Below are 288358 nucleotides of genomic sequence, written 5' to 3' on the forward strand. Positions count from 1 at the left end.
GAAGCCGAAGTCAGAACACCAGAAGGGAACCCACTGCGAGTCACAGAGTGGGCCATTAGAGGCCTAGAAAATGTGGGTTGCAAAAAATCGAGATGCTGGTCAGAGCCCATGAGGCTATTCATTCAATGTCGTGTCTGGTGTTTGGCAGTTTCCTGGATTTGAGATTAGGCATTACAGTTTTGTCTTGGACGCTTGCTGGATGAGATTTATATTCCAGTTCTCTCAAGAAACAAAGGGTGCATTCATTCACGGTTCTTCTGAGCCACCATTGTCTGGATTTGCACAACGCACTAAGCTATAAACTACAGTTAACAAGTCTGCAGCGACTACACTTTCTCAGTGTGCTAGATGAAACAAATGTTATGATGGCTTAGAGCAGAGATGTCGAACTCAAGGCCCAGGGCCTGGATCTGGCCCACGGGATGCTTAGATTTGGCCTGTGGGGCTGCCCTAGAAATAGCAAAGGATTGGCCTCCAGTGCCTCTGCCAGCAAAAACGGAGCTTGGGAGGGCCAAGCTCTGTAACCCAGGCTCCATATTTGCTGGCAGAGGGTGGCAAGAGGACGTTGTGTCTAAAAATGGAGCTCGGGAGCCCGTTTTCACTGGCAGAGCACTCGGGCCACCACAGACGCCTCCGACATGAGTGGCCACACCCTAACCCTAACCCTGGCCACACCTCCCCCCACCCCGAGGGCAAACACAACCCTGATGCAGCCCCAGGGGTGAAATGCTACCAGTTTGGGACAGTTCGCCTGAAGTGCTACTGGCTCCCAGAACTGGTAGTAAAAAATACTAAAAAAAAGTTTTTAAAAAAGTTCTGATGATCGCATGTTGCACAGCTGATCTTCAGAACTTTTTTTTTTTACATTTTAAGCATTTTTTAAAAACCACAGGTTCTCTGGAAACGCTGGGGTGAGGGGTCCGTTTTTGCTCCCAGGAGGTTTCCCTGCGGCTTGCTAGGCCAAAAACAAGGGGGGAGGGTGCATGCTGAGAAAGAAAGAAAGAAAGAAAGAAAGAAAGAAAGAAAGAAAGGAAGGAAGGAAGGAAGGAAGGAAGGAAGGAAGGAAGGAAGGAAGAAAAAACAAGGGGGGAGGGTGTGTGCTGAGAAAGAAAGAAAGAAAAAAGAAAGAAAGAAGAAAGAAAGAAAAAAAGAAAGAAAGAAAGAAAGAAAGAAAGAAAAAGAAAGAAAGAAAGAAAAAAGAAAGAAGAGATAGAGAGAGGGAGAGAAAGAGGGAGGAAAAGAGGGAGGGAGAGAAAAAGGAGACGAAGGAAGGACTACAAACCTGGCACTAGACACAGCTTCAGAGCATAATGCAGGGCCGGAACGGACCTAGAGGTCATCTAGTCCAACCCTGCTCCAGCCAGACATTGTTAAAGTGAGTTTCTGTCTTTTGATCCCCCAGTTACATGACTACATAGCAACATCCACCCAGTCACATAACCCACACCAATCCCCACACCCCACCAAGCCAAGCCCACAGAACCGGTAGCAAAAAAATTAGATTTCACCACTGTGTGGCCCTCAATGAAATTGAATTTGACCACGCTGGCATCGAGGAACACACTGGCTGCTGTGTGCGTATTGTGAATTCACTTGCATTCTCGGGACTGAAATTCTTACTCTAAAAGAAACCACAGTAGACTTTTGCCAATTGTCAAAAACCATGAAGATTGCTGTAGACATGTAGCATTTTTGAAAAGGAAAAGACCTGCAGGGATTTAAAAAAAAAAAAAAAACCACCAGCTTTTGACCCTTTAAAAAGGACTGCAAAAAATTCTTCCAAACAAAATCTATCAGAGAAACTCTGCAGAGCCCGGATTTTTGCAAACGACTCCTGACATTTCTCAGGAACAATGTCAAAAAGCCTCTCTCAAGTCATTGTGACAGACCTTTTGCAGATAGCTGACAGGACCAGCAATGCCCAAATCTCAGCTTGACCACAGGAGCCAGTTGTCCACTCTCGGATTTTAAGGACAGCCTGCCATCTAGTGGCGGATTGAAGAATAGGAATACTTGCCAGCGGCTAAGATTCGCTTGTTGGTTTTGCACTCTCCAGATTCTTGTCACAAATGTCTACAAGGAAACAAACCAATGTTGAGAAGGATTACTGTATTTTGGGCACTTTTCCTATTTTGAAGCTTTTTTTGTTTTTGTTTTTTTGCAAAGTAAAGGGGTTGATTCTCCTCTCTTCGTTGATAGCGGCAATTTTAGACACAAGCAGCCTCTCTTGCAAGATCAGACCAGTAGTGGGCTTCAAAATTTTTTAGAACCTATTCTGTAGGTGTAGCCTGTTTTGTGGGAGTGGCTCGGTGGTCATGTGACTGGGTGGGTGTGGCCAACTTGGAAAATGTGGTGAAACTCACTTAACGATGCCTTGCTTAGCAACCAAAATTTTGGGCTCAGTTGTGGTCATAAGTTTTCTTTCTTTCTTTCTTTCTTTCTTTCTTTCTTTCTTTCTTTCTTTCTTTCTTTCTTTCTTTCTTTCTTTCTTCTTTCTTTCTTTCTTCTTTTTTTCTTTTTTCCTTTCTTTCTTTTTCTTTCTGTCTCTCTCTGTGTGTCTGTGTGTCTGTCTGTCTCTCCCTCCCTCCCTCCCCCTCTCTGCCTCTCTCTGTCTCTGTGTGTCTGTCCGTCTCCCTCTGATTCCCTCGCTCCCTCTCTCTCTGTGTGTGTGCCTCTCTCTGTCTGTCTCTCTCACTCTCACTCTCACACACACAGACACACACAGACACAGACACACATATACTGTGGTCACCTTGTTGAGTGTTCCAATCACATTTGAAACACTCAACAACAATTTATGTTTTTTTGCAGCATTCTGCAGTCATAGGACCAAAATATATGGTTAAAAGTACCTGGCAGCGGTGTTTTTCCCTGGGGGGCTCTGCAGAACATCCCAAGACTGATGCCACCACATCTGCCCTTTTCGGGGACAAGACCTCTTCAGAAGGACGAGGCCTCCATGGTCCCCCTTGAGTTCCTTGTCTTCCAGCCATGGCCTCACACTGTGGAAAACAACACCTGCACAATTACAGCCTGAAGCAGGACCAAAGCCCTCTCCCAACTGGCCCTTCTTCCCTCAGAGGGCTTCGGAGGGAAGCTTCTGCAGAAGCCCAGGCGAGTGAGAACAAGTTCCTGCCGTTATGAAGTCTCCAAGACTGTAATTGTATGGGCTGTGCACGTGCGCCTGTTTTCCACGGCGTGGAGCCAAGCCGAGGCTCTGCGTGGCTGGAGATGACTCCGGAGCCCATCCACGGGGGTGGGGTCCCCCTCACATTCCCCGTCTTCCCGGATGGGCTCCGGAGTCCTCACTGGCCAGGCAGAGCCTCTCTGCGGCTCCATGCCATGGAAAACATAGGCGTGGGCACCTGGGGAGATTACATCATCCAGCAAGAGTCAACCAATCCTGAGACTCAAGACAGCCTACAAAGTTACCCCTGCATGTTCCCATCTGACAACCAAATACATGTCTTTCACAGGAACAGGAAGTAGGTTTAAAGCCCAAGAGAGGGTGTAAATCTATCTCACTCTCCACTCCATGTGCTTCTTTCTGCCCAGGACCTCAAACCATGTGGTCCTGTCCACCATTAAACTATCTTTCCAAATCAGCCTCCATGTTTCCAGTGTCTTTTCCCCCACTTGGAACTCAATCAGTGGTGGGTTTCAAAATTTTTAGAACCTCTTCTGTAGGTGTGGCCTGCTTTGTGGGAGTGGCTTGCTGGCCATGTGACTGGGTGGGAGTGGCTTACTGGCCATGTGACTGGGTGGGCATGGCCAACTTGTAAAATGTGGTGAAACTCACTTAACAACGCTCTTGCTTAGCAACCAAAATGTTGGCTCAGAAACTCTGGCATTTGAAGCATACAAGTCTTAAAGCTGTCAACTTACAAGACCCTTCCACGCCTAACCCTTTAAAAAGAACCAGGGGTGTTCAAACTTGACAGCTTTAAGGCTTGTGGACTTCAACTCCCAGAATTCCTCCTCTCGCTCTTCATCTTGATGATGTGCGGACGGGCGGGGGGGGGGGAACCGGTTCTAAACAGCACAGTAAATTTGTGGGACCTCTTCTATAGAAGAGGTTAGAACTGGCAGGAACCCACCCCTGAACTGAACCCAAATGGACATTTCTTGTAACAACACACAGAGAGATTTTGGAGGCACATTTTCTTCCTCAAAACACAATGAGAGTTTTGTCAAAACTTATTCTCAGAGACTAAGACCACATCTTCATTTACAAGTGGGCTTCCAGACAGCCACATTTTCTGAATGGTATTTGCATTGCATCACAACTGGAACAACTATCGCTCAGATCATTCACTGTCATATGAAGAATGAGCTCCTTTGATCTCTGGGGACCAAGTTGTACATTTGGCCTTCAGTTATAAGGAAAAAGTCTTATGATCACTTCTCAGCCCAAATCTTAGGGACTGTGAGGAGCTTTCAACTTTTGATGATACTACATTGAGGAAATATAGTATGGGAAAATTAAGACACTATCGAAAGTTATTGGGTTCTGCTCGTATTTAAACACAATGTTGTCCAGGAAAATCAGAGCGTGAAGGTCTTCCTCCACCATTTCAGTTCAGTACGGTAATTTACTTGCATTTTTGTTGTTCCACCAAATCAGGAAGGCTATCACCAAGTTTGAACTGACTGCTGAATTCTGATCATTGTTTTTATTTACACATGCTTATGGCGTTTCAATGTTATGGTAACCTATAGTAAAGTTCTTCTTAAAAGTTGATGGCTAGAAATATTTGGCATTTGTATTTATAGCCAATGAGACTCCAAAGCCACGGAATATTCTCTAGCACAGTGCAAAAGGACCCTGAAGGAGATTTTTCCACAAAAGAAGACTGGCAAAATATTATATACTTTTCTTTCTTTCCATGTTAAGGAACTCAGCTCACAGAGCAGCAACGACCCTATAGTTGTTCTCTTCCTCCTCCTCCTCCTCCTCCTCCTCCTCCTCCTCCTCCTCCTCCTCCTCCTCCTCCTCCTCCTCCTCCTCCTCCCCCTCCTCCTCCTCCTCTCCACAAACCTCACTCCCTTCTAGCATTGATGATGTAACATAGTTGGGTCATAAAATGTCTGTAAAAAAGGAACTCATCTTACAGAGCAGCAACAAACCCATAGTTTTCCTCCTCCTCCTCCACCACCACCACCATGACCACCACCTCCTCCTCCTCTCCACAAACCCCACTCCCTTCTAGCATTTGATGTAACATAGTTGGATCATAAAATGTCTGTAAGAAAGCAACCTAGCTCAGAGAGCACCAAGGACTCCACAGTTCAACCCTGAGTTGCAAATATTCTCTTCTATTGATTGCTTTCTTTTTGCTACACACTTCTCAGCAGTGTTGTCTCTCAAGCATCCTCCACCTGGCTTGTTCTATCATTTTTCTCCGTTGAATGAAAGAGCTGAGAAAAAGTTCCACATTTTGGCAAGTGTCACTGCTGTATATTTTGAAAAAGCGGGAACCGCTGACATCAGAAAAGGAGCCTTTCTGAGTCAGTCATCATAACCCAGAAGAACATTCAAAATATTATGCAAAAACGATGTTTAATTAAATCCAACTTTCCCACTGAAAGCACTTTTCCTTTTAAGCTCATCTTGAGTCATATTTCCTCAATGGCATCTGCCAAATAATTCAAACTCGAGTTTATCTCTTTTTAGCAAACAGTCCTAGCTACAATTTTGGTTGAATGAAAACGAAGGCTGAAGAAGGGGGTCCATCATGTTAAATATAACTTGAATGGTTCACAGCTGACTCTTTAATCTCCTGTTGTTTTTGTTTTCTTTTTGTTTTGGTCTGCTGAAAACTGCAAAACAAAACAGTGAAAGAAGTGGGGGAATGTGGAATAGTTAGCAGGCTACGCGAGAGGCCATGGGCTTTGGCTGGGGGCTCGGATTCCTTGCTAATCATTTGATCACGGAATGTTTGCAGATTGTGATAAGTTTTAGAATGAATGAAACCAGAAAGGGGGTAAAAGAGACTCTTGTTTGTGCCACCGCAAACTCAACCTAAAAGCTGAGCTACTCCGTTTTATCTTGCCACTGCTTTCATTTTCTAATTAACTCCTTCTGTGCCCTTCCATAATGTAGTGATTACAATCTCAGCTCAAGCCATTCATTCTGTACTTCCCAAAATTCAGATTCCTTCATTGTAGATATTGCCAATTCTTTCCATCTTTGTGCATGCAACAATTTTGCTGCAGTTATCATATATTTAAAAAAGATTCATGAGTTATTTTCACTTGCAGAGCTCTCAGGCCACCACAGGAAACCCCCCCCCCCAACATGAGTGATAAGCTAGCCACGCCCACCCTGGCCATGTCCCTCTACCCCCCCCCCAAGGTCAAACACAACCGTGATGCGGCCCTCAATGAAATTGAGTCCAACTCTTGCTCTAGAGGCTGTCAATAAAGAGGTATGGGGTAAGAAGAGAGAGAATGAATTTATTTATTTCAATTTGCATAGTTTTCAACATTTAACACTTTTTCTATTTATCTTTTGAGGATCTGTAAGCCACCCAGAGTTGTCTTATTGAGGGGATAGGTGGCATATAAATTTAATAGCTGGCATTGGGACCTTCGGTCTCAAAAGACGATGGTATCGTGCTCTGGAAAGAAGTCCTAACGCAGCATCTGGTGTGGCTAAAAAGGCCAATTTGGGAGTGGCAATCCCTTCCACACTGAGGGCAGGTACATTCTGTCCCCTGCCCAGCCCCCAGATTGTGCTGGTTCCGGGACTGCCTCTAAGCCTTAGCCTGCCTCTTCAAATTGGAGAAGGCCATGCTGTGTCTTTAGCCTCCAAGCTGAACGGTCAGAGATCAAGGTTTCCCAGCTGTTAATGTCCATTCCCAAGGCCTTTAGATCTCTCTTGCAGATATCCTTATATCACAGCTGCGGTCTCCCTTGGGGGGCGCTTTCCCTGCACTAGTTCTCCATACAGGAGATCTTTCGAAATCCGACCATTGGCCATTCTCACAAGATGCCCAAGCCAGCGTAGACGTCACTGTTTCAATAGTGTATACATGCTAGAGATTCCAGCATGTTCCAAGATTGCACTCTTTGGAACTTTGTCAAGCCAGGTGATGCCAAGAATACATCAGAGACAGTGCATATTTAATAGCTAAATAATAAATAAACAGACCCTTCTTCTCAGAATAGGTGGTCGTTGTTTCTTCCTCTGCCCTTATATGCTCCAGTCCTTCCTCCTGTCCGAAAGCCTTCTGCTGATAGCTAGCAGACCTTCCAGACGCACAGACCTGTCATGCCTCCAGAAGCAAAATCTGGATGTGGAAGTCCTTCCCACTACACTGTGGCAGCAAGTATGGATTCATTCATTTGCTAAACATTTAAATGGCGTTTTGAGAAAGAAAAGAAAGAATCTGTTTCAGAAAACGGAAGCTGCTGTGTTAGCAGAACCTGGAATTCAAAGGAGAGATGCAACGGGCTCTTGGCTTTGAGAGAAACCAGCCTCACTCCACAGCTGACATCCATGTTGTTGCAGGAGGCCTCTTGGACGTCCTCAGGCTTTCTTGTTATTTCTGGATGACACTGAAGGTGGGGGCTCAGGGAGCGCAAGAATGTGGTGGTGAACTTCAAACAGGAAGCAAATGATGTACTGAAAAGTCACACTTTAATTGTATAAGTATGAAATAACACGAGCGCAGCAAAGGAATGGCTCCTGCGTCCAAAAGAAATACAACAGCAGGATCGAGCTTTGGAAAGTCCCAAAATTTCAGAGCTTTGTGGAAGTGCTTGGAAATGTAGTCTTGGAGTTAGGTTTGTGTCAGCCGTCCTAACCTGGTCAGTTAGAAAAGACTGGTTCCTGGCCCACAATTAGCCAAAAGTATACTTTACTAAAGCCAATGTCATTACAGAAGAGGCAAAGCTGGATCTAAGATTTTTGTGTGCAAAAAATTCGATGAACTTTCTCTTATACCTGGCCAGCTCCCTGCTCTCTTGTTATCAGTCAATCTCCAATCAGGTATTAACAAATTGTTTGGGAAACAATGTCTTAACAGGCTCCCGGGTCTGCATATCATTCTTTTGGTGTGATCTTGAGAGGGTTGTGCTGCTTCTCACAAGGTGCTGCTGTGGCTTGGTTTTGATTCTTAGTTCCCTCCCTACACCCCCTTCCTCCCCCTCCTGTTGCTCCCTCCCGCATTACTGATGTCAGGCTGTCAACTTGCGATGCGTAACTTAGCAGGATGGCAGCCATGATAGTTTGCATGATGATGACTGTTCTGATGAGAGTGTTCTGACCCAGGCTTCCTTAGAAAGCAAGAAGCACAGTCTCGGTCCTGACAAACCTCTTTTATTTACATGACTGTGAATTCCTTTTATTCACAGTCAGCAAGGGATAGCAAGCAGACTTTTAAAGGAATGTTTATCCACACTCACCTTATCTCATTTAGAGAGCTGCCAGATAACTAGTTTCCAAACACAGGACAAAGCAAAACTTGGCACAGAGTCTCTTATAATCACAAATAGAACTTTCTGGACCGAATGAATGAATTGTTTCCTGCAAAGCCTCCTCACTCATTCCTCTTTTGTTTGCTATGTGTGTGGGGGGGGGGAATCACCTCCAAGGTGTGGCTTTACTCCCAAGTTGACCCTGCTTTCTTAGTTGTTCTTGTCTTCTGGCAGCTCTGTGCATGTGCACACTGGGAACAGGCTCCAGCTGTTCCTCTGCCTCACTGCTGTCTAGCTCCCTCTCTGCCTCCGATGCAGAGCCCTTGTCTGAGCTCTCCTCAGCTCCCAGGACTGGCCCATGTTCCTCCCCAACCTTCTCACTCTCTGACTGTACTGCCAGCTCCTCTGGCCGCCGGTGGGCCACAACAATGACATAGTCCTGTTTGGGAGGCAGAGTCTTCATTTTTTGGGGTGGGGGATTGAGTAAAGGCTGCTGAGTACAGGAGCTCTTGGGTACATACCAAGTTGGGTGATTCCATGGGGTCATCCCACACCAAAGCATTTTTCTACGCAAATGCAACATGGGCTACCAATCACTTTCCAGGTCATGTCTATCTTCATAAGGGCCTTTTAATTTCCTTGCCTTGAAAAGCAAATATGGTCAAGGCCAGGAATTGGGGAAAGGAGGGGGGAGATGGGGTGAAGACAAGCAGTGATCCTGGTGGATCCCCTTTGGCTTACTGGCTCAAACAAATCCTCTGAACAGAGACGCAAAGAATCTTGTTGTTCCAGAGGTGCTTTTTCAAAAGGCCACTGGACTTTGTTTTGCCTTAAAGATCTTTCACTATTCATCCAAAAAGCTTCTTCAGTTCGGATGAGAAGTGAAACATCTTCAAAGAAAAACAAACGCCAAAGAACGTTGTTGTGCTTTTAGTGTAAGACAGTAAGTGACTTCCCCTCCCCTTCAAATATTCTAATTTGGTAAATAAACAACTGTTGACCTTTATTTTATTTTATTGCTGGTCTTCCAAGATGTTGAAATATGAAAACCGAGGATAGAAAAGGCAGAAAACAGAGCAAAATATAAATTATACTGGAAAGCATTCAGTGGGAAAGATACCCTGAGAGGAAGGAATTCTTCTGCATTATATTGCAACGTATCATTACTGTGTTTTTATCATTTTCCATTTGGCAAAGCCTGGCTCTTTTTCCTGTCCATTCCTACTAAAGAAAAAAAAATAGACCAGATGTGGCTACGTTTCAATTGCTTTAAATCCTGCCAGTGGCAACAATAAATAACTGAAACATTTCACAATTGGTTGGCGTACTTAAAAGTTTTTTAAAAATTAAAAATGTACACAGTCGCAAACTTTCAAGGATGGTGCCAGGAAAATTGCAATTTTTTTGGTCTGTCCTTGTAGTAAAATGCATAGAATTATGGAAGAGAGAGCAGACAAGAATGAAATTGTTAAGGATTTCAGATGCATTTTCTTTAAAGGCAGTGGAGATACATAGGTATCCAGATAAAATTATTATTGTGGTTGTTTTTGTCCAGAGTAGATGATGCTGTAAAATATTTCTCCCAAATCTTCACTCTCCAAAACAAAAATCTATCTCCTTTGCTTAATTTTGTTGCGCTGCCAATTTGAAAATGTTCACAATCTGATGTATATCTCTTCTTAACAAAGTCCAGCTGTGTGCAATCGGGCATGTTATTAGCTAGCCTAGAAGATGGCAGCTTCAGTTATCCATAAATATTCCTACACAGTGGTTTCAGGGTCCAGATGGGAGAATAATTGTTAAACTGGTTTGGCATCATCAAAAGATCAGGCCGATGAGTTGGTAACAGCTGAAGTTTTCTACAAACAAGAGCTCTTCTTAGCATTGACTTCCACTCTTATTGTCCTCTGCTACCAGATACTTTCGCCTCAAGGTTTCATTCCCAAGACTGAGATTTAATTTCATTTTTTGGAGGTTTTGCATCCTGCTCAATTACTAAGCTTCAAGGCAGTTCACAATAACAGAAAACTAAAGCGCAAACAAGTCTTCCCAGAATGGACTGTTGGAAGGAATGTCCATCTGGGTTTAGTTCCAAGTGAGGAGAAAGATGCGATGAAAGCAATGTCCTTCTGGGTTCAGCTCCAAGTGGGGAAGAAGACACTGGAGACATGGAGGCTGCTTGGAAAGATGGTTTATTGGTGGACAGGACCACATGGCTTGAGCCCTGAACAGAAAAGGTGATCACATGCTTCAATGTTGATGGAGAAGAAGAGAAGGGCTGAGGGAGGGGCTTGCTAGGCTTTTCATAACCTGTTCAGTCCCACCTCTCTGTTTCCTGTTCCTGTGTAAGAAATTTATTCTGATTGGTTGTCAGACTCCCATAGGGCCATGCAGGGTCAACTCTCTGGGCTGTGTTTTGAATCCAGGTTTAGTTGAGTTCTCAGATGCCATGTGGACAGTTGAGTAAAGGGCCAATATTATCATGCCTTTACTCCCATCCCCCCTGGGGCTGCAGTGGAGTCTTTATTATGTAAAAGGGACTAGCTTGGCCTTCTTAATTGCCCATTAACAGTGGGGATGGGCAAGAAGCTACAGGCAACTATTCTGTCTTTTTAAAACATGTTTCTTTCTTTTAATATCCAGAGAAATATTCTTCCTTTTCAATATTTCCTAGGATATTTCATTTTTCTGTGAGAGGGCTGGATGATAACTTCCCACAGATGCTGGAAACATGGTGGCTGTTTGGAAAGATAGTTTTAATGGTGGACAGGACCGCAAGGCTTGAGGTCCTGGGCAGAAAGAAGCACATGGAGTGGAGAGAGGGATATATTTATACAAACTCTTGGGCCCCGCCTTAGAGTTTCCTGTTCCTGTACAATAAATTTATCCCATTGGCTGTCAGACTCCCAGAGGGTGGGGGTCTTAGCTAACTTTGTAGACTGTCCATGTCCCAGGCCTGGTTGAGCCTTGCTGGGTGATGTAATCTCCCCAGGTGCCATGTGATGAGATGAGTAGAGGGCTAATGCTATCATGTCCTGAGGCCCATGTCTTCATCCCATCACCCTGGAGCTGAAGGGGGAGGGAGGGAGCTGCAGGGAGCTGCTCTTTGTCTTTAAAAACATGTTTTTCCTTTTATCATCCAGGGAAATGTAATATTCTGCCTTTTAAATATTTCCCAGAATATTTCATTCTTCTAGGAGAGGGCTGGGTGCTAACTTCCTACAGGACTAAGTAATGCAAGTCCTTTCAGCATCCGAAGGTTTGCAGAATGAAATTCAAAAAAGGCAGGGACTTTCCAAATTTATAAATTAGAATGCGTTCTTGGCTCTTCATCCTAAATTGTATTCATCCTATCTCTGTGTAGGAATCTCAAAAGCTGGCATGAACATATGCTGTGATGCTTACCATATGTATTTTTGGTCTTCTCCCACAAAGTACTCCCAATACTTGAAAATATTTGATGGGTATTAAATAATACTGCACAATTAAAACTCTGATGCTTCTCATTTCTGTTTAGCAGATTTGTGTTTTCGTTGACTTTTGAAAAATCAAAACAGGCTTGCACTCAGTTAAGTACTGTTTTTACAGTGTCTTTTCATGGGAATATAAGCAGCTCTTTTACAACTGTGGTGGCAAAAAAGGATAGAAATGCCAACTTTCTGTAATTTGGAATCTTATTTCCAAAGTATTCTTTGGATATTGCTCAATATTTTTATTGTGGCAATTTAAAATTGTTTTTGTTTCTTTACACCAACATCACAGTATCTTTCTGCAGGACCAGCCCTGCTTAAAGAGTTTGGAAGATTTTTCTTTCTGCAGTCCTGGAAATACTGAAGAATGACAGAAAGCAGACTAACAATTTAGAAAGTGGTTATAAGATTACATTTTACTTCCAATTGACATGAGAAGACATTCATCTGGATAGGAGGAAAATCTGGCTCTTGCACAGTGATATATTCAAGGAATTAAGACTCAACGGAATTGTGTTTGTGTCTCTGTCTGCTTCCAAACTCAATTGCTGGCAATCTGTGGCTGGAACGCCATCCAAGATTGGGAACCCACACAGAGATTGGAGCAGAGCGGAGCGTTAAGGGAGGCCACAAAATAAATGTCAGATATGCACAGCAATGAAAAATCCCACCAGAGCATGTGACCAAACACCAACAGAGCAAATGCGGGGATGTTTCCGTCCAAAATTGGGGCAGGTGATCTCCTACCTCCTATGAAGAAGGTGCATAACAATTTCCTCTCTCCACAATCATTAATGTCAACTATCTCTGGTTTTCATGCCAGACTTAATAAATAGAGTTTTGGAACGTGTGTGGGGAAATTGAGAGCAGTAATTGGTCCTCCCGGTTGGGCAAACATTCATCAGTTGAGTGGGGCTTTGGCCAAATGGCTGAAAATAGGGAATAAGGGAGCCAAGGCATTCAGATCAGCCTTGAGTTTGGGATGGTGGACTTCAGCCAGGCCTGGAGGGGAAAAATGAACTTATATCAAGAAAGGAAATGGATCCAAGATAACCATGCTGACCAAGTCAAAGGCCAGCTCCAATCTCCTCTATGCCCACAAATATTGCTGGTTTTACCATCAAAGAATAGAATGGGCACTCATCATTATGAGTGCTGCTCCTAAACAGTTTGTTACCAGATATACCATCTGAACAAAAAATGCAGGAGGAGCCATTTGTCAGATTGGCTGAAATATCAAGGATCTCTAATACAGATGGCTAAAGTTGCATGTTTTATCTTAAGTGTAGGAAAATCTTGTAACCCTACCCAGAAGCCTCCTGAGAAAGGAGATTTTCTTCTCCCGGATGGTTTTTAGCTAAGCTCATCATAAATCAGAAAGAAGCTCAACACATTCTGAGTACCAAACGACAAGGCTTAAAAATCTTCGAGCAATTAAAATTAAGCCCCTGGCTGTTTTCTTGAGAAGCCAAAGATAAGGCAGCCATTCCTGCTGACAGAAAGAGAAAGGAAGAGAGCCACACTCAAGGAATGTCTAAGTCTTTCTCTTTTCATTATTACAGCCCTGGGTTTTTCCAGATACAGCAGCTGCTTTGGTGAATGGCTTCCAAAATAACTAGGATTATAATTGCCATAATTCCTGACACCCTGAGATCTTGTGTTGATCCCATCACATGTAGACATAGACATTAAGGTGAGGAAACTTTGTAAGAGAAGTGAAAAGTGCAACAGAATAAAAGAGATGGAAAGGACGTTGGAGGTTTCCTGTTCCAGCCCCCTGCTCAACCAGGAGACACTGCACCTTTCTGGACAAATGCCAGTCAAGGGTGAGTTGCTCCCAGCATTACTGCCTGTTTGTTGCATGCAAACATTTTGCTATGCGCGGACATTTCCACAAAAATAGGTCTGCAAAATGTTTAAAAAACATTTCCACAAAAATAGGTCTGCAAAATGTTTAAAAAAGGAAAAATAATAATTTGTGCAATTACAATTGTTCTGCGCATGCGCAGAACAGAAAATCAAAATGGTAGCCCAGTGGAAGAACCTGTTTGGGGGGTGTGGCAGGCCTGGGTCACTGCCGGTTCCAGCAACCCAGGCTACCAAACCACTACCGGTTTGGCTGATCCGGTCAAAACCGGTAGGAACTCGCCTCTGATACCAGGCCCATTTCTTCTTGAAAACCTCCAATGGGTATAAATATTAAGAAAGAAGTTTATAAATTGAGGGCATTTGCTGATGATCTGGTTAATTTTTACAGGATCCAAAAAACAATAGAGAATATTTGATGAGGACATTGAATGAATTGAAGGCTTTGGCAGGTTTCAAAATAAATAAAAAGAGAACAACAATGCTGATCAAGAATATGACTTCTCAATATACCTAATATTACATAGCTTGACTGCAGTAAGAATTGTGTATGCACAGCAGTAGAAGAGCAAAAAAAAACCCTTCAGAAAAGGAGACAATAAGGAAGATACTAGTCTGTGTGGAAATGGACAGACTAATGATAAAAATAAAAGATGAAGGAAATACAGAATACTATGCTACATGGATCAGATTCCACCAATGGTTAGAAACACAAGATAGAAGTTGGAATGTGAAAGAATCAGGTTAGGTGGACATGGAAAGAAATACTATGTAAGTATTAGGATATAGGTATTAGAATGATAGATAAGTTGACTAGAATAAGATGGTCAGAAACTACTGTACAACACTAGCACTGTTTAAAACGGTATATATCAGAGGTAGGTTGCTCCTGGTTTGGCCTGGTTCAGTAGTGGAATACAGGCCTGGGTCGCAGAACCAGCAGCGACCCAGGCCTCCCACACCCCCCAAACAGTTTCCCTCACCACCGCTGGGCTGCCACCATTTTGATTTTTAGTGATGGTGTGTGCAGAGTTCACTGTAAGTTGTTCGGCGTATGTGGGAAGAACAATTTACATTGAACAGTGCACACCTGTAAGACAATATATTGTTGGTATTTAACATCAGATAAGTTATCTAAGATATATAAAGGTATGTCAAATGAATGTTGGAAGTGTAAAAATAAAAAGGGACTTTTTATCATCTATGGTGGACATGTGATAAAGCAAAAAAATGGAATATGATTCATATTTTAATACAGAAAAAAATTGAAAATGGAGATAAAGGTGAAACCAGAACTTTTCCTCTTGGGCCTAATGGAAAAAGATCTGGAGAAAAGAATTGGAACTTTGTTAATATATATGTCCACAACAGCAAGACTCTTGCATGCACAAAAATGGAAGGACACTTTCATTCCTGCCATGGATGAATGGTTGCAGCAGTTGATGGAGTTGGCTAAAATGGCAAAATTGATTATTTTGATTAAAGAAAAGAATATGCCATATTTTTTGGAGTATAAGATGCTCTGGAGTATAAGACTCAACGTAGTTTTTCAGAAGGAAAACAAGAAAAAATAATTCTGCCTCTTCCTACCAACATCTGTCGGTATTCATCTGGCTAGCGTCCTTGCAGCAAACAGCAAACAACCTGGTCAGCTTCAGGACGTTATCGCAGCCTGTTTCAGCACGAGAAGCTGATGGGTGGTTGAATCAGCCTCCTAGAATACCATCAATCAGCTGCTCCAGGCTGTGGGGATCACCACAGCAAATCACCGCCTCCGCGCGTTGTGTTTTTGGCTGCTGCATGGTCTGTTTTTGGCCTCTGCAGGTCACATTTTCAGCTTGTTCCAGATAGCGGGGAATCCTGCTGCCGCCGATCTCTGCCACCTCAAGCTGGCCAAAAACACGACACGTGGAAGCCGAAAACGCGGCATGTGGAGGTCAAAAACGGCTGAAGGGTGGAGGCTGGTGGGTTGGCGGGACTTCAGCAACATTCACTGTATAAGATGCACAGACATTTCCACCCACTTTTAGGGGGCAGAGTGCATCTTATACTCGAAAAATACAGTAAGTACAGTAAGTTTCTACATGGAAACCGCTTCTGAACTTTGTGCTTGATGTGGAAAAGAATGAAACTCTCGCTTTGGGTTTTACAGATTAGACATAAATCTTTATAGAAATGGCTTGCTTATACTATTATGGAAAAGCAACAAGTTGTGATTTGAGGTTCATGCCTTATTTTACTGTAACAGAGAGAGTCAGGTCGATGCTTCTTTTTCTTTTCCTCCCTCCCGCCTCACTGCTCTTCCATTTACTTTTGTATTTTGAATTTTATAATACTCTATAACTCAATAAAACATGTTTTAATAAAATAAAATAACAATGTTAAACCAAGAAAACCTTCAATGTTGGAGCACCCACAATTTCTGGAGGCAAAGACGTTCTACGAATTGTTCTCACTGGCAGGAAATTTCTCCTTATTTCTAGTTTGGGTTTCTCTTCAATACGTTGTCACCCATTATTTCTTGTCTTGCTTCCAGGTACATAGGTTGTCCCCCCTCTTCTTCGTGACAGTCCCTCAAATATTGGAAGGCTCTGTCAGATTTTCTGGCAACAGGGGAAGCTCATGTTCTCCAACCCTAACCCTAACTCTCAGGGGTGGGTAGCTGCTGGCATTGCTGCCGGTTCACTTCACGCACGCGTGCCAGACGCACACTACACGTGTGTGCAGTTGACTTTTAATTGCTCTGCGCAGAACATGAAAACATTAGTAAAAAACACATGCCGGTAATGGCAACGCTGACCAGGGAACCAGTTCGGGGGCGTGGCCAGCCTGGGTCTCTGCTGATTCAGTCAACCAAGGCTAAAATACCACTACTGGTTCACTTGAACCAGTGCGAACTGTTAGCAACCCATCTCTGCTAAACCTTAAGCAGCGTAAAGGCAGGCAGCTCTGCCCTTGACAAACCCTGCCCATTATTCCTCTTGCACACCTGCCCTCCCTTTTTGCACTTTCACATTTAAAATAGCATTCAATGAGTTGCAATTTTTAAAGCCGATTGTGCTCAAGCAGATATGAATTGTTGAATTCTTTTATCGTAATGGATCTATTTATTCCAGCACAACTTGCTTCTTATCAATGCTGAGGCAATCAAAAGATTTTTATGCCACAGTGGGTTGCAGGCAGCGTGAAACGATATTAAGACAAGAGGTTGGGAAAAATTACACCAAAAGGTTTTTCCAAACATCAAGGAAGCAAAAACAGTGATCAACGGTGATACTTTTTACTTCCGGCAGGGGTGGGTTCCAGCCAGTTCTAACCTCTTCTATAGAAGAGGTTCCACAAATCTACAGTGCCGTTTAGAACCGGTTCCAGCTCCCTCCCCCTCCGCCCGTCTGCACATCATCAAGATGAAGAGCAAGAGGAGGAATTCTGGGAGTTGAAGTCCACAAGTCTTAAAGCTGTAAAGTTTGAATACCCCTGGGTTTTTTTTTCTAAAGGGTTAGGGGTGCAAGGGTCTTGTAACTTGACACCTTTAAGATGTGCACACTTCAATGCCAAAGTTCCTGAGCCAACATTTTGGTTGCTAAGCAAGAGTGTTGTTAAGTGAGTTTCACCACATTTTACAAGTTGGCCACACCCACCCAGTCACATGGTTGGCAAGCCACTCCCACAAAGCAGGCCACACCTCCAGAAGAGGTTCCAAAATTTTTTGAAACCCACCATTGACTTCCAGGCTGCAAAAAATTTCAGGTGAATGTGGTAGAAGGCAAGAAAGCAAAACTTGTGCTAACTCTTGAGCATTAGCAACATTAATATTTTAGAAAACAGATAATACATAGATAAGGGCTCAGGGCTGCATGGAAACCTGTGGAAGAGGCTTTCATCCTGTAGTGGATAGAAAATGGCTAAAATGATGATGACGGTGAGATATATTGATATAAAGTTTTTTTAAAAAACAGTTTATCTTAATTATTGCAGGATTGTTGCAATCCTCTTCCATCAACTGTTCATAAATACCATTGTGTCTAAATAAGACAATATACTACTTGTGTTTTAAAATAATAAAACATTGCTTTTTTTAAGAAACAAAAGACTCTTTCTTTATTAAACTCTTAAAACTCTTACCTCTTTGTTGCCTTTTGGCAGCTGACTGGAGTTTCCCGCAAAAAGATAGTTCAGTTATTGGTCAATGTGGCTTATTTTCTCTACAAATGTTCAGAGGATCTCTGAATTGTTTCAAATCTAGAGATGAGAAGGGGTTTTATCACCAATAAACCCATTAACCCAGCAAAGTATAGATAAATAAGGTTATCTATTTTAAAGCTTTACAAGGTTGCCCACTTTTGGTGGCTTGGAATATTGAAACAAAGTATAAATTATATATCTATATATCTATATATCTATATATCTATATATCTATATATCTATATATCTATATATCTATATATCTATATATCTATATATCTATATATCTATATATCTATATATCTATATATCTATATATCTATATATCTATATATCTATATATCTATATATCTATATATCTATATATCTATATATCTATATATCTATATATCTATATCTATCTATCCATCCATCCATCCATCCATCCATCCATCTAGATAGATAGATATATAGATATATAGATATAATGACACTATATATGTCAGAGTTTGTTGCGTAAATTCAAATCCAAAAGCACACACAGATAACTGATGCAGCAGGATTCATTAACTTTTTTACATACATAAGAATAGTTAAATGTACAATACCAACAGGTGATTCTTTCAAGTAAGCTTAAGGCAGGAGAGTTATAGGCAAACACAAGCTTCATTTCAGCGGACAAGCCCAGACAGACTGCTAGTTTACTTCTCAGAGCAGCAGACTGCTTCCTTCGTAAGTTTCTGTTTCAATTCTCTGCACAGACTCAGATCAGTTTAAGCTTCCATTGGCGGACTTAGTTGCTATGCCTATTCATTGGCTGACCTTGTTCCCATGTCTCTCCCAGTCATGAATATTTTAACAATATACAAAGTACATTCAAAGTATAAAGTGAAAAACGGCAGCCAAATGGTAAGATTCCTTCTACCAACATCTCAACACTGTGCACCTGGTTTTCTGAAGTGATGCTGTTTAAATACTCATAAAATGTCATTGTAGTCCATTCACTGGTTCATAAACCAAACATGAGTGTGACAAGTCCTCATTCCCCTTCTAGATACTTCCAGGGACAGCCTGGTCCTTGTTTTATTCAACCTCGATCATGGTGTGAACTGGGCTGAAGAGCACGGAATTATTACCCAGAGTATTGAGGAGCTGAGTTGGTGGCAGAAGAGCAGAGAAAAGAATAATTCACCATCTTCCTTTTCTACCTTCCTGGTGTTCAAGTTATAATAACAACACAAGTAGTCCTCAACGTACAACAGTTCATTTTGTGACCAAGTTACAACAGCACTAAAAAAGCGACTGATGACCGTTTTTAACGCTTATGACTATTGCAGTCATCAAAATTCAGACACTTGGCAACCGACTCATATTTGTGATGGTTGCAGCGTCCTAGGGTCATGGGATCACCTCTTGCGACCTTCTGACAAGCAAAATCAAAGGGGAAGCCCGATTCACTTAACAACTGGTTTATTAAGTTGACAACTACAGTGATTCACTTAACAACTGTGACAAGAAAGATCGTAAAATGGGGCAAAATTCACTACACCACTGTTTCACTTAGCAACATTAATTTTGGGGTCATTGTGGTCTACCTGTGATCCAGTGGTAGGATTTAAATAATGTAACAACCGGTTCTCTGCCCTAATAATTTCTTCTAACAACTAGTTCACCAAACTGCTCAGAAAGTTAACAACTGGTTCTCCCAAAGTGTTGCGAACAGGCTGAATCCACCACTGCTATGATCTTTTTAGATTAACCTCCACACTGGGGATAGTTTTGAAAATTCCTGGGTTTGGTCCTTTTTTGGAACAGCTACTCTGCCATTGAATCAATTTATTTTATCTCCTCGAATTTAATTTTTTTTTGCTAGCATGAAAAAAAAGTTCCAAAGTAGGGCAGTTTTAATCAGAAAAGGAATCTTTCCTGCAGCCCTGGGATTGTTCTGGTTGCTCTGGAAACTTCAAAATCTGGAGCCAATTTCTTCCCCGTCACTTTCTTGGCTTGCTTCTCCATTCTGCCTTTTCCTTACCAACTTCTTCTTTTCTTCCTTGGCTGCCCCACAAGCAGGAATTTAATAATGTCCTCCAGAGAGTCCTAAGGTGACTACGCCATTTCTAAAAATTAATCAAAATCCTTTTAAGAGTGGCCTCAGATGTCAATCCTTGATAGCTTCTAACACACCAGAAATTTCCTAGCACAGTACAAAAAAGCACACAACGATTTTACATGTAATAAATATTGGAAAAGGACATTTCCAATAAAACGGACATTGGGTAAGTTATAATAGACAGTATATATTATTATTTAGGTATAAATGAGGCAAACAAAATATGTCCGTTACCATCACCAGTCATGAAAGGCCCATGAAAATATATCTTCAGCGATGGTGGAACAATTTGCCTCCAGATGTTGTGGATGCTGCTTCAGCTCTGGAAGTTTTTAAGAATAGATTGGAAATCCATTTGTCAGAAATGGTATAAACTTTTCTGCCTGAGCAGAGGGTTGCACTAGAAGAGCTCCATGGTCCCTCCCAACTCTATTATTCTGTTATTGGAGAAGTCCTCATCTCACAGTCTGATTCTACTAACCGTAACTATTATCTCTGTAATTTTCTTTTTTAATTAAATGTTTTTATTGTACATTTTCCTTTATTCTACATCACAATTTCAATTTTGCAACAGCGGTATACTGGTTGTATAAAGTCATTTTTAAATATATACATGGTATTATATACCCTAATCATAACTGTTATTCTCTTAAATCATATAGTAAATTCTCTTTTTAAATACATGATGTTGTACAACATAGTTATATCCATTATTTCCATGGTTGTGCCATAACACTCTATACCTGTGATGGCGAACCTATGGCACATGTGCCACAAGTGGCACGGGGAGCCATTGTTAAGGCACGCGAGGCATTGCCCTCAGCTCCAGCGTGCATGCACGCACTGGCCAGCTGACTTTGGCATTCTTTTGAGACCGTTTTTTGCCCTCTGGAGCCTCTGAAGTGAAAACACTTGGCCCTACAGGCAAACCGGAAGTTCAGGAACAGACGTCCGGATTTTCACCCTCTGGAGCCTTCAGGAGATTTCCCTGAAGGCTCTGGAGGGCAAAAAACGGCTCTACAAGCAAACCAGAAGTGACTTCTGGTTTGCCTGTAGGGCTGTTTTTTGCCCTCCAGAGCCTTCAGGAGGCTTTCTTGTAGGCTCTGGAGGTCAAAAAACAGCCCTATGGACAAACAGGAAGTCACAGTTCCCAAACTTCCAGGTTCCCCGTAGGGCCGTTTTTTCCCCTCTGGAGGCTTCAGGGAAGCTCCTGAAGCCTCCAGAGGGCCTTCAGGGGTAGAGACACAGGAAACCTGTTTTCACCCTCCCCAGGCTCCTAGAAAGCCTCTGGAGTCTGGGGAGGGCAAAAAAAGCGCCCCCAAAGTGGGGGGGAGTGCTGGTCACACTCACGAGTATGGACGGAATGCGTGCACGGACATGGGGGTATGTGTGCATGTGCACTGGGGTCATGCACATAGCATTATGGGTTGGCACGTCTGCATATGACGCCCCTGCACCCCCCCCCCCCGCTTTTGGCATTGGAGACAAAAAAGGTTAGCCATCACTGCTCTATACATTTATCACTCTATACATTTTAATCTATCATCACATATTGTCCCATAATACTATTGCTTACAATATATATTCTTATGTATATCTTTATACCTGTATTTATTTCTAATTTGTTAATCTTCTTTCATTGTTAATTTTGTAATCTCTGCACCTATTGTCTAACCATTTATACAATAAGTCCCATATTGAGTCATATTCAGTTTCTCCTTTATCTTTAAATTCCATCTTTAACCTGTCCATTTCGGCACATTTTAATATTTTCTTTATTACCATTTCATCTGTAGGTGGACTTCCATTTTTCCAGTTTTGTGCATTTGTAATTCTAGCTGTTATTACATGTAACATTAAATATATAATTCTTGTATTGTATTTCCCTGGTAGTATACCTAATAAGAATAATTCTGGTTTTAGGTCTATTTGTTGTGCTATCATCTCTTCTAGCCACCCTTTTATCTTTGACCAGTATTTTTTCGCCTATGGACAGCTCCACCACATATGATAATAGGTTCCCTGTGCCTTTTTACATTTCCAGCACTCTGATGACATTTATGTCATTCTTGCTGGTGGCAAATGCAATCTATAGAACATTTTGTACAAATTTTCTTTATATGCTTTGTTAGTTTATAATTTCTTTCCCACAATTTTTGCCAGTTCTCTATTTCTATTGTGTACTCAAAATTTTTTTGCCCATACTATCCTTATCTCTGCATTTTCATTGGCTGAGAAGTAGCAGAGAAATTGTCATCCAGCTTTTGGGGCCTGTTGTCTACCTTTCCAAACCAGGAACGGAGGTAGCTCTTTCAGCCTCTCTTTGTCACTAGCCCACAGCCAAGCAAAACAGCAATTTAGAAATACTTTTTGCTGGAAATGTAAAAATTAGAGGAGGGATTTATGTTATCATGGTTGACTTGGCTAAGAAGTATTGGCTCAATCGTAGAGGAACAATTTGTAGAATTAATGGAAATATCTTTAAATGCAGACGGTTGTGTATTTCTTGTATAAGACCTCTATATATTGTACAGTTATCCTCCTTGGCTTAAAGCATTTTCTAACAAAAACGTTATAAGATGTGTTTTATATCTACAGGGTACACCCCAAAACCAGGCCCCATAGACCCTTTATGACGTGAATTGGAGTAAATGTTCAAATCGGGTGCCATTTTCTTCTAAATATTTCCTTATGCCTTTGATGCATGATCTTTGAACGTTCCTAAGTACATAAAAAAAATTTCTGAAAAAAAAGCCATATTTAATAAAATGTTATTGAACCATGAATCCTGATTTTTGATGCATCTTCCCTCTCCTTCCCTTCCACCCTCTCTCTCCTTCTCTTTCTCTCTGTGGTGTGTGTGTGTGTGTGTTGTACACTTTCTCAGCCATTCTTACCTAAGAACCATCAAGCAGGTCTGCTATTCAAGACAGCTGATATTTTCCATCTGTTGTGGCCAACCACCAGCCAGCGAAGCTGGCAGCAGATTCGGACAGTGAGGAGGTTGGGGAGGAACTTGAGCCAGTCTTGGAGTCTGGGGAAGGCTCTGGTGTGGGCTCTGTGTTGGAGGCAGAGAGGGGGCCAGAGCCGTATGCCAGTTATCAGCTGCCTTTGGAGTCAGACATCAGTGAGGCAGACAAATAGCTGGAGCCTGTTTCCGGTGTGCCAGACAAAGGGAACAGCGAAAGAACAGGGGTCAACTTGGGAGTAAGGTGGATGATGAATGACCCCTCCCAGAGGAAATAAAAGAGGAGGGAAAGGGGAATGGAGTTTGCAGGAGACAATTAGTTCGCTTAATTGGTTTGTGACTTTCCGAGATTCCTTGCCAAGTTTTGCAGATATTGGCCTGTCAGTTCTCCAAGCCAGATAAGGTCTGTGACTGTAAATCCTCCCTTGAAAGACTTTGCTGGATGTGAATGAGCAGAATTCACAGTAAATTAATAAAAGGGATTTTTGTCGGGACAAGGAGTCTACTTCATGCTCTTGGGAAGCCTCGGTCAGAACACCATCTTGCCATTCTTTTCTGTGGGATCCATGAAATATAATTATTTATTTATCACTTATACAGGTAAAAAGCACTTTTAACTTATTGCTTTTATGGGGTTCCGAAAGTCTAGAGAAAGGGCAGCTCCTTTAAACTAAGGAGAGCTTTTAGGAAAGGGATCTGCAATGTTACTAAATGGATCTTTTCATTGCTGGAGGCATCCTAACCTCCAAAAGATTCAGGTGAAGATTTCCCGGTACTAGTGGTGGAGGAGAAAGAGGAGATCATTGTTTCCACAACTTCATTCCCTGGGCAACCACACAAGGAATGAACACAACAACACAACCTTTCCTCTGTCATCTCCCTTGACACTTTCCAGGTCCAGAGGACCATTATGCACAGTTTAAAGCTTCCTCTAGCATTTAAGCCTCTCTCTTTTCCTTGCAGAGCATTCACTTCCCAGGAATCAGGAAGCCAAGCTATCTGTGGGATGGAGCCTGAGTGGGAAGCAAATTGGCAAAGTTTCCTACTAAGACATGCCAATGTAAAATTGTGAAATTCTTTTGAACAATGATTGAGGGCAATCACATTCCAAACAAATGTGTTGAGTGTGGGTTTTGTATCTCTTCCAATGAAGTCCTGCAATGAAAAAATGAGGTGTGTGTTTATGTGTGTGTGTGTGTGTGTTTGGTATATCCATTTATTAACTTAATGAGAGAATTGGTCCAAGGTGACACAAGATCTTCTCTGCCACATTCCAATGCTCTATTTCTACCCAACCTGCTGTCCAGAAAATCTTCTCCCTTCAGACGTGACATTGCACATGCGACAATTTAGATGTCCAGATCACTCTGGCAGATTATTAGCAAATCTGTTCTGTTATCCCCAGGAATTTCCAGCAATCAACCTGAAAAATGTGTGTCCCCCCCAAATTTCAGAGACCACAAGGTAGGAAGGTGCTGCCAGATTAAACTCCTATTTGATTGTTGCCTATATAAGGGGGTGAGAGTACCTTGGTCCATATACCAAACAAAGGACCCATATCAAAAATACCCTTACTTAATGTGCGGCCAGAACTGGAAAATAACATTTAACACAGCACAGTACTTAAACAAAGTGGTTTGGTTGAGATCTGCATATGGGAGACTGATTGGGGTAGATTGTAAAGGTGACACCAAAATATAATTTTATGCCATTTTATTTTATTTTTTATATTTATGTATTAAATTATATTGTATGTTATCCTATAACTATTGTGTTTTACCTTACTCCTATTTTAAATTGTTTGTAGAAGATTATATGGGTGGTGTGTTTTTGAACCTTGTGCTTTGATATGACCTATAGGCCTATCAGTAAAATTATTATATCATATTGATATCATATCAGACAACAAGGCAGGAAAGTGCTGCCAGATTAAACACTACAATTCAAAACAAAGGCAAGGTAGGAAAATATTTTAAGCAAACTAATAAGTGAGCAAAAGGACCTTTGATGTCCCAAAGGTGCTTTCTAAAAGGCAACTGGACTTTCTTGGTAAGGAAGTCTGGTTGCCTCTTGAAAAAGCACCTTTGGGACAACCATGACTTGGATGCCTGAGAATCTCCAGAGAGATTTAGCCATGAACTTTGGGATGAACACCCTTCAAATGGTGCGGGAGTATGAAAGGATTTCCAGAAAACTTGGAGACTACAGGAGCCATTTGAGCTTCAACTTGTGATGCAGACAACACAGGCTCCATCCCAATAGTCTGCATCCATGTTCAGAAGGACAGGACACAGGGCAGAAAACATCCTGCAGAAAGCAGAGTTCCAGCTTCTCAAGGAAAGAATAAAACAGATTAATTTTACAACCAAGGTGTTGTTGTTGTTTTTTGAACAAGAACATGGAACACCAACTCCAAGAGCTGAAATCACTTCTACCTCACCAAGAAAGTTCAGTTCCCTTTTCCTGGATGATTGAGAATCTCCATAGTCAAGGAAGTGGATGGCAAATAGTTCAAGGTATGGAGCAGTGGTGAGTTCCTGCCGGTACGGCCTAGTATGGCTGTACTGGTAGCAGCCAGGAGCAGCTGACAGCATACCTGTACGGTGGCCGGTTTGGCCCACCCACCCGCCTGTGTTCTATACCTGTTTTTAAAGCAAGCATCCAATTGCACATGCATACACGGCGTGCAGAGGCTGCACGACCTCCAACAAGCAGCTGGGTGTCGCAGGGGCACTGGAGTGCGCATGCATGTGCAGCGTGCATTCCCGAACAAGATGCCTGAAGCCGTGAGCAGTGTACCAGTAGCGATGGGGAAAGGAACCCACAAGTGGTATGGAGGTCACAAGTACTCACCTTCTTAACTGATTACATTGTACAATCGTCGTCCCTAAATGGACAGAAATGATGCTGCAAAGATAGGACAGGGCAGGCAGATGCTTTAAATGTCCTTTCTGTGTGGTTCCATAAACAAAAAGCAGTTGGCTAGAATGTCAGTACGATGAAGTTGGACTCACACCTGTCTGGCCAGGATGAACAACAACTGATTCATGTCAACCAAGGGCTGAATATGTAAAATATTAAGCATACAGCGTAGCCTTAGGTTTCACATCATGTCCTATTAATATGGATTGAAATTCAAGAAGACAAGTATGAGAAAGAGACCAGTGGAAGTGTGACTCACCCACAGGCCAAATAAAACCACTTAGCTTGCACATATGTCAGTTTGATTTTATACAAGAGAAGTGCCTGCACTCTAATGTTTTACAAACCCCATCAGAAACCACCCCACACATGCCAGATAAAGCCCTGACTTATCTACATTTTTAGGATATGGACCCCTAAAATTCCGTATTGGTACATGGTCATGTGCAAAGTTTAGGCATCCTAGTCAAGGTATATGCTATAATAAATCCCTAAGTGAACACAGTAACAGAATAACAAAGTTGTAAGGGACTTTGGAGATCTTCTAGTCCAACCCTCTGCTCAAGAGGGAGAACCTACCATTTCAGACAAATGGTTGTTCAATCTTTTCTTAAAAACCTCCAGTAATGGAGCAGCCATAACTTCTGGAGGCAAGCAGTTCCACTGGTTAATTGTTCTCACTGTCAGGAAATTTCTCCTTATTTCTAGGTTGTTTCTCTCCTTGATTAATTTCCATCCGTTGCTCCTTATCCTGCCTTCTGGTGCTTTGGAGAATAGGTTAATAACCTTTATAAAAGAAGCTGTCAGAAATTATATCTGGTACAAAATAAAACATGATGTCTTTCTGCCCATTTGAAAGCATTCCTCATATTTTTGAGCAATTGTTTGCAGATCCAAAGTAGGAAGGCAGTTACTATATGAAGGTGCCAAAAATTGATCAGCTTTTAAACAATCCTGTACTTTACATCCCCCGCCCTTAGGCAGAAATAACAGCATCCAAATGTTTTCTGAAGGCAGCTAATAGTTTAGAATCTTTGCATTTGGATTTCACTCTGTTTATTCTAGCTCAGAAACGTTTTGTGATTTTTTTTTTCCAGGCCAGGCAGCTCTAAAGGCCATTCCAAAACCTGTATCTTTCTTGCAAATAATTCCTGAGTGGTTTGGAAATATATTTTCTCATCTATTGAAATGTCATCTGACCACCAAATAACCAGCACTGGATAAATAACATTAGATAAAGCTCTTTTCTCTGTATTTCTTTTCTATTTTCATTTAATTCCTCTCCCCTCTTTCCTGCACTCCGCTTTAAAAAATACTTTTTCCTGCTTACTTTACAATAATTTTAGCTTCTATATTCTTATTTAAAGTTTGAGTAAAAATTATAGTTAAAAAGAGAAATAACTTGCAATGTCTATAGCTATTATATAATGATGCAAGTAGCAGAAATGAGAGAAAGAAAACATTTAACGTACATTAAAGTTCCTAAGGAACTTTTTAGCGCTGCCTGCCTTTTCCATACATGGATTCTCCACGTGAAAACATTTAACATTATGACCCTTTCTCATGGGATGTGGTGGCTCAGTGGCTAAGACACTGAGCTTGTCGATCAGAAAGTTCGGCAGTTTGACGGTTCAAATTCCTAGCACCATGTAATGGAGTGAACTCCCGTGACTTGTCCCAGCTTCTGCCAACCTAGCAGTTCGAAAGCATGTAAAATCCAAGTAGAAAAATAGGGACCACTTCAGTGGGAAGGTAACAGCACTCCGTACACCTTCAGCATTTAATCATGCTGGTCACATAACCACGGAGATGTCTTCGGACAGTGCTGGCTCTTCAGCTTTGAAACAGAGATGAACACTGCCCCCTAGAGTCAGGAACAACTAGCACATATGTGTGAGGGGAACCTTTACATTTACCCTTTCTCACAATGGTGAAGAGGTAAGTTAAAATTTGGGAGAGGAGTGCAGATCAATTTTCTTCACCAAGCCTTGAATAGTTCTAGATGTGTGTTTGCTTTGTGTGCTTTGAACACACACACACACACACACACACACACACACACACAGCCTGAAGTGTTCCTTTTGACTTGCTTTCAGATCTGGAAATTCTCCACGTTCATCACTTGTATTTATGTAAGTCTGAGATCCATGGAGTTGTGTGTGGTTCCAAACACTGTTTGGGCTTTTAATATTCAAAGGTCGGAGACAGGATATGATGAAGAAGTGATTAAACAAAAACTGGGAAATCTGCAGCCAATTTTCACGGAGGACAGCTGTGATTCAATCCTCAGTTCCTGAATTCTTGGGATTATGTCTACCAGATGCCCCAAAGTGACTTCTCCATTTCAGCTATTAAAATGCTGCAATCCTCCCACACAGCTCCAGAGATCAGCTCTCCTGTCATTTGGGTGGCTTTGAAATGCACACTGTGCATTGCGCATCTTTTTCAGAGACATGTGAAGGAACTCAAGACCGTGAAAAAGATTTCAAGAGTGACAAAGCTCAAACCCTTCTTACAGGCAGATGACATATCATGTCAACATTTCTCCTCCTCGGGTTTGTCCCTTCTCCACCTCAGGATGGAGCAATTGGAATACTATTTGTGTAACCAAGAGCTTGGGGAATTGATGAGTCAAAAAGAAACTGTTCCTGGATTCCGGATAGGATGGTAGATATTTTCCCTGGTAATGAGGCTAGTGCCCCTTGTGTAAAGTATCACCAGATGCAGATTGGCCCACCTTCTCAGAAGAATCAGGTTCAACCCTTATTTCTCTGAAAGAGTAGGAGAAGAAAGAAAAGGAAGGGGGAAAATGAAAGAAGGAAGGAAGGAGAGAAAGGAAGGAGAGAAAAATAGGGGAACGAAAGGAGGAAGGGAGGGAAGAACAAAGGAGAGAAAGAAAGAAGAGGGGAATGAAGGGAGGGAGGGAGGAAGGAAAAAGGAGACTTCCTGTCTTTTTTTATTAAAAGTTTTAATTTTTTTTACAGATATATACCTCCCCCACCCGAACCCATCCCCCCACCAACCTCCCAAAGCAAATATAGGGTATAAACATTAACAACCATATTCTAAAATAAACTAACAGACTTTAGCATCATCCCTCACTTGTACTTTAACTTGCCTTTTATAAAGCTAACTTTAAACAAGTTGTATCATTCCTTGCTCATTCACTCATAAGCTATCTGGAGTTTCTTAGTCCCATATTTATTCTGAATATAATCAATCCATCTTCTCCATTCCAGCTTGTATTTCTCATCTGAATGGTCCTTAAGACAGGAACTTCTTGTCTTGACTCCTGCAACATGCTCTACATGGGGCTGCCCTGGAAGAGCATCCAGAAGCCCCAGTTGGTGCAAAATGCAGTGGCCTGCATGGTTTTGTGCAGACCTTGGTGTGCACGTATCCCCTCTCCTGCGGGATTCCTTGGTTGCTGATTTGCTTCTGGGTGCAAAAGTTGTCACCTTTAAAGCCCTTCGTGGCTTGGGACCAGGTTATCTGAGGGACCGTCTCTTGCTGGTCACATCTACCTGACCCATCAGAGCGGGGAGGCTGGGAATGCTGCGGGTCCCATCCCTGAGGGAGATACACTTGGTGGGACCCAGAAGAAGGGCCTTCTCAGTGGTGGCTCCCTCTCTCTGGAACATCATTCCCCCAAGAGATTAGAATGGCCCCCACTCTAATTGTCTTCCGGAAGGAGCTGAAGACCTGGTTCAGTGAAAGGGCCTGGAGAACACAGAGCAGGATGGAACCCATTAAATGGATCATGTGATTGGCTGTTGCTGGGGCGGGAGGTGATTTTATTACATTAATTTATTTGATTTTTGATTAGTTTTACTGTTTTTAGATGTGGTTTATATTCTGTAAGCCGCCTTGAGTTGCCATGGGTGAATAGGCGGCAATATAAATTTAAGAAAAAGAAAGAGAAAAGTGGGAGAGGAGAAGGAAGGAAGGAAAGCTCAATTGTATTTTGAATTCTGCATGTATAAGGTTTGCACTGAAAAGCAAAAGGACACTTGAGATACTTCAAGCCTTAGGCTGTGTCCCACCACAGAGTACCATCAAACAGTAATTTTACAAGTTTTAGAAAACGGATTTTTTAAAAATTAATTGCACCTATGTAGTTGTATTTAAGTGATTTCCAGCTAAAACTAAATTGATCTGATCCCACTGAATTTTTTTTGTTTCTGCCCCAAAGTCAAACACCCTGATTTTCTTTTCGCATTCAATGACCCAAGTTTTGCCCTGATGTCTTTTGGCATTTTGGGGGAGATCCTTCTTTCTTCAGATGCAACTCCAAACTTTGAGCAACTGTTTGAAAGTAATCATTCCAGTTGGACAATCTTTTCTTTAAGTGTCTGCTTATTGCACAGCATCGCTTCTTCTGTGCAGAAATTCATTTTTTGCATGTTGATTTGATTTTTGCACTTTCATGCTGCTTGTTTCTATGTTTTACATCTTAGCAGGAATGACAATTCCATCACTTTTTGACAGGGCTGAAAAGTCATTGGCGATGTTGATGAAAATAAATCAACTGGCAAGCTTTGAAAAGACTTCAAAACTCAGTTTAAATTTTAGCTTTTTGCAAACCTTCAATCTCTGAATTATCTTTCTCGAATTCAGATATTCTATTCATTATTTTTATTAGTATCCCAATTTTCTGCCGAAGAGGCTACCAGTACGTGGGTCTTAACTCACAATTCCTGGGAAGGGAAAACAGAGATCTAATTTCCCCCTCTTCTCAAGAACTTTGCACCAGAGACAGCAACACAGTGCTGGAGACATCTGCATAGCTCAATGGAATCAAAGCTTCAATACCTATCATCCATTTCGTCCATGTGTCAGTTCCAGCACAACTAATTAGAGGCATGCATCATTGTCAACACAGGCTCCCCAACTAATGTGAGCAAAGAGGTGATCTTAATTTATAGTACCCAAATCACATTAAAGAGAAGTGTCAATTTCAAGGCCACTTTCCAAAGAAAGGTGTTTTGGGGAAAGGAAAGAAGCAGCATTAACAGATTAACAGAGTTGGAAGGGACTTTATAGGCCATCAAGTCCAACCCCCCACTCAAGCAAGAGACTCTACACCATTCCTGACAAATGGCAGTCCAGTCTCTTCTTGAAAGCTTCCAGTGATGAACCTGCCACAACTTCCGACTTCTGTTCCATTGGTTGGTTGTTCTCACTGTCAGAAAGTTCCTCCTTATTTCTAGGTTGAAACTCTCCTTGGTCAGTTTCCATCTATTGTTCCTTGTCTGGCCTTCAGGGGCTTTGGAAAACAGCTTGACCCTCAAATATTGGAAGACTGCTATCCTGTCTTCCCCTGGTCCTTCTGTTCACTAAACTAGCCATGCTAACTGTTCCTGCAACTGTTGTTCATAGCATTGAGCTATGCAATCCCTACGTCTGCATTTGGAAATTTGGGGGAGTGGGGTGTCATTGTATTTCCAGTTGTTTTGGTAGCACTAGACGCCATGCATAAAAGAGAAGGAACTGCACCCAAGCGCTCCACACCACCATGGCAACAGAAAAATATTGACATAATGCTTCACAGAATACATACCTTAATCCAGGAAAAAAATAATTGAGATCCCACTGCTCTTCCTGACTTCCCTTTACAATCACTATCTTAGCTTAAGGAAAAAGTGAGCCACCTCACTCTTGTAGTCTTTAGTTTAGAGCAATCATTCCGGTTAAGTAACATGTTTAGAAATAAAACCAGACTTCCTTTAACCAGCAATGTAACAAGGGTTATATAAATTTATTCTTTCATGTAACATTTGATTAGTTTGAAATTCTCCATTTGTAAATGTTTCATTCCATAGTTTATTTATTTATTTACCTTTAAAAAAAATCACTAAAAAGGATCCATCCCTCCCCAAATACAATCTGTATCTGCTCTATATTTACAGATAACTGGTCGCTATAAAGGCACAATATTTTAAAACGAATGCTTCGGTACTCTTTGTGCATTAATACAATACTGACAATACTGAATGTTGCGTTGCCATTTTTTCTCCTCTCGTGGAATCCAAATGAGTAACAAAGTTTTGCTTTCCCAGTGGGGTATGTGGGTGGGTGTCTCAGTGGAAGGGGAATTTCTTATTCCCGTTATATCTCAGACATTCTTTGCTTCAGTATAGACCACTGCAGCTTAAATGCGTCTTCCAAGGGTATCACTATCAAAGCATTCGGCCATTTGAGTTCAAACTGGGGGGGAAAATATCACAAAATCCAAGAGAGAGAGAGAGTGAGAAATCTCCAGTGGAATACATTGTGTGTTAGGTCTCAACGTAAACCAAAAGACTCAACTGAATCACTCTGGCACAGATTAAACAACGTTAGTTTTCCACATGGGGTGAAATGCTTCACCACCTCCCGAGGTCCTGAACTTTTAACAACAGTTGTGCTTCACAACACAATGCCGAGTTTCCCACCGAAGGGAGCAGCCACGATAAAACACGTAGCGTTCTTTGAAAATATCTGGACCTCCATTTTGTACAAATTGACAGACAGACTATGTTTCAAAAGAAAAAAAAAACCAATATTTGTTTCCTGAATAATGCACAACTCCAGACTGAGAAAAAGCACTCGCTGTGCTCATCCGGCTGTTTTTTTCCAAAAATCAGAGAAATATCAGCAGCTATTTCAGCAGGAGTGAGAAGCTGTTGAGATGTCATAGGTTGTGATTAAAATGAATTCTGACGTACAGCTGATTATTATTTTCTAATTTTAACTAAGCTTTCACCTTTCTAATCTTCCCTTTGTGTTGGTGTCTCCTTCATGACGGAAATGAAATATATCCACAAAAAGTGTCAAAACTCTTCCTCACCTCTATGTTGCATATATATCTATACATATATATATATATTTAAAAACCACCATGGTAATTGTTAATGCCTTTCTGGAGAGTGGTTTGCCTCCACCCTAAAGGGTTTGTACATTGTACATAAATAAAAAAAGGAAAAATTACAGTACAAGTAATTCACAATATATGCAATGGGAATGTTGTTTTTCTTCTATTGATAAATTCGTGTTCAGAAACATCATTTTGCATCACTGAGAGGCAACTTCATTTCATCCTTCATAAATTTATACCAAATCATTTGACAGAGACAATATAATTGGATTTCTAGATCTTTTACAAGGTGAGAACATCACTGTTTGCCCTACCAAGACATCCCACAAACTCTTTGCTCCAATACAGAGTTCTGGAAGTAGCCCAACTCAAAACCTTGGTGGCAGACAATCGTGGACTTAAGTCAAGGAGGCAGATGTCACAACCTGACCAGCTCTTAAATGGGAGAATCATGTCAGCAATGTCCCGTAGGGGAATAGAGACAAGTCTTGTCAAATGAAATGTATGCTCTGTTCAAATGAATGAAGGGCCTAGAGATATGCTTCATGTTCCTCTACCATAAACTCTTTAGTAGAATCAGTTTAATTTCTTATGCGCTCTAAGTGTACAGGTTCTAAAAATAAGACGTTTGCTATAAATAAAGTGTCCTTTAGTGGCAGTTTATACTAAAAACAGTCCTTGGTTTGAGATCATCATTAAAATCCGGTTTAGCATTGAAGGCAGCAGCTAACTAGGATTAGCGATGGCAACACACTCTGTTTTGGTCTTTCACTCACTGCTTGGTTTGCAGTGGGCAAACTCAGTCGCAAATATTTCTCAAGACTTCCTTCCAAAGGAGGCTGCAGACTCCTCTTCATAGAACTGATTACGGGAAAATTCCCTACAGTTGTCTAAATAAAACCATCACCATCCTCTCTACATTTCAACTCGTTAGTACCTTTTAGGGGGGGGGGAGCCTTTTCACCTGGAGTGGAATGCACCTGGCAAACATTGGTTAGCGCCACTACCGTAATCTTTTTTTTTCCCATGGAAATTAGAGGAAAGTAATAAAAATTTCCACAGGAAAAGCAATCCGAACACATAAAGTGCAGAAAGACCTCTATTAATTATTAAGCAGTACCAGAAATTTCCTTGATAAAAAAACCCATAAGCAATGACCCCCTCTGGCATCCCTGCCCATCACTCTCTATTCAAAAAAGTTTTTAAAAAATCCATTCAGTGCATACAATATAGTTATTATAAGTCATAAAATACCAAACACCCCAACCCCCCCCCCAATATTATTGCAAATTCTGTCCAATCTAGAAGAGTAAGGCGTAATCCACATTGGGTGCGTGGAAAGACAGACGAGTGTTCTTTCTCTCTTTCTTTTGCCACAGGAAGTTGTGCAAAAAAAAAGACTTTGGTCCTTGGTACCTAAACTCCCAAGTGCAGAGGGTGGTGTGCAGTGGTGATGGTCCACAGGATTGCCGTATCCATGGAGTTGTGCAGTCAACTGTAAAAGCCTCCTGTTCCTGCTACCAACGACCGCTCACGCTGGCAATGTCCGAATGGTATTGGTGAGACAGCCGTCCACTAGCGCCGCCTTCCAGAAACGAGGCTCGGACATTGGAGGGTTCAAAGAGTTTTCTTCGGTTTTTGTTCAGTTCTGTGTGGGGAGTGGAGAGGAGAGAGAAGAGAAGCTTCCCTTCAAAATTTGGACACCAAATGTAATCTAGCAGGAGGCATTTTTACTATTTCATAGACCAGGGAAACTAAGTCCAATCAAATGCAATATGCACCTGTCGGGTGCAAGCAATAGCAATGATATTTAGACTTATATATCACTTTGTAATGCCTTAAAGCACTCTCTGAGCAGGTTACAATATGCTTTATTGCCCTCAACAATCTGGGGTCCTCATTTTACTGATCTTGGAAGGACAGAAGGCTGAGTAAACCTTGAACTGATCAGGATAGAACTCCTGGCAATGAGCAGAGGCAGCCTACAATATTGCATTTTAACCACTTGGTCACTATGGCTCATCCAGTCGGATTCTCTGTGGTCCTCAATGAGAACCACTTGTGAATAGCCTCAAGCAGAAGCTTTATTGCTAGGCACCTGTGTTACAAGAATGTCACCCGAGTGACTGCATTCCCTTGGGAATGGTCACATAAAGCTTCAGGGAATCTGGAGGAGCTCAGATCGGTGCTACTTTCTGCAATGCCAAGACTCCAAGCTTGGTCCCTTCTTAACACCTACCTCCCCTCTAGCTGGAGATTCTACCACAGTACCCACACAAGATGTAAAATAATTTAGGATAGATTTGGGTCATGAAAGGCAATAGATCTGTCACAGGTCTATTGAGACAATTGTTTTGGTTTAAAGTGAAAGAGGCATCAAGCTGCCAGCACATGAGATATACCTGTCTCTCTTCAAGGGGACCCTATAAAGACATGGGCTTCCTTATGGGGTTTTGCATGTCCCTGACTATAAATCATCATTGATATTAAGGTAAAGGCTCCCCTGCACATGTATGCTAGTCGTTTCTGGCTCCAGGGGGCAGCGCTCATTTCTGTTTCTAAGCTGAAGAGCCAGCGCTGTCCGAAGATGTCTCCGTGGTCATGTGGCCAGCATGACTAAAGGCCCACGGAACACAGTTACTTTCCGACCAAAGGTGGTCCCTATTTTTCTACTTGCATTTTACATGTTTTTGAACTGCTAGGTTGGCAGAAGCTGGGACAAGTAACAGGAGCTCATCCCTTTATGAGGTGCTAGGGATTCAAACCGCTGAACTGCTGACCTTCTGATAGACAAGCTCAGCGTCTTAACCACTGAGCCACTGCATCACTGAGCCACTGTGTGTTACAATCTTATGGTAGGCGAAACCTGATAGAATTTCTAACTTCACCTACCAGAAGTAACTCCCAGGGAAATCAATGGATCTCAGATTGAAAGATACATGAGTAGATTTACGAGGACACAGAGAGAAATTAAGGCTGGCAGAATAAGGGTGGACAAGAATATGGCTACACACAGGGGTACTTTTAGTTTCTGAAAACAGACATTCCCCCGTCAAGAAAAAAGAAGAGAATTCTTAGAAACTGCACAAGCTAGTGATTTTCCTTTACCTGAGATTGCCAGAAGCATTTTCCTTCGTGCACCAAAAGTGGTAATTCCAAGCTCTTTCAGATCCTGATCTGTTAGCGTGAGGAACGTCTGAAGATCAATCTAGGAGAAAACACAACAACACCATACTCTAAGATGCTCTTCCACCGAGAGGGCTTTTGTGGGAGAACATTCTGCTAAATATATTTTTGTACACAAATTGGTAACAAAGGAAAGAAGTCAAACCATTATTTCAGTTCATGGTAATTACGTCTATTAACAACATACAAAGCACGTTAAAATCAAAGGAGCAACATCTTTATAACAAATGCAACAGATTATTTTGACAGCCTAAATAAATAGTAGAAGAGGATTTAGGAGCTCAACCAAATGAATCACCTTGGAATTCCTTCATGGCATAGAATTCCTTCAAATCTCGTTTGGTGAGTCATAAAAAAATGGCTGGCAGAACAATTTGAAAGATGTTACTGTGTTCTAAAATTAGTTTATATAAATTGAAAATATCTGGATCTTTTCCGAGCTGTTGCCAGTGAATTAATGTACATTATTTTCTGAAAGACAATCCCTTTTAGTTATTTATGACAGTTTCTGAACAAATTTTTAAATTACTGAGCCATTATTGGTATTCCTTTATGCCCACAGGTTAATTGTCTGTATGTCCCAAGGCTGATGAACTACTGTAACACAGAAAATTAATTTGATTGTTGTGTTGGTATTGCAAAATATTAGATAATTGCATTTCTCTTTGGAACAGTGATTTTAAAAGTCAAAGAAATCACATCAGATGAAAAACGTATAACAAAGTCATATTAATTTTTATTCTGGCGTGTCAGTATATACAAACACATACTTGTGCCTCACATGTCTGCACATATGTTTGCATATGCATAAAATGTTTCAACTATCTCTCTATCAGTGAATATAACTGAGTGAATTAACACACAGTGTGAAGATTCACCAGAAATTCCATACTTTTTCTGCAGTCCCATCGAGGTATCCTATTCTGATCATTTCTTGGCCACCAATCTTATATATTTGCTTTTATTTATTTATTTATTAAACTTATTGACTGCTTGCCTTATCACAAAGTAACTCTGAGTGGTTGGACTTCGCACCATCAAGATCATTTGATGCTCTGATTAGTATTTCCCAAGCAGTGAGTAATGGGTTTTCCTATAATATCCAAATCAGACTCCCATTCCTTCAGAGAGCTAGTTTTTTTAGATATGATTACAAACCACAGAAATTGGATTGAGACTGCAGAACTGACTCTCTCAACATAGCACTTCAAAAACATCGAGGGCTGAAGCTAACTATTCCTACAGCCAAAGAATGAATCTGTGGTCTTGATTGTCAGAGTATGAATATTCATGGACTGGAATAGATCAGCCAATGGGGACTGAATGGAGACATGGAAACAAAGTCAACCAGTGAATAGGCACAGCAATAAGTCAGCCAATGGGAGCTAAATAGATCTGAGTCTGTGCAAAGAATTGAAACAGAAACTAGCAGTCTGTCTGGGCTTGTCTGCTGAAATGAAACTAGCTGCTTTTGTTTGCCTGTGCCTCTCCTGCCTTGTCTTTACTTGGAAGAACCACCTGTTGGTATTGTACATTTATTCATCTATTCTTATGTATAGAAAGAAGTTAATGAATCCTGCTGCATCAGTTATCTGTGTGTGCTTCTGGATTTGAATGTATGCAACAAACTCTGACAGGTTATAGGCCCAAAGCACACAGAATACTGAATTGTATTTAAGCTGAGGACTACCTGTGTTTAAAAAGAGAAATCAGGCAGAGAAAGATTGCAGGATGGCTGCTGTTGAATTTAAGGAAAGCTCTGTGCCTTGTTTAGGACAGAAGAACTATATTATTTGGGCTTCAAAGATGGAATGTTTCCTGAAGGCTAAGAAGCTGTGGAATATTGTTGTAAATCCACTACAGGTTTTTTACAGCTGCTGTTCAGAGGCAGCATGACAAAGCAGTGGCTGATATCATCTTGAGTTTAAAAGATGGAACAGTTCATCAATGTAGCTTATTTAAAGACTGCAAAAAAGCTCTGCCTGAAATTGTACAGTTATTCATCTATTCTTAGGTAAATAAAGAAGTTAATGAATCCTGCTGGATCAGTTATCTGTGGGTGCTTCTGGATTTGAATTTATGCAGCAAACTCTGACATTGCTTATCAATAAAAGTGCCACAGATGGGAGCAAAGCAATCAAAGTAGTCTACAAGGAACCATCACCATCACCAAACCTTTCACAAACACTGACCTCTTGTTGCTGAAATATGTCTGTGTATTTACCCAGGCCCAGTTTGCTGAATAACTCAGGTAGGTCAGATCCCTTAAACAGACTGTTCAGGTTACAGCCGTTGCTTCCAATCAGGGAGGAGATGCAATCCATGTAGTTGCTACTGCTGAGATAATGCTCGCCTAGATGTTCAAGAGACAACAAGCTTCTAGTTAGGTTGAGTTTGCTTTAGGCCGAGGAGCCCCTTCATCTGCTTAAGTTCTGGTGCTTGCAAACTGCCAAGAAGTACTGAACTGAATCTCTAAAGGACAATATTTATAGCTCAGGGTTCAAATGAGGGGTCCTTGGTGCTCTCTAGCTTGCTTGTTTTCTTGAAGACATTTCACTATCCTAACTAGGTAATATCATCAGTGATCACTGATGATGTTAGCTAGTTAGAGTAATGAAATGTCTGCAAAAAAACAAGCAAACTGAGAGCACCAAGGACATCTCAACTAAATCTCTGCCTGATGTTGGATTACCAAGCATTTTCATCTTTATTTTCTTGGAAATAGAACACAATAAATATTGGTCAAAGTAAGGCAAATATTGCATGCCATCTCAAACGTGGAGGGCACTGCTTTGGGGCACCCTAGCCAATTCTATCTCTTGTTATGTGGCCTGGGAGAATAAAATTATATTATGACATTTGGACATATAGAAGAAGAAACAAAGTCATCACAGAGGGAAGAAATGTGACACCAAGCTATTATTGTCACCAACTCTCTAATGTTTCTGATAGGATGTAGCAGAATTGGGGGAAACATGATAGCAGTATTTCAGTATTTGAGAGGCTGCCACAAAGAAGAGTGGGTCAAATTATTCTCCAAAGTTTTGAAATATACACTAACAATAATAGAAAAAGAAAGGGAGAGAGGAGGAGAGAAAGAAAGGAAAACGGGGGAAAGAAGAAAGAGGTAAGGAGAGGAGGATGGAAGGGAGAGAAAGAGGAGGTGAGAGGGTAGGAGAGGGAAGAGGAAGCAGTAGGAGAAAGGTAAGAGAAGAAGAAAGGTGAAGGAGAGGTGGAAGGAAGAAAGTAGAGAAGGGAGGGAGAAAAGAAAGGGAAAACGAGGTATTACAAAAGGAGGAAGGGACGGCAAATAAAGCAACACAAACTGTACATTATAACCTACTAAATGGAATAATAAATGTATAAGAATGATAAATGTAAAGAACAACAACAATTATGTGAATGTATACTTAAAATGCTATGTAAGAGAATAAAAAAAAATTCTTTGGAAAAAAATTATTCTCTAAAACACCAGAGGGCTGGACAAGAAACAATGGATGGAAACTAATCAAGGAGAGAAGCAACCTGGAATTAAGGAGAAATTTCCTAACAGTGAGGACAATTAACCAGTGGAACAGCTTGCCTTCAGAAATCATGGAAGCTCCATCACTGGAGTTTTTTAAGAAGAGACGGGACAGCCACTTATCTGAAATAGTATAAGTTCTCCTGCTTGAGCAGGGGACTGGACTAGAAGACTTCCAAGTTCCCTTCCAGCTCTATTCTATTCTGATAGCCTATCATTGATAATTATAGCTTGATGCAACTAACTGACCTTGGTTTGTCTAAACCAGGAGTGTCCAAATTTGGGAACTTTAAGACTTATGTACTTCAACTCCCAGAATTCCCCAGCCAGCATGCTGGCTGGGGAATTCTGGGAGTTGAAGTACATAAGTCTTAAAGTTCCCAAGTTTGGACACCCCTGGTCTAAACCAAACTGGAGCTAACTTTTATTCAAATCAGTAGCTCTGCATGAGAACTCTGACCTAACCAACGGGATAAATCCTTACTTGATTTCTGTTTCCGTTTAGGGCTGCCGATGGAAGAAACAAAGTCGCCCGGAGCAGTTGAACTGATGCCATTGTGATCTCTCCAGTTATCGGAATCGCTCCCGCTCCCCAGGTGTTCCCGGCTGTTGGATCGGGAGAGAGACATGGAGGAACCCTGCAAGGAAGTCAGCAGGAAGAGGTGTGACATGTGGAGATACTGTCAACTTGGCTGTACTCAAGGACATGGTGCCAATGTTGCAGCCCATAAAATCAATGAGCAATGTCAACTGCAATAACACAAGGGCTATCAATAGATACAAACTAAATGTAATCTGTTCTAATCTTGACTGCAGGAAAAATGATTTCAGCTATAGAGTAGTGAATGTGTGGAACACCCTACTTGATCCTGTTGTTAGTTCCTCTAACCCCCATACCTTTGACCTTCAGCTGTCTACAGTGGACCTTATGTGTTTCTTAAGAGGTCCTTAAGGGGGAGTGCATATGCGCAACAGCGTGCCTACCGTCCCTGTCCTACTGTCCCCATTTATACATACTCTTTGTATGTGTTTATGGCTATGTTTTCTTATTTTTATCCATTTATTTGTGCCATTTTTCATGTGTTTTCATACTTTTCCTTGTACTTGTTGACAAATAAAAAATAAATAAAAATAAATATTTTGTTAAAGAATTACTCTTGTCATAGAAGTCCTTGAGTCCTTTAGGGAAAGGCATACACAAATAAAGAATTATATTGGCAACACTTAATTTGTGTCATCAAAGCAAATTAATGTTAACTCGTCATCTGTGGCACACTGTGTCCTGCTAGGTTTGTCCCAATTCAGATGGATCATTTTTTTTAAGACCGTGGACGGCTCTGAAAACAACCTGATGCAAGCAGGGAAAACAAAAGAATAGATTGTTTTTGTTGTTTAAAAATTATTTTTCCCACATGTTTCAAGTGCAGGAAAAACATCAATCTCTGAAACAAAACAGCTTAGAGAGCAGAGGACTCAGGCTGCGGTTTGATCCTGGGGCTATAGCCAAGTGACTCAGATACAGTCTACACACACACACACACACACACACACACACACACACACTGTGTGTGTGTGTCCCCCCACTAATACACTCCTAAGGAGAAAGAGAAAATTTTCTGGAAGATAACACGAAACTGAGATATTTATGGCATAAACAAAATCCAATGAATTAAGATTGCCTCCCGCATGCATACAAAAATGTTAACACAACCCGCAGTTTCATGAAGGCCTGGAGGAGTCACGCAAAGACACCTTTGTCAGAGGGGACCTTGGAAGTCCCAGCAGCAAACCTCAGACCTAATCAGCTCAAAGTTCAGACCGAAAGCCTCAAATTTCTTCTTTTTTCATGCTTAGCACACACTGCAGTTGTGCATACCTCATAGGTTGTCGACATAGATGGTTTGTAGGCTACGTGGTTGGCCCTCCTCAGCTCCTTAATTGTTTCGGCTGGCATCGATTTGGAAAAGCCCAACCCACTCCAGGTGTTGGTGGGAGTTCTCACCTCCGTAACAACAGGCTTTTTCAGCATAGCTTTAAGGGGGCAGGAAGCATATTTATAAGCATCAGTATCTTTTTTCCCCATAAAAAGCAGCCAAAATTCTTTAGGCAGGAGATGATCAGACCCAGAAAATCTTCCACTCTGCTTTACCACTTTTCAAATGTTTTAAACTTGCTAGGGCCACTTCATATTTCAGTTTATATTTCTGAACATGCAGCAAGAGAAGATTATGCTAATATGTGATGTGACCTGGAGAGCGTATACTGTACCTATTTCTACACATTGCATACATATTCGCTCGCACAAAGTACATTAATTCCTATAAATTACATGAAGGTAAGTTTGGAAGCTAATTTAGATCAATATTTTTATAAAGCCAGAAGAGTCATTCTGAAGTTTCAGGAGACGGAAAAGAGAAACCTGAAATCTTCAGAAGTAGGAAGAAACTTAAATCTTTTCAAATGTAGAATGCGGCAAGATGGAGCAGCTGCATTTAAAAAAAGAAAAGGAAGTCAAGGATCTTTTGTTATTGTTTTATTTCTTATCTCAATTTCAAGCAAGAAGCAGAGAACAACCCCAGAAGCATAGGGGCAAACTGTCGAGCAAATATTTGATGGAAGGATTTTGCTAGCCAAGAAGAGGATAAGTATAGGATGAACTCTGTGTTATAAAAATGGAAGAATGCATCTGTTTAGACCAAAAACAACCTCACTCCCTTTTCAAAAACAGAGTACTTGAAACCTGCATCTTGCTGCATACCTTCATGTTTGATGGCTGCAGGAAACCTAAGGAGGGAGTTTAAGGCATCTGTTACAAGCCACAAGGACATCAGAATGGCATCAAATGGTTCACGATATCATTGCAATGATGCCATTGGGACCAGCTGAATTATATAACCATTAAATCTGTACACCGAGATGCACATTACAAGGCTTCTATGAGGCCTCTGCAGGTTGAAGGTATTGAAGGAGGGCATAATTGGCACACTCCACAGGGCACAGTGTTTTCTATCATACTCACCTCATCTTTCTGTGACTTTCTTGATTCTTTCCTTTTAATGAGTCAAAAATACATACAACATGCTGATGTGCACCTATCCGGAATGTGCCAACTAAATGAAGAAATTGGTCGGCCTGAGACCTTGTTTGTCTTTGTGGATGGTGAATAACAGAGTTCTGACCAGTTCTGGAGAACAGGTAGCAGAAATTTTGAGTGGTTCAGAGAACCAGTAAATGCCACCTCTGACTGGCCCCGCCCATATCTATTCTCTGCCTCCCGAGTCCCAGCTGATCAGGAGGGAATGTGGATTTTGCAGTAACCTTCACTTGCCATGCCCACCAAGCCACGCCCACCAAGCCAGCCCACGCCCACCAAGCCACGCCCGCAGAACCGGTAGCAAAAATATTTGAACCCCACCATTGGTGGTTGCATAAATCTTTCAACCCTCCCGAGTGGCAACACTTGTGATATACACAAGTGATATGCACTGCTTAACACAAGAGAAAAACAACTCCCAAAACCTGGGCCTTTTGAAGAGTGAAAAAGGCAAATAGAAATAGGATTATTATTTTTTTTAGAGTTGAATGCAATGAAATTTCATTTTAATGTATGGTGATTAATGTAATTCAATTGTATTCTGTTCTGCTCTGCTTCATTTCTCTTCTCTTCTTATTCCATATTCTACTCTACTCTACCCTACTCTATTCCATTTCATTCCAAATAGTCCTGTAACAGGCAGGGTAAATGTTCTGATCATCGCCCCATAAAAAGGAAGATAAAAAGGGATCCTGTTTGCTCAGAAAATTTAACCCCAGGAGCCTTTCAAGGGGAAGAAAAGGAACAAAGACCAGTTGGATTGCAAAACATGTTGTCTAAGCTACAGTTTCTCCACTGGAACAATGACAGAGCCCAAGCCGAGGGCAGAAGGGAATGGGTGGCAGGGGGAGGGCGAGTGCAGCCTCCTTTATCACTCTGCTTACAAACAGAAACATGCTACAAGTTGTCCCACATACCTTTGGTTGCCAGTAGCTTCTTCTGTTCGTAGTCAAATGCCTAGAAAGGAAACCCAGAGAAGGCAACTTAATCACTATCCTTGCTAAATGTCATGCCTTCACTCTTCTCCACATGCCACAAAGGCTTTGACCAGGATCCATCACTTTCTCTCGGAGGAACCCTTGGCACCACCCAACTATGTGCCCCCAGTCCAATGAACCTTTGATATACTTAAAACTCCCGTTTAAAACCAGCTAATTAGGGCTGCAATGTCCACTAAAGAAAAAACTGGGAGCATTAGCAATGCATTTCAATGTATCGAGAATCTTCAGGTGACAGCCTCACTAGAAGAGCAACACAAAAATCTCTGGTGCTGGTTGTATTAGTGCAACACAGAGACTGCTATACCAACAGAAGGGAATATTTGTAGCTCGGGGGTCCTCAGGGCTCTCTGAGCTTGATTGTTTTCTTGCAGACATTTTATTACCCAACTGGGTAACATCATCAGTGCTAGAAGAGAGTGGGGCTTACTCTCAGCAATCAACTTCTACATAAGCAGGGATTGACTGACACCAGGATTAATATTAGACCAACAATCAAACAGTAAAAAGCATCCCAATCAAGGAACTGCCCAAGAACATCACATCAACACTGGCAAAACAAACCAACTGTCTCTAAACAGAGATCAAACCCCACACCCTTCTAGTACAATACTAATGATAGCAAAAGCACTTAGATTTATATACCGCTTCACAGTACTTTACAGCCCCCTCTAAGCAGTTTACAGTCCATTTGCCCCTGACAATCTGGATCCTCATTTTACCGACCTCGAAAGGATGGAAGGCTGAGTCAACATTGAGTCTGGTGAGATTCGAACTGCCAAATTGCAGGCAGCCGGCTACTTCAGTAGAAGTAGCCTGCAGTACTGCACTCTAACCACTGTGCCATCACAGCTCATGATGTTACCTAGTTGGGTTGTGAAATAGCTACAAGAAAAAAAGCTCAGGCACAAAAGTGCTTCACGGAGTGGAAATCCATCCTTGGAGGAGTCAATACCTGCATGTCCACATATGTCGACTGGGGGCCCAGGTGTGCTCTTTCAGAGTTCTGCTGTGCCGCGGCCGCCCTCTCTGCTGCCCTTTCGCTTCCAGGTGCCTTTTTATCAGCCACTGTGGTCTCTGAAGCACTCATCTCAGAATCCGACAGCAATCTCTCGCCCGCGCTACAAAAAGACAGGCACTCATTTTAAGAAGAGATGGAATGCATGGCTTATGCTTTGGATAGTTAGACAGGATAGACTACAGAAAGAAAAGGGTTCATGGTGGAACTTTAGAGAGAGAGGTAAATTTATAATGGTGCTTGTTAAAATATGCATGACTGGGAGAGACATGGGAACAAGGTCAGCCAATGAAGAGACATAGAAATTACCATATTTTTCAGAGTATGACAGACCAAGATTTTGAAGAGGCAAATTAAAAAAAAGTGTTTGCACTCTGCAGACCTCCCCAAAATGACCCTCTTTTTTGCAAAAAATGGCCCTGGTTTTTTGTTTTGTTTTTTGTCAAAAAAGGGCATGCATAGCCTTGAGGCTTATAGAGTGCTCCTGGGGCCTGGGGCGCAAAAATGAGCAAAAATGGGCTGTTTTTCACTCATTTCTGCCCTCCCCAAATACTGCTATGGACTCTCCAAGTTCTCTCCAGAATCTCCTCATAATTCAAGGGCAAATTCAGGGTTTTCCAACCTGCTTCTCTCCTTCAGTTGACTGCTAATACTGCTGTTACAGCTAAAGGGGAAAGACACTCTCTGGAACTCATTTTGATTTTATTGTTCAAAGTGGGCCAGAGGTGGACTTCATATAATTTAACAACCAGTTCACCTAGTGCAAAACCAAAAATGTGAGCTTGCACGCGGCTTCAAACACATGGCGATTTGATATGCGTGGCTTCTAGTACACCTTCTTGGGCAGGCGCTGTGAATGGAGTGGGCTAGGCATGGAAATCAGCTGGGATGGAAGGGCGGGATGAGCGAGCCAGAAAGTGAGATAAATAGGACTGGATAACAATGGGGCAGGGAGGCAGGCCCAATCGGTGGTTGGAACTACTGGCTTGCTTGAACTGGTCCGAACCGAGCCGGTTCCTGGAAGGCACAGCTACAATCTTTTCTACTCTTCTGATCTGCTTGTTTTGCTGTCTTAGGATATGAAGAGGATTGGGAATGCTAGTGAGTAAATCATTTTACTGGATCCCAACTGTCCCCACCATTAAACAAGCAAGGAGGAAAAGAGGATGCAGTTACTCTCTGTGTAATCCTCCCTCAGAGTTAGTGAGGTGAAATCTTTTACATCTAACTTTCCCCCAAACAGAGTCCCCACTATGAATCATAATCTACCTCAGAAGGAATTTGGAAAGAAAAATAAAGATGCTTACAAATAACTTAATCCTGGACTGAAATATGCCACTAATTTTCTCAGAAGAGCAATAGCTAAGAGATTAATGATAAATAAAAAATGATGATGTCTCAACACATAGGTCTTTGCCAGTATTACTCTCACAGCCTAGCAAAAACCATATTTACAATGTTGGGACTGTTAAGATTGATGAAAGGGTAATATTATATTAATACTGCACGAGTAATATAATTTTGAAAAGGGACATGGTGGGTCAGTGGCTAAGACGCTGAGTTGTCGATCAGAAGATCGGTAGTTGTGGTTCGAATCCCTAGCACCGCATAATGGAGTGAGTTCCCGTTACTTGTCCCAGCTTCTGCTAACTTAGCCGTCGAATGCATGTAAAAATGCAAGTAGAAAATTGGAACCACCTTTGGTGGGAAAGTAACAGCGTTCCGTGCGTCTTCGGTGTTTAGTCATGTCGGCCACATGACCACGGAAACGTCTTTGGACAGTGCTGGCTCTTTGGCTTTGAAACGGAGATGAGCACCACCCCCTAGAATTGGGAACGACTGGCACATATGTGCAAGGGGAACCTTTATCTTTACTAATATAATTTTGAGGGGGAAAGCACATGAACCAAATAAAAACCATCAAGCGGTCATAAAAGATCATGGCTTTTTCACTGTGCGTGTCGCATAAGAAACTCCCTCCAGGGATGTGTCATGAATAGTGTGTTTTATTAACACAACAACCCCACAGAAAACATGTTAAACATCTCTACCCTTTGCACAACCTTATCTTTATAAACATTACGTACTGTAAATGAGAATTTTTGGTGCCTTGCAGTAATTCCACCGCCTGCCTCTTTGTGCAGGATTGCTTCGAGGCGCTCATCATCTGCTTGAGATCGTTGGCATTAGCGGAGTGCGAAGGACTCCGGGGCATGCCCACTTCTACAAAAGCATCATTGCAACCTGCAAAGAAACAAGAACAGAATTACATGGATTGGGTGAAGGAATATGAACAGATCTGCCCTATATGATTAAACAACATTGTGATTGATACTAGAATTGTTTATTGAAACACTGAACAATGAAAGAATGAAGGATGAAACTTTAATATATACAGATGTGAAGAGTTAACTAAGGGAAATATGAGTAACAAAGCAGGTGAAAGATGGAGGATAGAAAAGAAACATTTTTAAATACAATGGTGACATGAATAAACGTTAGAATTGAAATAGAAATAAGAAATTATAATATATATAAAAAACTATATAACTATGTGTGTGTGTGTGTGTGTGTGTGTGTGTGTGTGTGTATATATATATATATATATATATATATATATATATATATATATATATATATATATATATAGTTAGTTAGTTAGTTAGTTAGTTAGTTAGTTAGTTAGTTAGTTAGTTAGTTATATAGTTATATATAGTTAGTTATATAGTTAGTTATAGTTAGTTATATATATATATAAACCTGCCCAGAGCACCAGGTACTGTTCCAGTACAGTGCTCCGGAGGGCCCATCTGAGCTCCTTACCTGACCTTTAAAGCCTTCAGCGCTTCCGCACAAGTGCATGGCGCATACAGCGCCTGCGCGATGCTCCGCTGAGCAGCTGGAGCATTGCGGAGGCTTGTGGAGGCGTCACTGGAAGGTAAGACGCATGCATACGCTGCACGTGTGTGTGCACACGTGCACTTGTGTGGAGGACGCCGGGCCGCATTGCACCCGTACCAGTTGCAATGGGATCCGGAAACCACCACTGGAACAAAGCCCCCTTAAAGAATGAAGCACTTTTAAACCCAAATATCATATTTATATTAGCCTGTTATGGCTTGTTATTCTGAACCAAACCACCAAGAAATTCTTTTGGACCATACCCAGAAATAGGTATTTTAGGAATGTTTTGATCATTCGATCTTGAGCAAACTTTTAATCAAAATGCATAGGCTTCCGAGGTGGCGCAGTGGTTAGAGTGCAGTACTGCAGGCTACTTCAGCTGACTGCTGCTGCAGTTTGGCAGATCAAATCTCACCAGGCTGGTGGGTTCAGCCTTCCATCCTTCCGAGGTGGGTAAAATGAGAACCCAGATTGTTGGGGGCGATATGCTGACTCTCTAAACTGCTTAGAGAGGGCTGCAAAAGCACTGTGAGCGGTATATAAGTCTAAGTGCTATTGCTATTATGGTTTGGGACACATTTTTTATTTTTAGAACAGAAATAATCAGCTGGTCTTCCCACCACCCTTAAGACGAGTCCTTTAGCCCAAGAAGTTGCACTCAGTGGTAGGTTTCACTTATTTTTACCACCGGTTTGTTCCACATGTGCACACTTGCTTCGTCCACGCATGGACCTTCTGCACACGAGGCCAGCCTCAAAAACATGGCTAAATAGGACATCATACTGCTGAGATGGGTGGGCAGGTCTACCCGTGATCTCCGCTACCGGTTCGCTCAAAGTGGTCCGAAATGGCTGAATACCACCTCTGGCTGCCCTGTCTTCCTATAGTGGGGAGAGGACACAACTTCAGAGCACACCATGGTAGTTTTGGTTATACCTTCGCCAGGGTTTGTCTTGGCCGTCACTTGTTCAGAGGCATTATGGCTACCAATCGTCCGAGAAGGTTCGCTGTGGTTTGCACTTAATACATTTTCACCGAGAGCTGTGGCAGAGAATGCAGGATACTTCATAGCTGAGGTCTGGAACAGTATGTTTAACAACATGTTTAATCATCTTAAACTTTGACAAAAGAAAGCCCATGAATGACTCTCCTTAATTACTTAATATCTCTTTTCCATGCAAAAAATATATATGAGGTGATCTAATAATTTTACTCCCACTTCACCTGTCTGTGGATACTCAGGATCAATATTTTTCTTTAAAAAAAATAAGGCATTTCCCATTTTCTCATAGAACCAAATCATCAGATTTAAACATATACATTGGAAACTCATCCGGGGGGGGGGGGCATTTGATCTCTATGACCCCCACCCATCAACTGTGCCGCTGGGGTTTTTATAGTAACCATTGAGACTCTCACCCACTGACTTGGCAACCGAGTCATACCCACTTTGTTATCTAGACAGGGACAGATGAACTGAATCTTGAAAAATGATTTTTTTTAAGTACAAAGTTAAGTTTTCAGTTTTCAGTTTTCAACTTTGTTCTATTGCGCCAAAAGGAATCAGAAGTCAATGCTTTTCTTTTTCCCTTCTACCCTACACTTTTTTCTGTACCCCTTTCTCTCCCTTATTTTTCCATTATTATGTGAACAATAATCTTTAATAGAAGGAGAGCATTTAGAGAAGCTTTGGGCACAACATCACTTGGCCTCCTGGCTGCCTCTGAGTAGGATCGCTCCCCTAGGTTTACATCACGTCAAACCATCTACTTGAAACCATGTTTAGGGTTTTAGATATGGATCTTATAAGCTTCATTGAATCATTCCTTATTCAACCTGTTGGCGTTAGGTTTGGTACTGTTGAAAGATGAAATTTCAGGATGCCAATTTTAATTATGGCTGGAAACCATTTTCTACAACTTTCTATGATGATGCAAGAAAGCTACAATAATGAAATAACATAATTGTTTTCACACCATCCCACCATCAGAAGCCAGAATTTCTAATTTTATACTAATTTATATTTTATGATATGACAAACCTCTAACAAAAACATATCCTGAAAAAACTTTCCACTGAAAAAGTAACATCCTACTAAAAGTAGCAGTAACTTTTGTTGTGTGGTTGCTGAGTAAAGTGCAATAGAATTTAAACTCAGTTAAAAATAAGCTCTATTTTTTTCCAGATTGATATAATCTGAGCTGTGGTGGCACAGTGGTTAGAGTGCAGTATTGCAGCATTGCAGGTTAACTTTGCCCACTGCCAGGAGTTTGATCCTGACTGGCTCAAGGTTGACTCAGCCTTCCATACCTCCAAGGTCGATAAAATGGGAACCCAGATTGTTGGGGGCAAGATCCTGACTCTCTAAAGTGCGTAGAGATTGCTGTAAAAGAACTATGAAGCAGTATATAAGTGCTATTTCTATTGCTATTACACAGAACGTGCAGGAAAGAAATTCTGCTTAGTTAGTTGAAATGTACTCTCTCATAAATATGCTAGACTTATACCCTCAGGTTATTTTTTTACCTTTACATGACCATTTAATGATGAGGTTGCATTTTTCTTGTTCTCTACTTGCATGCCATTCACATGAATATCAACAGGTGTTAAGCCAGGAGGGGGAGACGGTGTGCTTTGACTGTAGTTGGGCACTCCCGACAACAGGATACTGGTTAATGTGGCTTGTGCAGTAGGCGGCATCATCAGGTGAGGAATAGCAGAGAAACCTGGAAGAAAATGTCATAGGTTCTGCCTTATTTCTGCCGAGATTGAAGATGTCTAAAGTCCTAAACAGATACAGGGAGTCCTCAGCCTACGACCACTATTGGGAACTTCTGTCACTAAGCGAAGTAGTCATTACATGAGTCACACTTGATTTTACAACCATTTTGAGTGCAGTTAACTGAATCCCTCAGTCATTAAGCAAATCTAGCTTTTCTCACTGACTTTGTTAAGCAGGCTGGGAAGGCCACAAATGCTGATCTTATGACCCTGCAACCGTCATAAATACAACCCAGTTGCCAAGCACCTGAATTTTGATCACTTGATTATGGGAGACGTTGCAAGGGTCGCCAGGGGTGAGGAAAGTCAATTGGCTTGCAAAGAGATGCAGAAGCTTATACCGTGTTTCCTCAAAAATAAGATAGGATCGTATTTTCTTTTCACTCCCATATTATTGGCCTTACTATCAGGGACGGGGGGCTTATTATTTTCTGGCACTTCTGGCAGTTGCCAGGTGGGGCGGGAGAGAAGCGAGATGCACATCTTACCTTTTCAGCTCCGTCGCATTCCTCGCCGTTGTGTCCAGGGAAACACCAAGTTCAAACTTCTCAAACCCGCAACAAGATTTTTTTGCAACGCGACAGAGCTGCCAGTAAGATGCATGTCTTATGGGTGCAATTTGTGGGGTGGCAGGTGGGGCAGGGGATGGGGCAGGGGATGGGGCAGGGCGGGCCACTAATGATTAAGTCGTCAATAACTAGTTGTAAGAGGAGGATTATCTCTAGTTGATTTCACAAGGGTGAGCAATTAACAACTTCTCAAATTCGCGAGAAGTTTTTCTTTACAGTGTAAAGTGTTTCCCTGCACAGACTGGCTGAGAGATGCAACGGAGCTGTCAGTGCCCGATAAGATGTGTGTTTTACACTGGGGTCCAATTTGGGGGGTGGCAGGTGGGGCAAGGGATGGGGCGGGGTTGGCTGTTAGGGATTAAGTCATCAATGAGGAGGATTATGTGTAGTTGATTTGCAATTCAGCAGAGCAAGATTTCATAGAATAGGATCTGAGTACCTTTATCTCCCTAGGACAGATTTTGTTTCACAAGGTCCTTGAAATGCCAAGGACTAAGCTAGGGTCTTCTGGATGCAAAGCACAAACCACAATGAAATGAGCAGGCACACTCTATGCCCATCTGGAAGTCCCAAGGACTCCGATGATCCCATCTTACAATGATGGCTTCTTGAAATAGGAGCATCATTTCCTGTTGTGCATGCTTAGGGGGGATGCTAGATTGCTCTATCTGAAATGTCTCCAATTTAAACCCAAAATACCAACCTGTAGTGCTTGTATTAGCGATTGAGGAAGCCCAGAAAGTTGAACTTGGCGTGTTTGAACTTGGACTCTGCAAAGGACTAACCGAACTATTGAGAGCATTTAGGAGGGAGTTTGGAGATGTGGATGTGTTGACAGATAAAGTGGTTGGACCCAAAAGACCTATTAAAAAAAAACAAGTAAAAGAGATTTTACACCCCTGTGGATGCACAACCAATGATTTTAAAGACCAACGCAAAACTGAATGAGTTATTTTACTCTTCTATTGGATGATGAAAACTCTCAAGACCCTCAAGACCCTCCCTAGGTGGGCAAGATGCCTACTTCTCTCCTTGGATGTTGCTCCTAACAAAAAATGGAACGTCTATAGAGATTCTCAGCCATCTGGACCATGCTTGTCCGAAAGGTGTTTTTTTAAGAGGCAACTGGACTTTCTTTGTTTTTCCTTGAAGACGTTTCACTTCTCATCCAAGAAGCTTCTTCAGTTCTGAACTAAAAAAGCTTCTTAGATGAGAAGCAAAATGTCTTCGAGGAAAATTTAAAGAAATTTTGCCACAAGAAATGACCTTCTGTTTTGTTCTTCAAAGAAGTGCAGCCAATAGTTTACCTAGATAGCCCATGGACACTTAACTCAACTACACCTTCACATCTATGACTGCAATTCTTCCTTCACTGCTGACTACCTCCACAAATCCCTATGTCACATTTCCAAACATTTCTCCAATTCTTCCATTTCCCCATATCAGTTAAACAGATGTTTTCCTTCCATTATTGTTTTTTCTTAAGTACAAGAAAGAAAACACACACACACATATCAACATAAACGTACATGTTGAAGCTATTGTTCAGCCTACTTTTTAAAATAAATCCGTAAACCAGGGATGTCCAATCTTGGCCATTTTAAGATCTGTGGACGTCAAATCCCAGAATTCCCCAACCAGCCATGAATTCAACTCAGTGTCAGGGTGCCAAATAGCATCCAAAAGTAAATCAGAGTCCATGGCAAAGGATTGCTCAAAGTTCCAATTTATTAAGAGAACCATGTTGGCACATCTGGGAAAATCCGAATTTGAAAGCTTCCAGATTTTCCCCACCCAGTTGAAAGTTCAAGATCTTGCCCCCACACCCACAGGTCCATCACAAGGTTCAATCTCCCACTGCTATGCTGGCAGTTCCACCCATCCAATTCCAGTCAGGTGCAGAGGTGCAGAGACAAAGGATGACCTTGGCTTTCTGGAAAGAATTTTGTTATGGCTACATAGCATCTAACTCCGTACAATCCTCCCTCCCATTTTCCCACAATAGAAAATGCATAGTAGAGTAATAGAAAGTGGGGTGGGCCAAAGATCCAAAAGAAAAGATCGCTGCAGGCCTGACATTCAGGGCGTTGAAGTCCACAGGTCTGGACATCCAGTGGCCAAGGTTGGAAACCCCTGCCTTAAACCTTGAAAACCCATACTGAAGAGGTTTGAAAATATTAGGTTGTAGATTATACCAAGTCCAGTTAGTCCAAGGCCAGCTGAGGTCAAGATGTCCAAGCCAGGGCAAGGAAGGCCAACTGGGCAAGAGATGGGGGAGGGGTGTGTTGCTACGGCAATGCCGTTGCTTTCCAGACCCAGGAGACATTTCCGTGCTTCGTACATATTTAAGGCATTTCGCTCAACGCTCTTCACAATCACAGACTGCAAAAAGAAAACACAGAGTATGAGTTTCTGACAACAATTCAAACAATTCCAGACAACTGGCAAGAGTCACAAGTCTTGTTTACAAATCCTCTCCTGAAGAAAGCTCCTCCTAGTAGCAAGACAGAGAGAAAGTAGTTGTGGCTCCTAAACTACATACTTTGATTTATACAAAAAAAAATCTGGAATGGTAGGGTGCATTTTGGTTGGGATTCTTGGCTACAATATACAGCCACTGAAACAATATCCCTGTTCTATAATATTTCAGATGATGAAATAAATGAGGTTTTGTGTAAAAGGTCCATTCAACATTTCAACATTGTGTAGAATCACATCACCCAACAATACCCAGTCCTTGATTTAAATGTAGTTTATCTCTGCTCTGGGCAGCCAAAATCTAAGCTCAGATTCCTGACCTTGTTTAGAACATTGTGGGAAATTATGGAGAGTTTGCTAATTTATTACATCACAGTGCTTTCCATGTCAAATAAAAAATATCAGATCATAACATTTTTTCCCCTCAACATACAGGTCTAGAGAAACTGGATTTCTCATTTTCTAGAGCTCTGAGATGCCCTACATTTAATTTTACGCCAACTTTCCTTCACAAACAAGTCACCACAATAATTGTGACAATGAAAAAGCATGTTTTGACCCAGAACAAGAACTGGTTTGATTCATCTTGGTGGCAAAACAATGGCTGTTTTATTTATTTATCTGCCTCTTGGGTTGTTATTTGCATCTTGTCAAGTTGTCAAAGGAGAATCTTCCCTTGTTGTGTGCATCTGCCTAAGAAGATCAGGGCTGTGAAGAGCTTTGAAAAAAAACATCTGGTCAGATTTTTTTCCTTGCTTGTGTTTCTCTGAGCTTTAAAATTACATAATAGTGAAAGACTGCCGACATCCTTGTTTTTCTTGGAAGCTTCAGACCAACATTGAAGACAAACTTTCTTGTACTTTTGTAGGAATTAACTTGATATTAAAAATATAATCGGATGAAGTCATTTCAAAGATGACATTTACTAATTAATAAAGATCTTTTTTTATTTACGTTAGCTATTACCCTGTGGTAACTCGATGTGCTTGTTTCTGTTAAATAACACAGACACCAAGACCAAAGAAAGAAAACTTAACAGTGTGCAAGTTATTACACAATATACTTAATTTCACATGACAGTGAAATAATTATTAGGATCATCCAACACAAATTAGAGCCCAGATGTTAAAGATGGTTTTAGGAAAGGCCAAGGAACAAGAGATATTATTGCTGATGTGTGCTGACCTATTTAGAAAATCAAACAATATCCAAAATAAGTCAATACGTGCTTCACTGACAATAGAAAGGTCTTTGATAAGTGTCAATCATGTTAAACTCTCAAGGATCCTTAGGAAAATGGGAATCATAGAATATCTCATTATTTTCATATAAAGGTAAAGGTTCCCCTTGAATATATGTGCTAGTTGTTCCCAACTCTAGGGGGCAGTGCTCATCTCCATTTCAAAGCCAAAGAGCCAGAGCTGTCCAAAGACGTCTCCATGATCATGTGCTCGGCATGATTAAACGCCAAAGGTGCACGGAACGCTGTTACGTTCCCACCAAAGGTGGTCCTTATTTTTCTACTTGCATTTTTACATGCTTTCGAACTGCTAGGTTGGCAGAAGCTGGGAGAAATAATGGGAGCTCACTCCGTTACGCGGCTCTAGGGATTCGAACTGCTGCACCCACCTTTCAATCGACAAGCTCAGCGTCTTAGCCACTGAGCCACTGTGTCCCTCCTTTATCTACATATAAAACTACACAAAGAAGAACAAGCCACAAGTCTGCATGGCACACAGTGAAACAAGCTGACTCCAGAGTGGAAACAAAGTGGGACAGGACTGTACACTCTCCACTTTCTTATTCAACCTAAATATTAAACAATTCTGGATTCATAACAGATCAGTCTAAAAACAAATTCTCATGATAATAACTCTATTATTACAATAACCAGAAGGTAGGAAAAGGTAAAGTTTTCCTCTGTTCAGTTGTGTCCAACACAAGGGGGCAGTGTTCATCTCCGTTTCTTAGTCAAGGTAGCCAGCCATTCTCTGAAGACATTTCTGTGGTCCTGTGGCCAGCAGGACTATATGCCAAGGTGTGCAGAAAGCTCCTACTTTCCCACTGAAGTGGTACCTATTTATCTACCTTCATGTTGTGGCCCAACAGCGGCCAGCAGAGCTGGTAGCAGAGTTGGACATTGAGGAGGTTGGGGAGGAATATGGGCCAGGCCTGGGGGCTGAGGAAAGCTCAGACGAGAGCTCTACATCGGAGGCAGAGAGGGAGCTAGACAGCAGTGAAGCAGAAGAACAGCTGGAGCCTGTTCCCAGTGTGCACATGCGCAGAGCTGCCAGAAGACAAGAACAACTAAGAAAGAAGCAGGGTCGACTTAAGAGTAAAGCCACACCTTGGAGGAGATTCCCCTCACAGGAAACAAAAGAGTAGTGAAAGGGGAGTGAGCTTTTGCAGGGAACAATTGATTCCTTCAGTCGTTTCAAGAGTGGAAAGTTCGGTTTGTGACTATAAGAGACTCTGTGCCAAGTGTTGCCTTGCCCTGCGTTTTGCCGGGACCAAGACTCTGCTTCATGCTTTTTAAGGTCAGAACACTACATTTGCATGCTATCGAACTGCTAGGTGGCCAGGAGCTGGGGCAGAAATGGGAGCTCACTCCGTTGCATATTGCTCTGGTCTTGGACTCTTTCCAGCTGACAAGCTCAGCGTCTTTAAACGCTGAACTATCCTCCCCCCCCCCCCCGTGATGATCAGTAGGGGGCTGGCTTAATTTTCAAGCAGGATAGTTAAAAGCTAAATATAGCCTTCTCCAGGAAAGACTAGAGTCCGTTCTACTCACCTTACTCGTCTGCTTTGGCTTTGGTTTAATACTGATGAAGACATCTAGCTGCTCCATCAGCTGGGTAATAAAATGTGGTTCTACGTCAATTTCTTCCTTCATATCGAACATCAGCACAAGAGGAAGGCAGCCCTGGAAGATTAAATGCAGAATCCAATATAAAGTTTAGGAAGCCCTTCATGTTTTGTGCAGCACACAGCTGAGCAGCAATCTCCTGTTCACCATTCCCACCATTCTCCTACATTTTACTCACATGGTCTTTCTAAAAAAGAGGTTTCCAGAAATGACAGTTGTTTGACATTTCCATACTGACAATAATAGTTTTCTCAGGATGTTTCACTGATTGAATTCTCAGCAATTCGAGAATATGGGAGACGCACAATGACTGGTGACATCAGGATGGAATCTACTACGCAACCAAAAACTTACAAGTTCAGTTTCTGCCTAGATGAAACACACACACACACCAGTTTGGGAATGGAGGGTTAACTATAACTTTTAAAGAGCCCCTTTGAAACCAAGAATCATGCAGATATATTGAGAATAAATTGTGTGATCCTTTCAGCAATAGCTACATACACAAATCCTTATGAGCTAATTGTTCACATGCAAGCTTATTATGAGCATGCAGTAGACTGTCCGGTCAACTTGCAAGACATGGAAAAATCCAGTAATGAATATGTGAGAGCCAGAAAGATAAGACAATTTGGCACTGGAAACAGAAATATGCACACAAAACACACAAAAACAAAAATGTGTAGTGAATCTAGCCCTTTGTACCTGATGAGAGGGAAAATGTTATATTTTTCAACAATCAAAACGACACTGTCCATAAATTTGCAATTTGTATCTTTTCAATTCAGTTCTGGACCAATCAAGAACCGTTCTAATTCAACTTGAGAATTGTTCAAAAATTTTAAAGTGGATGTTCTCTACCTTGCCCTTTAGTCTCAACCTTTTAACAGAATAGGAGAGTTGGAAGGGACCTTGGAGATCTTCTAGTCTACATCCAACTCTTTCTGTTGATGCTCATGTTCTTCTTGGCATCTTTCACTCTATAAGGAATTCCTCTGGATATGCTCCAGTTTGGTACAGCTTAAATGTGGAACGGCATGTGCTAGGTTTGAATATTAAAATGCTACAGAATAAATAAAGAGAACCAGATCTTACCATCTCATGTGCTCCCTTGCTGCATTGAAAGAAACAATGGCTGTGTTAGTGACTATCCAAGGCATGCTCAGACCACAGGTTTATGTGACCCTATCTAGCACACCTGTGGCTACTCTCTTTGGATTATGGGATTTCAACATTCAACATCATCTTTCCAAGTCTCAAATTCCAAAAACCCACAAGACAACTTCAGACTTCAAGGAAATTCTGGACTGGATTCAGTCAGATCTCACTGTTGTGCCCAAGAGTTTTCAAATAACAGAATAATAGAGCTGGAATGGACCTTGGAGGTCTCCTTGTCCAAGCCCCTGCCCAAGCAGGAGATCCTATACCAGTGATGACAAACCTTTTCTGTACTGAGTGCCCAAACCGGAACACGTGTGCATTCCTGGGCATGTGCCCGAGTGCCGGAAACCCAAAGACCAGCTGGCTGGCATATACATGCCTGTATTTTGGCCAGTTTTAGCTGGGTTTTGGGCAGTTTTCAGGTCATTTGGGGGGCAAAAAGGCCTGAAAAACAGTCCACAAAATGGGCTGAAAACAGCCCGAAAAATGGCATGAACACAGCCCCCCAAAAACCCTGGAAAACAGCTTGAAAACGGCCTGAAAAAGGCCCAGGAAACAGCCTGAAAAACTGCCTGGTTTTTTGGCTACTTTTGGCAATTTTTCAGACTGTTCTCATGATGTTTTCCAGTGCTCCAGTGCTCGTGAAGACCAGCTGGCCAGTGTGTATGTGCACACTGTGTAGGAAGTTATTACCCAGCCCTCTCCCAGAAAAATGAAATATCCTAGGAAATATTGAAAAGGCAGAATATTTCTCTGGATGTGAAAAGAAAGAAACATGTTTTAAAAGACAGAATAGCTCCCTGTAGCTTCCTGCTCACTTTGTCAATGAGCCATTAAACCCTGAGCTAGTCCACTTTACATAAAGAGTTCTCCCCTTCAGCTCCAGAGTGATGGAATTAAGGCATGATAATACTGGCCCTTTACCCAACACACCACATGGCATCTGAGAACTCAACCAAACCTGGATTCAAAACGCAGCCTAGAGAGTTGCCCCTGCATGGCCCCATGGGAGTCTGACAACCAATCAGAATGCAAGCTCAAGATCAAAGGCCAGAGAGGGCATAAAACCAGGGACTCATTTCTCTTCCTCCCCTTTTCCCTTCCCTTCTCCACCAACACTGAAGCATATGATCACCTTTTCTGTTCAGGACTCAAGCCATGTGGTTCTGTCCACCATTAAAACCATCTTTCCAAGCAGCCTCCATGTCTCCAGTGTCTTTTTCCCCACTTGGAGCCAAACCCAGAAGGACCTTTCTTCCAACAATTGGAAACCAGAAGACCAGCTGGCGATGGCATGCATGCCCACAGAGAGGGCTCTGCGTGCCACCTCTGGCATGCGTACCATAGATTCGCCATCACGGTCCTGTACTATTTTAGAAAAATGGCTGACCAGACTCTTCCTCTTCCGTTGCTTATCTTGCCTTCTGCTGGCTTTAGAAAATCATACCAGTTAACTGAATAACCATTCTTGAGATGGATAATTTAAATATCTGCCTCACCAGAGAAGCAGGTTCAATGCCTTTGAATTCAGAGGGGGACACAGAATCCTATAATGGGACTCCTACGTGATCACATTTTCCTAAACCATGGAAAACTAGGTTAAGTTTTAACACTAACAGGCTATTTGTTGTGGCTTGCCAGGGGAGCTGGTGGAATATTCAGACAGTGGGGAGGAACCTAGGCCAGTCCTGGAATCTGGAGAAGGCTCTGATGAGGGCTCTGAATCAGAAGCAGAGTTGGGGCCAGGGCCATTTGACAGTTATCAGCTGCCTTCGGAGTCGGAGATCAGTGTGGCAGAAGAACAGCTGGAGCCTGTTCCCGATGTGCACAGAACTGCCAGGAGAAGGGAACAGTTAAGGAACAAGGGCCAATTCGGGATTAAAGGCACAGGTGGACGGTGAGTGGCTCCTCCCATAGGGAAGAAAGAGGAGCAAAAGGGGAGTGGAGTTTGCAGGAGACAATTCGTTCGATTAATTAGTGTGAAGACTAATTCGTGACTCTCAGAGACTCCTTGCAAGTATTTTCTTGTACAGCATTGCATTTGGAAGATATCGGCCTGGCAGCTCTCCAAGCCTGATAAGGTCTGTGGTTGTAAATTCACCTTTGAAAGACTGTTTGCTGGGATTTTGCTGGATGTGAATGAGAGGAATTCACATTATCTGAATAATAGGACATGGAGTCTGCTTCGTGATTTTATGAAGCTTAGGTCAGAACAGGTAGCTAAGAACTAGTACACACTGAGGTGACAAATCTGGGTTTGAACTCTTGAGCCTGATTCCTACTCAATTTGCCAAGGGGGAGAGGGAGGGGAATATACAGTAATTTGTGATGTGAGTAAAAGAGTTTCAGCCAAACAAGACTTCCTCTGTAATTTTTTTTCCATAAAAGAGGTTGCCCAATGACTGGTACAGGTAGTCCTCGACTTACAACAGTTCATTTAGTGACCATTCAAAATTACAACAGCCCTGAAAAAAATTGACTTATGACTGCTTTTCAGATATGACAGCTGCATCATTCCCATGGTAATGTGATCAAAATTCAGACACTTGGCAACTGACTCGCATTTATGATAGTTGCAGTGTCCCAGGGTCATGTGATCCTATTTTGCGACCTTCTGACCAGCGAAGTCCATGAGGAAGGCAGATTCACTTAACAACCGTGTTACTAATTTAAGAACTGCAGGGATTCGCTTAACAACGGTGGCAAGAAAGGCTGCAAGATGGGGCAAAATTCACTTAAATGAATGTCTCACGTAGCAACAGAAATTCCGGGCTCAACTGTGGTCGTAAGTCAAGGACTACCAGGAGTCAGTGTCAAGGGACCTGTGATTGCAAGCTTCAGTGGGAACGAGGGGCTCGTGGGGACCCAGGCATGGCCGATGTTCCTTCCACGCACAGCCCCACCCTTCAGGGCACTCACCATGAGATATTGTCTGGCAAGGCAGACTGATTCGATTGTGCCTTGGAGGTAGACTGTGGATTTCTTCTGGGGATTACTAGGATCGGGGAAGTGGATCTGAGCACCAGTTCTCTGCATGATATGCTTGATGTTGCTGCCGTTTCGGCCCATCATAAAGAGATGGTGCTGAGCTGCTATGTCCAGCTGGGTGCTCACCGGGATCGCAGACGCCAAACTGCCAGCCAGATGCTCCAAGAGCAGAACTGTTCCTTCCTGCCCAGGAAGAGGAAACGAAACAAACTTATATCCACTATAGCAAGAGCCCTTAGACTTATATACTGCTTCCCAATGCTTTACAGCTCTCTCTAAGAAGTTTACAGAGTCAGCCTCTTGCCCCTAACAGTCTGGGTCCTCATTTTGTGATGGGAGGCTGAGTCAACCTTGAGCCTGATGAGATTCGAACTGCCAAACTGCTGGCAGCCAGCAGTCAGCAGAAGTAGCCTGGAGTACCGCATTCTAACCAATGAGCTACCAGGGCTCATATGCTGGTGCCCTTTCTCCCTGACATGAAACTTTGACGTTTTCCATTTGGCAAAGTTTTGTGCTTCAAATTATTTGAAACCAAAGGCAAAACTGGATTTTCTTGCAGTTGCTTTTTGCCGTTTGAAATTGTTTTGGCTCTCATCCAAGAAGGATTGTCTTCTGAAGAAGCTTTCCAGATGAGAAGCGAAATAATTTCAAAGGGGAAAAAAACCCCAAGAAAATCCAGTTGCATTTTGGAAAAGGCACCTTTGGATGATGGGGAATCTCGATAGACATTTGGAACAAAATGTGTTGCTCATTCCAGCAGGCTTAATATCCTGTTTGTAGGGAATTATCCTGTAATAACAAACTCTGGTAGTCACCAGGTAAACACCCATGTAGCTTGTAAGGAAAGAGTATTTGTTTATGCATGGAAGCAAATAGAACCTTAAAGGTTGAGGAGGTTGGGGATGAAGATGGGCCAGTCCTGGGTAGTCTGGGGAAGGCTCTGATGATGGCTTTGCATTGGAGGCAGAGGTGGGACCAGGGCCGTCTCACAGTTATCAGCTGCCTTCGGAGTTGGAGATCAGTGTGGCAGAAGAACAGCTGGAGCCTGTTCCCAGTGTGCGCATGCACAGAACTGCCAGGAGAAGGGAACAGCTAAGGAACAAGGGCTGACTCAGGAGTAAAGCCACAGGAGGACGGTGAATGGCCCCTCCCACAGGGAATAAAGAGGAGCAAAAGGGGAGTAGAGTTTGCAGAGGACAATTAGTTCAATTCATTAGGGTGAAGATCTGTTCCTAACTTCTTGCCAAGTATTGTCTGCTACAGTGTGGCATTTGGAAGATATCAGCCTGATCCAGGTCTGTAGATGTGAAATCTCATGAAAGACTGTTGGCCGGGACTTTGCTGGAGAGGAATTCACTTTAAACTAAATAAAAGGGGTTTTATCAGGACGAGGAGTCTGCTCCATGATCTTGGGAAGCCTAGGTCAGAATACTCCTTGGACAAGCATTGTGTTTTTGCCCATTTAGTTGTAGGCAGGGCCACCTTGAAATCTGAACACAGGGATGTGGTCTAGGCAAACTCTCATTTCTATTTGAAGTCTCCAATTACAATTTATATTATGCTTGAACTATGCTCTGGGGATCTACGTTCTCCTCCCCTCTTGCCCAGAAGAAGCTTGAAGGATTTGCAAGCCTCATTTACTAGCCACTTGCTCAAGAAAAAAAAAAAACACCATCAAACAGTTCCCTAAAACCATTAAGGTCGGAACCATCACAGTTCACCTTCACGGCATTCGCGTTATTTTGGGAGCCTCTGATCATGACAGTAGCACCGTATGTCCGGGAACGCTGCTTGAAGGACACCGAAATATTGTATGTTTGCGACAGATGCTGAATCGTGGGAGAACTTGGATCGGGGATAGGTTGAAGGATTCCAGCTATAGGTAGTTCAAACATCAACACCAAGGGCAGCAGTTCCTGGAACAGAAACCAAAACAAATTCACAGCAAATAATCAGTATATACACCATTGTATCTACTCTCGCTAATGAGCTGCCTATTTGAGCATAGAGCTGGAAGCAGGGGTGGGCTTTTGCCAGTTTGGACCAGTTCGGGCAAACTGGTAGTTCTGGTGAGCAGTTGACCCCACCTGCCCCTGCCCTATATTTCTCTGATTTTCAGCTCAGCTGATAGAATTCTTTAGAGTGGAATGGAATGGGAATGGAATTTGAATGGGAATTGGAATGGAACTTGAATGGGAATGGGAATGGAGTTGGAATGGAATGGAATAGAATTGGAATTCAATTGATTGGACACACAAGGAATTTGTCTTTGGTGCATATGCTCTCAGTGTACATAAAGAAAAATAAAAGTGCCCTATAGTGTCATTTTGAGGGTAGTAGTTGAAACAATTTATGTCCAAATTTATGCAGTGTACAGGTCCTCGATGGAAGGCAGGTTGGTAGCCATTGTTTTTTCTGCAGTTCTAATTATCCTCTGAAGTCTGTGTCTGTCTTGTTGGGTTACAGAGCCAAACCAGACAGTTATGGAGGTGCAGATAACATATTCAATCATTCCTCTGTAGAACTGAATTAGAATGAGTGGTTTTTGAATGCTGTGCATGCACACAAAGTGCAGAATCACTGAACCGGTTGTTAAACCAATTGCAGCCCACCCCTGCTGGGAGGGCTTCAGGACAGCCCCCTGCTTTGCATAGCCATTTCAACGAAAGCCCCTTGCTACTAAAAACAGGGGAGTCTTTGTTGCCAATTCAGAGGCAAGGATTCTGCTCCTCGTTGGCACCGATTGGTCTTCAGGAGTGGAGCAGAAAGGAAAGACTGGGAATTATTTCAGTTTTGCATTTCACGCAATGCATCCCCAGTGGTCCCCCCACACTCCCCAATGAAAAATATATATTAGATGCAATATTAAAGAGGAGGAGGAGGAAAAAGCCAGCAAGAACCACAGAGCGTTAGAATAGCAGAAGAAATATAGAGGAATCGCCCTAATGAGTTTGGCAGTCTCGGGCTTTGCGTCCAGGCAGCAACGAGGCATGGAAGGGAGCGCCAGAGAAATCCAAGAATTGCAGAAAGTAAGATTGACTGATGAAAGCAGGAAGCCAAAACCAACGGTTTCCAGCAAGCGATTCGGCTCAGAGGAAGCAAGAACGAAAATATTTGCAAGCTTGTAGAATTCCCCATTTTTAATAGCGTAGAAGAAGTGAAGCCTGCCCCTTCCAATCCAAGCATCTCAGCTGAACTTCCTTCATCAGCTACCTGGTTCCCACTCGACTTGCCTCCATCTGTCTGTCCTTCGCTTCGGTGGTGACTAGCATGCTGTTTTCCCTTGACTGATGAAGAACTAGCTCTCCCTGGCCTTTCTGTTCTGTCCCAGGCTTCCCAAGAGCATGAAACAAACTCCTGGTCCCAACAAAAAACCCTTTTATTTATTAATTCTGCTCATTCACATCCAGCAAAGTCTTTCAAAGGAGGATTTACAGTCACAGACCTTATTTGGCTTGGAGAGCTACCAGGCCGATATTTGCAAAACCTGGCCAGGAGTCTTGGAGAGTCACAAGCCAATTAAGCGAAGTAATTGTCTCCTGCAAACTCCACTCCCCTTTCACTCCTCTTTTATTTCTTCTGGAAGGTGCCATTCATCGCCCATCTGTGGTCTTACTCCCAAGTCTACCCCTGTTCTTTAGCTGTCCCCTTCGTCTGGCAACTTTGTGCATGCACACACTGGGAACAGGCTCCAGCTGTTCATCTGTCACACTGATGTCTGACTCTGAAGGCAGCTGATAACTGGCATAGGACTCTGGCGTCCTCTGTGCCTCTGACACAAAGCCTTCCTCAGACTTCAGGACTGGCCCATGTTCCTTCCCAACCTCCTCACTGTCGGAATCTGCTGCCAGCTCCGCTGCTGGGCCACAACAGTTTCCAGGGCCAAATTCAGGAGAGCAGGCAGAGGGCTAAGCCTGAGACTCAAACTATAGGCTCTGCTTAGATGGGGAGAGCATTTCAGTAAAGGGGGCTGCCACTTGTCAGAAGAATAATTTGGGGTTCCTGCTGTGATCCAGACAGCTGTGAGGAAAGAAAAAAATATTTATTCCTAAAAGCAAAGAGTTTGCCTTTAGGGACAGCTGCAGAGAAATGGGGTACAACAACAGAATTTTATAGGGGAGCTTGTCCTGCTGTGTGTGTGTGTTTTTTTTTTTTGTTTGTTCTTGTGAACATGAAGTTCTGCTGGGAGAACTCATTTAATTAATTCTATTTGTGTTTACAGATCGTATCCTTTGATATGTGGATTAGGTCTGGGAAAAGTATTTGAGGTTTTGAGGAAGTTTGAATAATCCCCCCCCCATTTGCTATTTTTACTTGATTAACTTAGTTTAACTTTCAGCTTGACTGTCAATTATCTAATGGTGATGCTGACTCTCATAGTACGATCAATTCAGTTAATGTTTTAAGGGAAGATGGAAAAAGGAGAAAGACTAAAATACACTTAGATATAAAACTTCTCACACACCAAAGAGCCTGCTTTCCTAGATCTACAGATACTGCAAAATCAGGAGAGAGTGAATGGGAGGGGAAAAAAGCACACCTGAGTTTAAGGTTTTATAAGTTAACATGTTAATTCTTGTACCTGGACTCTTAGCAACATGGAAACTTTTACAGGGATAAGACCTATTGAGTTGGCATTAAGGGGCAGTAATTCTGAAGAGGATATCCAGTGACAGGAACTGTGTCTATAGAGACACGGGAAGTGACAAGAAGTGCCTATAGAAATACTTTGTTCTTCTATGCTGCGGCTTATGGTATCCCTTCTCCTGAGCACAGAAAGTGCCAACAGGCCTCGGCAGTCTACTTCCCTTGACATGCAACTGGAATGGAAGTCAGGAAAACAACAAGAAAAGTTGCAGCTCCAGGTAGGCTAAATTCCCCGACCTGCAAATTTTGCAGAACACATAACGGATCTGGAGGAATTCCAACTTTTTAAAGTAACGTTCACTCATGCTGGCATTTCATAATTACCCGTATTCTAACTCTGGCAGATTCCACTCCGGCTGGCTGCCCTGCGATAGACACCTGTGGAAAGGCGAGGACCAAAAATTAAATTCTAATAATAGCAGGAGCAGGCAGAATAGTGAATCCTTGACAGAATATCAATGCATGGCAAAGCTCTCTTGGAATTCTATTTTCTTACTCTCAAAGTCACCCCGGGGTCATCCATAGTAGCAGAGAGTAAAGAGGAAGAGAGGATGGCAGACACATTCACAGAAGACTTAAGCCTATTGCATCTCAGTTGGGCATAGAAGGAAAAATTACCTGAATACTGTATCTGGGCCTCGTTTGTGCGCCCTGCCTACACACACCTGAAAAGTTGTGGCCTCTTGAGCACTTCAACTTTGCCCTATCATTTAGAATGGCTATGGAAATTAAAAAAAAGTTTTGAGATTATTTGCTCTGCACAAATCTACAGGAAACAAAGTTTTTTAGGACTTAATATATTCATCAGACAAAGGGTTTGTTTGAGAGAAAAAACTGTGCAACCAAAACCAATCACATATGCTACACGTTTTGATGGACCTGGCGTTACTGATGTTCCCAGAGTTATTGTGCACAGAATGACAAGGGGAGTTGAAGCAAGGACAAAATAAAGTCAGTGATTGGACAAAACCGCACAACAAAACACAATTTGGTTTCAAGAACCTTTTACAATACAATACAATAGCAGAGTTGGAAGGGAGCGTGGAGGTCTTCTAGTCCAACCCCCTGCCTAGGCAGGAAACCCTATACCGTTTCAGACAAATGGCTATCCAACATCTTCTTAAAGACTTCCAGTGTTGGGGCATTCACAACTTCTGGAGGCAAGCTCTTCCACTGATTAATTGTTCTAACTGTCAGGAAATTTCTCCTCTGTTCTAATTTGCTTCTCTCCTTGATTAGTTTCCACCCATTGCTTCTTGTTCTACCCTCAGGTGCTTTGGAGAATAGTTTGACTCCCTCTTCTTTGTGGCAACCTCTGAGATATTGGAACACTGCTATCATGTCTCCCCTAGTCCTTCTTTTCATTAAACTAGACATACCCAGTTCCTGCAACCATTCTTCATATGTTTTAGTCTCCAGTCCCCTAATCATCTTTGTTGCTCTTCTCTGCACTCTTTCTAGAGTCTCCACATTTTTTTACATCATGAAGACCAAAACTGAATGCAGGATTCCAAGTGTGGCCTTACCAAGGCATTATAAAGTGGTATTAACACTTCACTTTTAAAACGATACTGCTGTGTCCTTCTAAAGGACAGGCATGATGCAAAATTGACAACTTATTTGAGTGCACAAAGAGGAGGACAAATACACCCAGGATAAGCATCTCTAGTGCTCCACAAGGCTTAATTTCAGTAAGAAAAACTCCAAAGATGCTTTTTCTGGGTAACGGCTTTTCTTAGGAAAAGCATGCAATTGTGCACATATACAATATATTGCCTCTTGCTCCGCTTCCTCCTCCACCACCACCACCAAATGCAAAACGAACACAAAGTGTGAAAGCGTTACCCTCCCAAGGGACGTGGGCTAAATGCTTTTCCACAAAAAGTCCTAGGAGACAATTCCGTCTTCATCAGAGTTGGTGCACGGTCTCGGGGCTCAAAAGAAACTGAGAGGATACTTACTTGATTGCTTTTTTCCGCTTGGTTGTTTCGATTAGAGTCTGGAAAATGGATGTGGCAGCCTGTTACTTCCATCACTTTTTTAATATTATTCCCTCCTTTGCCAATGACGTGAGAATGCTCAGTGTGAGATACGTCCATCTTCAGAGTGACTCGGTTGCTCTGAAAATCAAAATCAGGATATTCTTTATTTCACTCTTCTGGGAGAGAATACATTTCATCTTTACAAAGCTATTGACATTCAGGCCTTGGTTTCCAATCTAAACCCATTTTTCTGGTGAGATTTCATTTGGTCCATTTCAAATCACCTTTCCTGAGTTAGAAAAAGTTAGGGTTTATTTTAAAATGAAAAAGTGGAAATATTTTGTACAAACTAAAAGGAACATTTTTATTGTGGCCATGCTCTCTATCTCAGCGGTCTACAACCTTTCCATCTTGGCACGAGAAGAGCGTGTGAGCGACAGGCATATGCATGCACGCCCATCACTTTTGTGAACGGACCTTTGTGTAAGCGCACAAGTGCCCTCTGCTCATGCAAATACAGTTTCACACTCACACTTGCTCATCATCATCACAATTGGAAGTTCTTATGCGCATGCTTGCCCATTGCTCATGCAGCCTGTTTCTAAAACCTAGAATTCTAGCTTAAAGATGAGTACCGTGTTTCTTGAACTATAAGACGCACCGGAGTATAAGACGTACCAAGATTTTGAAGAGGTATTTTTTTTAAAAAAAGGTTTTGCCCTCCCCGCCCCTCAGAGCACTTTGCAGGCCTCCCAAACACTCTGCATGCTTCGTTTTTGTGAAAAAAGGGATGTGCAGGGTGGGATTTTGGGAGGCCAAAAATGCTGTATTCAATGTATAAGACACACCCAGATTTTCACACTCTTTTTTTGCGGGGGAAAGGTGCGTCTTATACTCCGGAAAATACAGTAGTTAAATTTTTAACTTACTTTTGTATCCAAGACAGACATGATCTTTTCCTTAGCTTCTTTAACATTCTCCCTTTTTCCAGAGACTTTGATGTGAGGATCTTAAATGAAAAAGATTAATTACTTTGTAGCAAGGCGAAATATCTGAACAAGTCACCCAATCTTTCTAACACAAGCAAGCATCCCTACTTCTGCTTTTCATACATATTCTATTAGGTAGGTTATACAAGAGGCACGTTGTATATTTCCTGGAGAAACCCTCAAAGCTGTTGCAGCTTCATCGTGAATTAATTTATGGCAGACACATTAACTTCCAAAAGTTTGAGATGGACTAGAGAACCTGTCGGTCTGTTAAAAAAAAATCCATTACACTGAAAAGAGGTTCTGGGCTATATATTAACTCTGCTGGAATGTAATACAACGTACTGCTGAATATACTGCTTTAAACTTAATGTAAATCGTTCTAAAGGGACACAGTGGCTTCTGACCTTGTCGATCAGAAAGTCACCTGTTCAAATCCCTAGCGCCACGTAACGGAGTGAGCTCCTGTTACTTGTCCCAGCTTCTGCCAACCTAGCAGTTTAAAAGCATGCAAAAAATGCAAGTAGGAACCACCTTTGGTGGGAAGGTATCAGCACTTTGTGCACCTTCGGCATTTAGTCATGCCGGCCACATGACCATGGAGATGTCTTTGGACAGCGCTGGCTCTTCAGCTTTGAAACGGAGATGAGCATCACCCCCTAGAGTCAGGAACGACTTGCACGTATGTGCAAGGGGAACCTTTATCTTTACTTTTAAATCTTTCTAAACTTGACTGTAAAAATATGATTTCTGTAACAGAGTTGTCGAAGTATGGAATGCTCTACCTGATTCAGTTGTTTTAGCTACACATTTTCACAGTTCCAGTCGCAAATTCACTTCCGTGGACCTTACTTCATACTTAAGTGGTCAGTAGAGGGGATGTGGATAAGTGCACTAACGTGCCTATCATCCCTGTCACTGTATTTTTACTCTTTTATTCTTGTTCTAGTTTTTGTATGACAAATTCTAATAAATAAAATAAATAAATACCAAGTTCTACATGCAATCACAGAAATGTGAAGTTTATTTTCTTTCATCAGCGTAAATGCCCAGTCAGTTTTCAAGTAGCTATCATCATCATCATCATCATCATCATCATCATCATCATCATCATCACCACCACCACCACCACCACCATCAATGCCTACATCAGGGGTGTCAAACTCAATTTCATTATGGGCCGCATCAGGGTTGTCTTGGACCTCAGGGGATGGGTGGACATGGGTGTGGTCAGCTCGATGTCACTTGTGTTAGGGGCACCTGTGGTGGCCAAGTGATAAGGCAGAATTTCCCTCAGACCCTTCCACATTTTCATTATAATCTCCTTCATTCTCTTCTTTTTCCTTCTCTCTTCCTTCTCCTTTCTTCTTTTTCCCCTCTTTCCTTCTTTTTTCCTTTCTTGCTCTCTTTCTTTCTTTTTCTTTCTCCTTTCCTGTCCCTTCTTGCATGCTCAAATGCAAAAGGGAAACATGTCTCCATTTATTTTGTTTTTAGTTTGTTTTGATAGCCCGCTGTTAGAGAAAAAATGGGGCCTCAGAAAGGCACCACGGGCCGGTCCTTTGCTGTTTCCAGGGCAGCCTGTGGGCCGGATCCAAGCACTGCATGGGCCAAATCTGGCCCATGGGCCTTGAGTTTGACAACCCTGGCCTACATGGGCAAATCCATGCACTTCTCTTGACAACACTTTCTGACATTGCTTGCCTTTGCTTTCTTCTTCCTGGGGCGGAGTGTGTGTGTGACCAGCCCAAGGTTTCCCCAGCTGGCTTGATGCCTAAGAGGTACTGCAACTCCACAACTCCACATTTCTAGCCAGGTGCCTTTAGCAACTGCGACTCTCAATTCTCAGCTAGATTTTTTTTTTAAAGATTTTTTTTATTTTTCCCATTCAGATACATTTGCAAATATACATTCTTTTAAGTGCTGTTAACATTTATCTATTAACCATTTATGTTTATCACTATCTTCTTACAAATATATAAAATACAATTTGGGTCACTTTCTTGCCACCCCATGTCTCCATCTTATTCTGCGACAACCTTGCTCCTTCCATCTTCTCAGCCTCCTTTCTCTGCCTTCTTCTTTCCTCCTCTCCCTCCTCTTTTCTTCTTCCCCTCTTTCCCCCCACTCCTCCTCTCTTCTCCTCCTTTTTACCCTCTCCTCCTCCTAATTCCCCACCCTTATTTTCTCTGTTTTACCCTTTCTTCCTTTCCCTCGTCCTCCCTCCTTTCCATTGTTTACCTTTGCTTATTTACTTTATCTGATGGGTTCTCGGGTGGTGGTTCAGCAATCCCAATTTTATCTTTTCATACTAATAATTTTCTCTGTTTACATTTGACTTCTAATATTAAATCCACTTGTACCATTTTTTTTAATTTGCATACTTTTATTTTAATACTTTCTTATCTCCCCCCTCCCCCCATTTAATAGTGTGTCATCTGGCTTCTTTATTTTATGCTTTGTTCCTTTCTCTTTCTATTTGTATCTCTTTTCTAACCAATCGTAAAATTGCCCTGATGTCCTGCAGTACATTGATTCCTCTTTGTCCTTTATTCTCAATGTTAACCTGCTAATTTCTGCACAATCTAATATCTTCTTTGTTATCTCTCCTTCTGATGGGATTCTAGCTGCTTTCCATTTTTGTGCAAATACAATTCTAGCTGCTGTTATTGTATGTGCAATCAAATATGTTTTCCTCTTTGCTATATTTCTTCAGCCAGATTTATTCATCCCCATATTTATGAATAGCCTGCCTGTCCCCATGTAATATTTCTGACAGAAAAATAAGTCTGACGGGGCATTTTATGAAGAACTCTGAAAAATATTTTTCTTTGCTGAATGCCAAAGATGGAAAAAAATCTATATAGGTAGTCCTCGATTTACGACAGTTCACTTACTGACCAAAGTTACAGCAGAAAAAAAGTGACATGACTATTTTTCACCTTTGCAACCATTGACCCCATTGTCAAATGATCAAAATTTGGATGCTTGTCAACTGACTCATATTTATGACAGTTGTAGCATCCCGGAGTCACATGATCACTTTTTGCAACCTTCGGACAAACAAAGTCAAGGGGGAAGCCGGATTCACTTAACATCCATGTTACTAACTTAGCAGCTGCAATGATTCACTTAACAACTGTGACAAGAAATTTCATAAAACGGGACAAAATTTACTTAACAAATATCTCACTTAGCAACAAAAATTTTGGGCTCAATTGTGGTCGTAAGTCCAGGACTACCTGTACTCCTGATACTACAGAACTGATGCCAGGTAAGTGCTCTTCATAGACAGTTGAAATTGGGGTGCATTTTCTGTTAAGATACAGCCTATTGTGCCTTAAAATGGCTTCTACTGCAAAGCGCAGTGGAGTTTCCATGATAACGGCTTCACAGCCTCCCGCTGGTAAGGGGGAAAATCCAACATTAGAAATAATCCTGTATTAGACAGGATTATGATAAATAAATACCCAGGCAATGCTGGGTTATCAGCTAGTATTTTCTAAAAATGAAAAGGTGGGGCAATATGTTTCTATAGACTTAATTTTAAGGACTGGATTAAGAAGTTATATTAATATTACGCGGGACATGCTGAATGAGGGATGCCCTTTGGTTGACCTAGTGAGTCAAAAGTCTGCCTTTGTTTAGAAATAAAATCCAATTTTCCCTGCATTCAAGGTAAAGGCAAAAGGCAAAAATCAGCCTATGGGAAATTGTGTTAAAACCTTTTTCCTGATCAGGTCCATACAGATGCAGGAACTTTCCTCAGCTGAGTTCATCTCTAGATGCCAACTCAATCAAGGACTTGTGTTCCTTTCCAGCCACCAACCCTGCCCTCTCTGTTTCTAACAGGGGTGTCAAACTCAAGGCCTGCAGCCCATATCCAGTCCTTAGGGTGCTTAGATTTGGCCCACAGAACCTGCCTGGAAATAGTGAAGGACCGGCCCACAGTGCCTTTGCTAGCAAAAATGAGGTGTGGGGGCTGCATGCGCACCACCCCCCTTGTCTGTTTTGGCCAGCAGAGTGTTGCAGGAGGCCATACAGGCCAAAATGGAGAGAGGTGTGCATGCAGGCTCTCCGCACCCTGTTTTGGCAAGCAGAGTGCTGCGGGAAGCGTCCATCCCATCTGCTGTCTGTCCCAACTCCCCCTTCCCTTAGCCGCCTGTGGAGGACAGCTCTCAAACAAATCCAGTTTGGCACTCCTGGTTTGTAATCTTAATGAGTGCATCCTGTTTGGCATAGTTTTAAGACTTTCTTTGTATTGACTGCTTAGTGACACAAACAACGTAGCCTACTCTGGAACCCTGCTCGATCGAGTGATGGGATGAAGGGGCTCCAGTAATTTATCTTCTGATGGCCCCGGTTTTGTCTCGCTCTGCGGATGTGGCACTAAAATCTTTTGTAACCAGAAGGACCAGGAAGGACAGAGCACCATCTGCTGTTGTTACACATCACCAGCAAGTAGCTGGATGATTTCTGTACAGCCAGCTCCTCTTCTGAAAGGAGAACAGCTTTGCACCCATGGGGACACTGATGCCGTGGATTTTGACAAAGGGCATTGTTGCAACAGACTGGGGTCTCTTTTGCTAGCGTTCCAGGCAAGATCTCAAGAGCTTCACAACAGGGAATCTTTGGAAACCGGCTCCTGGTGTGCAACAGTGCCCTCATCTCAGTGCAACGTGACGTCCTCGAAATTATGAAATCATACAACACACACACACACATACAATTTTCTTTCTCTATGTCATCTGAATCCCTCCTACGAGGGTTGTAAGGAGTGGTAGAAAAACAGAAGTCGTGTCCTGGCTGATGGGGGAAAAGAGACGCTCAAACCACCTTGTGTTTTCTTTGGCTGTGATGACTCAGCAAGTGATGGGATTCCAGGCAATGGTGGCTTATTAAATAAACCAGGCAAAGCTTCACACGGTGGCCAAAATGACCACCTATCACAGATCTTTTCACAGTAGATTTTCCACACTGAACAGAGGCTGCTTTGAACCCTGTAATTCTACAGAATTCATGTTACGAATAGAATTTGACCCACCATAATTAGAAGCCGGACCAAGAGGAAAAAGTCCAGATAGTTCACAAAGAGCCGAGGTGGCACAGTGGTTAGAGTGCAATACTGCAGGCTAATCCAGCTGATGGCTAGCTGCAGTTTAGCAGTTCAAATCTCACCGGCTCAAGGTTGACTCAGCCTTCCATCCTTCCAAGGTGGTTAAAATGAGGACCCAGATTATTGGGGGCAAGAGGCTGACTCTTTAAACTACTTAGAGAGGGCTGTAAAAGCACTATGAAGCGGTATATAAGTCTAAGTGCTATTGCTATGATACAATCCGAAAGCTGGAAGGGACCTTGAAGGTCTTCTAGTCCACCCCCCCTGCCCAAGGCAGGAATCCTTATTGCATCCCAAACAAGGATTTGTATATACTGTTCCTTCCTCAACCAGATAATTGAGTTATCTGTCAGGTATTCCATTTTTCCTCTAGGAAGCTGGAATAATGTTAAATGAAACCATTTTGGGACAGACTGGTCAGAATTAAACTGAAACCTCCTTTCAGACTTCAAGAAAAACTTATTCTCTGAATGAAATGATCTTGTTGCGGTACTTATACCATCCTGTGAGAAAGGTCATTTTTACCATGATTTTGGTAAAAAATATATATCGATAGATGGAAATAAAAATGATTACTATGTGAATATTCAATACTGCCAAATGTAGAAAGATTTCTTTTTGTAGCACGATGAATGAAGATTATACTGAGCTGTATTTTATTTTAAACTGTTTGTATGTTGCATTTTAAATTGTTTACTCCATTACACTAAGAGCAAATTTTGCTGGAGTAAATCGAGCTAAACAAATCCAGCTAAGTGCACTCACAACTTGCTTATTTTACCCGTGCAAAGCAAAGGTGGAAAGCAGATGGTCTAAACACTGAAGGCTACAAACACTGGATCATTGTGGTTAAGAAGGTCAGAGAAAACTAGAATGCTCAAAATGCAGTAGAGTGGTGCAGCTGACAGACATTAAGAGGTTTAAAAATTAAGTGCACAGTGGGGGTGAGGCATGACACAGCTCTTGGCTCCAAATCCCATCACTCGCAACTACTCAGACACCAACTCATCAGACACCAACTCATCGGGGAACTATTAAATGCCAATCACTGTCTCGGTAAAGTGAATTTGGATCCCATAAAGCAAGCCAAACATCTCGGAGCAGCTAATAACACTGGAGACAAGTGCATGTGGAAAAACAACACATTTTAAAATTGTGATGCATCAGAAACTTCCCTACATCAATGCATGTAAAGAAGATCAAGGTGGAGATTTTAACTGCAATCCTGATTTAAATTGCTACATCCCATTTTCCCCAGAGCTGGACAGAAGGATCTAGGACTCCCCAAATGTTGATTTGCAGCACTGAGCACATCTTCCATGAAGCCGTTTGAGCTGAGGACTCTAAGAAGCCCAAATGAGGTTCACTTGGACAATCACCTCACTCCACAATATCAGCTCTGGATATTATTTGCCTTCTGATTTTGTTAATCTCTAAGGTAATCTTTAAAAGGACTTCAGTACTCTGTCTCCCTGAAAATAAGATAGGGTCTTATTTTCTTTTGATCCTCGAAATTGGCCTTATTTTGGGGGAGGACTTATTTTTGAGGTGCAGGAGGCCCCTTAACTCGGCCTGCGGCCTAGCTGATCCAGAGAGAGGCTGTTTCTGGCACACACTTGCCAGCCATAGTGTCACTGCGCCTGTTGCTCTTTTTGCGGCCGCTACTAAGAGAGGAGACACAGTAGTTAAGGTTTGTAGGAGGGGGCTTCCAGGAGGCTGTTCTGCGTGGATGGCAGGTGCATGTGGGGCACATAGGGCATGTTCCCCCCCCAGGAAATGGTGGGGACCGGCTGTGCATGCATTTAAATATCTTCGGGAGAAGCCTTAATTTAGTGCATGAGCTCAAAAGCCCAGTTGGGCTTATTATCCAGGGAGGTCTTATTTTGGGGAAAATGGGGGGGTATGTACATCAAAAAAATTTTTAAATGGCCATGTTTCCCCAAAAATAAGACTGGGTCTTATTTTCTTTTGGGCCCCAAAATAAGTACTAGGGCTTATTTTGAGGGGTGTCTTATTTTTCCCCATGTACGGGAGGCCCACTTCTTCTGCTTGCTCGCAGAAGGGCAGGAGGCCACATGGCATGCCAGTGCCACCACCAGAAGGGACGGGATGGAGCTGCCCCATGTGCCCCACACTGGCTTACCTCAGGGCCCTGCAGTCAAGGCACCCATGCTCCGACACCTGCCTCACCTCACAGTGGCGGCTCTGGCAGCCCCATCCAGCAGGGCCCTGAGTGGCCACCAGCCCACTTCTGCTTGCTCACAGCTGCAATAGAGCAGGAGGCCAAGTGATATTCCAGGACTGTAGCCATGAGGTGAGGTGTGGGTGGACCTGCCCCAAAGACCCCGCATTGGTTTACCTCAGGGCCCTGCAGCCAAGCCATCCAATCTCCAACACCTACCTCGTGTCATGGCCACAACACCAGTACAACACTCGTCCTCCTGCTCCATTGTGGCCGCAAGCAAGCAGAAGTGGGCACCGATCAAGTTTACACATGGGTACTGGTGTTGCTGCCATGAGGTAGCTGTTGAGGTGTGGATGGCATAGCTGCAGAGGACCTGAGGTAAGCCAGTGTGGGGCACATGGGCAGCTCCATCACCAGCCCACCTCGCCTTGTGGCTGTGGCACTGCGAGCAACCAGATAGAATGGGCGGGCAGCCAGCTGCACAGGCTCTTAAGTAGGACTTATTTGCAGGTAGGCGGGTAGGGCTTATATTAGATGCACACTTTAAAAACATGCTAGGGCTTATTTTCAGGATAGATCTTATTTTCAGGGAAACAGGGTATATGCCAAACTCTCATTTTTCTTTTCTTTTCACCAATCTTGCTGAAGAAAACTAGATGAGAGTCGTGTTTGGAAATGACTTCTTTTAACAGGCTATATTATAGTTTCAAATTAGGCTATGATTGAGAACAGTTCTGTTCTGTGCCCTCCACTCTATTTTTAGCCTTGTGTCATTGCTCTGGTGTTAACCTCATCAAAACATGTCAATAAGTAGGGCAGAAATTACTGAATCCAACGCCTATCCTGAATAATTTGCAGTGACCAGACAGAAGAACTTTAAACTCTGCATTCTGCAAGTAATTCACAACCCAAGCATGAACAAAATGACAAAAAAAAATGAAAGCATCATTATACTTATCATAAGTATATGTTTATGTAAGTTTTCTTTAAACTGCAAAACCTCAGAAGGGCAAAAATGCATTTATTATACTAGAGAAACAGAAGAAAAACATAAAACTGGACAGATACCTTGGAATAAACAAGCATTATGCTGTCTCTCTTTTTTTAAAAAAAAAATATCGGTGACGAAATCCAGGATTTTTTCTTGCAACTTTTCTCAACCGGAAGTTCAGTAATTACAAAACCCCTGCAAATAAATCTTAATCAGATGTACTGAGTAGTACAACCATGTTCTTAGGTGGCATGCTACCAAAAAGCATTTCCGTCTGATCCATTGAAATCCATAAAAATGAGGAAGCATGAAATGACTTTCTTAAAAGATTCCAAGAAAATTCAAAAGTTAACCTGACATAATTTTAAAAAATGGCATAAGGATTTAATGATTGGTAAAACCTGTTGAATGGTTTTTATCTTCACATTGAATGAACATTTAAAAAAAGTGGGGGAACAGTTTGGACTGTTTGAATCCAAATTTCTCTGGACATTCATCCATAATTAATAGCACTCTCTCTGCAGCTGGAGATGTTGTTCTATGGCAATGAAGTGTTTATAAGTAGTGTGAGTGGCTGTAATAAAACCTGAGTTTGAAAACATCAGCGAACAGGGTACAAGTTATTGGGAAAATAGAAAACGTTGGCTTAATACTGTTACTTTGACAAGAACAAAAACTGCCCTAGTACTATAAAGGACTTTGAAAATCACTTAAATATGAGTCAGCCATATGCGACAGCAGCCAAAAAAGCTAATACAATCCTTGGTTGTATAAAGAAAAGCATAGAATCAAAATAACGTGAAGTATTAGTACCACTTTATAAAACCTTAGTAAGACCACAACTGGAATACTGCATGGTACCACATTACAAAACAAAAGATGTTCAGATTTTGGAAAAGTGCAGAGAAGAGCAACTGATTAAAGGCCTAGAGACTAAAACACATGAAGAACAATTGCAGGATTTGTCTAGTCTAGAGAAAAGAAGGACTAGGGGTGACATGATAGCAGTATTCCAGTATTTGAGGGGCTGCCACAAAGAAAAGGGAGTCAACTTATTTTCCAAAGTACCAGAAGATAAGATGACAAACAATGGATGGGAACAAATCAGGGAGAGAAGGAACTTGGAATTAAGGAGAAACTTCAGTGAGGACAATTAACCAGTGGAACAACTTGCCTTCAGAAGTTGTGGGTGCTCCATCACTGGAGGTTTTTAAGAAGAGACTGGACAGCCCCTTGTCTAAAATTGTCACGTAAAATGTCTCCTGCTGGAGCAGGGGGTTGGACTAGAAGACTCCAAGGTCCATCCCATCCCATCCCATTCTTTGTAGAGAACATGTCTACCTGCTCCCGAATAGTTTCAGTCTAACTTATGCCAAACTGGGAATCCTCCAGATCAGGGGTGAAATTCAGCAGGTCCTGACCGGTTCTGGAGAACCGGTAGTGGAAAATTTGAGTAGTTTGGAGAACGGGCAAATACTGCCTCTGGCTGGCCCCCGAGTGGGGTGGGAATGGAGATTTTGCAGTATCCTTCCCATGCCTGCCTACCAAGCCGTGCCCACAGAACCGGTAGTAAAACATTTTGAATTTAACCACTCCTCCGGATGTGTGAACAATTCTCAGAATCTTCACTCTGCAGGATCATTGCTAAGAATTCTGGGAGTTGAAGTCCATACGCCCGAACAGCACCAAGTTTTGGAAAAGCTTTTGTAGTGACCAGTATAGTCTAATCATTCTTTTTTAAAAAAAAGCTGTAAATGTAGCATTACAAGAAGGAGCAAATTTTCTTCACAAAATAGACCCAATTGCTACATTACCCTTTGAAAAGGAAATCAAAACAGAGTTTTGCTACAGTATGTGAGCACAACTCAACACATAGTACCCCTCAACTTCTTATCAACGTTTATTGTACTTTTTTTTTAATGAAGCATTCCATTGGAAACATTCAGTTCTGTTTCTAAAGGCTTTGGCAAATGTTGCAACCAGCTAGCAGCCAAATACCTTAATATACTGTATTTGTTCCAAGAGATTTATTACTTTTTGGCTCAACAAATTTAAGATCCTCCAGTAAATGTGGATGACAACAACGGCTGCAGCCATTACGTTAAATTGCCTCGAGGCATAGTGCAGGACTTTTTCCATAAACCAATTTATTAGAATTAAACTATTTAGTGCTTGGAGAAACAGAGCAAGTTCTTAAACTTTCCTTCCTGTATCCAGAAGAAAAATCATAGCATTTGAGGTTTGCATATATTAAAAAAAACAATGCTTTTGTAAAAGCAACATTAATGGAGGGTTTAAAGCATGTTCCACAATGGTTTCTTTAATTGTGCAAAAAGAAATGGGCCAGTTTATTGAAAAATAGAATCATAGTTCTTTTTTGGTATTCATAGCTTGGTGATCTCCAATCAGTTTATGCTCAAAAATGAGAACTGCTCTTAATAAGATCCCTTTGGTTTCAACTTGACTCCCAGATAGAACCTGGAAGAAATATAGGATTTTATCAGCAGTGTCACAGAATTGATTTTTACTGCCCCTTTCCAAATATTTTTTGACATTGTGGGCTTGCCTACAGCCCTGATGGACAAGCATATTCCCGCCAATGCTGGGCTGTGTGAGCCCAATTGAACAAAGTTAGTTGGGCTTAAGCTTCTCTTTTGGATACTGAAGTTACGAGCTAAACATTTTTGAGGGTTGGTTGTTTTTTTGCTACAGCTGCAATATCTTATTACAGGAGAAATCAAGTTCAAAACCATCAATTTTTATTGAATTAGTGACTCCCTCAAATTACAGGCCTAGTACATTAATGAACTTCTGTTATTGAAAACTGCATAGATTTTTTTTAAAAAAATGATTTGTGCAGGAAACTCTAACCACAGAAATTGGCTTAGTGTTTTTAAGAAAACAAACATTTTAAAGCATTTAATAAAAACAGGCACTTTGCCTAACTCAAGCTTGGAGCATGTTTACTTCAACTTATAGATTGTAAGGACAGTTTATTTACATACCTGCACACAATTTTTTTTATCTTGCATTTCTCAACTAGAAGAGGCTTCACTGAATAATGCCCTCTTACTCTGACTGATCATCTTGAAAGTGAAATTCATATTAATAACAAAAGATAGATTTGCAATTGCCACCGTTTAAATTAATTGGTTTAAAAAAATTCTTGGTTTGAATCACAACAGATGCAAAATTACTTTGCTGTATATTGTCAACTGCTTTCTTAATATGAGCCAGCTTATCACCGGGATGGGAAAAAGAGAGTCAAAACAGACTCACAAGTACTGATTTTAAAAACTTGAAGACTTAGTTTATGTGCTTTGTTGTTTTAGAAGTCTTAAGACACACTTCCCTTTTCTTTTCATTTTAAAACTTCTCAACCATGATGCTAGGTAACTGGAATTTTCAGAGCTCTTTTGTGTATCAGCCGAATGACCGGTTTAACATAAGCAGCCAAGGCATTCTGAAAGGTGACCAACACTTAATTGGAAAGGTCAAAGCTAAATTATTCCATGGTTACATGTCCACATAAACGTACACTGGAAAGCAAAGATCTAGATGAGCACTGAGCTAAGTGAATAGGATGGAATTTAATAGGGAGAAATGCTAGCATCAGGATAAGAAAATGGTAACACACAAGTCTAAGATGATATATAAAAAAGATGTTGAGACTCTAGAAAAAGTGCAGATAAGAGCAACCAGGATGACTAGGGGACAGGAGGCTAAAACATATGAAGAACGGTTGCGGGAACTGGGCATGGCTAGTCTAGTGAAGAGAAGGACCAGGGGAGACATGAGCAGTCTCCTAATATTTGAGGGGCTGCCACAGAGAGGAAGGGGTCAAGCTATTCTCCAAAGCCTCTAAAGGCCAGACAAGGAATAATGGATGGAAACTGAACAAGGAGAGAGATTCAACCTGGAAATAAGGAGGAATTTTCTGACAGTGAGAATAATCAACCCATGGAAGAGAAGTTGCCTTCAGAGGTTGTGGGAGTTTCCTCAATGGACGCTTTCAAGAATAGCAATAGCAATAGCAGTAGACTTATATACCGCTTCATAGGCCTTTCAGGCCTCTCTAAGCGGTTTACAGAGAGTCAGCATATTGCCCCCAACAATCTGGGTCCTCATTTTACCCACCTCGGAAGGATGGAAGGCTGAGTCAACCCTGAGCCGGTGAGATTTGAACCGCTGACCTGCTGATCTAGCAGTAGCCTGCAGTGCTGCTTTTAACCACTGCGCCACCTTGGCAGAAGAGACTGGCCTGCCCTCTGTCAGAAAGGGTGTAGGGCCTCCTGCTTGGGGGGGGGGGTTGGACTACATGACCTACAAAGTCCCTTCTAATTCTGTTAATCTCTAATCTATATGAGGTAGACCTGGCTTGCCAGTAGGACACCTGAAAGGGATCTGGAAGTTCCTTGTCAGTGACATGAGCCAGGTATACTAAAAAAAAAACCTGATATCCAAGTGATGTGAGATAGTTTTTCTATTACGGCCTATTATTATCACACTTCAGAGCAAGTTCAGAGGATATCACCCCATTCAGATGGGAAAGGATCTGAAATCCAAATCCTTTAAGGAACAGTTGAAGAATCTGGTTGTGTTAGCCTTCAGAAATGAGGGCTTTGGAGAGATTCATAGTAGTCTTCAGATATCTTAAAGAATGCCACAGAGAAGTCATGGGTTTATTCTACTGCACTAGTGGAAAGAACTAAAATCAGTGGGTGAATCCTGTAAGGAAGGAGATTCAGAGTAGACATGGGGAAAAAACTTTGAATAGGCTGACACCTGATGAGTCTTCCCTCCCTAATGGTTTTCAATTGAAGTTGGATAGCTACCTGTGTGGAATGTTATAGCAGATCTTGCACTAACTGGGTTTTTAGCTTAGGATCCCCTCAACTCTATGATTCCCTGAGAGCCATCAAACAGAATAAAAGAATTGGAAGGGACCTTGGAGGTCTTCTAGTCCAACCCCCTTATACTATTCTAGACAAATGGCTGCCAAACTCTTCTTGAAAAGCTTCAGTGATGGAGCACCCACGAAAGCTGTTCCACTGGTTGATAGTTCAGGAAGTTTCTCCTTCATTCTGGGTTAATTCTTGCCTTGATTAGTTTTTTGCTCCTTATCCTGCCCTCGTGTGCTTTGGAGAATAGCTTGACTCCCTCTTCTTTGTGGCAGCCTCTTAAATATTGGAAGATTGCTATCATGTCCCTCCTAGTCCTTCTCTTCATTAAACTAGACATACAAACGATAAACCTATCTGTCAAATAATACACATATGTATCTATATACAATTTCTCATTAGCACTGAAACATGCATAACTGAAATGGGATGAGCATTCCTTGCCTAGCCTGCAACTGGCAAAGGAGACTCATGCAGGACCTCGGGGTTGCAACTGAGGCCCAGATGCTTCAGATCAAGATGACAGATGCACAGTCTGCGGCCAGACTAGGTCTGCAGTTTAATTTGATCATGGAGTCCCTCTGCCTGTCCTCTTCCTCTCCCACGTTCTTGGCAGACCCTAAGCATGAGGTAAGAGCTCTAGAAGAATTTCTTTCCCTTCTCTTGGGGGAAGAGAAGAAGCTGCCCCTCTGGACAACTTAAAGCTACAGCTCCTGTCAACACAACGTGCAGTGTTCCTCTTTTCTAGTTTTGACACCTCGAATGTTTCCTGTGGGGTGTTATTTTGCTTAATAGTTTTTACTTCACCCCATACCTGCCAAACATCATCTGTGCCATTCAGGAGTTCGGCATGCCTGAAATAGTTCTCTTTATATTGCAACAGTGATAAAATGGGGAAGGAAAGAGGGATTTTTGATAGCATTGCACCACGGATTCCAGTCCATCAGAATGCACATGATAAATTGCATTTATCTTCTGTTTCATAGCGTTCCTAGACTTTTTGACACCACAACTCGTATCCATTCAGAACCAGAATCCTGCATCCTACATAAACACATTTAACAAAACGTCATACAATATTATTGCTAATTGTAGACAGAAAGTTCCATTCTTTGCCATGAGGGACTACTTTGTATTATAAATCAAACATCTAAGACTGTGATTTAAGCAACAGCACATTAAATCTCCAAAGGCAACCACAGTAAACAGATGTCATTCCTGGTCCTTACTGGCCGAGACAGAAATTCGTCCCTTAGACAAGCACAGAAACATAAAAACCAGATTAAATTGAATTATTTATCTATCAGAGATCTGAGTACATATGATGTGAAACGAAATACGTTCTTTGAACTTTTCATCAAAACTTTCCAAAAAGATGCTTCAGAAGGCTTCCCCGGAACACTGTAACGCTTCAAAGCCTCCGTTGAGCCCTGCTTCCAAATCTGTCTCTTCCATCTTTCAGCCTCAAACCTCAGGAATATTATAGTTAATAACATCCTCTCTTGTTTTGCGTGCTTATTTTATTATAGTTATTTTTTTAAAACTGTGAACAGTTTTGTATGTGTTTATTGGTTCTCAAATTAAATGTTGTATGCCACCCAGAATCACTTCCTAAGGTAAAGGTAAAGGTTGTCCCTCGCACATATGAGCTAATTGTTCCCGACTCTAGAGGGCGGTGCTCATCTCCGTTTCAAAGCTGAAGAGGCAGCGCTGTCTGAAGACATCTCCGTGGTCATGTGAGCGGCATGACTAAATGCTGAAAGTTCACGGAGCACCATTACCTTCACACCAAAGGTGGTCTCTATTTTTCTACTTGCATTTTTAACGTGCTTTCAAACTGCTAAGTTGGCAGAAGGTAGGACAAGTAATGGGAGCTCACTCCATTACGCGGCGCTAGGGATTCGAACCGCCAAATTGCGGGCCTTTCTGATCGACAAGCTCAGCGTCTTAGCCACTGCGTCCCAAGCTTGTTTTAGGACAGCCTAAAGTGACTGCCACCCAAAAAGATTTCTGTTTCAAGCTGTATTACTCTACTGAGAGAAGAGGGTTATTATGGACTGACCACTTCTTGCTTATGAGTGACGTTTCACTTCCACCTCAGAAAGAGTGGGAAGGCCAAAAACTGTTGGCATGGCCAACAGACACAGGGGGGAAAATGTTCTCTTGCTGTAGATGGGCACGTTGCATTGGAGGCATAGATACAAGAAGGCTGGATTCTTTTCATGGTTTAAAACGAAGCCCAAGCCAGAGATCGTGAGAGGACAGCCCTCTCCTCAGAATCATCCAATATGGGACTATTTCAAAGATGGAGACGTTCACATAAGCAGAGAACAAGAAACAGATGTGCATCAATATAAACCAAAAATGATTTAACTTCTAGAATCACAGCCAGAAAAACCCTGGCAACTGGCTTCGCAGTTGCATTGCCTACAATATAGATTTCTGGACCTAAAGCTTGGCTTGTACTCCTGATTATGATGTTTGGAGAGAACTAGGGTTCTAGAGGCTGTGACAGTTTCAGATCAGCTAGCAACTATTAAGCCTATTTCTTCCTAATTAACCACAATCCAATCCATCATTGATTACATCCAGACACTTTTCTTCCATTGTTTCAGTGCTGAGATTATTCCTGCCGCATCCGTTCATCCTCCTTTGGCGGCTCCTTCGATCTAGTCACAGCTTGGCAAACGCCACGCCTCAGGAGCTACTGTCTACAATTTCTCCAAGACGTTAACAGAGCTACCTAATTTTATTTATTGCTGCAGTTATTCCATATCCATCACCCTGACTTGTTTCAGAAAAGCGGAGATAACTGCAGTGTACTTCACTGTAGGATTTGGCCAGCCCCCCTTTCAGCTCAGCTTCCTCAAAAGGACACCCCTAGAGGGATACAATTAGAGGACATTTCAAAGAAAAGAAGGGCAATAAATAAATAAGGACATTTGAACACAAAAAGCGATTTGAGTAGCTTAAAGAAAGTAAAGCCATTGGAAAATACATAGAAAAACACAAGAAAGTGTGTAAGATGTTGAGACTCAAGAGGGCAGAGAAAAGTAACAAGAATGATTAAGAGACTGGAGGCTAAAACGTACAAGAAACGGCTACAGGAATTGGGTATGTCTAATCTAAACGGACTAGGGGGAGACAAGATAACAGTGTGCCAATATTTGAGAAAGACCCTTTTTGCACCCAAAGGCAAGATGAGAAACAATGGGTGGAAACTAAGCAAGGAGAGAAGCAATCTAAAAACAAGGAGACATTTCTAGACAGTGAGATCAATCAACTAATAGAACATCTTAACTCCAGACGTTATGGGTGCTCCATCACTGGAGGTTTTCAAGAAAAGACTAGACAGCCATTTGTCTGAAATAGTCTAGGGCACCACTCTAGGAGGAGACTCTATAGTGGGGAACTGGATTTTCGGTCAGTAGAGAAAAAGGTCAGCCACACTAGGAGGAGACTCTATGGTAGGGGAACCAGACTTCTGGTTGGTTCCAAACTTGAACAGGGGACTTCCAGCTAGGACCTTTGTGGCTCTTTGAGTGTTTAAGGTTGCTAACCCCTGGACTAGATGACCTCCGAGGTCCCTTCCAGGTCTATTGTTCTAAGTCTCAACCACTGAGTGGAATGCCTATGTTAACCCCTAAGCCCAATCTTAGAGATCTTAAGTTAAACTGGGCAGTTTTGCCTACGTAGTGAGGAAATCAATGTGAATGCACATGAAATCAGCATGAGTGAGGATTATGCCTTGACTACAAACAAAATCTGGACGGAAACATTTTTGTTTTGAAAGAGGTAAATCGGGGATATCTTGGGGATATCCCATGTATCGTTCTCAAGCGCAGAACAAATACAAAAGCATTTTCTGAAAATGAAAAAAAAAAAACACTGTTTATTTCTCACGTGGACATGCACACCACCCTATGTTTCTTGGTCAGAGTGAATGTCTTAACCTAAAACAGATGTAGTTGCTGCTAAAAAAACATATTGTAATTCCGATGGTATTCTAACAAACAAGCTGTCGAAAAACATCCACTACACATCTTGATTGGGACCCAGATAGGTTCTAATGTACTTAATGACACCAAGTAAATATTTTGAATTTACAATGAGCCCTGAAAGTGTTTTAGTGATTTGGTCATTTCAAAAAAGATTGTTGCTGTAAATTTTGCAGATTGCTTTTTTTTAAAAAAAAAATCCCAAACAAGTAAACAAGCAAAATATGTGGTAAGCTGTCTTTTGGAGCCACAGTGACTCCAGTACAGATTCCTTCAGTTTACCCACAAAGCCAATAATCAAATAAAGCCAATTTGAAAAGAATTCCAATGTTCTGCTAAGTTCTTGACATGAAGGACCACCCATTCAAGAGAGGTCTCCTTGTTTCCAGCAGATCAGAATAAACATGGAACAGAGTCATCCCCTTTTGGCAAGGGAAGAATAAAACAATGAAATATGGCAGATTTGAGGGTTTTGGAGGGAGGACAGGAAACACAAGTCAGCATTATCTACTTGAATGAAAAAGAGAAATCTAAACAACTTTGACTCAATATGAATGTGTTTCCTTGGATGGAACAAACATCACTGGTTGATTATTTAAGATGGAAAAGAATTTATGGGGTGGACTGAGACACGGATGCACTTGGATAAGAAGCAAGACATGCAATCAAACACTTCAGCCCTTCTCATACTTTTAGTTACTTTCAATGTAACTCCGGAGGAGTGTTCACACATCACCTCTGCCTGTTCCCCTTTCATTGTTCCTCTACTGGGGAAAGACTGAAGAAGGGATAATTGCATTTACCTATTTTCCTCCCTGGAACCAGGAACAAAGCACAAGGTCCCAGCCTTGTAGAGTTTAGTCAAACACATGTGCTGCTATGCTTCACTCCTTCCATGTAAGGTAGAGGAAGCAAGGACCACGGTTTGGAAGAACAAGTAGAACCGAGGCTGGGTACTCTATGTTATGGATGCTTTATGCACACATATGATATACATAAACCAATAGCAATAGCCCTTAGACTTATATACCACTTTACAGTGCTTTATAGCTCTATCTAAGCTGTGCTGGCTGGGGGATTCTGGGAGCTGAAGTTCACAGGACTTAAAGTCGCCAAGGTTGAGAAATGCTGCTCTAAGCGGTTTACAGAGTCAGCATATTGCCCCCAACAATTTGGAATACAATTTGGGTCCTTGTGAAAAACACAAGATCTTCATATGATGTATCAGGACTCCCCCGTCCCACCTTCACTAAACCGGGTGGGGGTGGGGCCAGCACGTAATGCATCCGGCCCATGGGCCGCAAGTTTGACACCCCTGATCTAGACAAAACCCACTCTGTTCATGGTCATTCAGAAGGCTTGGGTTGGTAGTAAGACCGTTTTTCAGGCATCCATGCTCTGAATGCATTTTCAAAACGTGTAAAATTCCAAGAATTGGAACAACCTTCCTTTATCTTGAATCCTTTAGATATTCTAGACCAATTCCAAGGTTCCCACTTTTGAAAGAAATTAGATTGGGTTCAACCTGCCTTAAATAGAAGAGGGATATTCTGATTTATTCAAGTTTACATCATGCGTACGACACAGAAAACAACAGTTGTTCAATAGCAATAGCACTTAGATTTATATACTGCTTTACAGCCCTCTCTAAGTGGTTTACAGAGTCAGCCTCTTTCTCCCAACAATCTGGGGCCTCATTTTACCCACCTCGGAAGAACAGAAAGCTGAGTCAACTTTGAGCCTGGTGGGATTTGAACTGCCAAATTGCAAGCAGATGGCAGGCAGCAGAAATAACTTGCAGTACTGTACTCTAACCATTGCGCCACTCAAAGTGGCCATGATTGCACCCCCAAATTGAGTATTCCTTTAGTCCTGAAAATTAATTGCAATAATTGCCACAAACAAACAGGTACAATGGTATCTTTTTCTGACCTTGAAATCTCTGCTTCAGATTATCTCCCTAACACAACTTCACAAGATCTCATACACTACACCAGAAGCAGTTGTTTTGCATACAATGGATTGATAGGTCCTGGCCTCTTTAGATACTTACTTCCTGGTCAAGATGACCAAGAATGAATTAGTAAAGAATTCAGTTTCTTAGTTTATAACACTAGGAATTGATTATTGAGACTGATGATGTTACCTATTTGGGTAACAAAATGTCTGCAAAAAAACCCCACCAACCTCAGAGGGACCATAGACTCCACTGTTCAATGCTCAGCTAGGCAGATTCTCTTCTATTGATAGCAATTGTTTATCATGCAATCTTCATGGTTTGCTCAAGCACTTCTGGTTATGATCCATCTTAAATGTGAATGTTTTTTTCTATCACCGTAATTAAGGATCAGACTTTCAAAAATTAAACTCAGTAACATGTATGATAGAAGTTATGCAAGATTTTGAATGAGTTCATTTTTTTCTTGGCCAAATGATAAGTTCAAGATCTAAAAATAAAAGGGTATTTAAAAAACCCTCCAAGAATTCGGTAGAAAAACAATAACACACCAGCAAAAAGCAAAAAGCTGAATGTAAGACACTACTGGGAAAGCTCAGATAGACTTCTGGAGAAGTTACAGGCAGTTAGCAAGCAGGAAAAGTGCACAGTTCTTCCCTGAGTTTATTTATCCATTCAGAAATATTACCGGGAAAAATTTAAAGGTAAATTTTTCCCCATTACTGGAATCTGGAGGATGCATTTGTTCCTTTCAAATGACTGCAAAGTTCTCTTTTCAGGCATGCATGAGATTTAGGCACAAAATGTCGTGGTCCTACTTCGTAGCCCAGGCTAGCACAAGGACATTTAGATAGCTTCCTCCAAATTCCTAAATTTAAGCTCCACCCAAAAATATCTGGCAATATTGTGTGAGGCTAAGAACCCAGGCAGATGGTTCTTTGGATACACAGAAGGTTCAAACAGGAAGGAAAGAAGAAAGGGACAGAGGGCGGGAGGGAGGAGAAAGGGAGGAAACGAGATAGGGAGAGGGGAGGAAAGGAGGGAGGGAGGGAGGAAGAAAGAGGGAGGGAGGGAGGAATGAAGAAGGGAGGAAGGAAAGGAGGGAGAGAGGAAGGAAAGAAGGAAGGAATGAAGGAAAGGTGGGAGGAAGGGAAGGAGGGAGGGAGGAAGAAGAAGGGGGAAAGGAGGGAGGGGGAAAGAAGGAAGGAAAGGAGGACAGAAGGAAGAAAAAAAGAAAGAGAGGGAGGGAGGGAGGGAGGAAGGAAGGGAAGGAGGGAGAAAGGAAGGGAAAAGGGAGGGAGGAAAGGGAAATACATAAGTATAGTAGTTTCTTCTCCCCTTGATGCTTTTTTCCACACAAGCACGGGGGATTCAGGGAGAAGGAATATTTGCATTCCTTAAGCACTCATGTAACGTTCTGGCATCTAGTTCCATGAATGGAAAAGCACATTTTTTGGGCTCCCCCGTTCACAGATGTTGCTGCAGCAAATTCCCCCTTTACAGATTATGCTGTTCATCTGGGAAGACACCCTTCCTGCTCCGCCTTACCTGCACTTTAAGGATCCAAATGAAAAGGAATGCTTTCAGCAATGCATCAGCTAAAACACCTTGGATATCCTGAGGGGCAAATATTCACAAATCTTCTCCACATCTTCCCTGGGGCTGAAAAACTAGATTTTCTATTCTCAGAACTTGTGCATAACAAAAACCATTTAGCAATCGTGGGTTGCTCTCAACAGCACGCCTTCCTTTCAACACTTCTTCTCACAAAACATCAACACGGGAGGCAGCCCCTTGGACAGTTGTGGTCTTCACACTGTGATTGGACAGGAGGAAGAATCCTCTGACTTTGAAGAGTGTCGCAATGAGAATGCTTTTAAAAAGATACACAGAAGAGACCTCTTGAAGAAGCACACTTAAGCGGTCCCAAATATATTTTTTGCAACACTGGAAGAATTAATGAAAAACCAACCCCAAAAATAAATCACCCGATTCTCACCCTGTTTTGTTATTCCCTCTTCGGATATCTCACTTGTCCAGTTTTGTGTACTTCAGGGGTGTAAAATTCAAGGCCCAGGGGCCAAATCTGACCCATTGGGTCTGTAGATCTGGCCCACAGGGCCATCCTGGAAACAGCGAAGGACCACACTGTGGTGTCTCTCCCAGCGAAAATGGAGCTCGGGAGGGCTGCATGCAGTCCTCCCTAGTTCCATTTTCACTGGTAGAGGTTCTGCAGGAGGCCGTCACAGCCAAAAACGGAGCTCGGGAAGCTGTTTTCACTGGCAGAGTGCTCGGGCCACCACAGGGCTGCCCTTGACACGAGTGATGTCGAGCTGGCCATGCCCACCCAGGGGGGACATGCCCCCTGTCATCCTCTCCCCCCCCCCCCGCCCCGAGCTCAAACACAACCCTGATGCAGCCCTCAATGAAATCAAGTTTGACACCCCTGGTCTACCTCTTCTGCTTCAAAGAACTGGTTATCTCTGCAAGTCTACCTTTTGGTTATGTGTAGGGACAACTCCAGGAAAATAGTGCAGGCCAAGCTACAACAGTTTCTGCGAATATGTGGAACTAGAATGTAGGTTATAGCAGCTCTCAAGGAGCCGTGGGTAGAAAAAGAGTAGGCCATGCCTCCTCCTCTTACAATGAGAAAGCTGTTGGTGATCACCATGCTTGGGGTGGGTTTGGGGTCATTTCTCTGCTCCCTTCACCAGGTAGCCCATCCTCCATGGCATTCGGACAAGAGCCATAGAACTGAGCCAAAGGTTTTGAATCTTCCAACACAGGGTATTAGCAGTCCAATACAGAACATCTAGCTCCGTGATGACAAAACTGTGGCATGCAGAGCTATATCTGCCAGCACACAAGCCTTCAGCTCCAGCATGTTTGCACGCCAGCCAGCTGATTTTTGGCCTTCCGGAGGGCTGGGGGAGGCGGTTTTTGTCTTCCCCAGGCTTCAGGAAAGTCCCCGGAGCCTGTGGAGGATGAAAAACGATCCCACAGGCCCTCTCCAGGCTCCGGAGGCTTTCCTGAAACCTGGGGAGGGCAAAAATGGCCTCCCCAACCCCCCTGGAGGAAATACCAAACTCAGCTTGGAGGTGAGCAGTGTGGTATGTATGTGGAGGAGTGTGGGGGATGGTTTGTGTGCACATGCACATGTGGGGGCATGCTTTGCATTATGGGTGCTGGCACACACTTGTGCTATCGCGTGCGCTCCCTCACATTTTTGGCACCCGACAATAAAAAGGCTAGTTATCACTGGTCTAGCTAGTAGCAATTCCAAAACAATTCTGAGCAATGGGATGTAATGCCACATCGTATTCAGCAATGGGATGCAATTTCATTGTTAAAATAGTCTTTGTATTCATCTAGACCAGGGGTGTCAAACTCATGTCATCATGGTGGACTTCCCCCTTCACTGAACCGGGTGGGGGCGGGGCCAGCACATAATGCATCTGGCCCACAGTTTGACACCCCTGATCTAGACAAAACCCACTCTGTTCATGGTCATTCAGAAGGCTTGGGTTGGTAGTAAGACCGTTTTTCAGGCATCCATGCTCTGAATGCATTTTCAAAACATCTGTAAAATTTCAAGAATTGGAACAACCTTCCTTTATCTTGGGTCCCTTAGATATTCTAGACCAATTCCAAAGTTCCCGTCTTTGAAAGGCACTAGATTGGGTTCAACCTGCCTTAAATAGAAGAGGGATATTCTGATTTATTCAAGTTTACATCATGCGTACGACACAGAAAACGACAGTTGTTCAATAGCAATAGCACTTAGATTTATATACTGCTTTACAGCCCTCTCTAAGTGGTTTACAGAGTCAGCCTCTTTCTCCCAACAATCTGGGGCCTCATTTTACCCACCTCGGAAGAACAGAAAGCTGAGTCAACTTTGAGCCTGGTGGGATTTGAACTGCCAAATTGCAATCAGCTGGCAGTCAGCAGAAGTAGCCTGCAGTACTGCACTTTAACCACTGCGTCACTGAGGCTCTTTGGAAAGAAGAAAGGTTCCAGCTGTCAGGGTTCCAAATAGCATCCAAAATTAAATCAGAGTCCAAGGCAAAGGATTCCTCAAAGTTCCAATTTATTAAGAGAGCCATATTGGCACGTCTGGGAAAACCCGAATCTGAAAGCTTCCCGGTTTTCCCCACCTAGTTGAAAGTTCAAGATCTTGCCCCCACACCCACAAGTCCATCACATGGTCCAATCTCCCACTGCCATGCTGGCAATTCCACCCATTCAGTTCCAGTCAGGTGCAAAGATGCAAAGAGAAAGGATGACCTTGGCTTTCTAGAAGAAATTGTGTTACGGCTACATAGTATGTAACTCCTTACAATCCCCCTCCCATTTTCCCACAATAGAGAATGCATAGTAGAATAATCTATCTATAATCTAATCTACAATAGTGTGGCATTGGTGGAAGAAGTCTTTTTGATGTTTCAGTTTAGTGCACCTCTCTCACACAGCTGTGTTACTCAGATGCTCCTTCAGTTTCTGCAAGATGACCCCTCAACAGAACTGAATGACCTCTTCCAAGTTTCCTCTCCTTCCCCTCCCATTTAAGGAGGAGAAGATCACATCTCTGAACCCTGGAGGAATTCGGTTTGATGCAAAAACACACAGCCCAGCTGATGACATATCTAGGCATATGTTGGTTGTCATGGAGACCTAGCAAGGAAACCTGCCAAGAGTCATGCATGCATGTCCTGGTGAATGGCTAAACCCCCCCAAACCTATACTTTATACCTTGGGAACCAAAATCTCAAGAAAACGCTTTAAAAAAAAAGATTCTGCTGGCAGCAGCTCATGGGTCTCTCCATATAAATCAAGTGATCTTGAATTCTCTCTCCGTTCATGAGTCCTGATTGACTCCAGGCATACCAAGCAAGAGGACCGGGCTGCTTAGCAGGTAGCCATGGAAACCAAGGGACCCACTGCTAGCCTGCAGCAAAAGCCGGGGAGATAAGGCTACAACCACACAGTTTAGATTGTTTTCACAGCTGTGGTTTTCCTTCATTTCTGATCAAAGTAGTGAACAACGTCTTTCCCTTTTAAGGGGCTTGGAAAATATTTGGCTTGATCCCAGGAGAGGGTAAACATTTGTAAGCACAAATAATGAGATCATGGCAGAGTCCAGGGAAGGCAGGAGTTGCTTATGGGAGCTCCAATGACCCTACGTCATTTCTGAGGGTCTGGGACAGGTTCTGGTAGGAGGGGCAGAAAAAGCACTATCCATTCTCAGAGCTGGACAGGGCCTTGAACAAAGCATCTTATAGTATCCTTTCAGCTCAGGTTGAGTCCTGGTGCTTTCATAGACAATCCAGGCCAGTCTTCCTGGAAGAGATCTCAAAACGATCTAATCCCCAGAGCCCACTGTAGTAACAGCATTGCCAAAAAGGCATTAAGAGTTGTTAACCTAATTTTGCGAAGCTTCTTCTCCGGTAACATTGTACTGCTAACTAGGGCATACAAAACCTTTGCCAGTCCAGTTATCGAATACAGCTCGTCTGCCTGGAATCCACACTGTATATTAGACATTAATACAATTGTGTGGGTCAAGAGGTATTTCGCGAGAAGAGTCCTCCACTCTTCTACTCACAATAGAATTCTTTATGCCACCAGGCTCGAAATTTTGGGCTTGGACAACGTGGAACTGCGTCACTTGCAGTATGATCTAAGCACAGTACACAAAATTGTCTGCTACAATGTCCTAGCTGTCAACAACTACTTTAGCTTCAACCTCAATAATACATGGGCAAACAACTGATACAAACTCAAAGTAAACCGCTCCAAACTCGATTGCAGAAAATCCAACTTCAGCAACAGAATGGTCAACACCTGGAATGCTCTACCTGACTCCGTTGTTACATCCTCAAACCCCCAAAGCTTCAACCTCAAACTGTCTACCGTGGACCTCACCCCATTCGTAAGAGGTCTGTAAAGGGGACGTGCATAAGTGCACCAGCATGCCTACCATCCCTGTCTTACTGTCCCTATTTATTTGTATTCATTTCTTTCATGTCCATGTTTATATTTATACCTGTTATCTTGTACATCTTTGACAAACTAATAAATACAAATACAAATAGAAGGTTGCCACTGCCTTCTTCTGTCTTCAGCTTCCTGATCTGGCCCATAATCCTTGACCTCTTTGGTAATTTCCTACCTAAGAACCAACCATACATGATTCTGCCTAGCTTTGGAGCCGAGAAAAGATCACTCCACTCGACCTTTGTTGGGATGTGCTCCAACTAAAACACTGTCATCAAAAATCCTGAGTGAATGATAGCATTATTCTTTCATACCAGTGCAATTCATAAGTCGTTCCTAAAAATATATGGGATGGCTGAGGTTTACAAAGCAGAACATCATTTGTCATTGCTGCTTGCACTACTTGGTTTGATACCTAAACATGAATATGAAAAAGTACCAAAAGTTATTTGGCATGTCAATAATTTTAAAAAGTATTGAAGGATGGAGTCCTTGGTGTCCTCTCAACTTGGCTCTTTGCTTACAGATGTTTCATTGCCTAACTAACTTCAACATTGTTGGTGAATGTGGGGTTTGCTCTTTACAAACAAGAAGATGCAATGCCAGTATTGTTGGGCATGTGATTTTCTCCTTGGTAGCTCCTAAATATATTTATATACTATTCAAGAGAGACAATAAAATAGCTAAGAAGGAAACAAAAAGACCAGAACACAACTCTCCAGAAGCCACAGCAGATAAGCAGGGATTAATACCAGACAAACGAACAGCAAAAGGACTCCTAAATTCAACCCTGAGCAACATATATTCTTGTCTATTGGTACTGAATAACTTTGCTCATATTAGCTTCTCTCCAGATTTATTGAGTAAAACTCCTAGAACACTGTGGTCATTCTCTTTTACGTCTTCCTCAACAATGTGATCCTTTTTTGAAGGATACATCAAACTCCTTGGATTTCAAAGTGAATTGTTTGCATCACATGAATGGCACAAGGTAATCATACTGACAGTGCTTAAGATCAATTCTCTGTTGAGTTCAAAATGTTTTGAAGAGCCTTAAAGACATTTTCTCCAGACTTTGGTGGGGATGACTGAAGCTCCCTTTGAGCTGTGTGTGTTCTTTTTTCATTACTCTGGGTTTTATCATCTCCGCTATACCTTTTACTTCTTTATTGTTGTCTTATATGATACCTTTATTCTTCTTTTTAATGTTTTTTTAATCTGTGAGCTACCCAGAGAGCCCAGAAGTCAGATGGTATATAAATAAATATTTGCCATTATGCAGTTCCAAATTAGCTTATTAACCTGAACAGTGCTACGATTGTGTTTTTACAAATCAGCTAATAAATCAAGATATGAAGATTCTTTATTTCTACATCCTAAAGCTTGGAATTATCCATTTAATAACATTTTGGACTTTCATGTGCATTTAACACAACCCAGGAAACAATGCCGAGAATCAATGCCAATAGAAACAAACAGTGGAAATCCAGAGACGCAAATGAATAACTGCAACTAAAGGCTGTTGGCCATGAAGAAAACAAAAAACCTTAGTTAACCCAGAATGGTTTAAGATGTGGGAGAACATACTTAACATTTAGACTTTACTGAGTCCAAATCTTTTCTCTCTAAAACTTAAACTTTTAAGGAAATTAGAACAGAAGAATTCTTTTAAAAATTCTCTGGAAATGTATCATCTTTTGGGGGGATTATTTAAAGGAAAGGAGGAGAACAAAGAGATGGAGCAGTCCATAAGAAATGGATCTAGGGGTGACATAATAGCAGTGCTCCAATATTTGAGTGGTTGCCATAAATAGAGGGGGTCCAGGGATGGTAGCACAGTAGTTAGAATGCAGTACTGCAGGCTAACTCACTGCTTACTCCAGAAGTTCAATTCTGAGTCGCTCAAGGTTGACTCAGCCTTCCATTATTCCGAGGTCGGTAAAATGAGGACACAGATTTGTTGGGGGCAACAGACTGACTCTGTAAAATGCTTAGAGATAGCTGTAAAGCACTATGAGGTTGTATATAAGTCTAGGTGTTATTGCTATTCTCCAAAGCACCTGAAGGCAGGACAAGAAGCAATGGATGGAGATTAATCAAAGAGAAAATCAATCTAGAACTAAGGAGAAATTTCCTGATAGTTAGAACAGTTAATAAGTGGAATGACTTGCCTCCAGAGGTTGTGGGTGCTCCAACACTGGAGATTTTAAAGAAGAGATTGGACAATCATTTGTCTGAAATGGTTTCCTGCCTGAACAGGGGGTTGGACTAGAAGACCTCCAAGGTCCCTTCCAACTCTGTTATTCTGTTTAAACTGCCTTTAAAGTTTCCTACATGATAGTCTTTTAATGCTGAAACACTCTGAACCAAGAGCACAAGCATCAAGGAATGGAACTCAATTTTCTTGGATATCTGAGTATCCAAGGACACGAAAAACAAATGCAGAGATAGGAGAGAAAAGGGAGAATTTTCTGAAGCTGGCCACTTGGTCTGGTATGAAAGAAATTGTTATCTGACAGTATCTGACTAAGAGTGAAAATTGGACCAAGGAACAACAGCTGGAGATGACTTCTTACCAACATGTAGTTTAGACTACTGAACTTCTGAGTTCCATCCAAATGTGCTAACTCTTTCAAGTGTCTTTTATAAGAATGTGACGCATTCTACATCTTCTAGTTTTACATATATTCCCAAAATTACCGCTGTACTGGGAACAATATCCTGATTTTCCACACTTTTACATGCAGTTCTATGATCTCATTCCACTGCAATGAGAGAAGCCAGTAACTTTGAAAGCAAAGTCTTAACTCTATATAGCTATTTCCTTTAAAATTATCTCAAACTGGGTACAACTTTCACTGTTTTTAGAAAGTATCATTTCACATACCTGAACTGCAGAATAACATAACAGAGTTGGAAGGGACCTTGGAGGTCTTCTAGTCCAACTCCCTGATCAGCAGGAAATCTAATACTATTTCAGACAAATGACTGCCCAATCTCTTCTCGAAAACCTACAGTGTTGGAGAACCTACAACTTCTGGAGGCAAATTGGTCAGCTGATTAATTGTTCTCCCTGTCAGGAAAATTCTCCTTAGTTCAATTTCTCCTTGGTTCTTTCCTTAGCTAGTTTCCATCCATTGCTTATTGTCCCATCTTCTGGTGCTTTGGAATATAGTCTGACCCCCTCAAATGTTGGAAAACTGCTATCAGAGATGGTCTTCAGCCTGTTCGGACCAGTTTGGCCGAACCTGTAGCTGAAATTGCGGGTGGGCCCACCTGCCTACCCCAGCTCTCTGCCATTCTATTTAGGCACATTTTTGAGGCCGGGCGCATGTGCGGAAGGCATGTGCATGAACAAAGCGCATGTGCTAAGGCTGGGCACATGCGTGGAAGGGGAAGTGAGTGGGTGCGCACGGGTCGAACCAGTGTTAACAAAATGTGAAACCCACCGCTGACTGCCATGATACCATCCTTATTCCTTCTTTTCACTAGACTAGATGTATCCAATTCCTGCAACCATTCCTCCTATGTTTTAGCTTCCAGCCCCCTAATCATCTATAAGATGTTAAAATGCTGGCATTTTAGTCACAACAACACAACACTGCAATTTCAAAATCATCATTTTTTCAGACATTATCCAAAGGTTGTTTATAGTGTTGGTTGTTGATGTCAAAAGCAGAGAAGGGATTAAAAACTTAAAATCAACACAAGGGATAAAAAGAGAAGGGCTGCATGTTGGAGTAGCCACTACCCCCATGTTAAACCTTAGCAACCAGAAAATAAAGCAACCAGTTGAGTTCAAGAAGCCTGTGCAATCTCACAAAGATCTCCTTTTAATTTTTTCCCATCCAATATGCATAAATCCAAACACTGTTCAATGATGGTCATACGAGAACATCTCGTAAGTCAGTGTCTTTGTGATGGTTGCTCTCTATACTTTCTACGCTTCAGTTAATCATGCGCTGATGGTATGGAAAATCAGCTCCAATAATTTCAAAACCCAACTGAGCCATCACATTCCAAGCAAAAATGTTTGCAAGCAGCTCTTTCCCACCAAAATGAACCAAAGTAACAGCAGAACGAGCTTTAACACACCCCTACGTGGGGCTGTTCCAAATCCTAAGGCCAACACAGCAGACAATTCCAGCCTTAGAGATGCCAATATCCAGATCACTTCACGTGCAGCTGGCTTTTCATCCTGTATCTCCTTCAAAGGACCTCATCACGGACATTCTATGTTTGAAGAAAATGGACTTCATAAAGCCTCCTGACCTTGGGGTGGGGAGGGAGGGAAAGGGTGAGAGAGGGGGGGAAAGAGAGAGAGGGGGAGGAAGGGGGAGAGGGGGAGGGAAGAAGGGAGGGAGGGACACACACACACACACACACACACAGAGAGAGAGAGAGACAGAGCTGTGCTGACAAGGTACATTTTTTAAAAAAATATTTCCATCTGTTCTGCATTGATTTTATCATCATGTCTTTCACAATTGTTTTAGTGCTCCAATTTTATGTTCAGCTAATCCGAATTTCTGGTACATTGAACATTTGATAGAAATAATAAGTCCTGAAATATATTCATTTATGGATTTTTTCCCCTCCTTCTGTTCAATCGTGTCTTATTCTCAGAGGCTGCCTGGACAAAGATCCCTGCAGTTTTCTTGGCAAGCTTTTTCACAAGGAGTTGCCTGCTCCCTTCATCTAAGTACCGATACAGATCCAACTATTTGATTTTTAATCTTTGAGTATTTCAAAAGCAAGCAACTCTTGCAGGGAGCAATTCTCATTGTTTAGATTCCTGCCCAAGTTCACTTGCTCAGAATTTTTTAAAAAGAACTCCACACTTGTTTATTTCCAATATTAATACTTCCGTCAGCTTTAAGGCCGGAGAAAGCAGCTGTTTTTATTCAAGCCCAAACACCAAAGAAAATCAACGGCTTGACACAACGCGACAGGGAGAAGCCTTTCCCTTTTAGACACACAAACATTTAACCTTTCAATTTAGCTGTAAAGAAGGGAGAAAAATCTTGAAGGGATTGTAATGCAGCTGACGAGATTACAAACCAAAGAGATATCTTCATTTTTTTTCAATATTCAGAAGAAACTCTGACACCTGGTATACCAACTTGCTGCTAAATATCTGAGGGACCATCACTTGCCGGTCACATCTACCCGACCCATAAGGAGAGGCAGGGAATGCTGCAGGTCCCATCCCTGAGGCAGATACACCTGGTGGGACCTAGAAGAAGGGCCTTCTTTGTGGTGGGTCCCTCTCTCTGGAACATCATTCCGCCCAGAGATTAGAATGGCCCCCACTCTAACACTCTTTGGAAGGTGCTGAAAGCCTGGTTCAGCTAGAGAACTGGGAAACGCAGAGAGGGATGGAGCCCATTAAATGGCTCGTGTGATTGGCTGTTGCTAGGGCGAGGGGTGGGGGTGATTTTGTTATATTGTACTATATTAATTTACTTGAATCTTTTTGTTTGGTTTTATTGTTTTAAATGTGGTTTTATATTCTGTAAGCCGCCTTGAGCCGCCATGGGCGAGTAGGCGGCAATATAAATTCAATAAATAAATAAGTCAATAGACTCCCAGTTGTGGAGTTCCTCCCCTGATTCTGCCCTTGGAAACATTGTCTGAACACAGCTGGAAGTGCATTCCTAATGTTACTCTGGTTCAGGAAGCAGCTGTTTCAAAGCCAACTTGTGCCTTCTCTAGGGTGCTTGGTGTCCTCCGTCGACTGAACGCCAAAGGTGATATGAGGAAATACGGGTTTTTTAAACATCTAACTAACTAAGAATCAGTACATATTGATAATATTAACAACCGGGACAAGAAAAGCTTTTCAGTATGCATGTAGTCCTTAACTTACGACTACAACTGAGCCCCAAACTTCTGTTGCCAAGTGAGACAGGGGTGAAATGAATTTTGTGCCATTTTTCTTGTCCCAGGTGTTAAGTGAACCACTGTAGTTGTTAAAATAGTAACATCATTGTTCAGTGGATCTGGCTTCCTGATTGACTTTGCTGGTCGGAAGGTCGCAAAAGGGGATCATGTGACCCCAGGACACTGCAACTGTCAGACACTGCACTGTCTGAATTTGGATCACGTGGCCATGGGGATGCTGCAACGGTTGTAAGTGTGACAAATGATCATAAGTCATTTTTTTCAGTGCCGTTGTAACTTTGAATGGTCACTAACAAATGTTTTGTAAATTGAGGATTACCTGAATTTAGGGATCAATTTACTCCCACAGGGATGGAGATTTCACTAAGTCATTTTTATGAATTGACTAACCGATAACTCTGCGTTGCCTGGGTATTTATTTATAGGGGGATAATGTCCAGACCAAACATAATTTCTAATGTTGGATTTTCCCCCTTACCAGAGAGAGCCCCCTTGTAGAGTACTGTGAAGCCGTTACCATGGCAACTCCATTGCACTGCACAGTAAAAGTCATTTTATGGCAGTACAGTAGAAGCCATTTTAAGGCACAACAGGCTGTGTCGTAACAGAACACACACCCCAAGAGGTGTTAGGGATGTCTTATCCCCACAGTATTTGTTTCCAGAGAGTAAATCATCTGTGTACCAAGTTTGGTTGAAATTGCTTGAGGCGTTCCAGAGTTATGCTGGAACATACACACACAGGGCTGGTTTTTTTTATATATAGATAGAAAATAGAGAGAAGATAGATGCACAAATGCAGTGCACATTTTCCCATATACACAAAACCCATGGAAAAACTGTATCTGAGTTTGCACAAAGTGTCTGAGATTGTAATTTATATCTTGAAATAGGTGAAGGTACATGAAGATAGCATAAGTTTTCAAGAGTTACTATCAGATCAATTTGGAGCCCGAGATTCGTCTCTGTTCATGAGGGTTTGTTCACATCACAACAAAAAAGCAACACTTACCTTTCTTGGATTTCGCACCAATCTTCAGTTTAGAGGGCCAAGCAATCTGGGTGTTCGTTTCTTCCATAATCTGCCAAAGGACAAGAAATATTAGTTTAAATTGAAACACCCTTGCCATTTTCTATCAGACAGAAACAAGCAGAATTTGTAATAATTCCGAACTGATGCAAAGTTGCTTTAAAATTCCAAGAAATGGCTTTCAGAAGAAAAGTCTGATTTAACTCCAGTGGGAAGGAACCTGATGGATCTTAGCATTTTAACTGAAACAAAATATCAATACATTTAAAAACTTAGCTTTTAGCTGACTGTTCCCTATTAGCATCAGACTTCCCTGAATTTGCTATGGTATGCCCTATTTTTTGCCAACATTTTCTTAAAAGTTACTCATAATTAATCAGTAACTGGGCAGGCTTATTTTGGCCCTGCAGAATTCTGCTCTGATGCCCAGTTCACAATTTGGCTTTGAAAGAGTGGTCTGATCATCAGCTGGTGGGAACAGTAACCAGGACTTCACTCCCCAGTGTAATAACAGAATAACAGAGCTGGAAGGGACCTTGGAGGTCTTCTAGTCCAACCCCCTGCTCACATAGGAGGCCTTATACCATTCCAGACAAATGGCTGTCCAATCTCTTCTTAAAAGTCTCCAGTGATGAAGTATCAACAACTTCTGGAGGCAAGCCGTTGCACTGGTTAATTGCTCTATCAGTCCCAAAATTTCTCCTTGGTTCTAGGTTGCTTCTCTCCTTGATTAGTTTCCATCCAGTGTTTCTTGCCCTGCCTTCGGGCACTTTGGAGAATAGATATTCCTTCTTCCTTGTAGCAGCCCCTCAAATATTGGAAAAAGCCCTGATCCTGAATATGTGGGCACTGACAAATACAATCCAGCAAGGTTTTTGTCTTCATGCAATTGGTCACTAAATGAACAATTGTTAACTCAATGACTACCTATATCTTCCCTGATCCCACTGTCACCCTAAGATTAAAACATAGAAAGAAAAGCATAGGGAATCCCAAACCTCAAGAATATTCAAATTACTAATCCAAACAATTCAATGTAAGAAATGCAATGTGGAATGATTATTTAAGCACGTCTCTTTGAATCTCTGCATGAGTCCCTGTTCTGGGTCTACCTCCTTTCTAGTTAATGGCTGCATTACACTTTCACGTTCTGCATTGATAACACCCCACATTTTACTTTCTTGTAAAACATCAGTGAAACAGTAAAAAACGTGAGTGTATCCACTCCTATTTAAGGTAAGAAAATAATTCTCCATTCTCTGAACTGGAGAAGAAGTCAGCATACACAATCAGGTTTCAAATATGGCTGTTTCAAGAAATCATGGCTATAATTATGATGAAAGAAACGGCATCCTTTGCCGATGCCTTACAGGAAAAATTTGAAAGACAAATACACACACTGAAAAGTTTATACTTCTTTCTATTGCCTGTATCAATAGAATTCCTTAAAGCCACTATTTCCAGAGGATGGTGCCATGTGGAAAAAGTGAGAAATGTCAGCCAGGACTCAATGCTCTTTGCTTTGAATGGGTTTCAGCAGCCACAGGGTAATAAATTGCAGCTGGGAGGTGACTTCCAAAAAGGCAGTTCTACCATGACATACATCTATTCCTAAAAAGCCCCAAATACAGATGTGAAATAGGAACTGTGGCAGCATCAAGTCTGAATGCTAAATCACTCAGGTCGACCTATTTTTTGGGAGGAAAGCTATGGCAAACCTAGGCAACATATTAAAAAGCAGAGACAAAGGCCCATACAGTCAAAGCTATGGTTTTCCAAATAGTAATGTATGTGTCAGGGTTCCAAATAGCATCCAAAAGTAAATCAGAGTCCAAGGCAAAGTATTGCTCAAGATTCCAATTTATTAAGAGAGCCATGTTGGCACATCTGGGAAAACCCAAATCTGAAGCTACTCGGTTTTCCCCACCCAGTTGAAAGTTCAAGATCTTGCCCCCACACCCAAGTCCATCCCATGGTCCACTCTCCCATGCCACGCTGGCAGCTTCCACCCATCCAGTTCCGGTCAGGTGCAGAGGCAAAGGATGACCTTGGCTTTCTAGAAAATCTTTTTTTAATTTTTTAATGTTTTATTTAAAACAAACACAATCCTTCTTTACATGCTGTAGAAAGTGTATCAGTTGGTTACAAAAAGACTTTCGTGCATCTCTTCCACAGTCAACAAACATACTTCATATTAACTCAAGAATTTTAACTCAAATATTTAAACATGTCACCATCATCATATCTCCATTTTCATTTGACTATAATAAAATTCATCATAAAATATACCAAAGTTTAATACATAACCACATTCTGGCCTTTCAATTACTATTTCTATAATCCTCCACTAACACTAAATCCTTATGTCTTATTCTAGCTAAACATCCATAATATTTAATAACAAAATTTTCTAATCCTCCTTTCCAAATCACTGTTTACAATTTACATACAGTTTCCTTATGTTATACCCATATCTATATATACGTTGTTATTCTTATCCCTCCTTTATTTGACTATATCCTGTATCATAACATTTTGCCCCTAATAATCAAAACTTTAACTGTATCTAACTTAGTTCTTTTTTATTAACTTTTATGTATAATCCAAAGGGATTTCTAATCTTCCTTTCATGGGTACCATTCCATATTCATATCTAATCATACTCATCATAACACTACACATTGTATACATCAGTGTTTCTCAACCTTGGCTACTTGAAGATGTCTGGACTTCAACTCCCAGAATTCCCCAGCCAGCAAATGAATTCTGGGAGTTGAAGTCCAGACATCTTCAAGTGGCCAAGGTTGAGAAACACTGCATTAATAACATTATCAATTATTTATTTAAACTATATCTATTGTCAATAAATTTCACTAAGTTTAACTAGTTTTAAATTATATTCTTCCATCTATCAACCTGTATCTTTCCAATAGCAAAACAGACTCATATCTTTTGCCATTTGTGGTGCCAGTCCTCTAATCATCTCCTTGATCAACTTTGTATGGACTCCTCTTAGCAATTCCTTGTTTATAAGATCTCTCATGTAATATTGATGCCCTTCTTCTGTTTCCTTAATCAGCATATCTTTGATTGTCAGTAGTGTTATCCATGCTATTGCTAATGAGATTTCTCTCTTTAAATCCATAGATTCTTTGTTTTTTTCTTCTTCTGTGTCTTGTCCTATGGGATAAATTTCCCCTCCCTTTAATTCCTCTTTCAGTATTCCACTCTTTCCATTTTCAGAGACCGGCCAATCACCATAAATATCAGCAAATTTAATCTCTTTATATTCATTTTCCACTTCAATTTTTTGAGTTTTAACCACCACATTTTGCATTTGATAAACATCTTCAACTTCTTCATCATATTTTACTGTTATGTGCTCTAAGTCTTCCAACTTCTTGTCTATCCTTTCATATATATTTGATAATTTCTGTATTTCTGAAAATGTCTTTTGCAAGCTCAAGGTTTCTGTTTGCTTTTGAAATTCTGCCATTCTTTCCAGCTAACAAACACAGCTGCTCTAGCTTGGAAGGTTAAAAAAATTAAACATAGAATCACAAAAATGTTTGTTTTCACTTTTCTCTGGTTAGAGATATACTTCAAAGGGACATCTGTGTGCTTCCCTTCTTATCATTTTCTATAACCAAGCAGTAAGACCTTACAGTGCCAAGCCAAAACAATCAGCAAAGAAAAAAAATGTTCCATTTCCAATACACAAACTCCAATAAACAAACCCTCCAGCCTCTGAGGAGCAGTGTTACCGTTGCAAATATTATTTCTTTTGTATCTTTTTTGTGTTTCAAGTTAAAAAAAGAGTCCAATCTATAAATGAGTTTTAAAAAACCCACAGCAAAGAAAGAGGAAAACTTTAGTCCATAGATTGCAGAGAATAATAAAAGAAAAAATAGAAGAAGAAAGCTTAATCCATCTGTTTCAAAAGACTTGCATAAATTCCATCCATGAAGATAGCATTTAAAAAGTAAGATAACCACTGTCGAAAACCATTCCAAATTTAATTCCGCCGCTTAATTCTTCTGTTCTCCAATTTGAATTAATTTTAAGTTTTTTATAGGCAGTCTCTTTTTAAAACAGTAAAAGTTCCTCACCAGCTGGAAACATTTTCTCTTTCTGTATCCTTCTATTTGGAGCCGCCCTGACTTCGTCAACCTTGGCTGGATTTTTTGTCGCCGGCTTGAAGAACTTCTCTTGCTTCTATCAGGGATTTTGTGATGTCCCTGAGGTCAGCAAGATGTATTCTTCCTGTTCACCTTCTCTGCGGGATGGTTTAGGTCCAATTGGACCACCCAACAGCAAAAGTATTGGCTGCAGTCTCGGAGCATCGAGACCGCACATCCATATCATCGCAATATTGGCTCCTCCTCGGCTTTCTAGAAATTTTTTTGTTATGGCTACATAGTATATAACTCCTTACAATCCCCCTCTCAACTGTCCCACAATAGGAAATGCATAGCAGAATAAGAAAAAGTGTTGCAGGCCAAAGATCCAAAAGGAAAGATGGCTGCAGGCCTGACAGTATAGCTGTGAGAGTTGGGTCATAAGGAAGGCTGAGCGCCAAAGAATTGATGTTTTCACATTGTGATGTTGAAAGTCCCTTGGACTTCAAGGAGACCCAATCAGTCAATCCTAAAGCAAATGAAACCTGGCTATTCTTTGGAAAGACAGATAGTAAACTGATGCTCAAATCCTTTGGCACTCAAATGAGAAGAGAGGACTCCTTGGAGAAGACCCTGATGTCTTCAGTCTTTCTGAAGAGAAGGACAGCAGAGGATGAGATGGTTAGATAGTTTCATCGATGCGATGAACATGAATTTGGGTAAATTCTGGGAGACAGCAGAGAACAGGCATGCTGTGGTCCATGGACTCGTGAAGAGTCAGACACAACTTAGCAACTCAACAACAACTGCCTATATATCTTCAGACGTTGGAACTATATGTATCTCCCAAATTCCAAATTTGGAACTGCCTCGAAAGGAACAACCTTCTGCTTAGCAGAACTGTGAACAAGCAGTTTGGAAACTTGAACCCTCTTGCAAAATAAAATAAAAAAATCCTGAATATTAGAAAAGTGGTCCAGGTAGAAGCTTGAGGCTACTTATGGTTAAAAGTCAAAAGTGGACTTCAGTCTTAATTCATTCCTTCTGGAGACGGTTGAAATGGGCAATCTGGTGATCCCCAAAACAGTATCACATTCTCAAGTTTATGCAGAGTAAATCTGGCACAAGAACAGGTTTAGTACATGAACATAAGATTAACCTTTAAGTTAATTCTGAAAAGGCTAATGAGCAGATCTTAGGAACCACTTGCTCGCTTCCCAGAGGGCAATCTAGAAAAATCATTATTTTAAGCAGCTTAGTGAGTGTGTATGGCATTACTCAGCATGTTCTGTAAGACTTACACTGGCACCCCTGCAGTGTTGAAAATCTAGTGATTCAGGCTAGTGCGAGCGGGTTCCAAGTAGCACACTTCTGTTCTTCTAACTCGCTCAGCTTCCAAATGAGAAAAGGAAACCATCCAAATTTTTGTCCTATGTATTGTTTGGGGACTCCTCCCCAAATTTTAACAAAGGCACATATAGCAATTCCCCAGGATTACACAGTCTATCCTTCATTTTCTGAAGCTCTTGTGGGAACTACAGATTACCTCCAGAAGCTGAGAGATTTTTGGGACTCAACCGGGAATTACGATGGGTTCTACAGATGGCAAAATCTCATTTTAAAGAGGGAAAGAAGGGGAGAAAAGAACACAAAAGCCGAGGCTTTTTGCTGCTTTCATGCTTGATAGATGACAGATAGAAATGATAATAGCAGGTTGGTCAATTGATGAATACACAGGCAAGGCAACCAGGTTGTCTCAGGTTGGCTGAGCAACACTCAGCACTTAGATTTGCTGGTGCTATCAAGAGCTGTCTCGGCAGGTGGTAACTCTCTGTGTCTGGATGTAGAAGCTGAGTGGGGTCTGGCATCACCAGTTCTTAGATGAGGATCCAGGGCAATAGACTACACTACATATCTCAAAAATATTACTGGGAGAAGGCAACGGCATGCTAGTTATCTGCCACTGCCAAGAAAAGTACAAGGGTTCAAAAATTCACTAGGAGTCAAGAGCAAATTAATGGGGATTTAATAGAGCAGAGCAGAATAGAATAACAGAGTTGGAAGGGACCTTGGAGGTCTTCTAGTCTGACCTGGTGCTTAGGCAGGAAACCCTACACCACTTCAGACAAATGGGTATCCAACATCTTCTTTAAAACTTCCAGTGTTGGAACATTCAGAACTTCTGGAGGCAAGCTGTTCCACTGATTCATTGTTCTAACTGTCAGGAAATTTCTCCTCGGTTCTAAGTTGCTTCTTCTCTCCTTGATTAGTTCCCATCCATTGCTTCTTGCTCTACCCTCAGGTGCTTTGAAGAATAGTTTGACTCCCTCTTCTTTGTGGCAACCCCTGAGATATTGGAAGACTGCTATCATGTCTCCCCTAGTCCTTCTTTTCATTAAACTAGACATACCCAGTTCCTGCAACCGTTCTTAATATGTTTTAACCTCCAGTCCCCTAATTATCTTTGTTGCTCTTCTCTGCATTCTTTCTAGAGTCTCCACATCTTTTTTACACCGTGGCAACCAAAACTGGATGCAGAATTGGCAAGTGTGGCCTTGTCAAGGCATTATAAAGTGGTATTAACACTTCACGTGATCTTGATTCTATCCTTCTGTTGATGCAGCCTAGAACTGTGTTGGCTTTTTGGCAGCTGCTGCACACTGCTGGCTCATATTTAAATGTTCCTAATAGGTTTCCATAAGACAAATGCCACAACAAAGAGCGCACAACACCTGCGCCCCACCAGATGACACTGGAGGGAATCTCTTCCTCATTCAATCTTTGGGATCGGTTGAAATGACCAGAGGCAGACAGTTTTGGAAAACATCCAACCCTAACCAATGTCAGGAAAGGTTTTTTAAGTGGTAATCAGTACCTTGAATTGGTCCTGGAAACCTATTAGGAGCTAGTAAGACTCATGCTACTTGGGTGTGCCATGAGACAGTCATACCTTTTAACGAAAAGAAAGACTAAAGGTGATTATCATAGCAGTGCTCCAATATTTGAGGGGCTGCCACAAAGAAGAGGGAGTCATGCTATTCTCCAAAGCACCTGAGGGCAGGACAAGAAGCAATGGGTGGAAACTAATCGAGGAGAGAAGCAAGCTAGAATGAAGGAGAAATTTCCTGAAAGAACAATGAATCAGTGGAACAACTTGCCTCCAGAGGTTGTGAATGCTCTAACACTGGAATTTTTAAAGAAGAGATTGGACAACCATTTGTCTGAAATGGTATACTATAACGTTTCCTGCCTAAGCAGGGGGTTGGACTAGAAGATCTCCAAGGTCCCTTCCAATTTTGTTATTCTGTAACTATTTGCACCACTTCATTCTGAAACATTTCCATCTTCTGAAAGGTCTTCAAGCACAGCCCCAGGTAGAGCACATTGTGACAGTCCAAAGAGAAGGCGATCAAGGCAAAATCTAGGAATTGGGCGTGGTTATTGCACAAAATGGATTTGTGTAAAGGCCTTCCTCGTCACATCTTCCACCTGCTCTTCAAGCAAGAGTTTATCTAATTCTGCATCCAGATTGAGTTGAAGAATTAAATAGCTGACTCAGGGGGTTTGTTTTCCTAATTCCTAATTAGCTGGCAATTCAAATTTAATCACACTTTCGAATAAGATTTTGGCTGATTCACCCAGCCCTCCTTAGCCACATCTGTAAATATAAGAAATTTCTAAGCTTCTTGTCATCCTGTCTTCCAAACAAGATGTAGCCATTTTAGTTTCTTATTGCACAATATTCCAAAACTCCCTCCCCCTCAGTATTTCGACACCCGACTTCCAGCCAAGCATGTGACCCTTGTGAGAAAATTTACCACTTAGAACAATGGTTAAGTTAAGCTGAGGTGACAGTTACTCAAAGCCACAGTATCATCATTCCAGCTATTGCATTCCAGTCCAGAATAGAGTGGGTTTTGGAAGATTTTTTTCCCTTTATCCCTAAAATCATGACTTTTTATTTTACACAAGGAAAAGTTTTAAGAGATTGAAGAAAACAACACAGAGAAAAAAATGAGTAAACCATGAGCTTTTACTCCAAAGAGCTTTTCTGAAAGTTTCTCTTTCAGCCACAATACTTTACAGGCTACCAAAAATGCAAACTTCTGCAAATTTAAGAATTCACACAAAGATGACAAATGCCTCAGCCTAACTGTGTCAACCAACCACAAGTCCTGTATATCTACAATTACTTTTCCTTCCATCCTGAAATAGCAGAGCAGAAGGAACGGAAAAAGCAAGAACCGTTGTCGCCAACACTGAATGTCTTCAAGCAGACGCCAATCATTTTAGGGAATTTCTCCTAAAACCCTTTCACCCCACCCCATCCCCCAACTCTTAATTCAGAAGCATCCACAAAAGAAAGTAAGACCAACCTAAACCACAAGGACCACATGCCTATATATTAGGAACCAAGCTAACCATAATGGAAACGTAATATTATTTTTCTAAACAGAAGAACATTCCAAAGTCATTACTGGCCATGATGGGGTGACCTAGAATATTGGGGGCTCGGTCTAGAATTTGGATCCATATTGTGGAGCTAAACATACATTTCCCAGTCCTAACCTTAGTTAGTTAGCCCAGAGAAGATGAAGAGAAATTACTGTCCTCTATGCAAAAGTAGGAGGCAGCTAGTCTCATGGATCTTAGATCAGATATAGCTCATCCAATGTCTTTGTCTATTGCGCAATGGGAAGGGCTGGTCATACTTATGTCCCATCTACTGTAGGTTCTCTGAGGATTTAACAAAAACAAGAACTTGTCCATTGTGTTCAAGACTCAATCCAAAAAGCATTTTCTGTTAGTTGCTGCAGGTATATCCATGAATGCAAACGCTCTTACCTTCTGGAAAAAGTCTTCTCCACTTTTCCCCTTTCCTTCAGCAGCAGCTGAAAATAAAAATGGCACACAATTAATCAGATCTACTGCAACATCCTTGTTCTTGTTTACTAACCCCTCTAAGGCAATCGTGGAACATCTCGGTGGGGAGTTTCCCAAAGCAGACTGTTCTGCCAATGAAAATAAATGTTGATGCCGAAATGCACGATTGAACTGAATTATTAAAAGTTTGTGAAATAGCCTAGCATAAAAACTTTTTCATGTAAATGACTAGAAGACCTTGGTCAATTTGACATTAATTCAAATTTAGAGAACCCCTTTCCTCTTTCATTTTGATGAGGACCCTTGTCATTTTCTGAGGAGATGAAATAGGCTAAAGAGCAACCAGCTCTCCATTTCACAGGATCTCAATTTCACTGGATCAGCACCAAATTTTTCTCACTGTCCCTTTTTCAGGTTTTGGAGGTGATTCATACATGTTTATACTGCTTCCAGTGGAAAGGGTCCCAAAGCGGTTTACAAGTATAAAGTACATTATAAGCCATATCGTAAAAACATTACATAAATCCTAGATCTGTGACGGTGAACCTATGGCACACGTGCCCAAAGTGGCACATGGAGCCATCACCTATTCCTCTTCTGGGTTTCTGGTGCGCATGTGTGCACAACGATCAGCTAGCCTTTGTGTGTGCAGCAGTGCCGGTAACTAGAAGAGCTGGTCTTCCATTTTCCAATGTGGCCAGCTGATCGTTGAGAGTGCATGCGTGCCAGTAAATGGCACGCTGGCCAATGCACATGCATGCGCTGAAAACCGGAAGTTCATGTCCCGGTGTGCGCATGTCCCCTGGACAGCTCATCTTCCAGGTTGCGGGTCAGACAAGCGCACTCCCTTTTTGGTACTCAGTGCTGAAAAGGTTCACCATCGCTGTCTAGATGGTAATAAGAGAAAAGCGTAAACAGAAGCCATTTTTCTTCCTCCAAATGCACAAAAAATATTCAGTTAGAAGCTACTACCATGGATGTCTCAGGGTCAAGGAAGAGCCATCCAGAAGTTGACTGCTCCCACAGAGAAAGGCTGGCCCGCAGAGGCCACAAGATGGCACCCAGTGGTTTTGAGCACAACCAAACCATCCATCCATTCCTAACAGATGATCCTTGCCTTCTCTATTACATTAAATCAGCCGTTTTAAAAGTACGGCTCGCATTTCTTCCACTGTTTTTAACCTTTCCAGCTTCACAATGAATCCAAAGAACTACTTTAATTGCTTAGTTGCATGCTGTGACATCCAATTTTTTCTCCCCCCCCCCCAACAGCATAAAAACAACCACCTAAGACATCAAAGTCTCTTTTCTCAGCCATGGACATTTTGTTCAGTATCCTTGAGCTGGGAACCATCTTCAACCCAGAGGAAGTTCTGATTCGTTCTCCGGAATCTCATTTAGAGACCTGATACGATCTAATGTTTTTCTTTGACTTTCACCACTGAGCTTCCTTCTGAGAATAAACCAACTCTGTCTGCAATGCATATTCAGGAGTATCCAGTTACGGATCACTTGCATAACGTTATTCTTCCACAAAAAGAACATTTCCAAAAGGCAGCCCTCCATCACCTCGTCCTGAAAGTGAAATTAAAACTAAGCACAACGGCACTGGGTTTCTGTGAAATGACATTGTTGTGATTTTCAGTCCCTGGTACTTAAGCTAATAAGAGGTTAGGAGGCTCTAATTTCTTTCCATGTGGGAAACTCAGTTTTTGCCAGACTGAAAGAAAAAAATTATAATAAACAAAATGCTGTTTTGAGTAGCATGGTGCCCTTGCACATTCCCACAGGACCAAGAGGTCTCCTTGACCCACTGTCTTTGGACATCTAAAAATCAACTGATTTTTAGAAAACAAAGTGGTAGTGCTGGAGGGGGAACTGATCTGTTGCATAGCGCATTGTCTACCTCCCTACTCATCCTCCTTCCTAAGAATAGCTCAGAGTCCCATAATGTCTCTTGGAGAAATGGATGCCTGCAGCGCAGGTACACTGGGGACAGGTGAAATTATTTTTCTGCTTGCTCAGAAAAGGGGGGAAACTGGCCAGCAGAAGAGTTACTAAGAGGTAGAAAGGATAGAAAGATCAGGGAACATGGGGTGGGGGGGGGATCTTTGTCTCTTGTTATGGCTCTCAAAGCAACCAGAAATGGACAACCAGAAAATGGATGAAAAGTGGATTATTAAAGGGAATAAGATGAACTAAGAAAAAACAGTTAGAAAAGGAGGAAGGGAAAGAAGAGATATATTAGTAGAACAAAATGAAATATGTTAACACTGTTAATGATATCTAGCTAAATAAGATGTGATGGAATTATATTTATATTAATATTGTTAATTGTGGATAATAAAGTAAAAGGATTATATGAAAATTGAATTTGAGGATATATACCATCTATAGAAAATAGAGTAACGGAAAATGAAATGATAATTTTGATTTACTTCTGAAGGGACAAAAAATGATGTTGCTTATGTGTTAAGAAAAAATTAAGTTTAAGATGGAAATATGGGAAGAAAATAATACGGCTGAAATTAGGAATGGTATGATGAAAAATGAATTATGTATATGAGATAATGTAAAAGGGGGAAAACCTGAACAATACTTTGTTTAGAAAAAGAATTTACAATTTGTAACAAAAAATAAAAAACTTTATTTGCAAAAAAAAGCAACCATTCTGTGAATGTGTGTGCATACTCACAAACACACAACTGAGACACCCACACAAAGAGAGAGCAACTGTTTTACAAAAGAGCCACAAATTTGGAGAGGGACTGTATTGCACATCTTAAAACTGAAAAACCAAACTTAAAAAAAAAAACTTCTCATAAGTAAACAGCAACTTCAGTTTTTTTTAAATCCCAACAGGGGAGAAGTTAGCAAACCAGAAGAGTGCTGGATAAATAGTGGGGTTTTCTGGGCAGTGATACTGACTCTTAGAGGGCTGGAGAAACTGGGTGTTTTCTAACCTCAAAAGGTATTCTTGTCTTCCAAAATACACTCCTGGATTCCACAAAGAGGTAATTGGAAACCTAATTTCTTTAGAAGGAAACCAGCATGGAGTTAATAACCACAATAACATAGATATGGGGGACTGACACCAAAGTACCCAATGTTCAGTACCTATTAACCTGTAACTCATTGTTCATTTATCTAAGGATAGTTGAGTTGACCACATTTAGAGAGCCAAGTGATCAACTAAAGTCTCAGCTAGCAAGTTGGGATCAAAGTTCAAATCATTAGGGGTGACATGAAATAAGTCTTCACAAAGAAGAGGGGGTCAACTTATTTTCCAAGGCACCCGAGGGTAGGACAAGAAGCAATGGATGGAAACTCATCAAAGATAGAAGCAACTTAGAAGGAAGGAAGAAATTTCCTGACAGTTAGAAAAATTAATCAGTGGAATGACCTGTCTCCAGAAGTTGCAGGTGCTCAATCACTGGAAGTTTTTAAGACAAGACTGGCAACCATTTGTCTGAAATGGTAGAAGGTCTCCTGCTTGAGCAGATGGTTGGAATAGAGGACCTCCAAGGTTCTTTCCAACTCTGGTACTCTGTGTGAAGAACCTTCAAAATACTATAGAGGTGTTAGGTTTCCCAATTTAAAAAGAAATTTTTTAAAAAGAAAGAGGAATAAAGGTTGTTGATTCTATATAAACATAAGATCATATGATCATCTATATGGTGGCCTGCAGCCATTTTTAACTAAAACATCCCTCAACTCTGGCCATCTTGGCTCATGACAGCAGTCAGAATTGGATTGGCAGAGGATAGCAGAAAAATGTTTTCCTAATTATTATTATTTATTTTATTTATTAAATTTATTTGCCTCCCATCTTATTTTGAAGTATCTCTGGGTGGCTTAACAGCATAAAAATATTAAAATAATCAAAAATAAAGATTCCTAACACAATGAAATGGAAGGACAATCAAAATAAAATAATAGTTACAAGATTTTTTTTGGGGGGGGGGGAAGGTGGAGATTGGCTCTTATTAATCAACCAGTATGACACTCTCCCATTGGGCTCCAAGCCATCTGGTACTTGTTCTGTTCATCACAGAGAAGGTCTTTAAATCTGGGTAAGAAGGAAGGAAGTTGACAACATGGATGTATTTCAGTCTAATATATCTGGCTCTGACTGATGGATCCTCACCAAGGACCAAACCAGTGGTGGGATTCAAGTAATTTAACAACCGGTTCTCTGCCCTAATGACCATCTGGATAGGTGAGGCTTGCTGGTCATGTGACTGGGTGGGTGTGGCCAACTCAAGGTCACTCAGGTCGAAGGACGCTTCGCCTTAGCTGTTCCAATGTAATGAGGGTTAACCGGAGAGGCAGTTTCTGTAAGCAGGTCAATAAAGATGAGGCTAGAAATAACACTAGAATGTTTCCTTCCTGCCTTCCTTACAGGATTAGCCCCATAAAGTGGTGGGGGGAAAACAAAAGGAGATTTCTTCTAACAATCGGTTCTCTGAACTACTTAGAAAGTTACCAACCGGTTCTCATGAATAGGTGCGAACTGGCTGAATCCCACCACTGGACCAAACTGGAAACCAACAAATTCTTTTGTTGGTTCTCCTTGTTGGCTAGAGCAGGGGTGTCAAATTCAAGGCCCAGGGACTGGATCCGGCCCACAGGGTGCTTAGATCTGGCCTGTGGGGCCACCCTGGAAACAACAAAGAAGCAGCCCATGGTGCCTCTGCCAGCAAAAACAGAGTTCACTTTTTCCTGGCAGAGGGTTGCAGGCGGCCAGTGCAACTGAAACAGAGTTTGGGAGCCCATTTTCACTGGTAGAGCTCTCGGGCCACATGCAGGCACCACGACACAAGTGATGTTGAGCTGGCCACGCCCACCCTGGCCCCCAAGGTCAAACACAACCTTGATGTGGCCCTCAATGAAATTGTGTTGGACACCCCTGGTGTAGAGCATCTTCCAAAAGGAGGACATCAAACCTGGTGTTTTTAGTTAGATTTTGGGTGCAGCCCTCATCCAAGATGCCATAAATGAATTCTCTTGAAGGTTCCCCTCATTAGAAAACAGTTTTTGGGAAATCTGGGGTGCTTTCTTGCTTCATTAAACTAGCTGATACAAAGCTTTGGCCTCCTTAAAGTGGTTTGCTTGCATGAGAAGAGAAGATTTCTGTGTAATGAACAGAACCTCCCCAAAGAATTCACAAGTTAGCAACATCTGACCTAACTAATGGGCAGAGGGGCTTTTTTCTCACGTAATGAAAATATACAGGCTCCGGTTAACTTCTGAAATTTAATAGACTGAACCTTTTCCCACTACAATATTTATAAAGATTATCAGACCATTTATATAAAAAAGAAAAGTACTCCATTCTATATAAATTACAGGTGCGTTCAAAACTGTATCTATTTCCACTCAAATATATATTTCAAGCAATTTTCATTTCAGCTTCGCTCTGGTGGGTTATCATGCCGGCTTGCATTTCATATTTTTCCCACTTGTAGCCAATGCAGGGCTGCAAATGTTCCGTCCAAAACTAACAGCACAAAGTTGAAACAGGTGTTAACGATTATAGTATCCATGAACTTCGAAAATTTGTCCACTATAAACATGAGCAAAGCACTACTGAACATCCCTGAGACTGAATTTAAGCAAATTATTCTTAAAATTCTAAATAGATGCTATTGCAATTCAAGTTTAAGGCAGGCACTTCTGGAATATCTCCAAGAAAAGAAAGGGCTTATAAAACTATGTAAACTTTTGTGTCAAGGCAGAAATTCATTTAGTGACCATTTGAAGCTACAACAGCACTGAAAAATATGAGTTATGAATGTTTCTCACACTTATGACCCTTAACCCCATGATCACATGATCAAAGTCAAGATGCTTGCTGACTCATATTTTCAACAGTTGAAGTTTCCAGGGGTCATGTGATCCCTTTTTGTGGCCATCCAACAAGCAAAGTCAATGGGGAAGCTAGATTCAATTAACAACCATAGTAGTAACTTAATAACTGCAGTGATTTACTTAACAACTGTGGCAAGCAAGATTGTAAAATGGGCAAAACTCAACAAATGTCTCATTTGGGCTGAGTTGTGGTCTTAAATCAAGGACTACCTATAATCAAGTCTATCCCCAAACATTTCAACAATGCTGATGCTAGCTAAACAAGTCGGTAGCTTTGCATCCTGCCAGGACTCATCAGTCTCTGTCTCTGTCTCTCTCTGTCTGTCTCTCTCTCCCTCCCTCTCTCTCTGTACATAACTATGGAACGCCTTGAGCAATTTCAAACAAACTTCGTGCACAGATGACTTACTCTCTGGAAAATAATATTGTGGGGGCAAGGCACCCCTAAAATGTCTCGGGGTGTGTGTTCTGTTAAGATACAGCCTGTTGTGCCTTAAAATGGCTTCTACTGCACTGCCGTAAAATGGCTTCTACTGCACTGCCGTAAAATGGCTTCTACTGCACTGCCGTAAAATGGCTTCTACAGTACAGCGCAGTGGAGTTGCCGTGGTAACAGCTTCACAGTACTTCACAAGGGGGCGCCCTCTGGTAAGGTGGAAAATCCAACATTAGAAATTACGTTTGATCTGGACATTTTCACCTATAAATAAATGCCTGAGCAATCCTCAGCTCAGCTAGTAGACAATAAAACCATTCAACGATGAAATCTCTTTCAAGGTGAGCTCAATTCCTAGGACTTCTCAGGAGGAGCCATCCTATTTTCCTGGCAAAAGTGAAGAAATATTTGCTACTGCCTTCTTTCATGACTTGTTTTTAAACTTTCCAGAGTAGCTTGCAACCCCTGGGATTCCCTGGTGTTCTCCCATCCAAACACTAACCAGGTCCAGCTCTGCTTAGCTTCTCAAGATCAGCCAAAGTCAACCAGGAGCTGCCACCCAGATGGGCAGGTTAATGTTTAAGAGGGCTACATTCCTCTTCATTCCGCAGGCTTCCATTTGTGGTTTTGTATTTTAATTCTGTCCTTTCATCTCCCATAATTTTTCAGATTCTCTTTAGCTTGTCTAAAACTTGACTTTGGTATCATGCCAGTGTCCATGTTGGACAAAAGCTAAAGATTCAGAGATTGGAGCCAAATATATTTGAAATCTAAATTATCGTGCAGAACATATTAACATAGCCTATCGAAACCAAAGAATCACTCTTCAAAGGAGCATTTATGGTATCAAAATCTGTCTTTGGTAGCAGGGAACTGAAGTCATTGCTGATGCAACATCAAAGCAAGAGAAATTGTTACCGTTTATTTTTGCAGCTGTCTGGACAGAGACATTTTAAAAAGCAAGTTGTGAATTCTTGCAAAAGAGGCAATACACCCCCGCCCCCCTGTAATAGACATGGTTGGAGAAATCTTGATTCTAGGAACCTGAAATAAAAATTGGCAGAAGAGAAAAGCATGCAGATTTCAAGATTAATTTTTTTAATATAAAAAACCTATGTCTTTTTAGGTTGGTGGAGTCTTCAGTTCCTCAAATTAAAAGATGCAAAGCACCATCTCACTTGTTAAGTACCAACCTCTTTGCAAGCACACCCAAAAACAGCAGAGGTTTCCTGAGTTGACAGTCCCACAGGGAAGAAAACTAGCAGAGATTTGGCATGGCTTGTAGACTTCCCGTATCTTACAAGGGTTGTAGACAGGACATGGTATCCACTGAGCCAATTTTTAAAAATTTGCAAACGATGCACAAGTACAAGGTCCCTTCCAACTCTGTTACTGTTTACCGTTTGTTCAAACTGGCACAATTTAAAAAAGCCCCTCCTCATAACCTCTAAAATAAACATTTATGTTTCAATGCTTTTTTCGTTATAGAGGACTATCAGAATTAATTTAGGGCAGTGATGGCTAAACTTTTTGTTGTTGGATGCCAAAAATGCGAGGGCACGTGCATGATAGCACGCATGCATGCCAGCACCAATAATGCAAAGCATGCTCCCACAAGTGCATGCACACACAACCCCCACCCCACCCATGTGCGCTGCACTACTCGCCTCCAGGCTGAGCTTGGTATTTCCTCAAGGGGCTGGGGGAGGCCGTTTTTACCCTTCCCAGGCTCCAGGAAAGTCTCCGGAGCCTGGGGAGGGTGAAAAACGGATGCATTGGGCCAACTGGAAGTTCGGAAATGATCCGTTTCCAGCTTTCCGAGAGCCTCCGGGGGGCAGGGGGAGTCTGTTTTCACCCTGCCCAGGCTCCAGAAACTTTCCTGAAGCCTGGGGAGGGCAAAAAGTGCCTTCCTCGGCTCTCTGGAAGGCCGAAAATCAGTTGGCCAGTGCGCACATGTGTGCTGGAGCGTGCCATCTGTGGCACGCATGCCATAGGTTCACCATCACAGATGTAGGGCTTTATGCATCTGCCTAACATAAATTAAACCGTGAACAAGGCAACGGGCTTCCTAGATTCATGCAGAGTTCCTGAAGGCCTCCTTTCCATGCTCTCCAATCCCTCCCAACTGCCACCGCTGGAAAATTAACAGCACCATTTCCTGCCACTTTGTGGTCTACACATGAAGCCTTCTCCAAAGAAAGAGGGTAAAAGTTCAGTCTTCATCCATGTATCAACCTTCTCCTTCACTGCCTGTCTCCTCCCTAACCCCTCCAAGATTGACTGAAAGTCTGAAGAAACATTTCATTTTGGGAAAACCTTCCATGCCAGTATAATTGCTAAGACAAACAATGTAGACAAAACCCTCCTTCCTTGCATGCTCACCCTCATGGCAAGAGAAGAGAAGCTTTCAAAAGCCACAAACCAGAGTTGGGATCCATAACTCTTTCTTGGGAGAATTTGCTTACCAGGGGGATTTTAAATATGTATGAAAACAAGTCTGAGTCTTCTTAATATAGAATGCTACCAGATGAAGAAGCAAAAAGAAAAAAAATGAAAATAAAGCTACAATTTTATTCTACTTGGAAAAGAAAATTCTAGCACAGTGTCAGCAAACCTTTTCAGCACCAAGTGCCGAAACGGGCATGCGCACGGGTATGGGGGAGCACCAGAAACTGGAAGAGCAGTTCCCCGGCTCCTGGGAAGATGAGCTTCTGGTTTCCGCATGTGCATGCGTGCCAGTCACCTGCTCTTCCCGTTTCTGGCACTCACTGTGTGTGACGACCAGCTGACTGACAGGCAAGCGCGTGCCAGAAACTGGAAGCTCAGCTTCCCTGGGTACGCATGCACACCAGGGAACTGCTTCTCCAGTTTCCTGCACTCCCACATGCACAAAGACCAGCTGGCTGGCACCCTGGCCAGAACCCAGAAGAGCAATGGGCAACAACTGGAGTGCCCAGAGAGATGGCTCTGTATGCCACTTCTGGCATGCATGCCATAGGTTCGCCTTCACAGGTCTAGCATTACAGATGTATTATGCTTGTCTGTATGACTAAAGAAGGCACCCAGGATACCGAAATCCTCTTTTGTTTTTAAAATTATTGTTTGATGTTTACCCTTCTTATGCTGCTCTGTGACCGCAAGAAAGATTTGATTGACTGGGATCCAATCTAATCCAATTGGGAATCCAATGAATTAACTGGTTAACTGATGTCCCTCATGGGATAATACAAATTAGAAACGCCACCCTTGATTTTCAAAAATATGGCAGGTGAGACCTTCAATATTTATTGCCTTCAATGTCTGAAAGCAGCTCTAACACGTTGAGAAGGACAGCTGTTTTCCATAACTGCCAAAACCCTTATTGGAAAAGGGCAGAGAATTATCCTGACACCAATCTTAGATTTGAGGCACTTACTACTCTTAGTACTTTTCAGTTCCATTCAGTTGCCCAGATTCCACCGCAAAAGGGATTATGGGGTCATTAAAAGAGGAGGAGGAGGAGGAGAGATCAAATTTGATGTGGGCCTTCTGGTCTAAGACTTGATTTTGTCATCAGGCCTAAGTCCCTGATATTAGCGGTATTGCAGGCTACTAAATATTATAAAATAAATATTTTTATGGTATTTACATTACACATAATCCTCAATTTACAACAGTCCATTTAGTGGCCATTCAAAGTGACAATAACACTGAAAAAAGGAACTTATAACCATTTTTCACACTTATGACCGTTGCATCATCCCTGTAGTCGCGTCACTAAAATTCAAATGCTCGGCAAGTGGTTCATATTTATGACAGTTGCAGTGTCCTGGGGTCTCTTGATCCCCTTTTGCAACCTTCTGGCAAGCAAAGTCAATGGGGAATCCAGATTCACTTAACGACCATGTAACTAACTTTAACAAATACGATGGTTCACTTAACAACGGTGGCAAGAAAACTCACTTAGCAAATGTTTCACTTAGCAACATAAATTTCGGGCTCAACTGTGGTCATAAATCAATGACTACCTATATTTACCATTTTGGTTATTGCTTTTATTCCATTTTTTTTATTCATCAGCTGCCCAGAGCTACGTTTATGAGATGGCCAGGTGAATTTGTAATATAATAGGATATTAATATAAGAAAATAAATAAATCCAACTGCCCATGTCCATCATGCATTTCTGAGCAAATTGAAAGTAGCTCCTTATTGATTGATGTAAGTTTTCTTCTTCTTACAATGGCCATACATTTAACCTAGAGGGCCCCAAAGTTGTGCAACTTTAAGACTTGTGGACTTCAACTCCCACAATTCTCCAGCCAGCTATGCTATGCTGGCTAGAGAATTGTGGGAGTTGAAGTCCACAAGTCTTAAAGTTGCCAAGTTTGAAGACCTCTGATTTAACCATTAAAACACTGGGCAGCAAACATTTTTCATAATACACAATATGTATTCATTTATAAAATCAAGGGAAGCAAAAATCTCATGGCCAACATATCCACCCACCCACATGCCAAATCTCTGTTTACATCCCAGCCCCACACTCTTTACCACAAGACAAGCATCACTCTGGCATTAAATTTAAGAAGATGTATGGATCAAAATGATCTAATTATTCACCTCGACATGGCACAATTACTGCAAAATTTGTCCTCAGTACTTTCATACACTCAAAGCATTTCATTTTCTAGCTTTAATTCTGCCAGGGTGGCTAAAGGTCATTTAAACAAACTATGAAATTATAACTTTTTGAACACATATCATTAAAAAAAATGGACACAGCTCAAAGATATATTCTACTTACGTTAGCTTATTGACAATTTTTCCATATTATATCCATAGTTTTATACATCTTTCTTTTACAAACTAACAATTATTGACATTCGTAAACTTCCCTCTTATTTCTACCTCTTGTCTCTATCCATTCATAAAATGTATTCCATGTCCTGTAATATTTTGAGTCTTCTTTATCTTTAATTTTTAAGGTTAACCTATCCATTTTAGCACAATCCCAAATTTTCCTAATTGTATCATCATGGGGTGGGGTGTTTGCATTTTTCCAATATTTAGCATATACGATTCTTACTGCTGTCAATATATATAACACTAAGTACTGTGTTTTCCCGAAATTACGACATGTCCTGATAATAAGGCCATGCCATATTTTCCTGTGGGCAAAAATATATGCCCTCCCCCAATAATAAGCCCCCTGGACAAACCCCCCCCCTCCAGCCAGGCAGAGTGCCACTCACCAACCTAGCAATATCCCAAAGGAACAAAGCCGCAGGAGCCGGGGGGAGGGGGGCAAAGGCGCTCACATTGCTTGACACCTTTGGGATACCACTAGGGTGGTGGGTGGCGCTGTGCCCAGCTGGAGCAGGGAGTTGCCAGGTAACTGCTCCCATGAGCAGCTACCCAGCAACGTTCCTTTCCAGCCAGGCAGAGCGCCACTCACCAACCCAGTAATATCCCAAAGGCGCTAAGCCACGTAGCGCTCTGGTGGGACAGAGAGTCTTCCCGCAGCCAGCCCACAGCCATAGAGCGTAGTCCCAGAGCAGCAGTGGATCTCTGGAGTTTGGAAGCCGGTTATGCGCAGAGCATGGCGGCGGTGGCAGGGCTGTGGCAACGGCAGCAGGGCCACGGCTGCGCCCTGGCCCAGCCCTTCAGGCAGAGCTGGGCATGGTGAGGTTGGGAGGCACGTAAGCTGGAGGCAGAAAAAGTGCTCGCGCAACCTCTCTTGTCACGCGGCTTAACGCCTTTGGAATATTACTGGGTCAGTGAGTGGCGCTCTGCCCGGCTAGAAAGAGGGGTTGCCGGGTGGCTGCTCATGAGCATGGTCACCTCATGGCGGCAACCCCAAACCAATAAGCCCCCCCCCAATAATAAGGCCCATGCAAAAATTGGGGGGTTTCAAAAGAAAATAAGACCCTGTCTTATTTTGGGGAAAACATGGTATATGGTTGCTTTGTCATAACTTTCCGACAGTATAACTAAAAGGCACGTTTCTGGTTTGAACTCAATATGTTGTTCGGTTATCATTTCTCTCAGTAATTCCTTGCTTTCTTACATGTCCACCACATGTGGTAGTATGTTCCTGGAATCTGGTTACATTTCCAGCATTTGGTGGAGGAATTCCTATACATTGCAGGTGGCAATGCCACCTATAAAACATTTTGTAGAAGTTTTCTTTACAGGCTACACCCATTGTCAGTTTGTAGTTTCTCTCTAAAAAATTTAACCATTTTTCTAATTCTATATTGTATCTGAAATTCTTTGCCCAGGCAATCATCGTTTCTTTAACTATCTCACATTTTTCTCTTGACCTTCCATAATATCAAAATTCAGAAAAAGACTTCTACAAATTCATCAAATATTTGTTTTCCACAAAGCAAATGTATAAATCAGTCTGATACACAGTAGCCAGGGATGAAATAATATTCTGCAGCATTTCCCAAAACTGAAACCAGTAGTAGGTGGAATACTAAGGGCATTTCCCCCCCACCCCCTCACAGCTAAAGGCAAAGAACATTTCATTTCCATGCAAGCATGAAAATGCTGAGCAGCAAATGATTAACTACTACAAATCTAGTCAAACAAATTAGAAGGGCATAAAACCATGGCTGCTTCATTGGCTGACTTTCTTTGAAAAGACCATCAAGATTTTTTTGTCACCCAACTGGACGAAATATGAAGCAATCTGTACTTCACAAATTTGGACTTACACAGATTGTGTCAGCCGTTCAAAAAGATCAAGTTGATCCTAGGCTCAAATACATGGGTTAACCTGGAAAGGCAGGCAGATATACTGTAAGTGGTCCTTTACCAAGATCCTTGCCCATTGAAATAACTTTTGAAGGCAAACTTGGGGCTTCAGCAGATAAGAATAGTGATCCTTCAAGACACATGTCCATGAACAAAATGATTGTGGAGAAGTTATTAAAGAACCAGGTTCAACCAGCTGACATGTCCAGCCTTAGGAAGAGATCACCTGCCCTGCCTAGGTAGAGGTGATTCTGGAGTGAAGGAGTACTGGAGGACTGTGATCAAGGATGGAAACTTCCATAGAAGTTTCATTAGAAGTGGTGTGTATGTTCTGTTGTTTAAATAAAATACACTTTTCTGTTTTTAACAAGAATACCTCACTAGTTTGCTAACTAAGGTATTTGTCTATGGAGATTCTCAGTCATCCAGGTCATAGATGTCCCACAGGTGCTTTTTCAAGAGACAACTGGACTTTGTTTTTCCTTGAAAACTTTTTGCTTCTCATCCAAGAAGTTTCTTCAGAACTGAACGTCAGGCCTGGGAGGGGATTGCGTAGTTACATACTACGTAGCCGTAACAACATTCTTTCTAGAAAGCCAAGGTCATCTTTTGCCTCTGCACCTGACTGGAACTGGATGGGTAGAAACTGCCAGCAAGGCAGTGGAAGATTGGACCATGTGATGGACTTATGGGTGTGGGGGCAAGATCTTGAACTTTCAACTGGGTGGGGAAAACTGGAAAGCTTTGAGAGTCGGATTTTCCCAGATGTGCCAACATGGCTCTCTTAATAAACTAGAACTTAGAGAGGGCTGAAAGCCCTATGAAGCAGTATATAAGTCTAATTAATAAATAAATAATAAATAAACTTTGAGCAATACTTTGCCTTGGATTCTGATTTAATTTTGGATGCTATTTGGAACCCTGACACTGAGAAAGGAACTTTCTTCAAGGAAGAACATAGAAAGTCCAATTGCCTCTTGGAAAAGCACCTTTGGAATAACCAAGATATCCCTGCTAACAAGCTACACAGTCACTTGAACAAAACCTTTATCACCCATCCTCTTCTCAAGAAGACTGCTGATATCTTGTAATCTCAGACACCAAGGTACACCCACATTACACCTATCCTCCGCGAGCTGCACTGGCTACCTATTAGTCTCCGAATCCACTTCAAGGTGCTGGTCGCTACCTATAAAGCCCTACATGGCATCGGACCTGGGTACCTGAGAGACCGCCTCCTGCCGATTACCTCTCTCAGACCAATTAGATCGCACAGGTTGGGTCTCCTCCGGATTCCATCTGCCAGCCAATGTCGGCTGGCGACTCCCTGGGGGAGGGCCTTCTCTGTTGCAGCTCCAGCCCTCTGGAACGAGCTCCCTGTTGAGATCCGGACCCTTACTACCCTCCCGACCTTCCGCAAAGCCACCAAGTCCTGGCTGTTCCAGCAGGCTGGGGGGAGCTGAGAAGCATCTACCTCCACAGAAATTGTGAATGTTGGTTTTGTTTTTAATATGTTGTCTTTGTCTCGTTCCCCCCTTTCCCTTGTCTTTTGTGAGCCGCCCGGAGTCCTCCGGGAGTGGGCGGCATACAAGACAAATAAATAAATAAATAAATAAATAAAATTTCCCATTGAATATCCCTCTAGCCAAATATTCCCCATGTATTTCAAGGCTTTTGCTCAAAAGTCTCTTGAGAAACGGCCTGTTCTTTTCACAGAAACACAGGAATTGTACTAATTTGGAAGGAATGCTAGGGCCCTTACAGGAAAAGGCAGCCCTTTTTTAAAAAACAAAACAAAACAAAACAAAATCTCATCCATCCTGGATATTACTACACACGTTTTCTGCCAGTGTGGATTCTTTAGAAAAACAGTTAAATAAAAACAGCCCCATTCACTTAGCAAAAAAGTGCTTCTAAGTCTTCTAACTTCTGTCTCATTTATTCCTTAGCAGGTCAGCTGTGAGTTGCTGTTGGGCACCTGGGCATTCCTTAAGAAACAATAAGAGATGGAGTCCTCTTTGAAGTGAAATATGGCCCTTACTTGTATAGGTAAAGGTTCTCCTCATACCTGCAGGCTAGTCGTTCCTGACTCTAGGGGGCAGTGCTCATCTCAGATTCAAAGCCGAAGAGCCAGCCCTGTCCAAAGATGTCTCTGACTAAATGCCGAAGGTGCATGGAATGTTGTTACCTTCTCACCAAAGGTGTTTCCTATTTTTCTACTTCCATTTTTTACGTGCTTTCAAACTGCTAGGTTGGCAGAAGCTAGGACAAGTAACGGAAGCTCACTCGGTTACGTGGCGCTAGGTATTCGAACCATCAAACTGCCAACCTTTCTGATCAACAAGCTCAGTGTCTTAGCCACTGAGCGTGTTCCTGGCATAGTTACCACTAATACATTTTCTCTACACTGTGAGCTTCTGCTGCAGAGACAAATTCCTTGTGTGTTCAATCACACTTGGCCAATAAAGTATCCTATCCTATCCTATCCTATCCTACATTTTCTCTCAATTTTGGACTTTTCAGTTTATTTAGTAATGTGACTTAGTAAAATGGGGGAGACTACAAATAGGATCAGCATTGATGGTCATACTCAGGAACAAAAATAAAAATAAACTTTATTGTCCAACTTAGTACAGTTTATTGTAAGTTTGCATTTCTTTAAAATGACTCATGTAACAAACTTGCTGTTGATAAACTAATGTTTCCACTTGGATACTATATTGACCTTTTCCCTTGGAGATAATTGTAGAGAAGGCACTCAGCTTTGGCTCTGTTAAGTATTGGCTAAAATCAAACTGCATTAGGAATACAATATAAATCAACCGTACGAGACATTCTCTTGGCTAGACTGGCTGGTTGTCTTCTTAATCACTCCAGGTTGTTATTTGGTTGTTATCAGGAGCCTTTTTTAAAAAATAAAATTACTATTATTTCAATTTCTGGAACCCTTTCTCGGGTGAAAGCAAACCTCAGGGTTTTTTTTTTTTTTCATTCAAGTTGAGGGTTGAACGCCGCCTTCTGCTGTCCCACCTCAGGAATCCTGGTGTTTTAAAGCTTTTTGAGCAATAAGGCTCACTTTTCTAGCAATCACACATCAAAGGAGGTCAGGAGGTTAAAATGGCAGCAGAGATGGTGTGATTAAACCATCATGATACTTATAAAAGCAGGCAGAGTTTTGATCACACTAATATGGCCCCATCTGGACTTTCTGTTAGCCACACCCTATAGATCTGGTCAAGTCCACGAATCCTACACACTCGGACACAAAAGAGAAGCTGCATAGCTCAGGCTAGAGTTGTTCAACCTTTTGAAATTCCTGACAGCAAGTTCCAGTAACGTGAACAATAATGTCACACAAGAGGGCAACTGCATTCTGATTAAAGATACATCTTAGGAGACTTCACAATGGTATATGCCAGGGGTCCCCAAACTTTTTGAACAGGGGGATGATTCATGGTCCCTCACACTGTTGGGGGGGAGGGGGCTGACCAGCTGTGTGGGCATGGCTAAGTGGACATGTGACTGGGTGGGCGTGGTCAATTTAGCACTCCATTTTGCCTTTGTTCTTGCTGTACTTGCTTATCCCAAGGAATCTATTTACTTAAGACCACCCCAAAGGGAAAAAGAGCACAGACTTTCTTGCCACTTGCCTAACTTCATTACAACAGCAGCTTCAGGCTCCTTAAAATAGGCCATTAAAAAAAGAATAAAGCGAACAGGATTTCCTTCAAAATAACTCCTGATCATACGTTTCAGATGACCACGCAATAAACCAGACTGAGAACTGCACCAGTTAAGACTACAACTAAAACCTCCAAGATGGGCATTGAGAGACATTGGAAGCAGGCGGAAGAAGGCGAGAATCAACAATGGTGAATCAAGGAGGGAGAATGGTCCCTGACTGTTGGGGGCAGGACTATAGTTTGAAAAAACATTTCTATGAACACTCCACATATCTTCATTTGTATTGCCAAAATACATGAAATAATACAATATTTAAAATGAAAAACAATTTTAAGCAACATAAATATACTACTAATTCAATGGGAAGTGGGCCTGTTCATTTGGGATTAAAGGGCTAAAGGTCTTTTAAGCCTGAAGGAAAATTCACAAACTGATTTGCTTTTTGCCACACTTGTGCATGTGTATACACACATGAATACCTACCAAAATTGTTCAGCAACCAATTTGGTGGGTGTACTTTATATATGGGAAGAATCAAAGCAGTGGGTGAATTCTCTTTTAGGCATTATACTGCGGTGGCATTTAAATTAGTGTTAGACAATTTCAGCTGATTTTGAAAAAACCTAGGAGATGTGGAGACATGTTCCCCTGTCCCCCCACCCACTAACCCACTCACTCATTCACCCACCCACCCACTCACTCACTCACTCACTCACCCACCCACCCACTCACTTTTAAAGTGCTACTTTAAAAGCAGCCCCTTCCCTACTCACCCACTCGCTCTGGATCATATGGCTGCGAAAACCATCTGAAAGGCTGCTTTTAAAGTGTTTTTTAAAGACTTTTAAAACATTACTTTACAAGCTGCTTTACAAGCTGGCACCCTCCCCCACTCCTACTCGCCCACCAGCCCTGGATCACATGGCTGTGAAAAAATCTGAAAATCTGTTTTTAAAGACTTTTAATGGATCACATGGTTGTGAAAAACATCTGAAAAGGCTGTTTTTAAAGACTTTTAAAGCACTTCTTTACAAGCTGGCAGCTGCTTTTCATCCCACCACTCCATGGGCCAATACTTTGCATTGGCAGACTGTATCTGGCCCATGGGCCGTACTTTGAAGATGCCTAGTATACACAGTGGAAAGACCTCCTAATATCTACCTGCTGATATACACCTAAGGCCTCATCTTGCCCCCAATAAAGTTATCTGAAGATGTTCAAGGTTAATCCTAAAACATACTTGGAGGTTATGCTGGCCTATTAACTCTTCTTTCTATAATGTGGCAAAAATAGTATCTCCCGAGGCCTAACTTATGCAACCTTTATGCAAATAAGCATATGAATTCTATTTTCCTTCCATTACTTGGTAGGCAAACAGCCTTGACACTTTGGGAGAGGAAAACTAACCTTTCTGTCTAAAAATTGGCATTCAACTTATTTTACCTTCATATCCTAAAATGCACAGGTTTGATGTAGGTGTAACCAATTAACCCTTCCATCAAAATAGCAATAGCAATAGTATTTAAGACTTACATACCACTTTACAGTGCTTTACAGCCCTCTCTAAGTGGTTTACAGAGTCAGCCTATTTCCCCCAACAATTTGGATCCTCATTTTACCCACCTTGAAGGATGGAAGGCTGAGTCAACCTTGAGTCTGGTGGGGTTTGAACTGGTAAATTGCAGGCAGCTGGCAGTCAGCAGAAGTAGCCTGAAGTACTGCACTCTAACCACCGCACCACTGAGGCTCTACTCATGGTACCATTTTGTTCTGGTTAATTGTCTTTTTAAAAAAAAATAAAGATTGTTGGAAGAACCAGATAAGGGATTACATTGTAGTTAAGAGGAAAGCAGAGTCATCTTCAGTTCTGGTGCAACCAATTTCATCCAGTTTTCTTTCTCCCCCAATTATCAATCTGTACCCCCATAGATCAGGGTGGGAGAAAAGAAAGGATCCTTCACCAGCTAAGAAACCAACAGTTTTCGGTCTTGCTCCCGTTTCAAATTGTGCTTGTATCAATTTATTCTGTACACACATTAATCAAAGAGTCTTTGGCTGTTTCACAGCTGGGTAATCTCTGGTCATCCTAAGACTTATGTAACCTTAAGACCTGGTGATTTTTAGTGATTTTTTTTAGTGATTTTATTGAAATTTGTAGGCCGCCCTTTTCCCTGAGGGGACTCAGGGCGGCTCACATAAAATCGGGGAAGGGGAGATACAGACAATAACAAAGACACATATAATAAAAGCAGTAACCAACATGCATTCATCATTCGGGGGGGGGGCAACTATCTTCATCCCCAGGCCTGACGGGCTAGCCAGTTCTTCAAGGCTGCGCGGAAGGCCTGGACGGTGGTGAGGGTACGAATCTCCACGGGGAGTTCGTTCCAAAGGGTCGGGGCGACTACTGAGAAGGCCCTCCTCCTTGTAGTTGCCAGCCGACACTGGCTGGCCGATGGAATACGGAGGAGGCCCAATCTGTGTGATCTTATTGGTCGCAGGGAGGTAATTGGCAGAAGGCGGTCTCTCAAGTATCCAGATCCACTACCATGTAGGGCTTTATGGGTGATTAACAGCACCTTGAAGCGCATCCGGAAGTCGACAGGTAGCCAGCGCAGCTCGCGGAGGATAGGTGTAATGTGGGTGAACCGCGGTGCACCCACTATCGCTCGCGCGGCTGCGTTCTGCACTAGCTGAAGACGCCGGATGCTCTTCAAGGGCAGCCCCATGTAGAGCACATTGCAGTATTCCAGCCTAGAGGTCACGAGGGCCCGAGTGACTGTTGTGAGTGCCTCCCGATTCAGGTAGGGTCGCAACTGGCGCACCAGGCGTACCTGGGCGAATGCCCCCCTAGCCACAGCCGTCAAATGGTGGTCGAATGATAGCTGTGGATCTAGGAGGACTCCCAAGTTGCGGACCCTCTCTGAGGGGTATAAAGTTTGGCCCCCCAGCCTGAGAGATGGAATATTGGTGGAATCCTTGGGAGGGAAACACAACAGCCACTCGGTCTTTTCTGGGTTGAGCACAAGCTTGTTAGCCCTCATCCAGTCCATAACCGCCTCCAGACCCCGGCTCATCACGTCTGCCGCTTCATTGAGTTGGCACGGGGCGGACAGATACAATTGAGTATCGTCCGCATATTGATGGTATCTAATCCCGTGCCTGCGGATGATCTCTCCCAGCGGTTTCATGTAGATGTTGAATAGTAGGGGGGATAAGACCGAGCCCTGAGGCACCCCATATGTTAGGGGCCTAGGGGACGATCTCTGCCCCCCCACTAACACCGACTGCGACCTGTCCGAGAGGTAGGAAGAGAACCACCGCAACACGGTGCCTCCCACCCCCACCTCCCGCAGTCGTCGCAGAAGGATACCATGGTCGATGGTATCGAAAGCCGCTGAGAGGTCAAGGAGAACCAGGATGGAGGAATGTCCTCCATCTCTGGCTCTCCATAGATCATCAGTCAATGCGACCAAAGCGGTTTCAGTGCTGTAACCGGGTCTGAAGCCTGACTGGAAGGGGTCGAGATAGTTTGCTTCCTCCAAGGACCGCTGGAGCTGAAAGGCCACCACCTTCTCAACAACCTTCCCAAGGAAGGTTGCCAGAGTTTTCTTGTTTTTCTTCTTGAAATTTAGGGAAACTTTTTTTTCTTATGTGTCATATGTATTTTGGATTGGGAGACTGAAGGGAGAAACTGTTATATAAAATAGTGGGAGCTTTTCATGGGAATGAATCCCCAGAGAAGAGTAAATTCCCACACAAAGCACAAAACCTGCCACAGGAAATTCATTCTACCTGTTAACTTTTCACCTGTCAAAATCCCTTCACCTCAAGCCTGCTTCCAGGACTGCGTTGCCCAGACCAATTGCCATTTTAACATAAAAAAACATTTCATCTTACTGTTCAATCCTGCCTCCTTTCTACATTTACAGCACATGGAGAAAAGAGGAAATAGATTGTTAGGGATTTTTGTGCGTTTTTCTCTAATTCTAGAAGGCATGCAAGAGACATTTTGTGGCGGGTGAAGGGCCAGAAGAGGCAAACTTTCTGACTCTAGCACAGCAGTAGAAGAGGTTAGTGGTATGGAATTCTTGTTAGCTCAGAAATTCTTGGACTAAAGATAAAATAAAACAAAATGAAACAAAAATGTGGAGCATCTGGATTACTTTTCTAGATATTGTATTAAAATGTGGCTTTTTTTCCCACTGACTTGAAGGGAAATGGGGAAAAACTAGAATACCTCTGTGTTTATTGTAGCAAAATTAGCAGTGAACGTTTAATAGTAGATAAAAAGACCATGTAAGAACACGGTCAAAACCCTCCTTAAATGTCTGTGGAATAATCAGAATTTGCTCTTCAGCCTTCAAACCCAAATTATCCTAAGGATTCTACACTTGATTTCTTTTTTTTAATTTTCTTTCTTTCTGACTGCGTCACCCAAAGTGACTCATTTTGCCTTATGAGACACAAAACTGCCTGGGAAGAACATTTTCAGTGAGTTTTTCCTTAAATTACATGTTAAGATGCATTGTGTAACATTCAACTTTTTAAAACAGAGGCATTTTTAGGAGTTTTCAGCAAATGTGGGACGATGCGTGGAAAGACTAAAGCTGTGTTGCAAATTGTGCCTGGAGAACTCGGGGGATAAGGAACTGCAAATCCTGATGAAGCCATTCAGCCTTAGAGGATCTTAAAGGAGGATCTTGGGCGACCACTAGTGGCAAGCAAGCCTGCTGATAATATAGCTCTCCCTGACTTAAAGATAAGAATAACTAAAATCACTCATAATTATGCTACTTTTATGCTATTTCCTCCTTAGCATTGTAGGAAGTTAGCACCCCCGCTCCCAGAAGAATGAAATATTATAGGAAATATTAAAAAGGCAGAATATTATATTTCCCTGGATGAGAAAAGGAGAAACATGTTTTAAAGACAAAGCAGCTTCCTGCACCACCACCACCCCCATTCAGCTCCAGGGTGATGGGATTAAGACATAGCCCTCAGGACATGATAGGATTAGCCCTCTACCCATCTCAGTACATGACACCTGGGAAGATTACATCATCCAGCAAGACTCAATCAAGCCTGAGACTCAAGATAGCCCCATGGGAGTCTGACAACAAAATCAGAATACAAGCTCAAATTCAAAAGCCCAGAGAGGGTATAAAACCAGGGCATTCTCAGCATCTCTTGTCTTTTCCCCCCAAGGACCTCAAACTATGTGTTCCTCCCCGCCATTAAAAACCATTTTTCCAAGCAGTCTCCATGTTTCCAGTGTCTTCCCCCCTCCCCATTGAAACTGAACCCAGGTAGACATTTCTTCCAACAGCATCAAATTAAAATATACTTCAAAGCACCATCCCTGAACAAGTTTCATTTCTTGTATTCTGGTGTTCTTCAACCTAACATATGTGGATTTCAATTCCCAGAATTCCAAAGCCAGCATGGGAAATTCTGGGAGTTGAGGTCCATGTGTCTTAAAATTGCCAACGTTGCAGAACATTGCCCCATACAGTAAGTTGAACAGTCAAACTTGTCTTCCCTACTCCTCCTCTTTAAATAGCCATTTATTATTATTTCGGCCAGTAGCAAGAAGGCTCCAGCAGAAGGCTGCTCAGATACATCCTACTCAAGACCAACTCTGTTGACCTCCTGTCCTGTGAAGCTGGCTAGTTTTCAAAATCGCCCAAAGCTGACAATCCAACCCCCAGACCTCAGAAATCTGGGGCTTCAGCCAACTGATTTCTTATTATAGAGAAGCACAATCAAATCAGCTAAGAAGCCAAGAATGTCTTCTAAGTGATGGCAACGGATCCTTTTGATTGCATATCATGAAAGCACCGATTGTCCTCCAATGCAGAAATCCCACCTCCTTTTAGAAGAAGACATGACCAACACTTTACATTGCAGTCATTCACGAGGGTGGTGTTGGAGGAGGGGGCAAGTTGCAGAGGACACTTGGGAATCTTGAGAATAGATCAAAGATGCCAACACAAAATGGTTAACAGGGTATGGACATCTGGTTGTGCGACGGACATTTTTTAGAAGCACACATGGCCCCCGCTACCCTGATGGGATTTCTTTGGACCATATATTTTGCCTTTGGGGATGAGACATCACGTCCAGGGAGCAATTGAAAAACAATTTTATCTGTCTATCTTCCTCCTTGACTTTTAGAAGAATTTCCCACTGTCTCATGGGCAAAAAAAGTAAGACATGTTCCAGTTCCCAAAGAAAGCAGACCTAAGAGAATAAAGGTGGCGGAACATATGTTTTGACTAATAATAATAAGAGTAGAAGGCCTTGACAGGCGCCAAGGGCACAGAGCCAGAATACACAGTGGTGTCCTCAGAGGCTATTCTGCCAACCCCAACTCTTGAGTTCTTGCTAGTATGACTCCATGTTTTCTCTTAATTAAGAGACTCCCTTGAACTGAGCTGGAAGACTTACATATACACTTACAGTACTTTATTACTACACCTCCATGTAGTTTTCTTGGGGGGGAAGGGGTTGGAGGTTGGAATTGTAGAAATAGTTTGTCACCAGCTACCGATCTTCCATGATATTGTTTCCACATCCCAGTGTAACTGTACCCCTCAATTTCCTGCTGTTCTCCCATCTAAGGACTAATTAGATCTTAGGGTCACTAAGCTATCAGCTGATGTCATCATAGCAGATTCATTAAGAAGTTTGTCTCCCTTGGATGGACCTTAATTCCTGGTGCCTCCTATGTGAGACATTTTCTCTTGCCCAACTAATGCATCAATAGCTGTATCTGATAAAAACCAAATGCCTGATGCGTGGAGTGTGCTAAGGCATTGTTTTATTAAGACCATGCAACCATGGTTACCTAACTTCTGAGTCAACTTCAAAATCATTAAGCCACATCGTATCTTAGCATGAGCTGATGACTCCTCCAAATCCCAGACTGCATATTAAGTGCTACAGATCAACACACTCAGGAACAAGAATTTCCTGAAAGATATTTATTGCTAGCAGGATAATGTTACAGAATCTTGAAATCATGTCAAAGCAGTTCTCCAGATCAGCTAATTCCCAACAAAGTGACCCAGTCCTTTTCAGGTTTTCCCTTCTTCCCTGGATACTGAGATGTTAAGCTCTTTCCTGGAATAGTCCTTCTCCCTCCTCCATGCCTCATGTTCTGTTAGACAGTTCCACGTTCTGTTAGACACTGCCAAAGCATCAGGCATGGTTGGAGATCAATCCCCTAATAGTAAAACCTCCCTTGTTTGATTCAGACATCCTGGCGGATTCTAGAGTTATCAAAACTTGTTGTGGCCCACCAGTGGTTAGTGGAGCCGGCTGCAGACTCAGACAGTGAGAAAGTTGGGGAGGAACATGGGCCAGTCCTGGAGTCTGGGTTAGGATTAGGGTTAGGGTGACTGGCCCCTCCCATAGGGAATAAAGAGGAGCAAAAGGGGAGGGGAGTTCAATTAGTTCAATTCATTAGGGTGAAGATCTGTCCCTGACTTCTTGCCAAGTAATTGCTGCTACAGCGTGGCGTTTGGAAGATATTGGCCTGGCAAGTCTCCAAGCCTGATAAAGGTCTGTAGTTGTGGAATCTCATGAAAGACTGTTTGCTGGGATTTTTCTGGAGAGGAATTCCATTTAACTTAAATAAAAGAGATTTTATTGGGGTGAGGAATCTGCTTCATGATCTTGGGAAGCCTACATCAGAACAAAACCAGGAAACGGAAGAAGCAACTGAGCCATACCAAAAAAAAAAAAAACTCAAGAAGGAATACCAAAGACTTGATTCATGCAATCAGGTGGTGCAAAATGCTTTGACTTTCAATGAAACATCATGTGTCTCCTGACTACAGTATTTGGGGCATTCAGAAATAAATGGCCAAGAAGATATTCCCCTTTTTTTAAAAAAAAAAAATCAAAATATTCAGAAAGCGCAATGGGAAAGATGGGTTAGCAACTCATTCTGTCCTCCAAGGGTTGATTGAATAACCCAGAGAGTTTACTTAAAGACGTTAAGAAGATATTTCACTGTTTGCTCAGACACTTACATAGCTTGGACTAAGGATGATGCCAGACTTCTATTCTCATTATTTCTTGGATGCACTTTGTTTTCAAAAAAGAAAATAAACTTTGAAAAGACATCTGCAATTCAGATGACAGATAACACAAGCTGTCTCTCTCTCTCCGCCCTCTTTGTGGTCCAGGGGTGAAAGCAAGTTGACCTCACAACGCCATTGTTCCAGTTTTACATTGAGTTCAGGACCCTGGAAGCAATGTATTTGAAGAAAGGCCAGACGGGCACTGTTGAATATTTTCTTATTCTAATGGAACACATCCAAGGCTAAAAATACACGTTTTGTCTTTTGCACACTTCGTGCAAACACAAGCAGCTGTCAAAGAGGCACAAGACCCCCTTGCCCAGGACAATGGAGAACCATCCTCTGCTCTGAACTGGTCTCATACAGGGTACTGTTAGTGATTCAGCAGTATTTAGCAGCCAAATTCCGGACATATAAACTTGAAATGTTCTAGCTGACATCTGCAGCTGTTACAAGGCACGTTTCCAGGATCTGCTCTTGGGACCCATTTCTCATACGTCAAAAAGTGGTAATCGTGCTCTAAAAGCAACACCAGCCATGGTATTTATCAGATGGGATCAGCAAAGAATGAGAGGGATGAGAACAGGTTGTAAATGCCAGTTGAAATATTTGCAACGCCATTAGTTATTATGCAATCACATTTTAATTCAAAGAGTTGGGAGATAATGAAGTCATCCAAAATGAAACAATGCGAGACAAGGAAAATAAAATCCACAAGGCCTCGTTAATATTCCATTTCATTACAAAGGTCAAGAAGGGCCACCAAAATGGAGGTGAACTAACACTGTCTGCATGCTTAAATCCATGTTCCTAGAACAGTTCTCTTACAAGTGTGCATTTGCACAACTATGTATTTTCTCTCAAAACTAATACTTTAAAACACATTGGAATGGTCCAAATTTTGGAAAACTGCTGAATTTCAATAAAAGTTCTACTTTTATAAAATAACAGGCAGAGAAACATCAAAAATGTTTAGAATGGATTCTTATTATCCTTTTAGACCTTTAGATTTTATACTGCAACACCCTCGACAGTATGGAACAGAGTATAAAAACTATACCACAAATATTTCATTATCTTTATCACACACACACACACACACACACACATTTGTACGTTTGTGTGTGTGTGTTCCAACATAACTCTGGAACACCTTGAGCAATTTCAACAAAATTTGGTACATAGATGACTTACTCTCTGGAAAAAAATACTGTGGGAGTAAGACACCCCTAAAACCCCTCGGTGTTTGTGTTCTGTTAAGATACAGCCTGTTGTGCCTTAAAATGGCTTCTACTATGCAGCACAGTGGAGTTGCCAAGGTAGTGGCTTCACAGTACTCCACAAGGGGGCTCCCTCTGGTAAGGGGGAAAATCCAACATTAGAAATTACGTTTGGCTTGGACATTTTCTCCCTATAAATAAATACAAGGGCAAAGCTGGGTTATCAGCTAGTTTATCATAATGTGGGAAATGCTTCGAACTTCTCTTACCCACCATTGGAAGCCAGTTAACACGCTGTGTCTACAACTGCCTGACACCACTTCTCTAATCCGAGGTCCTCAAAAGTGTTAAGACTACATTCCCATGCTGGGATTGACACACAACAAATCTGGAAAGCAGTTTGAAAGCAACCATTGGCAAGGGCTGGAGACCTCCCAACTGAGTGAAGGTTAGGGCAATATGAGAAAAGGAAGTCCCAAAAAGATTGTGGCTTTTAATTAAGAGATAGTAAACTTTCGTTGTGGTATTTCCTTTTGTCATGTGTTCAGGAATCACTGTTGTAAATTCCAGTTTATAAATTCTTGTGGAGGACGAGAATGTTACCCACTAGTTATTTCAAATCACTGAATGGGACATTTCATATAACTTATCTATTAAATCTTTTTTTTAAGTCAAAAAGTATCTACATTATATGTTTCAAGTAGCTACTGAATTCTGTATCAAAGCTTTTTGTTTATTCTTCAGCAGACATGAAACTCCCTTAATGTCTAAACCAGGGGCACAGTATCTTTGGAACATCTCTCAAGAGCAATGAACATTTTTGCTATTATCATATAATGCTTCAATGCACAGTAGGTTAAATTCATGCTTGATTTAACCAGAAATTTTATTTCAGTTTTTCCCCTACCTGGAAATGTCCCATTCTCAACAGGGCAGGGCCAAGAATTTGAGAGATGCTCTAGGGAGCACAAAACTTGCAGGACAGCCTCGAAAACTGTCCTAGATTAGTTAGTTAGTTAGTTAGTTAGTTAGTTAGTTAGTTAGTTAGTTAGTTAGTTAGTTAGTTAATTTTATTGTCATTGCACCTTGTTCAACTAAATTAAATGTGATCTTCAGTGTACAATGACAGTTCAGATTGTGGTTGTTAAGGAATCATGTGCAGTTGTTAAGCACAACATCAGGTGGTGGCTGGTTTCCTCATTGACTTATTGGAAGCTGGCATTGAAGATCACAAGTGGTGATGATGTAACTGTGGGAAGCTGTGACCGTTGTAACTGTGTGTTGTTTGCCAAGTACCCCAATCATGATCCTGTGACTGTGGGGACACTGCGACACCCATAACTTCAAGGACCGGCCATAAGTCTTCTTGTTGAGCCCTGTTGTAACTTCCAATCATTGCTGAACAAGAAGTCATTAAGTGAGGACTACCTGCATAGTCAAAAGCCCTTCCCTGTCTTTCATGGTTGACAAAGCATAATGATACCCCTGATGACAACAATTGGACCAACCACTTGCTGGGCTCCGTAGTGCCCTGCGGTCTCTGGCCTGCTGGCAAAACCATGTCTTCATGCTTTTTGAAAGAATGTCATGGGGGGAACCTTATTATTTCTGCAAGGATGATGTTCCACATATATCACATTACTTGGATATATAGAACAAAAGCTCCTAAAATAAGCATAAGGTAAGGACCGTCCTGCATGGTGTTGAGCTCAGAGACAACTTTTGTTTTCTTTTGGCCTGAAAATAAAGTCAACAGAAGTATACTTCCCCCCCTCCGAAAAAAAAGCAACCAAAAGAGCCATTTTTTCACCCTGTTTATCACAGTACTCCTTATCTTTAACTGCTGCTCATCAACAATTCTTCTATTGTAATTCACTCATTCAACAGTGAGATGGGTGGCATATAAATTTAATCAATCAATCAATCAATCACCACCAACCAACCTCTGCAAACAGCTACACAGATCATTTTTAGTACGGGTTAAATGGTAGTGAATGGATGGTGTCTGGATTGTTATAGCTCATCTATTAAAACTCATTTGGATAACAATATTTAGAATAGAATAGAATAGAATAGAATGAGTTGGAAGGGACCTTGGAGGTCTTCTAGTCCAACCCCCTCCCTAGGCAGGAAACCCTAAACCACTTCAGACTAATGGTTATTCAATCTTCTTAAAAACTTCCAGTGTTGGAGCATTCACAATTTCTGGAGGCAAGTTGTTCCACTGATTAATTGTTTTAGCTGTCGGGAAATTTCTCCTCGGTTCTAAGTTGCTTCTCTCCTTGATTAGTTTTCACCCATTGTTTTTTGTCCTGCCCTCAGGTGCTTTGGAGAATAATTTCTTTAGGCCTACGAAAGAAAACTGAACAGTGTGGCTTAAATTGGCAAAATTCTTGGTCCACAGGGAAACCCAAATTCACCACCAAAAGGACTGGACAAAGACATTTGTGACCTGATGATATTTTGGCTATCATCTTTTTAATTTTAGCTTTAAGCATAAATGTTTTAAAATACCAAGCAAACATTTTGGGATAGACAAATAGACAATCTTTGTTCCACTGGCCTAGTCACAAAATATCTAGCAGCAACTGACCAGGTTCAACAGGAGTAGAAGTTGAGCCATAAAGAGCCTTAGTAACATGGCAATTTTGAGAAATAAAAGCCTGCTGCTCTCATCATAATAGCAGAAAAAGGCTATTGTCTGCACTCAGTTTGAAATAGGTGCTACACATTTTCAGAGAAAGGAGGGTTTTTCAGAATAACAATACTGAATATACAACGCAACAGCAGAGCGAAGTGCATCGAAGTTGCCTGACAGCCAATTCTTCTGAACTGGGAAGCATCCATAAATTAAATGACTCAAGAGCAGTCTGTCCAACTTCCTCGTTATCACCGGGCCATCTGCTGGCTTTGATCAAAAGTCTCCCTTCCTTGCTTACAAGACTCACAGGCAGCCTGTAAGACATTTAGCTAGATCTAGTCCATAGCCAAAGACAAGAGTGGCCAAAACAAGAGAGGAAATAAGATTTTGAGGTTATATACTCAAATGTACCAGCCTACCTAGTTTTCCATGACACTTCAAACTTAATAAGAGTCCATATAAAGCATTTACTTGGAAAATATTTATGTTAAAAAAAATGGACGAGTAAATGAGGTGGCCATTGGCATCTAGCACCAGATTAAAATATTCCTGGTTTTTAGGAATTTCCAAGGCAACTACAAAGCTTTTAGAACCGAGTTTAACTGAGCATGGCTAGTCGATTAAAGAGAAGGACCAGGGGAGACATGATATCCATGTTCCAATATTTGAGGGGGAGAGGGTCACACTATCTTCCAAAGCAGCTGAAGGCCAGACAAGGAATAATGGATGGAAACTCAGAGATTCAACCTGGAACTAATGTTCTTTCATATCTCCCTCCCTCCCTCCCTCCCTCCCTCCCTCCCTCCCTCTCTCTCTCTCTCTCTCACACACACACACACACACACATACACACACACACACACACGAATCACTTTGGTAGCAATGACCAGCTTTTCATATCTTCTTGTTTTATTCAGCACGGATATCACTAAACATCTGGGTGACATATATGCAAATGACATGCAAACTTTATGTAACATTTTGGTTGCAGATCTTGGATTTGCACAATCTGGAATACATCACGATCCCATTTTCCATTTAATTATAAACACTTATCAAGGTATTTGAGCTTGTTTGCATGGACAAGAAACTAGTGTGTTTATTCCCTAAACAGCCAGTTTTTAATAGCCTGTCCACAACAAGCAGTTAACAGGACATATTTTCCAAAGGAAGGTAAAGATTATAATGTAACCGACAAGAATGTGCAGCCCAGTAATACTTAACTTAGACATTTATGCCAAACCAAGATAACCTGCTGTACTACTAAGGAAACACTGAAATTTGAGAAAATAGTATTATTCCAATAGTTAACAAAGGAATGTGCAAACATTTAAAAAATGACTACTGCCACAAATCTATTCCATATATTTATTTTCCCTTAGGAAAGCCTAATCAGCAAATTTGGCTTATGATTTTTTAAAAAAATAGTAACTGAACCCTTTCCTGCTACATCCACATGAAAAATGAAATGCAAATGTTTTTTTTAAAGATCCTTGGGTTCCTGGGGAATCCAAACCTAAAACGTTATATTTCTGCCTGCTAAGCAAAGAGCTTTAAAACGTTTAAGGTGGAAGAGAAAGGAGACTTGGATTCTTTCAGGGGTTTATTACTAGTGAAATTATTTATATAGCATAGAATGAACTTCCTTTGTTGCAAACCTCCCCACTCCAGGAACTTCCTTCTGAAGACTTGCTTAATTTGAATTTGGAAATCCTTCAGTGTCTGCCACAAACCTTTGATCATGATGGCGGAGAGCAAATATTTGAAGACATGCGTTGGTCAACAGCTTTGCAATTTATCACCTTTGGCTGTAAAGGAGTCCCATTGAAATCTGAATTGAGAGGAGGGGAGCCAATCAAAGTACCATTTCTTCCTCAATTTCAAGCAGAGATCGCCCTGGAGGCAATCCCATCAACATGGATTAAGTTTCTTATCTAATCAATTATCAATTGATTTCTAATCAATCTGGAGTTGTTGAGTCATCAAACCCTCTAGCAAAATCGGGAGGTTGTCTAGGCAATATCCAATTTCAGAGGATCTTAATAAGGGTGGCATGCCTGATTCTTAAAGTACAAGTAGTCCTCAACTTGCAACTATTTGTTTAGTGAGCATTTGAAGTTCAACAGCACTGAAAAAAATGAGCTATGACTGTTTTTCACACTTACGACCATTAGAGCATTTCCCCAGGGTCATGTGATCAAAATTTAAAAAAAAGATGCTGGCAACAGGAACGTTTTTAGGATGGTGGCAGAGTCCCAAAGTCACCTGATTCTCCTTTGGCGACCGTCTGACAAACAAAGCCAATGGGGAAATCCAGATTCACTTAATAACGGTGCTACAACTGCAGTGATTTCACTCAACAACGGTAGTGACCAAGGTTGCAAACTGTTGTAAAACTCACTTATTATGTTGCTTAGCAACATAAATGTTAGGCTCAGTTTTTGTTTTGTTTTTTAAAAAGGTTTTGTTTTTTTTCTTTCCATGTACATTCGCAAATATACATTCTCGTACATACAATTAACATTGATCTGTTGACTTCTAGTTTTTATTACCATCTGCTTAAGAATATAAACAACACAGTTGGGATCACTTTCTTGCCACCCCACATCTCCATCTTATTTTGCAACAACCCTGTTCCTTCCTTCTTCCCAACCTCCTTTTCTTCCTCTCCTTCTTCTTTTCTTCTTCCCCTCCCTCTCCCCCACTCTTCCTTCTTTGCCTTTATTTATTTATTATTTATTTATTTATTATTTATTTATTTATTTATTTAGCTTGTATGCCGCCCACTCTCGGAAGACTCAGGGCGGCTTACAAATAAGGCCTTACCCTCTCTCCTTCTCTTATTTCCCTTCCCTTACTTCCTCGGCTTTACCCTTTTTTCCTTTCCGTCCTCTTCCTTACTCCTTCTGTTGTTGAAATTTGGGCTCAGTTGTGGTCGTAAATCGAGGACTACCTGTAGAGCATAAACCACAGTTTGTCTGATCACTGAGAAAGCATCTCTCAGCCCAATGGTTTTTTTTTTTTTTTTACAAACACATCTAGCGGATGAGTAGAGAAACATGGCCCATGCAGCTGGGCAAGGACTCCTCTGCTTCCATATACTCCTTCTCTGTCTTTCATTCCCCCTCTTACTTACTTCTCCAACCTTCTCTAAAAGCTTGCCATCTTCCCCGCTCTTCTTTTTTTTTGTTGTTAAATATTTTTATTTTTTTTAATATCAGTGATCTCCAACCTTGGCAACTTTAAGACCTGAGGAACTCTGGGAGTTGAAGTCCACAAATCTTAAAGTTGCCAAGGTTGGAAACCACTGTATATCACAAATTCTGTTTCTATGTTGAACAGGGTGTCACAGAAAATGGTTAAAAGGAGGAAAGAAAGAGAAGGATTCGTTAATAGAATAGAATAGAATGAAATGTAGTGAATATAGACAAAGATTTATGTTTAATACAATATGAGGGAAATAGATTAAAATTACTATTTGTGGATAACTAATCAAATGAAATGCTTAATATACAAGATTAAATTTGAGGATAATATGATATGAACAATAAAACAGAATAATAGATGGAAATGAGATGTTAAATATGATTAACTTGCAGAGGCAAATAATGATATTGTCAACAGTTTAAAAAGAAATTAAAATTAAGCGGGAGATTGTGGAATGAAGATAAGAGGACTTGAAATGGGAAATGGAAAAAAGAAGTAAAAGGTACTATGTATAATTAGAAGATGTAAAGAGGAGAAAACCTGGACAACACTTTGTTTATGAAGAAGTTTAAGTATGTAACAAAAAATAAATAACTTTGCTTAAAAATGTGATAATATATAAACAAATATGCAATAATAATCATTATTACAACATATATTATTTTCCACTATAGTTTCGATTATCTAACCATCAGAATATTTACTCATGGGTTTTTCTTTCTCATGTAATCCATATTTCACATTAATCCGCTCCTCTAACTACAACATTTGCCATTTAACCATTTGTAGAATAGTTCCTATGTTATAAAATAATCTGAGTCTGCTCTTCTGATGACCTCCCAATTCCTAACATTTCTAGAGTTACCATTATAAGATTCCAGCCTTTCAGGGATGATGGGAACTGGAATCCAAGAGAACTGGAAGAATTCCTGGTTGGAAAAGATTAAAACAGGCAAGGTAATGACCTAATCCTAAGAAGAGTTCACAGAGACCAAAAACACCTATTTGCATAACCAGAAATGCTACAAAACACCATTAGACTCAAAACTGAAGGGCTGCAAAACTGTCCACAACATGTGCAAATCTGCATGTATCAGAGACTGGGGAGGGGGGAGAATAACAATGCCCCAATACACATTCACATTCTTCTTTGTTGTTAATGCAACAGAAGTATTAAAACCAAGGGGGGGGGATAACTATCTTTGCAACACTGAAACAATCTTTCTAGAGACTCTACTAAGTTACTAAAAAGTGAAGAATAAAAGTATGATAACAGGTCCTTGCAACAATGTATAAACAAGCAGCATCTTGCTGAAATAAACTTTCGAGGGACATATTTAGCCACGCTTCTGGCCTTGCTTTAAATACATCCAGAGGTCTTCCCCCCCCCCTTCCCCTAAATATTTTAATATTAGTAAAACTTTGTCCTCTTGCAAGATTCCATTCCCATTACGTAGGAAATAGCACCATGCAGATGGCATCAAGTGGAACAGTCTAATCTTGATTAGAAGTGAAGATTAACTTCATGGAGGAATCAATATAGTGGCAAGGCCGAGGTCTTGGGGGAGGGGGTGGGTACGCATGTATCTGTTGTCAGTGGAGATATTTGGTGTGTTGCTATTTGTGCACAGTTGTATCCTGCTAAAAGTAGGCAGAAGGATGAGTTGATGAATTAACAGTATCTCCAGCTTTTCAAAACAGACAGCCTGGTTGAGGCTCTAGAAAAAGTGCAGAGAAGAGCAACCAGGATGATTAGGGGACTGGAGACTAAAACATATGAAGAATGGTTGCAGGAACTGGGCATGGCTACTCTAGTGAAGAGAAGGATCAGGGGAAACATGATAGTAGTCTTCCAATATTTTAGGGGTTGCCACAGAGAGGAGGGGGTCAAGCTAGTTTCCAAAGCACCTGAAGGCCAGACAAGGAGTAATGGATGGAAATTAACCCAGGAAAGATTCAACCTAGAAATAAGGAGGAACTTTCTGACAGTGAAGAACAATCAACCAATGGAACTAAAGTTGCCTTCGGAACTTGTGGGAGCTTCATCACTTGAGACTTTCAAGAAGAGATTGGACTGCCATTTGTCAGAAATGGTGTAGGGTCTCCTGCTTGAGCTGGGGGAGGGGGTTGGACTAGATGACCTATAAGATCCCTTCCAACTCTGTTAATCTATTAAAAGAGGCAAGTTTAAAAACTTGCAGGCACATCTGCGACCTCACACACTCTGAAAAACTTCTGAATCTGAATCCAATCTGTTGCATAGCCGTAAGATATAATAAATATAATATCAGGCATATCAGGAGACACCATAATATATAGTATTTGCATAAGAAGGGCTATTCATAATATCCAAAGTATCAAATGTGCTACTGTAGCCATATTAGAGATGATGTCTTTACACAATTAACATGTATGGAGTTGCAGGACTGCTAGATTTTCCTAGAGAAACGCAACTAACACATTCATAACTGAAGTCCTCCCCCCCCCCCTTCTTCTTTGGACACATAAACTAAAGCAGAATAAAATACAGATTTCATTGGGTCTTCAGGCAGCTACTCAACTCATTGATAACCTTCCAAACATAGGAAATCTTCCTTCAGAAGTTGTGGGAGCTTCCTCACAGGAAGCTTTCAAGAAGAGGTTGGACTGCCATCTGTCAAAAATGGTGTATGGTCTTCTGCTTGGGCAAAGGGCTTACACTAGATGTCCTACAAGGTCCCTTCCAACTGTATTAATATCTGTAATCTGTAAAAAAAATCAAAACTGAACAGCCCAGAAACATCATTTCCTTCTGCAAAAGTTAACAGGTTTGGGCACCTCCTGCTCCAATGATCACAAAGACTCTCAGTTCATCAAAAAGATTCACATTTTTTTAACAATGCATCATGCTCCCTGCCCTCAACCTAAGATGAAGATGAAAGAGGCTGCAACCAGGAAGAGCATCCAAAGTGGAGTGAAGCCATCAACTAAGATGACCTCTCCCATATCCCAGCTCCTGGTCAGGGAGAAGTTCCTGGTTGAAGCTGGTGAGGGAACCTCCCAGGCACCAATCTATACAACCAGCACCCTTCTTTTTCTGGACTTTCTCCCTCTGAGTTTGAAGTTCTAAGACAGGGGTCAGCAATCCATGGCTCTGGAGCCACATGTGGCTCTTTCATCCCTCTGCTGCAGCTCCCTGTCACCGGTCGGTAAAAGGACACCATGCTAGGAGGAGACTCTATGGTGGGGGAACCAAACTTTTGGTTGGCAGAGGAAAAAGGATGCTGCACTAGGAGGAGGCTCTATGGTAGGGGAATCAGACTTTCGGTCGGCTCCAGAATTGAACGGGGGGCTCCCGGTTAGGACTTTTGTGGCTCTTTGAATGTTTAAAGTTGCCGACCCCTGTTCTAAGTCTTGCAAGCTGGTAGCAAAATGTGCAGCAGGAGTTAGAGGAGGAGTAAGGCACAACCATTGCTAGGCTTACACAGTTGTCTAAGCCCCCCCCCCCAAACATCAGCAGAAGAGAGGTTGTGCTTTTGGCTGGACAGGAAACTGGAGCCCCTTTCAGCCTTTCAGATGGGAAGGAGATCACAGATCACCTGGGATCCCATGTGGTGGTTTGGGAAGAACACAAGCTTTAAAAAAAAATGCTAGAAGACCTTCACAGGGCTGTGAACAACAGCATCATACCTTAACAACCAACAGGACAAAAGAAAAACATAATTTTCCACCAAACCAGCCAAGAGGATTTATTAAGAGGCTCATCTACAGCATCACATTAATCTGTTTCTTAACTTCAACAATGTGCTGAGGTATAGATGCTCAGTGAAGGAGACTTCCGTTGACTAGCAATCTTCGTTTGTGTTGCAACACATAGATAAATCCTCAGGAGGCTTTCTTAATATACCTTTCATGACAATAAATGAGGTGAAATGAGAAGCAGCATCACGCTGGGATTAGTGGGATGAAAACCTCAGCTCTCCAGACATTTAAGCCCCCATCCAAGAACTGGCAGAAGACTCAAAGCATGCAACTCTGCACGGTTTGACTCTTGTTTGCAGACAAATACAAAGACATGCAGACCCAGAAGAGATTGTCCACTGCAGTAACCCAGGCTGTGTGGTGATGGTGCCCCCCCCCGACATTTAAATTCTAGGTCTTCTCACTTTCTGAGTCATGGCAGGAAATGGAGATATGTGGATAGAATAGAATGACTCCTTACATCTGCCAACCCTACACATCCCTTCAAAGTTTACCATGAAGAAACATACTAACATGAATAAAGTAGACCCAGGTTTCATGTCTGATCTCTACATTTTCAGTAACACTTTTTAGTGTTACATGAATGCAGTACCCTCCCCCCCCAAAAAAATTACAAAAATGGAAATCGAAGGGAGAGAGAAAGAATGTAAAACATCCCCTGATCAATAAAGAATACATATCTGTAGCTCAAGGTTGAAATAAGGGGTCCTTGGTGCTCTCTGAGGTTGGTGGCTTTCTTGCAGATGTTTCATTTCCCAAACTAGGTAGCATCATCAGTGCTAGTCAAGCAAGCAAGCTCAGAGAGCACCAAGGAGCCCTCATTCACTGATCAGACAGTGAATGAGTGCTCAACAAGAAGACCTATGGCCAATTTTTGAAGTTGTGGCTGTCACAGTGTCCCTACAGTCCTATCACACAGTTCCAATGGGCACAGCTTCCCACAGTCATATCATCACCACTTGGGATCTTCAATTCCAGCTTCCAATAAGTCAAGTCAATTAGGAAACCAGCCACTCCCTGATGTTGAGCTTAATGACTGCACATGATTCCTTAATAGCCACAACCTGAATTGTCATTGTACACTGAAGATCTCATTTAATTTCATTGTACAAGATGCAATAATAATAATAAAGTAAACTACACTAAGAGAGAAAGGTTAACCACTTCTTAAAACATTAAAAGCTCTCAGAAGATTCTAGGTTCGGCTCCTGGCTGGCTCACCAATATCAACATAAACTAAACGATAAGGTACCTATGTGGGCAATTCCCAGATATGCAATAGAGAACATAAATATAGAACAAAAACAGGATGTAACCATATACAGACAGCTTCTCACTTTAGAAAGAGGTGTATTACAACTAAAACCCTTGAATGTATTAAAAGAGGAAAAAGTAATTCAAACATGGTTTCAGTATGGGCAATTACAGGCCAGATGGAAAAAAGATCAAAAAATTGGTTTTACGCAAAATGAGGATAATCTACTAAAACAAATTAGGGATCAAAGTCAAATGCATATAAAAAGGTTATACAATGTATTAATAGAAATGGATTCGGAAACAGAATTAGTCAAAGATTGTATGATAAAGTGGGCACAAAATTTTGAAGAACCAATAATGTTGGATACATGGGAAAAGATATGGGTAAGAAATGTAAAATTCACACAAGCCCAAAATTTGAGAGAAAACTTTTATAAGATGTTTTATAGATGGCATTTAGATCATAAAAAAATGGCCTGTATGTATCCGAATTTACAACCTAAATGCTGGAGATGTGATTGTGTTGATGCTACATACTACTATATATGGTGGACTTGTAAAAAGGTTAAAGCATTTTGGATAAAAATATGGTGGATTATGCAAAATGTTCTTTAAAAAAGGATAAAGTTTATCCCTCAGTTATTCCTGTTAGGTATAACTACTGATTGTACGGTTATAGAGACTAACTTGATTTTGTATTTAATAACGGCAGCAAGACTGTTGGTGGCGCAATACTGGAAGAAGGAAGATTTGCCTACTATTCAAGAATGGACATTAAAAGTAACAAACTTAGCAGAGATGGCTAAAATATCAGCATATCTCAAGGACCACTCAAATGAAAGATATAAACTGGAGTGGAGAAGATGGATTGATCGGGTGGGTTCGGCTGGGGGAGGGGAGGTATTTGTAAAATATTTTACAATATTTGTAAAAGCCTTTTTTTCCCCAAAAATTTTCAATAAACAAAGCTCTCCTGGTGAAGAAGTTACCTATAAGTTAATAAAGACAGGACAATTTAATAAATAAATATATGAAAGGATGAGCAAACAGCGTCATCAGGCTGAGCATCGGGCAAAAGGAAAGGAAATGAGAATCAACCTCTGGCAAAAAAGGGATCACAGGAAGGGTTGGGGTATCTTTTTGTTTGTCATTTTGGAGTTTGAACCACTTCTTGTCCCGCAGGCTGTTCTTTGAAGAAAATCACAACTCCTTCAAACTACTGTATATACTCGAGTATAAGCCTAGTTTTTCAGCCCACTTTTTGGGCTGAAAAAAGCCGCCTCGGCTTATACTCGAGTCAGTGAAAAATTTGCCCGAAATGGAGGAGAAAAAGGGGCGGGGCCATGCCGCTGGGTGACACTCGTGAATGGCCCAGTGCCCCTGTGAGTTTCCCCTCCCTCTGTGTCAGTTTGCCGCGCAGCGCGCACCGCACCATCCCCCCTCCTCACGTTCTAATGTAATGCAGGGCTGTCTTACGATTCCCCTTCCTCCCCCTCCTGCCGCTCTGCAACGATATCCCACCTCCTCCTTGTTATGGCAAGCAGCCACATAGCGATGTCCCACCTCCTCTGGTACAGTGATCCAATGATAGGAATCACTGTGCCGTGTGTCATAGGAGGCGGGACATCGCTCCCGCGGCTGCACGGGACATCATCATCACAGCGGGACATCAGCATCATGAGGTGAGTGAAGTATTTCATTGAATACACCGCTAGTTTACTGTTTTTCTTTGAAATAAATATTCAAAAACATTATTGGTATCTATTTTTATTTTTGAAATTTACCGGTAGCTGCTGCATTTCCCACCCTAGGCTTATACTCAAGTCAATAACTTTTCCAGTTTTTTGTGGTAAAATTAGGTGCCTCGGCTTATATTCGGGTCGGCCTATACTCGAGTATATACGGTATATTTAAACTTTGGGCCTTGCACCAAGTCCCCTTTTCAGACTTTCCAATTTCAGTCCAAACCTGGGAACCGAAGGGAAGCAGGAGAAGCTGGGGCCAGTGGGGCTGAGAGCAAAGAGGTAGCCCCCACTAGAAAGACATGATTTGGGTACCTGTGGTTGCCCCCAGTTGAGCAAAAGTCAAGGAAAGCCAGGAATGCAAGAGCAGGTCCAGAAGGATCAAAGGAATTGCCCTTCGGCAAGGCAGCCCTTGAGGAAATTCCCATCAGAGCCCAGATTAGGGATCTTATCTAGTCAATCGCTCAATTGATTTCTAACCAACCTGGAGGTCAAGAAACCCTCCAACGTTCCCCTAAACAGAAAGGTTGCCTGGGTGATTTCCAAGTTCAAAGGACCTTAATAAGTATGGCATGACAAAGTATAGAATGAACTGATCACCCAAGAAGCATTCCCAAGACTAATCAGGATGGTTAAAAAAAAAAAAATCTAGAGGATGAATGCAGAAACTCAACCCATGAAGCTTGGTAATCTTCTGTCTTCCCTATGGCCCTTCCCTGCCTTTCATTTCATTCTTGCTTTCTGCTCCAGCCTTCTCTATCTGCTTGCCACCTTCCCTGCTCTTCCGATGACCCTCCCCCTCCTTCCACTTTTATTTCCAAATCAGGTAACAGATTAAGAGAGTTGGAAGGGACCTTATAGGTCATCTAGTCCAACTCCCGCTCAAGCAGGAGACCCTACCCCATTTCACAGATGGCAGTCCAGTCTCTTCTTGAAAGCCTCCAGTGATGAAGCTCCCACAACTTCTGAAGGCAACTTCTGTTCCATTGGTTGATTGTTCTCACTGTCAGAAAGTTCCTCCTTATTTCTAGGTTGAATCTCTCCTTGGTTAGTTTCCATACATTATTCCATCTAAATTACGAATTTGTATTTAATCATGTCTTCTGGAAGCCACCTCATTTTCTTTCATGTGGTCCCAAATATCAAACGCCCCCTTCTAGAGACATGCTTATTTCTACCTTTTGCTGGGATTTTGCTATTAGGACCCAAATCAAAGGAATACATTCACAACAAAACAAAGGTAAATGTTTGAAAAGAGTTTTTAAACACGAAGTAGAGGAAATCCAAATCGAAAGGGCCTATGCTTATATGGATGCAGAAAATGCCCACAAATGTAAATTTTCAAGGAGCTTCAAACTGCCTCCCACTATTCCCCCACCACCACCCTTATAAAGCAACAGTCCGCACATATACAAACATTCAAGAATCACTGCACCCTTTTAGGACTGGAAGGTATCTCCAGATTTAAAGTATAGTAAGGGATGTGAACTTTTTGCTCAGCTGCATGCCAAAAGTCTTGAATCAGTGCAGCAAAATATGAACTGCTTAAAGATTAACCTGCTCCCCAGGAGACCGATTCTAACTGGAAATACATTCCAAACGTGAATCCAGTCATACCAAATGTTTTCTTGTTACCCAGAATCCACCAGGATCCACAATCCAGTATCGCGGCTATGCAGAGTCCGTTAAAATTAAATAGGTCTCTCCAAGCTTGGCAACTTTTAAGACTTGTGGACTTCAATGCCCAGAATTCCCCAATCAGTCATGACCTTTTGTTTTCCCATACTGGCTGGGGAATTCTTGGTGTTGATGTCCACAAGTCTTAAAATTGCCAAGTTTGTAGACCCCTGGAGTAAAGCATCAAGGATGTAGCGTGTGTGTCTATTAAAAGAAAACCTTTTTTTCCCTTTTTATTATCTTGTACTGGACAATCAATGTTCAATATGGATCTGCTTTCCAGCCATATAGATTGACAAGGGCTACAAAATATTCCTCAGATGAGCAATGCAGGTGGATTTACAGATTACAGATTAACAGAGTTGGAAGGGACCTTATAAGTCATCTAGTCCAACCTCTACCCAAGCAGACCCTACACAACATTTCTGAGAATTGGCAGTCCAATCTCTTCTTGAAAGCTTCCAGTGATGAAGCTCCCAGAACTTTTGAAGGCAACTTCTGTTCCATTGGTTGATTGTTCTCACTGTCAGAAAGTTCCTCCTTATTTCTAGGTTGAATCTCTCCTTGGTCAGTTTCCATCCATTATTCCTTGTCTGGCCTTCAGGAGCTTTGGAGAATAGCTTGACCCCCTTCTCTCTGTGACAGCCCCTCAAATATTAGAAGACTGCTATCCTGTCTCCCCTGGTCCTTCTCTTCACTAGACTAGCCATGCCCAGTTCCTGCAACTGTTTATTGTATGTTTTAGCCTCCAGTGCCCTAATCATCCCAGTTGCTCTTCTCTGCACTTTTTCTAGAGTCTCAACAGCTGTTTTATAGCATGGTGACCAAAACTGGATGCAGTATTCTAGGTGTGGTCTTACTAGGGCTTTATAGAGTGGCATTAGTACCTTTAGATAAGGGCCTATCAATTACAGAAACCAGATTTTTAGAATAACATATATAGCTGTCTAAGTAATTCAATACAGCTTCCAAAGGTCTATTTATACAAATAATTGTGCATGTCTGCAGAGCCATAACTCTTATTGTGTGTTAAAAGGTTTATGTATCATAATAATGTAACTATTTTAGAAATCACAATGAAATAAAGAATCATAGTTTCAGGATCACTTATCTCTAGATATTCATCCTGTCCTGGAACACCGACAAACCTGGGGGGCACAAAACTAGAGGTGGCTGGTCTACATAAAGCCAGAAAGTCCATATTGAATGAAGCGGGAAAGTTCTGTAGATCAGCAAAATCCTGACCAGAACATGAGTTTCCTCAACTCCAGTATTTATTTTTCAAAACTATATTTTGATCCTGATTTACATCCCAAACTCTTAAGTTTCTTGTTTGGTCCAGTTTATAAATCAAAACTGATTTTCATTTTTTTTAAAAATTACTTATTCTAAGATTATGCAGTGCACACAAACTATTTCTGATCTGCACATCTACTTCTATGCAAAGCAGTTGAACATATTCCATTCAAACAATTTCCTTCACATTCTAGCAGAAGCAATTTAATTCAAAACAGAACTGAATTTAAGGCATTCCAGTGTAATCATAAGCAGTTATGAGGTCACATTTGCAGCAAATCTTCAACCATTTCCCATCAAGCCCTGAAACCTGCATAATTTTTAAAATCAAGTGGAATGCACCCAATCCAAATGACCTTCCCCTTTGGACAGAATTATCCGTACTGGATGATTTGTCCAAGTCTTATTAATTTTCATGTGCAAAAAAGCCCATTTGCTAATGGAGTGGACAGCAAACAACCCGAATGGGCCTTGCTAAGAAGAAAAGTACAGACGAACTGGCTGCTAAAAATTTAATCTTAAACTCTAGATTCCAAAAGTGGGGCATTTTGCTATTAAGCACTTTTTCAGATGTGCAAAGAGGCATTACAATGTTGATGGCCTTTTGCGGCTGCCTTGCCTGAAGTGTAAATTCTGCAATATCCATTTAATCGTCTGGTCAAACAAGCCTCAGCATGCCCAGTATCCAAAAATAGGAGTCAAACCTTTCTCAACTGAAATCTAAATGGCCAATTTGGATTTAGCCAGGCACTCTCTCCAAGTGACCCTGAAGGAAAGGGTGGCTGGACTTCGAAGAAGATTCTGCTTTAAGATCATATCAGCTTTAATTTCCCAAAATTGAGGCTGGCGCTGCTATTGACATAGATTAGTCTTCCCAGAGTTCCTTTCCTTTTCCAGTGACTCAAAATTCTAGGCTTTTCTTCTTCTTCTGACATTGGATATCTTTTTGGCAACCCCCATAGTGCAGAACCTTGATGATCAGATGGTCTCCCCAGCAAAATGCATAACTCTTGTGGGTTGTGAAGCACAACCTTAATGATTCAAACCCTTAAAACAAAACAAACGCCAGGCACCCCCTCCGACCCAGCCCATTTCCCAAGGAATCTCCCCTCCTCAAGTTGATGAGACAAACATCTGTAGGGATCTTCATATCCACATCTGGGGCAGGATGTATTGGGAACGCTAGACGGGAAGGAAAATTGGGGAAAGGGGGAGGGGAGAGAAGAAAGCAGAAACAGCAACGGGCAAAACGGTCTATTCCACAGGGTGCTCGCTCCGCGGACTATTTCAAGCTCCCTCCGCAGACTCCCGGCTTGTTGGTGGTGGGGGTGAGAGAGGAGGGAAGCCGAATTTGGGGCATCGGTTGCAACCCGGGGCCTTCCCGTAGCAGGAAAACAGGTTCCGAAGCTCGACCAAAAGTTGGAGCAGAGAACGGAATTTGCCCCCAAAGTTTTGTCCCCCTCCCCATATCTGACAGCAAGGGCCAACGCTGGAAGCCAGAACCCCGGGACGCTCCTTGGAGCATCAGCCGGTCTTCTGAACGCCTCTATCCATCGCCCCCCCCCCAAACTTGGGCAGGGAAAAACGAGCCCCAAAGGAATCCCGCCGCCCCCAACCACTTGGCCATCCGGCGGGTGGCAGCCCAATTCTCAGCAACGGCCTTCCCAGAAGGGGAGCCAAGGATTCCGGGAAGCTAAACGGGGCCAAACGTTGAGAAACCGCCGCTCGGCTCTTAGCCTGCAGTGCGTTGGCGGGAATTGGCAGCTCCAGGGAGAGGAGACCACGCGGAGAGACCGCTTTCCCTCTCTCTCCCGCGGCCGCCTTGTTAGGGGCCACTAAGGATGCTCCCACACATACACAACACAAGGTCCCAGCGTTTCTCTGACTGGTGAGGAAAGGGGGGACTCTCGGCTCCCCGGAGCGCCTGTACCCAAGAGCCACCACCGGCTCCCCCCACGGCCTTGTGGGGCCACCAGTCGCCTCCTCCTGCCGGCCAGCGGCGTCGGCCCCCTTGCCGCCCCCCCGCCACGTGGTGAGAGCCCCGAGGCGCCCCCTGGGCTGCCTTCCTCCCGCGGAAGTCTCGCTCCGGCCGGCCTCACCTTGCAGCATGGCCTCCAGCTTCTTTCGGTCCACGCGGAACCGCTCCTCGCCCCATTCAGGGCTCTCCGGGCCGGCGCGGGAGGGCCCGGCCGAGCAGCCGCCGCTGCCTCCTCCTCCTCCTCCGTCGCTGGGCAGGGGCGAGTCGGCGCTGCGCTCGCTGTTGGAGCCCGGGTCCGAGAGCGGGTAGCCCGGCGGCGCGGCCATCCTCGGGTTGGCAGCTGCGCCCCACTCGCCGGCGGCGGAGACCCCGGCCCCGTCGCTCTCGCCCGCCGCCTGCTCCGCTTCTTCCCCGCAGCAGCAGCAGCAGCCCCCGCCGTCGCCTCCGCCGCCGCCCCCGCGGGAAGCTATCTGGCCCCAGAGAAGGCCGCCTCCGGCTTCATCCCAGCCCGCCAGAGCCTCGCGGGCTCCTCCGGTGCCCGCCGCCGCCTCCAGCTCGGGCTCCCCGCCGGGCGCGCGGCCGGAGCTGCAGCCGCCGCTGCTGCTGGCCTCGCACAGCGCACGTCCCGGGCCGGCGGCGGCTCTGCTGCGCCCCCATCCCGCCCGCAGTCCGCACAGCATCCCCGCCTTCTCCATGCAGCAGCAACAGCAACAGCAACGCCCGCCCAGCCGCCGGAGCCCGAGGGGAGGCAGGCCGAGGCTGGGCCAGGAGCGGCGGGGGCGGGTCGAGCGCACAGCCGGTGGGCGAACGCGGGACAGGGCGGCCGGTGACGGCGGCTGCGGCTGCTGTTGTCGCTGGACGGGCCGAAGCACATCTGTCCGTAAGGCCCCGCCCCGCCTAATTATGCCTTCCTCCTCCTCCTCCTCCTCCTCCTCCTCCTCCTCCTCCTCCTCTTCCTCCTCCGCTCATTGCCCGGCGCGCTCCAGCGGCCGGGATCCTGCAAGGCGAAAGACATCTCCCGCCTGCGCAACAACGCCGCAAAGTCGAAGTTTGGCCAGAGCTCCCGGTGCAGAAGAGGAGAAAAAGGACGGTGGCAGAAGCCTCTCCGCCGGGGTGATCCCTGTGTTGGCTACGGGATGGTTAGTCCCCGCTGGATTTTTCTGGGGCCATCTAAGGAAAGGACTGAACCAAGAAAGGCGAATATTTGTAGCTCCTAAGGCGAATATTTGTAGCTCCTGGTTGAATTGGGGGGTCCTTGGTGCTCTCTGAGCGGGGTCCTTTTCTTGCAGATGTTTCATTACCCAACTGGGTAACTCCATCCATGATAGATGATGTTCAGTGTTGCATTAACCATTAAGCAAACTAAGCACCTACTTAGGGCACCAGGCCCAAAGGGGGCACCACAAAGGTGAGAAAGAAAAAGAAACCAATGAAGATTTATAGATTGCGCAGAAATGAATAGGTTAACACTGAGAATAAAAGATAAGTAGGAATCGGTATACTTCAAGACTTGGGGGTGATTTTATGAGTGGTTAGAAAAGGAATATGAATAAAAGCACACAGGTTAAGTTATTCAGATGACACACTGTTAGAGGAAGGAGGGGAAAGAGGGGGAAAATAAAATAGTAATATGCAAATACCGTATGTTTCAAAGATTTTATATGTGGAATTATTATAATGTAAAATAAGAGGAAGAAGAGGGAATTTAAGAGTGTTATTTAAATATAGAACTGGGTTTGCTTGAAAGCCATCCTGAAAATACATCACATCGAATAAAATATGAAAATGCAACAACAGAAGGAAGGGAAGTAGAGGGAAGTAGAGTGAAGAAGAGAAGAGAGGAAAGAAGAAAGGGTAAAGGAGAGGGATGGAGGGGTAGCAGGAGTAGGAGAGAGGGGAGAGGAAGAGGAAGAAGAAAAGAGAAAGGAGAGGAGGAAAGGAGAAGAAGGGAGGGTAGGAGAAATAGAGGGAAGAAGTAGGGTTGTATTATAAGATGGATGTACGGGATGACAGGAAAGCAATCTCGAATATATTGTTATATCTTTAGGAGAAGAATGGAATCACAAATGTTAAAGGATATGTATAACATTAATAATATCTATGAGAAATGTATAATTGAAATGTATGTATGTATGAGTAAGAAAAATATAAAGTCTTTCAAAAAAAGATTTGTACAGTATGTACAAAGGAGGAGGGGGGGCACCAAGATTTGTCAGTGCTTAGGGCACCAGTGAGCCTTAATCTGCCATTGATGATGTTATCTGGTTTTGGTAATGAAAAACAACCAAGCTCAGAGAGCACCAAGGACCCCTCAGGACTGAATCAGGAGGTAGCTTAAAGGAGAAGATGAAACGTCTCCTTGGGTGGATGGGTGGTGTCTATGGATCATCTCCTGGGAGGCCAAGCTGTTGTCCATGTTGGAGCATCCTGGTTCTTGTAGACAACCAAACTCCCGGCCCCAGTTGTTTTGTTTGCAGATGGCAGAGAAGGTGTCCTTCGGCCAGCCTTCTCCATGTCAACCAAAAGAAGACCCTTGACAGACCTTGGGCGCTTATGACCTGAAGGGCACCAGCTGCAGGATCTGTAATTGTGAACTCCCTCCATGTGATCAGGGATCCAATCTCTGCTGGGTTTGCACAACACACTAACTAGGGTTTATGGAACCATGATTTGTAACCACTGGGCTGGCTTCTCACAATTTGCTGAAATTACAACAGCTCAAATCTCCTTGAAATTAAGCTCAGGCCTTGGTGACTTTATGGAGATGACTGGGTGATTTTCTGGTCCAACACGAGACAGATTCATTTCCCTTTATTACAGGATGTTTGTTTGTTTGTTTCCAACTTCCTCTCTAGGATTTCTCTCTAGTACCCCCTCCAAAATACAACCAGGCCAAATGCTGCTTAGCTTCAAGGCCCATCAGCTGCTGCTTGCTGAAACAAACCATAAAATAGCTAGCCATGGTTTATTTGTCTGAATCAAATATGATTAGTTTATGGTTTAATGTTGGATACAATGTACACTGCAGGTGAGAACAGAAAGCAGTTAACAAATTATTTGGTCAGTTTTCACTTTAAAACTGCTTTCCCCAAGCTGCTTTCTCAGCCAAGTGAAGCAAGGAAAAAGGAGGCAGCAAAAAATGCAGTTTGAGGATGCCAAGTTGAGTTTTTAAAGGACCAGCAACAAAACTATGAAGAAACTTGTGTCTTTTCAAGACAAGCTCAATTTAGACTGCATGATTTTAAAAAAGTGCTCTCAAGCTCTGATTATTTCCCATGATGAGTAGTTTGGGCTACCCCTTTAAAAGCACCTACTGAGTTTTCATTTTGAAAGAAGTTAACTCATTGCCACAGGATATTGAAATCACTATAAACTGAATTTACTTTAAAAGGTTCCCCATTAACAAAAGTAGAGTTTAGAAGTTAACAGTTAAACATTAAGGGGGTGTATTGACCATACATTTTTTTTGTCTGGAGAACATCTAGACAATTTACTTTTTCTATAAACTCTGAGTGTAAAGGTAGACTATTTTCTTAAAGATGCTTGTTTGGGATTAAGAATGGGATTTCAGTCCAACAAACAATCCACAGCTTGTAGAGAAGAAAGCTAGTTGTTGTTGTTTTGTTGTTGTTGTTGTTGTTGTTGTTGTTGTTGTTATTGAACTATTGTTAAGAAAGCCAGTTGGTTTTCTATTGATAGCTACTCTTAAATTGTTATCAGAGATTTGCTAACTCAACTGATAAATTTGCTACAAGAGAGTTCATTTCTGAATCTCTTTTCAAACAGCTGCTTCTAAAGACACCTTATGATCCCACTCTTATCGAGAATAATGTTGGTCTCATTGGTGGGTCACAATAGTCTATACAAGGTGTATAATTCATTTATAAAATGGTGAATATTGAGGCCCTTTTAAAGAAAGCCTCCTGAAAAAACATTAAAGTCAGGCGAGGCAACAAGTTTCATAGAATTGAGAGTTCCTGTTTTCCTTGCTTCAAAAAAAATGTAGTTTATCACAGTTGGCTGGGTGCTAAGCACAAGTCGTGCCTATATATAAATAAATGAAGGGAGACTAGTATAGATCTATTTCAAGCTATTTAGCTCTCATCAGCTAGCTATACCCTTACTGGAATTTGAACTTGGGCTATTTTACATGTTAGGCAGTTATAATAACCTCCAAGCCACAAGCTCTCTTCCCTTATCAGCTGAGCCGGGGGAATGATTAGATGTTTTGTCAAGGCACCTGGTATGCCCCAAATATGGGAGGGAGCCTACTTCCATACTAGATTGATGATGATGATGATGATGATGATGATGATAGATAGATAGATAGATAGATAGATAGATAGATAGATAGATGATAGATAGATAGATAGATAGATAGATAGATAGATAGATAGATAGATAGATAGATAGATAGATGGATGATAGATAGAAGGGGAAAGAGATTAGCAAAATTAACAGGACAATAATACATATGTGAGTGGGAACAAAATTATTCCCCCACCCAATCTTTGGTTGAATTAAAAAACAACAACAACCTGAAATCAACCATAAGATTGTGCATGCCTCAAAGCCACAGGCATACAATTCCTTTTCTCCCTTCCTTTTAGAGTTAGAAATATATTTGAGGAATAAACAATACCTATAGGTGGCAGATCTGCATTTTCTACAGTTTCTAATCTCTGGAATATTGTCATAGATTTTTTTTTTTTTTACTATATAAAGAAAGCAACAGTTTCAATGTTTATATATATAAAGTGTGCTGTCTCGTTACAGTTAATTTGATCAATGGTCATCATCATAATGTTCATTAGAAGTGATCATATAATAACAGTATTTTCTCAGCATAATACTAATACTAAATCATATTAATAATAGACATATCATAATAAGCCTTCATAATAAAATTAATCCTTCTCTTATAATTTTTAATGTTCCAACTTCTGTTAGTTAACCATTGATAAAACGAATCCCATGTTTCAAAATATTCCTTATCTTCCTTCTCTTTAATTTCAAGTGTTAATCTATCCATTTCTGCACATTCTAGTATTGTTTTTATTATCGTCTCCTCTGTAGGGATCTCCACATCTTTCCAATATTGTCATAGAATTGTATGAATGGCCAGCACATGACGCATCTGGGTTGTGGCCCATGGGTTTGACAGCCCTGATTTAGATCATTGGCTCTGATTCCCTGCAGGATACCAATTAGACAACTGTCCTTCTTGGCCTGAAACAAAAAAAGGGCATTCACCACCTTTCTGGGGAATTCTTCCCTGTCAACTGTTGTTGGGGTTAGAATAATGTCTTTTGGCTCTTCGTCCAGATGTTTATTTCTGCATGGAATGTGTTTTTTAAAAAAAAAAATTTTTTTTAATTCTCTTACGTACCATTGTAAGTATACATTCACATAATTGTTATTCTTCTTTACATTGGTCATTCTTATACATTTGTTATTCCATTTAATAGGTTATAATCTACAATTTGGATTGCTTTATTTACCATTCCTTCTGCCTGTTGTAACACCATCTTATTTTCCCTTTCTTTTCTCCCTTCCTCTCTTCACTACTTCCTTCCTTCCTCCTCTCCTTCCCCTTTCTTCTTCCTTTACCTCTCCCCTACTCCTACTCTTCCCCTTCCTACCCTCTTTCCTTCTCTTTCTCTCCCTTCCATCCTCCTCTCCTTACCTCTTTCTTCTTTCCCTCCTCTTCCTCTCATTTTCTCCTCCTCTTTTCCTTTCTTTTTCTGTTATTATAAGTGTCTCTTTCAAATCTCAGTTTATGTTTTTCTGGAATGGTATTTCTGCAAACCCAAATATAATTTAGTATCATTCCTTATTCCCTTAACTTCGTTAGTCTGTCCTAACTATGTTTTTTTCCCTTTATATATCTCTCTCTTGAATATATACTTGTATATTTAGTACTTTCTTTTCTATTTCCCCCCTCTTCCCCCCTTTTCTCATTTAAAAGTCTGGGCTTTGTTTCTTCCCCTTGCTTTCTTTTCTAGCGTTTTTCTCTAGCCAATCATAAAATCATCCCCATGTCTTGAAGTACACCACTTGCATGGAATGTGTCTTAAGTGACTTCCTAATGCAAGTCCCACTCCATAGTTTCCTGCTTAAAGCACCTCCACTAGCTGCGAATCATGGATACTGAACTCTGACACATTTGGAGGACACCTTCCCATTATCATCATCATCATCACCACCATCACCACAGTAGGCATTTTGTTGTGATACTAAACAGGCTAGTTGGACTTGATGTTGCTTTGTGTTAAGAGAGAGGACTCTTGGACTAGAAGTGGGCAGCGGATAGCTTAGAAAACCATCTGACAAGACCAACTGCTTGCTTGTGAGGAAAAGAGAGATTGTAGAAAACATATTTCTGCTGGCTACTGGTTTCTATGATTATATGCATAGTGCAGAGAAGAGCAACAAAGATGATTAGTGGACTGGAGGCTAAAACATGAAGAGCGGTTGCAAGAACTGGTATGTCTAGTTTAATGAAAAGAAGGACTAGGGGAGACATGATAGCAGTGTTCCAATATCTCAGGGGTTGCCACAAAGAAGAAGGATTCAAGCTATTCTCCAAAGCACCTGAGGGTAGAACAAGAAGCAATGGGTGGAAACTAATCAAGGAGAGAAGCAACTTAGCACTGAGAACATTTCCTGACAGAGCAATGAATCAGTGGAACAGCTTGCCTCCAGAAGTTGTGAATGCTCCAACACTGGAAGTTTTTAAGGAGAGGTTGGACAACCATTTGTCTGACATGGTATAGGACAGTGATGGTGAACCTTTTAGACACCAAGTGCTCAAACTGAAAGGTGCGTGAATGCACGCAGGAACGGACACGCATGCTCAAACATGCACGAATGTGCTCATGCATGAATTTGTGCGTGCAGGGACATGCATGGACATACACGCATGCACAGCAGACGCCTGAAGACCAGCTGACTGGTAGGAGGTGGAGCTTCCAAATGCCAGCAGCATGGCAAGAGGTAAGATCTTTTACTTTCGTGAGCTTCTGTTTTGTCATTTGCAGGAAAACAGCAGCTCACGAAAGAAATGTCGCGGAAATCTGACCTGGGGTGACAGTGCCTGTGCCAGCAGAGAGGGCTCTGCCTGCCACCTCTGGCATGCCTGCCATAGGTTCTTCATCACAGGTATAGGATTTCCTGTCTGAGCAGGGGCTTGGACTAGAAGATCTTTAAAGGTCCCTCCCAACTCTGTTATTAGAAGCCCCCAAAATCACTTCAATAGGTCTTCAGTCTTGTGTTGTTAGAAGGACAAACTGTAAGGGGTGACCTGGGAATGTTATCCCGCTGGGAGGAAGGAAAAGCCTAACAAGTATTGGGAGACCTACCGTGTGATCCCTTATTGGTACAAGATAAGAGACAAATTTGTCTGAAAAATCCCTAAATTTCTCTGACATCATTTCTAAAAAGCAAGCAAACACAGTAGATTCAATAAGTAACTTTACTGAGTTAACTGTTGGGAAAGATCTTCTAATCATTAATTGAAAAATCAAGAAGAGTTGCTGGTGCATCTACTCACACACCCCTCCCAAAAAACCCCTATGTTGTATCTCAAGTAGCATTGAAGTGATTTTCTCACAACTTTTAACACAACAAGCCTACATTACGTCTGAACTACTCAAACTGAGTGCAGCTGCAGTCTGCATTTGTTCATAAGTCCACTACAACTTGATTGTCTGCTGGGAAAACCGCGCTACTGTGTCTGGGCTGCAGAAATCCAGGCACCCAGTAGGTGGCAACCAAGAACTATAGAAGACATTCAGCCTTTACTGCTCTCTAGTAGTACTCCTCTATATTTTTGCCTTAAACGAAGGTATGGAAGGTGAATTTGATGAATCATATGGCTGAACCTTTGCCAGATCAATCCTTGAATACAGCACGTCCGCCTGGAACCCACACTTTATATCGGACATTAACACGATTGAGTGGGTCGGAAGGCATTTCACAAGAAGAGTACTTCACTCCTCTGCTCACAATAGAATCCCTTATGCCACCAGGCTCAAGATTTTGGGCTTGGACAATCTGGAACTGCGCTGCTTGCGGTCCGATCTAACCACAGTACACAACATTGTCTGCTACAACATCCTACTTGTCAACAACTACTTCAGCTTCAACCTCAATAATACACAGGCAAACAATAGATGCAAACTCAAGGTAAACTGCTCCAAACTCAATTGCAGAAAATACGACTTCAGCAACAGAGTGGTTAATGCCTGGAATGCTCTACCTGGCTCCATTGTTACAGCCTCAAACACCTCACAGCTTCAATCTCAAGCTGTCTACTGTAGACCTCATCCCATTCCTAAGAGGTCCGTAAAGTGGGCATGCAGAAGCACACCAGCATGGCCCTTGTCTTACTATCCCCATTTATCTGTATTTACTTCCTTTGTTCATGTTTATGTTCATGCCAATACTTGTTCTCTTGTACATGTTGAATGAATGAATGAATGAATGAATGAATGAATGAATGAATGAATGAATATATAAATGACAACCGTCAGCTTGGAGAAGACAGACGGAGTGCATGGAAAGTGAAGGAATGATGCCTTCAGAGTAGGGAACTCCTCTACTGAGTTGGCTTCCTTCTCTCTCTGGGTTTCACCCCTCATTGCCTCTCTCAGAAGATGCATGTCAGCAAAGAGACTGACACAACAGTTGCCTGGTAAAACTCTTGAATCCCTGGAGGCAGCACCTTCCGGCACAACCTGAGTGTGCTGAGCATAAGCCTTGGCTTGGGGTGCATCTCATTTCTCCACTAGTAATGAAGCTTAGGCTGCATCTGGGTCCCCTGTGCAGTCACGAGAGAGTCTACTACATTTTGACTTAGAAGGATGTGCCAATTGTGCAAATGGATTGGTTTCCCCTGCGGTGTGTTGTGTGGTCACCTGAAGAGAAGAGATAGCACACACTGAATTCTTGAATCAATGTCATACAGTAGAAGACAAAGCCCTGTTTGTTTCTTTGTGTCATACTTATTTGTTCGATTTTAATCCCACCTTTTGTTCAGGAGCTTACGAATAAGACAGAGTGCCTAGTGCTTCCTCCTCTAGTTCTCCCACCACCACAATTCTAGGAGATAGGTTGGACTGAGAGTTTCTGTGGAGATTCTCAATCATCCAGGTCATGGTTATCCCAAAAGTGCTTTTCCAAAGGCAATTGGTCTCACTTGCTTGTTTGCCTTTGTAGGAAGTTAGTACCCAGCCCTCACCTAGAAGAATGAAATATTCTAGGAAATATTAAAAAGGCAGAATATTATGTTTCCCTGGATGAGAAAAGGAGAAATGTTTTAAAGACAAAGCAGCTTCCTGCACTCCCCCCCCCCCCATTCAGCTCCAGGGTGATGGGATTAGGACATGGCTCTCAGGACATGATAGGATTAGCCCTCTACCCTCTCACCACATGGCACCTGAGGAGATTACATCACCCAGCAAGGCTGGACCAGGCCTGGAACTCAGGGCAGCCTACAGAGTTGTCCCTGCATGGCCCCATTGGGCCCAACCAGAATACAAGCTCAAATTCAAAAGCCCAGAGGGGACATAAAACCAAGGCACTCTCAGCATCTTTTCCCAATTTCCCCCCAGGACTTCAAACTATGTGGTCCTGTCTGCCATCAATAAAACTTCTTTCCAGTCACTTCCATGAATCCAGTGTGTCCCCCCAAACTTGAAACTAAACCCAGATGGACATTTCTGCCAAAACCTTGCACATGTTTTGCTTCTGAAGAAGCTTCTTGGATAAGAAGGGAAAAGTTTTCAAGGAAAAAAATCCAAGAAAGTCCAGTTGCCTTTTGCAAAAGCACCTTTGCCTGGACCGAGAGAGTAGTAGATGGACAAGAGCTTAGGTCCTGCAGCTCCCAGGATACCACATTCACCGCTGCTCATTGAGGTGGTGTTCAGCCAGCTCTCCTGACATTCTCCATTGTTCCAGATTTCAGGACTTGGAATAATCGTTTTAAGCTTCAGAAAAGCAGATGAAGAAATGCTCTTTCTGTTAGAAAGTTTTTTTCTAAAAATGTGTTGCTGGAAAGAAAACAATATATTGCTTTTTATTTTTATTTTGGAACCAACGGCCTATTGACATGAAGAATTCTCTTTTGCTGGATACATTCAACTGGAAGTTGGAATGAGCAGCTGCCAGGACTGTGCCTTCCAATTCATTAAGACTATAACGCTAAGTCATAAATCACAATTTAGCAGCAAGAAGGCCGGCATTTCACCTGGGGTATGAAGCCAAAGCAGCACAAACAATATTTTGGACAGTCAAGCTTCATTAGTTAAACTTTGGTCTCTTGAAATTAGTGGAGAATTAAGCCAGTTTTGCTAAATAGGAGAAAACTCTGAAGGGCTAGCAATAGTTCTACAGGTTCTTGCCTGGTGTTTGTCCTATATTTGGTTCTAAGACTATTAGGTGAACAATCAGGAAACTTATCCGGGTCCCAGATTTGCAAAGGGTCAAGAGTTTGACCTCATCTGTACACAGAGTTGTCTACTAACAACTTCCTGCTTCTGACTTTCCCATCTCGTGGTGCTGAAATATTGTAAGGCTTTCATACTAGCTCAATTTTATGCCCATACATCCAGGGGTGGGCTTCAAAAATTTCAGCAACAGGTTCTCTGCCTGGTTGCTGGTGGGCATGGGCATGGTGGGTATGGCCTAGTTGGCCTCCTGTACCATAGCATGTAGGGGGGGGCTTTTCACCCTCCTTGGGCTCCAGAGGCTTTCCTTAAGCCTCCAGGAGGGTGAAAACAGCCTCCCCAGGACTCCATGGGCTCCCGGGAGGCCAAAAACAGGCCCATTTCCAGTGTTCCGGAGTCTCCAGGAGGCCTGTTTTTCACCCTCCTTGAGCTTCCACGTGGACCCTGCACTTACCTGGCATCCAAAATGGGCCGCGTGGAAACTCTTGGAAGGGGAGAGGCAGGGCAGGCGTGGCCAGCCAGGAGTGAGACTTGGATGTTTGCTGAACTATGCAGAATCTTTGCTAGAGGATCGCCTGAACCCGGGTGAACTCGGAACAGCCTACCCCTGCTTACATCTGCAGGAAAAGTCCACAGATTTCAGACGATGCCCCCTGGGCAAACACTCTGTCCTTGCAGACCCATCAAGTGAAGATGATGGAAGTCCATACCTTGTACCTACTATGAGATCTAGTTTAGACATGTCCAGCACACAGCAATGTTTTTCATCGCTCGTTGTGTTACATCAGGGATACCTACAATATATGGTTATGTGTCATGGTAGAAACGGACCCAGCCTTCTTGCGCCATTACAGCCACCGACCTAACATCTGCAGACACTCCTACTTGCCTTACAAATTGTGCAATTCCGGCCGCCTGACTTATGTTGAAGGGTTGTGTGTATCGTATTAGCTCTTGCTGTAAGTTTTGGGACATACACAAGTTATTTTATTTTAATGGGTATTTACTCTTTGAACTGAAATGCTTGTTACTTGACTGTTGCATATTATTTTATTATCATTTAGCATATGGCAAATGCATGGACTTACAGTGCTTCAAATGTTAATATCCAGTCCACCCAGCCATTCAAGAACAGGGTGGTCTATGTTGAAAAAAATCAGACATTTGGCCAGTATAAGCTCTTGATGGATCAAGAAGAGCCACTGTGGCGCAGTGCTTAGAATGCAGTACTGCAGGCTACTTCTGATCACCAGCTGCCAGCAGTTTGGCAGATTGAATCTCACCAGGCTGAAGGTTCACCCATCCTTCTATCCTTCCGAGGTTGGTAAAATGAGGACCTGGATTGTTGGAGGGCAAGAGGCTGATTCTGTAAACCACTTAGAGAGGGCTGTAAAGCACTGTAAAGTGGTATCTAAGTCTAAATGCTATTGCTATTTGGACACAGTATGATAGATATTTTGTTGAGGAGCACCACAGTCACACTGAGGGGTAGAGACAGAGGTGGGTTCCTACCAGTTCGGTAGAACCGGTTCGTCAAATCTACCAAACCAGTTAGAAGAGGTTCCACCAGTGGACCCGGAAAGCAGGCCACACCTACAGAAGAGGTTCCAAAAATGTTTGAAACCCATCACTGACACACACACACAGACAGACTCACACACAGACAGACTCACACAGAGAGAGAAAGAGAAAGAAAGGAAGAAAGAAATAAAAAAAAGAAAGAAAAAGAGAGAGAGATGAAAGAAAAAAAGGAAAAAGGGACAGAGAGACAAAAGGAAGGAGAGAGAGAGAGAGAGAGAGAGAGAGAGAGAGAGAAACACATGGTCGGCAAGCCACTCCCATCCGGTCACATGGGTGGCAAGCCACTCCCATAAAGGAGCCCACACCCACAGAGTAAGTTTGAAAATTTTTTGAAACCCACCACTGGGTAGAGGCAAGACCCCACTTAAACTATGAGTCCTGGCAGATACCCTGTTTGGGTACGGATCCTGTTCAGAGTTGCCCAGTGCTGGTGAGGAAGGTCAAAACCTGGCACCTTATCCGTTGCCATATATTTAGAGAGCCAGGAGTTTTACAAAGATGTCTGGCAGCCAACTGTTGTTAACTGCCAATTCTTTAATGTACTCTGGCTGTCAATTGTTGCTAATCATTTGGTTCACACTTCCATGCTATCCAGGGTGCGCAACGAGGAAGCGAACTAGCATCACACCCCACGTAAACCAAACAATACGAACCTAATGGCAATAATTGGCCTCCATGGATGTTAACGGGAATAGGTCACAAGTGTGATAATCAAGATCCAACTCACGTTTTAAGAAAAGCAAAGGAAGCTAAACAAATTCTTAATTAACAGCCATTAAAACAGCAGATAAAAAGGTGCTTGGGGAGTATCAATCCAGCAGATCTCCTTTATTCCAACACACACACACACACACACACACACACACACACACACACCAACAGTACGGTTGCAACAGGGTCTGGCGTCCTCCACATGAATGTACGGAGCGAGTGCATGCATCCTACCCTCCATCGACGCCTCCGTGATCCTCTGTGATGCTCCAGCTGCTCGGTGGAGCATCATGCAGGTGCTGTATGCACCATGCACATGCACAGAAGTGTCGAAGAGTTTAAAGTCAGGTAAGGATGACGGTCACACGAGTGGGCCCTCCAGAGCACCATACTGGAACGGTACCTGGTACTCCGGGCAGGCACCGGTACTCCTGTACCGGGGTGTACCACCTGCAACACTCTCTCTCACATACACACACTGCATGAATGCAATAAAAAGAAATATTCCTTCCAAAAACAATAAATAATGGTTTTGAAAAAAAATTATGCCATATTTTTCATGATTTCAAGACATTGTACCAAAATCAAGCAGCAGATAGAAGAGGCGCTCTTATGTGGGAACTCCTTGCAAAATACAAAGCAGATTTATTTACGTTTTCTTGCACAAAGATCATTCAAGCAGAAATTATCAGTTTGGGCAAAGATGGGAATTACTTCACCATCTTTCTCCAGGAAAAGATGTTGCTTTGCAGGAATGTCAATCCACCAGTTACTCCATTGGTGATTTTTTTTTTTCAAGATCCATCAGAGCCTAAAGAAAGAATTGCAATTTCTATCAAGCACGAAGGCAGAAATGGGTACGGAATCTGATATTCTGGTATGCTGGAGGATGTCAGGGGGAGATAACAACCGATTTGAATGCCTCCAACCTGGTTTGATTTATTGGCAGACTCTTGGATGACTGTTTAAAAGTATGAATGATTGAAAGGACAACTGGAGTTCCTTGCATGCAATCACCCTCTTCCCTCCCCACATATGATTAGGCCAAATTCCGACAAGCTACATTCCTTATCAAAGGCGGCAATGCTCCCTCTGCTAATGTCATTCCTGAGCTATGAGAAAATGTTTCCTGAGTTTGCAGGTAGCCTCACATTGGAAATTCCAGCGCAGCTTGTAAGATATCGGTGTTTTCTCTGATAAAAGGTCCATACTTTTGCCTTTGTGGAGAGTGCAGGAGGAACACATCATGCCCATCCATTCTTTTCCATCCCTCTTTTTTTTCTTGGCCATTGTTGTTTTCTTAATATGAAAACCTATTTTGGAAAGTAGCCTTTGCTAAGATGGTGCTTGTTAGGAATATGATTCTAACGGTTGGGTTGGCAATATATAAATCATGTAACAATGTTGTATTTGTTTCTTTAAACCATACTGTAAAATGTGATTGGATGCTGTTTTCCTCAATCGGCCATAAGAGGGAGCCAGAATGTCTGTTAGCTCTCTTTCTGTTCGTTAAATGCTGGGCTGATCTGATCTAAGTGCCGTGATCTATTGTAAGTTTTGCAACTGTTAGCAAACTTTGAATACTGGACTGATTATATGTTACTGGATTATGTTATTTGGATTATCCCTTAACTGAAAGACATTGATGACTGACTGACTTATCCGTGTATGACTTGGACTGTTTGATGGACTCTGATACCTCTATTTCCACAAAGGTAAAAGCCTATTTAAACTGCAGTGTCTCTGTATGCTGGTTTGTGTGTTCTCCAACACAACTCTCACAATGCTTCGCTGAACGTACTCGCTCTCCCAATGGGGAGTTTATCTAACAATGCTCTCCAGGTACTTTGGTTTACAAGTCCCATCACAGCCAGGATCTTGTGGGTGGCAAGGACAGGTCTAAATCACCCAAGTAAGGAGGGAATGCTGCATATTAACAGTAATTTCATGCATTTTTTTTTTGTATTACAATAAATACAACACAGTGAATATCAATTACATTAGACAGAAGGTTTAGGGAGATACGAAAACTGGACATCTGCTTGCCTTCCATTAGAAATTGTGTTTATATAAGTCTGTAAAACCATTTGTTTCCATTATTGGCCTAGAAAACATATTTTTTTGTTTATGCTCCAACTATCTTTGGCAAGAGAAAATAGTCTCTGGTATGGGCTTTGGTGCCTCCCAGATGGATACATAGTGTTCCCCCCCTTTTCAGGATGCTTTTAAAATTTGTTATGAACAGGAATGGGACAAGAAAGTTTCTATGGGTGTATTTGCACATTTGTTATGTCTGGTTTGGTGTTAATCATGGGTTTGGAAATGTTATCCCATGGCTGGTCTTAGTTGTCTGGTTCAGTTGTGGATCCATTTTGTGTTGTCAGATTGAAGAAATATATATATAGTGTGGATGGATAGATAGATAGATAGATAGATAGATAGATAGATAGATAGATAGATAGATAGATAGATAGATAGATAGATAGATAGAATGGAGTTTATGAACCAGAATTGTTCATGGCTGTATCAAGTTCACAATTCCAGCAATATTTAGGGAAAAAAGTGTTATGATAGATTGTTGGCCCCAGGATATAGATCAGACCAGTGGTGGGTTTCAAATTTTTTTAGAACGTCTTCTGTAGGTGTGGCCTGCTTTGTGGGAGCGGCTTGCCGGCCATGTGACTGAGTGGGCGTGGCCAACTTGTAAAATGTGGTGAAACTCACTTAACAATGCTCTTGCTTAGCAACCAAAATGTTGGCTCAGAAACTCTGGCATTTGAAGCATGCAAATCTTAAAGCTGTCAAGTTACAAGACCCTTGCACTCCTAACCCTTTAGAAAAAAAAACCCAGGGATGTTCAAACTTGACAGCTTTAAGACTTGTGGACTTCATTCCTCCTCTCGCTCTTCATCTTGATGATGTGCGGACGGGCGAGGGGAGGGAGCTGGAACCGGTTCTAAACGGCACTGTAGATTTGTGGAACCTCTTCTATAGAAGAGGTTAGAACTGGCAGGAACCCACCCCTGGATCAGAACAAACCAATTTACTTCATATTAAGACTAAAACTACTCCCTTTTTTTACAACCCTGTAATAATCCCTTGATTCAGGGAAGAATTGGAGCAATTGGACAGAGCCAAAGGTGGGATTCAGCTGATTTGGACCAGTTTGGGTGAACCGGTAGCTCCAACGATCAGTTGACCCTACCCACCTGCCCCCGCCCTGTCCTGTCCTTTATTTCCTGCTTTCTAGCTCATCCCTCCCCCCTCGCTGTTCTACTTATCGTTGCTGACTTGGAAGGTAAGCAGCTAAGCTTCTAAATGCTCCATTTTCAGCGCTGCATGCAAGCACTTTAAGCACACGCAAAGTCCATGTAAAGTGGACCGAACTGGTTGTTAAACCGACAGATCCCACCACTGGATGGAGATGAGCATTTACTAGCTGGATGTCCTTCCTGATGCCACATGTGCTCATAGCAGGTATTTTTTCTTTGTGCGCTAGGGGAGGAATATCTGCTGCTACTTAGGATAGAACTCTTAACTTTCCAAGTGGGAGGCATCTTCACCACTAAGCCACCAATATGAAGACTAAAACTACCTTTATTAAAATTGGCTCAAGTGACAGAATTTTGCAAGTTTGGTTATGGTTTACTTCTTCCTTCTTTATATTCCCTAATTGGAATTAGAGAGTAGTTTAAGATATTTTTGCATCCTTCCTTCCTAATTTGGACTTCAGAATCACTGATGATATTCAGTCGGTTCGGACTGGTTCAGGTGAACCAGTAGTGGTGACTTGCGGGTGAGGGTCTGCTGTGGCTCTGTTGTCCTATTTAGCCATGTTTTGTAAGCCACGTGCATGCCATGCTCGAGAGCAAAGTGCATGCATGGAAGGCTGCACACATGCACGGAAGCGAGCATGCATGCAAATTCAGTTTTGGTGTGTGGCGAACGGTGGTAAAATTATGTGAAACCCACCTCAATTCAGAATGCTTTCCTCTTTATTGTTTCGGTAACACATCTTCCCTTTTAGAAATTGTTCAGAATATTCGTAGCTTGGGTGGTAGATTTAGGCAGAGGTTTGTCCTCTGAGCTTGCTGCTTGGCCCCCAAATATTTCATTACCAAACTAGGCAACAGGGGAGCCAAGCATCAAGCTCTGTAGAGGTCTCCCCTTTCTCAATTCTCTCTACGCCATGTCAATAACCCAACAGGACAACTAGATGGTAACAAAGGATTACAAATGTATTTCTTTGCTGCCACCTGGAAGTCCTTACCTTCACTAACTCCAGAATTGACAGCAGCCTTCAATGATTCCCGAGGAAGTTTGGTCTATTGAATTTAGTCCCTACCAAGCCATTGTCTATACTGGTTTGCATAAACGTGTTGTGTGAACTCAGCTTGACCCAAACCAAAATAGATAGTCTTGCATACACTTCACCAATAATGTTTTCCCCCCCAGTAAATCATAGGCAAAACTCCATGTCTCAGCCCTGAATATGTGAATGCTGCTCATCTCAATCTTCTTCAACCCCACTGTCTTTAGCTTCCTCAGATCTCCTGGTTCACAGCCAATTGTGGTCCAGCTGTAGAGGTTTTGAGAGCTGTAGTTCACCCGGCTGCAGTGGACTGTGCCATCCAGCCTTAGGATGGTCATCAAATTCTTTTTCTTTCTCTAATAATTAAGCCTGCTGCAGTACAATGTAACCAATAACCATTCCCTATTTTTAAAACCATCTTATGTAAGAATTTGACCCTTGTTCTTTGTCTAACATCACCGAATAAAAAGAATATGGCAGGATTTTTTAAAAAATCTCTCTCCCCTCCACACATTACACACACAGTCATTATTCTTCATTTATACTTGAAATTTGATATAATTCCTGTTAATTTACATGGCCTCTCAGGCACTCTGTCTCAGTTTCGACTGGAATCTTTCAAGAGTCACTGGGTGGGTAAAAAACCCCTTGTTGATATTGGAAAGTGTTTGGGCCCAACACAAGAATTTAAATTTCTCCTACTGTAGCCATGCATTTCAGAAGTTCTTATAACAGCAATTTCCAGGTCATTTGTCGAGCAGGAATTCGAGAGGAACCATATGGTTTCTGATTATGCTGTGATTTTTATTTCAATAAATGGGGACTGGTGGGGATTAATTTTATTAAACAAGATTTAGAAATGTACAGACTTAACTGAAGCAAAATTGAAAGCATATAGACATTAATTTGCTTCCTGAAAATTGGAAAAACTAAACACGAAGAAGTAGCTATATTTATACAGACCAAGCATTGTAAGAGTGTTTCTCTATTTCATATTTTAAAAAGAAAAACCACTCGTGCATCACCAAAGGATTAATAGATAGTCTATCTAAAACTATAAAATCAAGTATAATTTAAGAACAGCAATAATGATCATAGAAATTAAGAGGTATAAAAAAAATTGAGTCAGCAAACACTGAAGAATACACTAGTCCAAAATCACTTTAGACAAGGCTTAAATCCCAGAGCAGCTGGTGTAATCCCTTCCTTCCTTCCTTCCTTCCTTCTTTCCTCCCTCTCTCCCTCCCTCCTTCTCATTCCCATCTCCTTCACTCCTCCCTCCCTCCCTCCCTTGCTATCAAACTGTAAAACAAGACCTCAGTTTAATAAATATGGAGAAAATCAGAAAATCAGGGAAGGGATCAGAATTCTGAATCTGATGTACTCTCTTTCCTTCCTCCATGTCTTGGCCTTGGACTTTCACTTGGCCTTGGACTTTCACAGGATCCTTTATAGTTGTCCATTCATTCTTGAAATTGAAGCCCACACATTTTAATGTTGCCAAGGTTGAAGACCACTGTGACAGAGAATGAGAATGACCACAAGAGGATGGGGATCCATCACAATACTATGCCTTCAGCTCCTAAACCCAAAGAGGTTGATTCTTCCCAACAGCAAGAAGGGCGCCCTTGGAAGCCTGAGAGGAAGAAGATGCCGTGTTATACATGTGACGTCAAGAGGCTCTGGTCTCACACCCTTTGTTGAGATTTTCCTCCCCCTTCTATACAGGCTCCAGAAAAAAGACCTAAATGAGCAGATTCTAGGAAAGGAAGTCTTCCAGTAGTAGAACTTCAGTAGCTCCTAAAAAGAGAAGAATATTTTAGGGCCACCAAATAAAAAAAAACATGCCTGTGGGAATTAATCGATTCAAAGCAAGACAGTGCAGTTGTTAAGACACACGTATCATATCAACCGTTTATTTATTCTCATTTTTCAAATAGAGAAAGAAAGACCTAGCTTGGCCATGACCATAAAAGGAGCTTCTGATAGAAAAGGAATTGAGCTCATCTCTAATCCTTTAAAGGCTCTGGATCAGAGGTGAAATTCAATTTTTTTTACTACGGGTTCTGTTGGCGTGGCTTGGTGGGCGTGGCAGGGGAAGGATACTGCAAAATTTCCATTCCCTCCCCACTCCCAGGGGAAGGATATTGCAAAATCCCCATGCCCTCCCTACTCCTGGGGGAAGGATACTGCAAAATCCCCATTCCCTCCCCACTCTGAGGCCTGGCAGAGGTAGTATTTGCCGGTTCTCCAAACTACTCAAAATTTCCGCTACCAGTTCTCCAAACTACTCAAAATTTCTGTTACCAGTTCTCCAAACTACTCAAAATTTCCACTACTGGTTCTCCAGAACCTGTCAGAACCTGCTGAATTTCACCCCTTAGCTGGATCACATCAGCTGCCCATCAATCTCTCTACATGTTGGTAGTGGAAAAACTTCAAAAGCTTCTTAATGCTCCTTTTAAGGTTTTCTTTGTATTTCCGCTGTGAGACTAAGTTGTGGTTCTGTTCCTTATTTCTGGAAAGCAGCTCCACTGAATGGAATTGGCATTGCATGTAGTAGACACACCCTTAACAACCTTTGTTTGGGTTTCCTAACCCTACTAGCCTATTGCATGATGTTATTCTTTCTTTGACTGATATTGTGCTGCCCTCTAGCGATTGCATTTCTCCTTTTATATTCTCTCGCAGAGTTCCATATAGACTTTTTTCTCCCACAGACTTCCGCTGAAAATTATTGACATGAAGGACCTTGAAACAATTGAAGCTGTGCTGAGTTCTACAGATGAAAAAAAACCCCTTCCTTCAAATTTGGTGCTACGTCCGGTGTTACTTCCATGCCACATATACATAACAGGAGAATTAGCCTGTGTGAGAAGTCCACACATTTCTATGCCCTGTCTATGATTTCTATGAGAAATTTATGCTTTCTTTTCTTTTCATTTCAAGGTTTTTTATTTTTTAATACAAATAGTGCATATTATAGGAACAAAGCATTGTCTGGGCCTTTTCTTTTACATCCTCTCATTTATATAGTGCATTGTACATCATAGTTGTGTTTTCACTTTCAGCCAAATTATTCTCTTCCATTATTTTTCATCTTTATAGTTATTTTTTCTTAATACATGAACAATATCTTCAAGTTACACCAAATTTTCATTTCTTATTTTTTCCATTGGTATATTTTGCTATAAACAGCATACTTCCTACAATTCAAGCATAGAGGGTCTTTCTTTCACATTTTTCTGCAATTAACAATATACTATAATTTCTTCATTTCTTAATTAGTTACATAACAATAGCAATCTTACTACTGTTCTCTTTAGTCTATTAATGTAACTCTTTTTCCTTTTCTTCCTCATTTAACCATTTTCTCTTGGGCTCTCAAAAATTCCACTTTTAATTGTTTTTCTTCTTTTCTCCCCCTTTTCCCTAACTTCTTCTTTGAGAAATTTATTATCTTTTGGAATCATAGATTGAAAAGAGACGAGAAGACATAGAATGAAAAGACAAAGAGTATGATGAGTATAATTGGATATGAATATTGAATGGTACCCATGTAAGGAAGATTAGAAATCCCTTTGGATTATATGTACATAAAAGTTAATTAAAAAAAGGAATCAACTTAGACACAGTTAAGGTTTTGATTATTAGGGGGAAAATGTTATGATACAGGATATAGTCAAATAAAGAAGGGATAAGAATAACAACGTATATATAGATATGGGTATAATATAAGGAAACTGGATGTAAACTTTAAACAGTGATCTTGGAAAGAAGGATTAGAAAACTTTGTTATTAAATATTATGGATGTTTAGCTAGAATAGGACATAAGGATTTAGTGTTAGTGGAGGATTTTAGAAATAGTAATCGGAAGGCCAGTATGTTGTTATGTATTAAATTTTGGTATATTTTATGATGGACGCTTAAACAATTATAGTCAAATGAAAATGGAGATATGAAGATGGTGACATGTATAAATATTTGAGTTAAAATGCTTGAGTTAATATGAATTATGTTTGTTGACTGTGGAAGAGATGCACGAAAGCCTCTTTGTAACCAACTGATACACTTTCTACAGCATGTAAAGAAGGATATTGTGTTTGTTTTAAATTAAAAATAAAAAAAATTTAAAAAAGAAAAGACAAAGAGAAATGAACCCCGTTGAATTCAATGGGTCTTTTTCTCTGGGAAAACAGATGTAGGTTTGGAGGCAATGATTTTACTTAAGAATATGCATCACAATTTTAATTATCAGTGATATTATAGTTTTATATGGACAATGTAGCTTCTTCTCTGGTAATATTGTAATGCTAACCAGAGCATACAAAACATTTGCTAGACCAATTCTTGAATACAGCTCATCTGTCTGGAACCCGCACTGTATATTATACATTAATACAATTGAGCGAGTCCGGAGATATTTCACGAAAAGAGTCCTCCGCTCCTCTGCTCGCAACAGAATACCTTATGCCACCAGGCTTGAAATTTTGGCCTTAGACAACTTAGAACTACGCCACTTTCAGTGGTTTCTTCCCCAAACCCCCACAACTTTAACCTTAGATTGTCTACTGTTGGCTTCACCCCATTCCTAAGAGGTCTGTAAGGGGCGTGCATAAGCGTACCAACGTGCCTACTGTCCCTATCCTACAACCCCATTTATTCGTATCCATTTCATGTATTCATAATCTTGTGTGTACTTGTATCTATTATCTTATACACACTTGACAAAACAAACAAATAAATAAAATAAATGTTTATATTAAGTCAGGTATTTCTGTTTGCAAAGGAATTAGAAACCCATGTGATTAGCTAGGAACTAATTAGTAATTAGTTGAAACTTACAAAGGAAGGCAAATATATGTGTTCCAGGATAAATTTTGCAAGATCCAATCTGGGTCAATCACCAGGACCAGAGGTTTAGTCTTCTGAGCTTTCGGATTCGTGCTGGAGCCCATCCTCAGGGAGCTTCTCTCTAGCAGTGTGTGTGCTTTGGGCTATTCGCTTGTGTGGTATATATATATGATGCCTTCCATCTGTCAGGGTTCCAAATAGCATTCTCAAACAAATACGAATCTGAGGCTTGGGCTTCCTCAAAACTCCAATTTATTAAGAGAGCCATGTTGGCACATCTGGGAAAACCCAAATCTGAAAGCCTCCAGGTTTTCCCACCCAGTTGAAAGTTCAAGACCCTGCCCACAACACCCACAAGCATATCACATGGTCCAATCTTTCATTACCACGAAGGAAGATTCCTCCCATACACATCTGTCCAGGCGCGGGGACAAAAGCAACCTTGACTTTTGGAGAAAGAATTATGGCTACATACCACTCAACTCTGTATAATCCCCTCTCCCATTCTCCCACAGTAGAAAGTGTGGCAGGCTTGCAATCCAAAAGGCAAAAAATAGCTTTCAGGCCTGACACCATCAACACACCAATCAATCAATTGCCAGGAGCCAAATAAATATGATGCATAAAATAGCCCAAAGGACATATTTCAGTAGAGAAGAGTTCACTGAGGATGGGCTCCAGCACAAGTCCAAAAGCTCAGAAGTCTAAACCTCTGGTTCAGGGGTGAAATTCAGCAGGTTTTGACAGGTTCTGGAGAACCGGTAGCGGAACTTTTGAGTAGTTCAGAGGACTGGCAAATATCACCTCTGGCTGGCCCCAGAGTGGGGAGGGAATGGAGATTTTGCAGTATCCTTCCCCTGCCACGCCCACCAAGCCGCAGAACCGGTAGTAAAAAAAAATGAATTTCACCATTGCTCTGATCCCAGTGACCGACTCAGATTGGATCTTGGTTAGGAACTAATCAAACATTGGGAGGAGACCTGTTGCAAAGAAGTGAAACTCTTACTTATTATGAAACTCTTACTTATTAAGACCCAAAATATTCATCAGAAGAATTCCACTTCAATGGATACTATGGGTCATTCAACTAATAGGGGTAAAAGCTAAAGAAGCCTTGAATGAAGCATCTGATGAAGTGAGTTGCAGATCACACAAGTATATGCTTTTTAATAATAATAAATTTTTAAAAAATGGGTCAGAAAAGGTGTAGTGTCCAAATTGGTTCAGGGTCTCCTGTTTGAACAGGGATTGGACTAGAAGACCTCCAAGGTCCCTTGTTATTCCATTATACCAGAGTCCTTCTAACCTCTGGCAACAAAGGACTATCATCTATCTTCCTACAATGTCACCTCAAGCCACTGTTCAATTATAACCCTTACTGGGTATGTCAGTCCTTTAGCTTAGCCTAACAGAGCAATCCAAGGGGCTATGGATTGATCACTGCTAGTCAGAATCCCTCATGCTAAAGTCTAGCACGGTATCCTACATTATGATCCTTCATGTTGTACATTTTGTACTAGGACTGTAGGAAATACCCATAATCAGGGGTGAAATTAACTTACCTTCACTACAGGTTCACAAATGTGAGTGAGTGTGAGCTTCTGCGCATGCGCAGAGCATCAAAAATGGGACGTGATGATGTCTGGGCGGGTGGCTGGAGCCTGCTATTGAGTGCACCTGCAAAGGTAAGTAGAACAGTGGGGGGCAGGGGGGAATCCGCTGTGCCATGTGATTTAGATTAGTTAGAAAGCAGGAAATCCAACGATTCTAGGTAATATACAGTAAATCACACATCACAGCTGATTGTCGGAAATACCAGTTTGCCTGAACTGGTAGCATTTTATAACTACCAGTTCAGGCAAACTAGTCTAAGCTGGTAGCATTTCACCTCTGCACGTAATAAATAAACTGCAGGACATACTCATTTTTCTCTGGGTTATCTTTAGAGTAACCAAATACATGAAATGGGGGTGAGGCAGTGGTGAATTTCAAATGTTTTACTACCGGTTCTGTGGGCATGGCTTGGTGGGGTGGCAGGGGAAGGATAAGGCAAAATCTCCATTCCCATCCATTCCAGGGGAAGGATACTGCAAAATCCCCTTCCCACCCCACCTTGGGGCCAGCCAGAGGTGGCATTTGCCGGTTCTCCGAGCTACTCAAAGTTTTTGCTACTGGTTCTCTGTCAGAACCTGTCAGAACCTGCTGGATTTCACCCCTGGGGAGGGAGGGATAAAGGAAAGGGGACAGCCACGCTTCTCCTTCAGTTTTCTCTACATGATGGATAGAAATACTGAGGCATAATGTAACTGTTTGATTCTGCCAAGATTTCTCTTCTGATGGTTCTTTCAGCTTTTTGCAAGGGCCAAATGAGAAGCACCTGCTTATAAACAGTGTAAGTAAAAGGGAGTTTTGCGAATTGCTCATTACATCAAGCCTCAAACTCCAGATAAGAATGTCTGCCATTAAACTGTAAGACAAAGCGAAAGGATTCAAGATTACAAAATAGGCATCCTTCATGTTTTTTGATTTTGTAGGTTTGAGCTTGAAAAAGAATGATTTAATTTCAGTGGCAGGTGTTTCGTTATAGGGAGGAATCTCTGGGTCAAAGGAGAGAGCTGATAGGGGCAAATCTAATTTTCCCAAGCTAAGATGTCCATCTCCAATCTTGCAACTTTAAACATAATTTTGTGTCCCAGTTTATTCTGAAAGCGGCAACCACCAATGTTATTTTAGCCTGGTGTTTCTCCAGTTTTGTTGTGGCCCGCTGGCAGCCAGCATAGCTGGCAGCAGAGTCAGACAGTGAAGAGGTTGGGGAGGAACATGGACCAGTCCTGGGGGTTGAGGAAAGCTCAGATGAGGGCTCTGCATCGGAAGCAGAGAGGGAGCTGGACAACAGTGAGGCAGAGGAACAGCTGGAGCCTGTTCCCAGTGCGCGCATGCGCAGAGCTGCCAAAAGACAAGAACAACTAAGAATGCAGAGTCGACTTGGGAATAAAGCTACACCTCGGAAGTGATTGGCCCCTCCCATAGGAAACAAAAGAGGAGCAAATGGGAAGGGGGCTTTTGCAGAAAACAATTTGTTCATTCAGTCGTATCAAGAGTGGAAAGTTCTGTTTGTGACTATAAGAGACTCTGTGCCAAGTGTTGCTTGCACTGCATTTGGCAACTAGTTATTTGGAAGCTCTCCAAACGAGATAAGGTTCGTGTTGATAAACATTCCTCTGAAAGACTGTTTGCTAATCCTTGCAGACTGTGGATGAAATGAATTCACAGTCATGTAAATAAAAGGGGTTTAGCCAGGACCAAGACTCTGATTCTTGCTGTTTAAGGAAACCTGGGTCAGAACAAGTTTTACCTCTTCTCAGGTTTTTGAAGGTGCTCAACATCTCTTCCTTGTCCTCACAATTTTGCTGTAGTAGCGGATGGGAAGCCCCGAAGACCCAATGAGATACACGTCAAAAAGGTAGGCCGTCCCTGCTTCCAGGCCCCGGATGGTTTCTGTAGTCACAGCTCGCTGCAGATTGAGATTGTGGAAGAATTTGCAGAGCACTTTTTCACTCTTCTGCCTTGACTCTGGCCCAGAGCACCTATCGGCCTTCCTGATGGCCACCCATGCCTGGTCCTCCTCAATCTCCTTCTTGTAGATACAATACTTGCTCAATTCCTGAGTTCCAAGCCAGGCGATGGTGACGGAATGGCAGCTCCTCAACTTGTTAAAGGATTTGATTTTTAAGCTCTCTGGGAGAGTTGGGAAGAAAGGCCGATGGGGGAGAGAGGACACCTGAACCTTCACGGATGCAGCTGATGTTTCAGCGGACCAGAGATGGACCAGGTAGGTGTCGCCCAACCTTCCTTTCAGGATGAATTGCCTCAAGCCAGCAAATCGCTCTGACATCAGGACTTCCCCGTCCTTGGATATTTCCACCTGGAGTTGCCCGCTGCAAGACTGGAAGGCAAATTGGACCTGTTTCTGCGTTGCCTGGTATAGCAAATTGTAAAAGGGATGTTTCCTCCCATCCAATCTCAACTGAATCACCTTCCCATCCTTCAGCTTGCCCACGTTGGGCTGGGGATTTTCCAGAGTGCGGGCAAAGGTTCCAGTATAAGCAGCACTGGTGTTGGTGAGGAAATTGACGGCAAAAACATCGAAGTAGTACTGAATGCCAGGAGTCAAGTGGGACACTGTGTAGGCATTGGTGAGTCCCACACAAACTGGTTTCACCTGGGCATTGCCACCTTTGTAACTCATGCTGACTTCGCTCTTGGATGGGCCTTTCGGTTCCCGAGACGTGAGGCTCTCTGTGGAAGGAGAGATCGCCAAAGAAGGAGGTCGTTTCACCCCTGAAGTTTGCGTTGCTGTTTCTGCAGCACAGAAAGTCTTGAAATTGTAGTTTTCGTTCACCAGGAGACAATAATGAATGGTACCTTGAGATGGCAGCAGGGCACTCGGACTCTGCTTCCAAGCCAGAGTTACTGTGGTGGGGCCAATCCCGATGACGTCAATGCGGGGATCCATCGGCAATTCTGGATAAAAGTGATCAGATTTGGGGTCTGTGGTCAAATAGGCTTTAATCTGGGTGTCTTTCTCAATGGAGAGGAATTCAAGCATGTAGACTGTGGAATGGTAAGATGCTCCTGTGTAAGTTTCCACCGAATTACCTTGATAACTAAAGAGAGTCTGCACCAACTTGCGGCCCTTCTGGAATCGGAGGACTTCCTGAGCATTCAAATTATCTGCCAATGAAACAGAAGACAGGTAAAGTTTTTAAAGTGAATGGAGATATGAAAAGCATACATTGACCAGTGAATACAATAGAGATACCTTGAGGAAGTCTACACTTCTTGTCTGCTTTGGTTCTGGGAATCTGGAAATAGATCCAGATCATATTTAAGTTGGGCTTGAAGTCTATGTGATTTTCCAGAGAGCCCAATGAAAGGGATTTCTATTGCTGCCTTCTGCCATTCTTTTTAAACTTTCTAGCCTAGGTTATTTCTTGGAGTCTCCCCTCCAAGTATTAACCAGGTCTGATCTGCTTAGCTTCCAGTCCCAGAAAGGATTTTGCTGGTGCGGAGACTTCAATATTATAGTTTTAATTAAAAAAAAAGAGGACTGTGAAAATATCTACAGACCCCTCATATACTGGACATAAATTGTTTCAATTTCCACCCTCAAAACCACGCTATAGAGCACTGCACACCAGAACCACAAGACACAAGGACAGTTTTCCACCCGAATGGCATCACTCTATTAAACAACTAATTCCCACAACAGTCAAATTATTTACTAAGACTGTATTGCTATTCTTCTTCTCATCCTTTCTAGTACCTATCTCTTCCCATTTATGACTATAACCATGTTGCTTGTATCTTTACAATTTATATTGTTTTATTTGTTTCCTATTATGATTTTGTTGCTTATTAGTAACCTATGACTATCACTAAGTGTTGTATCTTATGATTCTTGATGAATGTATTCCATTTTATTTTTCTTTATATACACTGAGAGCATCTTCACTAAAGACAAATTCCTTGGGTGTCCAGTCACACTTGGCCAATAAATAATTCAATTCAATTCTATTCTATTCTATTTATGGATAAAAATCTTGTTGGTTAATAGTTGGTACAAATCAGGTTCCAAATGAATCTAAGCCAGTCTTCCTTTCATACACTAACTAGAGCTCTCTGTTAAGAGAAAGAGGAATGGAAGAAGGAAAAGGAGAGAGAGAGAGAAAGAGAGAGGGAGGGAGGGGAGGGAGGGCGGGAGAGAGATGTTGATTGATTCAACTTGTCTCTTGCTTACCAGAAATCGTTTTCCCAAAATGGTCTTCCGATGTCTTAGGGACTCGTATACTCCACTCAATGGGGATGTCACATGGGGTTACTCTCACTGTAAAGAATGCAGAGGTTTTGCTTTCTTTTAGAACAAAATAGCACCTGGAAATGAATGGATGTTGTGTTCATTTTACATCACAGAAAGGGGGGGGGGAGAGACCAAACAAACTTAACATAAACAATAGAGTCAGAGGTTGATGGAATTATTTAGGTAAAATAATTCCCGTGAATATTTTATTTTAGAAATAGCATGTTTACAAGCAAGTTTGATCAATCTCAAAAGGAATCAAAGCATCTTCCTATAAATGTGGGAAGGCCAGAAGTCCTTGGTTTTGGAAAACCTTCTCCGAGGTCCATGTTAAAAGACATCATTGCTGAAGTTGTTCCTCTCAACAGAGTTGGGGAACCTGAGGGATGTCATAAAACAAACCCTTGGACAGAAGACTTTAATCTCAAACCCATAAACAAAAATCATTCTGTAGAAGAAGGTCACTGTGGAATCTACCCAAAATGGAAAGGAAAGGATGGGCTCCTCACCTTTGAGGCATCCCTTGGGAGAGAGAGATTGTCGTTTCCTTGCCCTCTGCAAGCATCAACATGGGATAGAAACGGAACATCTCATTCTTCAGGTTTTGCTGTAAACCAACAGCCATGATTAAAGGATGGCTGTAGCACATGGCCAGAAGAAACCAGCAAGGCAGACCCATCTGTGGTCCAGGCATCTTCTGTGCTGCCGACCTGGGAGATAATAAGACACTGAATGGGCTTTCTTAAATGTAATGGATTGTTAATCAGCAGTTCAAGCACTACAGAAGACAAACGGATTGGTTAGACATCTCACTTGTGTTAGACAGCTACTAGGGTCCTGCGAAAATTTGATGTAACTTGGAAATCCATCTAGAATAAAGGTAAAGGTTCCCCTCATACATATGTGCTAGTTGTTCTTGACTCTAGGGGGGATTGCTCATTTCCATTTCAAAGCCGAAGAGCCAGCACTGTCCAAAGACGTCTCCATGGTCATGTGGCCGGCATGACTAAATGCTGAAGGCTCACGGAACTCTGTTACCTTCCCACCAAAGGTGGTTCCTATTTTTCTACTTGCATTTTTCCATGCTTTCGAACTGTTAGAGTGGCAGGAGCTGGGACAAGTAATGGGAGCTGACTCTGTTACGCGGCACTAGAGATTTGAACCGCCAAACTGCTGACCTTTCTGATCGACAAGCTCAGTGTCTTAGTCACTGAGCCACCCTTCCATCTAGAATAAAAGTTGTCACTTTCCTTGATCAGCAGGTAGGATATCCAGTGGTTTTAGACTGCAAATGCACCGGTGGAAAGACTAAAGAAGAGGCGGAGGAACAAAATCTATGAGAATCAGAAGTGCATCATCTGTGACCAGCTGCTTGGAAACTAGCCACAGGCACTGTTCTTCCCTTCTCCCTTTTCCCTTGTTTCTTCAGTGGATCCTCCAGGAAAGAAAATTACTGGTTCTACAATCATGTCGTTTCCCTCCAATGGCAGTGCAAATTCAGTGGAGGGATTCAGTCAGTTTGCACCACTTTGGGAGAACCGGTTGTTAAATTTCTGAGCAGTTTGGTGAACTGGTTGTTGGAAGAAATCATTAGGGCAGAGAATCGGTTGTTAGGTTATTTGACTCCCACCACTGTGCAAATTCCTTTCGTGTGCTGACACATTTGTTACCTACACTTTAAGAACACTTGTTATATGAGTCACTTGGTCGTTTGGAAAGAATATTATTTTAAATGTCAGGAAAAGAAGAAAAAGAAGAGAAGCATGCCAATGAGAAAGACCAAGGATTGAAACTCCAAGGACACTGTAGCTATTTTCTGCAGGCAGAGGGTGCTCTTAAAACAGCTGGGGGAGCAGCTCCTTAAGCTGATCTACACAGTAAAGAAATAATTTTCCTTTAAAAAAATCTGGTTTGCAAGCCATCAAAGGGAATGCATAAAACTGCAAAAATATTAGAACCAGAAACTCACTTTTGAAATTGTATTTAAAAACAAAAAATTATCAGCAATATCAGTGATGTTCCATAATACTTTTAAATTAAACTCTAAGAGTTGATTCCGTATTGTAGTGTACAGATATTCTTTTAGCTTTTAAATGAGAAAAATTCGGTTTGAGCAGGTGAAATAAATAAGTCATAAAATACGAAAAATGTTTTCACCAACTGATTTCTGCAGCATATACAAACCCTTTATAATAGTATTCAGAATATATATTGAAATGGCTTTCCCCCCGCAGTTTCCTAGATTGCGTTCTCTTATGACAGAAATGCCTGAACCTTTTTATACAGTAATTAAACCAGGAGTTTGTATGGGTGCTGCCATCCGAAAGTAATATATTGAAAAGTCTGAGAAAGACAGATCTCCTAGACGTACCAAAGGAGTAAAGGGAACAGATTTATCCTAGACAAATATGGTTAAACAAATCCCTCTTAACAATCTTAAAAGATACAAGGAAGAGTTGGTAGGATAGGCGACAGGCTGTTTTATTTCTCTTACCTTGAGCCAGATGTTCACAGGTAATTCGGGGCAAAGATTCGGAATGACAGCTGCTGAGCTGGACTTTTGGAGAGCTTTGCTGGCAGATGCAAAAGCATCACCGAGACACATATTCAGCTGGGCAAAACTGACCTTCCTCAGAGATTTCAAAGCAGGAGGATTCCTTGAGAGGAGAAAGGATTCTTGAGGGCTTTTGTTTCTTCTGGAGGTGTGAAGATCTTGGAAAGGAGGTGTTCTTCCCAGGGTTCCTGCAGGGAAGTTGCAGCCCTGATTTCCTGAAAGTGAGGACAGGTCCTCTGCAGAGGGAGGAGAGGGCTGAGAAGGAGGCCAGACCTCAGGGTGGCTGCTTAAAGAGGGTCTTTGGTAGAAACAGGGAAGAGGGTCTGTTGGTAGATGTGTTCACTTAACCCTTTCATAGGGTCAGCTTCCCTAAAGTTGTCTCTTCTCCTCCCTACACCGTCTAGGGGATTGGATGGAGTTGACCTACTTCCAGAAATATGTTCAGCCAGAATAGAGTCAAGGCAAAATGTCTCTGGTAGAACTGAGCTTTCAGTCTTTGCAATAAAATATCTTTACATAAAAGGTTCCCCACCACCCAATATTTCTGTAGGTGCAGTGTTTTGATTTTTCTAGCCCATACTTTAAAGCGTGACCCAACAAATGCGTGCACGACAAAAGCGTGCCGACAAAACTGCAGTGCTAAAACCGCGACATCATCAATGCGCCGACAACAGCGCACCGACAGAAGCGCGATTTAAGCTAAGGTAAGGGTTAGGGTCAGGTTTAGGGTTAGGGTTAGGTTTAGGGTTAGGTTTAGAGCGCGCTTCTGTCGACGCGCTGTTGTCGGCGCGCTTCAGCACTCATTCGTCGGTGCGGTTTAGAACTCACGGTTTTGTCACTGCGGTTTCGTCGGGTGCGCTTTTGTCGGTCGCCCTTTTGTCGGTGAACCATTTTAAAGACCTTAAGTAAGGTAGCTCATACCTTCAAGCCTTAGTAAGACCACATTTGGAATACCACATCCAGTTCTGGTCATCACAATACCAAAAAGATGTTGTGAACTCTGGAAAGAGTTGCAAAGAAGAGAAACAAAAATGATTAGGGGGCTGGAGGCTAAAAGGCGTGAAGAATGGTTACAAGAATCTAGTCTAATGAAAAGAATGATAAGGATGACATGATGGCAGTTTTCCAATATTTGAGAGGCTCCTACAAAGATTGGGGGGGGGGGTCAAACTATTTTCCAAAGACAAGACAAGAAATAATGGATGGAAACTAATCCAGGACAGAAGCAAGCTAGTACTAAGAGAAATTCCTAACAATGAGAGCAATCGATCAGTCAAAAGGCTTGCCTTCAGAAGTTGTCAGTGTTACATCATTGAAAGTTTTCAAAAAGACACTGGGCAACGACTTGTCTGAAATGGTCTATGGCAGTGATGGCTAACCTTTTTCTAAAGGTGTGCTAAAACTGTGTGTGTGCGTGCCATTGCACATGTGTGTGTGCGTGAGCAATCTCCCTCCACTGTGCACGGGCGAGCGACCCCCCCCCCCACATGAGAGGGGGATTTCCCCCCAGAGGCTTTTTTGAAGTCTGGGAAGAGTGAAAAATGGCCCAGCAGCCCAGCTGGAAATTCGGGAACAAACTTCCGGTTTGCCTGTTGGGCCGTTTCTCACCCTCCCCAGGCTTGAGGAAAGCCTCCAGAGCCTGGGGAAGGTGAAAAACAATCCCAACGGGACAAATAGAAGTTTGTTCCCAAACTTCCGGTTGGGCCATTGAGCCTGTTTTTCGCCCTCTCTAGGCTCTGGAGGTTTTCCTGAAGCCCGGGGAGGGTGAAAACTGCCTCCCCCAGCCATCTGGAAGGCCGAAAATCAGCTGGGGGCTGTCATGCCGGCAAATATGGCTCCGCGTGCCATAGGTTGCCATCACAGATATATGGTTTCCTGCTCAAGCAGGAGGTTGGGCTAGAGGACCACCAAGTCCCAACTCTAACTCTATTATTGTATGTTGTATGACACAAAAGGAGAATTTGTAGCTCTCCAGGTACAACTAGACAAGAATTTCTGGGGTCCTTTCCATCCAGTTTGCTGATTACAGATATTGGGGATTGTCATTCATCTACATCTGGATGAACCTTCCCATTCTAAGGTCATATCTAAACTGTACATGTGCAGATCAGCAGTACGATGGAGCATCAGCCGAAACCAAGAGAAATGAGTTTTGATTTGCCAAAATACCAAGTCAGGATGCAGGGACGTTGAAATAAATTGGAAGTCAATTTGTGTTACTCTAGCTTCCTGTGCTAATTGGGAATTATGGGTGCCAAGAAAACTGAGGGAAGGGCACCCCCAACATAAGTAGCCTCATGGCTAAGCACTTACTGAAGAGGAATCCAATGGTGCCATATAGTTTTAATCTCAGTAAAACAGACAGGTGAGCATCTGTTTTGTAGCTGCATCTGAAACATATTTGTTCATATGTAAATTTTATTTTTTTAAAGGTAAATCTGGTTTTGTTTATCCTGTTCAGAATCAGACACTGGAACCAGCTCTTGGAAATGCTGCAGTTAACAAGTTTTCTGTCAGGGTACCAAGTAGCATCCAAAAGTAAATCAGAGTCCAAGGCAAAGTATTGCTTAAAGTTCCAATTTATTAAGAGAACCATGTTGGCACATCTGGGAAAACCCAAATCTGAAAGCTTCCTGGTTTTCCCCACCCAGTTGAAAGTTCAAGATCTTGTCCCCACATCCATAAGTCCATCATATGGTCCAATCTCCCACTGCCATGCTGGCAGTTCCACTCATCCAATTCCAGTCAGGTGCAGAGGTGCAAAGACAAAGGATGACCTTGGCTTTCTAGAAAGAATTTTGTTATGGCTACATATCACCCAACTCTGTATAATCCCCCCTCATATTTTCCCACAATAGAAAATGCATAGCAGAATAATAGAAAATGTGGCAGGCCAAAGATCTAAAAAAAACCTGCAGGCCTGACAGATGAATTGTTTAGATTTGTCCTCCACATTGCTTTCTCCACTAAAGTCTCCATAATGAGAAGGTGGAAGCGACGGCCTTCTGGGTTGGGTAAGAATGGCTTCCTCTTCATGATGCTCTACTGATGCTCTTTGGGATCAGGAAGCAGAGTTGCAGCCTCATAATCCATCCTGGATGGAAGGATGGTCAAGCTGCAGGGAAGTGCAGGCAGTGGATAAGTAGAGTTAAGCTGATAAGCAGGGATTATCCAGCAAATATGGCTCCACATTAAAAACAAGTTGTTTTCGGACTAAAAAATCAAGATGACTATAAGTTATAAATTGTGTTGGCTCCAATTTAAGAAAAAAAGAAGTTGATATAGTATAGGGCTTTGTTTGCAAGTATGTCCAACCTATTGATAAAAAAGCAAGAATAAATTGGGTAAAAGTGAATGTTACGCAGAACTAGAATTGGTGACAACATGCTCCTTCCTTCCTTCCTTCCTTCCTTCCTTCCTTCCTTCCTTCCTTCCTTCCTTCCTCTTCCTTCCTTCCTCTTGCCCATTCACCCCTTTCTTCCATCCTCCCTATGATCCATCTATCCATCTTTTTATTTATTTCCTTCCTTCCTTCCTTCCTTCCTTCCTTCCTTCCCTCCCTCCCCTTGTTGCTTTCTGATCTTGCAGACATTTCAGAACCCAACTAGCTAATATCATTAGTCTTCCTTCCTTCCTTCCTTCCTTCCTTCCTTCCTTCCTTCCTTCCTTCCTTCCTTCCTTCCTTCCTTCCTTCCATCGGTCACTCTATCAGTGCATCTAGTCTCATAGCAAAAATAGAAAGAAGTTCCAGAAAGAAATGTCTATGGAGATTCTCAGTCATCCAGGTCATGGTTGTCCCCAAAGTGCATCTTCAGAGCTGAAGAAGCTTCTTGGTTGAGAAGCGAAAGGTCTTCTTACTCTGGGCCTGGGTTCAACAACCTGCAGTTCTGGAGCCACATGTGGCTCTTTCATTCCTCTGCTGCGGCTCCCTATCACCAGTCAGCTCCACAATTGATAGGGCTTTTGGTTAGGACAGGTACAGGAAAAAGGACACCGTGTTAGGAGGAGACTCTATGGTGGGGGAACCAGACTTCCGGTCGGCTTCAGAATTGAACAAGGGGCTTCCGGTTACGACCTTTGTGGCTCTTTTCTCCATTTATTCTCTCACTTTCTTAGCTTGGTGCCTTTGAAAAGCCTGGGAGAAGGAACGCTTGTGGTGGGCTCTGTCTAGCCCTCCTCCTGACTGTATCAAGCATGCAAGGAGTTAACTATCATCTCTTTTTTTAAATGATTTTTTTTTTCTGTCTTTCAGTTCCTGACACCCCATCTGTTCCTAGACACCACCCTTAATTCTTCCCACTTCAGGGAGAGCAGCACAATACTTTGGAATTTTAACCATCCTGAACAGATTGGAGGCCGCATATGGGCAAGAGGATTAAAAATTCAATCACATTCGCTACCCGAGTCCTGCATTAGAAGCCTCAGGGCTGGCACTATGAATATTTTGTTCAACGTGGATATTAAGTAGTTGCCAATCCTTTTTCCTTCCCTGGGGACCTGTAGACAAAATTGTACTTCATTTCAAAAATTTAACAAATATGTTCAAATCCCACCTAGCAGATGCTGTGGATTTGGCTGCCTGCAGTAAGGGCGAGTCACACAGGGTCCCAGGGATTGAAATGCAGGGGCTAAGAAGCCCGTTTTGTGAAAGACAAAGGCTGTGAGGACAAGGAATAGAAATAGTCTTTATACGAATATTAGGGTTTGAATCGGCCTTTGGGACACTGCAGTCCATTATCATTTCTTCCCTCTGTTGTATAGTGTTCACTATCAGATGATTTGCATTAGCTGCAGCAATAATGAGAAAGGTTCCCTGGTAAATCGGTATTTGCATCTCATTCAAACTGGAAAAGATTTTGAGACGTCTTACATTTAAAGGGATGTCCACATCACACATCCTTCTCTGAAATTGGGATAGGATAGGATTGGATAGAATAGAATATTAGAATGGAATGGAATAGGATAGAAATGTATTTAGAATACAATAGAATAGAAATTTATTTAGAATAGAGTAGAATAGAACAGAACAGGATTAGAACAGAATTAGAATAGAACAAAATAAGAATAGAATAGGATAGAATAGAACAGAACAGAATTAGAATAGAACAGAATAAGAATAGAATAAAATAAAACAGAACAGAATTAGAATAGAATAAGATCAAAATAGGATAGGATAGAATAGAACAGAATAAGAATAGAATAAAATAGAACAGAATAAGAACAGAACAGAATAGAATAAAAAAGAACAGAATTAGAATAAATAAGATCAGTATAGGATAAGATAGAATAGGATAGAATAGAATAGAACAGAACAGAATTAGAATAGAATAAGAACAGGATAGGATAGGATAGGACAGGATTTAAAGCTTCTCTGAAAAAAATAGGAACTCATTCATTATCATGACAGAATCAGCATGAGATAGGATAGTTACAAGCCAGTTAACACACTTTTGGTCCCTAAAGTAGCAGGAACTCATGACAAAGACCAACCTGGAGTTGCAAACATCTGGAGATATTTCTGCTTTTATGGGAGGCCAGGCTCCAAGGGCAATTCAGAGACTCACAGAATGAGGGTGAAATTTCATATCTTTTCTAACAATGCCTGAGATAGTTTGGAAGCTATATCCAACTTCAGTGAGAACATAAGCCATGGGTATCAGGTTGCATTTGCAAAATGCACTTTGGCTATATAGTTCCAGCAGACTCACCTACAAAAAATAATGTTAGAAATAAGCGAAGGGGGAATAGTATTATATACATTTTTATATAACAAAATGAAAATAATAACAAGAGAAAATGTGGAATGATTGAACAACATTCGACTGAAACCTAATATAATTCTCCAAGGCACCTGAGGGTAGAACAAGAAGCAATAGGTGGAAACTAATCAAGGAGAGAAGCAACTTAGAACTAAGGAGAATTTTCCTGACAGTTAGAACGATTGATCAGTGGAACAACTTGCCTCCAGAAGTTGTGAATGCCCCAGCACTGGAAGTCTTTAAGAAGATGTTGGATAGGCATTTGTCTGGAACAATATAGGGTTTCCTGCCTAGGCAGGGGGTTGGACTAGAAGACCTCCAAGGTCCCTTCCAACTCTGCTATTGTATTGTATAAATGTGTATTATTATTAGAAATACGTAAGTTGATTGAATGTAATAATTGATTAATTTTATTAGTTTTATTTGTATTAGAATGTATGACACCCAGGTGCCACTGTTCACACATTGATTTGAGATATTTATAAAATAAAATAAAAAAAACTTAAAATAATAATAGTAAAAAATAATGTTTCTGTGAGCAACCGCTCTGAACTGACTACAGCCTTGTCCATCAAGAGATTACATTTCTTCTCTTTGCAACAATTACATCATTACACATTCCTTATTCCACTTATTGGTGTTGGTTAATAACAACCACAAACAGGTGGCACAGTAACGGCATTGTTGCACAAGAAGGCCTCAATAGTCCAGTTAAGAACCTGACAGAGTAAAGGACCAGCATCTACCTTTAGGTGTTGGAAGGAGCAATGAGTTAAAAAGTGTATGTTAGCTGAAATCTTGAAACTCAAACCCAAATTAGGGAATTGGGGACTGCTAATATAATAGAATAGAATAACAGAGTTGGAAGGGATCCTGGAGGTCTTCTAGTCCAACCCCCTGCCTAGACAGGAACCCCTATACCATTTTAGACAATTGGTTATCCACTATCTTCTTATAAACTTCCAGTGTTGGAGCATTCACAACTTCTGGAGGCAAGTTGTTCCACGGATTAATTGTTCTAACTGGCAGGAAATTTCTCCTTAGTTGTAAGATTTCTCCTCAGTTCTAATGGAAGAAGGCTAGGACAAAAATTGCATAAAATTATAGCAGGGTTTGCGGAAATACCATCCCGAAAATACACCAGTTCAGAGTTGAAAAGAGATAACCACAACAACAGAAAAGGAAAGAAGAGAGCAGGAGAGGAGAGGAAAAGTGGGAGAAAGAAGAAAGAGTAAAAGGAGAGGAAGAAGGGATAGAAAGAGAAGGAAAGAGGGCAGGAAGAGGAAGAGGGGAGTAGGGGAGAGGCAAGGGAAGAAGGAAAGGGAAAGGAGAGGAGGAAGGAAGGAAGTAGAGAAGGGAGGGAAAGTGAAAAGAAAAAATAGGGTGATGATTAACACAAAATAGGTTTATGGGATGGCAAGTAAAGCAACCCAGAATGTATATTTTAACCCTTTATATGGAAAAACAAATACGTAAAAGTGATAAAGATAAATAAGAATAATCGATGTGAATGTATACCTATAACTGTATGTAAGAGAATAAAAAAAAAAAAGAATTGAGCAGTGACTGTATAAGGTGCAGCCCAATAGCATCTCCATCTCTCAAGGGTTTTGTTGCCCTTCAAACAACCTTCTCTTTCAAATGTGCAAATGCATCTCAACGCCCCCAATTTATTTTCCTGTTTTAAGAAGGGGGGGGGGGCGTAGGTTTCCAATTATTTCTTGTGGAGTTTGACAGCCCACACCAGCTTGTCGCTACCACCTGCAAGGAGCCCACAGCAAGCGCTCCTATTCTGAAGGTTAGTTCTGTTTCTCCCTTGTCTTTCTATTCCCTGTTTCCCCTCAGTCTTCATTATCCCTTCCCTTGTACAGATGGCTCCTTTCTGACAGTTCTTTTCCCATTAGTGGTTAATTGCAAAGGTCACTCCGTTGGCCCTTCAGCATTCGGAGATCAGGATTCGGACAATAAAACTGCTGCATGCTAAAAAAGAGGACGGTGTCAGATGTGAGCCAGGGCATGGAAGATGGAGGGAAAAGACCTGACCACTTTCTGCACAGGGTGAGGCAGTTGTGAAGATGCTGGACCATCACAGAATGACAGAATAACAGAGTTGGAAGGGACCTTGGAGGTCTTCTAGTCCAACCCACTGCTCAAGCAGGAGTCTCTCTACTATTCCAGACAGATGACTATTCATTAGGGGAGCCTTTGGTTAAAGCCAAGTCAGCTATGGGGACACTTTGGGTGGTCTTTCTCAATCCACTTCACAGGTTTAATGTGATGGTGGTAAAATGAAAGGAGAGAGAGGGAGAGAGGGAGGGAGGGAAGAAGAGAGAGGGAGAGACAGGGAGGGAGAAAGAGAGAGAGGGAGGAATAGGGGGAGAGAGAGAGGAAGGAAGAGAGGGAGAGGGAGGGAGGAAGGAAGAGAGGGAGGAAGGAAGGGAGAGAGAGAGGGAGGAAGGAAGAGAGGGAGAGAGGGAGGAAGGAAGAGAGGGAGAGAGGGAGGGAGAAAGAGAGGGAAAGAGGGAGGGAGGAAGAGGGAGAAAGAGGGAGAGGAAGAGAGGGAAGGAGGAAGAGAGGTGGAGAGATGGGGGAGAGAGGGAGAGGGGGGGGAGACAGAGAGAGGAAGGTAGAGATAGGGAGAGAAAGATTTGTTTGTTTTGGTTAAAGCTTATTCTGCCAGAGAGAAAGAGAAGGAGCAGCAGGAGCTCTTTGGTGTCTTCCCTTTCTCTTCTCTTCCCTTGCACATCGTCTCTGCAATTGATGGCAGCTCAGGAGGGCCGAATCTTTGCATCTGGGATCATCAGGCACACCTGAACACCTCCATGTTCCTCCTCCTGATCTGATAAAGCCCACCTCGCAGACAGGGGCTGCTTTTGTCCTTGGGCTACCTAAACCATTGCATTTATTACCCATCACGTATAACAAACCCAGAGAGGACGTGATTTTCCCAGGCCTGTGTAGACATCATAAACAATAAATGAACAAATGGCTAGCTGTTGGAAGTTGTAGCAAACAGGCCCCCAAAATTTTCAAAATAAATGGAGGCTTTAGCAGTAAAAGATGCAGCTAAAGCAAAACCCCATTTAATACAGGGTTTTTTGTGTTTTTTTTGCAACTTGGCCACTTGAAGACTCAGTTGAACTTGAAGCACATTGTCTGAAAGCAACACAGAGTTAACAGATTTTGTTTTCATTCATCTGGTTTAATCATAATTAACATTCTTTAGAAAAAAAGGGGGGGAAACAACTTTTGGCAGGCATGTCCTGAATGTCACTAGATGTTCCCATTCCTGACTGTTACTAAATTCCCTCTTAGCCGAGGGTCTTATGAACCTTGAACCAAACATGGTCAACACGTTACACTCGCGTCTTCAGAAAATGCCATACAGTTTGATATTTAGCTTTTATTTGCTCCATCTGTTCCTGTTGAGCAAATTCTGAAGGAAAAAAAAAGCATTGCTTATTAAAACCCTTGATCCCCCAAACAGAGCTAGATAATATTGCATTAATCTCTGAGTTTAATGCCTTATGAAGCCATGCCTGCCATTTTTTGCTGCATTGTTTTTAAAAACTGGAAGGAAGAAACTCAAGCTGCTTCACGTACATGATGAAGCTGCTGGATTTGGAAAGCAGTGCTGAACCCTTTTATTCCTAAAAAGATAATGGCTTTTGACCGCATGTGGCTTAGCTAGAGAAACTAAATCCCCTCCCCACAAACATCTAAGAGGCATTGAAACATTTTTAAAAATAGCCCTAATAAATTCAGTGCAGTAAAACTATAGTTCCTACATCTGCTAAATTTTAACTGAAAAAGGGTGCATGCAAGGCGAGCTAGTAGCGACTAATCCACGGTGCCACGCAGCCACTGACGAAGTACTGACTTGGTGGTTTAAAATGGGAAGGGGCATTTTATGTTAATGCCCAGTGCTAAGACGGCGCAGGTGCTGAGATTCATTGGGACCCCGAGTTTCCTCCCCCCCCAAAAAAATTACAGCAAGTCCTCTTAGGAAAATGAGACAAAGAAATCTGGGATAAATAAGTTCTTAAGCTTGATCAGTTCTAGATAACCAAAGAAATCACCCCTTGTCATCATCAGAAGGCTGCTGCTGCTGTTTCTCCTGATCCAGTGCAGCTGTCCCCTAACAGCTGTTGGAAGAAATGTCCAATTGGGGAGAAAGATACTGGAAACATGGAGGCTGATTGGAAAGATGGTTTAATGGTGAACAGGAGCAGAGGTGATATTAAACCGGTTTGGGCAAACCGATAGTGGAGATCGCCCGCCTGCCTACCCTCTGCTCTATGCAGTCCTATTTAGCTACGTTTTTGAGGCCGGGCGCATGTGTGGAAGGTACATGTGCAAGCAAAGCACATGCACGGAAGGTGCGCGCATGGGATGAACCAGTGGTAAAAAAGAAGTGAAACCTACTGCTGGACAGGGCCACGTGGTTTGAGGTCCTGGGCAATCAAGCACGTGGATGACAGATAGAGAGATTTATATCCCCTTTGGGCTTTGAACTTGCTTCCTGTTCTCGTGAAAGAAAGGCACTCTGACCCATGTGGCCATATAGGGGTAACTTTGTAGGTTGTCTTGAGTCCCAGGCTTGGTTGAATCTTGCTGGGTGATGTAATGCAGGGGCTTTGGGCAATTCCTATTATGGCTTTGTCCTGTTTTGGATCTGGAGTGAGGGCTAATCCTATCACCCAGGAGCAGAAGGCCTTTTGTCTTGTAGATAAGCTGGCACCAAAATATCTGCTGGGGATGAGTTTCTGTGTCCCTTAAGATTTCTATTTCTCTTTTAGGGGAAATATTCTGCCTTTCTAATATTTCCTAGAATATTTCATTCTCCTAGGAGAGGGGTGGGTACTAACTTCCTAAACAGCTAATCACAGGAAGGAACAATTACATTTCTCCTCTAGCCACAGTGTAGGCTGCGTGGGTGTCCCAGTGTAATAAAAAAAACCTTCACCTCCTCTCCAAACAAAATCCAAAGGAAACACTTGCATGTTCTACATGGTTGTCTGGCCAGAAGCCAAAGAAGACTCGGTTCCTGGCATCTTCTCTGAGTTGTGGTCTGCAGATGGAAGCGGGCAGGTCTGCTCTGGACAAACTGGGGAGGAAATACAGGGGCAGCCACATGTCCCAAGGCCCAGCAGAGGCCCACGGTTTAAAGACAGAGGCCTGCAGAGGGGGTGTCCACAAGACATGGTGAAAAAGGTCCGGATATTTTTATTTTGAAGATCATGGCTACGACCTTGGTTCTTTGGACTGCATTCTTCTTTAGACCATCTGGTCTGAAGAGGCCATTTTGCAGAGTGGGTGTTGTGCCAGTGGCCAGCAGAGCTGGCAGCAGAGTCAGACAGTGAGGAGGTTGGGGAGGAACATGGGCCAATCCTGGAGTCTGGGGAAGGCTCGGACAAGGGCTCTGCGTCGGAGGCAAAGAGGGGGCCAGGGCCATCTGGTAGTTATGTGCTGCCTCTGGAGCCTCCGGAGTCTGACATCAGCGAGGCAGAAGAACCACAGGAGCCTGTTCCCAGTGTGCGCATGCACAGAGCTGCAAGAAGGCAAGAACAATTAAGAAAACAGGGTCGACTTGGGAATAAGGCTTGGAGATGACTGGCCCCTCCCGTAAGACATCAAAGAGGAGCGAACAGGACGTGAGTTTTTGCAGGAAGCAATTTGTTCATCTGGTCGTTCATGCTTTGAAAAGTTCTGTTTGATTCTGTGCTAAGTTTGGCCTTGCTCTGCATTTGGCAATTAGGTCTGTGGCAGTGTTCCCAGGGAGATAAAGTGAGTGTTTAGCAACATTCCCCTAAAAGACTGTGGCAACTCGAGCAGACATCTGTTGGAAGTTTGTGAAGTCTTGTGGGCTGTGAATGACCATCATTTATAGCCGTATGAATAAAAGAGGGGTTTTGGGACTAAGATTGTGATTTATGCTTTCTCAGGAAACCTTGGTCAGAACAGTGGGGTCGCACTCACGCCTCAAACCCAGCACATCTTAGCACTTCGGTGAGCAGCTCAAAGCCTACAGAGCTTGTTCCAAGTTCTGCCCTTGTTATAATCCCTACAAAGATGATACAGAGAAGACGGTCCTTCACTCCCTTTATTTAAAGAAACTAATGCTGCACATCAGTCTGGTTCGTTCAACTCATATTTTCCTTGCTCTGTTCTTTATCTATGGCATCCTATGGGCTCTTGAAAGAAGACAGAGAAATTAAAATGTTCATGCTCCACTTGGTGGCATATAACATCTGCCACCCACCACCACCCTCCCCCCACCCCTCAGCGTAATAATTTCTCACCTGCCTCTCCAGGCTCATTTCTCTTTCTGCTGCTATTCCAGCTTATTTTCCTTGTAGCCAGCAGAGGATGCAATGTGCAAACTTCAGGAAGGGAAATCTGATTTTTAATACCGCATTGTCGGGTGATGTGACGCCGCACATTAAACAGCATTAAAAGGGTTCACGCAAAAGCTACATTTCTGCATAGCAAGAAGCCCAGAATGATTAGGCATGTAGATATTCTTAAATGGTCGTGCTATGCAAATGGCTTCTATGTTCTGCAGTTAAAAGCAGCTAATTAAATTAAAGCCCTTGATGTCTTTTTGCAAATGTTTGAGTTTGTTATTCCCTAATCAGTTGGGGATGGAGCACTGAGAAGAGAATGACTGTAGCACATTGAATCTTGCTGGCTGAGGGCTGCACTCAGCACAAATCCAAATATTCTAATTATCTTAAGTGGAAAGCTGTTAGCGAAGGGATTGCAAGCTCAGATACAAAGGGATCCATTTCAAGTGGGAAACAAATGCATAACTACCCATGTGGTTTGAAACGTCCCCTGTTCACAAGATGAAACTGATTTGGCCTCTAGTGTAGTCTTGTTTTCTTTGGCATTCCTGCAGCACAAACACACCCAACCCACAGCAGTTCTGTGAATCAAAGAAGCCATTTATCCTTTATTACAATAAACAATTACAATATACGGGAGTTCATTCTTCTAAGTTTCTCCCTTTGAGAAGTTCACCTCTGTAGTTCCCTCGCCGCAGAGAGGAAGTGGTTTGCAAAATATATCCTTTTGCTTCCCAGTCTAGCCTACAGCACTGGAATATCCTGTTATGTCCTCACCCAAATATTATCCTGCCCTGCGGGGTACCATCCCAGCCAGTAATTTGGATGGTCCCAACCCTGGTAGTCTTTCACAAGGCACCAAGGACTGGTTGCTCCTCAGGCATCATTCAGAGGGTGAAATGAGCTTTGTGGTTGTAGTGAAACACGGGTGAAATCTAACCGCCTTTATCTTTCTGAGATCTACGAAGGTTGGCTAGCTCCTGCCATCCAGCTCAGTGCTCATCTCAGTGGGAGGATCCTTGCAATGTCCCTAGTGAACAGGACTTCTGAGAGATACAGTCTGAAATACAGTTCTGAAACCCACGCCGGAAGATCTTTTCAATTGGAGAGAACAGCAAAGCATAATCAGCAACTAGCACTGATGATGTTAGCTGGTTGGGTAATGAAATATCTCCAAGAAAACTACTAAGCTCAGAGAACATCTGTCTGACCTTGATCACCAAGACCTAATGGATTACATCCCAGAGATAAGAAGCTGCCAGATGTTATCTCAGAACCATTGCATCATATCTTGTATCATTGTATTGCCGTATATTTTGGACTATAAGATGCACCTTTTTCCCTCAAAAAAGACTGTGAAAATCTGGGTGTGTCTTATACTCTGAATACAGCTTTTTTGGCCTCCCCAAACCCCACCCTCTTTGCAAAAATGGCTGTGCATAACCTTTAGGAGTGCTCCAGAGTGTTCCTGGGAGCTGGGGAGGGCAAAAATGAACAAAAAATGGGCTGTTTTTGCTCATTTTTGCTCCCTCCTCAGCCCCCAGGAGCACTCTACAAGCCTCCTAAAGGCTATGCATGCCCTTTTTTGGACAAAAAACAGGCCCGTTTTGGGGAGCTCTGCAGAGTGCAAAAACTTTTTTAAAAAATTTGCCTCTTCAAAATCTTGGTGCGTCTTATATTCCAAAAAATACAGTATATTTTATATCATTGGGGAACTACCAGAAAATTGGAAAAAAGCTGATGTGGTTCCCATCTTCAAAAAACCGGGGTGGGGGGGTGGGGGGGGGACAGAACCAGGAATCTACAGACCAATCAGCCTAGCATCAATAGCTGGGAAGATACTGGAAAAGATAATCAAAAAATAGATCTGCAAACATCTAGAAACAAATAAAGTTATAACTAATAGTCAGTGCAGGTTTGTTAAAAACAGGTCACGCCAAATCAATCTTATTTCATTCTTTGACAAAGTGACTAAATTAGTAGACCACAAAATGTCGTGGACAAAGTATATTTGGGGTTGCAAGGCATTTGACAAAGTAGACCACAACCTACTTTTTAATAAGCTATAAAAATGTGGGATAGACAGCATCACCACCTGATGGATTTGTAACCGGATGGCAAACCATACTTAACAAGTAGTCCTTAATGGTACTACATCTACATGGAGGGAAGTAAGCAATGGGATACCACAAGTTTCTGTCTTAGGCCCAGTATTCTTCAATATCTTCATAAATGACTTAGATAAGGGAATAGAAGGGGAACTCATCAAATTTGCAGATGTCATTAAGCTGGGTGGGGTGGGTGGGGGAATCCAGAAGACAAGTTCAGGATCCAAAAAGATCTTGATAGACTTGAATAATGGGTCCTATCCAACAAAATGAAATTTAATGTGGAGAAAAGCAAGGTTTTACACCTGAGCGGGAAAACCTACGAGTACAGATTAGGCAAAACCTGGCTCAAAAACAGTAGCTGTGAGAGGGACGTTGGAGTCCTAGTGGACAATCACTTAAACATGAGCCAGCAGTGTACGGTAGCAACCAAAAAAGTGAATACAATCCTTGGTTGTATAAACAGGGGCATAGAATCAAAATCACATTAAATATTAGTAACACTTTATAAAGTCTTAGTAAGGCCACACCTGGAATACTGCATCCAGTTTTGGGCACCAATTACAAAAAAGATGTAGAGACTTTGCAAAAAGTGCAAAGAAGAGCAATTAAGGTGATTAAAAGCCTGAAAACTAAAACATATGAAGAATGGTTGCAGGATTTGATTTGGAGAGTCTAGAGAAAAGAAGGACTAATGGGGACATGATAACAGTATTCCCATATTTGAGAGGCTGCCACAAAGAAGAGGGGGTTAACTTATTTTCCCAAGCACCAGAGGGCTGGACAAGAAACAATGGATGGAAACTAATCAAGAAGAGAAGCAACCTGGAATTAAGGAGACATTTCCTAACAGTGAGGACAATTAACCAGTGGAACAGCTTGACTTTAAAGGTTGTGCATGTTAATTGCAGGAGGTTTTTAAGAAAAGACAGTCACTTGTCTGAAATGATATATGACATGTTTTCAGGACATGCCACATTTTTTGGGTGGGCAAAAATATAAGCCCTCCCCTGAAAACAAGCCCCCTGGACAACCCACCCTTCCGGCCTGGAAGAGCGCTGCTCACCGACCTAGCGGTATCCCAAAGGCGCCAAGCCATGGGAATGTTGGGGGGGGGGGGGAAAGGCGCTCGCCTCAGGGTCGAAAAGCTGTGTTGCACTGTCCCAGCCACAGTCTTCCGGCAGTGGCTGCTCTGGGAGTACACTCTATGGTTGTAGGCAGGCTGCCGGCAGAGCGTACTCCCAGAGCGTACAACCATAGAGTGTACTCCCAGAGTGGCCACTGCCAGAAGACTTGGCATCCTAACTCCATGGTTTGGAAGCCACAAAAAAAGCCATGCTGGGACGGTGGGAGTGGTGGAGGGCGACGGCAACGGAGATGCCCTGGCTCTGCAGGGAGAGTTAGATCAGGGCATTGTGAGGCTGGGAGGCATGCGAGTGGGAAGCGGAAAAGCCGCTAGCGCAACCCCCCTCTCCAGCCGTGCAGAGCCCCATTCACTGACCTAGGGGCATTTCAAAGGCGTCAAGTCGCGGGACCTGGCAAATAGGCCCTCCCACGGCTTGGCGATACTCCTAGGTCAGTGAATGGCGCTGTGCCCGGTTGGAAATGGGGTTTGCTGGGTGGCTGCTCGTGAGCATGGTCACTTCATGGCTGCTGTGTTGCACTACTGCGACAGCGCAACACAACCATTTGACCCCGAGGCTGTGCCCTGCTCTTTGGGAGCCCACTCGCAAGACAGCAGCTGCCCGGCAATCCCAAAACAATAAGCCCTCCCCTGATAATAAGGCCCAAGCCATATTTTGTGGGTCAAAAGAAAATAAGGCCCTGTCTTATTTTTGGAGAAACACAGTAGGATCTCCTGCTTGAGCAGGGGACTAGACTAGAAGACCTTCAAGGTCCCTTCCAGCTCTATTCTGATTATATTGATTGAAAGAACACCTAAGAACCTAAGCTACAAATATTCTCCTTTATTACATCAACAACATCATACATTCTGCTCTATAGAAAGAGGGGTAGGCAGCTTTTTTTTTAGCCAATTAATTTATTTGAAGGTAACTTTCCTATCAATTCTCCCTTTCCTTTTCCTCTCCAACCTACCTAATTATAGACATTTAGCATAAATGAGCAATTATTTTTACAGAGATCTGGAAGCAATTCCCAACCATATCTCAAGGAACACCAAGGAATTTTGTACTGCAATTAGGGGTTACTGACATGCTGTTCCAGCTGAAATACTAGCTTTTCCTCCCCTCCTTCCCCATATTATCTTCACATAAAAGGAAAAAACTGATGATGTGTAGAAGTGGAGCCTGTATATATATATATATATAAAAAGAGGTAACTATCCAATTCAGCCATCACAAAATGCAGTGAAATATGAAAATATTCAAATCTAGACTTTTTAAGTGTTCATTGCTCCATAGAGAAAGAGGGAATGAGAGACAAGAAGCCACAACCAGCAGCAAAGTGGTGTCAGAGTACCAAGTAACTGCCCCAATGTAGCCTGTCAACACTGGAACCATCTTAGACCATCTTCGGGATTGCCAGGTGGATGGACTCAGTTCCAGAGGTGTTGGGTATTATTACAGGTTGCAGAGGCTTTGAAAGATCTGAAGGACCAGTTGAGAGACTGACTGTCCTGGAGACGCTCTACCTGTACGACTGCTACCAGTTGACATTGATTTGAGGCACCTAATCAGTTAATCAGTAGTTGCCCCACAGTATAGATTTTAAAGGCTAATTTAATATGTACTTCTTTTTACAAACTGTGCAATATTTTAAGTTAAAGGTTCCCCTTGCACATACGTGCTAGTTGGTCCCGATTCTAGGGGGCGGCGCTCAAGTCAATTTCTAAGCCAAAGAGCCAGCACTGTCCAAAGACGTCTCCATGGTCATGTGGCTGGCATGACTAAACGCCAAAGGCACATGGAACACTGTTACCTTCCCACCAAAAGTGGTTCCTATTTTTCTACTTGCATTTTTACATGCTTTGGAACTGCTAGGTTGACAGAAGCTGGGACTCTAATGAAATGAACTAATTGTCTCCTGCAAACTCCCCTCCCTTTTCACTCACCTTTTATTTCCTCTGAGAGGGGCCATTCATCATCCACCTGTGGCTTTACTCCCAAGTCGACCCTTGTTCCTTAGCTGTTCCCTTTTATTGGCAGCTCTGCGCCCGCGCACACTGGAAACAGGCTCCAGCTGTTATCCTGCCCCACTGATATCCGACTCCAAAGGCAGCTGATAACTGTCAGACAGCACTGGCCCTCTTTCTGCCTCCGACACAGAGCCCTCATCATAGCATTCCCCAGAGTCCAGGACTGGCCCATGTTCCTCCCCAACCTCCTCACTGTCCGAATCTGCTGCCAGATCTGCTGGCGGGCCACAACAGGTTATAGTTATTCATGCTTCTCCAAGGTGGTTAAACAATTGCTCCTCCCTCTGCTAATTTTGCATGATTCTGAATTGATTGTTTTTCTCCTCACCTGACTCTATTTTTTTAGTCTGCCACTGATTTTTGTGGTGACTAAAAAAAAAAAAAAACAGGTGGCCCAATGAAATGAATGGTAGAACAGGAAACCTGAAAGCTACATGGTGAAGGTCATGCTAAAGATAATAGCAGCCTGATATTTCACATGATGGTGATGGTGATAACCAAAGCAAGAGTGCTCTGGCGTTGCAGCAGAACACGTTTGTTAAAGGTTGTATCTGAATTCCAGATCTGGATACAATTGACTTACAACTACAATTGAGCCCAATATTTCTGCCGCTAAGTGAGACAAGTTTTGAAATGAGTTTGTACCATTGTATAGCTTTTTATGTTTGTTAAACAAATCACTGCAGTTCAGTGGTGAGTTCCGGATCCTGTCGCAACCGGTACGCTGCGTACGGGGCCGGGTGTCCTAGGCGGGCACGTGCACTGCACACGTATGTGCACGCTACCACCCTGTGACACCCAGCTTCTGGGCGGAGGTACGCATGCATCGCATGCTGTGCGCGCATGCGCAATTGGCCCGGTTGCCTCAAAAATAGGTAAGGAACACAGGTGGGTGGGTGGGCCAAATAAGCCATTGTACTGGTATGGTGTCCACTGCTCCCGTCTACCACCGGTATGGCCGTACTGGGCCATACCTCCCAGAACCCACCACTGCTGCAGTTGCTATGTTAGTAACACAGTTCCTAAATGAAGCTGACTTACCCATTGATTTTGCTTGACAGAAGGGCACAGAAGGAGAATTACATGGCCCCAGGACCAGAGGTGGTATTCAGCAGATTCTGACCAGTTCTGGAGAATTGGTAGCAGAAATTCTGAGTAGTTCTGATTGGCCCTGCCCCCATTTATTCTCTGCCTCCGGAGTCCCAGCTGATCAAGAGGAAATGGGGATTTTGCAGTATCCTTCCCCTGCCACGCCCACCAAACCATGCCCACCAAGCAACACCATGCCCACAGAACCGGTTGTAATTTTTTTTTGAATCCCACCACTGTCCGACAATGCAACCATCATAAATGTGAGTCCATTGACATGGGACTGAAGTTTGATCCCATGACTATGGGGATGCTGCAACGACCATATGAAAAATGCATATAAGTCATTTTTTCCAGTGTTCTAACTTTGAAAGGTTACTAAGCAAACTGCTGTGAGTCAGAGAATACCTATACAATACCTGTCTTTGCCATCAACGTTATGCATTTTCTCATTTTCACAGTCCTCTATGCATGTAAGACACACACACAGACACACACAATCACATCAGCTGTAGCATGTAAATGAGGACTAAAACTACATTCTACAGCTTTCATTGCATTCGCTTGGCAGCCTGATATGGACTTTAGAAGGCAGGTAAACCTTTAAGATAAAGATTTAATAGACTCTGCTGGGCCAAGAGGACTCCTCCTGCCTTTTTATAAGGAGGTCTCGCTGATACAGAAGTGAGGACTTTGGCCTGCTGCTAGAAATGCAGGCAATGTGCATTTTCACATTTTGCTGCAGCTCTCTATTGTAGAGCTAAAAGTCAAACTTGATATGCACGATTCTGGGGCACATTTTCAGGCATGGGGAAATCTCAGTTCCTTCCTATGTTTTTGGATTTCGGTTGTCAGCTGTCACTGCCCAGAAGGGATTGTAGTTCAAGCAAAATCCGGATGGTGGCAGGTTCTGCACCGCCGGTAGATAAGGAGAAAAGGAGACTTAATAACTAACCTGTGGCGGTGTAGGTTGAAGTAGAGAGTGGGATTTCTTTGGGGCTGCAAGAAGAGGCTGTCTTTAGTTCTGCTCTTTCCTTCAGTGCCCATTTTCTTGTTTTTACAGCAAAACAATAAATGTTAAATGCATTATAAGGTTAGTTTCACCTTTTGATCAGAATAGCAGAAGGCCATAATATTGCTCATGACTGTACGAAGTTCGCACCCGCCCCCCTCCTAGAAGAATGAAATATCCTGGGAAATATGGAAAAGGCAGAATATTATATTTCCCTGGATAAAAATATTATTCTTCCCTGGAGAAACATGTTTTTAGGTAAGAAACACACTCTCTCTTAATAGCCCCCATCTTTCTCAATGGGGCATTAAAAGGCCTAAACAAGTCTATTCTACATAACAAAGATCTTCCCTCTTCTGCTCCAGGACGATGGCATTAAGGCATGATAGGATTAGCCCTTTACCCATTTTACCACAGGGCACCTGGGAAGAAGCAAGACTCAACCATACCTGGACTCAAAGCACAATCTAAAGAGTTGCCCCTGCATGGCCCCATAGGAGTCTGACAACCAATCAGAATACATTTCTTACACAGGAACAGGAAACAGGAAGGTGAGGCCGAACAGAGAGTATAAAGCCAGGAACTTTCAGCCCTTCTTTCTCTTTTCTTCTTCACCCAACAACTGGAAGCACGTGATCCTTTTCTGTTCAGGAGCCCAAACCATGTGATCCTGTCCACTATTAAAACCATCTTTCCAAGCAGCCTCCATGTTTCCTGTGTCTTTTTCCCCACTTGGAACTGAACCCAGATGGACATTTCTTCCAACATGACAATTTATGGAAGTGAACGTTGGACTTTGAAGCAATGATAGGAAAGGTGTTGATGCTTTTGAAGTTTGCTATTGGAGAAGACTTATGGGCAGCCAAGAAAACAAACCAACCTATTATCGAAGACACATAATCAACCAAGGCTTTGTGATGCTGTGGACGTATGCCATTAAGAAGAAGAAATTGTTTTTACAAGTCAAAGACGTTGCCAAAAACATCAGGAGACAAAGGACCCCTTGATTGCATGAAAGAAGACAAACACTATTTAAAATATCTCACAAAAAATATCTCAAGATACAGTACCATGGCGAATAAATTGACTAATTTTTGCCTAATAGAGAGGCCTCATTATACAGCAATGCCAGATGGAATAATCCTGGAGATTGCAACAGTATTTATTTATACTAAAGAGGGTGGAAGATTTGTATGATTTTATCAACTGAGCTTTGTCTGACAGATGGGAGCTTTGGGATTGCTTTCAGAGACATGCTAGGCATTTCTTCCTTGTCCCCACACAAATAATTTATTTAGGAGATGATCGTTCCCAGTGTAAGTCTTTCTAAGCCCCACTGATTCCAGAGATAGCAAAAGAGGAACATGTGCTGATATCACTCTCAACAAAATAAGCTGGACATTAAAATGTCTGCCCTTAGCCAGGCGTGGGGAGTGAACACCAAAGGTATTAGAGTGGAGAAAAAGGCTTTTTAAAGTCAATCATCTCTGTAAATGTGCATTTCGAACCAGATTTTTCCAAAGCCCTTACTTTGCATTGATTAAGTCTATTATCTGCCTTTCAATTTGTGCACTTGAAGTGATTTACTTAATCTAAAACCTTTTTTCAAAAAAATAATAATAAAGTGCATAAAAGCCAGTGTTAGTTTAAAGGCTTATCAATCTTTAACAACTGATTTCCCCCCCACAGGATAGTGCAAACCTTTCTACACCAAGTTTACCTCCCTTCAAAAGTACATTATAAGCTCCAGGGGAGTCAGAGTTCACCCTCAAAGCTGCTATTTTATAGGCAGCCCAATTCTCTCTTGTCCTTTGGGGCAGAGTATTGAATTTTTAATAGAATTGAACAATTGTTTTGCTATATCAATTATTTCCAGCGAAGTCACATTCAACAAGATTTCAGAACAAGACAATCAAATAGACTAGACTAGACTTCTTCATTCCTAAAAAGAATATATTAGTTATTCATGAAAATATATTAATATATTAAATAATATTAAATTCTTTAATATTTTTAGTTAAATTAATATTTTTAAAAATAACTTTTATTCTTAAAACTATTATATTAAAAGATTAAATAATATTAAAATATTTTAAATATTCTTTATTCTTAAAAAGCCTCCTGAAGGTGATGCGATGGTTAGAAAGTTGGATGAACTAACTTGATTATTGGTGAATAATTATTTGAAGTTTGACTTCACACAATTATTGTGACTGGGTTATTGTTTTTGAAGAAGGGAGAACTTCATATGCTATTTTAAACTGACTGGGGAAACAATTGGAAGATGGCTGCTTATTTTATTCCAGGGAGATTTATAGAAAGAGTGGTCAAAAAATCAAGATGTTGGTTTTGTGTGATGACAATAGACACTGCCTTGATTTTTTTTTTACCCTAACATAATGTTATTTAAAACTCTGGAAGCTGTTTTGGACATTGTTGTGTAGGTCTTTTTACAGTAAGCTATTTTACATGGCATGTCGTTAATTAGGAACATTGGCCAGTCAGTTTTCTTGTACCATTGCCAAAATATCCAAAAAAATCCACACCTGGATGATCATATTATTAGGATCAATCAAAACAACGTCTTTAATAACATTCCTTCTTCCCCAGTGCAAGACAATTGCATCTGGGTGTCTCCTGGGAATGTCTGTCTGGAAGAACCTCACTCTAATAAACCATTGTTTATTAGGTAAAGGTAAAGGCTCCCCTCCCCACATATGTGCTAGTGGTTCCGGACTCTAGGAGGCGGTGCTCATCTCCGCTTCAAAGCCGAAGAGCCAGCACTGTCCAAAGACGTCTCCATAGTCATGTGGCCGGCATGACTAAACGCCGAAGGCGCAATGAACACTTTTTCCTTCCCACCAAATGTGGTTCCTATTTTTCTACTTGCATTTTTACATGCTTTCGAACTGGTAGGTTGGCAGAAGCTGGGACAAGTAACGGGAGCTCATTCAGTTACGCAGCACTAGGGATTCGAACCGCCGAACTGCTGACCTTTCTGATCGACAAGCTCAGCATCTTAGCCACTGCTTCCCTTCATTGTTTATTACATCATGGTAATTATATCAAACTTATTCTCTGAATGTTGTTTCCTCTTTCAAATCCTGTCCTGCGGGAGAGTCTTGCCTAAGGTTTTACTTGTAATGCGTTTTTTTTTAAATCTAAGAGCACCATGATTTTCCTGTGCCAATAAATCTGTGCCCTTCGCAAAAGACGGGATGTTAACCTTCTGTAAAAATGAAGAACAAATGCAATTTCTACGGTCCCAAGAATAGGCCCTTGTGCTATTGACTGAGGCTGGTTCAAAATGTTGGAGCATTTCTAATGTTGAAAAAGGATGCGCGCTCTGCTCTCAGCTAAGGAGCAGGAAAAAGAAAGCTCATGTTGTTTCTTGTCATTAATCTCTTTTCCCAGATGCTGCTGGCTTTCCTGAGTTGTTGTCCATGCATAATTAACCAGCATTCCCAGGAGACTCTCTGCATCCCACTACAACTTCTGGGTTCCTATGTACTCCATTACCTCCAGAAAAAAATAGAAGGCTGGTGGTAATAAAAATGTAAGTCAAATTTGGAAGCAGCTTTTACCTTCTGGATTGCACAATACTTCTCTTTAACATACAACAGGCAGCAATTTAGAAATGGAACAAGGCCAAAATACCCTCCGAAACAACCTCTCCCTGCCACGGTTTTCAACTGGAGTCCTTTGTCTAAGATTACAGGTGACATATCACCAATAGCCAACTCCGACTTAGTTTCAGACATTGCAAACTCCCCCTGAAATGCAAACGCTCTGTACGTTTACTTGATATCTGCTGCCATCTGCATTTGATCTCTCCTTCACTGCCCCCCCTCTCCAAACATCTCTCTGTTTCTGCTTGTCATGCTTGTCTGCTTTGTTCCTCTCCGTCTTAGGTGCAGTAATTGGTTTTTGGGCAAGTGCCCAATAAAGGATCACGGGAACTTGCCTAGAATCTCATCCATTTCTGTCATCTCATTATTTGTAAATATGCAGGAAATACTAGAAACCGCTGGTCTGGCTCGTGGGGCAGAACTTTTCAAGAAAGAACTAAGCCCCTTCAGAAAATAAACTGTAGTATTAACTAAATAAAGCAGAGGTACTTTTTTTTTGTCTGTTGGTCCTGAGTTGAGTTTAGATTTTATCCTTATAGTGATCATGGTTCTTTCTTTCTTTTTTTCCCTTCCTCCATCCCCCTTCTTTCTCTTTCCCTTCTTTCTTTCTTTTCCCTCCCCTTCTTTCTTTCCCTTTCTTTCTTTCCCCTTACTCTCCCTTCTTTCTTTATTTTTCTTTCTTTCCTTTCTTTTCCCTCCCCTTCTTTCTTTCCCCTCCCTCCACCCTCTCTTTTTTCTTTCTTTTCTTTCTTTACCCTCCCTTCCCCTGCTTTCTTTTTTCTTTCTTTCCTTTCTTTCTTTTCCCTCCCTCCACGTTCTTTCTTTTCTTTTCTTTCTTTCTTTCTTTCTCTTTTTTTTCTTGACGAGTCAGAAGAAGGTGGGGCTGGCCATCAACTTTACAGCTATTTAATTGGTACTTAGTTCTTGTGGAATAATCTCTCTTACTCTACCTCATGCCAACAGTTGAACCAGTATTTCTGGATCGATTCTTGACTCAGAAGGTTGCTTCTGATGCAGCGTTATTGACCTCCTGAGTAAGACTAATAGATGATGACAGCCATGCTTTGTAATAATCTGCACTCATTTTTCTTGGGCAAACTCCCTTCCATGGGAACCATATTGTTGAGATGGTCCATCATAAGTGCTGAAAATAGCCTGTGAAAAATTTATATGAATACACCGCTAAACGATTTGGGTATCCTGAATTTCTGGCCATACATCCTTGCATGGACATCCTTGACATATGAAGATTCCTTCTGTGCCTGATGACTGGAGGAAGAAAAAATGGACAGGATGAATGCAACTCACAGTGGAATCCGTTTGTTAAGTGCGTCAAGGAAAGTATGTGTCAGAATTCTGACAGAAAAGGAATCAGATGTAATAATGAGCAAATCTGGGGAGCACTATGCAGATTTTTTTATTCTTCAACAGTCCCAAATGTGCTTTTTCAAGAGACAACTGGACTTTCCGGGTGTGTTTGTGTGTTTCTTTGAAAATGTTTCGCTTCTTATCCAAGAAGCTCCTTCAGTTCTTGGATGAGAAGTGAAACATCTTCAAAAAACTAACAAACCAATCAGAAAGTCCAGTTGCCTCTTGAAAAAAAGCCACCTTTGGAACAACCATGATCTGGATGGCTGAGAATCTCCATTGACATATTCTTCAACAGGTTATTTGAAAATGTAAGACCATGAGAAAGAAATGGAAATGTTTCTTGAAAAGAGGGCGGGGGGGGGGGGGAAGAAATTGACAAGAAGCATCTTTGGTTGCTGGAAGAGTTGGAAAAAGAAAGTAAGCTCAGAGTTACCTTGTGCTAAGGTGGGCAATCAATTTTAGAAAGAAAGAAATAAGCAAACAATGGGAATGGAGGACTTAAAAGGGTGTCTATTGAAGAGGGTCAACAATAGAAGGGTGAACTTAGAAGAGGGCCAACAATGAATGGATTTATTAATATAAAAGTCAGGGGCCATCACAATATAAAACAATATAAAATAATATAAAAGTCAGGGGCCATCACAAAATACATCTACTGTGATCATACAGGGAGTTGCTTGATCCTGTCACCCAAGAGAGGAAGAAAGACTGAGATAGAGAACGGATCAAGAGGACAGAGAAGGCCAAGAACGTCACGAATAGATGCAGCGCATAGATCCTTCAAGAGAGAGGAGAGCAGCTCAGATAACAAAAGGTAATGTACATGGAGATGGTGGAAATCAGGATGGTTTGTGAAAAGAGGACGACAGAAAGAAGTATGGTGAAGCATGTGGGTAAACGAGAGTTAATGATGTTCCTTTTTCACCTTCTCATGCCTTTGGTTCAGTATTTCTCTCTTTTTCATTTTGTGTAACTTTGCCTATCCTAACCTTCTGATGAGTCTCTCTTTCTCTCGCCAATAAATATTGAATTTCACCAAAATTCAGGGGTGTCAAACTCAAAGGCCGAGGGCTGGATCTGGCCTGTACATTGTACTGAGCAGCAGTTTTTTAAATTAATCATCATATCTTGTTCATCATCTCCTCCCTGGATCAGTGATGGGAGTTTTAGAGAAGATCACCAACCAGTTTAAAATCTGGTTTCACAAATACTTTACGCAATGATCACATCGTTGGGAGACCATTTTAATGGAGTTATTGTTATCCAATTTGTAGACAAATTGGATTGTAATCCCTTTCATTTGCAGACAAATTGGATTGTAATCCCTTTCACCTCCTACTCCTCCTTATTTGTTTGCTGGCTGTTACTTCAGCTAATACCGGTACTTTCTTGTTCCTAGCACTTGGTAAGAATTGCATGCTTGTTTGGTTTCCAGGCGTAAAGCTGGAATTTACAACTGAAACAAAAATTGAACAACCACTCTTCAGAATAAATAATCCTGGTAGTTCTCAATTTATGATCACAATTGAGCCCAAAATTTGTTAAATGAGGCTTTTTTGTTAAGTGAGTTTTGCCCCATTTTATGACCTTTCTTGCCACAGTTGTTAAGTGAGTCAGTGCAGTGGATTAGTTAGTAATTAGGTTAAGCGATTCTGACTTCCCCATTGCTTGTGAGAAGGTTGCAAAACGGGAACCCATCACCCTGGGCCACAACCATCATAAACATGAACCAGATGCCAAGTGTCTGAATTTTTATCATGTGATTATGGGGATGCTACAAAAGTCATTAAATGTGAAAAATGGTCATAAGTCACATTTTTACTGCTGTTGTAACTTTGAACTGTCACTAAACAAACTGTTGTAATTCAAGGAATACCTGTCCTTGTACAATAAAAGCTCCGAATGGGTCTAACTAAATTTGGAATGTGATTTTTGTCTTTTCAACAAAACAGTATTATTTTTTTTGCTACTGGTGTTCAAGCTGCAAGTCAGCCCAATTTCTTGCTTTATAGGTATGCATGCAGAATGGGTGTACACAGTGCCCCCAGTCATATGATAATTGATATGATAATTCTTTTCAAAAGCCATGAAAGTCCATCTTTACTTGTCAAACATTTTTAAGTGTTAACATTACCATGGGTTCTACACAGCGTTGATTTGGCTAACTCTAAAACGGGCGTCTGAAAATGAAATTATTCTTTAAAGCAGTCATATTTTTGACAGACTCCCAATGTCTCATGATGAGGAATTATGGATGGATAGGAATGTATCTGCTTTTGAGAAATCTGATCATATTACTATTACATTTATTTGCTTTCCTATCTTGCCATCAGGCTACTCATAACCATAACGAGGCGGCTCATAACCATAAACAAAAATGAAGAAATTAAAAAGTTTAAACAAAACATGGAAGGGATGGACGACGACAAAGAACATACATTGATTTTTGTTGGCTCAGCTGAGACTGCAACTATCACTGGCCATAATACAACATGTAGCATAAAATATAGAAGTCTCTGAACAACATGCAGAATGTTTGTGAATTTTGCCTTGTTATTGCTGTTTTCTAAAGAAAATACTTTGTGCTTACCGTCCAAGTATCCAAAGCAAGCAATGAAACAGCCAAACACCAAATCAAAGGCTTGCAGGAACTTCATTGGAAAAGTGGCTGGTGCAGCTGCCCTAAGTAATTGCCTCTAAGAAATTTGATCCAAAATAAATTAATGCCCATTGGACCTTCATGCATTCATTAATAATGCTGACTCTACACATTGGAACTACTTATTCCATGTTATCTTCATTGGATTAAAATAAGCTTCTCTCTCTATGCTGGGGGTAAATTTAAAGAAGTGAAATGGCCAATAGTGAAGAATTAGCTCAATGAAAGGTAGCCGAGGCTAGCACACCAGCCTATTTACACAATGGTAAATGTTTTGATAATGGCAATAATTATCTTCTTTACTGAAGATATTTCATGCAGGCAGAAAGAATTTAAGGGATGTGCATGAAGGGAGTCAGCATACCAATAGAAAACATTTATAGCTCAGAATTGATGATCTCTAAGCCTAATTGCTTTCTTGCAGACATCTCATGACCCAACTAGGTTACATCATCAATGCATTGTAATGAAACACCTGCAAAACAAACAAACAAACCCAAGCTTAGACAGCAACTAAGTTCTCCACGGAAAGAAAACTGGTTCTTCTTTTAAAGCTCTCAGTCCCAGACATTGCTAGGCAACAATATGTGCTGGGAACATGGATGCCCTATGCACTGATGCTGCTGCCTGCTTGGGTCATGAAACGTCTGCCAAAAAAAAAAAAAAAACCCTCCCAGCTCAGAGACTATCAAGGACCCCGCAGACATCAACCCATTTAATTTTCCCAGGGCGGCAATCTAAATATTGGGCGCCACTGCCGTTGGACGATCTCTATGGAGAAACATGAAACTTCTTTTATTACCCCCCCCCCCACCCCCCGGCCTTCTAGGTTTGAATCCGAGCGGGAAAAGCTGTTGCGGAGAGGGGGGCGGGGCCAGTGGAACGTTCGCTGGGCGGGCGGCGGCCAAGCGCCAGTGCGCGTGCGCCGCGGGTGACGCGACATCAGCTGTCAGCGGGGTGGGGCCGGAGCCGGCAGCCAGTTCCGGTTACGGGCGAGGGCGGCCCAGCCGAGGGACGGACGGACGGGCGAGCTCCTCCTCCTCCTCCGAAGACGGCCGCCGGCTCGCCTCGCCTCGCTTGCTCCACTTCTGCGGTGAGTGAGGGTGGGTGGGAATCAAGGGCAGCCACGCCGGGACCCCCAACCCTGGGGAAGAAGGGAGACCCTATTTCCCAATGGCTGGAATGCCTCTTTTCGCCTTCCCGTCACCTCTGTCTCTCTCCCTCCTTCTGCCTCTATTCCCTCTATTTATCCTTCTCCCTCTCTCCCTATTCCCTCCCCCCTCTCTTTCTCTCTTTCTCTCCCTACCTTGCTCAGACCTTGCTCAGGTTGTCGGAAATATTTAAAAATGCCTTCTGAAAATCTCTCTCCATCATCTCTAGCTATCTAGCTATCATATCTACCTATCATCTATCATCTCTCCCTCCCTCCCTATCTCTCTCTCTCTCTCACACACACACACACACCTCTAGCTATCATATCTATTTATCTCTCCATCCATATCTCTCCATCTTTGTCTATGATCTCTAGCATTATCTATCTATCCTCTCTCTCATCTCTAGCTATCATTATCTATCTATGTATCCATCCATCCATCCATCTTTCTCTCTCTCTCATCTCTAGCTATCATATCTATCATCAATCATCCATCTCTCTCTATCTGTCTCTCTGTCATCTCTAGCTATCATATCTATCTATTATCTCATCTCTAGCTATTATCTCTATCTATATCTGTCTGTCTGTCTGTCTATCTATCTATCCATATCCATCTATCTATCTATCTATCTATCTATCTATCTATCTATCTATCTATCTATCTATCTATCTATCTATCTATCATTTATCTAATCTACCTATCTGCCTATCATCTAATCTATCTCCATCCATCTCTCCTCACTTTCTCTTCCTATTCCTGCCTTCTCATCTATCTATATCTACCTCCCTCCCTCCCTCTCTCTCTCTCTCTCTCTCTCTCTCTTTCTTTTTCTTTCCATCCCTGTATTTATTGATCTCGTTTGTGAACTGCTCATGTTCCTCTGAGAAATGCATGAAAGGGGCCGTTTCTTTAGGAGAGAAAGGGGGAGGCCTCCTGGTCTAACTTGGGCTTTGCTCTCTGCCTCCCGTGACTAGCAGAAATGGCCCAAGTGCCTCTTCCCCTCCCCCACCTCTGCAGAAGGGGAGCCTGCTGGGAGTCCTCTGCCAAGAGGGTCTCCTTCCCCAGGGCCTGGGAGGGTCTCTTCTGCACGGATGGGGAGGGGGGGAATAGAGCAGCCCACCCAGCACAAAAGGCTTCTCATTCCAAAGATTAATTAAAGGCAATTCAATTGAAGATGACCTCGGAGCTCAATTCTGGCCAGTCACTTCCGCTCATCCCCCGTCTTCCCAGGCCACAGGGAAGAATAGAACGAGGGGAAGGGAGATGTCCACTGCTCGGAACACCTTTGCCAAAGGGCTTTGCCTTCCTGAGTAGGTGGTGAAGGCTAAATGCAGTGTGAGTTTTAATGTCTACGGCAGTGTTAAAAGGTAAATTACAAAAGCTGTGCTATTGTTTTTGGAACTCTTATTTATTTTCTAAAAACATGCCTGCAGCGTCCCCTGTTTTGACCAACTCTGTTGTTTGGAAATTTAATTGAGAAACCCCAGAGGTGCTTTTTCCAAAATGCAACTGGACTTTCTAGGAGTTTTTTTTCTCCCTTGAAAACTTTTCGCTTCTCATCCAAAGGAGCTTCTTCAGTTCTGAAGAAAAAAAAATAGGGAGGGGGGAAACAGCAAGAAAATCCATCTGACTTTTGGAAAAAGCAGCTTTGGCACAACAATGACCTGGATGATTGAGAAGCTCCATAGACAATAGTTGAGAAACATTTCCTCTTCCATTCTCCATACACCTCTTTCTTCCACCACCCTCCAACTTTCTATCTTCCCTCCATCATCCCCCTCTACCCTACTTCCCCTCGCCCTCTACCACTCCTCTCTCCAGATCCGCTCCTCCTCTTCCTTTTCGCCTTCCCCCCCACCCTCTCTCCCTTCCCTCTCTCCCCCTCTTTCTTCTTCCCTACTCCTCCTCCCCTTGGTGTATTTCCACTATATGTTAATATACTTGGCTTATCCTATTTTTAAAGAAAAATTAAAGAAAAAACAGTATACACGTGAAGTCACATTGCATTGAGATCTAACACATCGTGTCTAGCCTAAGATATATCCCGACCCCCCCCTCCTTCCCCCCCTCCGACTTCCCAGAACCCATACACGGTATAGATTTTTAACAAACACAGTCTAAAATCTATTGAGAAAAAAGAAATAAAGAAATTAATAACATCTCTACATTGATCTTAGCTTCTTCTTGCTAAGCTAACTTTAAACAATTAAAATCATTCCTGATCTTAAGCATAGGCTAACTGGAATTTCTTGGTCCCGTATTTATTTTGTATATAGTCAATCCATTTTTTCCAGTTTCGTTTATATCTCTCATTTGAGTGATCTTTAAGATATGCCGATATTTTAGCCATCTCGGCTAAATTTGTAACTTTCAATGTCCATTCTTGAATTGTAGGCAGGTCTTCCTTCTTCCAGTATTGCGCCACCAACAGTCTTGCTGCCGTTATTAAGTGCAGGATCAAGTTAGTCTCTACCGCTGTAAAGTCAGTACTTATACCTAGCTTTTATTTTCTGGGGCATTGTGGACAAGAGGAATTGATTATTGTTTAATACTGTATGGTGTATACATGTGAGTGTATGAAAATGAAAATAAAATAAATACATCACGATTAAAAAAAAAATAGTTGAGAAACATTTCTTTTACCGCCCACCGCCTTTCTTATTTCTGCTTCGTGCCATTAAAAGCCTTTAGAGACTCAAGAGTTTCCAGAATCCAAGAAGACTTTCTAAATCATGGGGAAGACACTCCTGGTTTCTCTTCATTTTTTCAGGAGTCTCTCTGCTATCTGGAATGAACTCTTCCATGGGTTCCCTAACCTAGGATCCAAGCAGTTAAGCCCTAGAGCAGGGGTCAGCAACTTGCGGCTCTGGAGCCACCTGTGGCTCTTTCACCGCTCTGCTGCGGCTCCCTGTCGGCTCCACAATTGATAGGGCTTTCAGTTAGGACAGGTAGAAGAAAAAGGACACTAGGAGGTGTGTGTGTGTGTGAGAGAGAGAGGGGGGGGGCGGGGAGGCTTCCGGTTAGGACCTTTGTGGCTCTTGAGTATTTAAGGTTGCCGACCCCTGCCCTAGACCAAAATCCATGGATCAGTAGATGCTTCTTCTGTGACACGGTATAATGATTAACAAAATGTGACTCACTAGCTGGGAAGCAGACATGAAACCTTTCCATGCTCTCTAAATCAATAGCCAAGTGGGAAGATTTCCAGGATGGCATAGAAACGTGGAAACAGGTGAGAGAGCAGATGTCAGCTCCTAATGCAGGGCCTGCTAATCCCTCTACTAGATATAGGAGATCTTTAAGAGGATTAAAAGTTGTTTTTATTCTCCTTATTACAGTCCTTGGAAGTGGCCTTTAGAAGAGCTGCTCTAATACAATAATGAAGGTTGGAATAATAACGAGTCATTATCTCAGTTTTAAGAGTGCGTGTGTCTCAAAATAGACATCTCTTATTCTCCATCCAAGAAAAGCGTTCATTTAAATAAAAGATATATTATTTTAAGGGTATGGCAATTTCTTCTAATGTATAGAAACAGCATAGATCATACCCTTGGCACTTCTCTTTTGATCAAGTGGGAAGAAAGAATCATAGATTTATTACTGGCTGGTTGTAACTAGTACTGATGAACGTCCAGTAGTAATTCTGACGATCACGATGATATGATATATGGATTGTCAGAGTGTGCATTAATAAACATATTGTACTCTACTTTTAGAAGATTTTCTTCATTTTTGTAGAAAGTATAACTTTAAATTTCATGTTCATTTCTGTATTAGTATTTAAATTGCCTCTTCTCCATCCAGTAACATAAAATAATGGCTAAGTAACTGACCTAATTAAGTACAGTGGCTTAATATATCTGTTTATATATTAAATGGTTTAAGTGTTAAAAGTAGAATGTTGAATTAGAAATTACAAATGATACTGCTGATCCTAATTGGGAGTTACAGTTTACTCCGGAAGATTTTTTTAAATGAAAATAATACATTAATTGGAATAAAGTAGCAGAGAATCCGAGGGTTTTCAATTATGTTTCCTAAACAGTTTTTTCCCTTCCCAAAATAATTTGTTCTCTTGCTCAAGCTTAATAACCAGCTATCTTTTTAAATAGTAATGATTAATGCCAGGCAAGGGAAGAAGTTAATTTCAGAAGAAGATCTAGCAGGCTGTGCAGATTCAGTTCCAGGAAGGTGTTTCAGAAGGTGTGGGAATGGGAATGTTGCTCTTGTCTGCAGCTCTTTAAAGCAGCTATGTCATTGCCGAACATCTATCAGCAGAGAAAGGAGATCAGCATTGCAGTGGAGTATGAATGGCACAGTTCAGCTGAGGAATTTGTGGCTCTTACTTGCCTGCCCTTCAGTCTGAAGTGCTTTGAGGAAAAGACTCTAGGTGTTAGGGAGCAAGGAATGCATGCTGATTTCTCCTTCAAAGCACAAGGAATGAATTTGTTGTAAGTAGAGGACTACCTGTATTTTAAAGGGGTCACATTTCCAGTTTTGGAGACCAAGCAGGCTAGTTGCCCATGATGGAGAAATTGATGGAGATTCTTCCAGTAAATGGAGGGGAAACAATGGTTTAGTTGTCATGTCGTCTACATTGAAATCCAGAATGACTGTACGAAGTTAGCACCGGTTCCACCACAAAACCACGTTCGACTAAACCGCGTAGCTGACGTCATCAACAGGGCGACAACAGCGCGGAGACAGAAGCACGCTGTAAACGCTAAACCTAAAATTAACACCTAAACCTAAACCTAACCCCTCTAATCCTAAACCTAACCCTAACCCTTAACCTAACCCTAAACCTAACCCTAAACCTAACCCTTACCTTAAGTTGAATCGGCTTGCTTTCAAAGCGCTATTTAAAGCGCCCTTCTTTCTCCGCGCTGGCTGTTGTCGCCCTGTTGATGACGTCAGCGACACGGTTTAATCGGGCGCGGCTTAGTCGAGCGCGGTTTTGACGGATCATGGTTAGCACCCACCCCTTTCCTAGAAGACTGAAATATCCTGAGAAATATTGAAAAGGCAGAATATTATATTTCCCTGGATAAGAATATTATTCTTCCCCGGAGAAACATGTTTTTAGGCAGGAAACAGACTCACTCTTAATAGCCCCTACCTTTCTCAATGGGCCATTAATCAGTCTATTCTACATTAATCAGTCTATTCTACATTACAAAGACCCTCCCTTCAGCTCCAGGGTGATGGGATTAAGGTGTTAGGGAGCAAGGAATGCAGGCTGTTTTCTCCTTCAAAGCACAATGAATGAATTTGTTGTAAGTAGAGGACTACCTGTATTTTAAAGAGGTCACACTTCCAGTTTAGGAGACCAAGCAGGCTGGTTACCCATGATGGAGAAATTGATGGAGATTCTTCCAGGTGAAACAATGGTTTAGTTGTCATGTCTTCTATGTTGAAATCCAGAATGAAGTCATCAGAGGGATTGCTTTTATTTAATCAAAGGCTCTCCTGGGGGAGGGGAATGCAGAATGATGTGAACTGTTTTCTACCCACAGGGGAATAATAGCAGCCAATGTTACACCTTGGTTGGAGCAGTGCAGTTGGTCCTCGACTTACGACCACAGTTGATCCCAAAAGTTCCTTTGCTAAGCGGGATACTTGTTAAGTGAGTTGTGTCTCATTTTAAACTTTTTTGGTCACGGGTGTTAAGTAATTTGTTTCAGTTATTAAGTGAATCATGCAGGCATTAAGCAAATCGGGTTTATCCTTTTGACTTTGATGGTGGAAACAGCTGGGAAGATGGTGATAACATGACTGCAACTGTCACTGTCATAAATACATACCTGTTGTCAAATGCCCAAGTATTGTTTTACTACAGAAAATAAAATACAAAAGCAGTAAAACAAACAAAATGAAACAAAACAGAAACATACATTCAATCCTAACAACAAAAAGGAAAAAAAAAACTCTACAAAAGATGAGGAAAAATTGGTCAATTAAATTTAGCATTTAACATGTAAGGATCCACCCTGGCTGGGTGCTGTAAGAAAAAACGGTTGCCTGAATTTTGATCATGTGGTTGTGAGGATGCATCAGTTGTTTTATAATGTCAATCACTAAATGAATTTGTTGTAAATCAAGGACTATCTGTATTTTAAAGAGGTTACATTTCCAGCTTTGAAGACCAAGCAGGCTGGTTGCCCATTATGGAGAAATTAGTGGTTATTGGGTACTGGAGCAAAAATTTGTGAATATACAATGCTATTAACTTCCAGTGCCTCCCCATAATCTATATGTTAATTCGTATTTATTTAGACTCTGTAATCAGACAAATTGTATGGCCAGTTTTGTCACGTATAGAATGCTCAAAATGACTTACGAGCATATTTAATAATATAGGTAAAATAACCAAATAATATTATTATTATTATAAGATATTATTATTGGGCTGTTGGGTTGTTTGTGTCCTATGAATGAGATTGTTTTCCTACAGACCTCTCATCACCACACTATGTAACATCCGTGAAGATTGGAGAGTGAAGTTTGCTGGTGGTTTGTTTACTGTAGTTGACCGCAACATCTTGGTGGGGCATCGTTTCTTCCTTGATGGTTCCTTGGTTAGGACTCTGCTTCTTTCCTGATTGTTTCTCTTATGCTGGTTCCTGCTTCTCTGGGTGTTGGCTGCTGGGGAAGATACGCCCTGATTAATTGTTTCCTCCCTGGGTTTTTAAATGTTGCGTAGATAGGTTTACCTCTGTGTTTCTGTTGATGGCTGATTTGTCAGAATGCCAAGCTTCCAGACATCAACTGGTCATTGGAAGACATGACGGGCATTCCTTGATCTCTCAACGCATAAACAAACTGAACCACAGTTACATTTCTGGAATTGTTGACATGTTAGATTGAAGCAGATCAAAAAATGCCAGCAGTATTTGAAGCTTATGTCACATGGAAGGATGGCAATATATGTCAGAGAAAACTTATTAATGGACATCTTTGCTTTGCAGGTTACTGAAGTGTAGAACAAAACTTACTCCAGAAACAAACGAATTTGTTGTCAACAAAGATTCTTAGTCATCCAAATAGAGTTGTCTGGAAGTTGAGTCAGGGGAACTTTTTCTTTTTAGTTTGAAATGTCTTGCTGCTTATCCAAGTAGTTTCTTCTGTCAGAGCAAGTTGATTGGGGGGTGGGGGTGGGAGAGGGATATATGTTCCCCAGGCAGGTTTCAATTCTCACCTAATTTGAATAGACTCCTCAGGTGAGTAGACGTTGAGTCCTTAAGAGTCCTTGCTCCTAAATCCTCCTTTTTTCCAATCTATTCCTAATTTTTCAGGAAAAAAAAAAAAAGACTGCTGGAAACCTTTCGGCGAGCACAATGGCACTACACATTGTCTTCTGTCTTTTTTTAACTGAAGAAAGTCTAAGCCTCTTCAAATAGTATTAGTGGGATACTGTATGCTTGTTATATTTGGCTGAACTCTTGGTAAAGTATTTTTTCCCCCATGTAGATACATCCTATCTAATGTGAAGATATTTTACTTGTTTAAGTGTCAGTTTTATTCTATATAGCAGTGATGGCTACCCTTTTTGCGATCGTGTGCCAAAAGCAGGGGGAGCTCAGGGGGTCGTGCAGGCATGTGCCTTCCCCCCATGTATGCACTCATGACCCCTCCCAGGCATGCGCACGTGACCTCCCCGCGCTCCCCCCCACTTTTTGTGCGCGATGGAACGATGGACCCATTTTTCGCTCTCCCCAGACTCCAGAGGCTTTCTAGGAGCCTGCGGAGGGCGAAAACGGCCTCTACCTCCCCCAGCAGGCCCACTGGAGGCTGGAAATGACCCGTTTTCCGACTTCCGGTTTGTGTGTTGGGCCCTTTTTCGCCCTCTGGTGGGAGAAAAACGGCCCAACTGGCAAACCAGAAGTCTGTTCCCAAACTTCGGGTTTGCACATTGGGTTGTTTTTTGCCCTCCGGAGGCTTCAAGAAAGTGTCCAGAGGGCAAAAATGGCCAAAAATGAAGGCCAAAATCAGCTGGCACTGGAGCTGATAAGGCAATGCCTTGTGTGCCCTAAAGAATGGCTCCACGTTCCACCTGAGGCACACGTGCCATAGGTTTGCCATCACGGCTATATAACATACCATGTGTTTCTCTTCAGGGGCATGCCCTTAACATTAATATCTCCCCGTTGTTTTTTTGTTTTCAGAATCAATGAAGGCTCCATTGCATGGAAGGACTATAGCACATGGAAGAAAAAGCTCATACCAGGACGTCTTTGGTTTCCAGATTACCCAAATATGGAACCAAGCCTGTTGGAAGTCCCTTACCGCCTGTCCCAAACAGGACGGCTCCTCACTTTTCAGGGAATGCACAGATCATTGACAAAAATTTCAGCAAGCACAATGGCGCCTCTCGTCTGTCTTCCTTTGCTTTCAACTGGAGAAAGTCTAACAAATTTCCTCTGGGAGATCGGATCGGTAATGAATATAACTCCGGTCAAGATCCTAGTGAACGAGTGACCGGATCGGAAAAGTGTCCTCAGTCCGAAGGATCCGTTGGTCAGGAACAGGTTAGGACCAGTTCAAAGACCACATTTTCCAAAACAGTGAAACAAGACAATATGTTTGTATCGCCCGCTGAAGAATTAAATCAGAAATGTTTGTCGGGTCTATCTAATTCGAAGTACGCCAAAAGCTCTTTGTTAAACAGGAGTTCCTATTCTGGATTTAACACACCGAAACCGCAGTTGAATGGGATTTGTGGGAGCCAGTCGATGCTAGGCTTGCAGAGGATTAGGGGAAACCATTTTGTCACTCGGAGCAGCTCAAGGGAAAGCCTGGCGAGATCCACAGACCATGTTCCACCTGCTTCTGACAAAATGGTCCGCTCGCAAAGCTTCTCACATTCCCTTCAAAGCTCCCTGTTGCCTCCCACCTCTCTCACTCGATCCCACTCGTTTAACAGGGCGGTGGATCTGACAAGGCCTTGCCAGAATCAGCACCTGGCTCTGAGACCGCCGCAGAGGTCGAATCTCCTGTTAAGAAGTGCGCGCCAGTTGGATGTGCCCAATGGGAATGAACCCTCGAGGTATGAATTTCCTAGGTCATTGGCTTCTTCGGCGCCTCCTCATGTCAAGAAACAGCCCCTCTTAAATGGTTCGGGGGATGCGTCTTCCCTGAGGTTCAGATCAGGCCGCCCTTCGTTGCTGAAGCCTGTGAGCCACCATTTGGGTAGAAAGATCCCTGTGGATGGGAGCGCCAGGAAAGAGCCCGCAAATAGTTTAATGGAGGATTTGATTCCCACGGAGGCAAAAAGAGATGCTGATGTCATAGAAACCCAGAGCAACAATTTTGTAGAGAGTAGCTGTAGAATGTGCACGGATGGGGATGTGGATGAAATATCAATATCTTCCCTGTCCTCATCGGAGAAAAATGACCTTAGCGAAGATTTTAGCGATGATTTTATAGATTTGGAAGACCCCAATCGAACCCTGCTGGCTCAAGAAGAGAAGGTTCCTGCTGAAAAGCTGGAAGATAGAAATGGAATACCACCACATCAGCTACTGTCTTTTCAGGAAAATGAGAAGTTGAACTACAATAATGAGGAATGGCTACATATACATGTGTCAGGTAAATATGCCGGGTGTGGTTTTTCAGTACTCACTGTAGAAGCGAATGGAATCCATAAAATGTTATTAATGTTGTTAATCCGGAATATTTGGCATTTGAAAGTCCTCATATAAATTCATTTTTCAATTAATTGTCGTGAAGGTTAAAATTCAGATTGTATTTGATTTAATTGCGCAACTTGAACACTTGAAAGCTAACATTGTCAACTTAAGATGTGCTTAATGTCTGTGGGGATTCTCAGTCATCCAAGTCATGGTTGTCCCAAAGATGCTTTTTCTGAAAGGCAACTGGACTTTTATTGGGAGTTTTTTTCTCCTTGAAAATGTTTCACGTTCTTGGATGAAAAGCAAAATGTTTTCAAGGAAGAAAAAAAAACAAAGACCAATTGCCTTTTGGAAAAAAGCACCTTTGGGGACAACCATGACCTGGATGATTGAGAATTCCATAGACATTTGCACCAGGTTGTAATTTCTAAATAATCTTCAAGATCAGCCCTATTTCCAGATGAGCCCAGGATTAAGTCTACTTGCTTTTTTTCTGGGTAAACTGTGGTCTTCTGGGGAAGCTGGTTCAAGTTCAGTAGCCATAGCCAGTAACCAAGACAAGCTTCCTTAAAAGTGTGATTGTTGCAGTGGTGGGATACGATCAGTACAGGCATACCGGTGCCTGCTGGGAGCACCTGGTACCATTCCGGTATGGTGCTCCGGAGGGCCCACCTGCCCTCCTTACCTGTATTTGAGCTGCTTGGGGCTTATGCACATGCGTACTGAGCATAGCGGGCGGTAAGTACACATGCATACGCTGCATGCATGCATGTGGTGGATGCCTGGCCCTGTTGCACTGTACTGATTGTTGACTAGGCTCACAGATCCACAGCCTTTGGCTTAGCATGCAGTGGAATGGCATAGGAAGTGCAGTGCTCCCACCTTCAGTAGGAGAAGGCTGAGCTTGTGTGGTTTAGCTTCCTGAATGGGTCACGGAATACAATTAGAGAGCTGCTTTGATGGGATAAAAGTTTTCTTATCTCCCGAAAAGGAAAGTACTGAAGTGTTAAATTTAGAATCTGTATACGGTATTGTATTTAGGTGGTGGTGTTTTTATTTAAGAAATAGATGACAAGAATGAAACTGCCAAACTTCCTCCTGGGAACAATGAAATTTCTTCGGAAATGGATTACAGAGCTGGCTCCTCTTTTGAGCTTTCCCCCTCTGACAGTTCGGATGGGACCTACATGTGGGATGAAGAAGGCTTGGAGCCCATTGGGAGCGTCCATCTGTGTGGCAGTTACGATTCTTCAGAAATGAACAGTATCGTATGTATTCTTTGTTTTTATGTATGAACAGCATTTTATATATTCTCTGTGTACACAGAGAGAGACAAACACACATATACTACACAGACACACACACACTGATATATTATCAGTGCCATGCAAATATCCGTGTTGTATCTCACATTAACTTCATCCTTTTCTGAGAATTCCATGGCAGATGCAGCAGGTACAAAGATCTCAGTTTGAATGAGAATAATTGGAGAGGTTAGAAATTGAGGGGAGATTGGCTAATATAACAAGCTGCCTTTTATAAGCTTGGTTGATCTTTCCATGTAGAAATAAGTGCCTTTGCTTATATTGCTTTTGCAGTTGTATCTTATAAACTTGTTCCATTATATTAAAATCTTGTCAGTGAATTAAAATACTGTAAGTGTTTGAAATATTTTAAATAAATGTCAAAATACAGAGGTCCTGTTCTTCAAAATACTTTGGAAATGTTTTTGTAGCTCAAGAGCAAGAGTGGGTCAGTCTTTTTCGAAAGACAAATGTTTCGGATGTTGCCGTGAATGGTGCATCTATCCAAGCTGTCAAGGATACAACACTATTCAGTGTAGTATATTTTTGTCTTTGACCAGTGGCCTATGGAAATTGAGGGTGCACTAGAATGTTTGTGAATGCTTGATGAGAAGTAGAAAATCTGGGACTGATACCTTGTGGAAAGTATAGAAAGTTTGAAAACTATAATTCTTCATTTGATGGGGAATGCTGATACTACTGTATTTTTCAGAGTAAAAGATGCACCTTGGGTGCGTCTTATACACTGAGTACACATTTTTGGCCTACCAAAACCCAGCCCCCTTTGCAAAAATGGCCGTGCATAGCCTTTAGGAGGTTTCCAGAGTGCTCCTGGGGCTGGAGAGGGCAAAAACGAGCGAAAAACAAATCATTTTTTCCTGTTTCCTCCCTCCCTCCTAAGCCCCCAGGAGCACTTTGCAGGCCTCCCAAACTTTCTGCATGCCCCATTTTCCCCCAAAATTGTAGAGTTTGGGAGGCTTGCAGAGTGCAAAAACGTTTTTAAAAAATTACCTCTTCAAAAGCATGGTGCGTCTTATACTCTGAAAAATACGGTATATGCTAATATCACATGCTGATTTCTTAAGGTCTCACAGAAGCCGCCTCCTTATCACAATATGAATTTTTTAGCTGTTCTGTTTAAAAAAAAACTAATTTAGTGATTGGCTTCTATCTATAGATAGTCCTTAACTTACGACTACAATTTTTGTTGCTAAGTAAGACAGTTGTTAAGTGAATTTTGTCCCATTTTACAGCCTTGTTTGCCAGGGTTGTTAAACAGATCACTGTTAACGGTTAAGTGAATCTGGTTTCCTCATTGACTTGTTAGAAGGTCCCACAAGATGGTCACACGATCCTGGATCACTGCAACTGTCATAAATACATGTCAGTTGCCAAATGTCCGAATTTTAATCATGTGACCACAGGGATGCTGCAAAGGTCATGAATGTGACAATCATGTCACTTTTTTCATTGTTGTTTTAACTTCAAACAGTCACTAAACAAATGGTTGTAAGTTGAAGTTTACCTGCAATATCTTCCATATTGAAATAAATGGAAAAAAAAAAGAGTTTTTCTGTTCTCTGTTCCCACTTTCTCTAGCGCTTCCACTTTTATTGATTTAGCAGTACAGCTATCCCCATTGTTGCTTAATTGTTTTAGGTATATTTTTGAAAAAAAATGTCATTTATCATTGTATGAAACCTGCTCTGAAACCTGGAAATCGGACAGGAGGGAATATTAATATGAGGACATTAAGATTTATTAGATTAACATCTGAACATTTTTCATTTTAAAGACTATGCTAGAATTCTTTAAGAGTCTAGCTACCCTATTTTATCTCTTGAGCAGTCAGAATTTTTATTTGAATTTCTGCAAGGTTTAGCAAGATTATATTTTTTCATCATTTTTAGCAGTTGTATCAATTTTGTAACCCTGTTTTTGGTCTTCAACCCCAGTGCCAATAAACACAAACACTGAGGCTGAAATTGTCCAGTGAAGATATAAACTTGCTCCCTTTGAAAAAGTCAAATTTGTAAACATCTACTAACATCTTTGTTATTATCCACTAACTTTTAATTTTACTAAACTTCTTTCTCTTTTAGAAGCTATAATATAGGACATATAAACGCTGATGGGAATTTCCATATAAATACTGTCCTGCATTTGAAAACATGGTGTGTTAAGCTGTCTGAAAAAGTCTGGGTGGTTTTTGGTGCAACTTTCCTCTTCTTCCCTAATTTAAATACAGTTGAGACTGTATGATGTTGAATATTTTAAGCAGTTCTTTAGAAATGTTGTGGGTAGAGGCTAGATGGCAGCATAACAGTGTGCAACAACTGGTGTAAACATTCCATGTCAGACTGATGTCATATTTCCTCTTTTCGATTATGTAATTAACTTGGCAACAGTAGTATCAATATTCACAACTGTATTTATTCCTGAAACAAATGAAGTTAACTATATGCTTCACTGACCACCTGTGCTGCAGTTTGTGCCAAATATCCAATTGCCTAGAATTTGGCATTCTTTGCGTGGCTATCTTTTAAAATTATATCCTGATTAAAATGGCCTTGTTTGTAGAATTCTGACATTAGAGCCAGAATGCTATTAGTGCTGTTTTGTTCCACCCAGAAAGCCATCTATGTTGTTATCCACAGGTAATATGAATACCATTTTCACATAAATAGCATAGATGCACACGTCACTTGAGAAATATGTACGCGTTTGCAATTAAGAAGCAGATGTCTTAACTGCTGTGTCTTCTTCTAATAAATGAAAAAGAGGCATTCAACAATCTGTAATAATTGCCCTGAAGATATTAGTGCCTTGGGTGTGAAAGAATCAGGGGATGGGGTTAATTTTGAGGTGGCAAAATTTGCACAATGGAGCAGAATGATCCAATGCAGGGCAACGTGTAATTATAAAGGAGAAAAGGGAGTTGGCATAATCTTCCTTATGGCTTATTATTCAATTAATTGTTGCATGAGTGATGATGTAAGGGCCAGGGCATCTATTTTCTCAGGTATACAGAAATAGCTGGTTACAACAAGCCAGAGAGACAAGTCAGTTAAATCACAGAATTTAAAGAGAAGAAACATGGCTTCTCTTACTTTTTAATCCTCATTTTATTGGTAAATCATGGGAATCCTAATTTCGGAAAGCAGAAATCCCTCCGTCTCTCTGACAGTAGTAATATTCCTAGCACAAGGCATTTCTAGAGATCTTACTTTGGGAGACAGCCTGTTGCTCAAAATCGCAGTAGTAGTTCAACTGAGACAAAAGTCTTCAATGGGTTTTTGGGAGTATTTATTCTCTCTGTCTGCTCAATAAAAACTGAGTACAAATCCAAGATTTAGTCATGAGTTGTACCTTATAAAATATGGACACTGGCTTTTTTTTTTTTTTTTTAAAAACCACTTAGTTTGTAAAAGCATACACAAACATTTGAATACTGTATGATTAAATCCTGCTACATTTATGGGTTGGATATCTTAATTATCCATCAGATGCAAGGCCTCGAGCAGGGCTTGAGATGGTTTTCTGGAGGGTTTCGTTGTTTGTTTGTTTGTTAAAAAAAGAAACATATGTTGCTCTGCTACTTTTCCACCTAGAAACCTGTCAACATTTTTGCTTTCAACCAATTGAAGCTGTACATTTTTCTCATTGTTTGAAGATGACCTTTTGCAGTAAGCAATCTGCAGGATTGCAGAGGTCGTTCTGTGTCACGCTGCGCAAAAGCAAGCATATAAAAAGAATGTGGCTGGAATCACAGTCAATGACGATCAGTTTTATTCAGAATAAAGCAGTATATTTGTTTTTAGAAACTCATCCTGGAAGAGTTAGCAGGGAAGAAAGAAGAGAAGAGATTGTTTTGTTTTGTTTTATCAAGTGTAAGAAGCCCTAATGAAGAATCTCTACTTGAAAGTCTAGGATATTTTAATGGACTTATTTATAATTCCATATGCTCTGAATTACTATTTATGAATTACCTATTACATTGGTATTATTACAGTAGTTTACCAAAGAGTAGAAAAAAGGAGAAAGGTTGAAAAAAAAACCTATTTTAATGCAAAAAGCTGGTGATCTAATGGCTTTAAAAATATCAAGAACATAGATATCTCATTTATAATAATCTTATGGCTTGCTACTATATTCTGTAATTTAATTTTTTTTAATGAGGCTGTAGCAATTAGAATTCCTGCTGTAATTCAGAGTTAATTTGGAATAAATGCTTTGGAGATATAGTGATCCAGGTATAGCATCTCTCTGTGGCCTCTTAAAGCAATCATGCCAGTCTCCATGTCAGTCTCCTCTTAAAGCAATTGTCAGCAATCAAGTATCATTTCTGAATTACATCTGAACCACTGCATTACCCTGATGTCCATGTATGTGGAGTCCTTGGTGTTCTCTGACCTTGGTTGTTTCTTGCAGACGTTTCATTACCCAAACTAGGTAACATGATCAGTGCTAGAAGGGAGAAGGGTTGGGACTCAACCTTCTAGCACTGATGATGTCACCTAGTTGGGTAATGAAATGTCTGCAAGGAAACAACCAAAGTCAGAGAACACTCATTTCAACCCTGCACTACCAATGTTCTCCTTTATTCCTCCTTTATTTATATCTATGAGTCATAGTGGTGGAGTGGTTAGACTAGAGTGTAGTACTGCAGGCTACTTCTGCTGACTGCTGGCAATTTGGCAGTTCAAATGTCACCAGGCTCAAGATTGGCTCAGCCTTCCGTCCTTCTGAGGTGGGTAAAATGAGGACCCAGACTGTTGGGGGCAATAGGTTGACTCTGCAAACCGCTTAGAGAGGGCTGTAAAAGCACTGTGAAGCGGTATATAAGTCTAAGTGCTATTGCTACGTACCATGTTTCCCCAAAAATAAGACAGGATCTTATTTTCTTTTGACCCCTGAAATAAGCGCTTGGCCTTATTTTCAGGGAGGTCTTTTGAGGTGCAGGAGGCGGCGAGCGTGGTCACCTCTTGGCTACTGCTGCATTGCAATATTTTCGGGAGTGGGCTTATTATAGTGCATGTGCCCAAAAGCCCTATTGAGCTTATTATCCAGCGAGGTCTTATTTTTGGGGAAACAGGGTGTGTGACTCTGATTTAATTCTGCATGATATTTGGAACGCTGACAGTGTGTATGCTTAAACACAAACACATGCCCATTTCAAAAGTATGGGCAGATGACCCCAAACCGTGAAGAAATAGTAGTGAACCAAAACTTCCAAAGCTTGTTTTGGAGGCATGATTTCCAGAACTGTAGTTTAACAAAAGTCATTGTGCTTTTTTCTTTTTGGCTTCCTAGAATCAGAGGATAAAGGGCTGATGGTTTCCCTGAGGCTCATAGTGGGGTTTGTTTCTCACCATGGTAACTGGCATCCCTGTCCCTGTGATTGTTTGACTAGCCTCAGGCAGGCTGGCAGTGTGGTGGCAGGTTGCACCTCTGTGATTGGATATAGGCTCCTTATATCCCCTCTCCCAGGGTTGCTATGGCAACTGCAGTCATAAGCCCTAAGCCCCCTCCTCTGCCTCCTCTGTCCCTGGTCTCCCTTCTTTGGGAAGTATTTTGTTTTAATCATTCCTCATCTTTATTTTCTTTCCTAAAGGTATGGGGCCTGCTTCACCTTTCAGCTGTGACGTAATGTACAGGAGCAGTTCTCTATGTATGGATAGGTTAATATTCAGCACTGTTTGATGGATTTTTGTAAACTTAAATATATTGACTGGTCCTGTTTTGTTTTTTTTAAGAAATACTGCCATTTTGACTGCCATTCCTTTTAAAAATCAAATTACACAATGTCTGTAAATAAGCAAGGAAGATACAACTTTATCTGCTGCTGCTTTACTCATTTAGTACAAAGACCATGAAATCTAAAATATACTAGAATTCAAGGTCTTGAATATCTACAATATGCTAGAATGAAAGGAATAAGATTATTAATTCAGTTTACCCTTTTCTCTTAAGAGAAGAGTGAAATATCAATTGAGGGGTGGGGTTTAGTGTAAAATATTAATGGGGCTGTAGTAACATTGCATTTCTACATACGATTGTGATGTTCTTCTGATAGTTGTGAAAAATCCTAGCTGCTTGTTAAATTGTAGTCTGTAAAAGTAATAACAGCATTCAGAGAAACACATGTCTCACCTAGGAAACTACAGACATTTTCAAAACTTAATGAAAGTTTTTCTTTTGTCCCAGCACTTGGGACAAGTCTTATGGAGATAGTTCTATTGACGTTATTGGGATATTTCTTCAAGGCCAATAATCAAATATATGCAAATCAAAGGCATTACCTTCCAAATCCTTGGTTTTGTACTTGGAAAATAGGACACATCTAACCATACATTATGGCTCTCCTGTGCTGCTTTATCTGTTTTTACGTACTTTACGTGGTTTTCATAACCCTTCCCCCATTTTAATCCAATAATATTAAGAACTTTCAGAGAGATGCTTGATTAATTGTGTGTCCTCAAGTCGCTTTCAACTCTTAATAACCACCTAGGTCAGGAGTGTCAAACTCAAGGCCCTTAGAGGTGCGTAGATCGGCCAAAGCGAAGGATCGGCCCGCAGTGCCTCTGCCATTGAAAATGGAGTTCGGGAGGGCTGTGTGCAGCCCTCATGAGCTCCATTTATGCTGGCAAAGGGTTGCAGGAGGCTGTCCCAGCCGAAAACAGAGGTTGCGAAGGCCTTGTGTGTGGCCCTCCCAGGCTCCATTTTCATTGGCGAAGGGTTGCAGGAGGCTGTCACAGCCGGAAACGGAGCTCGGGAGCCCGTTTCCACTCGCAGAGCACTCGAGTCATCACAGGTGCCCCCAACATGAATGACATTGAGCTAGCCATGCCCCCCTTGGTCACACCCACCTGCCCCCCCCCCCAAGGTCAAACACAACCCTGATGTGGCCCTCAATGACACCCCTGACTTAGGTAGATTTTCTCTATGAGGATCCATCCCTTATTATTGCATTCTTCCAACCCTCCCAGTGGCGTCCCCATTGCCAGCATAATTGAGACCCTCCTCCTTGTTCCTGGCCACCCTCTTCCTCACTTTCCTAGACATATTTTAGTATTTGAATAGGATTGTATTATGTCGTTGTAGCTTTAAATTATGTTTTATTTTATTTTTTAAAAAATATAATTTTTTTATTTTCCATTTTCATAACATATAATCACATGTATACTATTACATAGCCAATATCATGTTGTGTTAATTAATAATTACATCAGTTCATCTTGCCATCAACTCCCGGAAAAAAATAAAATAAAAAGAAAAACCAATTATTGGCTCTTCTGCTCTCCATACACCATATTTATGCCTTATCCAACACTTTCTTCTGCCTCTCTCCTTCCCCTCCCTACCTCCTTTCTTCCCTCTATCATCCTTTTCTACTCTACTTCCCCTTCCTTTCTCCTTCTCTTCTCTCCCCTTTCCACTCCTCCTTATTCTCCTCATCTTCCCCCCTTTGCCCTTTCTCCTATCCCTCTCTTCCTATCTTTCTTCTCTCCTCTGCTTCCCACCCTTCCTCTCATTCACTTCGTGTATTTCAGCTTCTGAGCAAACTCCATTCTGTGTTGATGGTATTTATACTTCCATTTCAATATACATAACGTATCTTTGTTTGAAAAAAAAAAAAAGAGAAGACAGTATACATGTACAATCATATTACTTTAAAACCTAACACCCCTCCTCGAGCTTAATATACTTCCCTCCCTCCCACCCTCCACCCCGAATTCCCCCAACCTTCCCTCCCCTGACTTCCCAGAACCAGTACACGGTATAAATCTTTAACAAAAACAGTCTAAAATATATTTGAAAAGAGAGTAAAAAATTAATAACATCTTTAAATTGAACTTAGCTCCTCCTTGTTAGGCTAACTCTAAACAATTTATATCATTCCTGATCTTAATCATAAGCTATCTGGAATTTCTTAGTCCCATATTTATTTTGAGTATAATCAATCCATTTTTTCCAGTCTCGTTTATATCTCTCGTTTGAATGGTCCTTAAGATATGCAGATATTTTAGCCATCTCGGCTAGGTTTATGATTTTCTTTTTTTTTTTTAATTAATTTTTTTTTTAAATTTCAATTTAAAACAAGTCCAACATCTTTCTTTACATGCTATAGAAAGTGTATCAGTCGGTCACAAATAAACTTTGGTACATCTCCTCCACAGTCAACAAACATAACTCATGTTAACTCAAGCATTTTAACTCAGATATTCATACATATCACCATCGTCATATATCCATTTTCATTTGACTGTAATTATTATTTAAAAATATTGGTAATAATAATACTCTTAAACAATACATGCCCACACCAGTGGGAAAAGAAAACAACAACAACAACAACAACAACAACAAAAAGACAAAAAGAACAAAAGACAAGGCAGGGAAGAAGAAAAAAACACACACACAAAAAAACACAGGTATATATTATATAAAAAAAGTATATCAGCTGGTTACAACATGTTTTGGTGCATCTCTTCCATTAATTCATATTAATTCAAATATCTTAACTCAAATGTTTACGATTTGACATCATTATACCTCCATTTAGTTAACTACAGTTATTTAAACATCCTTCAACCTTAACTATGCCAAAGAGTTAATCCATAACCACATGCTGACATTTCATTTACTTGTTTGTAAAATCCTCTATTAACATCAAATCCTCATATCCTATTTTAGCTGAACATCCATAATATTTAACACCAAAAATTCCATCTTTCATGCAATATAATTTATTATCATTCTCCCTTCTTTATGTAGTTATATCATATATCATAACATTTTCCCCATATTAATTAACATTTAACTGTATATATTTTATTTTATTTTTAGTAGTGATAATTATTGTGATTAATAACCTTTATATATAGCCCAAAAGTATTTCCAACCTTCCTTTCTCATATCCAATTATTATTTATCATATCAACTCCACATTATATACATTACTATCAATATCAATTATTATTCAGCTATATCTATTACAAATAAGAGTAATTAGATTTAGCTAATTTTAAGTTGTATTCTTCCATCTGTCAGCCTATGTCTCTCCAATAACAAAACCTTTTCAGTCCTATTGCCATTCGTTGAACAGATTTACCAAATGTTTTTATAAGCAAGTCCAAACAGGGATATCTTCGCACCTTTTTGCTCAGGATGTCTCTGATGAGATAATAATGTTGTCCCAGGCTTGTTAAACTTTTCAAATTGACTTTAATTCTCAAGGGTGGAATTCTCATTTCTCCTACGCTCTGTCTCTTAAAATGAATCTTCTTTATAGCTCCCCCGCTTTCCAGCATAGCATTTCTTTCTTCCTCCGAGATAAACCAGACGCCATTTCTCACATTTTTCATTTGTATTTCAGGAACATTCAAACATTCCACGTTCTCACCTTTCCCTTCATATTTTAATGTCAAATAATCCAATTTTTTTTCAAATCTTTGATATGAATCAAACAGCTTCCGAAATGCAGAAAAAAGTATCTGAAATGAGCCCTTGGGAATATAATTCGACGCCATGTTGTGTCGCAGTTAGAGACTCTAAGGTATTTGCAAGTAAAAACACGCTGGGAGCTGTGCGATCTTATCTGATCTTAGACCAACACAGCCAAGCAATAAAAGTGTCAGATCGTGAAGGGCCAATTAGTAATAGGTTAGTTTTACAACCCACTTAGAAAGAGTCAGGAGGGAATGTTGAAGAATTCCTTAAAGCGTTTAAGAAATAGGGTAACCACCGGCCATAAATCCATTAAAAAAAAACCAATTCGCCGCTAGATTCTTCTGTTCTTTGGTTTCAATTAGCTTAAGTTTTAGTGCGGACTGTCTCTCTTTGAGTAATAAAATCAGCTTACCAGTTGAATCCACTTAAACCATTCTTAGGGGCAACCTGCAGTTTCAGTTAGCATACAGCTAATCCAGAAAGGAGTTGGCAGGAGGGGTTAATTCCAAGCCCCCCCAGAGACTTTGCGAACGTCTCTGAGGTCACTGGATCTCCCCTCACCTTTCACTGTCTTCTCCGGGACAGCTAGGGTCCGATGACCCGTCCAAAATTCCTTCGGAATAGGGGAATTTCAGGAATAGCCTGAAACTCCGTCTTCTCACTGCTAAGCCCCGCCTTCTTCCATGATTTTCAATGTCCATTCTTGGATAGTAGGCAAATCTTCCTTCTTCCAGTATTGCGCCACCAACAATCTAGCTGCAGTTATTAAGTGCAAAATCAAATTAATCTCTACAGCTGTACAATCTGTAATTATACCTAACAAAAATAACGGGGGTGGGGGTAAACTTTATCCTTTTTTAAAGAACATTTTGCATAATCCACCATATTTTTATCCAAAATGCCTTAACCTTTTTGCAAGTCCACCATATATGAAAATATGTAGCGTCCACAGAATCACATCTCCAGCATTTAGGTTGTAAATTTGGATACATAGAAGCCAACTTTTTAGGATCTAAATGCCATCTATAAAACATCTGATAAAAGTTTTCTCTCAAGTTTTGGGCTTGTGTAAATTTTACATTTCTTACCGAAATCCTTTCCCATGTATCCAACATTATTGGTTCTTCAATATTTTGAGCCCACTTTATCATACAATCTTTAACTAATTCTGTTTCCGAGTCCATCTCTATTAATACATTATATAATCTCTTTATATGCATTGGACTTTGATTTCTTAAATTATGTTTTATTGTTTACAAGTTTCTATAAGTTAATGCTGAAATGGGTGTGATTTTTCCTCCTTATATTTTATGCTGGCCTATGGCTGAAATAAAGATCTGTTTTACTTGAATACTTAGCACATATTTGAAGAGGCCTGGGGGTGAACTATTTCTTTTCACTTCAATAATAGCTGTGCTGGATAGTTGGAAGCTTCTCTGAACATTGACAGTGATAAAGTTATATTCTGTAGTTGCAGAAACATCAATAAAGAGTTTCTTTCAACCTGCATGTGTGTTAGTCGGATTTAGAGAAAAACAGTCCAGTGGGCTTAGCTTGAAGCCATTTCTCATTCCTTGCAGGATATCTTGAACAACCTTGAGTCCTGTGATCTTGAAGATGATGATCTTATGCTTGATGTCGACTTGCCTGAGGACACACCCTGCGATAATGGTTAGTGAAAGGATCCTTCTGAAGTGTCCTGAGTCTGCATTGCTGTTGCTACTTTGATCTCATTTTTGATTTCTGTAAAGCCAAGAGAATCAACAACTTACAGTTACAACTTACAATTTCATCCCGTGAAATCTGTAGGACACCAAGGCTGTGCATATATGGAGGCATTTATCTCAGGATACATCAGGGCTATCCAACCTTGGCAACTTTTAGGATTTGTGGATATCTCTGGAGATTCTCAGTCATCCAGGTCATGGTTGTCCCAAAGGAGTTTTTTCAAGAGGCAACTGGACTTTCTGATTTTTTTCTTTAAAGATGTTTCACTTCTCATCCAAGCAGCTTCTTTAGAAGAAGAAGCTTATTGGATGAGATTTGTGGACTTCAACTCCCAGAATTCACAAAGGTGGCAGAGGAATTCTGGAAGGTGAAGCCTACTGTACAAGTCTTAAAGTTGCCAAAATTGGACACCCCTGCCATACAATTTCATTTTACGCTCAAGGAACGCAATGAATAATATCCCCACTGTTTTGATTTTCTGACGTTTCTTAACAGAGCAATACTTTTGAAACTGTGTTTGCACAGAAGCCCATTCAGAGGTTTCTCCGCTTCTGTTTCTGTCTCGTTTTTAGAGCCAGCATTTTCAGCTAAGACTTTTTTTAAATTAGTTCTTACTGATGCTTTTAGTATACTAGGGCTAAAATGACAGTGTATCCTTTTGTTTAAAAAAAACCCACACCAAAATCAACTAGCTAGATAAGTGCACAGAAAACCTTTCTGAAGTCTGGAAATCAAGTAACCAAAGCTCTTATGTTTACATCCAGAGCAGAGTAATTAGAATTCCAATGAAGGTTAGGAAAAATCCAAAGAGAGCCAGAGTTGACTGTGGGTGTAGGACGGGTTTCTTTTTTACTGGATGCATTCAAGTCTTGCTTTAATGTGGGTTTCAGAAAACAAGGGATTTAGTGGCTGCTTTCAACTCCCAAGATTGTGTGATTCATGAATTCAGCAGTTAACTACATCTTGCCCGAAGGCTGATTGACCCCAGCAAGTGCTAAAGTAATTCGTAGCTTTATAACTTTCTGACTCCCTTTTGGAGTCTGTGATGGAACTTGCCCTCTATTTATAGCAATTGTTCTGTGGCAAGAAGTATGCAACTCGGGAGGACGGGAGTTGTAAGTCACAGGGTCAAACTGGGCTGCTTTCCCAAGTCTACGCAAGCAGGGAACGGTCAGGAAGGAAGGCCTGTTTGTCCCTGTCTTCTGCAAAACTATATGAGTAGGCAGCCAAGCAACAGCTAGGAAAAGGGCCACGCAGCCAAGGCTGAGCCATGAGGAGAAAAACAGTTTTAGGTAAGTGGGAAGCTGAACGGGTTCCTTCAAACTTTTCTTCCCTGGCTGCACTTCTTGGTGCCTTGTTTGGCGTTTTAAGATTTCCAAACAATTGCCTCATCCGGTTGTCAGAAACCAGACTGTTCTTTCAGGAGGCACTGACAGATATGGTTTTGTTTTCCCAGAAGTTTCATATTGCATGGTAAAAAGAGTGTTCTGAAACCTTTCCTTAATTAATAAAACTCTCCAAAGATCATGTTTCATCATCGATTATGTAAGTGTAGGGGAAAATCCTTGTCAAAAATAAAGCATGTTTTTGTCTCCTTTAAGTTGTGTTTGGAGAGATAGCAAAGGAACGGCTTGATTCTTTATTCCTCAGGCAGCTAAAGAAAGAATTTAAATTATTGAACTGCAGTAGCAGCTTTACTATACTGGAAGTCAGTAAATTTCAGCACAATTAGTTTTGTATTTCTGTCGTTTGATGTGTTGTAGAGAAGAAAACTTGCGTTTTATATTTACATCTTGCCCCTGATCATTATCATGTTGTGAAATAAAATTTCTTTTTCTATGCCCAGACCTAATTTATGTGCAATTCCTTCATGATGGCCAACTGTGAGTTAATTAAGAGTGCCATGTGATACCTGTTTTGGTTTTCATGTTGATACCAGTTCTGCTTAACTCAACGTTGCTCTGTTTTCTTCTGTTGATACAGAGGAATATGACAATTTGAACCGTTATGACCGACCAGACAGAAATATTCGACAGCAGAAAGCAGAGGGACTCTGGAAGAGAACCCCCCAGAGGTGGAATACTCAGGATCATTATCATCTTAGTCCCACAGAGCACTATTCCCACATCCGAAATGATCTCAACAGGTGTGATTCTCTGAGGAGGAAAAGGTTGGGGTTTGGGATCACTCCAGTGGCCGCTAATCATTAGAGGTTTTTCTCCCAGAGTTAAAAAATCTACAGTTTGACACAGGGATTCTTAGAAAGAAAAGAGAGCAGTCCAGAGAATTGTCAAATGTCCCTAACTCAGGCCACTTGAGCTTGAAATGTCTGTTTTCTATTCCTGATGGGCTACTTTCATCTTTAATATGAAAAGATTTCAAACTCAGGGCAAAATAGTTGAAATGGGGCTGTTTCTCACTGAAAGCTTCCCCGAAGTGATTGTGACCTTGTTGAAGGTGATATGTTCACCTTCACATTTGATATGTACGGGTAATAGCTAAAACAAAAATGAGTCTCTTTCTGTGGGAGTGAGTTATATTGTATAATTTATCAATCAATGAACGCTAATATTTTAAGATTGCACTTAATGTCAGACGTGCCTACTTCAAAATTCAAGAAATGAAACCCCCAACTCCATAGTTTTAGAGAAAAGGTATTGTTACTGAATATGAAGTGAAAGCGCCGAAAGTAAAGCAACATCTGAAACGAAAGGCGTGAAATTATACATATCAAAATCCTCCCCATACTCTTGTGAAGATAACTGGATGGCCTACAAGGCATAGAGCAAGAATAACCATATTAAAAGCAAAACCACAGAACAGATGTCACAGAATAAATAAAAACCGTACATGTATTTTTCAGTGCCTGGGAAAACAGGGCTTGATCTGAGGGTGAAATACCAGGGACACCAGTGCAAGCTAAACTCTTGAGGAAAACCCTTGAAAGTTGGAAAGCCACCATAAAGGAGATTCTCCACTGGCCCAGCCAAACAGTTTTTCTGGCAGGGATTCAGAACATCTGATCTTGAGCAACTAGATAGAACACTGCGTTGCTCTTAAGTCAATTACAGACCTTCACTTCTCCTGTGGAGACTTAGTAAACAAAGGCTGAATACTAACATCCTCCAAACTTTGCTTCAGGAGTTGCAACTATGTCGATTCTCCCCCTGTCAATCATCTCGAAGGCTATGGGGCATCAGGATTGTACCCACCACTGAGGAGTTTCCCAGCAAATACTGTGGTATTGGATGAAATGACCCTTCGGCATATGGTTCAAGACTGCACAGCGGTGAAAACCCAACTCTTAAAAATGAAAAGAATACTCCATCAGGTGAGTGAGGAGAAAAGGTAACATGTCATTTACTTTTTCTATTATGAAACTAAATATTTAATATTTAAAGACGCTGAAGTTGGCTGCTGAAATAGTAATAAGCCCTAATGTCCTGGATCGTAGCATCTTGATTGGAAATCTCTTGGGTGTGAAAGGCGCTGTCATTGAGCAATATTATAGCTGTTTTGAGCACGTTTTGGAAGTGTATTAAGTGTACAAGCACTGTTGTGTACAGTACAAAGCATTCTGTTACAAGCTTCATCCCTGTGCCCCGAAGATGTCTAATTTGCATTTCAGGTTTGGAAATGTTTTGAACATCCCTACCTTCTAGTAGTAGTAGTAGTATAGTAGTAGTAGTAGTAGTAGTAGTAGTAGTAGTAGTAGCAGCAGCAGCAGCAGCAGCAACAGCTGCTGCTGCTGCTGCTGTAGTAGTAGTAAATATTTCCTTTCCTGCAGGATATTGGGGGGTGGGGGGGAGAGAGTGAATGGTCATCTTGTCTGAGGAATGTCTTTTCCCAAACGCTGGGAATTGGGTTTTCAGGTTCATGGATGTTGCAGTGGGTGGGGGTTTGACAACCACAGTATCTCTTTGAATAGCAAGCATTTTTAATTGATTAAAATTCAAAATTTTAATTCCGTTCTGCTTGAGATTCAGCTGGCTGGGGAATTCGGGAAGTTGAAGTTCGCGGATGTTTGTTATGGCCCGCCAGAGGCCAGTGGAGCTGGCAGCAGATTCAGGCAGTGAAGAGGTTGGGGAGGAACATGGGCCAGTCCTGGAGTCTGGGGAGGGCTCTGTGTCGGAGGCAGAGAGAGGGCCAGAGTCGTATACCAGTTATCAACTGCCTTCGGAGTCAGAGGTCAGTGGGGCAGATGAACAGCTGGAGCCTGTTCCCGATGTGCACATGCACAGAGCTGCCAGGAGAAGAGAACAGTTAAGGAACAAGGGCCGACTCGGGAGTGAAGGCACAGGTGGATGGTGAAAGGCCCATAGGGAATAAAGAGGAGCCAAAAGGGAGTGGAGTTTGCAGGAGACAATTAGTTTGCTTCATTGGTGTGAAGATTTGTTCAACTCCTTGCTGAGTATTTTCTTGTACAGCGTTGCGTTTGAAAGATATCAGCCTGGCAGCTCTCCAAGCCTGATAATATCCGTGGTTGTAAATTTATCCTTGAAAGACCATTTGCCGGGACTTTGCTGGTAGTGAATTAGAGGAATTCACATTATTTGAATAAAAAGGTTTTTTGTTGAGGCAAGGAGTCTGCTTGGTGATTTGGTAAAGCCTTGGTCAGAATAGTGTTAAGTTGCCATGGTTGAACAGCCCTGACCTAAAGCCAGCCAGTGTGATTGTCCTCTCTTTTCAAAGTAGCTGTGAAAGGGAGCATTCTTATTCCTCACAGTCACAAATGCTTTTGGAAAATAGGATTAAAGTATCATAGCAATAGAAATCTGTTGGGTTCCTCCAGAGCTAATGTTGCCACTTGCTGATTATGCTAATTGGAGTTGGAACATAAACTTATGAAATCATTCTTGACTCACATTGTAGCCCAAGCCAGGGAAAGGAATGTGGCCTGTTACCAACAGGTTGTGATGTCAGCAATGATGCCGTCTGTCTGAATACCAAAGCTCAGCCTTTGTGCTTCCAAATGCAGCTTCCCTAGACCAAATTCCGGAAGACTGCTCCTTCCAGTTACTGCAGAAAATACACGAATAATTAAATATCAACCTGATAGAGGAAAAATAAAAGTCAGTGAAATGAGTTGCCGTCAATACCACAGGTATTTAAACAGTAGGGGGCAGTTTTAAAACTACCCTTTTTAAAACACAGTTGTTTCATCTTTGCAAACTGTTTTTCATACCGATTGAGAAGCTGGTTTTCTCTTGCTAAAATAAAAGAATAAAGGTTTTCTCCACATTGGCTTATTGGGCTAAGAGCTGATCATCTACTCAAGGCCAAGAGCCTTTTAGTAAGCAGTGACTTCCAGAGCTGCTTTTTGTAGACACCAAGACAAAGGCCTTGTTCCAGGCCCGCCCTGGTGTTTTCCTCCCTGGGAGAATGTTGAAGAGATTTCCTCTCTTTTTTTTTTAAGTTCTATTTTAGAATGTTTGTGTGTTGTTCTTACTCAGTCACTAAGTTGTATCCCAATGCTCGTGATCGTATGGATCAGTGCCTCCCCTGCCCCCAATCCTCCATTCAATTCCTCAAAGTTCCAATTTATTAAGAGAGCCATGTTGGCACATCTGAGAAAACCCAAATCTGAGAGTTTACCGGTTTTCCCCACACAGTTGAAAGTTCAAGATCCTGCCCCCCATACCCACAAGTCCATCCCATGGTCCAGTCTTCAACTGCCATGCTGGCAATTCCACCCATCCAATTCCGGTCAGGTGCAGAGACAAAGGATGACCTTGGCTTTCTAGAAAGAATGTTGTTATGGCTTCATAGCATCTAACTCCGTACGATCCCCCTCCCTCCCATTTTCCCACAATATAAAATGAATCGTAGAAAATGTGGCAGGCCTGAAACCTAAAAAGAAAAGATAGCTTGCAGGTCTGAAACTCACATTCACTGCTAATGACTTCACCATTTCATCTTCTGCCTCCCCCTTCACCTTTCGCTTCATCTGTGTACATGTTGCTTGAAAATGGGCAGAAAAACAATCCCCTGCTTCCAACCATTGTGTTTCTAAAGCCATGGGACTTCAAAACAGATGAGGAGCCACAACTTAATCCCTTCTGGATCTAAACTCACCCCAGATGGCCTCATCTTTTGTTTTGTTTGCAACACTACTTTTACTTATTTCTCTGCCTTTTCTGATTCCTTAATAAAAGTATTCAGTCAGAAATTGTACGGATGTATCCCCACCCCACCCATGCCAAAGTTCAAGCTTCTTCTTCTTCTGTTGTTGTTGTTGTTGCCCAGTATTTTAGACCAAAAACAAAGCGTAGCTTTTTCCAAGCTTTTCATAGACCTGGCAGGCCGCAGAAAAGGAAGAAGGTTTGTTGTTTCGGTCATTAGGACAATGGAAGGAGCGGATGCCCGAGAGGGCAGGGCGAAGCTGAATTTTCTTCATGGCCGTGCCTCGACACTGCCTTCTCAAGAAGAAGGAGACAGGCCTTAGTGGGCTTCAGCTTTTGGAGTGGAGGGTCCCTCAGGAAAGAGAGACAAGCAAAGGGAGATTAAGCAGGAGAGCAGTGCAAGGAGGCTGGGGGGCTTCCTGGAGAATTCAGCCAGCGAAGTTGAGGAATTCAGGACAGAACAGTTTCAGAAACCTCAAAAGGAGCAGATCCTCCAGAGGCCAGGTTGGAGAGGCTATTTGTTGCAGAGGTTATGAAAGTGAGCCCCATAGCAGGTAACTTAGACAAGGCTTTAAGCCAGGAGTGTCCAATTTCAGCAACTTTTAAGACCTGTGGAATTCTGGGAATTGAAGTCCACAGGTCTTAAAGTTGCCAACTTTGGACACCTCTGCTTTAAGCACTCGGCAAGTATCAAATACAAAGAGCTCTTTACATACTTAAAAATAGGCACAGGCCTTTGCGCCCTTGAAGATGGGTTTAGAGTAGCTGCCAAGAAAAGGCAGGCAAAAAACGAGCATCTAACTATCAGAAGAGTCTTACCTTGCTCCCAGTCTTAATCCAGTCTTGCATCTGGCTAGTTTAAAGAAAAGAAAATTATGAAGAAAACATGATAGCAGTATTTCAGGATTGGAGGGTAGTGATTGTCAGCTTCTGCTTTGCTGCTGCTTCGGCTGCCATTGAAACGGGGAGGGGGAGCATGGTATTTGGGAAGGGAATCATTATGTGCTGGAGGAAGATTCTAGACGCTGGTCCGACCATCTCGTTGCGCATGCAGAGGGAGTTTCCTGCCAAGGTTAACTGTCCAGCATTCCATCCTGGTGATGTTGTCTTTTGAAGATATCTCCCACCTGACAGTTGGGTAAATTATAATTGGACTATGGACTGGGGTGCCAAGGGGAGGGGATTGAACTATATATGATATTCTTTGCTTTTGCGCCTAATTAACCAGATTCAGCTTTTTGTCAGATGCTACTTCATTTAATAATCAGGAAAGAAACCACTCAACTCCATTTGCTTGAGATTAAGTGTACTTTTACTAATTACAAACGAAAAGTAGCGTAGCAAAGCTGAATCTGGTTAATTAGGCGTGAAAGCAAAGAATATCATGTATAGTTCAATCCCCTCCCCTTGGCACCCCAGTCCATAGTCCAATTATAATTCACCCAACTGTCAGGTGGGAGATATCTTCAAAAAACATCACCAGGATGGAATGCTGGACAGTTAACCTTGGTGGGAAACTCCCTTCCTTCGCATGCGCAATGAGATGGTCAGACCAGCGTCTAGAATCTTCCTCCAGCACATAATGATTCCCTTCCCAAATACCATGCCCCCACTCCCCGTTTCAATGGCAGCCGAAGCAGCATCAAAGCAGAGACTGACATCAATTCAGTATTTGCCCTCTACCACAAAGAAGAGGGGTATCTGTGTGTCAAATTATTCTCCAAAGCACCAGAGAGCAGAGACAATGGTTGGAAACTGATCAAAAAGAGAAGCAACCTTGAGTTAAGGAGAAACTTCCTAACAGTGAGAACAATTAACCACTTGAATGGCTTATCTTCAGAGGTTATGGGTGCTCCATCACTGGAGGTTTTTAAGAAGACAAGTCACTTGTCTGAGATGGTCCGTGATGCCGAACTGTGATAGGTCCATGATGTTTGTGGTACATGGGAGCCCTGTCGGCGGGCACGTGAGCTGTTGCCCAGCTCAGCTCTACTGCACATGCATGTGTGCCTCCCGCTGTCCAGCTGATTTTCAGGTCTCTGCCACGCATGCGGGAGACGCACGTGCATATGTGCAGGGTGGTTGGTCACAGCACATACACACACGCCCCGATTTTGGTTCCAGGAGGCTTCAAGGAGGCCTACTAGGCCCAAAATGGGGCACGGCGTGTGTGTGTGTTGCATGCATGGGGCAAGGGAAGCATGAGGGATCACGTGTGCATGTGCTGTCGTGCATGCGATTTAGGCACGTGACGAGAAACGGGTTAGCTGTCACTGGTACAGGCTCTCCTGCTTGAGCAAGAGGCTGGAATAGATTACCTCTAAAGTCCTTCCAGCTCTATTCTATTAGCCCATCTAGCAAAAGCCAAAGTGTGGGAATGGCTGCAGTTAATGTTCCTTGCAGTAACCCTTGAAGGCCCAGAAGAGGGATTTCATGCTAGCTGTGGGTATAAAAAAGCCCAGGAGAAGCAACGGCATCTGGGAATAATACCAAGCTAAATCAGCCAACCAGAAACGACCCCCAGTGATGGCAGCAAGCCGCAGGGGTTGTGAGGATGCACTCTCCTCCAGGCTGCCTCCAAATTGACAAGGTCTTGGAATAGGCTGCTTTATTTCATTGCTTTGGTCAGCAGAGGGGAGAGAAAATGCAATTCTTGCAAGGATATCAAAGGCCATTACAGAAACTCTGGCCAGTTGTGTTAAATTGTGGATTCCTATTGCTTTTTTTTTTTGTTGGTTGGCTTGTTTTGTAGTTTGGACTTACTGTAGGATCTGTCCCTCATGGGAGAATTTGGGAAAAGAAGGCGGCCGATAAAGGTTTCTCTGATTTTAGTTGAAAAAACATGAAATTCCTAGGTCATTCTTCATGGAAATATCCGTTTACTCTCTTTCCTTTTGTTTATGGTAGGTTGTTCCAACTAGGATTTAAGATTTTTTAAGCCTTAATTTCCCAAGTCTGGATATCTTCATAAGATTTAGATGCCCAAAACAACAACAAAAAACGTTGCTCTTTTGCAGAACGATGAAAACATGTCACTACACAACATCACACCCCCAGTGCCATCAAGTCCAGAAGAGCTGGATCCTGAACCAACGTATAAGGTAATTGGAGATGAGTCGATAGAATGGAATTGTCCATGATATGGAAGCAGTTTGATTCCACACCAGACAAACTACAGATATAGAGTCTAATATCTGTTCTAAACTATTTATAAGTCTTACTTAAATAATTCCAAGCTGCATGTTTTTTCTCAGGGCTAGGATGCTTGTACTACCATCTTAAGTCCCTAAAATAGATTAGGCATTTAAATAAAATTATTTTAAAAGGAGCCACGTAGAGATGAAGAATTTAAGGCAATAACGTAGAACAGGAACAGAGACTAATTAAAATAAATGGGCACACAAAATTATTTAAAATATATAATGCAACCGACCTCTCTAATTAATACTTTTAAACATGTGAAAGTGGGAGAAATGAAACCACCAGAAGGCCTTTAAAAGTTAGATTCAAACATGAATATAAAAAAACATCACAAACAACTAATTCAATAGACTTGAGTGGGGAAAATGTCCAATTATTTGATTAATAATAAAACTCTAATGTCTGAGCTATGATCTAAATGAAGATTGTACGTAAGCAGTCCCTAACTTATGTAATATTCCATTTTGGAAAGTATTGCATAGTCCAGTTTTGCAGAATAAATTGAGTTACGCTTCCTACATTTTTGGATGTGCTGTGTAAATGATCATATTTAATGTGTAATAGATATGGCATCCACAAAATTGGCATAACTTTATTTTTATGTAAGTTTGGTAATATATGGACTGCCTGAATGATGGTAGCACTGGCAGAATGTTCACTACACATAGCAGTTATTTTGTGAAGGCAAGTATCAGAAAAGTAATAAGGTTTCCAATCTTTTTAACATTTTTTCTCCTAAACAAATGCCTGTGTCTGAGTACAAAACTATACATATCTGTCTTAGGCAAAAGTTATTTATTTATTGAATGTATTCACCGATGTGATTGCTGAGGTCTCCCAGCGAGATGGATGGAAAACAAATTTAATAAGAGAAATATGAGGGTATAGATACCGATAATACCTGCAATTTGTATCATTCTTAAACATTTGGTAATGTGAAATCCATTATTCAGACTTGGTTTCAAAGCCATACTTTTTCCTTCCGCAGCAGATAATTAGACATTATAATATTTCTCAAAACACATTAATACCTTATTTAATTTATGCCAGATTGACGAATTACTGAGCGAGATCACACGGCTGAATGACGATTTAAAAAAGAAAGACGAGACCATCCAGGAGCTTGAACGTCGACTTGTAAGTAATCACGCCGCTTATGAAAAGAAATGTGATCATAATAATGATAGAAAACGGTTGTGCCCCTGAGCTACATGAAGGTTTTAGGAAACAAGCACTTACCAGATTTTTCGCTCTATAAGACACTTTCCTCCCCAAAGTGTGTGGAAATGTCTGTGCGCCTATGCAGCAAATATGGACGAAAGGCAGCAGCGGTGAACGGTGGCAATGATCCCCATTGCCTGGAACAGCTGATTGGCGGTATTCCGGGAGGCTCATCCAACTGCCGATCAGCTGCTCAGCAGTGAAAGATCCTGCCTTCCCCGGCGGAGGCAGCAAACACAGAGGAGGCAGCAATGGCCAGCCAGTCCACTGATTGGTGTGGCTACAGGAGGCCGGAATCTAGTCATTGCTCAGCTGACTGGGGGTGGGCACAATGAAGCGGAGCCCTGATGAGCTACATGCTGGGTCGCGATAACATGCTGAAGCTGACCAGGCTGTTTGCTGTTTGCTGCAAGGACGCTAGCCAGATGAATACCAGACGGATGCTGGGAGGCAGATTTTCTTTTTTTTTTCTTGTTTTCCTCCTCTAAACCTAGGTGTGACTTATGGTCAGGAGCGTCTTATGGAGCAAAAAATACGGTAAATTTTCTCTCGGGAAGGCTGTGTGGTGTTTTTTGTCTACTCTTAGTGGACCTGTTTAATTTGAATTTGTATCTGCACTGCCTCTTGACTGAAGCTGGCTCTGGATCCCCCTGTGAGGTAGCCTCTTTGTGGCTGTTCTTGCTCCTCACCGAGTTTTCTCTCTTCCCTCTGCATGAAGGCTGTTAGGTGTGGCTGCCACAAAGCCAGCAAGGTGCCTGAAGTGACCACGTGCGGCTTTGCTGACAAATTCACCCAAACCTCCTGGAGAAGAAATGCGGTGAGTCATTTACTGCTTGCATAAAGATGCTTCCTTACGCTCTATATATTTTCTTGGTGTTTTACTTTCAGTTGCATTATTCGGTATCATACCTCAATATAGAGGTAGCCCTCGACTTAAAACCATTCATTTAGGGACTGTTCAAAGATCAAAAAGTGACCTGTGGCCGACCAGTCGGTCCTCACACTTGTGGCCATTGCAGCATCCCCATGGCCACATGATCAGAATGAGGGCACGTGGCCATTGGCCTGTATTTAAGATGGTTGTAGTGTCCCTGGATCATACGATTGCTGTGTGTGACCTCAACTGGTTTCTGAGGTCACAAATGGTGTCACAGTCAGTGGGAGAAGCCAGATTTTCTTAACGGTTGTCTAATATGCCCAACCATTCCTGGGATTCACTTGGCAAAAACCCTGTAAAGTTGGATGTGATTCAATTAACAACCACCTTGCTTAGACATGGACATTCTGATTGTGGTCGTAAGTCGACAACTATCCACAGTCCATCATTGCTCCAATGCAGGGGTGTCGAAGTCAAGGCCTGGGGGCTGGATCCGGCCTACTGGGACAGCCTGGAAATATCAAAGAACCAACCTGCAGTGCCTCTGCTGGTTTTTAGTTAGCAGAGTGCCCGCTGGAGGCCCGGGAGGCCGAAAACAGGCCGTGCGGGGGCCTGTTTTCAGCCCGGCATCAGCCAGGAGAGTATTGCCGGAGGCCATGAAGGACAAAAATGGGGGGGGGGGGCATTTTGGCCGGTAGGGTGCAGCAGGAGGTTTCTGTCCCATCTCCCCCCCCTCCCCGCCACGCCCCCTTCCAGCCCGCGGAGAAGAACTACAGTGCTGATCCGGCTGTCAGAAGAAATCCAGTTTGACACCCCTGCTCCAGTGTGTACACTTTATAATGACATTTTCACTATCACTTCTTTTTTTATAATCTTTATTAAAAACATTTATAGTCTTTAAGGCTTAGAATTCTAGACTTGCCTCATTCTTCATATTTTAGGTACGCATTCAAAAAGTGGCTATTATATCTCCTAGATTCACTAATACTGGATTTCGTGGATTAGTCTACATGTCAAATAGCGGAAAAAATGATCTCTGGAAAAACGAGGCAATTCTGAATATACCTCATAACAAAGTCAGATTTAACACACTTTTTTGTAAAGTAATGGGAACATACATTTCTTTGACAACATTAATTTCTTGACCCTTTGGAAATCACTACTTCTAGTACTGTTTCCTTTGCAGTTGTGGAATTTAAAAAAAACCAACTATATTATACTATAAAGTCCTACCCCAGTTTTAATTTTTAGTAATTGCACTTTTATGTAAGATATAGACAATCTATAAAGTGCACATAGAGATAATTTACTGAAGATTTAAATGAAGTGGATATTACATAAAATGCCAGGATAGCAAATGTCAGTGCAGTAAGTCAAACACAATGCTATTTTTTAAATTAAAACATAATGCGTACAGTATGTTGAAAGTTAGATTTTTTTACAAACGAATATTCTTTTTGTAGTCACCTTGGGGATTTCTTTTTTTTTTTCTTGTTGCTTTTGGGAATTAGAAAAGCTCATTTTTGTACTTGAAGATTTTTAGAGGGATTGGAACAGTTGGTTTACATCACAGAATCACCAAAAACATAGTTCAACCCTAAACCTTTCCATTAAAAAAAATGAATTAATATTTCAGATCAGCTTGAAAAGCCATCAAGGATTTTTTTTCTCCTCAGACTCGTAGCTTTTAACCATCCTTGTATTTGTGCATTCTTCCTTTTTTGCCAGAAAATAAATGAAAGAGGGCAGCAAGATATCATAGTCTATTTTTTTCCCAAATAAAATGTATATAGCCAGATATTTTCATTTCATTTCATTTTTATTTAGTTATTAATTATCTTTATGTAATGACATAAACCAATGACTACACCTGGAGATTTATACAAAAGGTAGACTCCAGCAAAAAAAGAATCAATATGCTTCTGAGTATTGTTTTAAATATATTAAATACATATATCTAATTCCTGAAGTAGAAGTAAATAATGTGTGTTTAATTTTTTTAAAACAATATGCTCAGAATTTCCAAATACAACCAAAGCTATAGTTGCACCTGATAGATCAATCTGGAGAGATTTAATTAAACCTATTCCAGTTTGCACGTTTCTTGAGTGCAGGCTGGATGGCATAATTTTAGTTGGCTGCCTAGAAGCTTGACAAACATTTTCATTATGTTTTCATAAATTATCCTTCATACTGAAGGAAATATTGAGTGAGATGATACCAAGAGTGGTCACAGGCTGCTATTACAGTATTAAATGAGGACGTGAAGGAAAAAAAGGCTCGACAAATTTGTAGATGGCAAGAAGAAACAAATTTAAATGATTTTGAAAAGTTAGGGAAAAGACTGAAAATAACGGTTCCACCACAAAAGCGCGTAGGACAAAATCGCGCTCGACAAAAGCGCGCTGTGACGTCATCACAGCGCGACGAAAAAGTTCGAAAAATGTAAAAATAAAGCGAAAACCTTACCCTAAGCCCCCGAAACCTAACCCTAAACCTAAAACTAACCCTTAACCTAACCCTAAACCTAACCCTAAACCTAACCGTTAAAGTAACGAAAAACCTAACGCTAACCCTTAACCTAACCCTAACGCTAACGCTAACGCTCTAAAGCTAACCCTAACCCTTAACCTAACCCTAAACCTAACCCTTACCTTTATGTGAATCGGCTTGCTTTAATTTAATTTTTATGAATTTTTATTTGAATTTTTCGATCTTTTTCGTCGCGCTGTGATGACGTCAAAGGCATGATTTTGTCGATCGCGCTTTTGCCGTCCGCGCTTTTGACGGGTCACGGAAAATAACAACATTTAATCAGATGAATTTCAAGTTATTCTTTTTAAGAAATAAAAAAAATCATTAATAGAGGATTCAGGAGAGATGAAGAAAGGATCTAAGAACTGATGATTATGAAGTGAATGAGTCAGGAGTCTGACCTTTTGGGTGTTATTAAAATTTACTTTCTAAAGTGGGAAAACATAGTTTTTGTACCAGTCAAACTTCTTAAGTGCTGCATCCAGTTCCAGACACTTCACTGGAAGGAGAGTTTAGAGATCAACCCAGGAAAGTAAGTCTTACAAGGAGAGACTGGTGGAGGTAGAGCTGGAGATTAGCCTTGTGAAGGCAACTCCTAAAGCGATGTTGTTCAGAAGAAGATCAGGAACGGTCTACAGTGGTGTGTGCAAACATATTTCAGCTGTAGGCCACAGAAATTGTCCTGACAGTAAAAGCAATTTAGTAACAGAAAGACTGAGATAGAGAGTAGATAACTCTGGATGTGTTCAAGCAGAAACAAATAACTGCTTCTGGGTCTCTCTTAGAAACAGCTTACAGAGTAACTATTGAGGCCTGGGCAAAGATACAGCTGCTTTAATAATCCAAAGAAGGGTCTCTGTTTGCTGCGAAGGCCTTCTTTCAAAAGATTTATATTCAGAGGTCTTGTCCTGTTTTCTTAACTCTTGACTTCTTAGCTCTACCTATCAGAAATGAGGGATGACCAGGACGGCAGCATTCTTAGCCGTGGGGTCTTGCTGATAGAACTTTCTTCCGTGAAAATTATGATGATGATGATTATTTTGGTTTTCCAGATTTCTGAAACTTAAAAAGTTTGCTTGGATACATTGTTTTACCTTGATTGTATATCCTATGATTTACTGAAATATTTGACATAGGTTTCCTTGGGATCTTCCTGGTGGGTGAACCACTTACCTCCATGTAATTATTAGTTTTGTTCAAAATATCTAAAACCTCTGCAATTCCTTGCCCCCCTCCCCTTTTTTTTCCTGCGTTGAGCTAACAATCTTTGGAAATAATTAAAAAAAGATCCCACAATTTTTATCAAGTTGGTTGTGTGATGTGTTAAACCAGGGGTGTGAAACTCAAGGCCCAGGGGCCGGATCCAGTCCACAGGATGCTTAAATTTGGCCCACAGGGCCAAGGACTGGCCCATGATGCCTCTGCCAGCAAAAATGGAACTTGGGAGGGCCACATGCATCCCTCCCAGGCTCCTTTTTCAGCTGTGATGGCCTCCTGCCACACATGGCGCCAAGAGACCGCCGCAGCTGAAAATAGAGCTCTGGAGCCCGTTTTTACTGAGCGCTTGGGCCACCACAGCTGCCCCTGACACAAGTGATGTCAAGCTGACTACGCCATTGTTAGTGACAGTTTGAAGTTGCAGTAAAAAGTAACTTGCAACTGGTCCTCCCACAAACTGTTGCAGCATCCCCATGGCCAATTGTGGTTTGAGCCCTTGGCAACCCTCATTCACTTTATGACAGTCGCAGTGCCCCGTGGCCAACAGTCACTATTTGCAACCCTCCCAGATAGCTTCCAACAAGCAAAGTCAATGGGGAGGCCAGCAGGTGACGTCTCACTTAATGACCCTGGTGATTCCCTAAACATTGATAGCAAAAGCGGTTGGAAAATCTCATTTAACAACCACTCCACTTAAATGATACGTTTCCCAGCCTCTGTAGTCCTAACCTGAGCACCACTTGAATTGTTGAAGGTCTTTGTTTATGAAATATATGCAGCCAGGCACCACATTTTGTTTTCACTGCTTCCCTTCCAACCTTTTTATGCATACGTCGGACCCTCGTGAGGCTCTTGATAACACTCAGAAGCAAAAAAAAAAAAAAAAGGAAAAATTCAGAAAATCTGGAAGGGGGGTGAATACTTTTATTTTTCTCCCCGCAGAATTCTGCTTATCATGAGCTAATAGAATTGGGTCTCTGTCTGGGATAAAGAAAGCAGTTGAAGGACGCTTGGCAAATCCGACGACTCCTTTGGGATGGTTAGAATTGCAGCTATTTCTCGCTAAGAGACGAACAATGTAGCTTTTGGTACTGTTCCCCCACCCCTTACTGGTTCTCTGTTTTATTTTTTCTTTCCCCCCTTCCCCCATCTTTCTCCACACAGAGTGGGTTTTCTGCTCCTTCCTTCTCTCCCTGGCAGGGCTCATTCCAGGGCATCCCTCGGACTCTTCCACCACAGCGCAGACAGAGTGAGTCTGTACTCCTCACTCACCCCTCTCGTCCCCCCCTCCCCATTGCTCTACTAGCAGTCCCCCCCCCCTTGCACGCACTCCCCCTCTTGCTCAGCTCTCTCTCTGCTCTCCCTTGCAAGAACACCGGAGAATCCCTAACCCCTCTGCCTCCTTCACTTGCTATAAAACTTCCATTGACAACCGGATGCAAAATGGTTTTATAACGAGCCTTAAATGGGTCTGGAAGTTTTCATTCTTTCTCCTGCAAACTATAATTTGCTTGCCCTCCTGCTTCCTGCCCCTCCCTGTGGCTTTTGGAAAGTGTGTGGCCGTGTTCGTCCATGTTATTGGCATGCGTACCCCCCTCCCCATTTTCCTTGCAAAATATTTGTGTATATACGTTCATGGCAAACCGTATTTTAATAATACATGACACATTGCTTTCTTTGGAGAATTAAGCTTTGCTTCTAGCTACGTGTGCATGTTTCTCCCAAGGGGGTCTTTCCTCAAAAAAAGAGAGCACGTCCCAGCTAAGAAGCAGCTTTTTCAATTCTGCATGTTATATTAACATTACTTATTAACTTGTAACTGTTCGAACTAAAATGGGATTATTGTTTTTTGTATTCCTGTTCTTAAGGCACAATAGAAACAATATTTTTGCTGCTTTGTAGTGTTCTGATGTAGATTTTTTTTTTTTTTGGTGAATTGTTAAATTATTACAAGGGAAATTTTAAAAGCAACACTGCAGATTTGCAAAACCTAAAAAAACAAAACCTTATACTGACGGAATGAGTTTTAACATATGCAGATGATAGAAAACGGATCTCCAGATGGTTTGAAATGTGAAAACCAAGAAACATAGTTCTTTCGCAGTTTAACCACTTGAATTCCTTGAGTCACCCCTGCATTATTTCAGGGTTTTATATTGGGCCATGTTAACTCAGTATGGGGCACCCAGGGCAACTGCCAGCAATCCCTGACAAAGCGCACAATATTGGTGAACTTGTTTGTCATCATTAAGTGCAGAAAAGAGTGCCAGAATACGGGGAGAAATGAGTTAATATGTCATGTTTAAGCTAATGTTTATTTTAACCACAGTTTGTTGAACAAACTGGAGTTTTGCAGACAAATTGCCTGTTTAACTGGGTTGCTTTTCCTGCAGTGTCTTCTTAAATGTATCCTCTTCAAGTATGATGTTTATCATAATGAGAAAGAGAAAGAGAGATTTCCAGATGGGTGTGTTTTGTTTCTGGATTAATGTTTTGCTTTTGCATAAGTTTTATGTGTGTGTTGGAAAGAAGGATTGAGAGAGTATAGATTTGGTTTGGATCGGGGAGGTTAATTTCTCCACCTCTAGTTTAGGAAGGAGAAGATCAACATGGAGAATATGGAACCTCAAATAAGCATCAACGAAGTCTCTAAAGCCTTTTAATACGCGTTTTGGCTTCCCTTGGCTTTCATCTCTATCCATTAGCAAGATTCTGTTTCCTCCATAGTTAAACACAAGCCAAGACTTTCGAATCAGCCTTAGACCATGGTTTCAAATGGAGTGTTGTCCATTTGATTTGCTATACCTGTGATGGCGAATCTATGTCATGCGTGCCAAAGGTGGCACACAGAGCCCTCTCTGTGGGCACACGTGTCATCACCAGCTGCTCTTCTGGTATCATGAGTGCCGGCCAGCTGCTCTTTGCGAGCACTTTGCGAGTACTGGAAAACAGCCTGAAAACGGCCCAAAAACCTGCCAAAACCAGCTGAAAAATGGCCCCCAAACCACCCAAAATGGCTAAAAAACTGGCCAAAAAACAGGCATACATGCGCCAGCCAGCAGATCTTCAGGTTTCTGGCACTCCGAAGGGTGCACATGCATGCGTGTTCCGGTTTGGGCACTCTGTGCTGAAAAAGGTTTGCCATCACTGTGCTATATAGATGGATTTAGACTAACTAGAAACAGCTATGCAAAACAAATCCTCATGGTCGGGTATTCTGATCTAGCTGATATAATTTGTTTAAGATATTTCCAAGAAAGTGTTAACTAAGCGACTAGCTAGCCTTGATTAACAGTTAAAAATCTGGGAATTGGTAAAGACTGCCACAAAATATAGTCTTTTCGAAGTTCTAAGGAGGGGTTGTCATCATAGTCCATTCCTGAGTTTGATGCCTTGCTGTATACAGCAAAATCTGGGAACTGAGCTGTAGAGGTGGCCATTTTATTACATTTGGATCTGATCATATGACGGATTAGTAGCTGTACGAATGTCTCCAAAGAGTTCCAGTTAGCTGAAGCCGTATCCTGATTATAAATAGGTTTTCTTTGGCTAAAAGCAACAATTTGAAATATTTTGTGTCAGCAATTAGACTGATAATCATTCTTTATTTTACTGTCACTGCTTTTGTACTGGAACAAGTGAACCAAAAATGCACAAAGCAAAAGAAACATGTAATAGTAGATGAATATATCGACTTACAAAGACGTCTGCAAAAAAACCCAACACTGTTATTAATATAGCTAAAATGATTCTCATTCCACAGCAAAGTAATACGAAGCTGTTCTTTTTTTTTTTTTTAAAGAAATCTACAATTTGTTGGCAACAGAGATTTCTCATTGTGTGCCTCTGCTGTTCTGCTTTGTTTTTCCAACATCCCAAACTCATATGTACAGTAGCTCTCTGGTTTTCTGGTAGACTTTCATCAAATCCCAGCCAGGGATTCTTTCTCTCTCCCCCTACCCCCCAACCTTAACCCTAACCCTGTTTAAATTTGGGGAATCGGACAAAGTCAGCTGGGATTTGCCACCTAACCGTACACTTAATGTTAGGCCACTCAGCCTTCTAGATTCTGTTTTTCTTTCAGGTGAAACAGTAATATTCTTGATGTTTACTCAATTAGGAACAGAATTTAAACTGAGAACAGTCCTTTGATTAGGGATGGGGACAAGGGTGAAATGCTACTGGTTTGTAGTGGTTCATCCGAATTGGTAGTAAAAAACACTTTTAAAAGTTTTTAAAAAGTTCCAACGATCAGCTGTGTGACAATCAGCTATGCCACACAATCATCGGAACTTTTTTAAAAAACTTTTTTTTAGCATTTTTAAACTACTGGTTCAGGAGAACCGGTAGTTAAAAAATGCTAAAAAAAAGTTTTTTAAAAAAAGTTGGTCACGCCCCACCAAGCCACGCCCACAGAATTGGTAGGGAAAATTTTTGAATTTCACCAGTGGATGGGGCTTTTGTTTGTGTAAAACAGCATCTTTTGCCACTGGCCTGATTGGCTGGCTGTTGCTGGGGGTCTACTTTAGGAATTTTAGAGAGTCAAGAATTGAAGCTAAGATGGCCTTAACCAGAATTTCAGTGGTGTGTTTTAAGAGAGAGAAAAAATATCCAGTAACAGGATCCCCAGAGAGAAAAGGAAGGCAGCAAAATTCCCTATCACTTTCTTCTTATTTCAAGGTGCTACCCACCATTTTAATTTCATTTCTTAAAAACAATAAGCTGAAGTTTGCAATATTTCCATTAAAAAGGGGATTTTTTTAAAAAAAATGTTTTTAAAAATTTGGAAAAGAGAGCTTGAATCGGTGCTAAGGAGGCATCTGTGGACCTATTGGTGCCTTATCTCAGAGATCCTAATTTTATCAGCTGTATTTGTTATGAATATTATTAAAATTTTCTCAGGAAGAACAGCGCTTCCATGCGAAATTGATTCCAATAAAATAGAGCATCATGAGAACTTACAACTTTCCATTAGAGATTCTTAGCTCCTGTATGTAACGGTTGCTGAGAGAGCTTATCCATTAAGCAGCTTTTCAACTTGCATAACTTTAAAGGCAGCGTGTAACTCCATAGGAATTACAAAATCCACCCCCCTCCCCTATATTGTTAATTTTGTTGGAGGCTGATGAGGGTTGTAGTTCAAGAATATCTATAGCATAGCAGATGTTTAGCTCAAAAAATTAGGCAGTTATCCAAAACCAATCGGAGGCCAAGTGGAAATGCTTACGCTTTAGAAAATGACGAAGCACAGAAATAGTCGGTCTTAAGTGGGGAAAATACAAAAGGGGATATGGATCTGTAGTATAACACACTGAAGCTTTGTGACCTGGTGGACCTAATAAAATTATGTGATGGCCCCTGAGAGCAAGATGTGAGGGCAGGATCCATTGGATGACCGGATGTAATTGCATTCTGAGATCGGGATAAAGGTGAGTAGGCGTGGTTGCATTTAAAAGATATCCTCCGTTTGCCTTTCTGACATTGGGTGATCTGCGTTGTGCTATCACACTGTATAAAGAGGATGTTCTGAATCACGGTACTGGCTCATTACTGTGTCTTGGCCCTCTGATATCATTGTCCTTGTCTTTTCTTTTTTGTCTCTGCTTCCTATTGTGCTATTGACAAGGAGTTGAGGAGTTAGTCCATTACTTCTGTGATAAAGCGTGGTACAGTACAACTTTAGATTTTCCCCCCCAATCTCTCCTTTTGTGTCTTCACCGTCGTGCTTGCTTTCTGCATGGTGCATGCAGACTACACTTGTGCATGCTCTTGTCTTGTTTTTTTTCATTCATATATATTTACACTGCATAAGTAGGGAAAGACTGTTCTACAGTTTTTAATGAAGTCAAAAATATTTTAGGCCAGAGTGTATGGTAGCCAAACTCAAAAGAATTCTAACGGCGTATTGTCCAACTCACCAATTTCATTCAAAGGTCTTTGGATAATCATTTATTAATCAGAAAAAAGGCCACCAGATTCCTTCTGAGTTTCTGAGTTTCTCAGAAGCTTCCTTCTGAGAAGCTTAAGTCACATTTTAAGCTCATATGTTTTGAACACATTATATACGAATATACACTCCACCATATGTGAACCTACACAAATTTTGAAGTAGTTCCCAAGTTAAGGGGTTTAAGTGGTGAATCTGTTTGCTCATAAATTTTTGGTTATGGAGCATCTTAATGTGGAACACCGGTCATCACAGGATATGACCATGCTTCTCTGTGTATGTTTTTTAAAAATAACTAGCTGATAACCTGGCGTTGCCCAGATATTTAGCAATAGCAGATTTTTATATACCGCTTCATAGGGCTTTCAGCCCTCTCTAAGCGGTTTACAGAGTCAGCATATTGCCCCCAACAACAATCCGGGTCCTCATTTTACCCACCTCGGAAGGATGGAAGGCTGAGTCAACCCTGACTATTTATTTATAAGGGGGAAATGTTCTAATGTTGGATTTCTAATGTTGGATTTTCCCCCTTACCAGAAGGAGCCCCCTTGTGGAGTACTGTGAAGCCATTACCATGGCAACTCCACTGCGGTGTACAGTAGAAGCCATTTTATGGCAGTACAATAAAAGCCATTTTAAGGAACAGCAGACTATATCTTAACAAAACACACACACACAAGAGGTGTTAGGATATCTTACCTCCACAGTATTTTTTTTCCAGAGAGTAAATCATCTCTGTACCAAGTTTGGTTGAAATTGCTCAAGGCGTTCCAGAGTTATGCTGGAACACACCCACACCCACACACAGACAGAGCCATTTATATATAGATAGATAGATTCTGACAATTTTGGTGGAAAAGAGACTCATTCTCATAACTAAATAGTTCTGGTTGCTCATCTATCAAATTGTTGAATTCCCTCCGTGAAATTCTTCCTACGTATCGATCGATCACTACCTCAGATATTGGACAACTTTATGTTTTAACAAAGGAAACAAGTCACAACTTTGCTAGTAACTCTTAGCTCACACTTCATTGATATATAGGTAGTCCTTGGGTTACAATAGCAATTGGGACTGGAATTGCCATAATGAAACAAGACAATTGTAAAGTGCAATGTCACATGACAATGACACTTAGCAACAGCAGTTCTGGAAGCCCTGGTTGCCATCATTAAGCAGGGACCTCACTTTCGATTTCTTGCAGTCTCCCCATTGATGTTGATTGTGGGAAGTTGGGCAGGGAATATCAGAAATCATGATCACGTGACCAATGGCCGGAATTCCAAGGACCAGTCTTTAGGACACCCATTCCCTGGGTGATTGAGAATCTCCATAGACATAAAGGATCTGAGAAACACATTAGAGCCATGGTGGAAGTGGCATACAGAGCCATTTCGCTCAGGATGCATAGCCTTGCTGGCTCCTATTCCGCGTTCCGGTGCACGTACGTGGACCGCCCAGATTGCCTTCAAGCGTGTGCGAGCGCCAAAACCCAAAACAGCAGCATTCCAGCACGCATGCGTGCGTCCACACCCAAACTTCCAGGTTTCTGTTGCGAGCATGCGTGATGGCCAACTGTTCGTCGGGCGCTCACCCATGCCGGAAACCGGGAGTTTGGGTGCACGTGCCAGAACGGTGCTCTTCCAGGTTTTAGGCGCTCTCACATGCACAAAGTCCAACGAGGCCACCCGTTCCAGGCGGGATGGTTCTGCGTGCCATTTCCGGCACGCAGGTCAGCACGGGGTAATCAGCCATCCCTGCATCAGATCAATCAACTTTCTTCATTTCCTCAGCCAGTGGAATTCTGGGAGCTGCTCTTCCCTGCCCAACCAGTCCATGCCCAGTTGAGTTAGAGTAGAAGACAGAAAGTTTGAATAAGGAGATACAGAGGATAGCTCAAGTGTTGACACAATTGTCTTGCCACTGTCAGAATTGACAGTTCTTGCCTTGGATCCAACTAGGAGGCTCTATGTTTTCCCTGGTTATTTTTGACCAGGGTTGTGAATTTAATTACTGGATTAAAATAGTGTTTGGGGATTCTGCAGTCACAAGAAGAAAGTGCATGTTTCTACATTTGGGGCAGTAATTTGACCAGTTGGACAACAAGGGTTTGCTAAAGGAGGTGGTGCTCTTTCCTGGTACAAAACTGGATCTGCTCCAACCAGGCGTGATCTGAAAAACAGATTTTCCACCATACCCAGAGAGCAAGATTTCCTTTTCTTCTCTCTATATCAACTTGCTGTAACTTCTTTCAATTGCTATAGAAGTAGAAAGTGACTCATAGCAGTAATTGAATCAAGGAGGAGTTGGACAAATTGAACCTATATTTTCTGTTTTTTTCCCCCCACTCAATTTCTTTCAGAATTATACACATCCTTTTATCTATTTCTTTCCTTTGTTCCTCCACTGTTCTGTCGCCAACCCGATTAGACACACTACCCATTAGGAGAAAATTGATCTGGTTATGTCCCCCCCCCCCTTATTTAATTCTCCCTCCAAGATAAACTCTGTAAATGTGAGTCAACTAGATTTGTCTCTGACTTTCTCTCTTTCAAGGAGAAAAGTTTTGTAGATCAAGTAGAAGAAGAGAGGGGAAAACATTCTAAATTGATTTTTATTTGAACAATCTGTGAAACAGTGTAAACCTGTCCATTTTTATTTAGAAATGAAGGCTGCTTAATTTGACAACTTGTATTTAAATTATTGCACTTGATGTTGGACCTGTCAAAATTTTGCATCTGACCCCTCCTCTGTCTCCTTTCAAAATTAGATTTTTATTGGGAAAAAAGTCACCTCTAACCTTTTTGAGGCTTAGAATTCCTTTTGATCTGAGGTCACCTTACACTAATAACTAGTTTCGTTTCGTTTTAATTGCATTAGGCACACTTTTTCCTAAGCAGAAGCAATTCTTTAAGAACAGAACAGTATCTGTGGATCTAACTCACATATTTGTGTAAGGCCATGAGTAATGAGGCATACGTTTTGTTTTTTCAACATGTAAATAACATGTACTTTGCAGCATTTTAATGTATTTTCTTTTGCGGAATTTTTGATGAATTGTGGTTTGCGGTAATCAATCCTCAGTTTTAATAATTGTTTTATTCTGTCCCATTTACTGTCAAATACGAGTACATAATTTTCTTCCTTGTGCGGACCAAATTCCATTTTGTCACCCCTCAGTGGTGGGTGATATTTTATTATATAAAGAGGAAGGTGGCCTTCAGTAGATATATATGGTAAGAAAGGATCTTCTGTAGGACAATTTAATCATTTTGTCTTTGTGTGTAATGCTGCCTGGTCTATGGTGAGGCAAAGAGGTTGAACAACTATTTTATTATCCTCCATTGGGTAACTTAAAATCCTGAAATGGAAGAGAGCCCCTTTTACACCAGCAAATAATAATAATAATAATCATATCCCACAAAACCTTCAGGCATTGATACTACAAATAGGGGGATTGTGTGGGATTATTGTACGTTGAGGGCACTTTGTGTTTTATGTGTTGTATGTTTTCTGTCTACAAATCACTGTGGTCTGTGTTTGCCATCTGCAACAGTTGCATGTCTTCTAACATCATATCTATTCAGGTGGGTACATAGTGTATAGAAAATTGTAAAATATATCTGTTAAAATCAGCCTACATTAATTAACTCGAGATGCACAGTGCTAAAATGAGACTAAAATACAGGGAACAAGATGTGGCTTACTGTTTGTTTTGTCCTGTGATAACTGTGAGATCTTTCTCAGTCCTGTACCCTATTTACTCATTCACCAAGTTGTGGGATTTTTCCTTACTTTTATTATAGTTTCTGAGAGATAATGATCATGAAACAGAACTACTGTCGTAATCCCAGGTTACATTCTATGCATTAAAACATAGTTTATTAACCCAGCCTAGATAACCTCCTAACTAAGCCTTCCGTTTATTAACAGCTGAAGATCTCAAAGACTTTGGAATACATTATGGAGATTTCAAAGTCAGATTAATCTAATAAATCAACATAACCCTTGCAAATAATAAGCTTTAGCCAATGGATCTTGGGAGGACGGTGCTCATGTGGTTAAATTTGCTTACACAGCATTTAATTCTGGCACAGTTACACCTGCTATTGTGTCAAAACAATAGGAATAGGCCAGTTTTTCTGCTCTAATGCAAGGATCTCCAACCCTGGCAACTTTTAAGACTTTAAATGTCAAGCATGGCTGCCTGGGGAATTCTGGGAGTTGAAGTCCACAAGTCTTAAAAGTTGCCAAGGTTGGAGATCCCTGTGGTAATGGATGAAATATTTGGAGGGGTTGCTCAATTCATCTGAACCAGTAAAAGGCCCTGTCAAATGAAGACAATAGTCCCATTTTCTGACACTTGTTTACTGGTACAGTGGCTGCATTGCTCCCCAACTATGGAGGATAATTGCCTTGAAGGCAATTCCCGTCTTCAACTGTCACTCCAGGAAAAGTATTTTAACTGCATTTAGGAAAAGAGTCCAGTTCCCCCTTTTTACCCACCCTTTTCCAGTTTGAAGACTAGTTGATTTTAACTGCTTTTAGCTGATACAATTTCATGTTTTAGTATTCGTCCCCTTGAATGATCTCTGGGCTAGAAGCCAAAAATGCAGGTGAATAAGGAACAATAGTAAAGAGTCCAGTTGGGTGTTGGCAGGCATTGTATAGATTACATACAGAATATACAAAATATAATAATGAATTTTGACTGCAATCGCTTATTCATTTGGTGTCCTTGCACAGCCATGAGAAATGTTGGTTCCTTTGCCCTTTGCTCGTCTGCTTTAAACACAGAAGTTAATTTTTAAGCAGATGCCAGTAAGATTCCCCTTCTTCCTTTTCCTAATCATTTGGCATGTAATGTTTCCTCTCTAGCCTCAAGTACTACAGCCTTCCAGCCACCTTCCCCGTTCCGCAGACCTCAGCCAGGGAAAACTAGCAAAAGCATCACTCACCGTGGCTCGCAGTGAACCCCCTCCTCAGGACCAACCGGAACATGTTGGCCACGAAGATGGCAACGCTGCCCTCGGCTCCGGCACTGACAGCGGGCGTGAACCAAGCACTTTAAACACACAGCGGAACGATGACAACTCCCTGGCGAACGCACATTCCACCAGGAACGCAACGGTCAGAGAAAAAGCAAAAGACGTCGCTGGCCGGAAGTTGAATGCCTCGCAGCCCCTTGCCCCCTCGGCCCAGTTGAATGCGCAGGACGGGCAGGCCAGGCCAGCTCTGAAAAGCCACAGCTCCAGGCCAAACCAGGCTTCGCCACCAAAGATGTCAAGAGCTCTCCGAGCCCCAAAGCAGACCGTGCCAGTGCCTCCTCCAGCAACCTCTTCGAGGGACTCCTTTGTGCCTCCACTGAGCGGCCAGGCACAATCCCAGTCGGCGTCCAACCTCTCCCTTCCGAGCAGCAGGAACCAGAGGGCCTCCAAACTTCGCCCTCCGGCCATTTCCTCCCGCCCCAAGCAGAGGACAACCCCCAAAACCATCCCAGCTCCTGAGCAGCCGAGATTTCAGGCTGGCCCCACAAAGCCCCTGGCGCCAACGAAAGAGGCCCCACAGAACCGAGATCCAGCCCTTCGCCCTGGGGAGGGCCTGACTTTGCATCGTCTCTCCCGACTCCCAAAGCCAAAGACGTAGTCCAAGCGGGACTCTCCCGTGTCATTTCCTTGGTCCTGTCCCATGACGCTGCTTGCCTGCTCTTTTCCTGGCCAGGCGGCCTCAGCAAGAGCCTGGAGGCCCCAGAAGCTGCACATCACCTGATGCTTCTAGTCTCAGTTTTACCCTCTTTAAAAAAAAATGCATTGCTTCTTCCAGCCTTGATCTGCAGGAGCCTCTTGTGACGTCTTCTGATGGCACCGATGGTCGTCTCAGTCCGGGAAAGTTGCTGACGGAAATTGTATCCTTTGTGTGTCTCCCCGAAGAATGGATGACAGAGGCGACCTTCTGGTTCTGGGAATTAATTATAAGCGATGGACAAATGATACTGTCGATCTTTCTTTTGTTATTGCTGTTTTCTTCTTTCCACGTTCCTCTTCAGCCATAAGTCTGTCTCTGTAGCTCAAGAGGCCTATGCAAATTGTCTCTATTTATAACCCCCAAACTTTGTAAAAGATGTATATTTAATATTTAATGGAGGAGGTTATGTTTTCGCAAGGAAGATCCCAAATTGTTCTCTGTGTTTTTGGGGTCCCTATTCATGGTTCACAAGTGGCCACAAAATTTCACAGGGTGAAATGGATATATTTATATTTAAAGTCTTACCCGTTCCTTGTAGATAAGCTGTAGAATATATAAGTGTTAATCCATTATCATGGCGTAACGGAAAGACAGTATTTAATATATATCCCAGATTTTGGTTTATACCAACGGTTGTCAGATGGCACGTGATGTGACTCTGGAAATAACGAGTCCATGACCGCCAGCTTGTAAATTTTCATTTCAAGGCTTGCTTAACGGTAACATTATTTATTGAGTTCTGTTACAACTCAAAATCTCAAGAAGCCAATTTGGAATGTTTGCACAAAATTTTCGCCATATATGTAGGGATTCAAAAATTATTTTTCATAATAAAGCTTACGTTTTTTTAAACCCTATTTTTTTAAAATGCCAAATGCATTTATGTACACGTACACACTTGGGGAAATCTTGGGAAGTCCTAAAAGAACAAAACGTTTTAATCTTGGGAGAAAAGGGATAGAAAGTCACTGGAGACAGAGAAATTCTGTCAGATAAGGCCATCAGTGGAGGGAAGGGTTAACCAGACCCACAGAAAGAAAAGGGGGTTCAATTGTCTTGAAATCTTATTCCAGTATCAATCTGAGAACACTTGTTGGAAATGGCTTAAAAAAAAAAAAAAAAACAAAAACTTAAAAGTGTTAAATAAAATTTGAAAAATACACCATAGCATTGATTTTGAGCTCTGCTGAATATTACTTATAGAATGTTTCTTATAGAAAAATGCATCCTTTTAAAAAAAATAATAATAATCAAAGTAATCTTCCCAAATCTGACACCCTCCAAATATGTCAGGCTAAATCACCATTGTCCTCAAATACCCTAGCTTGTGCGTATGCTAACCGGGGACTGTGGTCTATTTGGAGGGCGTCAGATAGGCTAAATTAAGCCAGGGAAAAGTAGCTTTGGTTTTCTTAAGAAGGATAAGTAAGAAATATATGCAGCCACCTTAAGTTCATCATCAAAAGACGGACCAAGAGTTGTTAGCTGTGTTTGTGTCGCTTGTAAACCTTGAAGGTGTGCAGTGAAATGGTCTTGATGTAGCTGACCGGAAAATGCTTTCTTGAGTGGCCGACATGCTTTAAGCTTCAGTTGCCTTTTTTGTGATCAGGGATAACGGTTGAAGGAGGACTGTGTTTAAAACGGGCAGGGGTTTTCTATCGTAATGTCAGCCCCACGAACCTCGACGTGACTCACACCTTGTTTAATCCAGGATGACAAGCACATCAGCCCAGGTAGTTGGGCTGAACCCCTGGCTAGTCAGTCTGGCCCCGCGTTGGAGCAGACGGAGCCTGCCAGGTGAGCAGTTGCCCAAGCAAGCTGACTGATCCAATGTGACCCATTGGGGCCTGCCTACTTTTGGCACTATAAATATGACGGGGTCTTACCATGTTTTCCCGAAAATATGACATGTCCTGAAAATAAGGCCATGCCAGATTTTTTTGGGTGGGCAAAAATATAAGCCCTCCCCCAAAAATACGTCCCTTGGACAACCCCCTAGCAGTATCCCAAAGGTGTCAAGCTGCGGGAGCCGGGAGGGGGACAGGCGCTCGCGTGGCTTGGCACCTTTGAGATACTGCTAGGTTGGCGAGTGGCATTCTGCCCGGTGGGAGAGGGAGATTGCCGGGCAGCTGCTTATCGGTGTGGTCACCTCATGGCTGCCGTGTTGCGCTGCTCACAAGAGAGCAGCCGCCCAGCAACTCCAAAACCAGTCGTTCCCCCCCCCCCCCGGATAATAAGGCCAAGGCCATATTTTGGAGGTCAAAAGAAAATGAGACCTTCTCTTATTTGGGGGGTAATACGGTATGTAGTTGTACAAACTTCAGCATTCCAGAGGGGATAAAAAAAATCTACAACCACTTTCTTGCTGTTTTTGACATCTTGAAAAGACGCAAGCTTTTATTTCCCCAATATTTGACACCATCTCCTTGTCCCCCCTATCAGGATGCGAATGTACCCTGTCAACAGAAGGCATCTAACCACCAAGGGGCACCTGTAGAGTTAGACAGATGAAAAACATCTGTAGATAGTTGTCCCCCTTCTCAATGGCAAGTAACCGTAATGCGGCTTATAAAAGTGTGATTGCATCAGGTTGAACTACTGCATCGGTACTGGTATTTCAGTATACATTAGGAGGCCTCCAACTAGCATTTTTCAATTTCATGTTCCCGGCCTGTTTGCTTCAGGAAGATACAGCACTTGGGGGGGGGGGGGATATTACTTTCCAAAAATAGCACTAGCCTTTTGCTCCCAATCCCATTGTCAGGCTGGCGGTAGCAGATGGCAGCATGCAAGTTTGATGTTCAACATCTAAACTGTGTCTTCAGGCAACTTGGAAGCCCCTCACCCAGAGCGGGTTGAGGGAGCTGCCCTGAGTCGTAATTTTGGGCATTTGTCGGGCAAAGTCAAGGTGGGATCTGGTGGGTTTTTAATCATGATTTGTGAATCTCCCTTATACAACAGAGAGGGCCAACCTTTTTGAATGCAGTTGGGTTGGAGAAAGTTCTCGTGTATTTTTTAGACTTAGCAGTAGACTTATATACCGCTTCATAGGCCTTTCAGGCCTCTCTAAGCGGTTTACAGAGAGTCAGCATATTGCCCCCAACAATCTGGGTCCTCATTTTACCCACCTCGGAAGGATGGAAGGCTGAGTCAACCCTGAGCCGGTGAGATTTGAACCGCTGACCTGCTGATCTAGCAGTAGCCTGCAGTGCTGCATTTAACCACTGCGCCACCTTGGCTCTTTAGGATGTCCAGTGGATGAAAAGGATTTCCTTATTTTCGAAACTGGCATGCAACATGCCTTGAAGGCTCATTCAACTCCCAGTAGCCTTAATGATTTCTTTAAAGTGGAAAAATAATAATAATAATCTGTGATTTTATTAATCTCTACTTTTCGTTAACATGCATTGTGTCCATTGGATTCTGCTGCATTATGCAATAATTCCTAAGGTATTCAACCACTCCAATGTGCATAATGAAGTGGAAATGGAGCAAAACAGATTTGCACTTGATGGGCTTGAAGTTGTGCCTAAATTTAAATATCCATGGCTGAAGCAGTGAAATAGTTTTTCCGTGTATATTAATGTTTGCGTTTCAGGTTTTTTAAACCCACGCTTTCCCTGGAGGATTCAGCCCATAAAAACGTATCTCCGCCTCTTCATTATCTCAAAATACTCGTGGAACAGTAGCTTGCATGCCTACACAACCTGGTCTTGCAAAGCTTTTGTCTTGTTAAGCATCTTCTCTCTGAACCTCCGCATTCTTCATGCCATAACTCAGAAGAGAAAATACCCCTAAGACGTTTGCCATAGCTAAGGCTTGAATTGCTTGATTTAAATTACCCTGCAATAAATACCACCTGCCTTGTGCAAACAAGGAGCATTACATATTTAAAGGGTTTGGAATCCAGTTATAGGGAACTTGCAAATGGTGCCAGGGGTAGTTTTCATTTACCTTCCCTACTGGTTTGCAAATGTGAACACACACACACCACTACTGATTTGGGTGAACCAATCCGAACCGGCTGAATACCACTTCTACACTTAAGTAAGTTCTCATTCTCAAATGCTATTTGATTTGATTTGATTTGATTTAATAAATTTATAGGCCGCCCAATCCCGAAGGACTCCGGGCCGCTATATTTAGAGGCCACTAGGGTTTCCTTGCCACACTCTTTGTGTGCCTGAAGCCTTTTGTGTGATGGTGCATTAGCATCCTAAAGTTGATTTCTCTCTCTCTCTCCACCTCTCCCTCCCTCTCTCTCTCTCCCCACCCTTCATCCAATAGTTCTCCAAATGCAGCAGACTTGGTCCAACTGAAGTAGACAAGCCCTGTGAAGTCTTCCTAGATTTAAACTTCTCCTTGCCTTTTGCTGGTTCTCTGGGGCTGTGGGGTGTGGGATAATAATGTCAGTGAGTAGTGCCTTGTTGAAACGCGATCCTGGTTAGAGAGAGGACTAACTAGCTGGGCCTTCAGAAACTAAGTTAAAGTTGATCACCGCTGTGGTAAAGCTGCTCACTGCCTGTGTGATTCTCAAAAGCACCACTATTAATCAGGATTAACTGCAGTGTGAGTCTTTCTACTAAATCAGTACTGGCGGCAAAATACTGGTTGCAAAGTAAGAAGAAAAAAGAGAAATACTGTATATTGGAACCTGCTTGTAAAAATAATTTAAAAAGCCTGTATGTAAAGACATTCCTCAGTGTTGCTTTAGTGAATAAACTTCCTAATTCTGAGTGGGTTTTTGTGTGTGTGTGCTAGCTATCACTGGCTGTGTTTGAGGAGTGTGTATGTTTTGGCTGGCTGATCTTAAGAGAAACTTGAATCCTGTATTTAGAATGCATCTTCTGCCACCTAGTGTGCTCAGTGGGAACTGCTCTGTAAAATGAGAGAAACTTCCAATCTAGGGGAATTCAGTTTATTCTCAAGAAGTCAGATTGATGGTGTCCAACTTGGCAACTTTAACACTTGTGGACTTCGACTCCAAGAATTCCCCAATCAGTCTTTCTGGCTGGGGAATTCTGGGAGTCGAAGTCCACAGGTCTTAAAATTGCCAAGGTTGGACACCCTTTACATGCAGTTTTTGTTTCTCCCCTTAACTATGATAACCCTGCAAAGTTAGCCAAGAAGAAGCTTCGCAACACATCCCTTTCCATGATGACTTGTCTGAATTGATGCAGGATCCAGAACTAAACTAAACTATTTCCGATGACTGACCCAGATTGGATCTGTCAACATTTAACCTAAGATACATTGCCCTAAATTGTGTCTTAATTGTCCTCTTGGTCTAAGCACCTATTTGCCACCTACCGTATTTTTCAGAATATAAGACGCATCAAGATTTTGAAGAAGCAAATCTTAAAAAAATATTTTTGCACTCTGCAGACTTCCCAAAAATGGTCTGTTTTTTGCAAAAACGGCCCCATTTTTTTTAAAGGGCATGAATAGCGTTTAGGAGGCTTGTAGAGTGCTCCTGGAGGGGGTGGCAAAAATGAGCAAAAAATGGCCCGTTTTTGTGGGGGAAAAAAATAGGACATGCATAGCCTTTAGGAGGCTTATAGAGTGTGTTTTTCGCTCATTTCTGCCCTCCTCAGACCCCATGCGCACTCTGGAAGCCTCCTAAAGGCTAGGCATGACCATTTTGGTGAAGGGGGTTTGGTTTTGGGAGGCAAAAAATGCTGTACTCAGTGTATAAGACACAGCCAGATTTTCAGCCTCTTTTTTGAGGGAAAAAGGTGTGTCTTATACACCAAAAAATACAGTAACCCTCACCCTAACGGCTATATTTCAAATTATACCCCAATCATTTTCTATATCTTCCTTCCTCCCTCTCCCCTCCCCCCAAAAAGAAAAGTTTTGGCTGAGTGGCCACCATGGATTCAGACTGCCAATCTGTCATTGGCTATTGGGTTAAACTAATACCTGAAATTTGTGTTTGCCCTCTTGAGTCTCAGACTATTTATGATGGGTTTTCACAGCACACCTGTTGAACAGAAATAACATGGGTTAGAAAGATGTAGCTTTTCTGCTCAAAGGGAAGCCTGAAGCCTCAGCAGGGCCTCTGGGGGGTGGGGGAGGCTGTTTATGCCCTCCACAGGCTCCTAGAGAGCTGGAGCCTGCAGAGGGTGAAAAATGGGGCCATCAGGTGCCAAAAGCAAGGGGAAGGCAGGGATGTCGTGCGCGCATGATATAGCATCATGGGTGTGGGCACATCTGCGCACAAGCCCCCTGCACTCCTCCCGCTTTTGGCACGCGATGGGAAAAAGGTTCGACATCATTGCTCTAGAAAGTGCAGAGAAGAGCAACAAAGATGATTAGTGGACTGGAGGCTAAAACATGAAGAGCGGTTGCAAGAACTGGGTATGTCTAGTTTAATGAAAAGAAGGACTAGGGGAGACATGATAACAGTGTTCCAATATCTCAGGGGTTGCCACAAAGAGGAGGGAGTCAAACTATTCTCCAAAGCACCTGAGGGTAGAACAAGAAGCAATGGGTGGAAACTAATCAAGGAGAGAAGCAACTTAGCACTGAGAACATTTCCTGACAGAGCAATGAATCAGTGGAACTGCTTGCCTCCAGAAGTTGTGAATGCTCCAACACTGGAAGTTTTTAAGGAGATGTTGGATAACCATTTGTCTGAAGTGGTATAGAGTTTCCTGCCTATATAGGGGGTTGGAGTAGAAGACCTCCAAGGTCCCTTCCAACTCTTATTCTAAATCACTTTGCCTCCTAGAGCTTTTAAGAACCCCGTTTGATAATTTTCTCAGCAGAAAGATGTCTTCCCTCCAAATACATTCAAGGCCAGCCTGCTACTTAGCAGTTGCATCCAGGTTCAAGCCCCATCTAGAGTGGGGCTACCATCTGTTGAGACATCCTTAGTGCTATTATGCTGGTTTGCTTTAAAAAAAAATTAAAGAGGCCTAGCCATAGGCTTGCAAATTATTCAATACAGCCCCCCTCCCATCCCTGTCTGAATCACAGAATGGCTCCAATCAAATCATCAGATAACCCAGTCAAGGTATTTCTCAGATAAATAACAACCAGATCGAGGAACCACCCTCCCACTGACAGGGCTATCCACCATAAACAGCAAAACCCGGGTCCTTCTAGTACTGATGTTGATGCCTAGTTGGGTCATGAAATGTCTGCAAGAAAATCACCAAGTTCAGAGACCAAGGACCTCACTAATCATCCATATTCCTGAACCTCTTTAACTCAGAATGAATCTGGGCTTACTCACACAGTCTAATGATTTATATAATTTTCTTTCCATCTTTATTCAAACTTTTATCAATCTACCACTTTGTAGGATTTTCAGAATTACAGTTTGACCTATCCAAAAAGAAACTTTGTCATCTGAGCTTGAAGGCTGTTGAGTCTCAGCTCCTAGCAGCCTCCCCTCTGGCCATGCCACTGAAGTTTTACTTTTCAAGTGTGGAAGCTCATGGTTCATTCTGTAGAAGGGGCTCATCTTTGATGAGCTTTTTAGCCTTCCACGGTCTGGCAGGGTCTGTAAGGACAGTGGGCAGTCCTTGGGCAGCACTGCCAAAGGAGCACTACATCTCAGTGGCACCTCCAGTCCTCTGTGGGATATCTTCACCGTAAGCACTGTATAATTGGAGGTAGGTGGATTAAGAATTACAGAGGTGTAAGGTACTAAGATGGGACGCAGTGGCTCAGTGGCTAAGATGCTTAGTTTGTCGATCAGAAAGGTTGGCAGTTCGGCAGTTCAAAGCACTAGTGCGTAATGGAGTGAACTCCCATTACTTGTCCCAGCTTCTGCCAACCTAGCACATAAAGCACGTAAAAATGCAAGTAGAAAAATAGGAACCACCTTTGGTGGGAAGATAACAGCGTTCCGTGCACCTAGACTCTTTCTAGAGTCAACATTTTTTTATAGTGTGGTCACCAAAACTGGATGCAGTACTCTAGGTGTAGTCTTACTAGGGCTTATAGAGTGCTATTAGTACCTCACTTGATCTTGATTGTATCCCTCTGTTAATGCAACACACTATAAAAAAGATGTTCAGACTCTAGAAAGAGTGCAGAGAAGAGCAACCAGGATGATTAGGGGACTGGAGGCAAAAACATACAATGAACGGTTGCAGGAACTGGGCATGGCTAGTTTGGTGAAGAGAAGGACCAGGGGAGACAGGATAGCAGTCTTCCAATATTTGAAGAGCTGCCCCAGAGAGGAGGGGGAGGTCAAGCTATTTTCCAAAGCACCAGAAGGCCATACAAGGAATAATGGATGGGAACTGAACAAGGAGAGATTCAACCTAGAAATGAGTAAAGATTTTTGGCAGAGCAATCAACCCATGGAAGAGAAGTTGCCTTCAGAAGTTATGGAAGGATTTCAAGAACAGATTGGACTGCCATTTGTCAGAAATGCCTGCTTGGGCTAGATGACCTATAATGTCCCTTTCATATTCTATTCTATTCTAATTCACCCTATTCTATTTTCTGTTAATCTGTAAAGGTAAGGAGAACTGCAGGATCTGAGGGAGCATGTTTCAGTGTTCCTCCAGTTTCCAGGATGCTGGCCTGCTCCTCCAGAGTTTTGCAGCAGAGGGCACTCGAATGCCAGGAAATGAAGAAAGCGTCCGTGCTTCAAGATGGGAGAAATAGCTGCTGCCTCCGTCAAAAACAGTTTGCAAGCCCACAATATAAGCTCTTGTCAAAATGCTTCGGCTGCAGCAGCCGATCCACGCTCCCCCCCACGTTTGCACAGGTGGGTGAAGGGGAGGGTGCAGCTCTGTCACTTGGACTGACTCTGTATTTCTTTCCGCCTCCTTTCCACCACCACCACCATCCCAGTGAGCTGTGGTGATAAGAATCCAGCAAAAAAAGACCCAGCCGGCCCTTGTTCTGATGAAGCGTGCAAGAGACAGCTCGGCTAAGCCAAGGGGGAGGGTGTGAAATGAGGAAGAGAAGGGATATTAATGTGTGTAATTCTTTGCTTTCTTACTTCTCGAGCCAGTTGGGTTTATAATTAATTGCTATGGAGATGGGAGAAAATAGAGACGTATAATATTGCAGGGAGGGAGGATTTATCCCTTGCTTTAAACAGAGCTAATAGACCCTGCCATGCATTGAAAAGCTGGCCTTCTGCAATCCCAACATTCTTCAGATGGGTTGAAATCCAGAATCACCCCAGGTGGAAATGATGCAAACTGTATTTCAACACAACCCAAGGTGAGAAAGGCAGCTATAAACTGGTTAGCATTGCTGGCTTGGCAGGAGCCCTAAGAAGACATGAGAAGTAAGGGACGTAGAAACTGTAGGAAAAACACAGTCATGGACGTCTTCCCAACTTTCCATATTTGGGAGGAAGCCTACTTCTAGGCTTTTAGACCTCAGGGACCACTAAATTCATAATTTTAAATACCACAGACCACTAATATAATCTGCCTAATGACTGGCTGGGTGGACATGGCTAGGTGGTCATGTGACTGGGTGGTTGTGGCCAACTCAGTGTCATTCACATCGAGGGGCACCTCATCAGCCTTTCTTTTGCCTCTCCCCTCCCAGCCCCTCCTCACCTGCCCGCCCGGGTTCCTTAGGGCCCCAACAGGAAGCAGTTGCTGGAGCTAAGCAGCCACCATGAGAAAGAGTTGGCAAAACAGCTCAGTTCAAATTGGATCTGACCAAGAAGGAGGCTCAGCAGAAGCACCTCACTGAGGACTATGAGCATGGGCTTTTCAAACAGGGAAGATCTGCGGCAGTGCAAGGCCAGGTACTGGCGCCTAGAGGCTCAGCGGGCTGAGATGGTCAGCCAGTTCCAGGCCCCGATGCAGTCCCATTGGAACAAGGCCGTCCGGCTCTTTGCCACCAGCGACACTTCCCTCCAGCCTTCGCCCAAAGCCCCGCACCAGGAGGCTGAATTAAATCCCAAGATGGAATTTCTGCCCCCCTCCGACCCGCACAAGAAGACCATGAAGGGGGAGACTCTCTGCAGCAACACAAGCATTCATTGCATGTATCCGGCCCAGGGCTATAGTTTGAGGACCCCTGATTTAATGCAATATAAAAAATGCAAATAATTTTTCTGTGGACCACCAAAATATTCTCATGGACCACCTGTGGTCCATTGACCACCAGTTGGTGACCACTGATCTAGACCTACTTCAGGCCCCCATTAGACAACGTGGCCTTGTCCTCCGAGGCAGATCAAGATGTGTTTTGACTGCACTGTTGGTCCAAGGTCCAAGATAAAAGGCCTTTTTCTGCCATGCTACCAGAGGTTGAAGCTGGAGCTCAGATTTTCTTCCATTTTACATTTCATTGCACTTTTGTGGAACCATGCTGGCTTGGACAGCAATGAGAGAAGAATCACAAGGGCAGGAAGCTGGCTAAACTGATTGAATGGAAGGCTTCAGAAATCATAAGCTGAGTGTGGTTGGTCTGACTTTCCAAGAAAGATGCTTGGCTAAGAATCAGGACCCCTGATTTAATGCAATATAAAAAATGCAAATAATTTTTCTGTGGACCTTGGCTTACTATATTTGTGTCAAAGCACCTGAAGCACTTACTGTATTTTTCCGAAGCACCCGAAGGCCAGACAAGGAATAATGGATGGAAACTGATCAAGGAGAGATTCAACCTAGAAACAAGGAGGAACTTTCTGACAGTCAGAACAATCAACCCATGGAGCAGAAGTTGCCTTCGGCAGTTGTGGGAGCTTCATCACTGGAGGCTTTCAAGAAGAGATTGGACTGCCATTTGTCAGAAATGATGTAGGGTCTCTTGCTTTGGCAGGGGGGTTGGACTAGATGACCTATAAGGTCCCTTCCAACTCTGTTAATCTGTTATCTGTCATTTATTCTATTTGTGTCAGTGACTCTGGGAAGCACAAAGAGGCCAGTAGAACCAATTGTTCCGGCAGAGTAATCTGGCAAAGTTTATCTCCAGTGAACTAAGCTGTGATTTTCATTTGATCACATCCTTTTATCAATAGACAATTATTATTTTTAGGTAGAAACTATTTACGGGAATGACAGGTGCTAAAAACAGAGAGCAGTTCTGGGTTGCAATACTCTATTCAAACTTCAGTGTTTCTTCCCTGGCTTTGAGGATTAAAATGAAAGCATGAAACACAGTAAACAGGAGGGAGATCAGTTCGGCTCTTGATTAAGAGAAACCTTGGGACATTGACCATGCAAGATTTGGATGTGATTTTCAAGAGCTGCCCAATCATACTGAGGTTGGTGTTTCTAATTCTTTGCTACTTTTTATTAAAATTTGAATTTGCAGAGAAATTCCTGACTCTTTTCAAGTTTTGTTTGGTTTGATTGGTTCATAGATTTAGCCTCTGTGCATTTTGATTGGTCAGCCAAAGCTTGCTGCTGATTGGCTACTTTCGATCCTAACATTCTGGAAAATTCAAGTTGTGTTTGTTTTAGCACATAAACTCACTCAAAATCTTAAAAAGACTTCGGTTATATTAATAAAAATTATGCACCACAATCCAACTACAGAAATTTTCATCAAAGTACTAATTTTGTGTGGTTTCTATGAGTGTCACACAGCTGTATGTATGTATGTATGTATGTATGTATGTATGTATGTATGTATGTATGTATGTATGCTGGTCTTGTTGTATTTAGGTCTTTTCCTGTGTAAGATTGAGATTGTCTTGGCAACGTTTCAGCGAGGTCTCACTTGCCATCTTCAGGCTGGTGTTTTGGGCTTAAAGCGTGATCAGAGCTGCTGTCCCTGTACATACATATGAAAATATATTTTTCCTCCTCCAAACCTGGACCCAACGTTTGGGAAGCCAGGCTCTGCCTGTCCAAGCCAGGACAAAGGGTGAATGATGGAGGAGTAACACCTCCTTCAAAAACCTTGGTCCAGCTGGCCCGGCTGGTAGCACCTCGTAAGTGCCCCTTTCCAGGGTTACAGGAGAAGACAGTCAACAGTTTTGAAGGCGGAAGAAGCTCTACGCCCCAACGGCAGATAAAGCGGCAGAGCCATCTTCTAGGAGAAACTGATTACAAACCTCCACTCCCTTGTGGCAATATCCACTACTGGAAAAGGCTTCAGGAGTCAACCTCCAGGCAAAATCTGGAGCCGGAGTCCCGGAAGCAGTTCGTGACTGTGTAAAGCCACATTCTGGTAACTCCTGTGATGTAGCTGCAACCAATCATATCGGCTCTGCTGTTCCATTAGACTATCTCAGCAACATGGAGAGGGGGGATCTGCTGCTTGGGTAACAGTCTATCCTCCATATTAATCTACATAGGCTTCATGCTGGAGAGGACACTCCAGCTTTGACCTCTTTCCAGAGCTCGATACCATAGTCTTTTGGGACTGAAGGATGTCAATGCAATGCACATTTCCTCCTCCCCTCTTTGGTCTGTGACTCAAAGAAACCCAGCACTTTAGCATTGCCCACCAGTCTTCAGGCGTCTTCCTTAAATCTGATATGTTCAAGCATGAGTTTCCTGCTTGAAGACCCTCACAAAAAGCCAGGCATATGCAACCACTTGACTGTCTGCAGTGGGTAAGTGGGTAAGGGAAACAAATCAAAGCTGACACATTGGTGATGATGTAGATGATAACTTAGTGGAAACTTTGTCACTTCTGCTCAACATTCAACAGCTCTCTGGATGATAGGAAAATAAAATTTACGAGCAAATAACATCAGCTGCAACTATGCATGCACAACAGACTAAGCCAAACGTGTCAGTTTTTGAGTTCGTGTTCAGTTATCCATCAACTGTGGTTTTAGGCTGATTACATTATCGAAATCTGGAGTGGCTGCCAGAATTAAAATCAAAAGCAAACCTGTCTTGCTTAATATTTTTCCAGGATGGCGAGATCCAGGTTTCTATCCACTTTCAGTCCAGCAAACTTACTGGGTGACATTAGGCTAAACACTCAGCTGACCTAATTATGTATGGGATTGTTGCTTTAGTGACAATCTGTTGAAAGATTCCCATGCCAGCTAGAGAAAAGGCATGATATACACCCAACCAATCAAGAGCAAATAATTGGTTTCATATTTTAGCTTTCATCAATCCAAAATGGTGGGTTGTCTTGATTTGGACAATCCAGGAAATCTAAAGTCCAGTCAAAGAGCATCTAGAGTTGCAGTGGAAGAAATAATAAAAAAACCTGATTTACTAAGACTTTGTAAAAGGTAATGGTAAAGGTTTCCCTCGTACAAATGTGCAAGTTGTTCCCAAATCTAGGGGGCGGCGCTCATCTCTGTTTCTAAGTCAAAGAGTCAGCGCTGTCCGAAGACATCTCCATGGTCATGTGGACGGCATGACTAAACGCCAAAGGCACACGAAATGCTTTTACTTTCCCACCAAAGGTGGTCCCTATTTTTCTACTTACATTTTTACATGCTTTTGAACTGCTAGGTTGGCAGAAGCTGGAACAAGTAACGGGAGCTCACTCCTTTACGCCGTGCTAAGGATTAGAACCACTGAACTGCTGACCTTTCTGATCAACAAGCTCAGCGTCTTAGCCACTGAGCCACTGTGTCCTTTTGTAAGACTTTGTACCATAGTCTAAATCAGGGGTGTTTAACATTGACAACATTAAGACGCGTGGACTTGAACTCCCAGAATTCCCCAGCCAGCCCTGGGAATTCTGGGAACTGAAGTCTACAAGTCTTAAAAGTTGCCAAGGTTGGACACCCGTCCTAAATAATAACCAAAAGAGACAGTTATTAAGAACTGAAAGATATTCTTCCTGTTTGGGCATGCATTGATATTCTTCCCAAAGGAGATGTGCATTTAATAATGCTTCAGTGATGTTATGGTGAAACTGAAGAACCAGCCTTCCTGACTGTACCCTATAAAAGTCTCTGTTTTAATTTATAGTCTGCAGAGAACAGAAGTGAATCAATAAATCCATCATGTATAAGATATTCTGATCAACACCAATTCATTTCCATTAGAAACAGCTAAACATATTGCTTCTTTAGAAAACTGCTGATGTTCTTGAAAAATCAATCCTCTTTATTCTGCATTATAGAGATTCTCTTCCTAAAATAGGGCACCATTCTTAGAAGAGCTAAAGTAGTAATTTTCTGATACAGATAAATCTGAATGTGATCAAATCTTCCCGCCCTCACCATAAGGTTTGCTCGCTCTTTTTAAATCACTCAGAGAGATTATTAACTACAATCTTCTCAAATGAGCTATGAGGAAAAGGAAGTGTTTCCGTAGTGAAGTGATGGATTTCAACCAACATCCACATAATAGGGGTTTTTTTTTGTTGGTGTGTGCACTGGCACACTTCAACAGCATGTATGCTCCTTGTTCCCCTCTGAACAATCCTACCAAGTTTCAGTAGGAAAAATATAAATATACAATACATGAACGTTAACAGTTCCAGTTTTAGTTATTAAGTAAAGTGGATTATCTATAGAGATTTTCAGCCTTCCAGGTCATGGTTGTTCCAAAAGTGCTTTTTCAAGAGGTCACTGGACTTACTTTGTTTTTCCTTGAATACCTTTTACTTCTCATCTAAGAATCTTCTTCAGAACTTCAGAACTGAAGAAACTTTTTGGATGAAACCTCTGTAGAGATTCTCAGTCATCCAGGTCATGGTTGTCCCAAAAGTGCTTTTTTTCTGGAGGCAACGGGACTTTCTTGTTTTTTCTTTGAAGACATTTCACTTCTCATCGAAGAAGCTTCTTCAGCTCTAACTGGATGGTAGTGGGGAATGGAAGGATTTATATTCCTTGCAGACAGCTGGTCAGTTGCATCATTTAGAGGGTCCTTGAAGCACTTGGAGGTTTATCTGTGTCCTCAGGGTCACCTGAGTGGTGCTTCAGGTTCCTGTAGTCTGCAATTTTTCTTCTGGAAATCCATTCCTACTCCCACGCCATTCCAAGTATGTCCATCCCAAACTGTGTAGCTAAAAGTCTGTAGAGATGCTCAATCATCCAGGTCAGGGTTGTCCCAAAGGTGCTTTTTCTGGAGGTAATTGGACTTTCTTTCTTTTTCTTTTTTTTTGAACATGTGTCGCTTCTCATCCAAGAAGCTTCTTCGATGGTGTGGGAGTAAGAATGGATTTCCAGGGGGGTGGGGGGTGGAATGCAGACTACAGGAACCATTAACACCACTCAGGCGACTCTGAGGACACAGATAAACTTCTAAGTGCTTCAAGTACCCTCGAAAAGGATACAAGTGACCAGCTGTCTGCAAGGAATATAAATCCTTCCATTCCCCAACATCCAGTCAGAGCTGAAGAAGCTTCTGGAATGAGAAATGAAACCTCTTCAAAGAAAAAAACAAAGAAAGCCCAGTTGCCTCTTGAAAAAGCTCCTTTGGGACATTGAAGTAGATTGTATCTTAAAAAGTTGTAAGATTGGGTGAGCTTAAAATAAATTTTCAGTCCATTTTCGTTGTGCCTTTTATTATTGTTGCTCAGGATAACTGGGCTCAAACCAATGTGCGCCTCCATTTACAGTTGTCCAGTTTACACAACAAAGAGAAGGAACTTCCTACAATCTTGGGTGTGAGAACTCTGTGTGCCATGCCCAGTATAAAAATGGTGAATCTATTTTCCTAGTAAAAATAGCCGTCCTTTTACAAATGCTTGAGGCTGATGTTGAGCTGAATGCCATTTTCTTTTTCAGAGATTCATCACAGTTCAGATGTTCCCCCTTTTAAAATCTAAATCTCTAATTTATCCCATGGCCCAATAAAATAGGGCCATATTTCAAATAGGGCTGAGGGTTTTTCTACTTCAAAATTTGGGTTGAGACTAGAACAGTGTTTCTCAACCTTGGCAACTTGAAGATGTCCGGACTTCAACTCCCAGAATTCCCCAGCCAGCATTCGCTGGGTTGAAGTCCGGACATCTTCAAGTTGCCAAGGTTGAGAAACACTGGACTAGAATTTCACCCACGTTGGATGAACTCTGCATTAGCCTCTCCTGCGAAACCACAGACCTCACTTTTCAGCTGAGATTTTGCTCTACGTCTAAGTTTGCTGTCAGAAAGCAGTGCAGCCATCATCTTTCCATCAAAGTTATGGCCATAATTAATTTTTCTGTGCTTTGGAGGTTTGGGTTATTTCTTAGGCAAACAGAATGAACCTTGTCAGAATTTATTTTCAGTTACTCTTCTCATCTTTAGAATTCTGCAGCTTTGATAAAAGGCTCCCAACTCAAACTGCCGACTTTAATCTACTTCAATAAAATGCGAGCGGCCACATCTGCACCTTTGGAGACCCAACTCCACCCATCTGGAACACAGCAGCTTTTCTGTTACGACAGCCAAGCAAGACTCTCCCTCACAACCCATGGGCCTATTTCTGAGGGGTCCTTGGTGCTCTCTGAGCTTTAACAATGAGCTACAAATATTCTCCTTTATTGGAGCCATATTTCTGTTGGTAACTTCCAGGCAAACTTGGAACAGAAGACTTAACTTGGGCACACAGTCAAGCAGGATCCTAGCCCAGGTCAACGTGGAAATATGCACTTCTTTTTTATTCTGGACCAGGGCTGCCCGATGTTCTGGCCGAGGCTTCCCAAGAGCATGAAACAAACTCCTTGTCCTGGCAAAAAATCAGGACAAAAAAACCTTTTATTAACTGACTGTGAATTCTGCTCATTCATATCCAGCAAAGTCTTCCTAGAGAGGATTTACAATCACAGACTTTCTCTGGCCTGGAGAGCTTCCAGACTGATACCTGCAAAACTTGGCAAGGAGTCTCAGAGAGTCACAAACCAATTAAGCAAACTAATTGTCTCCTGCAAACTCCATTCCCCTTTCATTCCTCTTTTATTTCCTCTGGGAGGGGCCATTCATTTTCTGGCCTTACTCCCTGTTCTTTAGCTGTTGCCTTCATCTGGCAACTCTGTGCATGCATACACTGAGAACAGGCTCCAGCTGTTCGTCTGCCTCACTGATGTCTGAAGGCAGCTGATAACTGTCAGACGGCCCTGGCCCCCTCTCTTCCTCCAACAACAGAGCCCTCATCAGAGCCTTCCCCAGACTCCAGGACTGGCCCATCTTCCTCCCCACCTCCTCACTGTCTGAGTCTGCCACCACCTAACCAGGAGAGCCTCCAGGTGTGTGGATTTCAATTCCCAGAATTTTTAGAGGTTAGGAATGGGTTGAGAATTCTGGAAATAGATGCCCTCACATCCGGAGGTTCTCCTGGTTGGAAACCCTGCTTTAGGCAGTCCAGCCACTCGCTCACTGTGTTTTGGTTTTCCTAGCCATTGAGAACCATCTGTGCTAGGAGATGCTATCGCACTGCATTAACTTTAGTGTAATCAGGTACATGGGGCATGCTGAAGTATCACTGTGCAAAATAAACAAGGAGTAAACAAACAAATGAGTGTGTGCATTTCTGTATCTAGTTCATGGTTTTCTTTATCTTCTCAAGAGCTGAGAATCAGAGTGAGGCATTTATTGTTGTGTTTGTTGCTGTTGTTCCAGCGTTGCTCCAAGCCTAGATGCCATCTTTTGCATTGGGCCTTCAGGCCTGCCACATTCAGTGCTGTGGGAAACTATGAGAGGGGATTATATGGAGTATGGGAGATATATAGTCTAAATATTCCTTTCTCAGAGGGTCAAGGAAATCATGCTCTGCACCTGGAGGGGTGTGACTGGGAGGCATCTCCAGTTGGGATGGTGCCTGATTGGATCATGTGATGAACATGTGGGTTCTGGGCAGGGGCTCAGACTTTCATTTGGGTGGGATGAACCTGGAAGCTTTCAGATTCAGGTTTTCCCAGAGGTGCCAATATGACATCTCTAATAAAATGGAACTTTGAGGAAACTCAAGCCTCAGCGTCTTCTTTCATTGAGGGTGTTGCTTGGAACCCTGACACAGTGAAGATGATCTCAGGTCACCTTCCAACTGCTGTTGAGGGACTGAAGAGCAGAAACGGAGGCCAATAAGAAATGCCCTCAAACCTGTTTCACATTTTGTAGGTTGAACAGGAAAATGCAGACACATCCACTGTATAGCTAACCTAATGCCACAAACAGAGTAATGAGCACAACAGCCTCACACATGCAATTATACTTTTCTCATGAAGGGGAGAAGATGGGCTGCAAGAGAGGTTTAAGGTAAAGGTTCCCTGCACACATATGTGCTAATCATTCCCAACTCTAGGGGGCGGTGCTCATCTCTGTTTCAAAGCCAAAGAGCCAGCGCTGTCCACAGACGTTGCCGTGGTCATGTGGCCGGCATGACTAAACAGGGAAGGTGCACGGAAAGCTGTTACCTTCCCACCAAAGGTTGTCCCTATTTTTCTACTTGCATTTTTTCGAACTGCTAGGTTGGCAGAAGCTGGGACAAGTAACAGGAGCTCACTCGGTTAAGTGGCGCTAGGGATTTGAACCACTGAACTGCCGACCTTTCTGATCAAAAAGCTCAGCACCTTAGCCACTGCGTCCCATTTAAGAGAAGTTTAGATTTCTGCAAAATCCCACTCCAACATTCTTCACTGTAGCTGATTTTAAGCTCAGGGTGGGAATCGGGTCAGCAGTTGCTAGAAAAAGGCCCATTTTATTACAGAAACTCTTCTCATCTGCTCTGCTTGTAATCCTTTAATTGCTCCATTAAAACGATTTCATTTTCTCTTTTGCTGTAATGGCCTGAGTACCAAATGAATTAATCTGTTCATTAACATTCAGGGACGCCCACGGTTATTTCAGCATGGGCCACCTTCATCACTGGTTAAGCAGGAGTTAATGGGCACTTGGAAATTGGTGACCTGGTTGAAAGTGTGGTAATTCCTTTTGACCTTAGTTTGCCAGAAGTTTCTACACATCACCAGTCAGGGGAATGGAGTAACTAGATCTCGATGTTGCCCATTACCCTTTCATTCGTACATAACTAAGCCCTTCCTTTCATGCACGTCTTCTATTTTTAGGAGGATTTGAGGAAAATGAACTTGTGATTTATGGCTTTGGTGATGAGACAGGATAGATTATAGAAGGAAGAATAATTTGATGTAATTTTAGAGAGAGAGGTCACAATATATTTGTACTGATAACTGCGGTATAGAATATCAGAAGCCAATCTTTCTAGTTTTTTCTTTTCTTTTCTACTTTTCTTCTACTTTCCCTTTTTTCTTTTTTGTTTCTTTGATCTTACTTTTACTTTTTATGTTAGTTTGCATTAGTTTTGATCTTCTTGTTTAATAGTTTTTTAAAACTATTTTAAAACTAAAATTATAACTAGAGTTATATATAGTTTAGGGGACACACTTGGGAGTTGCTGTGGAAGAGTGATGTCCAACTCTCCTGGCCTGATTTGTTTGGACAAAGGTGGACAAGCCCCAGTTGTGGTTGGGTAAAACAAGGAAGAGACTCACCAGTCCAGTCTAAGATTTTTCACAAGGAGATTAGAAACATTTATCTCCCAGCAGCTGCAAAACCAGCAGTGTGACCATCTTAAAATTTGAAAGTAGAGAAGAATGAGATATATGTTCTTCGGATATTACCCTACTGCCCTACAAGAGCCATCTGAACAGCTTCTGGGCACTGAAGAGAAACCTGTAACAGGGATATCTCAAAAGCCAGCAGCGTAGCAATCACTTTAGTGATGGAGAATGAAGATCCTAATTAATTTGCTTACAAAATGAGCCTGGTTAGACCAAGGACAAATAATTGAATTCTAATTTAATGAGCATTGAGTTAAATGCACTTTACATAATTTCCCCCTTCTGTCACATAAATATCAGAATAGAACAAAGGCTTTATGTGGAATTCGAGGAACTGGATCCAAAGTAGAATATGTTTGTGTGTGTTTGGGTTCTTGTCAAGTGGAAAAGATGGAATAACTACCATGTTTTCCCGAAAATAAGACATGGTCTTATTTTCTTTTGACCCCTGAAATAAATACTTGGCCTTATTTTCAGGGAGGTCTTATTATTTTTGAGGTTCAGGAGGCAGTGAGCGTGGTCACCTCATGGCTGCTGCTGTGTTGCAATATTTTCAGGAAGGGCTTATTTTTGGGAGAGGACTTATTTTAGCGCATATGCTCAAAAGCTCAATTGAGCTTATTATCCAGGGAGGTGTTATTTTCAGGGAAACAGGGTACATAGATCACAGTTGTCTCTGACACTGCAGTTAGTTTATCATCATTTTGGTTGGTAGTTATCAATACTCTTGGCTATTGGTGATCTCAAGAGGTACATCCATGTAGTCTCATGTCCTTCCATGAACTTGGTGAGATTTGGAAGCAGATGGTCATTGTCTTCTTTTGGGGTGCTGTGGTTGACCATCCATCCCCTAAGGTAGTGATATCAAACCTTTATGTGTGCCCACACCCATAATTTAATGCCCCCCATGCCATGCTCCCTGCGCATGCATATGTGACACACACACCCTGCTGCCCTCCAGAGGCTGGAAATGGCCTGTTTCCCAATTTCTGGTGGGCCCAGTAGAGCCATTGTTTGCCCTCCCCAGGCTCCAAAGGCTTTCTTGGAGCCTGGGGAGAGTGAAAATGGCCTCCCCCACCTCTCCCGGAGGCCCTTTAGAGACTGAAAACACCCTCCCAGAGCCTCCGTGTGAGCCCTGTACTTAACTGGCATTGCGTGGAGACTCTTGGGAAGGAAACGGCAGTGTAGGTGGGCCATCCGAAAATCAGCTTGCGTGCCCGATGATATGGCTCCACATTCCTCCTCTGGCATGCATGCCATTGGTTCACCATCATGGCCCTAGGGCTTCTTGATGTCTCATCTAAGCATTGAGCAGTTCTAAGCCTGCTCAGCTTTTTAGACCCACCAAGACTGACCAGGTGGCACCATCGTGGAGGGAGGGGGGCTTGTCCTCCTTGAATATAACTCTTCCCCCTCCTTTTGTGAAAGCTGTAACGACTGACAGAGACTATGAAGAGCTGGTAATGGAAAATGCACATAGCGCTACTGAGACCAATCCAACAAGTGATTTGAAAGATTGCATAATGACAAAGTAAGGAAAAAGAGTCCTCCATGCACACTGCCTGGCCACCCAACATACCTGAGCTCCATATCGGCCACGACAGTTTGTGTGTAGTGCCTTTATACCTGACATCCAAGGCAACTGTTGAACAGAGCTGTAGCCAAACAGAGGGAAGGCAACATATCAGTAATCATAATGATGAAGTGATGGAAGATCCCAGCCATGCCTCCTAATGTATTTCTGAATGTGCAATATGAAAACAAAACAGGAAAGAATAATTTGGTTTCCCCACGCTTTGCTCAACCTGAAACTCCTTCAGTGCCATGTGTGCTCAGCCCAGCACAGCCATTCAGGCTGCTGGGATGGATCAGTGATTAATTAACAGATTAACTGAGTTGGAAGAGACCTTGTAGGTCATCTAATCCAACCCACCCCCCACCCCCCCGCCCAAGCAGGAGACCCTAACCATTTCTGACACATGGCAATCCAATCTCTTCTTGAAAGTCTCAAGTTATGAAGCTCACACAACTTCCGAAGGCAACTTCTGTTCCATTGGTTGATTGTTCTCACTGTCAGAAAATTTATCCCTATTTCTATGTTGAATCTCTCTCCTTGGTCAGTTTCCATCTCTTATTCCTTGTCCGGCCTTCAGGTGCTTTGGAAAATAGCTTGACCCCCTCCTCTTCATGGCAGCTCCTCAAATGTTAGAAGACTGCTATGATGTCTCCCCTGGTCCTTCTCTTCACTAGACTAGCCATGCCCAGTTCCTGTAACTAGTCTTCATATGTTTTAGTCTCCAGTTCCCTAATCATCCTGGTTGCTCTTCTCTGTACTTTTTCTAGAGTCTCAACATCTTTTTTATAGTGTGGTGACCAAAACTGGATGCAGTATTGCACTCTCTGAATTCATAACTGTGTTTAGCAGAGGAATCCTCCAAACCTTGCAAGATCAATTAAAGAATGCTTTGTGATCCCTTCTGAATCACAATTGCTTTAAAGATGAAGGGGGGGGGAGGAGGGAGGAGGAAATTCCTCCAAGTACCAGCACCATGAAGTGGTAGATTCTTGGAAATTCCAATACATTGTAAAATTGGGCTAAAAGTTCCCTGATGCAAAGCAGCCAATGATTCATTCTCCTTTGGCCCTGTTGTGCTTCTGACTAGACAACACAAAGGTAAAGTAAAGGTAAAGTTCGCCTCACACATATGTGCTAGTCGTTCCTGACTCTAGGAGGCAGTGCTCATCTTCGTTTCAAAGCTGAAGAGCCAGCACTGTCTGAAGACGTCTCTGTGGTCATATGGCCAGCATGACTAGATACCGAAGGTCCATAGAACACTGTAACCTTTCCATCAAAGGTGGTTCCTATTTTTCTACTTGCATTTTTACATGCTTTTGAACTGCTAGATTGGCAGAAATTGGGACAAGTAATGGGAGCTCCCTCCATTACATGGCGCTAGGGATTCAAACTGCTGAACTGCCGACCTTTCTGATCGACAAACTTAGTGGCTTAGCCACTGAGCCACTGTGTCTCTCTAGACAACACAAAAAGGTATTCAATTCACTGCTAGGTTAATTACAATGCATCTTATAAGAACCCCACCTTACTTGTATTTAGATCAGGAGGGACAAGGAATCAACCCTACATTGCAGGCAGGCAACCTGGGAAGTAAGTTCTTGAAATCGTGCATGTCATTTATTTTGTGATCCAGAGGAAATCCATCACGGTCCTAAAGCAAAGGCTACAGCTCTCCACTCTCCTACTCTCTGAGTAATGATGTCTCCATGGAACAAGACGGAAGTGATAGCCTGAGCAGTCGGGATGATTAATAACTATTGGCATAGATTGATTGTGATGGCCTTGTTCTTTGACCCAACAGGCAACCTTCCCACTGGTGGTTTGACTCTAGAGTCAGAGGCGTCTCACTCCAGCCAAGGAATAAATGTTTGAACATCTCAGCTTTCAGGAGCTTTAGAGAGAGTTTTCCCCGCAATAATTAGTCATCTCTGCATGCGGAAAAAACTACCTCTGAAGCTGCAAGAACAGGAAAACCTTGTAACTTAATTCTCCCCTCTCCCCTCCAAGAGAGCTCTTGAACCTGGGGGCTTCAGTTCAAGGCAAGGCCTGGCCAAGAAACACTTGGAAGAGCATCTTCCAAAGTTGCTCATCCTTTCTCCAGAGGCCATCTCTCCTCTCCGGCTCTCGAAATTCATAATTAGAAATGGTGCAATCATAACTCTTCCACTGCTGGTCCTTCAGGCCCTATTGATCACAAAGGGAGAATGTATTGAGTTGTAGAAACCATTGAATTTCCCCCCTCCCTCCCCCAGCCCCCAAATGCTTTGGTTTCCAATAATCTCAGTCTTGAAAAATGTAAGGAGAGTCCTAACTTTCACGGCCCCCACCATCTCATGGGGATGCTGTTTTCAGAGAATGGACAAGATCTTACATAAGTCTAGCAACATGATTCATGATAATTCAGTGAAGTGAAAGCTCTCTCTCTCTCTCTCTCTCTCTCTCTCTCTCTCCCTCCCTCCCTCCCTCTCCCTCCCTCCCTCCCTCCCCCCCTCTTTTTTTTAAAGGATAATTTTCTTGGCCAATTGGCTACACACAAGAAGCTCTTAAAAACAGAATCCACTGTCTTAAAGAAACAAACAAAAACCCCAAAGATTGTAGCTTTTTTTTTTGCCTCTCAGAGATAAAATAAGACTGCCTGAATTAGGTTTGGTTTGGAGATGTGAAATTCAGTTTGGGCACGCTTCAGTTCAAGTCTGCATTTTAAGCAAAGGATATGCATCCCTTTTTGTTTTAAAAACAGCAAAGCAATATTTGCAAGCTTATGAGATGAAGCAGCAGTTGGAATGTATGGAAGTATGGAATGGGATGCGCCTTGTGATCCTTCCAGCTGTTGTAGCCAGGACTGCATCTAAGCAAAGCTCACATTTCAGTTGTTTCCACAAAGAACGATTCTCTTCAAAATTGCCAGACCATTTTTGTTTTGTTAGCTTCGAGGAAAGCAGACAGTTCTTTGTAGTCTCTTGCTAATTCATCCTGGCTAAAGTGTTTGTTTTAGGGCAGGGGCATCAAACTTGGTTTCATTGAGGGCTGCATCAGGGTTGTGTTTGACCTTGGGGGACCGGGGTGGTCGTGGCCAGCTCAATGTCACTCATGTTGGAGGTGCCTGTGGTGCGCCCGAGCTCCATTTTCGGCTGTGACGGTCTCCTACAACCCTCTGCCAGTGAAAACGGAACTTGGGAGGACCATATGCATCCCTCCTGAGCTTCGTTTTCACTGGAAAAGGAACCGCGGGCTGGTCCTTCAGTATTTCCAGGGTGGTCCCGCAGCCTAGACCTAAGCACTCCGCAGGCAGGATCCAACTCACGGACCTTTGGTAGTTTTGGGGTGGCGTATCAAGAGTAAAGGCTTAATGGTCTTCTTATGCCCAGAGCTCCTGAGATGGATCTAGGACAACTCGTTGCAGTCAACCATGGCCAACTCACAGTGGCTACCTTGCTGTGACCAACTCATCTCTGGCCAACTTGCCACAGAACAATTCAGCACTTTATTAATCATTTCATTCAGGTACTTTTATTAGTGATGACCACGTTTTTGTCAAAATTATTGTAACTCTTGTATTTCTGGATTGACATTCATTATTTTATTATAATTGGCAATGGTTCCATTGAAATTAATTTAACTTTTGTATTTATTGAATTGTCTTGTGGCTGTCCTAACTGTCCTATGAGCTTGGTATCAAGTTTAGTTTATATTGCCTCCAAATCAAACGGCAAACTATTTTTTTTAAAGGTAGCTAAATCTCACCACTGTAGGGATGCGGTGGCTCAGTGGCTAAGATGCTGAGCTTGTTGATTGAAAGGTCAGCAGTTTGAATCCCTAGCGCTGCTTAATGGAGTGAGCTCCCATTACTTGTCCCAGATTCTGCCAACCTAGCAGTTCGAAAGGATGTAAAAATGCAAGTAGAAAAATAGGAACCACCTTTGGTGGGAAGGTAACAGCGTTCCATGCGCCTTCAGCATTTAGTCATGCCAGCCACATGACCACGGAGATGTCTTTGGGCAGCGCTGGCTCTTCGGGTTGAAACGGAGATGAGCACCGCCCCCTAGAGTCGGGAATGACTAGCACATATGTGCGAAGGGAACCTTTAACTTTAAGTCTCACCATATGCGGAGGGATTTCCATGTTGGTTAGATTATAATGCCTGTGAACATTTGAGAGAGGGGCAGAGTGACAGAGAGACACTAAGAGTAACCGTCTAGGTGCTGATTCTTCCAACTTCCAATCCATTTTTAATTAAAAAGGATGCTTCCCAAGTATGGTTCTCAAGAGCTAATTAGCACATAAATAAAATGGTGATAAAAGTCACAGAAAGAGAGAGAGAGAGAGAGAGGAAAAAATGGGGAGAAAAGATGCACATTATCTCTAAGCAACTGGCTCTGCTCAGTTGTTGCTGCAAATTGGTTAATAATCGCAGCTTGAGCCACAAATCACACTCTGCAGTGTGGCACCGCAAGGTTGCTTTCCTAAGGATATATGCATTGAAGTTGGAAATAATGGGCCTGAATAAATGCTAAGTTTTCCAATGAAATGACCATTCATTCCAAGGGACGGTGAATTATGCCCCGTGCTATTAATCCTGCACAGAAGGCTTCTTTGGCTTTCCAAATAAATAAGCAAAGCATTTAGCACAATGATTTTCTATTTAACACACTCATAGCATTTGGCATTTCCCTTTCCACTTTCATATTGCTGTGCATTCTTAGGCATGGATATTCTTGCAGAAGCTCTAACAAATGCCAGGCATCTGCACTCATCAGAGATTCTGGAATCGGCTTCAAAAATAAAGGGCAGCAGCTCCTGTAGCTTAAATGCAATGCAAACTTTGGAGATGGTGTTTTTTTTTTCTTCTTCTCCTCATGCAATAAATTCACCACACAAAAGCGGGATCAGAATTGTTTGTGTCTTTTGGATTCTCCTTCTGGGTACTTTATCCTTTCAGGAGTGGCATCAATCTACCTCTGAGTCTGCTGTCATTTCTTTGAAATATTTATTAAGCTGAACTTCTCCTTTGAAAGAAGTTGGTTCTACAGATCTTCTGGGTAACCTGTTCACCAGTGTCAGAAAGCTCTGCTTCTCTTTGAGCTCCAGGCTGGATAAACTCACACAGTCAATGTATCTAGTAAATATTGTCTAGATTTTTGTATCATTTTTGTTCCTTTTAAAGCCCCCGTTCTCCATCCCTCTGACAAACTGTTGTGTTCCTGTCTCAAATGTCTGCCTAGAATTGGTGGGACGAGGATGAAGAAACTGAAATGTAGTCTACATTGCCTTGTTAACAGGGAATTGATTAGAATTGTGCACAATATTGATGATCCCATCATGGCAAGGTGTTGTTTGCAGATTGGGAGGGTTGTTAGCTTGTAGTTATCCCTTTGATTTTAGCAGAAATCCAGAATGTTTGCAGCCTAAGGCTGGGCAGAAAAATCGTACTGTGTGTTGTACTGAATTGTACTCATGAGTGACATCACACTCTTAAAGTCATAAGTTAAATAACCCTGCTGACTCATTCTCATTGCATCATCATTTCAGTATTACAGTCTTAACAGCAGCTGTTCAGCTATTAAATCATTACCTTAACACCTTCACAGGAATTCCACCCACTCATTGGTATAGGTATGCGGACGATACTTGGGTCAGGATTAAAACATAGGATTTGGAAGCCTTCACCAAACACATCAAGTCTATGGACAGATACATTAAGTTCACTTGGGAAGGTGTTAAGGAAAATGTTAAGGGAAATGTTAAGTTAAAACGCTAAGGGAAGATGTTAAGAAAACTCGAGATCTTGGTACTCAGTCTCAACAACTGAGTAAAATGATTAACATAAATGATTAAGCTTGCCATCACAAGTTGTGGGTTACCTCCATCACTGGAGATTTTAAAGAAGAGACTGGACAGTCACTTGTCTGAAATGGTATAGGGTGTCCTGCCTGAGCAGGGGGTTGGACTAGAAGACCTCCAAGGTTCCTTCCAACTCTATTCTGCTTGATTGATTGACTTTATAATTGTGACTCATTAAGTAGTATAATGCAAACTCCTCAATCTTTTGCATCCTCTTCTTCTTCCTATTTGTAATAAAGTGATAGTGAAAATATTACTCTGTGAAATATGACTCAGCTTATAGAATATGTTCTGTCCTCCCCCAGAGTTGTTTTCCAATATTTTGGTTTTCAAGACTGGCACTTCAGCAAACCGTAGGGATAAACAAATCTGTAACAGTTAACTCTTCCCCACATTTCATTTTTAAAATATCAAGTACCATGCAGCATTCATGGGAAAGGAAAGCAAAATCACAAGGTTCGTGATTGGAGAAATATTGAGTCAATATTGGCTGTTGTCTGGAAGGTTGCTATTAGAAGATGGGGAACCACCCAGACGAAGACCCAGAGAGCATCACACCAATATTCAGCACCTCAACATGATCAAGTGGTTGACTCAATGGCAAGACAACAAACAAGAAACAATGGATGGAAATTAACCAAGGAGACAAGCAACTTAGAACTAAATAGAAAATTCCTAACAGTGAGAGCAATTAACCAGTGGAACAGACGTTGACCTCAGAAGTTGTAGGGGCACCATCACTGGATCACTTTCAAAAAGAGACTGGACAACCATTTCTTTGAGATGGTATAGGGTCCTGCTCGATCAGGAAGTTGGGCTAGAAGATTTCCAAGGTCCCTTCCAACTGTATTCTATGTTCTGTTATTCAACCCTCCATTTTTAAGAGGTAAACCTTAGATATAGAATAACATAGTTGGAAGAGACCTTATAGGTCACCTAGTCCAACCCGCTGTTCAAGCAGAAAATCCTACACCATTTCTGACAGATGGCAGTTCAGTCTCTTCTTGAAAGCTTCCAGTGATGAAGCTCCCACAACTTCTGAAGGGAACTTCTGTTCCATGGGTTGTTTGGTCCTACTGTCAGAAAATTCCTCCTTATTTCTAGGTTGAATCTCTCCTTGGTCAGTTTCCATCCATTATTCCTTGTCTGGCCTTGGCTTGACTCCCTGTTCTCTGTGGCAGCCCCCTTCAAAGATTTGAATGGACAAATCTGTCCATTTTGATTTATCTCATTTCAATTTTAATTTTCACTCTACAGTTTGCCATATTTATGGAAAAAAACTTCCCAACTCGGTTAATTCTTTAAAAAAAATGGACAAAACAGAATTTTCAACCAACCTTATTACTAGTAACTTTTCAGTTA

The 288358-nt window shown here is 42.0% G+C and overlaps 3 protein-coding genes and 1 long non-coding RNA gene across 8 annotated transcripts; 1 reads left to right on the top strand and 3 right to left on the bottom strand.

Annotated features, from left to right (window-relative positions):
* Positions 1 to 31656: 31656 nt before the first annotated feature.
* On the bottom strand, positions 31657 to 153316 carry BICC1 (BicC family RNA binding protein 1). Its single transcript, XM_087702626.1, has 21 exons — positions 152743 to 153316; positions 109000 to 109046; positions 100019 to 100088; positions 67902 to 67981; positions 66952 to 67110; positions 65315 to 65368; positions 62065 to 62259; positions 60275 to 60526; positions 56120 to 56251; positions 53046 to 53232; positions 51554 to 51712; positions 50027 to 50226; positions 48437 to 48578; positions 46684 to 46840; positions 44534 to 44699; positions 43498 to 43537; positions 41363 to 41517; positions 39971 to 40124; positions 38156 to 38316; positions 35886 to 35985; positions 31657 to 34425 (listed from the first exon to the last, which is right to left on the bottom strand). Exons 1-21 carry the CDS (start codon positions 153314 to 153316, stop codon positions 34295 to 34297), a joined length of 3315 nt encoding a protein of 1104 aa, XP_087558752.1. The 3' UTR covers positions 31657 to 34294.
* A 17692-nt stretch (positions 153317 to 171008) lies between these two features.
* Positions 171009 to 183319, bottom strand: LOC106549583 (protein NDNF-like). Its single transcript, XM_087702199.1, has 5 exons — positions 182883 to 183319; positions 180898 to 181098; positions 180329 to 180462; positions 177884 to 179262; positions 171009 to 171473 (listed from the first exon to the last, which is right to left on the bottom strand). The coding sequence occupies exons 2-4, from the start codon at positions 181080 to 181082 to the stop codon at positions 177908 to 177910; spliced, it is 1674 nt and encodes a 557-aa protein (XP_087558325.1). The 5' UTR covers positions 181083 to 181098; positions 182883 to 183319; the 3' UTR covers positions 171009 to 171473; positions 177884 to 177907.
* Positions 183320 to 185514: 2195 nt separating this feature from the next.
* Positions 185515 to 200301, bottom strand: LOC148042518 (uncharacterized). Of its 2 annotated transcripts, none has more exons than XR_015695144.1 (3): positions 200230 to 200301; positions 188433 to 188650; positions 185515 to 186057 (listed from the first exon to the last, which is right to left on the bottom strand). It is a non-coding gene; the product is annotated as an uncharacterized LOC148042518 (long non-coding RNA). The 2 variants fall into 2 exon arrangements; XR_015695145.1 differs by lacking the exon at positions 200230 to 200301 and adding an exon at positions 192781 to 193505.
* A 10760-nt stretch (positions 200302 to 211061) lies between these two features.
* On the top strand, positions 211062 to 261068 carry CCSER2 (coiled-coil serine rich protein 2). 4 transcript variants are annotated; one of them, XM_014071015.2, is made up of 13 exons: positions 211068 to 211166; positions 216744 to 216853; positions 219393 to 220815; positions 221922 to 222127; positions 233197 to 233287; positions 235328 to 235490; positions 236486 to 236675; positions 242484 to 242567; positions 243718 to 243804; positions 244607 to 244705; positions 249683 to 249767; positions 254145 to 254184; positions 259345 to 259551. In XM_014071015.2, exons 3-13 carry the CDS (start codon positions 219432 to 219434, stop codon positions 259406 to 259408), a joined length of 2493 nt encoding a protein of 830 aa, XP_013926490.2. In that variant the 5' UTR covers positions 211068 to 211166; positions 216744 to 216853; positions 219393 to 219431; the 3' UTR covers positions 259409 to 259551. The 4 variants fall into 4 exon arrangements, with proteins under 4 accessions (XP_013926489.2, XP_013926490.2, XP_013926491.2 ...); XM_014071016.2 differs by lacking the exon at positions 254145 to 254184 and having other exon boundaries at positions 259345 to 259589; XM_014071013.2 differs by lacking the exons at positions 249683 to 249767; positions 254145 to 254184 and having other exon boundaries at positions 259345 to 261068.
* The last annotated feature ends 27290 nt before the right edge of the window (positions 261069 to 288358 follow it).

This window comes from Thamnophis sirtalis, unplaced genomic scaffold (assembly GCF_051295495.1).
Source record: "Thamnophis sirtalis isolate CommonGarterSnake01/CBP01778 unplaced genomic scaffold, rThaSir2_p1.2 scaffold_15, whole genome shotgun sequence".
NCBI lineage: Eukaryota > Metazoa > Chordata > Lepidosauria > Squamata > Natricidae > Thamnophis > Thamnophis sirtalis.

Excerpts from the sequence above, each read along its gene's own strand:
- CCSER2 (XM_014071014.2), top strand. The coding sequence starts at position 219,432 with ATGGAAGAAAAAGCTCATACCAGGACGTCTTTGGTTTCCAGATTACCC. Across the intron at positions 242,568-243,717 it reads ATCCTGAACCAACGTATAAG|ATTGACGAATTACTGAGCGA; the intron begins GTAATTGGAGAT and ends AATTTATGCCAG. Across the intron at positions 244,706-259,344 it reads CCTCCTGGAGAAGAAATGCG|CCTCAAGTACTACAGCCTTC; the intron begins GTGAGTCATTTA and ends TTTCCTCTCTAG.
- BICC1 (XM_087702626.1), bottom strand. The coding sequence starts at position 153,316 with ATGGAGAAGGCGGGGATGCTGTGCGGACTGCGGGCGGGATGGGGGCGC. Across the intron at positions 53,233-56,119 it reads AGCCAAAGCAGACGAGTAAG|TCTGTGATTGTGAAGAGCGT; the intron begins GTGAGTAGAACG and ends TTCTTTTTGCAG. Across the intron at positions 41,518-43,497 it reads GAAGCTACTGGCAACCAAAG|CTATGCTGAAAAAGCCTGTT; the intron begins GTATGTGGGACA and ends GCCCCCTTAAAG.
- LOC106549583 (XM_087702199.1), bottom strand. The coding sequence starts at position 181,082 with ATGCCTGGACCACAGATGGGTCTGCCTTGCTGGTTTCTTCTGGCCATG. Across the intron at positions 180,463-180,897 it reads TCCCAAGGGATGCCTCAAAG|GTGCTATTTTGTTCTAAAAG; the intron begins GTGAGGAGCCCA and ends ATTCATTTCCAG. Across the intron at positions 179,263-180,328 it reads TTTTGGGAAAACGATTTCTG|ATAATTTGAATGCTCAGGAA; the intron begins GTAAGCAAGAGA and ends TTTCATTGGCAG.